Source organism: Mirounga angustirostris, unplaced genomic scaffold (genome assembly GCF_029215605.1).
Source record: "Mirounga angustirostris isolate CCGP_5_RB_7025 unplaced genomic scaffold, mMirAng1.0.hap1 SCAF_10, whole genome shotgun sequence".
NCBI classification, from domain to species: domain Eukaryota; kingdom Metazoa; phylum Chordata; class Mammalia; order Carnivora; family Phocidae; genus Mirounga; species Mirounga angustirostris.
In genome coordinates, this window is record NW_026991718.1 from 112,198,317 (window position 1) to 112,482,030 (window position 283,714).

A 283,714-nucleotide genomic window follows, 5' to 3' on the forward strand; every position below is an offset into this window, starting at 1 on the left:
ACGAAAAGGAGAACTCCTGTATGGTTTCACTTAAATGAAGTACCTAGAATAGGCAAATTGACAGAGACAGAGAAGAGAGCAGACATGACAGGGGCCTGGGACGGTGGGCGGGGGGGTGGGGGGGCGGGCCGCAGGTGAGGGGGGCGGATTGTAATTTGGTGGGGAGTTATTCTCTAGTGGGTACAGAGTTTCTCTTCAGGAAGATGAAAAATTCTGGAGATAGTAGTAACACGGACACAACAGTGTGTGTGTACTTAGGGCCATTGAATCATGCACTTAAAATGGTAAATTTTATGTTATATATATTTCGCCACAATTTTTAAAGACCCTTTGAAGAGAGGAAGCGTGTGACGCCCAGATCCCCTTAGCCAGCTGAGCAGAAGTCACAAGTCAGAAGGGACGGGAGTCTCTAGGAAAGCTACGTGGAGGAGACGAATGGAGTGAATTCCTGTGACATGCACCAGAGGCCCACGGGCTTCCTGAGGTGTCATGTCAGCAGAAACATTGCCAGCTTGGAATGAAAGGGACAGAGACGAAAGAAGACGAAAAATGAAAGCAGGACGTCAACCTCCAAAATCCTTTAGGCAGGAAACAGGCTGGCGGAACCACTGAGCTACAAAAAGGTACTATCTGGCATCGAAAGGAAAAATAACCTCAAAGGTAAAGTCTCAGGCCCAGAAGGTGGAGCCACAAGCCCAGAGGATTATTCTAGGCCTACACAGCAGATGAATTTTGAAATAGCTTGGGACCAGTGACTCCTTTTTTTCCTTTCATTTTCTCCCTTTTGAATGGAAAAGCCTATATAACTTTTAGGTACCTTATGTCCCCCCCACCATTGTATTTTGGGAGCAGGTAACCTGTTCCTTGAGTTTCTTAGATCCACGCATGGAAAGAAATTGTGCCCCACGATGAGTTATTCTCAGATCCTCCCTCTATCTAGTTCAGGTTATGAGATAGGAGACCTTTGAGCTGATGAGATTCAGATAAGGATTTTTTTTTTTTTTTAAGATTTTATTTATTTATTTGACAGAGAGAGAGACAGCGAGAGAGGGAACGCAAGCAGGGGGAGTGGGAGAGGGAGAAGCAGGCTTCCTGCGGAGCAGGGAGCCCGATGTGGGGCTCGATCCCAGGACCCTGGGATCATGACCTGAGCCGAAGGCAGATGCTTAACGACTGAGCCACCCAGGCGCCCCTAAAGATTTTATTTATTTATTTGAGAGAGAGAATGAGAGACAGCACAAGAGGGAAGAGGGTCAGAGGGAGAAGCAGACCCCCAGCTGAGCAGGGAGCCCGATGTGGGGCTCGATCCCAGGACCCCGGGATCATGACCTGAGCCGAAGGCAGACACTTAACGACCGAGCCACCCAGGCACCCCCAGATAAGGATTTTTTGCTTTGAGTTGATGTTATCACAGGATGAGAGTTGAGGACAAGGCGAATGTATTTTGCATGTGGGATGGATGTGAAACTTTGGAGTCCAGAAGGCAGACTGTAGTAAGCAGAAAATAGCCCCCTAGAGATGTCCACCTCCTCTCCCCAGAATCTGGGAGTGTGCTATGGTACATGACAAAAAGGAATTCTGATTGCAGATAAAATTAAGTTGCTAATCAGCTGACCTGGAAACAGATCGCTGTAAATTATCCTGGTGGATACAATGTCACAGAGCCCTTAACAGTAGAAGAGGGCAGAAGAGGAAGCCAGAGGGACAGGAGATGGGACCTGACCTGCAGTTACTGGGGCTGGAGCTGGGGCAGTGGCCACTCACCAAGGAATAGATGCAGACTCTGGAAGCTGGCGAAAACAGATTCTCCTCTAGAGCCTCTGCCTCGAACGCAGCTGTGCTGACACCTTGATTTTAGCCTTTTGAGATTTGTGCCAGACTTCTGACCTACAGAACTGTAAGATAAAAAATAACTGGCGTTGGGGCACCTGGGTGGCTCAGTTTCCACTGTTTCTTATGCAGCATTATTACTGGGGACAAAGCTGACCAGGACATAGAATTCCTGATAAGTCACGTAACGAGGGTCCTCCTTTTATGGATTAAGACAGTCCTGGTGTGTACCCACGTGCACGTGCATGGAGGCATCCCTGTGCACACGAGGATTGACCCGCGCGCAGCCCTGGTAAGTGGGGAAGATCCGTGTACGCCGTGCAGAGTGTGGGGTTACTCTCTGTTGCATCTGGAGGCATGAGGGCTGCGTGCAATGTGACGGAATCTGTATGTCCAGGCTTCCTTCCTTGGTTTTCCTTCCCAGAATTCATTTGTTCCTTCACTATGAGGTGTCCAGGTCCTGGCTGAAAGCCTATGTGATTTTTTAGGCCCAACCATAGGCCATGACAACGGCTTCCCCCTGGCAGTCCTCCCAGGAAGCTACCCTCCACGCCCCAGCCTGGGTGCCCAGCCAGTGCCTGGCAGTCTCTGAGTGGGGAGCAGCCAAGGACTCAGCCACCAACACCTTCCTCGGGTGCCCCTGCCAACCCCTCCCTGGCAGAGGGGACGGGAAACCCTGAAGACACTTATCTCCCAACTACCTCGGGACCCCGCACTTTCCTTCCCCACCCCAACCCCAGATTCACAAAACCGCAGGAGCCTTTTGTTCGGGGCTCCCTCAGCAGTGAGACCACCCCCAGGCGCTCATCCACCTGACCGTGGGTGCCATTCCATAGGGAAAATGGAATGGATGGTGGCACTTTCTCTGGTTTAGCCTCTTCCTTGCACTAAGTAAGCAATGAAAGTCTTGACTGTCATTTTAGTTTTGAATTGTCTTAACTGGCTGCTCTCACACCTGGTAGCTCAGCTCTCCAGCTCAGCTGACCTCCTGACAGTACAGTGCTTAAGAGTGAACTACCTTGGGGTGCCTGGGTGGCTCAGTCGGTTAAGCATCTGCCTTCGGCTAAGGTCATGATCCCAGGGTCCTGGGATCGAGCCCCGCATCGGGCTCCCTGCTCAGCAGAGTCTGCTTCTCCCTCTCCCTCTGCTGCTCCCCCTGCTTGTTCTCCCTCTCTCTTTCTCTGTCAAATAAATAAAATCTTAAAAAAAAAAAAGAGTGAACTACCTTATGCCTGGTGAATTTGGAAAATCACTTTGCCTCTTCATGTAGTGGGTTCTTCATCTGTAAGATGGAAATGCTAACAATACCTACCTCAAAGGGTTGATCTTGTACGGACTTAATGACTGGGTATATGAAAAGCATAGAGTACATGTTAGCTAAGTGTTTGCTCTTATTATGTTCAACGTTGTCCATTTCTGGGCTGCTGGCTGGCTCCATCAGTGGAGCACGTGACTCTTGATCTCAGGGTTATAAATTCAAGCCCCATGTTGGGTGTGAAAATTACCAAAAAATAAAATCTTTAGGGGTGGCTGGGTGGCTCAGTTAAGTGTCGGACTCTTGATTTTGGCTCAGGTCATGATCTCAGGGTCATGCGATGGAGCCCCACATCAGGCTTCCTGCTGGGCTGGGAGCCTGCTTAAGATTCTCTCTCTCCCTCTCCCTCTGCCCCTCTCCCCCACCCTCTCTAAAAAATAATAATTTAAAAAAATAATTTAAAAATAACAAAATCTAAAGAAAACAAAAACAAAAAAAAACTATTGTTCATTTCTGTTTTGCAATCCATACGGTTGTAAAGGTGCCTACTGGCTTAACCTAGGTCACAAGCTCCACCTCAACCACCCTTCCCCTGCTCCAAGGGTAGTGCACGTAACCTAGACTAAACCAGTAGCACTCTCCAGCTCCTAGACTAGTTCAAGGTGGGCATGCAATATAAGCTAGGCCAGTCATAGTGAATATGAAGACTTGGGCTGAAAATTCTGGAGCAGAGACACTCTTCCCAGCAGGACGTGAACAAGGAGTTGCAACCCCCCAGGAGATGCTGGGAGCCATACTGCGACCACAGGAGTACCAGCCTCAGGAGGAGGAGAACACCTTGGAGAACAAAGTAGAGAAACAGAAACTGGGCCTTGGTGCCGTCACTTGATGTCTGGATAAAACCTCGCCTCATGTAGGACATTTATTTACCTGAGCCCTTTATTGTCTAGGGCAATTTGGTGGGGTGTCCTGTAACCTGTAACCCAAAGTCTCTCTGTAGGCAGGGTGGATCGGTGAGCAGCCAGAGGGTCTGAGGATTTGCAGCAGTCTGGGTCCCCAGGGAAGCGGCCCTGAGGCCAAGTGCAAAGTGCAGGATGTTGACTACTGAGCACCTGGGAATCAACGGAGGACGGCAGAAGCAGGCAGGTCTGGGCAGAGGGAGAAGTCAGCCGTCATGCAAGCCCAGGGACAGTTTCAGTTGACCTTACATGGAGTGCTGGAGCCAGAAGAGGCCTTCAGAGGCGTCCCAAGTGAGGCCAAGAGGGCTGGGCCTTCGGTATTTGCACACGGAGCAGTCATCGGATGTGAGAAGGGGACTGACCTTGGATGAGGTGGCTCCCTGCAGCCGAGGCAAACCCCGAAGGGTCTGACCGCCGAAGGGCACGTGCCCACGGCGCTTCCAGTAACTGCAGCAACAGTCCTTGTTTGAAGGGGGCTTCGGGCAGCACATCTCCAAGCCAGCACATGGTGGAGGGCTGTGCCTGACTCTGCATCTGAGTAAGAGTGTGTGTTCACGTCCACGCAAACCTGGGGTACAGGCACTGGACAGACAGACAATGGGCCGGAAGAGGGATGGCCATCAGCGAAGAAAACCCGGCAAGTTCCCAGGGGCATCAGCTTGGGGGGTCCCCTCTCTGCCCTGGCACAGGCCTCAACAGGGGTGAGCACAAGTCAGGAGGGAAGCTGGGCTCCCACCGCACCAGGAACAGCACAGCCCAAGCTAGTCTCGCTCGGCGCTTCTCAAGAAGTCCTGGGCCCCAGACACAGTCAGCGCAGTTACCCACCCCTTATCTTTCTTTTTTTTTAGATTTTATTTATTCATGAGAGACAGAGAGAGAGAAAGAGGGAGGCAGGAGCAGAGGGAGAAGCAGGCTCCCCGCAGAGCAGGAAGCCCGATGCAGGACTCGATCCCAGGACCCTGGGATCATGACCTAAGCCGAAGGCAGACACTCAACCGACTGAGCCACCCAGGCACATTACCCACCCCTTATCTTAAGACAAAGTCCATTCTTCTCAAGGCCTAGCTGGAGATCTCCAAGTAAAAGAGCAAATGCAAATCCAGCTTTATTGGTCAAAAGGAATGGCAGACTTGACTGGGAATGCCCACCTGGCCCAAGCAGCGGCACCAACCAGAAAGAAAAGAGGAAGGGTGGAGGGAGAGAGAAAGGAAGGAAAGGAGAGGAAGGGTGGAGGGAGAAAGGGAGGGTGGGAGGAGGGAAGAAAGGAAGGAAGGAAAGAAGGAAGGAAAAGAGGGAAGAAAGGGAGGCAGGGAAGGAGGGGAGGGAGGGAGAGCAGACTAGGCTCTGAGTGGGCATGCAGTCATGGAAGAAGACAATTCAAGGCTCCGGGTATGGGGAAAAGAGCAGGGAGGAAAGGCTGGCCCCTGGCCCCACTAGAAGGGTAGCAGCTCTTCTACCGGGATGTTGAGGATGACGTCCATGTCTGGGGTGCACCTGGTAGGGCAGAGCAAAGAGGATGTGAGAAGTCAAGCAGGGGCACCAGAGTTGCAGAGTGGAGGAGCACGCCCTCGGGGGCACCCTGCTCTTCAGAACACTGGTACTTAGTTGAGGAGCCCCATCCCAAAACACTGGTGTGCATGTGGGTGTGCGCACCCACACGCACACACCAAAAATGAAAAAGGCATGGGTTTGGCATGATTAATGTTCCCCTCCAGAGGTCTGAGGTCAAGAAGGAGCAGGCACTCGGCTCTGAAATGCGGGCCCTCTCACGACCAGCGCTCTCTTTGCGGTCAGAACGGCCGGCTTGGACCCCTGGCTGCATGGCACCTTGAGCTTACACCTCCCCTCGGAGCCCCACGCCCTCAGTTGGCACGTGTGTAACAAGCGCTCGCTGTGCCAGAGCCCAGAGCAGCCTCAGCTTCCTCACTGCCCAAATGGGCGTAAGTCCAACCTCGATCTATGGCGGGCAGACTAAGTGAGACAAAATGCTCAGTAACTGACAGGTATCCTTCCTTGCACAGAAGGAGCGAGAACAGCGGGTTCCCGCCTGCAATACAGCCCCCATCGCAGGGACCAGCACGCTTAGGGGGCCACAGGATCACACGCTCTCTCCACCTTGTCCCAAGTCTCTCATCCACTCTTGTGGTTTCCACACTCTCCTGACGCCCACCGAGGTACTTAGGCATGAAATGTCAGGACATCTGCAAAGTACAGTACTTCACGAGAAAAAGCGGAGGAACGAAGATGAAGCCAGTATGGCAAAAACATAACTTCTAATCCACACGGGCAACTGAGTATTCATCCAAATATTCTCTCTACTGTCTGTATATTTGAAATTGTCCATAATAATAGCAAAAAGAAAAAGCATCTCTATACAGACAATGCCCAAATTTCCATCTCTAGCCAGTATCTGTCTTCTGAGGTCCGCCGTCTACCTGCGGGCTCTGCACTGAGGTGCCCCAGGGCCTCTGTGACATCTTGGAGACGCCTGGTCCTGTGGGTTCCCCAAGCTCTGCCACAAAGGGCCTGACCCAAGAAAGGCAGGCGGAGAACTGGCTTTGGAAGGAAGGAAGTTCTTCCTTTGGGGCCCAGGAGTCTGCAGGGCACAGAAGACATCCTTCTCTCCTTACAGAGTGTCTTCCAGGCCCCTCTTCCCTGGAGCCAGCCACCCTACTCAAGTCCATCTTCCTGAACAACCCAGGAGCTTAGGGGTCCATGGAAACATGGAATCTGGGACCCGGAAGAGTCCAAAAAGATTATGTAACTCAGCTTCCATGTACTAATGGGACACAAAGGCCCAGAGACGGGAAAGATCACGTCTGCCACATGGTCAGCAGCAGAGCTGAGGCGAGACCCAGGTCTCCCTGCACCCCGTCCGGGGTTCTGCCTTCTCCACCAGGCTGCCTTCCCTGGGAACAGAGAGCCTCTTCGAGGACACAGCATGGCGGGTTTAAGAAGCAGCTGCCAAAACAGATCACATACTTGGGTCTCCGAAGCAGAACATCCGCAAATATGATCTCTCGGGGCTCCTGGACCTGGACCTGGAGCTGCTCCACCTCTGCCTTCAATATGGGTATTTCCTCCTCAAACTGGTTGATAAACTGAGGGGAGAAGCACAGCAGGGGAGGGTGAGGAGCCCAATGTCCCCCAACAGAAGGGAGAACACGGCAACCCGGACGAGGAGAGAGGCCATCTAGGCATGGGATGGCACGGCTTGGTCACAGGGGCCTCCTGGGCTCTGGAGGGCTGCTCAAGAGTTAGGGCCAACATCTGATGGTGCTGAACACGGCACGGAGACCGTGGAGCATGGAGACAGGTGGCAAAGGGGGGCAGTACCTGATGATGAGAATGAATGGGGGCTGGCAGAGACGGTGAAGGTCACTCACATTGACAGTGGATGGAGGATGATAATGAAAATGAATGCGGGGGGGTGGGTGGTGACGGTGAAGTTCATTAACACAGCTAACGAGTGATGGTCAGTGGCGAGAATTAAGTGGTGAAGACAGGGAGTGGTAATGACAGCAAAATGATGGGTGAGCGGGTGACGCTTGGTGATGTTGCTAATGGGTCATCACCGCTGATGCTGGCCAGTGAGGCAAGGCCTGGGCCCACACTAACCTCCTTCTCAGGTGAATGGCAAGGAACAGTAACGGCACTAGCTAGGAGGGAGGCCGATGCCAGATCAGGACAAGCCTGACTCCCACAGGTCCTGGGGCCTGCCCTTCTGCTCCCTCACAGAGGGGCCGTCCCCTTCCGTGCCCACGCACTTCTCTGAACTTGTCCATGCACTTCAGCATGTCCTGGTTGTCCTGGGTCTTCTGCAGAAGAGCCTCCTGATGGGGTTGCTGGCTTTTCTGCGGAGGGAGAAGAGTTCTGGCCCCCAGCGCCTCTCCCTGGGCAGCAGTGCCTGGGAGAGACCAGCGGGGGGTGCAGGGGGCCCTGAAGCAGAGGACGGGGAAGGAAGCAGGGCTGGGGCAGGACCTGGACACCCACCACTCACCACCACCAGAGCTTTCAGAAGCTTTCTCTTCTTCTTCTGAATCTGATTAGACAAAGACTGCAGGACCATTCTGCGCATCTCACTAAGGTCATCCAGCTCATCCTAGGGGCCAGCAGGAGGGTGTGGGCCACCAGCCTGTCTCCAGTACGGTCCAGCGGGGCAGGGCCAGGGGCTCACCTACCTGCTGGCTGTCCTTTATCTGCTGCAGCTGGCGCACAAGGTTGGCAATCTGGACCGACCTGACAGGATAATCGTGGTCCATGTACGTGCTCAGGAAGCTCACTTCCTTGTAGGTCTTCTCAATCTTGGCATTCAGCTGTTCCACCTGCCGTGCCAGGCCTGGAGAAGTCGGGAGGGACAGGAGGCAGGATCCTCCCTCAAGAACCCCTCCCAGGAGATCCGGGAGGCAAAGCTCTCCTTGGCCAATGGACTGGGGTCTGGTTGAAGTGAGCTCACACTAGAGTCTTTTACCCCCACAGGAGAAGAGGCAACACTGGGTAGGAAAGAGACTAAACCGGGGCAAGATCCCCAGACGAGTCTCAGCTCTGCCACTGACTTACTGTGTGGCCCTCGCCAAGACTGTCCCTCCCTGGACCTCAGTCTCCTCATGCACACACTCCCATGGCAACAAGCCCAGGGAGATGGGGCGACACAGACTCCCGTGAAATGACCATTAAGACAAAGTCTGCATTGATGCCCTCCATGGGCGGTGTCCCCAGGGTCTGACACACCACCCCTTCCCTCAGAAGGCTTCCAGTTTGCTCCAGGGAAAGAAACCACAGGCTCGGCACAATGGAAGCCAGAAGACCTGGGAGCTGGCTGAGCCACTGACTCAATGACAGGGGCAGGAAGCAGGGGAAGGCTGGGGCTGGATCCTGGCTCCCAGCTATTATGACCTTCAGCAGGCTACCACACTTCCTTTAGCTCCAGCTTTCTCATCTGTAACATGGGCGAATAGTCCCTGCCTCACAGGTAGTTGCAATGACTGAGCATATGCCCATACATACGAAGCCTCGGGGGGCCTGGAAGTGCTCAGTGTTCAGTGCTCGAGAAGTAAGCTATTAGCTCTGCATCTTAGCAATTCTATCTGCCTAACAGGGGAGATGCTGGGCCTACTGGTTTCCAAAAGGTAGGTGCAAGATGAATGCCCTGCTGACCTCCCCGAAGCCAGGGAGGGGATCAAGGAATTCACGCCAGGGACTCTTACACTGCATCTTGGACTCCTCCTTCTCCTCCCACTCCTTAAGTTCTTCCTTGAGCTTCTGCAGCTTCTTCTTGTTCGAGCACTCCAAGATATCCATGACAGTCTGTGGGAGAGGCGGGGTCAGCTCGCCCCACAACCTCTCCTGGCACTACCGAAGCATGGGCTCTTGGGGGGACTCGGCACTTCCCCAGATCTAAACCCACTCCCAGACCCAGGGACCTGACCAGAGGCCGGCCCAGCCGCTCCAAACTGGGCCCTCTCCTACCACCCACCCCAGTGGTGGCTCTACCACACACCCAGGCACTGGCCCAAACCCAGACAGCGGTCCCCACTCCGCCCTCCTTCGAAATGTCACCAAGTGCAATGGATTTAACCCCTAACAGCCCTCAAAGCCATGTCCTTCTCTCCATCCCCACTGCCACTGTCTTATTCAAGTTCTCTTCATCGGCCGGGTGCGGTGGTGGACGCCTGTAGTCCCAGCTACTCAGGAGGCTGAGGCAGAAGGATCACTTGAGCCCAGGAGTTCTGGGCTGTAGTGCGCTGTGTCCGCACTAAGTTCGGCATCAATATGGTGACCTCCCAGGAGCGGGGGACCCCCAGGTTGCCTAAGGATGGGTGAACCGGCCCAGGTCGGAAATGGAGCAAGTCAAGTTCTCTTCATCTCCTGCCTCAAATACCACCACAGCTACCCCTAACCGGTCCTCCTCTGATCTCTGCTCCACGCCACAGTCAGGATGATCTTTCTTTGAAAATGAAAAAAAAAAAAAAAAAAAAGCTGACCTTATCCCTCCCCTATTTAAAACCCTCCAGGGGCTCCCCTCTGCCCTAACTCCTTACCTTGGCTGACAAGGCCCTCCTGGAGCTGGCCTACGCCAACATGTGGCTCCTTGAGGGAAGCTCCCTCTCTCCACGGGCCTTCTGCACCCATTTTCCCTGCCTGGAACACTCTCCTGCTCTCTACCAGTTAATACCTACTTCTGCAGGTTTCAATCCAAGCATCACTTTCTCCAGGAAGCCTTCCTGACCCTCCCATGTCTGGGCGAGAGACCCCTCTCAGCTCCCCAGATCCCCATCCCCATGGCAGTACACACAAATGACTTTCTAACCGCCTGTGACCCCACTAGAATGACAGCTTGATGTGGACAGGGTCCCACCGATCACTGTTTCCCAAGGGCCCACAGGGAGCACTCAGAATGAACAAAAATTATATTAATGGATCAATGCCAGAAGATCAACAATGATTTTGTCTAAGTTTGGAGAATATTCTACTAAGTTCCCTTGGGCTAAATGACTCTGCAATCCTTGGCCTGTGTTATAGACTGAACTGTGTACCCCCAAATTCATATGTTGAAGCCCTAACCCCCAATATGACTGTTTGTGCAGATAGGGCCTTTAAGGAGGTAATAAAGACTGACTGAGGTCCAAAGGGTGCGGAATCCGGTAAGAGTAGTGTACTTGTAAGAAGAGGAAGAGACCCCAGAGTTCTCTCCATGTGAGCACAAGGAAAGGCCATGTGAGGACCCAGAGAGAAGGCAGCCATCTGCACCCCAAGGAGAGAGGCCTCACCAGACATCAACCCTGCAGGCGCCTTGATCTTGGACTTCCAGCCTCCAGACTATGAGAAGTACATTTCTATGCGTAAGCCGCCTGGTCTATGGTGCTTTGTTATGGTCACCAGAGCAGACTAAGTCCCCAAGACCGGGCTTGCTCTTCATCTCACAGGTCCGGGGAGTTCAGTCCCTCTTCTGCCTGGGCAGCCAGAGGGCGTTACTGCTCCATGAAACCATTTCTTCTGCCTCTCCTCCAGCCCCAACTCCTGGGTCCCCTGTGAACTTCCAGCTCTCCTCCGGCAGCTTTCCCAAGCCTCTCCCAGAGGAGGCAGAGGATGCCTCTGGGGTTCTCGTTAAAAGTTGCTCCACCCGTAGACTGGGAGCAGCACCACTGGCTGAGGGTGGTAACCACAGCACGGTGGAAGGAAGCCAGATCCTGGAGCCAGATGGCCTGCGTTCAAGTCCCAGTTCTGACCCTTGCTAGGTGAGTGAGCTTCAGGGTGACCTTGAGCAAGTTCCCCAGCCTCTCTCTGTTTCCGTTTTTTCCTATGTGAAATAGAGATAATAGTGCCCACCCCACGGGGTTGTTGGCAGAATTACATGGGCATACACAACACTGTGAGTACTGATGGTGGGGGTGGTACACCTGCTGCGTGCCAAGGACAACACCCGCTTTACGGTGGGTGCTTTGTGCTCTATTTTACAGAGCTCAGAGGTTAACTCGAAGTCCCCCAGCTAATAAATGCTGGCGCTGGGGCGCCTGGGTGGCTCAGTTGGTTAAATGCTGGCGTTGGGATGAGCCCCCATTTCGGTCCGGTTCCAAAGCCCAGCTGAGTGGGGCGAAGGGCCGGAGAGATGCATCTTCCAGAGGGAGGAAGCAGCTTGCGCAACCGGCCGGAAGAGGCCAGGAGAGGGCGCCCGAGGGCCCAAGGGGGCGGCGCCTGTGGGCAGGACCAAGGTGCAGAGGGCGGAGGCCAAGACTGGGCGGGGGCGGTTGGACCTCACCTCAAGGATGTCCTGCCGATACAGCATCGTGCGCACTTTCAGGGCCGAGCTGTCTTCCATGTCCTGGATGGCCTTGATCAGCTCCCAGTTGAGCTTGGTGAGGAAGACCTCATGGTTGGAGAGCTCCTGGAGTGTGGTTTGCCGGTTCCTGAGCAACGTCTGCAGGCGGAGGGGAGGGCAAGGATGGGAGGCGGTGAGGCGTGCGGCCGCCCGATCCTCCCGGAGCCTAGGGACCACTTCCCTCCTGCCGCACGCACGCCCCCTTGTGGTCTCGACTGGTAAAAGCGGCCCCATTGTCTGCGGGTCAGAGCCCCTGAACTATTGCATCCGTTCTGAAACGCCCATTTCCCCGAATTTTACATCTCAGAGGTGGACGCCTCTTACAACGGGTGGCATGTCACGATCTAATTGACAAAATCTGTTCGTGGGAAATAAGATAAGGCTGTACCTTATTATCACTGACTTCTTAGAACCCATAAAATACAGTAGTAATGGTAGTAATAATAGAAAACACCCCAGGTAGGTAAGAAGGGGGCGCAGGTGAGGGGCGATGTCTGGAAAAGCGGGGAAGCCAAGTGGATGATAATCGCTACCGTTGTTCATCAGGCAGCTGAGCTGAATGAGTACCCTCTCATTTCATCCATCGCCCCGTGCAAACAAGGAGGGGCTGAGAGGGTAAGGGGCTTGCTAAGGTCACCTCCAGCAGGTACACAAAATCCACAATAATAACAGCAACAAGAATTGTTGAGGGCCTACTATGTGATGGGCACTGGGCCTCACCGGGGGCACGGCAGGTGGTATTGGTTCATCCAAAGGCCCTATGTTTACTGACTCTTATTTTATGACAAAGGGAGGCTCAGACAGGGTTAAGTGACTTGCCTCAAGTCACACAGCCAGAAAGTTATGGCACCGGAACTGGGAAGCCAGAATTCTTTTTTTTTTTTAAAGATTTTATTTATTTATTTGAGAGAGAGAATGAGAGAGAGCAAGCACATGAGGGGGGGGGTCAGAGGGAGAAGCAGACTCCCCGCTGAGCAGGGAGCCCGATGCGGGACTCGATCCCGGGACTCCAGGATCATGACCTGAGCCGAAGGCAGTCGCTGAACCAACTGAGCCACCCAGGCGCCCGGAAGCCAGAATTCTGACTCCCAATGTCTGTTCTCCCACCACACCAAGACAAGGAAGCGAGCGAGCTTCAAGCGCAAGGCATGGTGGAGCCTCGTAGTGTATTCAGATTGGGGTGTTAGGCCTAGACCCACTTGGTTCAAATACCAGCTCAGCCACTCACTCCCTCGGGGCTCCTGGGCAAACGAGTCAGCCCCTCAGAACCCTGCTATACTTGTTCTAAAGGTTGGAAAACTAGCACTCGCTTCGGAGAGCTGCTGGAAAAAACAAATGAGATAATGTTCACAACCAAGCCAGTGAGTGGCAGTGCCTGGCACCCTCAGTGTGCACGCAGGAACCAGAGCTGATAACTGTTCTCACCGGCTCTAGCCCTCCGGCTCTGCCGTGCCCATGCGCTCTCTTCCTTATTCCTCTGTTCTTCCTCATTTCTCTGGCCTTCACTAGAAGCCACCCCTTTCCTGGCCCTCAGCTCCCATATTCCTCATATAATAATAAGAGTAAGAGTGCAAATGTACAGAGTGTTTATTATAGGCCCAAAACTCTGCTCAGCACTTCACATGCACTACCTCACGTGGCACTATTCTCAGCCCCACGGAGCCAACATCGCTGGGGATGGTACCAGGAATGTGTCTCCTTAGCACACGGCCCATTCCCAGGGGTTTGGAGAAACTGTAGAATTAATGACCTCTGCTCTAGAAATGGATCTTCCCTGAGCACCAGATTGAGTGCAGAAACCCTACTTTGTTTCCTTCCTGATCCTTAACCCCAGTCTGTAATTATATGTTTTTCGTATTATCTTATTTTCTTATTTTTCTTATTTCTTATCTGTCTCCCCCACCTAAATGGCAGAGCCAGGAGGGCAGGGGGGCTGGCTGTCCCAACGCAGCTGTAGGACACAGCACACAGGACAGTGTCTGGAGCTCCATAAGTATGGGCTGAATAGGGATGCCTGGGTGGCTCAGTCCTTAAGCGTCTGCCTTCAGCTCAGGTCATGGGATCGGGTCGCGCGTCGGGCTCCCTGCTCAGCGGGGAGCCTGCTTCTCCCTCTGCCTGCCACTCCCCCAGCCTGTGCTCTTTCTCTCTGATAAATAAATAAAATCCTTAAAATATATATATTTAAAAAAAGTATGGGCTGAATAAACTGGTGACTGACTATTCTTTGGGCTTTTAAAATTCATTTATTATGGGGCGCCTGGGTGGCTCAGTTGGTTAAGCGACTGCCTTCGGCTCAGGTCATGATCCTGGAGTCCCTGGATCGAGTCCCGCATCGGGCTCCCTGCTCGGCAGGGAGTCTGCTTCTCCCTCTGACCCTCCCGACCCTCCCTCCTCTCATGTGCTCTCTCTCTGTCAAATAAATAAATAAAATCTTAAAAAATAAAATAAAATAAAATAAAATTCATTTATTATAGGTCTCCCCATTACAGTGTATGCTCCATAAGCACACAGATTCTAAGTGCCATGGTCACAGCTGTGTCCCCAACACCTGGCACAGTGCCCAGCACATAGTAGGCACTCCCTCAAGAGCTGGAGATTGAACAAATAATTGTCCTGAGACTGAGGGGCAGAGTCAGGATCCTATTCCACCTCCAAGAGCAAACCAACTGAGTAATTTCTGCCCCCTTCCTTTTTCCCCCTTGTCTCCATGGTCCATTCTCCACATAGCAGCAGTGGCAGCCCAAGGATTCCTGTGAAAACCTAGGTCATACCACGTCTCTGCTCTACTCAGAATCCCCCAGGGTCTTCCTGTCTTACTCAACATAGAAACACAAAGCCTAAGCATGGATTACAGAGCTACAAACAAGTCATCATCCATTCCCTCACACCCACCAGCTTTCCTCATCTCCTGCTCTAGCCACACCCACCTCAGGACCTTTGCACTTGCGTTTCCTCTGTCTGGAACATTCTTCCCTAAGATGTCACCATTTAAGCAGCCTTCTCTGACGACCCTGTCTAAAATGGTCACGGTCACTCTTCCTCTGTGCCTCGCTAGCCCCTAACTTTACTTTTACACTTCTTCATTGCCCTCAGCATCATGGCACATATTATATACTTATTTGTCTTGTTTATTATCTGTCTCCCAAAGTCAAATGTGAGCTCCCTAAGGTCAGAGGCCACATCACTGGTGAATCCTTGCACTTAGAACAGGGCCTGGCACACAGCAGGCATTCAATAAATTGACTGAATGATCATAAGAGACAACATTAGGAACTGGTTGGGAGCCCAGGCTTCAGAGCCAAATTGTCCAAGTTCTGAAGTCAGGATAAAAATAACACCAGAAATATGAGTTACTCCTTTAAAAACGCTGGGCCACCTCTGAACCATTCAGCAATATTGAAGGTTAAAGGGAAGAAAAGGTTTCAAAGCAAATACATTCTTCCCTATTTCTTTATATAGTAGTCATTGTTCACTGAGCTCTTAAAACTTTCTTGAAGAAAGTACAAATTCTTCTCCAGTATTTTGTAGCATTTATAGTATTTAATATTCTACTTTCTGCTAGGGACACAAAAGACTCCTCCTCTTTTAGTCATTTCAAATACTTTGAAACATTGTTCAGAAGCCATAAAAAGCAATAGATGGTGAGAACGCTAATTATCTAAGCTGTATCGGATGATGTGAAAAATGTAATAGTGAGCTTCTGAGCGTTGCTTTGAGGTGCACTGTATACCATGAAAAGTTAATTTACTGGAAATTTTTAAAGGAGCAGGCCACCAGATTGTGTTCCTAATGTAGTGAAACAGAAAAAGGATTCTGATCATTTTCCTGGTCTTCAACACAAAGGCAAACACCTTGCTTAACCAGCTTTGATCCCTGGTACTGCCATTTTTCTAGCCATGCGACCTGGTACAAGTCCTTGATCTCCCTGCACCTCAGTTTCCCATCTGTAAAATGGGGGTGATGATAAGCATGCCTATGGCACTGCTGATAAGGAAATGAGTCAAGTCTGGCACCTGCAAAATGTTCAGTGCATGTTTGCTATCAGCGTCCCCCTGCCCCCACATCCCTACCACGAGCCCCAGTGCCTGTAGGGAGGATGCTCATACCCTCAATAGCCGGATTTTGGCCTGTATCTTCCCAAAGTCCAACCTCCCTCTGTGCTTTTCTTGTGGATTCCTCAGCTGGCTTGTCATCAACATGGTGGGCTTGGAATGCAACCCTAGGGCATGGGAAAGAGCAGAGAGGGAGTGAGGGTACAGGCAGGCCTGGGAGCAGGTCTCAGGGAATGCACCATCCAAGAGATGGCCCAGGGAACCGGTCCCACCCAGTCTCGACCTTATAACCTGTGACAGTGAGGCAGAGCATGGGACTCACATCTATCAATAAGCTCCCAGGCCCCACTGTGCGCAGGGGACTTTCACATGGCTATGGGTATGGAGAGAGGGGAAGAGAGGAGCAGCAACAGGGGCCGACCAGGTGCCCACAATCTCTCCCACCAACCTGGCCGGTAGCAAGGTCAGATGAGGCAGGGTTGTTAAGGGCAAGAACTAATGAGCCAGATAGCCGGGGTTCAAATCCAGGCTCTGCTTTCTACTAGCCATGTGAGCCTGGGCAGGTCACCTGATCTCTCTGTCCCAGTTTTTCCCACCTATAAAACAGGAGTCATCGTCATGCATACCTCATAGGGTTGTCCTGAAGATTAAATAAGATCTTACTATACCTTCAAGTGTTTGGAATAGTGCCTGACACATATTCAGTGCTGAATAGGCATTCCTAGTTGTCACTGTCATTACTGATGACCTGAGGCTTGGCATTAGGACCACAGCCCCACACAAAGGCACAGGAGCTGGACAAAACTCCCAAATGGCTGTCTGAAACACCTATAAAAGCTGTGGTCCTTGGGCGCCTGGGTGGCTCAGTCAGTTAAGCATCTGCCTTCAGCTCAGGTCACAATCCCAGGGTCCTGGGATCGAGCCCCGCATTGGGCTCCCTGCTCAGCGGGAAGCCTGCTTCTCCCTCTCCCACTCCCCCTGCTTGTGTTCCCTCTCTCCGTCTCTCTCTCTGTCAAAAATCTTTAAAAAAAAAAAAAAAAGCTGTGGTCCTTCCAGATAAGGACTATATGGAAATATTTCAGATCAGAATAAAGCATTTGGAGGGCATGTTCTCAGAACCCCTGCTTCCTCTCAGGCACCGGCCTGAGACAAATCACCCAAATCATCTTGAATGCTGAGGCCACATTCTCAATACCCACCAAAATCCCCACTCCAAGTGCAACACAGTACTTTTCAGAAAATATTATTTATTTAATGGATCAATACAGCAAACCCGGGAAAATTTTAGTATTAACAATTGAAGTGATGAAGTAAATTAAAATAATCCTGTGTTACAGTTATGAATTATCTGTATATATTGGGTATTTAATTGTATTGTTTAAAAGATGGAATGATTAATAGATTAATCTTGTGGTTCTAATTTAAATGAGATTTTGATTTAGATTTAAGTTAAAGATTTAAGACGTTTTTATTGAATGTGTATAAATTACCAAAACTTTTAAGAGAACATAAATTACCCATGTCTAGAAGTTTATTTATTAGTTGTACAAGAATTATTTAAATGCTCAATAGTTTTTGTTAATCAGACAAGTGAACTATTTGAAAATGAAAAATGAATATATTAAATTTTTAAATGTGGCTTAAAAGGATTAGGGGAACCTAATTAACCAAGTTCCAAAATCCCCCTTAGAAGTGTTTATAAAAATGATAAGATTAGTAAATCAAACTTAAATACTTAGGGAGATTTGTACCTTTAATAATGACTATTTATTTTCATTAGTGGTAGTAGCCCTGCTTTATCTTTTTTTTTAAAGATACATGAAACCATTATTGCACTGTATGTTAATTAACTAGAATTTAAATTTTAAAAAATTTTAAGGGGCGCCTGGGTGGCTCAGTCATTAGGCATCTGCCTTCAGCTCAGGTCATGATCCCAGGGTCCTGGGATCAAGCCCCACATTGGGCTCCCTGCTCAGTGCGAAGCCTGCTTCTCCCTCTCCCACGCCCCCTGCTTGTGTTCCCTCTCTCGCTGTGTCTCTCTCTATCAAATAAATAAATAAAATCGTTTAAAAAAAATTTTTTTTTAAGATTACAGAGAAATCCTATGTATCTTTAACCCAGTCTCTCCCAATGGTAGCATTTTGCAAAACTAACTACAATATCAGAACCATGATAGTAACATTAAGACAGACAAGATATAGAACATTTCCATCACCATAAGCATCCCTCATGCTGCCTTTTACAGCTACACTCTCTTCCCTCCCCTTACCATGCTCCCCCACCTTTGTCCCTAACCCCTGGCAATCACTAATCTGTTCTCCATTTCTGGAATTTTGTCATTCCCAGAATGCTATATAAATGGAATCACAGAGTATATAACTTCTGAGATTGGTTTTTTTCACTCAGCAAAATTCTGTGGATTCATCCAAGCTATTGACTGTATCAATAGTTCTTTCCTTTTTATTAATGGATAGTATTCCATGGTATGGATGTACCATAGCTTATTTAACCAGTAACGGACCTCTGGATTGCTTCCAGTTTGGGAGTATTACGATAAGGCTGCTATGAAGCATTCATGCACTGGTTTTTGTGTGACCATAAGTTTTCATTTCACTGGAATAAATGCCCAAGAGTATAATTGTTGGAGCATGGTGAGAACTGCATGTTACTTTCATTAAAAACTGTCATACTGGGGTGCCTGGGTGGCTCAGTCAGTTAACTGTCTGACTCTTGATTTCAGCTCAGGTCATGATCTCAGGGTGATGAGATCGAGCGCCGTGTCAGGCTGGGCCTAAAGTCTGCTTTGGATTCTCTCTCTCCCTCTCCCTCTGCTCCTTCCCCCACCCTTCTCATGCTCTTGTCTCTCTCTGTGAGAAAAGAAAAAGAAATTGCCATACTTTTTTCCAGAGCAGCTGGGCTATTTTACACTTCCACCAGCAATGCATGCATGATCCAGTTTCTCTTCTTGGCCAGCATTTGGTGTTATCACCATTTTTCATTTTAGCCATTCTGAGAGGTGTGTAGTGACAACTCATTATGGCTTAATTTGCATATCCCTAATGGATAATGATGTTGAGTATCTTTTCGTGTGCTTATTTACCATCTGGATATCCTCTTCAATTAAACATCCCTTCATATCTTTTGTCCATTTTTTTTAAGATTTATTTATTTATTTCAGAGAGAGAGAGAGCACATGTGAGTGAGTGGGAGGCAAGAGCAGAGGGAGAGGGAGAGAATCCCTAGCCAACCCAGCACTGAGCACGGAGCCTGATGCAGGGCTCCAACCCATGACCCTGAGATCATGACCTGAGCCCAAATCAGGAGCCGGACCCTTAACCAACTGAGCCACCCAGGTGCCCCTCTTGCCCGTTTCCTAACTGAATTGTTTTTCAATTCAATTGTTAGAAATTGTTGAGTTTTGAGAGTTCTCGATATGTTCCACATAGCAGGCCTTTGTCAGAGGTGGTTTGCAAGTATTTTCTCCAAGTCTGTAGCTTGTCTTTCCATCCTCTTCACAGAGTCTTTCACAGAACAAGTGTTTAATTTTGATGATGTCCAACTTATCCATTAATTTCGTTTTTCTTTATGGATCATGGTAGAAAGTCTAAGGGCTCTTCACTTGGCCATGGGTCCCAAAGATTTTTTTTCTCCTATATTTTTCTCTAAAAGTTTTAGTTTTACATTTAACATTTAATTTTTATTTCATTTTACATTTACATTTGGACTTAAGTCAAGGTTCTTTTTCTTGCCTATAGATGTCCAAGTTCTCCAGCACCATTTGTGGAAAAGGCTTTCTTTTCCTCCACTGAGCTGTTTTTTCAGCCTTGTCAAAAATCAGCTGGGCATATTTGTGTGGCTCTATTTCTGGTTTCTCTAGCCTGCTCCATTGATCTATGTGTCTATCTCTCTGCCAATACTACGCTATCTTGATTACTTTGGCTTTAATAATATCCTTAGTATCAGGTAAAGTGATTCTTCCCACATTATTCTTCTTTTTCAAAATAGTTTATCTATTCCAGGGCCTTGCTTTTCTATATAAAATTTAGAATAAACCTGTCTGTTTACAAAACACTGTGCTGGGATTTTGATAGGAATCACATTAAATGTAGAAATCAAATGGGGGAGAACTGTCATCTTTACTATGCGGAGTGTTCTAATCATAAACATAGTGAGTTTGAGCCCCACGTTGGGTATGGAGATTACTTGAAAGAACAAATAAAATCTTTAAAAAATATTTTATTTCTTTGGATTATAAATGAATTTTTAATTTTGGTTTCCCCATATTCATTGTTAGTACATAGAAATGTGATTGGGGCACCTGGGTGGCTCCGTTGGTTAAAGCGTTTAAGTCCTGATTCTGGCTTAGGTCATGATCTCAGAGTCATGAGATCGAGCCCTGCATGGGGCTCCGTGATGGGTGCGTGAAGCTTGCTTGTGATTCTCTCTCTCCCTCTCCCTCTTCTCCTCCCCCAGCTTGTGCTCACGCTCTCTAAATAAATAAATAAGAGAAGCTTTAGGGGCGTCTGGGTGGCTCAGTCGTTGAGCGTCTGCCTTCGGCTCAGGTCATGGTCCCAGGATCCTGGGATCGAGCCCCGAGTTGGGCTCCCTGCTCAGCGGGAAGCCTGCTTCTCCCTCTCACAGTCCCCCTGCTTGTGTTCCTTCTCTCGCTGTGTATCTCTCTGTCAAATAAATAAATAAAACCTAAAAAAAAAAAAAAAAACTGAGACCAAGAGTAACACATTTAAAAAAAAAAGAGAGAAGTTTTAAAAATGTGATTGATTTTTGTGTACTTGTATTCTGCAACCTTGATGAACTCACTTATTAATTCCAGTTTCTCTTAAATTTAGTAGATTTTTTTAAGATTCTCTACATAGACGGGCATGTCATCTGTAAATAAAAACACTCAAATCATTCTATCTGATTCATCTCGATGTTGGTGTCTATCTTTTCTCACTCATGTTATGATTTTCCTTATTCTTGGTATGACAAGTGATTTTTATTGTATCCTTGATTTTTTTTTTTTTTAAAGATTTTACTTATTTATTTGAGAGAGAGGATGAGAGGAGAGAGAGAGCACATGAGAGCGGGGAGGGTCAGAGGGAGAAGCAGACTCCCTGCTGAGCAGGGAGCCCAATGCGGGACTCGATCCCGGGACTCCAGGATCATGACCTGAGCCGAAGGCAGTCACCTAACCAACTGAGCCACCCAGGCGCCCCTGTATCCTTGATGTTTTAAATAATACTCTGGATCCTACTTCAGACAGTCCCCTGTTGAGATGTAGCACGAAAGCCAGTTTTCAGAGTCCTCTATGTTCACTGTTGTTACATCCAGGGCTTTTTTTAGGTGTAAAAGAGGGGACCAAGAAGGAATGGGGCTACTCCATCTTGGAGGAATCAGCTGATTTAATCTTTTTTAACACACAAAAGATGCCCTCAAGGACATGACTTTGCATAAGACATATTACCAACCTAAGCTTCAGTTTCTTCATTTGTAAAAAGGTGATGAGATCATCTCCCAGGTGTAAGGAATGAATGAAATGATGACCTCCTTCTATCCATCTATCTCAAGTGTATTTAAAGTTTTGTGTAGTGGGGCGCCTGGGTGGCTCAGATGGTTAAGTGTCTGCCTTCAGCTCAGGTCATGATCCCAGGGTCCTGGGATCGAGCCCCACATCGGGCTCCCTGCTCAGCGGGGGGTCTGCTTCTCCCTCTGACCCTCCCCTTCTCATGCTCTCTCTATCTCATTCTCTCTCTCAAATAAATAAATAAAATCTTTAAAAAAAAAAAAAAAAAGATTCTCTCTCTTCCGGGGCACCTGGGTGGTTCAGTCAGTTAAGCGTCTGCCTTCAGCTCAGGTCATGATCCCAGGGTCCTGGGATCGAGCCCCGCATTGGGCTCCCTGCTCAGCAGGGAGTCTGCTTCTCCCTCTGCCCCTCCCCCCGCTCGTGCTTGTGCTCTCATTCTCTCTCTCTCCCCTCCCCCGCATAAATAAATAAGTAAATAAATAAAATAAAAAGATTCTCTCTCTCCTTCTGCCCCTCCCCTCACTCTTAAAAAAAAAAAAAAAAAAGATTGTGCCTCTTGGAGCCAAACTGCCAAATGTCACAGCCTGGCTCTGCCCCCTCCTCCCTGTGACCTTCAAAGTTACACCTGTCCATGCCTCATCTCTAAGAGGAGGTGGTAAAAGAGCACCCACCTCACAGGGTTGTTGAGAAGATTAAATGAAGTGATACGGGTCAAGTGCTGAGAACAGTACCTAAGGGCTTGGTATATGTTAATTGTTCTTGTTCTTACCATGGTGGTATCTGTTACATTCCTTCCCCAGTGAAGGAAAGGAAAGTGTTTCCTTGTAGATGCTGTGTGAATAGGGTCTAGAGCCAAAGTCAAAAATTCTGTCACTACCACCAGGCCTTGTGCTCAGCACTTTACATCAGAGACTCTTCACGATGTTTTAGATACATTGGTAGAGAGGATTTGTGGTTCTCTGAAATATTGGGGGTCCCACCAGGCATCTGGGGGTGGGGGCCAGGGACACTAGATATCCCCCAGAACAGGACAGCCCCATGGAACACAGAATTCTCCTATGCCCTGCATGACTTTCCAAAACCCTAGCAGATACTGATGTAGGTAAAAAAAAAAAACCCTATTTATAATGATCTGATCCCAGAACCTGACTCTTTCACATATAAACACAAAGAATATTTTGCAGAGTTTTACAGTAATGCTAAATTTTCCAAGAAAGCAGCTACATTCAAGGGAAGATTGTACTTTGTTTTGTTCAGAACTTTACCAAGAGATGGGCACCACTTTGGAAATCAGGACCACAATGAAACATCCATTTGGATATTTGAGTCCCTGATATCCCACCACATGTCAGTCTGCATTTGCAATGGTTACATTCACGACTCCGTATCTCCCCTTCTGACTACTTTGACATATCTTCTAGTGGAGCACATCCTGGGCATTTACATACTGAAATATATGTTATTTAACTATAAGTAACTTTCCTTTTACTTTTCCTTTACTTTACACTTTGGGCATTATATTAAGTTTTTAATTATATATAGGTAGGTGATATTATGTATGAAGTTTATTTCAGATACTAAAGGAATATTACAAAGTATTTGTTATTAAAAGGGATGGTGGGAGGGCACCTGAGTGGCTTAGTCAGTTAAGTGACTGCCTTCCGCGGGCACCTGGGTGGCTCACTTGTTAAGCATCTGCCTTGGCTCAGGTCATGATCCCAGGGTCCTGGGATCCAACCCCACACCGGGCTGCCTCCCTGCTCCGCGGGAAGTCTGCTTCTCCCTCTCCCACTCCCCCTGCTTGTGCTCCCTCTCTGGCTGTGTCTGTCTGTCAAATAAATAAATAAAATCTTAAAAAAAAAAAAAAAAGTGACTGCCTTCGGCTCAGGTCATTAATGCAGAGTCCTGGAATCGAGCCCCATGTTGGGCTCCCAGCTCAACAGGAAGTCTGCTTCCCTCTCTCCCCCTGCTCATGCTCTCCTCAAATAAATAAATCAATCTTAAATTTAAAAAAAAGGAATGTTGGGTCTGATAAGGTTGAGAGCAACAATGCTTTATATAGATCTTCTCATTTAATTCTTGCAACAATCTTATCAGGTCCTCATATTACAAACGAGAAAACTAAAGCTCAGAGAGATGAATGGCTTTTCCAAGATAGTAAACAGCAGAGCCAAGATGTGAACCCATGTCTGACTCAGCCAAGGGCGTGAGAACTCCCCTGGACAGCATGACAAAGACATGGCAGAGATTATCCTGAGTTGACCAAACCCTGTTTTATTTTCCTCTTGGACACACAGCAGGACATTTCTCATTTTCCCTTGTGGTTAAGGGTGGTCATATGACTGAGTTATGGCCACTGGAATATGAGCAGGACTGATATGGGTCATGTCAAGTCTAGGCCCTGAAAAAAAAATTGCCAACAAAATTACCGATATTTTTGCTCTCTCTCTCTTCCCTCTCTACCAGCTGAATGCAGACTGAATGCAGTCCCCCGAATCAAGCAGAGGACTTCAAGGCCTTACAAACTGTCAGAGCCACAAGGCTGAAGGAGCCTGGATCCTTGCATGATCATGTGGAAAAGATTACTTCCACCCCTGCAGATTCACAAATGTACTTTGACATAAATGAGAAATAAGCTTCTGTACTAATACTTGAAACCTGGGGATTGTTTGTCACAGCAATTAGCCTACTCTAATATAACTGATGTCATCAAAGGCCAAGGGCATACACTCTATCCTGTCCCCAATTCCCATATCCGGCCTCAAGTGCCTCTGCCCACCTGGAAGGACGCTAGGCAAAGTCTTCGTTTTGCTCTTCTGGTGGCCTCTGGTTTGTAGGAGGGGAGGCAGAGTAGGTGACTTGGTTTTCTGCTTGGACCGCTGCCATGGAACATAATCCTACCAGATATAAAACAATCAGTCACACAGCCTGATGAGTTCAAATCCCAGCTTTGCCCCTTACAGATATCTGTGACCTTGAGCAAGTGACTTTTGAGGTCTGAGCCTCAATTTTTCACATCTGTAAACTAGATCTAGTTATAAAACCTACCTCCACAGATTGATGGGAGAACTCCAAGAGATGATATTTGTAAAGCATGTGTTAAGTGCTCCATAAATGTTAGCTATCACTTGTTTTATCAGCCAGCCGTAATTTACTAAGCACATCCAGGCTGTGAGGTGCTAAGAACTGTGGCACACTGTTCTTAAACACAAGGCATGGAAAAGAGCCAAGAGGAAACCAGAGGAGCAATCAGAGATGAGTAATAGAGCAGTATAATATACCCTCACATTCGGATAAGGTGGTGCGAAAACAGGTTCGGGGGCTTGGCTCCGGGTCCTACAGCAAATGTGTAACACAAGTAGGCCTGTACTTCAGGTCTCCCGATTCCATCGGCCGGGACAGTCACGGCCATGGGGGCAGGCGGACTGCAGACCCAGGGTCAGCAAGCCCCCATCTCCTCCCCAGCCCTCCCGGACTCACCAGATTCTGGAAGTTGTGGACTGTGGAGCGAATCCCAGAGTGGTTGGGTCTGGAAAGAGTTGGGACGGGAAAGAACTTCCATCATTCCCAACCCCTGCGACTGTAAGCAGCAAACGTGAAACACGCGTGGAGTCTCCACAGAGACCACAGTTCACTAGGCACCCGAGGGAGCGGGGGTGGGAGAGCGCGAGGGGGAGGCGGGGCTAGGGAGATGTGGGCGGAGAGGGGGCGGGGTCAAAAAGACAACCAGGCCAGGACCGAGCAAAGGCGGACACGCATGCGCACTCCGCCACCCTTCGATTCTTACACCTACTTCGGAAAGACGCGCGCCATTGGGGAAAATGGAAGACGAGTAGTGAGTCTGTGGAGCCCTGATCTCTTGCGATACTTATTATTCGGCTTCTCCGACTTTCTTGCCTCAGCGTGGACCGCGTGGTAACCTAGGCCACTGAAACTTCCCAGCGAGACCCGTCCCTCGTCTCCGTCTCCAAGGAAACGGGCGCAGACTACCGAGCGCCCGGAGGGACTAATCTCTCAAGGAGAACGGAGCTCTCCAGAGCCTGCTCCGCTGGGCCCCACCCATCATCCTAAAGAATTATGTCATATTTCCTTCTCATCAAACCTCCATCACTTTCTTCTCCATCCTTACTCTTGCCTTGTCTAATGACTTTGCTTCCTATTTCACTAAGAAAATCATGGGGATCAGTAAACTCACATTTTTTTTTTTAAGATTGTGTTTATTTATTTGACAGAGACATCGATAGAGCGAGCAGGAACACAAGCGGCGGGGTGGGAGAGGGAGAAGCAGGCTTCCCGCTGAGCAGGGAGCCCGTCGCCTAACGACTGAGCCACGCAGGCGCCCCAGTAAACTCACATTTTCACATCACTTAATTTACCCACCTAATTGTCTCCCTCCTGTGACTGTATAAACTGCCTGTTAAGACCGATTTCGACAACTGTACACTGAATCCTACCCTCCTCATTTTTCTCTAAGATACCGCCCCAGCAATTCCCCTTTTCTCCTATCATCCTCTCTATATTATTCAGTATACCAACATATTTTAATTTCTTCTATTAAAAAAGTGAACAGGGGCGCCTGGGTGGCTCAGTAGTTAAGCATCTGCCTTCAGCTCAGGTCATCGCATCAAGCCCCGCATCGCACCAAGCTTCCTGCTTCGTGGGGAGCCTGCTTCTCCCTCTCCCTCTGCCTGCCGCTCCCCCTGCTTGTGCTCTTTCTCTGTCAAATCTTTTTTTAAATAAATTAATTTAAAAAATAAAATTAATAAATAATTAATAAATTTTTTTAAAAATTTAAAAAGTGACCACTTCCCATCTAGCTACACTGCCATTTCTGCTTCACTTACAGCACAACTCCTAGAGAGGTTTGTCTACTGTTGCCCATTCCTTTTTTTTTTTTTAAGATTTTATTATTTGACAGAGAGAGACACAGTGAGAGAGGGAACACAAGCAGGGGGAGCAGCAGAGGGAGAGGGAGAAGCAGGCTTCCCACCGAGCAGGGAGCCCGACGTGGGGCTCGATCCCAGAACCCTGATATCAGGACCTGAGCCTAAGGAAGACACTTAACGACTGAGCCACCCAGGTGCCCCTACTGTTGCCCATTCCTTTCCACCTCTGAATCAGGCTTTCATTCTCTACCTCTCCACTAAAACTGTCCTTGTCAATGCCACCAGTGTCCTCCACTTTGCTAAACGTCACAGTCACTTCTCCATCCTCATCTTACTTGGCCTATCTGCAGCATTTGACAGAGCGAATCACTCCCTCCTTGAAACACTTTCTAAACTAGGTGCCCAGGAAACCACTCTCCTGAGTGGCTTCCTGACCCCTTCTCTTTTTTGCTGATTCTTCCTCTTCTCCCTTTATTATTGGAGTGTCTCAAGGCTCAGACCCACCCTCCCTTTTCCTCTATCCACTCACACTCCATTCATGTTCCCTTCCAGTCTTGTGACTTCGGATGCCATCTCTACCTGGATGCCTCCCAGACTCATATCTCCAGCGTCTCCACTGAATTCCAGCCACATACATCCAACTGTCTACTCAGCATCTCTACTTGGGTGCCTAATAGGCAACTCTTAACATGCAACTCTCCCCCAACTCAAAATGGCAACACTCTTCCTGGAGTCACCCTTGATTCATCTTTTGATTCACCTCTCATCGCACATCCAAGTCTGTCAGCAATACCTTCAAAGTACATCTGGAATCATACTCCTTACTACCACCACCCCACATACACACATCTACTTCTCTCACACCCAGACTACGACATTGCAGGACAGAGAGACCTACCTGCCAAATTCTGGCCCACAGATTTTTTTCTCTCTTGCACTCCAACCCGCTTCTTCTTTCAAGGTGCATCTCAAAATCATGCCTCCTCCACAGTCTCCTAACTAGCTTTTTTTAAAAAAGTGCAAATCCAGGGTGCCTGGGTGGCTCAGTTGGTTGAGCATCTGACTCTTGGTTTTGGCTCAGGTCATGATCCCAGGGTCATGAGATAGAGCCCTGGGTCGGGCTCCACACTTAGCTCCAGAGTCTGCTTGTTCCTCTCAGTCCCCCTTGGCCCCTCCCCCTGCTTGCTCTCGCTCTCTCAAATAGATAAATAAAATCTTTTTTTAAAACAAAGTGCAGGGTGCCTGGGTGGCACAGTCGGTTAAGTGCCTGCCTTCAGCTCAAGTCACGATCCAGCTGGGGTCCTGGGATTGAGTCCCTGCTCAGCAGGGAGTCTGCTCCTCTCCCTCCCTCTGCCCCTCCCCCAGCTTGTGCTCTCTCTCACTTACTCTCTCAAATAAATAAAATCCTTAAAAAAATTTTTTAAATAAAATAAAATACATTTTTTTTAAGATTTTATTTATTTGACAGAGAGAGACACAGCGAGAGAGGGAACACAAGCAGGGGGAGTGGGAGAGGGAGAAGCAGGCTTCCTGCCGAGCAGGGAGCCCGATGCGGGGCTTGATCCCAGGACCCTGGGACCATGACCTGAGCTAAAGGCAGACGCTTAACGGCTGAGCCACCCAGGCGCCCCTAAAATACATTTTTTAAAGGTGCAATTCCAAAAGTCTGTCAATAAGAACCTAAACTGAGGTGCCAAACTGACCAACTCTGATATCCTTCTGTGGCAATAATTTGCCAGAAATAAGTCAAGCTCCCCTCTGTAGATGGCCTCAGTACCCATCTGGACTGATCTGTTCACAGGATACCTGCCTGGCCCCTGTAGCTCCTGGTTCAACGATCTCCACAACAGGCCAGTCTGACAGCTGGAACACTGCTAAGGAGGATGCCTGATAATTTTTAAAAAATCCACTGAGAAATAAATATAAAGGTTTAGTCTTTTATCTAACTCATAGGGAAAATTGCTGGCAGTGATAATCAACAAGAAATAAAGCAAAAAATAACCAAAAGAGAATATAGAAATCTTGGATCTGCAAAACTTGACCTGAGAAAAATGGAATTGATGGAAGGTATGGCCATACACATATCAACAAAACCTTACAATACAAGATGTTGTTACTAAAATTTCAGATGGAGCCAGAACCCAATCCACAAGTCAAATCTTTTCAAAATACAAACAGATCTCTTTGTAGCCAGAAATAAAACAAAAATGCCCACTGTATGTTGGTTGTATGAGAGGTCCTGACTAGTGCAGTAAGACCAAAAAAAAAGTGTAAGATCTGAGCAGAAAGAGCAAAACCTTCGTTATTCAGACAATATTGACTATCAACACAGAAAAACAAAGTGATTATAAAAACCATTGGAAATTTTAAAAGATGTCAACATTGTTGCTACTACACAAAATTCAATTTTATGCCCTTTATTTTTTTTTAATTATTTATTTATTTGACAGATACAGAGAGAAAGGGAACACAGCAGGGGGAGTGGGAGAGGGAGAAACAGGTTCCCCGCTGAGCAGGGAGCCCGATTCAGGGCTTGATCCCAGGACCCTGGGATCACGACCGGAGCCGAAGGCTGACACCCAACGACTGAGCCACCCAGGCGCCCCTATGCCCTTTATTTTTTTAAAAGATTTTATTTATTTGAAAGAGAGAGAGAGCACAAGCAGGGGGAGTGGCAGACAGAGGGAGATGGAGAACCAGGCTCCCCACTGAGCAGGGAGCCCGATGCAGGATACGGGGTGATCCCAGGACCCTGGGATCCTGACCTGAGCCGAAGGCAGTTGCTTAACCAACTGAGCCACCCAGGGGCCCCAGTTGTATTCCCTTTAAATACCAATAACAAATATGTAATTTCTAAACCTATTATTTACAATAGCAACCAAACCATACCGTACCTTGGAATAATTTAATTATGCAAGACCCTTATGAATAAAACTATAAAATGTTATTGCAATTTATAAAAATAATAAGACTTAAATAAACGAGACATCCAGTGAGGTTATAGATGGAGCAATTTAGTATTATAAAATGGCAATTATGTACAAATTCAATGCAATTCCAATTGAAATCCCAAAAAATGGTTTCCTGGAACTTAGTAGACTGATTCTAAATTTTGTACAGAGGATCCAAATATAGCTGAGACAGTCTTATGGAAGAAGGAAGAATGCTTCCCATAAATAAAATAAGAATTCGGTTTTCTCTTTAGAATTTGGAGTATCTGGCTATAGAGGGCTCTCACGGAGAGCAATAATCAGCTAGAGTTGATTGCGACTGCCCCTTCAGATAAAATACCTGCTCTCCATTTCACCCAGCACATTGTTCTTATTTAAGGTACCTGCCTGATCCTGTAGATATTCGTATGATATTGCCTGGGGTGGGAGGATAGGGAAGAGGAATGGAAGAGATTGTTTTAAATTATGTAGGTTCTATTTGGTTTTGTAAAAGTCCTCCCAGTGAGCTGGCAAACAGAAAGAAGAAAAGAGTGGATTACATGACTCTAATAAGAGTTTGATGCTTCTGGTAGTGATCTGAGTATGATCATGGGAATGTGTGGCAGAGAAGGGATGGAGGAAAGCACTCCAGAGGTTATAATGTAAGGGAACTGGAAGGTCCAAATGGCACAAGAGTTGGAGATGTCGGCTTCCCCAATATGTGGAACTGGGTGAAGCGAAAGATCGTAAGATGAGAACTCATAGGGACTCCATAATGCTAAGTAGAACTAGAGGATATGGCAGAGAAATAGGAGAGAATCCAACACCAACAGAAGGAAGGATGACCTTTCCTGGAAATCCCACTGTGGACCAAGCTCTTTGACACAGGCTATCTCCTTGAACCCCAACACTAGTCCTCTGAGAGTAGACCTTATCCCTTTGTTATGGATGAGCAAACTGAAGCTATGAAAACTGAGGTCATTGGCCCCATGTGACAAAGTTGAGATTCAAAGCAGTCAGATTCACACTAGGGTCTCCCTATCTCCACCTCTTCTTTCACCAAAGTCACAATGGCCACTGAAGCACCCTGAGATGCCCACAGACTTGCATTAAGAAAACAAAGCTAACAAAGGGTATTGTTAAACCCATCCCCTCAAACACCCAGATTTTATCAATGCTTTGTTCCAAAGCTCCAGTTGAGACAGATGAAGGAGGAACAGAAATTCTGTCCAGCGCTAACTTTAGCCAAAAATCTTTGTGTTAACCAGATTTTTCTGGCGAGTCTGACGCAGACATCCTTGATCCACAATGTCAGAAGCAAGCGATTTTAGAAATACAAGCCAGCTTCACGCGGTCGCCTATGAACTCTGCCAATTCACCAAGTGTTTTAACCCTGTCTCCAAGCCCCCTGCCTCCCGTAAGATGGGTATAATGACAGCGTGGTTTTGGAAGATTCCATGTGATAAGGCTTGCAATTGTCCTAATGTGCTTAGAACAGTACCGGGCGCTGAAGAGCTCAATATATTATAATTGTCATCATGAGTATGATGAAGGCCTTTTTAAAAAATAATTCAGTATTACTTAGAGGTGTATCAAAAAATAAGGACTTATGGATAGAGGTGCAGTGTGACAAGGCATAGAAAATTTCTGATAGAAAGTTAAAATAGTCCAAAGTTAGAGGTAAAATAGCCACTGGGTAAAATTCTTTCAACTTTCTCTGTTTGAAAATGTCTATAACCCAACGCCGGAAAAACAATGCACTGTCGTGTGCTTTGGGAGGAGGAGCAGTTAGTTTCGTTTTGTTTCTTGATAAACAGAAAAGGTATCGAAAAGAAAACAAAATGGGCGAGATCCTCCTCCGCTCGGGCCCGCCTCAGGGCCGAGGGCCGTTCGTGATGCTGCCGGAATGAAATCGAGGACCGCTTGCGAAAGAGCAAATCCTCGAGAGCGTGGCCCGGGGCTGCCAAGCCCTCGCGGGGGACAGGGACGCGCTCCAAGCGGCGCATCCCGCCTCGGCGCCCAGGAGGTGGGGCCGGAGCGCGCCGGCGGACACGAGGCTCGGCCGTTACCCGAGGGCTCCGGGCCGGCGCTGGCCGCGGCGCGCTGCGGGTAAATACCTTCAGCGGGGCGGGGGAGAGAAGCGTCGAATTTCAAAAGAAAAAAAAAAAAACACACACAACAACAACAACCCACCAAACCCCCACAGCCCCGGGCGGGCGGGCGCGCGGATGGGCGCCCTTTGGCTGCGGGAGCGAGTGGAGGATGCTGGGAAGGAGGTAAAATGGCCACCGGCGGCGGCGCGGAGGAGGAGAGGAAGCGGGGGCGGCCGCAGCTCCTGCCCCCCGCGCGGCCCGCCGCTCGCGGCGAGGAGGCCGAGGGCGGCCGCGAGAAGATGGGCTGGGCCCAGGTGGTGAAGAACCTGGCCGAGAAGAAGGGCGAGTTCCGCGAGTCGCGGCCGTCGCGGCGGGAGGAGGAGGGAGGCAGCGGCGTGGGCGGCGGGCTCGGCGCCCCCGCGGGCTTGGCGGCGCCGGGCCTCGGCGACTTCCCCCCGGCCGGCCGCGGGGACCCGAAGGGTCGGCGGAGAGACCCGGCCGGCGAGGCGGCGGATCCCCGCAAGAAGAAGGGTGCACCCGAGGCGGGCCGGAGGAAGAAGGCCGAGGCGGCGGCGGCGGCGGCCATGGCGGGCCCGGCCGGGCCTGGCGCGGCGGAGGACGCGGCCGAGCGGCCCGCTCAGGACGAGCAGGCAGTGGCGACGGGCCCCGCGGCGGGCCCGGGCAAGGGCCGCTTCCTGGTGCGCATCTGTTTCCAGGGAGACGAGGGCGCCTGCCCGACCCGGGACTTCGTTGTGGGCGCGCTCATCCTGCGTTCCATCGGCATGGACCCGAGCGACATCTACGCGGTCATCCAGATCCCAGGCAGCCGCGAGTTCGACGTGAGCTTCCGCTCGGCGGAGAAGCTGGCCCTGTTCCTACGCGTCTACGAGGAGAAGCGCGAGCAGGAGGACTGCTGGGAGAACTTTGTGGTGCTGGGGCGGAGCAAGTCCAGCTTGAAGACGCTCTTCATCCTCTTCCGGAACGAGACGGTGGACGTGGAGGACATCGTGACCTGGCTCAAGCGCCACTGCGATGTGCTGGCAGTGCCCGTGAAAGTGACCGACAGGTTTGGGATCTGGACCGGGGAGTACAAGTGTGAGATCGAGCTGCGCCAGGGGGAGGGCGGGGTCAGGCACCTGCCGGGGGCCTTCTTCCTGGGGGCCGAGAGGGGCTACAGCTGGTACAAGGGGCAGCCCAAGACGTGCTTTAAATGTGGTTCCCGGACCCACATGAGCGGCAGCTGCACGCAGGACAGGTGCTTCAGGTGCGGGGAGGAGGGTCACCTGAGCCCTTATTGCCGGAAGGGTATCGTGTGTAACCTCTGTGGCAAGCGAGGACACGCCTTTGCCCAGTGTCCCAAAGCAGTTCACAATTCCGTGGCAGCTCAGCTAACCGGGATGGCTGGGCACTGAACACCCACCTGCCTGCCAGGGTGAACACAGAGCCAGCTTACCCCTCTTAAGTGCCAAAACTTTTTTTTAAACCTACAAGAGACATCTCTCTCTCTGCCTTCTTAAACCGAGTTTACTCCATTTCAGCCTTTTCTGAATTGGTGACTCTGTCATCAGTAACCACCGAGAACTGTAGCGTGCAGATGTGTCGCCTCTCCCTTTTTAAAATTTTGTTTTCGTTTTTGTATCTGGGTTGGTTTTTGTTTTTGTTTTTGTGTGTGGTTTTTGTGTGGGGTTTTTTGTACTTTTTTTATTCCCCACGCCTTGTCTTCTCCCGGGATTTTCATCCATTGGGCTGCCTTGCTCATCTTTATGCCCCAGCACTAGGTGCGGGGCCCACCACGTGGTAGGCACTCCATCAGTAGTTTGTTGAGAACATTGTTGACTGGCTTCTGTCAGGGTGTCTACTTTTTGCAGCTCTTACCTTCCCCGTTTAATTTGCTGCTTCTAATCTATGTGGTCTGAGAATTTGTGAAACCAGTGTTGTTAGAAGTGTATGTAATCTGAGTCAGTAAGCTCTGAATGGTGGCCAAGGGCCTCTCTTATGGCATTAAAATGCATGGACTTTGGGACAGCTGTTCAGTGGCTCAGAAGCCATTTTTCACAGAATCATGGAATTTGGAATTTTCTTGCTGGAAAGGACCTAAAAATTGGTTTAGACCAATCCCATGGATTTCCAGCAGATGAAACAGGCCCAGAGAGGTTAAATGACTGGGTCAAAATCACATAGCTGTCTGGTGCCAGAGCTAGCCTAGAGTAGAGTTCCCTGACCCCAAGCCCGGTGCTCATTCCACTACCTCTCACACTTCACAACATTTTCCTCAACACTTGAGGGCCCAGAAAGTCTGATCTCTCCAGAATGATGAGCCCAGAGGAATGCTAAGAAATCGTCTCCGGGAGGAAGCAGAAAGGGATTTAGCAGGGGCTTCTGAATACTTGGGAGATAGAGGAGGGCCAAAGGAACACAATCTAGGGTGTACTCATTGCTCCCTGGGGTATTATATCTGGATTAAAGTGCCAAGTCCTTTGGGGCCTTACCCTTCATCATTCACTGCCACCACTTAGAAATGGGGGTGTTCCTAAATAAGGAAACCTACCAGAGGTTTACGTTTGCACCTTAGCCCCAGTAGCTAGAAACCCCAGAGAAGCCTCTAACTGGAGCACATCTACAACTTCCTGACTCACAGGAGAAAGGTGATTTTAACCTGGAATCATAAGTAAGCTGTTAACTCTAAAATTTGCTTGCAAAATAGGTCAAGCAAGAGGGCATTGGGTCAACTAAGTGTTACCGAGTTAAAGTAGAAAAGACAGTAAGCTGCTTTTCTTTTAGTTTTTGTTTTTCCTTTGCATTATGTTTTGCTATTTCCTTGTGGCTTAGAATGTAAAATCGATTGTTAAAAGTTTTGTTCTGAATAAATATTTATCTTTTGTATTGCTAACACTGTTGCCCTATCTCCTTTCAAAGTGTAAGATGCTGGGGTACACAGACTCTAGTTCAATCCATATTTCTACACATCATTTGTTTACCCTGCAAAAACATTTCCAACCCCTGCAGGCCACGCTTAGCACCTACTATGTTGTGCCAGGCCCTTTGGAATTGTCACCTAAACCCTATGTATGCATCACACTCACTTAGCACATTGTAAAAACTCAAATTTTAAGCCCTAACTTTGCTCCAAGGAATCAGAATCGCTGGTGTGAGTGAAAATTTTTTTAGTAAGCATCCCCAAACAATTCTGATTGGCAGCCAGGTTTGAGACCACAGTTCTGAATGGTACTAAAATGAGAGAGATGGATTCTGGCCTCAGGAGATTACAATGGGGAAGGCAGAAGTAAGATGTTAGCTCCATCATCTTAGAGTAAATGCCATGAGTTGGATGCAAAGTATTTATGGGCTTTTAAAAATGCCATCTCTTGGGGTGCCTGGGTGGCTCAGTCGTTGGGCGTCTGCCTTCGGCTCAGGGTCATGATCCCAGAGTCCTGGGATCGAGCCCCACATTGGGCTCCCTGCTCGGCGGGAAGCCTGCTTCTCCCTTTCCCACCCCCTTGCTTGTGTTCCCTCTCTCGCTGTCTCTGTCTGTCAAATAAAAATAAATAAATCTTTAAAAAAAAAAAAAATGCCATCTCTTCAGGTACTAAGGGAGGAAGAAAGAGTCCAGGAAACTTCCCAGAGAGTTGACTCACTCCAAGCCAGCCCTGGAGACCCCAGACACAACCGACTGAAGGATCTTCAGCTCTGAGATGTTAAAATGATCCAATCCTAAGAACCAAAGTTCTCAATGTTTTGATTCTCTAACTCAGTGATTTGAGGATATTTCCAGAACTGCTAAGGTGTAGTCGAGGCCTGGTTGGCTCTTAGGAGCCCTGCCTTTCCAGGCCTGCTCAGCCCCTCATTCTTGTCTCCCAAAGCAAACAGACCCTTCCCTCCTTGATCCCTCCCCCTTATCTCTCCCTTCTGTGCCTTGGGTTTCCCTCCTTCACAGGCTGGAGGCGGGGAGAAAGCCTGCATTCATCATGCATTCATCAGACCCTCCTTCCCTCCAAGCAGGCACTGTGCCAAGGAGCCTCCTTGGAAGGAATCTTCCCTCTCTCTACCCTTCCCCCCACCTCCCCCCTCCCCCCAGCTCTCCTGAAGGGAGCAGAGGAAGAAACTATTTCCCTGCCCATCCCCCACAGGATCTGCTCCAGGGCCTCCTGCCTGGCGGTCTGGGGACGGAGCCATGGGCTGGAACGGAACAAACCTCCCCCAGCTTCCTTTCCTGATCTAGCAACCCCCAAATTACAATCCCTCACTGTTCATGGGTTCCTAGGGAGTATGCAGAGATCCCCAGACTGAGGCTGGCTAACTGACATTCTTTTCATTGGGCTTTCAACAGATACGAGGGCCGTTAAAGCCAAGCCCTCCTGCAAGGCATTTTGCATACACCCGGGAATGAGATAGTTACTTGCAGAGGGAGATGCAGATGAGTAAAGAGCAGTTTTTAAAATACTATTAAGTATTTTTTAAAAATTCTGAAAAAGATATACAAAGAATATAAAATTGTCTGAAGTACAGGTCTCCTGGAAGAGATGATGATGTCATGACTGAAACCCGCAAGATGAAGAAGCCCGGTGAAGAGTGCCGAGCCGTCCAAGCAGCACAAAGAGTCTGTGCAAAGACCCTGAGGCCAGAGCACACAGGGTGTTCAGGCTGACTGTAGAGTCACCAAAAGATGTGCTTCGGAAAAGGCCAAGAGGAGGTGGCCCAGGGCCTGTTGGGCCTGTCGGCGTTACTTAAGAGGCTTTATTTTGTCCTGACCCCCTCCAGTCTGGCCACCTCCATTCCATCCACTTATTTAGCATGTATACTAAGCACCAACTCTCTCTAGGCATGGAATACAGCAAGAGTCAAGTTCCCTGGGTCTCAAATTCTAGAGACACACAAAGAATTACAAACTATGATCAAGCACTGAAAGAAACATACAGAGATTGATCTGGTCTTGGGAGGTCAGGGATAACTTCCCAGAGAAAACGTTTGAACTGAGGTCAAGAAGATCTATGAGGAGTTAATTGAGAGATGGGGTTGGGGATTAAGAGACCTCCGCAAAAAGGGTAACAAGTATAACAACCCTATGGTGAGAGGAGGCATGGCTGATTCTAGAAACCAAATGCTCAGTGTAAAAGTCCAGGTTTAGAAACAGAAACCACTGTAGGTATTGAAGAAGGTGATGGGGCCTAAGTTGGGTATTAGGAATGACTCCTAGAACACTACTGAACTGACCTACTACAGGATCTGCTACCTCTCCTAGAAAGGATCCAGGAAGCCGTCACTGGAAAGGTTGAGTTTGAGGACACACTACTGAAGCTACCATCCAAGGACAGGCTGCCGAGATCAGAAGGCCACTGCCATTTCTACTGCCAGGACAATGAAATGAGTTTTCGAAGCCAGAGACAGGACACACGTGTCTCCACAATCTTACTTAGGAGCAGAAACAGCCGAAACTATTTGACTCCTGCCTTACTTTCACCTTCAAACCTCATGCAAATATATCTACTTGCTGCGGGGGAGTCAGGAAGTGTTTTAGCTTTCCAGTATGTGAGCACAGGAAGGCACATAAACAGTGGGAATCAGGGCACTTGGCTGGCTCAGTCGAGAGAGCCTACAACTTTTTCTTTTAAGTTTTATTTAAGTAATCTCTACACCTCGCATGGGTCTCGAACTCACGACCCCGAGATCAAGAATTGTATGCTTTTCCTTTTTTTTTTTTTTTTTTTTACAATTTAATAGCGCATTTTAATTTTACATCTTTGGAAACCACTGTTTATCAAGAGACAAGCTAAAGACAACGTGGAGGAGTTACTAAGCAGTCTGTTTCTTCACATGAAAATGAGAACAGTAAGAGTACCTATCCTTTAGATTGCTATGTGGATTACATAACACACCTCAAGTGCTTAACATAGCTGGTCTCAGTCTGTATTACACATTACAGGACGTCTCTTCCCAAATGAAAATCTGCTTTCTGACTTGGAAAATTTACACTCAGGAGATAAGAAAAATGAGAGTTGCAGGAGAAAAACAAAAACAGGTCCTGGATACCCTTCCTTGAACAGTAGGCGAAAGGTACTTCGCTTCTACAGAAACGTGAGACAGAGGAGGCAATGGGGCCGGCGACAGCGACACCAACACCCAACCAGCGGAAGACCCGCGGGGCAAGGGACAGCGCGGATGTGGTGCAGGGGCTCCCACCCCGGCACCAGAAGCCCCAACACGTGGCTCCCTCCTCGCAGCCCCTCCCACTTCCCTAAGAGGTCCTCGTGCCAGAGAATCAGCGACTACGGCCTTCTAGACTCAACCCGCACTGTCGCCGTCGGGGGAGAGGACTGCCCATCCCGCGGACTAGCCCAACCCGACCCTAGAAATACACCTCAACCGCAAGCCCACAACGCGCGCGGGAAGAAACGCGAGCTCAGTCCTGCTTTTCCTACTGAGCCAGCCAAGAGCCCCAAGAGCCATTAGCCTGTGACTTTTTTTTTTTTTTTTTAGGTTTTTTTTGTTGTTGTTGTTGTTGTTTGTCAGAGAGAGAGAGAGCACAAGCGGGGGAACGGCAGGCAGAAGGAGAAGCAGGCTCCCCGCTGAGCAAGGAGCCCAACGCGGGACCCAATCTCAGGACCCCCGGATTATGATCTGAGCCGAAGGCAGACGCTCAACCGACTGAGCCACCCAGGCATCCCGAGCCTGTGACTCTTGATCTCAGGGTCGTGAGTTCAAGCCCCACTTTGGGGGTAGAGTTAAAAAACAAACAAAAAACAGTGGGAATGGATGCTGTCTGCCAACTAACCCATCCAGAACAGCTAGGTTGGCCAGAGCAGAGGGAAGGGAGACAAAGGTACAAAATAAGGCTGAAGATCCTGGGGGTTTGGTCAGCCATGTTTAGAACTTGAGTCTAAGAAGGATGATGAGGAGTCATTGAAAGATTTTTAAGCAAGGAAGAGACATGATCAGGGTTGTATTTTTAAAAGATAATTCAGGGGGCACATGGGTGGCTCAGTCCGTTAGGCACCGGACTCTTAATCTCAGTTCAGGTCTTGATCTCAAGGTCATGAGTTCAAGCCCTGTGTTGGGCTCCATGCTGGGCATGGAGCCTGCTTAATAAAAAATAAAAATAAGGGCGCCTGGGTGGCTCAGTTGGTTAAGCGACTGCCTTCAGCTCAGGTCATGATCCTGGAGTCCCGGGATCCAGTCCCGCATCGGGCTCCCTGCTCAGCGGGGGGTCTGCTTCTCCCTCTGCCCTCTTCCCTCTCCTGCTCTCTGTCTCTCATTCTCTCTCTCTCAAATAAATAAATAAAATCTTTTAATAAATAAATAAATAAATAAATAAATAAAATAAAAAATAAAATATAAGATCATTCAGGACACTTTGTAGAGAATGGGTCAGCAGGAGCCCAAGTATAAAGAAGGGCAGGGGTACCAGGGATGCCAGTCAGTTAAGCGGCTGACTTCAGCTCAGGTCATGATCTCGGGGTCCTGAGATTGAGCCCCACATTGGGATCTGTGCTCAGCAGGGAGTCTGCTTCTCTCGCCCTCTGTCCCTCCATCCACTTGTGCTCTCTCTCTTTCAAATAAATGAATAAAATCTTAAAAAAAAAAAAAGTATAAAGAAAGCCAGTTTCCCCAGGTGAGCGATGAGGGTACCTTGGACCTGGATGGTGAAGATGGACATAGAAAAATAGTCAAGGTAAAGAGAGATATTTAGGAGTTTAAATCAGCAAGACAGACATGGGCTGGGGGAGGTATAAGTACCAAAGATGATTCCCAGGTTTCCAGCTTCTGCAGTTGGATAGATGGTGGGTCCATTCCCTGAGATGCAGAACAGAGGAGAAAATCCAAGTTTGAGATGAAGGTCTTGAGTCAGATTTGGGACATAAAGAATGTCTAAGGGAAGTTATGGAATAGGTGGCTTAACACAGGTCTTAAATTCTAAGGAGAGTTCTGGGCTAGAGAAAGAAACAGGATTCCTATAGCAATGGCCTTCAAAGTCTCTACCCACATCCCACAATAAGATAGACATTTTATATTGTGGCCATCAGACATATGCATATATGTACTTATATATAAAGAAAGAAGAGTGCCCCCTGGACTGAGTAATGGGGAGGTCACTGGTGAGGGACTTTTAGAGGCAGAGTGATGACAACAGGAGGCAGACCAAGGAACAAATAATCTTCCTAAAATGCCTAGTGCTCTGACACTCCCTCCGGGGCTCCCTGTTGCTCTAGGGAGTCAGCCTGGCATCCAAGTCCTTTCGCAAGAGGCTCCTGGGCTCCTTTGGGACCTCATTCTCAGCCAGAATACCCATTACATCTGTGCATGTCAACTCCAGGTATGACCAACAAAGAACAAGCAGAAGGAGTTCAGTATGGCGGAGGGTGGAGCGGTACAAGAGGAAGCTATGGGTGAACAGGGCTCAGATTATACCAAGTTTAAGGGGGAGTCTCATGAGAGTGTACACCAGACGTGTACAAAGCCAGTGGGTCCATACAGTGCCACTTACTGGATTTTCAACCTGACTGAGACTATCTGGGGGAGGACGTGTTTCATGAAAATAAACACAGATATAATACGGAGGAGAATGCAAACTTCACAGAGCTTTAAAGTAAAACATGGGAGGAGCCTGGGTGGCTCAGTCTGTTGAGCGTCTGACTCTTTATTTCGGCTTGGGTCATGATCTCGGGGTTGTGGGACCCACCCTGAGTCAGGCTCTGAGCTGGGCATGGAGCCTGCTTGGGATTCTCTCTCTCTCCTTCTGCGCAGCCCCCCTATATAAATAAATAAAATAAAACATGGACTAACATTTTTGGAAAACGGTTTGGCATGGTCTATCAAAATTTAAAATTCACATAATCTTTAACACAGCATTCACTTATAGGAAATGAATCTATAGCTAAACTTGGACATGTGCACAATACCAGTGTACCAGGATGTCCACTGAAGAATTACTAGGGGTACTAAGGACTAGAAATAAGCCTGACTGTCTATCAATAGGTAACTAGTTAGATAAGCTATGGCACATCCAAATAGTGGAACATTATGTAGCTGCTTAAAGGACAGTTCTGGGGGCGCCTGGGTGGTTCAGTCATTAAGCGTCTGCCTTCAGCTCAGGTCATGATCCCAGGGTCATGGGATCGAGCCCCGCATCGGGCTCCCTGCTCAGCGGGAAGCCTGCTTCTCCCTCTCCCACTCCCCTTGCTTGTGTTCCTTCTCTCACTTTGTCTCTCTCTGTCAAATAAATAAATAAAATCTTTAAGAAAAAATAAAAATTGGGCGCCTGGGTGGCTCAGTTGGTTGAGCGACTGCCTTCGGCTCAGGTCATGATCCTGGAGTCCCGGGATCGAGTCCCGCATCGGGCTCCCTGCTCGGTGGGGAGTCTGCTTCTCCCTCTCCCACTCCCCGTTTGTGTTCCCTCTCTCGCTGTGTCTTTCTCTGTCAAATAAATAAATAAAATCTTAAAAAAAAAAAAGATTTAAAGAAAAAATAAAAATTAAAAAAATGAATAGTTCTGTATATATTAATGCAGAATGCTCTCTAAGATGTATTTCAGTGAACAAAGTGAGGTGCCTGGATGGCTCAGTTGGTTGAGCATCTGGTTCTTAGTTTCACTGGGGTCGTGATCTCAGGGTCCTGGGATTGAGCCCTGCTTCCAGCTCTAGTCCTCAGCAGGGAGTCTGCTTAAGAATTCTCTCCCTCTTCCTCTGCCCCTCCCCTTGTTCTCTCTCTCTCAAATAAATAAATAAATCCTTAAATGAAAATAAAGTGAACAAAGCAAGATATGGTATGTTACTGTTTAAAATTTCTAACTTTAACTTTTTCATTTTTTAGTGAGTTATAATTGGCAATAAAATTGTAAGATATTTAAAATGTACAATGTAATGATTTGATATACATATTATATTATTTTTTTTAAGATTTTTATTTATTTCTTTGACAGAGAGAGAGAGATAGCAAGAGCAGGAACACAAGCAGGGGGAGTGGGAGAGGGAGAAGCAGGCTTCCTGCCGAGCAGGGAGCCCGATGTGGGACTAGATCCCAGGACCCTGGGATCATGACCTGAGCCGAAGGCAGACGCTTAACAACTGAGCCACCCAGGCGCCCTACATATTATATTTTTAAATTATGGAATTAATATGTACATATACTTATTTATATATAGAATAATTCTGGAAGGCTATTAATGAAATTGATAACTGTTGTAGTTTCTTTTTTAAAAATTTTTATTTATTTATTTGAGAGAGAGAGCATGCATGTATGGGGGCAGGAGGGACAGAGGGAGAGAGAATCCCCAAGCCAACTCCGGGGGAGCCTGACTGGGGGTTTGATCTCAGGACCCAGAGATCATGACCCGAGCCAAAATTAACAGTCAGCTGCTTAGCCAACTGAGCTACCCAGGTGCCCCAACTATTGTAGCTTCTGAGAAGAACTGGATATTTGGGGTGTGGGATGAAAGGAAAACTTATTTTCTACAGTATATCCCAGGAGGTTTTGTTTTGTTTTAATTATTTCATGTGTTATTTCTGGCAAAAAAAAATAAAAAAAATAAATGCAAAATACAACATAAGACTTCAAAGAAATTCCTGTAGACTCTGCAGAGACTGGAGTCCCTTTCCTCTATCTTTAAAAATAAGAAATTTTGATGGGAAATTTCAAGACTCTAGAGCAGCCAACTCACTGGTCTCCCTGCTTCCTAGCTTGGTCTCCTTCAATCCAGGATAACAGTCCCCAGAATGAAATTTGATCACATTACTCCCCAGTTTAAAGACCTTCAAAGACTTTGTGTCCTCCCTGGGGCCCTCCAGGCCCTGCTAGAGCCCTGCCTCTTCTGGGCCTCACCCCCTCACCCTGGCTGGGCTCCTGCTCCTCATTCCAGGAATTCACCCATGGTTAACTCTTACCTTTCCTGGTGCTCAGCTCTAATGCACTTCCTAAGTGCAGCCTTCCTTAACCTTCCAGACCAGACCCTCGTACACTCTCCCCTCCTTCCAGCAGCTCCTTGCAAGTACAATCATACGTTTATTTATGTCATGGCTTTAATAATATCTGTCTCTATCTCTCAGTTTTGAGCTCCCAGAGGGCAGGGACCATGACTTTTTTGCTCTTAGTTGTAGCCTAGCATTTAGCACTGTGTGTGGTACATAGTAAAAGCCCAATAAGTATTCATTTGCGTGAATGATCTAGAAATTACTTGGCTGAGGTTACAGATTAAGACATTGTGTCTACTTGTCCTTTTTTTTTTTTTTTTTAAGATTTTATTTATTTATTTGAGAGAGAGAGAATGAGAGAGAGCACATGAGAGGGGGGAGGGTCAGAGGGAGAAGCAGACTCCCTGCCGAGCAGGGAGCCCGATGCGGGACTCGATCCCGGGACTCCAGGATCACGACCTGAGCCGAAGGCAGTCGCTTAACCAACTGAGCCACCCAGGCGCCCTACTTGTCCTTTTTTTTAAGATTTATTTATTGGGGTGCCTGGGTGGCTCAGCTGGTGGAGTGTCTGGCTCTTGGTTTCCTCTGAGGTCACGATCTTGGGGTCTTGGGATAGAGCCCCATATCAGGCTCCATGTTCAGCGGGGAGTCTGCTTGTCCCTCTCCCTCTGCTCCTCCCCCCATACACTCTGTCTCTCTAAAAACAAACAAACAAAAACATTTATTTATTCATTTAATTGAGAGAGGGGTGGGGGGAAGGGGCAGAGGGAGAGAGAATCTCAAGCCGACTCCCAGCTGAGCACAGAGCCTGAATCAGGGCCTGGAGGAGGGGCTCAATCTTGCCACCCTGAGATCACTAACAGAACGGACGCCTAACCAACTGAGTCACCCAGGCACCCCTCTACTTGTCCTTCTTTAATGATACTCAAAATATCCCTTAGCACACCTGCACTGATTCTATACTGAAAAAGGGCTCTTCTTTCATCTTTAAAAAAGCTAATTCACTCCTTCAGTGTTCTCAGCTTTAATACTAGTTTCCTTCAGCCTGAGCGGTCAGGCCCATCCTCCCCAAGTTCTCTGAGGGTATATCACTGAGACAGCCTGCATGTCCCCTGGCACAAGGAGGCCCAGGAGACAGCACCAGGTTCCTGGATTCCAAATGCCTGGTTTCAACACTCCCTCATCATCACTGGCAAGAGTAGCCTTGGCCCTGAGACCTGATTTCTCCTCCCCAGGAGGTAGAGCGAGGATTCTGTACGTACAAGAGGAACTGCCCACCTGAGTTTGTGTCCTCCCTTTCTAGAACATTTCCTGAGACCCCAGAATCCCCTTCCAAAATATCCCTAAGCTCATTTACAGAGCCTTCATGGGTCTCATCCCTGGGTCCATCTCAGCTGAGGGTAAACTACGCTGCCTAATGCACACCTTATAGACTTGAGGCTTAGTTCTCCAAGTAGCTGTTTGCAAGAGACAGCTTGGATGTGGGGGCTGGGTTGTCCACTCATGCACACTGGGTCCCTCACTGATGGGATGGGAGGGAGCTGGACAAGGGCAGGATGCAGGATCCAGTAGCTCTCCTTAGGCCAACACATTCTGGCACAGAACTCCAAGGGTCCTGAAATTCTAATTCGAACCTGGCCTTCCAGGTTTTTCTGAGGGTATATTCGTCAAGAAGAAAAAGAAAACGTATTTCATTCAGCACATTACATTGATGTATAACTTCTAACTATTTAGAGACATATGGACCACCAATTGTACTCTTGTCCCAGCTCCCACAAATGCCCCTGTTTGGTTGTGTCATTTCTTAGCTCAGACAAACCACATAACCTCTCTGGGCCGGTTTTCTTACCAGAAAAAAAAATGAGTTTAATGATAACTCCCTCATCAGGGATGGTGAGAAAATGAAACAATTCATGCAAAGGGCTTGGCAGAGTGCCAGGCTCTCAGCGAACAGTAGCTACCCTCCTTACTTTTCTCTTGTTTGCCCTCTGGCTATCATCTCCCATGATTTTCTCTATGACATCCAAACTGGTCTCTTTTGTAGGATTTCCACACAGCTCCTCCCTCCTCCCTCCTTACCCGGTAACCATATAAGCGCCCCATTCTCTCCACCTAGGCGGATCCCACCCCTCTTCAATTATGAAAACAGCTACTGGTGATTGCACGTTTAGGATGTTTCAGGCATTGTATTAAGAACTTGACATGCATTATCTCAACTCAGTTCTGACACCAACTCGATGAAGTATTACTCCCCAAACACAAAGACTGGGATCTGGAGAGTTGGAGCCCTGGCAGCTGGCGAGGCGCAGAGCCAGCGGGAATGTGAACCCAGGGAGCCTTCCTGCAGAGTCAGGTCTTCCAAATATCGTCACGATCCTGCCTGCCGCCCCCTCCACCCCGCCCCGTGCCGGCGCACCGGCGACCCCTCTCTCCTTCCAAGGCCGTCATACTCCATCAGTTTTCGGGGTCTGTCTGTGGAATTTCAGCCCAGTAGGGCGGGCACTTTGTCTCACGCCACGTTGCCCACATCATGGATCCTCCCTCCGTCTCCCCTTTCTCTTCCTTCCTCCCTTCCATTAAACACTGAGTTCCTACTCTGTGCCAGGCTTTGTGCTCGTTCACATGCAAAACATTACCAATGAAAAAATCAGGGGAAGATGGAATTTTATGTCATTTTTCTCTTTCTTCTTTATGGCTTTCTGCTTGGCTGATTTTTTTTTTTTTTTTCCCCAGTGAGCACGCAGCCCGGGTTCCTCGAACCCGGTTCCAACGTTGCTTTGCTATGTAGCTTTGGTCGGAGGAAGGCCCTGTCCCCTTAACTCCCAGCCCCCACGCCTCCTTCTCGGGCCCTCAAATCCAGGCCGCCCTGCCCCCTCCGGAAGGGGGAGTTGGGGGCGAACGCCGAAATCTGAGTGGTTCTTTCAAGCCTCCGTTGCCGTAGAAACCGGCTGCACAGGCCTTGGCGGTCCATTACACCATCCTCCAGCGACGCAGCCAATGGGCTCCGAGCTCCATCCCAGGCGCCCCCGCCCCGCAGCTGCCGGCAACCCACCAATGGGCAGGTCCCTTGGCTTAGAGCCCTGCCCTCGGCCCAGGCACACCACCAATGAGCTTCGACCCCGCTCTCCATTTAGCTTCAATGTAGAAACAAGACTCGATTTAAAAAAAAAAAAAAGGAATTCTCTAAATTAGAAGGAACTAGTAGTAACGCTTCTGTCAGTTGCAGCCTGAATGATCTTTGGCTGGTATTTTATTTAAGGAGAACAAAATTGTTCCAATTACACAACAATATATGTCATAATGTACTAAACAAGTTGAGGCAATGAAAGTGCAGGCAATGGGGATGATATCTGCTCTATGTGGATTTCTTTCATTATAGGTATTTTCATTTAATTTAAAATGATCAAGGAACCAGTCAGCTTTCCTTGTTTGTATTTCAAATACATACAAATTAAAGATGCTGAGCTTTTGATGCTGAATACTTGAGACATTGACCTAAGTAACTGGTAGTTGACTTTTAATTAGTTTAACTCCTGCCTGAATTCAAAACACAGTAAAACTGTAGGATAAATGAGTATTTATTTTACTCCATTGAAGAAATTCCATTTTCAAGGTGGGTTGTGTAATGGCTTTGACACTCTAAAGTCTAAATAAACTAAATGTGTATTTTAAACCTTTTGTCGGGGTGCCTGGGTGGCTCAGTCCTTAGGCGTCTGCCTTCGGCTCAGGTCATGATCCCAGGGTTCTGGAATCGAGCCCCGCGTCAGACCCTCTGCTCTGTGGGAAGCCCGCTTCTTCCTCTCCCTCTCCCCCTGCTTGTGTTCCCTCTCTCACTGTGTTTCTCTCTGTCAAATAAATAAATAAAATCTTTACAAAAAAATAAATAAGACCTTATGTCATTTTTTAAAACTAAACTTTATTTTTTTTTTAATTTTAATTTTTAATTTTTTTTAAGTAGGCTCCATGCCCAGCGTTGGAGCCCAACGCAATGCTTGAACTCAGGACCCTGAGATCAAGAGTGCAAAGTTTAACCAACTGAGCCACCCAGGTGCCCCCAAAATAAACTTTATTTTTTAGAACAGTTTTACATTTATAGAAAAATTGTGAAGGTAATACAAAGTTCTTTATCCCCCACCCACCCTGTTTCCTCTATTAACATTTTATATTAACATGATAAATTTGTTACAATTAATAAACCAATACTGATACATTACTAGTAGCTAAAGTTCATAGCTTACTCAGATTTCCTTGGTTTTTACCTGACGTCTTTTTCTATGCCAGGATCCCATCCAGCATAGGATCTCATTTATCTTATAACCTCTTGGTTCCTCTGGGCTCTGGCATTTTGTCAGACATCAACATGACTTATCACCTTGACTGCCTGGCTGAAGAGGAGTTTGTCAGGTTTCTCCACTGGAAAGTTACTTTTCTTTTACCCTTTTTCATGCTGTCCTCTTTGGAAGGAAGTGACTATGCTCAGCCCACACCTGTGGGGAGTTATGTTCCACACCCTTGAGGGTAGAGTAGCTACATACGTTATTTGGAATTTTTCTGCAGTGAAGATTTGTCTTTTCTATTTATTTATTCAGTTATTTGTTTATATTAGTATGGACTCATAGATATTTATTTTATACTTTAGGTTATAATCCAATACAACTTAATTTTTCGCTCAAAGTGTTCCAGCGTTGTCTTTTGGGAGCTCTTTTAGTTACCTCCTGTGTCCCTTTGACATAACCCGATCTTGCTGATCTTTGTGTGTCCTTTCTTTTTCTTGTTGTTGTTCTTGGGCACTTCCTTCTTTCTGGCACTATATGATGCCGCAGGCTTATCTTGCATATTTCCTGCCCCAGTCTAGAATCAGCTGTTTCTCAAAAGCCCTGATTCTTCCCATTGGAGAATGGTATTAGAAACCAAGATCTGGGGGCTCCCAGGTGGCTCAGTCGTTGAGCGTCTGCTTTCCGCCCAGGTCATGATCCCAGGGTCCTGGGATCGAGCCCTGCATCGGGCTCCCTGCTCCGCAGGAAGCCTGCTTCTTCCTCTCCCACTCCCCCTGCTTATGTTCCCTTGATGTCTCACTCTCTCTGTCAAATAAATAAATAAAAATCTTTTAAGGATTTTATTTATTTATTTGACAGAGAGAGACACAGCGAGAGAGGGAACACAAGCAGGGGGAGAAGGAGGGGAGAAGCAGGCTTCCCGCCGAGCAGAAAGCCCGATGCGGGGCTCGATCCCAGGACCCTGGGATCACGACCTGAGCCGAAGGCAGACGCCCAACGACTGAGCCACCCAGGCGCCCCAATAAATAAAATCTTAAAAAAAAAAAAAAAAAAGAAACCAAGATCTGGATGCTAAGTGTGCTCATTGTTACTGAGGTGTCATTTCTTTTAAGCCATCTCAACTAACAGAACAAAGGAATTTATGTGTATATACTAACCTGTGTGTAAACACTATCTATAAATATTTCTGTATATAACCATCTGTATCTATCTTAAACTAAACATGAGTTCATATTTATATTTCCAACTCTAATCCATTACCACGTGAGTCATTATAGCCTTCTCTCTTTGCTTATCTGTAAATTCTCACTCCAACGATGAGAAACCCGGCTGCCACTATCCACCATCCATTTACCTAATTGTTCAATCCCAGTGTACATGTACGGCGGTGTCAGCGCTGTTGACCCATACCCATGTGGGAAACTTTACCGACTAGAGTGCGGTACTTCGGGCGCCTGGGTGGCTCAGTCGGTTAAGCGACTGCCTTCGGCTCAGGTCATGATCCTGGAGTCCCAGGATCGAGTCCCGCATCGGGCTCCCTGCTCAGCGGGGGGTCTGCTTCTCCCTCTGACCCTCCTCCCTCTCATGCTCTCTGTCTCTCATTCTCTCTCTCTCTCAAATAAATAAATAAATAAAATCTAAAAAAAAAAAATAGGTTGTCTTTTAAAAAAAAATAGAGTGCAGTACTTCTGCACACTTTCTTTTGCTTTTAGTTTTACAGGATCCATTCATTTATAAAGTTACTTAAGTCAGCACCCTTTTCCCACCCTCTTCAGTGGGATTATTTCATACATTTGTAATACAATTTGATTGTTTCATTGCATTCTGCATTCCATCTTGAGATTCTCCAGATGCTTCAAATGATTTTTTAAAAATTCTCATGCATTAGCATTTACTCCTTGTGTTGTACACTTCTGTGGGTTTTGACAAATGCATAATGTATTCACCATTACAGTATCGTACAGAAGAGTTTTATCACCCTAAAAAAGTCTTCTATGCTTCACCTATTCAACCCTCTCTCCCTCAAACCCTAAGCACAGGTCTTTTTACTATCTCTATAGTTTTGCCTTTTGTGCCTATTTAAAAAAAAAATGATTTATTTGGGGCACCTGGATGGCTCAGTTGTTTTAAGCGGCTGCCTTCAGCTCAGGTCATGATGTCAGGGTCCTGGGATCGAGCCCCACATCGGGCTCCCTGTTTAGTGGCAAGTCTGCTTCTCCCTCTCCCTCTGTGATCTCTCTCACTCTCATTCTCTCTCAAATAAATAAATAAAAATCTTTTTAAAAGATTTTTATTTATTTATTCTAGAGAGAGAGAAAGAGAGAGTGTCGGGGTAAGGGGCAGAGGGAGAGAGAAACTTAAGCTGACTCCACGCTGAGCACAGAGCCTGACCTGGGGCTGATCTTACCAACCTAAGATCACAAGCTGAGCCAAAATTGCCTAGCCAACTGTGCCACCCAGGCGCCCCCGTGCCTTTTTTTTTTAAGAGGGGCGCCTGGGTGGCTCAGTTGTTAAGCATCTGCCTTCGGCTTAGGTCATGATCCCAGGGTCCTGGGATCGAGCCCTGCATCGGGCTCCCTGCTCAGTGGGAAGCCTGCTTCTCCCTCTCCACTCCTCCTGCTTGTGTTCCCTCTCTCGCTATCTCTCTCTGTCAAATAAATAAATAAAATCTTTAAAAAAAATAAAGAGAAGACACACAAGAGTGTATTTGTTGTTGCTTTTGTTATAGCTAGCACTCACTAAACTGTTACCATGTCCCATGTCCTCAGCTATTATGCTCTCCCATTTTGTAGATAAGAAAATGGAAACTAATGAGTTGAAATAACTCCCCAAAGACTAATAATACTGAAGTTTTTACTTCAAATCCTGAACACATTGATTATTTAAAACCCCAGTATTTGGATGCTTGACTTCTGAGTCATGGAAGGGAGTCCACTACATTTAGCCAATAAGATGAGGATGACCTGCTTCCCAGTTTACCCAGGTGGTCTCAGTTAACTCTGTTGTTCCAGCATAATTATTAATAGTGTCCCTTTCATCATAAACTATATGGTCACTGCCAAAGGAAAAAGTCTAATGAATTTTAGACTCAGGGTGTAGTGGTAAAGATTATACTCTGGGAGATCAGGGGATGTACCAGTGGTGTGTGATTTCAGTCACCAGGCAGGACCTGCTACCCAGATCAAATCCCCTCCCCCATCCAGTCACCTTCCCCTTCTTTCTCCCAATCTGATTAATCCCCATTCCATCAGTCGTGCTGGTGCTGTTAAATTGACTCTGCCACTGTCCTCTTCTCCCCATAAATATGTCCCCAGTTCTGGTCTCTCTTTTCTGTCTTGTGCTTCTCTGAGTCTCAAACTACATTTCATAGATTGGCCATCCAGCATTCAAGCAGGATTTTTAAGACTTTGGCATTTCACAAAGAAGTAAAAAAAAAAAAAAAAATCCTCCCCATTAAAACAAAACAAAAACACACATTTTAAAAATTTGGGGATAGGGGCACCTGGGTGGCTCAGTTGGTTAAGCGACTGCCTTCGGCTCAGGTCATGATCCTGGAGTCCCGGGATCGAGTCCCACATCGGGCTCCCTGCTCGGCGGGGAGTCTGCTTCTCCCTCTGACCCTCCCCCCCCCATGCTCTCTCTCTCATTCTCTCTCTCTCTCTCTCAAATAAATAAATAAAATCTTTAAAAAAAATAAAAAATAAAAAATAAAAATTTGGGGATAGGCAAAAGATTGCCAACTTTTTATTTTGCTAAAGTGAGAAAAATCTCCATCTTCTATATTAGTCTTGTCTATTGGAAATATAATGCAAGTCGTAAGTGTAATTTAAAATTTTCCAGGGGCACCTGGTGGTTCAGTTGGTTAAGTGTCTGCCTTCAGCTCAGGTCATGATCCCAGAGTCCTGGGATAGAGGCCAGCATAAGTCTCCCTGCTCAGCGGGGTGTCTGTTTCTCCCTCTGCCCCTCCGTCTGCTTGTGCTCTCTCTCACTCTCTCTCAAATAAATAAATAAAATCGTAAAAAATAAAATAAAATTTTCTAGAAGCCACATTTAAAAAGGTAAAAAAAAAAAACAGGTGAAATTAAATTTCTAAAGATTGATTGATTGATTTTAGAGAGAGAGCCCACGCAGGGGGATGGGCAGAGGGAGAGAGAGAGAGAGAATCCTCAAGCAGACTCCTCACTGAGCATGGAGCCCAATGTGCAGCTCCATCCCAGGACCTTGGGATCATGACCTGAGCCGGAATCCAGAATTGGCTGCTCAACCAACTGAGCCACCCAGGTGCTCCAGGTGAAATTAATTTCAACATATTTTATTTAACCCAATATATCCAAAATATTATAATCTCAACATATAAACAACAGAAAAAATATCAATGCAATATTTTACACTGTTTATGCTGTCTTTGAATACCAGTGACAATTTTGCACTAGAACACATTTCAATTTGCACTAGCCATTTTTAAGAGCTCAAGAGCCCCATGTGTAGTTCTACACTATTATTTGGTAAAAGAAGAGCCATCGTACACACACACAGACACACACACTCATAATTTATAATTTATGGTTGTCCCCCTCCCTCTGTCCTCAACCTGGGCTGTTCTGAGGGGGTGGTGGTGGGGTGCACCTGAACACAGAGTGTATTTATTGAGACCCTGTACCTTCCGCTGTGTATATATAAAGTGCCAGTGTGTTCAAAAAAAAAAACAACTCATAATCTCTGAATTTTTAAAGAAGACATTTAGATAGGGCGCCTGGGTGGCTCAGTTGGTTAAGCGACTGCTTTCAGCTCAGGTCATGATCCCGGAGTCCTGGGATCGAGCCCCACGTTGTGTTCCCGGCTCAGCGGGGAGCCTGCTTCTCCCTCTGACTGTCTCCCGTCTCATGCTATTTCTCTCTCTCTCTCTCTCTCAAATAAATAAATAAATAAATAAATAAAATCTTTAAAAAAACCAAAGAAGACATTTAGATAAATCAAAACATGAATTACCTTGTTCTTACTGTTCTCTCTCTGCATTATGTAGGTCCTTGATGACCATGCCAGCTCGCGGACTGATGTTTTAGAGCAAGACACAGTTGGGATGCGAGGAGTTGCAAGATGCTGTCTGGGTGGGCTCCTTCCTTGAACAGCTACTGAGAGTCTTATGTTGTGTTGAGATCTGCTAAGTGCTGGGGATACAATGGTGAGAGTGGAAATTAGGTGGGTCCTCTGATCTCATGGAGCTTCTGCTCTGCAGTAGTGTACCAAGTGGGGCTTGCAGGCAATGAGAGGGTGTATTGTCTGCAGAGAATCTAAAAACAATAATAAAACTGACTGAAAGTCAGCCTGCATTTTATTATCTCCATGTGCCCACAATTCTAAACCTTGTCAGTGATAAAATACTCCTCCCCGAAGATCAATGTTTTGGTTTAACTTGAATCTTAATAATATATTTGTAATGACGAACCATGAGAGACAATGGACTCTGAAAAACAAACTGAGGGTTCTAGAGGGGAGGGGGGTGGGAGGATGGGTTAGCCTAGTGGTGGGTATTGAGGAGGGCCCATTCTGCATGGAGCACTGGGTGTTATGCACAAACAATGAATCATGGAACACTTCATCTAGAACTAATGATGTAATATATGGGGATTAACATAAGAATAAAAAAAATAATATATTTGTAAGCTTCAAATCAGTCTATTTTAATTACTTATGCACTAACAAACATTATATTCTTCAAGGAAGTTAACTCAGAGCACTCCCAGGTCAATCAGCCCCTGACACGCCAAGTCAGAGGCAGCTACACACGTTAGTTTTGAAAATAAGTTCGTAGCAGTCCAGAATTGTTCCAGCTAGCTTCCTGAGCACTTGTGTCTCCAGCCCCTTTGGTACAACATATGTCTCTGTTTAAACAGTAGATTCAAAATAAGCAATGATGGCACAGTGATTATGAAGCTGAAGATCCAGAACTTGAGTTCCTTCAACTCTGTCATTCAACATGACCACCTGAAGCTTTTGTATTTAAGTTAAAATAGTGAAACAAGGAGTGAATCGCAGTGTGGTAACTGCAAATTTTATTATTTAGTAATACTGTATTATTATACTATATTATATTACATCATATTACGATTTTCATTTGATAAAATTATGTGGGGTTTTGTTTGTTTGTTTTTGTTTTTTTTAAGTAGGCTCCATACCCACTGTGGGGCTTGAACTCACAACCCTGAGATCAAGAGTCTCATGCTCTACTGACTGAGCCAGCCAGGCGCCCCTGATAAAATAATGTTTTACCGAATTTGAATAATGTATTTAATGTTAAAATTGATTCTTGTTTTTAAAGCGTTTTCTTGTTTTTAAACCATAATGTGACATAACTATCATTGCAAAAGATCACTGTGTAGGTATTTTTTTTCTTTTTTTCAAAGAAATATATTAATGTGATTGAAAACTTTTGATTTGATACTCTTCCTTTTTTTGTACTGTAATGTTTATTTTTACTGACATGATTCATATAAAAAGTTCAAAAAAAGAATATTTTCACCATCTACATTTCTTTTCTGGCCATTATCATTTGTATTATTTATTGCATTTTATGAATGTTATTGAAAATATTGAAATCTGGGTGGCTCAGTAGGCTAAGCATCTGCCTTCAACTCAGGTCACGATCCCAGGGTCCTGGGATCTAGCCCCTCATCAGGCTCCCTGCTTAGCAGGGAGCCTGCTTCTCCCTCTCACTCTGCAGCTGCCCCTGCTTGTGCTTTCTCTCTCTCTCTCTCTGTCAAATAAATAAATAAAATAAAAAAAAAAAATATCGTCATTTAGAGGATATACGTATTAAAAAGTTATCTGTCCTGGGGTGCCTGGGTGGCTCACTTGGTTAAGCATCTGACTCTTGATTTTTGCTCAGGTCATGATCTTGGGGTTGTGGGATTGAGGCTGGCATTGGGCTCTGTGAGGGGCCTCCTTAAGATTCTCTGTTCCTCTCCCTTTGCCTCCACCACTCCCCCCACTCACCATCTCCAAAAAGAGAAAAAAGAAAAAAAAAAGTCATCTGTCCTGAGTGTCACATGAGCCAGGTAGACCACTGGTGCCCTGAAGGGAAGGGACATGGGGCTAGGAGAGCTACAAGGAGGGAGACAGAGGTGAGAGTGCAGGAAAGGGTAAGGGAATGGACTTCACAACACCCTGTGTGGGGAGGAAGCCCAGCTTGTCCCACAAACTGAAGAGGCAATGTGGCTGGAAACTGGCTCAAGACAAAGAAAGCAGGAGAGGAGGTCAGATCGTGAGTAGGGGTCAGACCAAGCTTGGCCTGGTGGGCCTTGTGAAAGCCTGGTGTTCATCTTGAGAGTAGTGGGGAAACCACCGAAGGGCTTTAAGAAGGGAAGACACACAATCAGACTGCAGGGACCAGAAAGGAGTGTGGCAGGTGCCCGGATGAGAGGCGATGGTGGCCTGACCCATTGGGTAGCAGTGGTCAGCATCTCTTCAAGAACCTCACTGCCTTCCTACTGTAGTCTACACTGAACGGCTCAGTGGTGAGCCCAGCCTTAAAAACCTATGGCCTACAAAATTTAGACGCTGGGGCACCCATTTGAAAGGACTCAGGGTAGCCTGTGTGCACTGATAATCACCACATCTTAGTGGCAGACTGAAGTTTTAGGTTTTGTTTTCCAAAATTTTACATTCTTCTCTGGGTTCCCATAGGAATTTGAGTGTACTCCTGATAGAACGCTGCCTTTGATTCACTCAGTAAATATTTAATGAGCCCCCAGGGGCGTCGGGTGGCTCAGTAGTTAAGCATCTGCCTTCAGCTCAGGTCATAATCCCAGGGTCCTGGGATGGAACCCCACCTCAGGCTGGCTCCCTGCTCCGCAGGAAGCCTGCTTCTCTCTCTCCCACTCCCCCCTGCTTGTGTTCCCTCTCTCGCTGTCTCTCTCTCTGTCAAATAAATAAATAAATAAAATCTTAAAAAAAAAAATTTAATGAGCCCCTATTACGTGCTTGACACTCTCCTAGGGATAGAGCCATAAAACAAAACAGACAAAAATCTCTGCCCTCTTGGATCTTACATTCTAGTGGAGAGAAGATGAGCAAAAAACAAGTGAACAAATAAAATAATTCCAGAATGTTAAAAGTGCCATGAAGCAGGGGCGCCTGGGTGGCTCAGTCGTTAAGCGTCTGCCTTCGGCTCAGGTCATGATCCCGGAGTCCCGGGATCGAGTCCCACGTTGGGCTCCCTGCTCGGCGGGGAGTCTGCTTCTCCCTCTGACCCTCCCCACTCTCATGTGCTCTCTCTCATTCTCTCTCTCTCAAATAAATAAATAAAATCTTAAAAAAAAAAAAAGTGCCATGAAGCAAATAGAAAGATGATGAGAATAATATGGGCAAAAATGATGTCTGACAACACCAACACCAAACTTTGGACAAGACGTGGCTGAAAAGGATCTCTTCTGGGGCGCCTGGGTGGCTCAGCTGGTTAAGCGTCCGACTCTTAGTTTCCACCCAGGTCATGATCTCAGGGTCCTGAGATCGAGCCCCTGCATGGGCTGAGCATGGAGCCTGCCTGGCTGGGATTCTCTCTCTCCCTCTCCATCCCCTCCCAGTCCCCCCATGCGCACAAGTAAGCATGCATGCTCACTCCCTCTCTTCAAAAAAGATTAAAAAAAAGAAAAGGATCTCTTCTATGCTGCTGGTGAAAAAGTTAATTGGTGCAACTTGAAGTTTGACGTTACCTTGTAAAAGTTAGCATTCCCATGTCCTCAGGTGGAGCCATCACAGTTTCCATGATACACTCTGGAGACCCTGCACTTGAGCTCCAGGGACACATTTAGGATTGGTAACAGTAACACTCTTCATTAGAGCAAAAACCTGGCAATAATCTAATTGTCCATGGATGGGACAACAGGAATACTGTAGTATATCCTCACAATGGAAAATGAACCAAACCCACATAGGTGCAATACTTTAGGTGAATCTTAGCACTGTAATAGTGAGAAAGTAAATACCAGAATATTACATGCAGCGTGATAGGTTTTTGACAAAGCTAAAGGCGAGAGAATATATTTTTAAGAAACTGTATTTTCAAAAGTAAGAGAAAGGAGAAATCGCAACTCTAACACTACTGGTAGCAATGTAAAATGGTGCAGCAAATCCACTGAGACACAACGTAGATTAATGGTTGCTTAAAGCTGGGGGTTAGAGCAGAGGTAGAGGAGATGGAGGAGAGACGGATAACAAGCACAGAGTTTCTTTGGGGGCTGATGAAAGTAGTCTAAAATTGATTGCAGTGATGGTTGCCCAACTCTGAATATATCATTGCATCCACACTTTAAATGACTGAACAGTATGGTCTGTGAATTATATCTCAGCAAAGCTGTTAAGTGGTTTTTTCTTATTTTAAAGATTTTACTTATTCATTTGAGAGAGAGGGAAAGACAGAGAACACAAGCGGGGGGGGGGGGCATGGGGAGAGGGAGAAACAGACTCCCTGCTGAGCTGGGAGCCCACTGTGGGGCAGATGTGGGGCTTGATCCCAGGACCTGGAGATCATGACCTGAGCTGAAGGCAGACACTTAACCATCTGAGCCACCCAGGCGCCCGGCCCCCCTTTTTTTTATGTCAAGGAAGCTTCTGGGTAGACATTACCTCAGGCAAGGGAAGGGAAGAGATAGGCTGGGAAAGGAGTTCATAGAAGGTAGGTTATTGTCAACGTACCAGTTATTGTGTTGGTTGCTGATTTAACTGTTTTTTTTTTTTTTTTAAGACTTTATGTATTTGAGAGAGAGAGAGCGCGAGCACAAGTGGGGGAGGGGCAGAAGGAGACGGAAAGGGACAAGCAGACTCCCCATGGAGCAAGGAGCCTGATGAACCAGGGCTTGGTCCCAGGACCCTGAGGTCATGAGCTGAGCTGAAGGCAGATGCTTAGTTGACTGAGCCACCCAGGCATCCCTTGGTTTTTATTATATTGTGTATAAATAAATACAAAGAAACATAAAGTGAGTTAAATATGGACAATGACGAAAATGTGTCAGAGACAAGCAATTCTGTGCACCTGAAATGTAGTGGAATGGGTGGGCTACAGTAGAGAGTAGACAGAGCAGACCTCTCCAGAGAATCCACTTTAGGGAGGCTAGAATGAGATGAGTCAGCCATGTGGGGATGGGGGTGAAAAATTTTCCAGGCAAAGGAGATAGCATGTACAAAGGCCCTAAGGTGGGCCCAAGCCTTCTGTGTTTGAGGAACATTCCGGAGGCCAGTCCCTTGAAACCCTTAGACCAATAGCAGCACCGGAAGGGTCAGAACAAGACCTTTGAGGGTTCTTAAGCACAGAGAAGATGGCCATCCCCTCATATGTCATTTAAAATAAAACATCTTAAATGGGAAAAGTGCAGAAGTGTTATTAAAATTTTTAAAAAGCTTTAATTTTCCCATGATTACTTTTGATACCTTTTTTGAAATAAATACATGCCGCCGGGCGCCTGGGTGGCTCAGTTGGTTGGGCGACTGCCTTCGGCTCAGGTCATGATCCTGGAGTCCCGGGATCGAGTCCCGCAGCAGGCTCCCTGCTTGGCGAGGAGTCTGCTTCTCCCTCTGACCCTCCCCCCTCTCATGCTCTCTCTATCTCATTCTCTCTCTCAGATAAATAAATTAAAAAAAAAAATCTAAATACATGCCGCCAATTTTATTTTGTTGGTGTCTCTACGTTGTTGGTACCCAGGGTCCCAGATAACTAATATTCATTGAGCATTTACTAGGAGTCAGGGATTTGTTCACAGCCATTATCCCGTTTAACTTGTAAAACAACCATACGAGGGAGAAACTGCTTTTTCCCATTTCAAGGAGAAGGAGAGGGAGGCACTGGGATATGAGTACAGTAATTCTGACTCCATGGAGGATTGAACAGGCCAAAATCCCGTTTTGAAGGTTCAAACCCGGGAGATCTCCAAATCTCAGCGTCCAATACATCTGCGGAAGAACCATTTGGTCGGGAGCAGGGCCCTCCCCTTCCGAGCGCCCTGTGCCTTTAAGAGTCGCCCCCTCCCGCCCGCCACGCTCCAGTTTCCCTCCCGGGCACTCAGAGCATCACCCCGCCCCCCGTGTCTGCAGAGCCGCACCTCAGCCCTTCCTCCCCGCCCCACACCCTCCGGCGGGGCTCTCTGCCCCCACCCGCCCGGTGGTGGGTGAGGTCGGCTTCGAGGCTCTCACCCTCCGCCCTGCACAGTGCCCACTACACCCCAGCGGAATGCCACTTTAGAGACCCTGATCCCGACCCCTCCCAGCTCCTGATTCCGAGGGGCGAGGCCTCAGCGCCCCCTCCCATCGCCCGGGGCCCATGGCGCCGTGAAGGTGACCTCCCCCGGGGGCAGCACACGGCCCGCGGTGCCCGAGCGGGCTCACACGTGGTGAGCAGGGAGCGCGCAGCCCCTCCCCTCCACGCGCCTCGAGCAAGCGTCGCGGACACGCCCCTTGGCCTGGCTCCGCCCCCGTGCCCGCGCACGCTTCTTCAGACTCGGGAGGGACGTCGCGCCCTAGTCCCGCAACCGGCTGGTTTAGGTGTGGGGTGGGACCTGGGTGGGACACTCCCGCATCCTCGAACCTCCCCTGAGGATTGTGAAAAGCGGAAAGTCAGCCCTACTCAGGACCTTTGGCTGGTAGGCGAGATGCCCCAGCGAGATGCGCTGAGCTGGGAAGAGAGAGCTGGGACCACGAGCCTGGGATCCGAGCCCTAGTCAGCTAGTCTTCCTTGTTCTGAATCCGGAAAGTGGGCGTCATATTCCCTTCTTTCTCAGGACTTTGGTGGCGCCTCAAACGAGACTTAAAAAAATAGTCGTTTGGTTTATGACAAAAAGCATTTGTCGAGCCACAAAAAGCATTTGTCGAGCCCCTGTGTGGCTGGACCCTGTGTGTACTAGGCAGGGCCTACATCTATAAAACGAGGAGTCTGTCCCCTTGAAGAGCTTTCCCGATCCTGAGTCTCCCCACATTCTGTTCTGGGATGGTCCAGAAAGACGCCTCCAAAAGAGGAGGGGGCGGAGGTCCCACCTGGCGGCAGGTGTCACTGAATAAGCTAAAATTTCAAACGCAACGTGGGGCGGGACAAGCTTTCGGAGGCAGATGGGAAGCACGCTCCGCGTTCCCCCACCCTCTTTCCAGTCCCCAGCCTAAGAAAAGAAACCGACCTCATCCGACACCCTCCAACCCAGCCGCGAGACCGCCCAGCCCCGCAGCCCGAGCCCCGCCCCGCCCCGGCCGCCAGCGATTGGGAGATGCAAATACCAGCTTCTCTGCCCAGCAACGGGTGACGCGCCGCCCGAGCGCGAGGCGTGGCCCGCCCGCAGCCCAAGCGGGCACCTCGGTGTTTACACGGGGCGGCCCCGCGCGCGCCGCAGCGGCCCGCAGACGGCGAGGGGGAGGGGTGGCGCGCGCGCCGGCGGGGCCGCGCGGGGAGAAAGACACTGGAAGGCGGCGGGGCGGGCCGCGGCGGAGCAGGAGGCTGCGAGGAGAGCCCGCGGGGGCCGGAGGGTGCGATTCCTCCGCCCCCGCAAAACAATGTGCAGCGTGCGGCAGGGCGCAACTTGCCGGAGGCGGCGGGGGCGCGCCGAGCCCGCCTGAGACCGCGCCGCTGACCTTCTCCCCCCGCCGTCCGTTGGGCCCGAGCGCCCAGCTCCTCGCTCCCCAGCTCGCGGGGGCCGGGCCGAGCTGCGGGGCGGGGCCGCCCCTCCGTCGCTGCTGCCTCCTCCCCCACCCCCAGCCGCGGAGGATGCGGACGGCCCCCGGCGGCGTCTAGCGGCCCCGGGCCCAGGCACGATGGTGCAGCAGCGGGGCGCGAGGGCCAAGCGGGACGGCGGGCCGCCGCCCCCGGGGCCCCGGCCGGCTGAGGAGGGGGCGCGCGAGCCCGGCTGGTGCAAGACGCCGAGCGGCCACATTAAGAGACCGATGAACGCATTCATGGTGTGGTCGCAGCACGAGCGGCGGAAGATCATGGACCAGTGGCCCGACATGCACAACGCCGAGATCTCCAAGCGCCTGGGCCGCCGCTGGCAGCTGCTGCAGGACTCGGAGAAGATCCCGTTTGTGCGGGAGGCGGAGCGGCTGCGCCTCAAGCACATGGCGGATTACCCGGACTACAAGTACCGGCCGCGCAAAAAGAGCAAGGGGGCGCCCGCCAAGGCGCGGCCCCGCCCCCCCGGCGGTGGCGGTGGCGGCAGCCGGCTCAAGCCCGGGCCGCAGCTGCCTGGCCGCGGGGGCCGCCGAGCAGCGGGCGGGCCTTTGGGGGGCAGCGCGGCGGCGCCCGAGGACGACGACGAGGACGACGACGAGGAGCTGCTGGAAGTGCGCCTGGTCGAGACCCCCGGGAGGGAGCTGTGGAGGATGGTCCCGGCGGGGCGGGCTGCCCGGGGAACAGCGGAGCGCGCCCAGGGGCCGTCGGGCGAGGGGGCGGCTGTCACCGCCGCCTCCCCCACTCCGTCGGAGGACGAGGAGCCGGAGGAAGAGGAGGAGGAGGCGGCGGCGGCGGAGGAAGGCGAAGAGGAGACGGTGGCGTCGGGGGAGGAGCCGCTGGGCTTTCTGTCCAGACTGCCCCCCGGCCCCGCCGGCCTGGACTGCAGCGCCCTGGACCGCGACCCGGACCTGCCGCCCCCCTCGGGCACGTCGCATTTCGAGTTCCCGGACTACTGCACCCCCGAGGTTACCGAGATGATCGCGGGGGATTGGCGCCCGTCTAGCATCGCCGACCTGGTTTTCACCTACTGAGCCCACCGTCAGCGGGGCGCGCACGCCCCCAAACCAGCTGTTTACATACAGGAATCAGGTATTGGGGCCCCTCGGAGGCCGAGGCTGGCACCCCATCTCCCGCGCAGCCTCCCCCCCTCCTAGACGTGCCCATCCCCCTCAAATCCAGACATGCCCCTCCCCCGCAGACACACCCCAAGGCAGCCCAACCCCCACTCTTCCCCTGACATCCAAGCCCCGCCCCGTCTTGCCCCCTCCCGCACAGCCACCAGCAGCCAGCCCCCCTCCTTTACACCTCACGTCCACTCCTACAGACCTGCACCCCTCCCCCACCTCGCACACGCCCCTCCTCGTGGCCGGAGGACACGCCCCTGCCCTTGCTCCTGAATCCCTCCGCCTTCGCCTAGCCCGCCTCCTCTCTCGTTTAGGGGGGCGCTGCAGCTGGGCGGCACTGCGCGCTCCTCCCATGCCCCCCTCCTCCCCTTCCCCGAGCGCTGGGGCCCGCCCCCTTCTTGCGCATGCTTAATGCTTCTTGGGAGGAGGGGGCCGGTCCCAGTCGAACCGCACGCCTCTGTGGCCCGCTCCGGGAAGGAGTGGGGCGGGTGTTGAGCGATCCTGAGAAATCTTTTGATCCGGGAGCCGCGGCTTCTTTTCAACCCGACGGGGCGTCGCTGCCTTAATGGGAGGAGCACTAGGAAGGGGGAGAAAGAGACTAGCTGGCCCGGAAGGGTTTGGTTTGGAGCTTGGAACTCTCCCTGGTGGCATAGCCCCTTTTCCTTGCGGGGTTGCCCAGACGGACGTGCACCTCCTCCTCCTCCCCCCCTTCACCCCCGCCTACACACACACCGCTAGACTGCCTCTACGGTCTACCTTGGTCCCAGAAACTTCCTTTTCTTTCCCCCACCTGGGAACTGGGAATAGGGTCTTCATCTGGAACTGCACCACGAGAGGACTGCCCAAGAAAACTCCGAACCAAGGCATTTATCAGTCTATATGGGGACAGGGTTCTTGCTGCTCCCCACCCCCCTCCAAGTGCCCCATCACGTCAAGGCACACTCCCAGCCTGGGCTCCTCCCTACGCCCACCACTCCTTTCTGTCACTCAAGTCCTGTGCCCACAGTGACAGTATTCAGTGGGAGAAACTGAGGCACGTTGGTACAGGGTGGGGGTGTGGAGACTGAGGCATGATAGCAGCCGGCGTGGCAAGAAGAGCCCCACTTTTAAACAGCTGGTGAGACTATGGACTGGGCCAGTGAGACTGAAGGGAGGGTCAGCGTAGTGGAGGTGTGCCGTTTGCACCTGTTTTTCCATGTGAAAACTCGGGATAGCGCTGCTGTCTGAGGAGGTTGTGTTCAGTTCCGGGGTGCCCTCGGGGACCCTGCCCCCTTACTCCCCAAGTGTCCGCTCAAGTCCCGCCCCTCCGGCCTCCCCACGCCCCCTTCTGCCCTCACTACCTGTATCTCACCGGCGTGTGTTCATCCTCCTGGGTGTGCACACACTCTCATTCACACACACACAAATCTCAGGAACAAACGGTCCCAGAGTCCTCCTGGACCCCTGCCCAGGGTCTCCGCAGGTCTCTGCCCCACGCGTTCCCGTCGCTGACAAAGCCACCAGCTGCCTCCTTTAAGCTTGGTGCTCCGGCTCTGGGCCTTTCTCGCGCTCTCTCTCTCTGTCTCTCTCTTTCTCTCTCTCTCTTTCTTTCCTTTTTTTTTTTTTTAAGAAAAACAACAACAAAAAAGACAATGAAAAAACCCAGAAAACGTCATGTGAGTGAAGAGATGTCACTGTCTGTGGTCTTGGAGAACTAGTCTAGTAGCTGAGGGGAGGGGTCCCTCTGATCTGGGGCACTGGCACCCACAGCAGGACTCCGCCAGTCTGATGCCAGGACTGAATAAAGTGTATTTGCCCCGACCTTGCCCTGTGGTTCTACATGTCTGTGCCTTTCCTCAACCCCTCCCCCAGACAGTTTGCCAGAGGGACATCCTTGTGACTTAGCACCGTGCAGGAAGAGCAGGGGGGTCCTCTGGCTCCCTCTAGCTCAGGCCTCCCTGGTCTTCAGTAAGGATGACAAACTCATCCCTGCAGGGCCAGGCATGTGACATAAATGAGAGAGTCTGGGTCGACACTGGCTTTGTGACCTCAAGGCGAGCAGCTGCTCACCTCAGGCCAGTCGTGACCTTGTGGGAATGCAGCCCACGGTGGCCAGATTGTTCAAGAGAAGGTAGAAATCTGGATGTTTCTATGAACATCTCAATTGCAAAATGAAAGCTGACTCAAATATTTTTAAGTCCTTGTGGACCGAATGAAATAAGCACGCAGGCATACCTGGCCCCGGGGGGGCCAGTTGGGCCCCACCCTTAATGAGAAGTGAAAAGGGTCGGGCCACATTGTCTGGGCTCAAAAGCCCCCGTACCACCACCACCACTGAGCACCTGTGTGACCTTGAGCAAATTCACTTCACCCTGAGTCTTTTCATGGGAGTCACATGAGGATGGTAGCAATACCTGCGTCAGGGTGAAATGAAGTTCGAGGTGAGAAGCATTTAATAAGATGCTCCCTAAAGTGTATCACTCCATTGTCCAGAGGAGGAAACGGTCAGGGTGGCGAAGCAACCTGTAGGAGGGCCTGCAAGCAGCCAAGGTCAGAGTCAGGGCCCCACATTTTGGTTCTCTCTCTCCTTGTGGAGTGTTCCCTCAGGGTGCTGCCTCCTTCCGTGTTTGAATCTGCAGATGGTGTTAGGTTGTCCGCTCAGGGCCCCCAGTGGTGTGGGGGTTGGCCCCAGTGTCTGGCACAGAATGGGCCCGCACTGTAGATTTACTGAATAACTAAAGAGCAACGGCAACCACAGCGGATTCCTGTCCTTGAGATTCTTACCAGCATGTTTTGGAAACAGAGGAAGGCCTTTTCAAAACTCTTTCTCCCCCTGACACCCCTCCCCCTAATTCCTCCACCGCCAGATCCAGTGAATTCCTAAGGTTGAACAGAACCTGTTTCCCCAGTAAGAACCAAGGCCAAGTGTGCAGACCTCATTCAGAGAGGGTGTTCGGGGACTGGGATACCCATAGACAATTTAAAAGACTATAGCAGGTTTGGGAGGGCTGGGTGCCTACAGAAAGGGGGTCTGGTTGAGGAAGGTGCAAAAATTATATTGACCGTTCTCTCTCGGCCTCTGATTGAAAGCAGGATGTCCCCCGCCCCCAAAAAATCCTCTAGGAAAGAATTGAGAAGGTGAGAAAGAGCTAGGTGCCACCAGAAGCCCCTTGAAGGAAGGACTTGCCCGGCTGTGAGACGTTATGGTCAGTGGATAGCCTCCAGCTGCCGAGAGCCCCTGGACCCAGGGCAGCCTGCATCTGGTGTCCCAGGGAGATCAGGTATATAAACGAATGCCTGGCCATTTTGGTTCAGGGTGGGGGCCTTCACCTCCCCCTCCAGACACCCACCCAGGGCCCCTCCAGGTGGCCAAGGCTCTGCCAGGCTACTGTAGTGCAGTTTGACCCCCTGTACTGGATCCTGCTTCCTCCCTCTTCTTTTCACAGGTGTTTATACCTAATAAATACCTTGCACCCCAGACTCCGTCTCAGCGTCTGTTTTCGGGGAACTCAGTTTGCAACGGAGGGTGCGAGGGGCCGGACAGAGGGAATTGGGTCACTGGCCCTGTACCCGCAGCTGGGCACTTCTGATGCCCCTGACCTCTGGAGGGGTCTCTTCTCCACACAGGCCGGCAGCCCCCGCCTCAGGGCTGCACCCTTTCCAGTGGGCATCAATGAGAAACTTCAGCCTCAGCCTACCAGTGACTGCAGATCCCTCCCCTGGTCAAAGCTGGAGAGAGGGAGGTGGTCAGTCTTGTCCTTCAGAATGCCGTGGGAGGGTAAATAAAGTGCCTGGATAGGGATAGCCCTACATCGCTGTGGCACCTTGGGCAGGGCTTCTTTGCAGGCCCCAGTTTCCCCATATGTAAAGTTCGGGAGGGGAAAGTAGGAACGGAAGAGAGACCATTTATTGTTACTTGGTTCTTCCCATTTCAGAAGGAAATGGATTCTGACCTGGAAAAGGTGGGGAGAGATCTGCTTATGTGGACTCTGGGGACACCTAGAGGCTGAAAGGAATAGGAAGCATTTGAGGGTTGGGGGTGGGGTGTGTCCCACTCCAATCTCACAGGGTTCATGCAGTCATTGACTCATCCCCATGGGATCCCAGACCTGGGCTATTTGAACCATCTTGGTTCCAAGCCTTTAAAAACACCTATACACTGAGGTGCTGGTTATCTATTTCTGGATAACAAATTGCCACAAATGTATCAGCCTAAAATAACACGCATTTATTGTTTCAGTCTCTGTGGGCCAGGAATCCAGGCATGCCTTAGCTGGGTTCTCTGCTCAGGATCTCCCAGGCCTGCATCAAGGTGTTGGCCAGACTGCATTCCTTTCTGGAGCTCAGCATCCTCTTCCAAATTCACGTGGTGGTGGGCAGAATTCAGTTCCTTGGGGTCAAGATCCCCGTGTCCTTCCTGGCTGTCGGCTGGTGCCACTCTTGAATCCTGAGGACCACTCCCAGTGTCTATCTTCCCAGACTCTCTCACAGAGTGGCACCTAGGCTTTTATTAATTAATTAATTAAGTAGTCTCTGTGCCCAACATGGGGCTGGAACTCCTGACCCCAAGGTCAAGAGTCACATGCTCTAGTGACTAAGCCAGCCAGGTGCCCCAGGGAAGGCTCTCTTTTAAAGGACTCACTTGAGGTAAATACCTATTAGTGCAATTGCTGGATCGTATGGTAGCTCTATTTTCAACGTTTTGAGGAACCTCCACAAACAATGAATCATGGAACACTACATCAAAAACTAATGATGTAATGTATGGTGATTAACATAATAATAAAAAAATAAATTAAAAAAAAAATTTAAAAAAAGGACTCAATTGATTAGATCAGGCCCACCCAGGGAAGTCTCGCTTCTAATTAACTAAAACTCAGCTAATTTGGGACCTTAATCACATCGGCAAAATCTCTTCACCTTTGCCATATAATGTGATCTAATCACAAGAATGACATCCTTCATACTCCCTGGTCTCACCCACACGGAGGAGAGTGGCAGGTTATGCTGGGCATGCACACCATGGGTTGGGGGGGGGGCAGTCTTAGAGCCATCTTGGAATTCCTGTTAGCATAGCTGTGGATTCTCAAGTCCGTATCTCCATCCTGATGTTGCCAGACTCATGTCTAGCTGCCTCCTTGTCATCGCCACTGGAATGTCTAACTGGCACCTCGAACTTGGCATGCCTAAACATGAATTCCTGTTTCCACAGTGCTTCCAAGCCTGTTCCCCAGCCCACATCTTCACATCTCACATGACTAAAAGGCCAACAACCTGTTGGTCATCCTTAGCTCCTCTTTTCCCCCATAGCTTCATATCCCTTATCCCTGTTGGCTCTACTTTCAAAATGTGTCCTGTGTCCTATCACTTCTCACCTTTTCAATGGCCACCCTCATGGTCCCGCGCCCCCCCCGCCCCAATCTCTTGCCTGGTATCCTGAACCAGCCTCCTCACTGGACTCCTTGCTTTCTCCTTTGCCTCAATCACAGTCTTGTTGTCCACGCAGCCAGAGGGATCTGGTTAGACTATAAATCAGACTATGTCCCACCTCTACTCAAAACCCTCCACTGGTGCCCATCTCATTCAGACTAAAAGCCAAAGTCCTCAGCATGGCCTGCAAAATCCTATGTATTCTAGCTTGTGGCCCCCCGTGGGACTCCTCTCCTATTGCTTTTCCCTTCCCTTGCCATACTGTAGCCTCACTGGCTTCCTTGCCGTTCCCTAAAACTACCAAGCACATGCCCACTTCAGCCCTTTTGAATAGCCAGCCCTTTGCTGTTCACTCTGCTGGAAATGCTCTTCTCCCAGATACCCACAGGGCTTACTCCCTCACTTCTTCGGGTCTTCGCTCCAACGTCGCTACCTCAAAAAGGTCTTCCCTGATCATTCTTTTTTTTTTAAGATTTTATTTATTTATTTATTTGATAGAGAGAGACAGTGAGAGAGGGAACACAAGCAGGAGGAGTGGGAGAGGGAGAAGCAGGCTTCCTGCGGAGCAGGGAGCCCGATGCGGAGCTCGATCCCAGGACCCTGGGATCACGACCTGAGCCGAAGGCAGACGCTTAATGACTGAGTCACCCCGGCGCCCCTTCCCTGATCATTCTTGTAAAGTATCATACACACACCCTTACACTATCCCCTTACTTTGCTTTATTTTTCTTAATAGCATTTATCACTGTGGTATTTATCATATACAATTTTAATTTTGTATCTCTCTCTAACTAGTATGTCAGCTTCACAAGGAAGGAATGGCTTCTACATTGGACTCCTTGCCTTAGCTCATTCAATCATTCATTCACTCACCCATTCAACATCTATTAAGGGTCTGCTTTTGCCAGGCTCTGTGCTGGGTGCTGGAGTACAAAGGTGAAAAAGACAGACGTGGCCTGTCTTCACTGAACTCACAGTCCCAAGGAGGAGAAAGACACATAAACAGAGGGATGGAAATGCATTGATGGAGGTGGACAGTGGGGCTGGGGGCACACAGAGGAGGCACTTAATCCAGACATGGAGCAGGGCATGGTCAGATCACTTCATGGAGAAGGTGATGTTTAAGCTGTGACTGAGACCTCAGTAGGTTGACGTGGTTTTAGAACACGGCTTCAAGTTATTTGACATTCTTTCCATAAATTTCCTTCCTCCTGAGTCTGGGCTGGCCTTCATGATCCACTTGTAACCAATAGAATGTAGCAGAAAGATGCTGTAGGTTTCTACACTGAGCCACCAAATAAGAAGTCCAACACCCCTAAGATCGTCATGCAGTGAAGAATTCCAAAACATGTGGAGAGACTCCATCTAGGTGCTCCAGGTGATGCAGGCACCTACTTAGGTGCCAGACACGTGAGCAGAGGAGGCTCCAGGTGATTCTAGCACCCAGTCATTCAAGTCACTCCCAGCTGAAGCAGTGTCTTCCCAGCTAAGGTTCAGCCATCATGGAGCAGAGACAAGCCATCCCCTCTTCTTCTTCTTTTTTTTTTTTTTTTTAAGCCATCCCCTCTTACCCTGTCTGAATTCCTGACCCACAGAGTCCATGGTCGTAATGAAATTGTGGTTATTCACACTACTAAGTTCTGAGGCAGTTTGTCATGCAGCAGCTATAACTAGAACAATAAGACTAAGCAGATTCAGATGAAGGAGAAAGCTTTCCAGACACCAGTAACTGCAAGTGGGAAGACTCGGCAAGAGTCGAGGGCGTGGAACAGAATTGGCTGTGGCTGGAGGAGGTGGTGGGGAGAGAGAAGATGGACTGGCAAGGACGGGAAGCACCTGGAGGGCATTGGGACCTTGTCCTGAGTCTCCACACTGCAGCCCATGGGCTCTTTTTAAAGGTTTATTTATTTATTTATTTATTTATTTATTTATTTAAGAGAGAGAGAGAGAGAGAGAGAGAGAGAACGAGGGCAAGCGTGCATGGGCGCTCGTGTCGGGGAGGGGCAGAGGACGAGGGAAAGAGAAACTCAAGCACGCTCGGAGCTTGAGCATGGAGCTGGCGCAGGGCTGGATCTCACGACCCTGAGATCACGACCTGAGCTGAAACCAAGAGTCCTGCACTTAAAGGACTGCGCCACCCAGGTGCCCCCGAGCCTAAGGAGTCTTTTGAAAACAAACGTGACTGGGGCACCTGGGTGGATCAGCTGGTTAAGCCCCTCACTCTTGGTTTCGGCTCAGGTCATGATCTCAGGGTCGTGAGATCATGCCCCATGGCCAGCTCTGCCCTCAGCGGGGAGTCTGCTTAGGGTTCTCTCTCCCTCTCCCTCTGCCCCTCCTCCTGCTCTCTCTCTAAAAATAAATAAATAAATTCCCTCACTCACCACTCCAGCCACACTGGCATCCTTGAGTGAACTAAGCGCATCAGGCAAACTCCTATCTCAAGGTGTCAGAGCCTTTGTACTTGTCTGTGTAAAAAGAAAAGAAAAGAAAAGAAAACAAACGTGACTTCCTCTGAAAACCTTTCAGTGGCTCCCCATTTCCTTCAGGATGAAGGCTAAGATTCATGGCCTGGCTTTCAAGACCTTTTACAGTTGACTTTTTTATTGTTTTATAGACTCTTCTTCGGCTACCAGCTCTTCCCTAAAGCTCGGCCTCAGCCATGCCAGGTCACTCCCCAAGACAATGCCCTCCTATGCCATTTGTCTTTGCTCTTGTTGAGAAATTAGAGGGAATTTGGGCTAATCATCTTGCCTTTTGAGGCCTTAGTTTCCCCATCTATGCAGTTAGGTCATTGGACCAGGAGTGTTTAAGAGCATATCCAGTCTGGCATTCAGGGAGCCTATGAAAAGGAGGGGGAAAGCTGCTTGCAGCCAAACCTGCCCATCTAGCTTCTTTTAGGTTGCCTAGCAATGGATGCCAAACATCTCCCCCATTCTAGGAGGTTTCTTAGCAACCCAAGTTCTCACCCTCAGTTGTTTTCAGGGTTTTCTGTTAACTAAATGAATGTGAAGTTCTGTTCTTTCTCTTCCAAGAAAATCTGCAGCCAAGGCTCTCTTTGGAGACCTGGATCTCATTGGCCAGAACTAATCACATGGTTTTGCCTAACTTCAAGGGAACGGAGAAATGTATGTGATGCACATGGAAATTTGGTGAGCCGTCTATGTCTCTACCACAGTGTTTAAATAAAACCTCTTTGACAAGGCGACATATGAGCAGAGGTCTGAATAAAGCCAGAAGCTAGCCATGCAGATATCTGGAGAAGGATCAATAAAAGCAGAGACACACACAAGTACAAAGGCTCTGACGCCTTGAGATAGGAGTTTGTCTGATGCGCTTAGTTCACTCAAGGATGCCAGTGTGGCTGGAGTGGTGAGTGAGGGAATGGAAGAAGAGGAGATTATGGAGGTAAGTAAGGTTGTGGGGGAGGGGCAAGCATAGGAGCTAGTAAGAACTGGTTTGGGGGCGCCTGGGTGGCTCAGTCAGTTAAGCGACTGCCTTCAGCTCAGGTCAGGATCCCAGGGTCCTGGAATAGAGTCCCACGTCAGGCTCCCTGCTCAGGAGGGAGCCTGCTTCTCCCTCTCCCTCTGCCTGCAGTTCCCCCTGCTTGTGCTCTTTCTCTCTCTCTCTGTCAAATAAATAAACAAAATCTTAAAAACAAACAAACAAAAAAGAACTGGTTTGGGATAGTCATTGCTGCATAACAAAGCATCTTTAAATTTAATAGCTTAACACTTTTATTATCTCCATGATACTGTGGGTTCGAGGGATTCAGTGGGATAGTCCTGCTGGTGTGATGTCATCTGGGGGCTCAAGTGGGCGGACATGTCCGAAATGACTCACTCACACCATGCTGTCCCATACAGTGTTTGGTGTCAGCTGTGGGCTGCAAGTTTGGCTGGAGCTGTCAACCAGAGCACCAGCATGTGACCTCTCCATGTGGCTTGGGCTTCTTCGGCATGAGGACTGGGGTCCAAGAGGGAGCTTTCCAGAAGTGAGTGTTGCAAGAGGAGGGAAGAGGAAGCTGGTCTTCTTGAAAGCTAAGTCCACAGCATTGCCTTCACCACATTTGGTTAGTTGAAGCAATGGCCGGGCCAGCTCAGACTGAGGAGAAAGAACTCCACCTGCCATGAAGGGCAGAGTGACAAAGAGTTTGTGGCCATCTTTAATCCACCACAGTTTTCTCCTTTTGGCCTGAGTAAGATGAGATGTCATTAGAGGGTTTTGACCAGGGAATGAGACTCCCCTATGAGAATCTGACTCATGCTCAAAGGATCACTGTGGCTACAATGGAGAGAAGAGACCACAGGGGGGCAGGGCAAAAGGACCAGGTGAAAGGGGATGGATAATAGGTGTCTGAGATGACACTCATGCTCAAAGTAGGGCCCTGGCAGCAAGGTTTGTCCCACCAACACCTGACTGTCCAATATGACGACCACTAGCTGCATGTGGCTATTTAAACTTAAGTTTAGGGGCACCTGGGTGGCAGAGTCGTTAAGCATCTGCCTTCGGCTCAGGTCATGATCCCAGGGTCCTGGGAACGAGCCCCGCATTGGGCTCCCTGCTCGGCGGGAAGCCTTCTTCTCCCTTTCCCACTCCCCCTGCTTGTGTTCCCTCTCTCGCTCTCTCTCTCTGTCAAATAAATAAAATCTTTAAAAAAAAAATAAACTTAAGTTTAAAGTAATTAAGGTTAGGGGGCGCCTGGCTGGCTCAGAGGGTAGAGCGTGTAACTCTTGATGTCAGGGCCGTGAGTTCAAGCCCACATTGGACATAGAGCCTACTTAAAAATAAATAAGTAAATAAAGTAATTAAGGTTCAATAAAATTTAGAATTCAGTCATCAGCTCACTAGCCACATATCAAATGCTTAATAGCCAAATATGGCCAGTGGTTCCGTTCAAGCTGCACAGATCTAGACCATTCCCATTTTTGCAGAAACTTCTATTGGATAGCACTGGCTTAGTAAACCTTCTCACCTCTTACAGGGTTCTACGTCTAAAATCTTTAACTACAACGTCCCACACTCTGACCTCAGGCTCCCTTTCTTCCCATCTACCTATTTTTGGACTTCATTGAGCTCCTCCGTCTGGAATTCCTGTATCTTCTCCAGATCCATCTGCTCTCCTCCTGAGCTGCCTTGGCATCCTTCCCCACTGAGCCAGGATCCATCCTGAGGTTCATTATGGGATCTGTTTTCTCCTCTGCTCTCTGCATCCCATTCACCGCCCCCCTTTTCTGCTCCACCTATCCTGGAGAACCCTCACCAAGGAGCTAGGGTACCAGCAGCCTCCTGCTTCATTCCCATTTCTCCAGACACTGTCAAAGAAAGTCACAGCCATGCACTCTATTGTCTCTACAGATCATGGCCTCAGAGCCATCAGAGCAAATTCAGATTCTGCCACATTGTGACTGAATGACCTCAGGTGGGTGACGTCAGGCAAGTGATCTCATAAGGTTATCCTGAAGACAAATTATGCTGACACATGGTAAATGCTCAGTAAGTAACATCTGTCATCACCACCACCATCATTATTATTGATTATTCCAAATCTTTAACACACTTTGAAAAGATTGTGGTAAAATTTACATAACATAAAATTCATCATTAGTGATAGTACATTCACAGTGTTGTGCATCCATCACCACTATCTAGTTCCAGAATATTTCTATCACTCTAAAAGGAAACCCATGAAGCAGTCACTCCCCATTCCCTCCTTCCCCCAGCCCCTAGGAACCACTAATCTGTTTTCTGTCTCAGATGGATTTTCTGACTCTGGCTATTTCATATATACGGAAACATACAATATATGGCCTTTTGTGTCTGTTTCACCACCTTTTTAAGCCTCCTTCCTCTTTCTTTTTCTTTTTCTTTTTTTAGTAATTTACATTTTAAGCAATTGCTACACCTAACGTGGGGCTCAAACTCAAAACCCCAAGATCAAGAGTTGCATGCTTCACTGACTGAGCCAGCCAGGCACTCCTAAAACCTTCCTCTTTCTTAATAGATGATGCTTCTTGTTTTTCTCCAGAGCATTCAATTTATCAGATGTCTTGTCACTCAACTCCCTGCCCTCCTGACCTATAAACTAATGCAACAATAATGGTAGTAGCAACAATCATTTGTTGAGGTCTTACTCTGTGCCAGGTGCTTCACTAAAGGTCTTATGTGCATATCTCATTTCACTCTTGTAACCCCTCTGAGAAGCAACCACTAATAATATCTCTAATTTATGGTCAGGGAAACAGAGGCTCAGAGCAGTTAAATCATGCAAGCAGTGAGTGGCAGAACCAAGATTCAAACCTGGATCTGTTTCATGCAGAATTCAACTCATAAAAACCACACTGTATCTCTTCTCAGTGGCCACCCTCCCTCCTTCCCCCGGGGTCTCAGAGGATACTGGATCCTTCCTGTGCTGGCTCAAAGCCCATTCCTCCTGTAAATTTGACCTCATCCCTTCCCATCACCTCTGGAACCTCATCCATCCCCTCTCCCATTATCATCAGAGCTGAAACCGATTTAAACAGTTGTGGACTGGAATCATCTGGTTGCTTCTTCACTTGTCTGATGCCTGAATTGGGATGACTCAAAGGCCAAGTTTAGCTGGGACTGGTAACTTCATGTGGGCTCTCCATGTGGTTTGGGCTTCCTCACAGCATGGCAGCCTCCAGGTAGAGAGACTTCTTCCATGGCTCCTCGGGTCACCAAGAGCCAGAGTTCCAGGGGAAGTGCATGTCCTTCTATGTCCTAGTCTTGGAAGTTGGAGCATCACTTGCCCCATGCAGTCATCAGCTCATGCAAGATACAAAGAGAGGGTACGGAGATCCCATCTCTCCATAGGAGAAGTGCTAAAGAATTCGTTGCCATGTTTTAAAACCAGCACAGGTTGTTTCCAGTCTTTTGCTATTCCTGTAGTTCATTTTACCCCCTAACATCTCTTGGATCCGTTCATTTCTCTACAAGCCCACTAGGCCACGACATAGTCATCTCTGATATGGAGCCTCCTCCCTGATCTCTCTGCTGCCACTTTGGAGTGTTCTATCCTGTTCTCTTAAGGGATCGGCAGCCACAGGGATCTTTTCAGTGTGCAATTCAGATCACATCCCTCCTTCCAATGCTTCCATGGGTCCCCACAACTCGGGTTGAACTGCAAACTCTTTACCTTGGCTTATGAGGCCCTAAAAGGTCTGACGTATGCTTGCCTCTCCAGCTTGATCTCCTGTCACCACTCAGAGGCCTTTAGTTTTGGGCTACAGGACTTCCTCTCTCTGTCTCTGTCTGTCTGTCTGTCTCTGTCTCTCTCACACACAGTTGAATGAGTTACGTAGTACACACTAACTAGCACTTGACAAGCCCTTTGCACATAATAAACGTCATATATTTGTAATTGTCACTAGTCTATGTTCAGTAAATATTGATTGAGCTGCCCAGTCAATGCCGAGCACTACCTGACGCTCTGGGATACAATAGTGAATGAAAAAGATCTGGCCTCATCTTGTAGTTGATGCATCTCTGTATCCCCAGCCCCCAGCACATGGAGAGACAGGATGAATGCTCAAGGCATGAAGGCATGTTTGTGCAATGGTGTTTGATGAAGCTCAGGGCAGTGCAGTGACTTTCCTAAGACCACACAACAAAACAAGTGTAAGACAAAACCAAGGCTGTGGGCACATGACAAGGAATGAAATAGACACAGATGTCTGGCAATGGCTGGTTCTCCAGAGAGATGGGTCACGGGCACACACTGCCCAGGGCAGAACTGGAGGTATGTTGGGAGAGAGAACAAGGGAGGCTATCTCATATGCTCCTTCCAGGGAGGAAGGAAGTTTCTCTCCCAACCCCTTCCCCCCCAGCCTCAGCTCCCTTCTCAAGATAAAAGGGGCTGATCCTTAGCAAGGGTCAGGGGCTCAAAGAGGGAAAGAGAATGTAGAGAGGATGAGGGACTCAGTGAGAGGTGAGGGCCTCAGTAAGAAGTAGGGGGCTCCTGGGGCGCCTGGGTGGCTCAGTTGGTTAAGCGACTGCCTTCGGCTCAGGTCATGATCCTGGAGTCCTGGGATCGAGTCCCGCATGGGGCTCCCTGCTCGGCAGGGAGTCTGCTTCTCCCTCTGACCCTCCCCCCTCTCATGTGCTCTCTCTCTCTCTCAAATAAATAAATAAAATCTTAAAAAAAAAAAAAAGAAGTAGGGGGCTCCTGAGAGAGGGTCCCAGCCATGGGTGAGGGCTGAGAGAGAGAGAGAGAGAGACTGGAGTCTGTGGAGAAGGTGGGGCTCAGCAAGATGAGCATTTGTATACTTATGGTTAGGGGCTCCATGAAGGGAATGGGGACCTGGAGAGGAGGTTGAGGATACAATGAGGAAATGACGGCTCAGTGAAGGCAAGTGTCTTCAGTCAGAGGGGTGGGGGGTTGAGGGAGTGATGGAGAGTCGGATCAGGAGTTTGGGGGACTGCAGGAGGGGGTGAGTTCTGGGGAGGCGATGGGGTTTCAGCGAGCGGCCCGGGGTCTCAGAGAGAGAAAAGAACTCCGGAAGGAGACAGGGGCTCTCCATCCTGCAGGGGTCCGCAATCTGCAGAGCCAGCCCTTGGGGCGGGCGGGTGCCCCCCTCCCAGACCCGTATCACCCCCGCCCCCGACTGCGGCGCAGGCGCCGACAGAACCAGCTTCTGCTCGGCTCTCGCTCTGGCTCCCGCTCGGCGGAGACAGCAGGCAGAGAGGTGAGCTCAGCCCTGCTCCACGCGCGCCCCGACCCCCACCCCGCCTTCTCCCGGGTGTCGGGGAACCCCACCTCAGCCCGCATCCCCAGCGCGGCCACGTCCAGCCTCGGACGGGACAGCGGCGCCCAAGCCTTGGTGTGCCTCGGGATTCGGGAGGTGAGGTCCCAGAGAAGTGGCGGGGGGCAGAGATCTCACCAGCCCGGTCTCAGTGCTGAGAGGATGGGCAGAGGCTTCAGAAAACAAGACCCCTATCCATCTCTTTACTAAAAACCTATTCCCATCCTTCCGTGCCTCAGTTTCCCCCTGGGGGAAAGGATGAGGTTAATCTCGACCAGGGAACCGGTGGTCCGGTCAGAAACAGTGGTGCGGTGGAGAGTGGGAGGAATTGGCCCGATTTCGCTGGCCTCGCCCCCCAAGAGGGTGCCCCTTCTCCCAGCCCCGGCAGCGCCGGACACTGGAGTGGGCGGGTCTGGGGGTCTGGGAAGGAGAACTGAGTGAGGCCGTGCAGGCAAGAGATTCCCATCCATCTTCAGGCCCTCGTGCCTGTCACCTTCGCGTACTCCTCCCGCCGCAGTCTCCCCCCTCGGACCCTGTAGTCCCCTCCTCTACCCGCTCCTTTCACACTGAGCTCCTCCCTCCCCCCCGCCCCCCCCCCCCAGTCTAGGGACACCTCCCCAGCGGTTCCTATGGCAACCCACGTCCCGGGTACCCGCGCCGGGTCCGGAGCATCCTCTCTCTCCCTCCCCCTGACCGCCAGACCGCCTTCCTGCAACCTTAACACGGGAGGAGGAGGGGCCAGGCCGAGGGGGAGGCGGCGTCAAGGTCACCTTCCTTCTCCAGTGCCAGCAAGATCGAGCGATTAGGTATATTTGGGGGAGAGGGACAGTGAGTTGCAGGGAAGGAGCTCACCCAGACCAGCAATTCCTGAGCCTCTCTTCCCTGCCCCCTCCCCTAGGCTCTTTAATTAATAGTTGCTGCTTTGACTCTGACTGCCTCCGGGCCCCCACTCCTTCTCCCCACCCGGGCCTCTGAAGCGCCCCGGCCGGGGGCGGTTCCCGCACTGGCCACACCCCCTCGGAGCCCCGCCCACCCGCCTCCCGGGGAGATCCCTGCTCTCTCGCAGGACCACTCGGCTCCCTCCTTCTCTTTCGTTTCTGGTCTCTGCCTTTTTCCATTCTCTGTCCAAAACATATATATATGTTGGTCTTTTCCTTTTCTTCTCTTTTTTCCTGAGTTGTGGGTGAGGGTTGTGCACTTCAGGCGCTTGTGTGGATCCGTGGGGCCTCCAAGAATCACCCCAACAGGGACGCCTGGGTGGCTCAGTCGGTTAAGCGTCTGCCTTCAGCTCAGGTCATGATCCCAGAGTCCTGGGATCGAGTCCCACATCGGGCTCCCTGCTCCGCGGGGAGCCTGCTTCTCCCTCTGCCTCTGCCTCTCTATCTCTCATGAATTAAAAAAAAAAAAAAAAAAAGTTAAAAATTAAAAAAAAAAAAAAAAAAGAATCACCCCAACACACACTTTGGCTCTGTGTGTGTGTGTTTCTCCGTGGAGTGTCTTTGTGTGTGGTGTGTCTGTGTGTCTGTTTCTCTGTGCTATGTGTGTTTATCTGAATATGTCTCTATGTGGTATATGAGTGCCTGTCTGGGTACGTCTCTGTCATGTTTGTGTATTGGTGTTGGTGTGTGTCTCTGGTGTGTGTGTATGTGCATCAATCTGTAGTATGTCTCTGTTTGATTTGTGTGTGTGTATATATGCCTGTCTGTCTGTGCTGTGTGGGTATGTGTGTGCTGGTGAGTCTCTCTATGCAGGAAATTGAAAGCCACATCTGATTGAAATTGGGGGGGGGTGGTCTAGAAATTTGTCTTATCCTGTAGTGTAAGCACTGAAGCATTTTTTTTAAAGATTTTATGTATTTAGTGAGAGAGAGAGCCCGTGAGGGGTAAAGGGAGAGGGAGAGAAAGAATCTCAAGCAGACTCTGCATGCTGAGCGCTTGGGGGCTCAATCTCACAACCCTGAGATCATGACCTGAGCTGAAATCAAGAGTGGGAAGCTCAACTGACTGAGCCACCCAGGCGCGCCACTCATTGCTTTATTTTGTTTGAAGCTGCTCAGGGGTGCTGATGCAGGAGCCCAGTCCTTCCCCAGCACAAACGCCCCCCCTCCCCACACCCACCCTTTCCCTCATCCCCTACTTTAGTTTTAGTCCTATCCTTGTGTAGATACACAAGTACTTTCCATTACCAGGTCCTCAGTGTCTCCGTCTGTGAAAAGAGAGATTTTTAAGATTAGTGGTTGCCAGAGGCAGGGCAAAATGTGTGAAGGGGGTCAAAGGTACAAACTCCAGTTATAAAATAAATAAGTCATGAGGATATAATGTATCACATGGTGACTATAGTTAATAATACTGTATTGCATATCTGAACGTTGCTAAGAGAGTAGATCTTAAAAGTTCTCTCACAAGGAAAGACATTTGTTGGTAACTAGGTACGGTGACAGATGTTAACTAGACTTATTATGGTGATCATTACAAATACCGAATCATTATGTTCTACACCTGAAACGAATATGATGTTATATGTCAAGTATCCCTCCATAAAAAAAATGTATTATTCAAAAAGGAGGGGTTCTTAGATAGGTTTCCCTAGAAATCTAAACACTCTTGAGCCTAAGAGGGCTCCTGGCTTTCACCTCCTTTGAAGTCAAGATGACTTGGGACATGGAGGCTATTGCCTTGTGAGGGGCAGCCCTGGGGAGGGATTTTTTAGAGCCTTGCACCTTGGGAGCTCGGCCTCATTAGACAAGTATCAGCCATGACAGTTACCCCCAAGAATACCTGAAAGAGGGGGAGACCTTGAGAAAAGATGGGGATAAGAACCTCTTACTCTAGATATGGGGCTCAAAAAGTTCAGGACAAAAATAATAGTGAAGAAATTACGGTAATAGTAATGACAACTGGTACCATTTCTTGGCCTCAGATACAGTAACTGTGTGAAGCAGGTGTGATTATTAGACCTGCCCTACAGGTAAGGAACCCAAGTTTTGGAGAGGTGAAAGCACTTGTCTAAGGTCACACAGCCAGGAGGTGGTAGATCTGGGATTCCGATCCAGACAGTCAGGCTCCCAGAACCCACAGTCCCAGCCACTGGGTGGCCTCCAGATTAAACAAGCAGATTTACTGGCATCTACAATTGTTAAGCCCTGGCCTCAGCGCCCGTGTGCTTTGGCTCATTCACAGTGTATGTAGGGAAAGACAGACCAGTATCTAGAAGGCCAGGCTGTGTTACGAGCGTGGGCTATCTAAAGTGGGAGGAAAAGCGGATGACGCACAAAGATTCAGGGGGCCTGGGAGGGTCTCACAGATCCCTCCCTCTGTCCACTGCACCTTGCTTCCCCCCACAGAGATCTGCAATGCCAGGCTGTGACCGTTCCTGCAGCTGTAGCCGTGGCCCCAATGTGGAAGAAGGCAAATGGTATGGGGTCCGCTCCTACCTGCACCTCTTCTATGAAGACTGTGCAGGTACGGCCCTCAGCGATGACCCTGAGGGGCCTCCCATCCTGTGTCCCCGCCGACCCTGGCCCTCACTGTGCTGGAAGGTAAGGCCAGAGGAGGAGCAACTCCTGGGATTTCATGTGCCTGCAGGGAGGAGATGGAATCATTGGATAGGAAGAAGAGGGATGGTATAGCAGGTGCAAGCAACAAAAACCCAATTGGGGGGGCCTGGCTGACTCAGCTGGTAGAGCATGTGACTCTTGATCTCATGGTTGTGAGTTCAAGCCCCACATTGGCCCCGGAGCCTACTTAAAAAAAAAAAAAAAGGCAAATGGCTACTCTTGGTAAGTCATTCAAAACCATACAAATTTGGGGCACCTGGCTGGCTCAGTTGGTAGAACGTGCGACTCTTGATCTGGGGGTTGTAGGTTTGAGCCCCACACTGGGGATAGAGATTACCTAAAAAGAAAATCTTAAAAAAAAACCTCAGGGCACCTGGGTGGCTCAGTCGTTAAGTGTCTGCCTTCGGCTCAGGTCATGATCCCAGCGTCCTGGGATCGAGCCCTGCATTGGGCTCCCTGCTCGGTGGGAAGCCCGCTTCTCCCTTTCCCACTCCCCCTGCTTGTGTTCCCTCTCTCGCTGTCTTTCTCTCTGTCAAATAAATAAAATAAAATCTTTAAAAAAAATAAAAAAAAACACTTCAAATGGGTTTAAATAAGAAAGGGAAAATATCACTCATTTTATTGAAAAGACCAGAGGTTGAGCAACTTCAGGCAAAGTTCAATCCAGCTGTTCAAGATTTCTTAGTCTTCAGGCTCCCCATGGTGCCCCCACCCTTGTGGCCCCTTTAGCTTCAGGATCTACGCACATGTTCCCCCAAGTAGCTGCTACCATGCTGACCCACAGCGTTTCACTCTACACCAACCACAGGACATCAGAATTTCCTCCAGTATTTCCTTCAGAAAAGAAACACTGCTTTCCATTTCATTTCCAGAAGTCCTGTCGAACATTGCTTTGGCTCTGATTGGGTCACTTGCCCGTCTCTGAACTAATTACTATGGCCAGGGGGGATAGTAGACACTGACTGGCAGGAAGTGGAGTTCATCTCAGTTAAATTTTTTTTTTTTTCATCTCAGTTAAATCTTACCATGGTTTCACAATGATATACTGGGGTACTGTTGCCAGTCAGTGTCTCTAACAGCCAGGAAGAGTGATCAGTGAGGGCACAGAGTGTAGGGAAAGGGTGGAGGTGACAGTAAGCTGAGACCCTACAATGGGCATAGCTCTTTGCCAAATACTGTAAGGAGACTGAGGCAGAGGATCCTTCCCCTCGGCTTTCAAAGGGCTTCACTCTAGTGGGGACGCAAAGTGCCAAGATATAGAGAGTAAATGCACAACTTCAGGCCAAATGATCAGAGGGTGCCAGGAGAGGAAATGTTCTCAGTACCTGGGGTGATCAGGGAAGACTCTCAGGAGAAAGTGAGTATGTCTTTTAAAACTTTGAGCATCTTCTAGTTGCCAGGCAATGTGCTACGCTCTTGAGGACAGAGAATTTAAGATGTGGTCCCTGTCCTTTAGGAGTTCCTAGCTATGGTTCATTTAGTCATTCTGCAAACATTCACTCAGCTACTGCTCTGTACCAGCACCATGCTAGGAAGACACCTGGTGACCCAAAACAGACAGTGTCTGTCCTCATGGCTCTCCAGACTCTCATTCCAGTGGGGCAGGCAGATATCACTTACATAGTAGCGGAAGTACATGTTCGAATGTGCACCAAGGTGAGCGCACCGAAGAACAAATGTGCACAGTGTTTGTACAAATGCAAAGCAGGGGACCTGACCCAGGCCAGGGGCATCCTGGAAGGCTTCCCTGAGGAGGTGGGGTTTGAGATGAGATCTGAGGGATGTGTAGGAGTTATCCCGACTGAGAGATAGAAGGCAGACAGGACAGAGAGATGAGATGGGACCCAAATAATGATGGAGGGAAACTCAAGGTAGACAGGAAAAACCTACTGCTAAGTGGGAGTTTCAAAGGACATTGATCTAGGGGCCTCAAGATTCCAAATAGAACGTGACAGTGTGTGCCCCTCATCAGTTCGATCCTGGGAGGTGTGTCTGTGACTTCCCTGTGATTCCCATCTCTTAAGGTTAGACCAAGGCATTACCTTTAAGTCCAGTTGGGATCACCAGTCAGGCTGACCCTGACTACCTCCCAATCTGTCTGCCTCTCTCCAGATCAGTCTGTCTTCGGGGACCCTGCTTCTGCTGCTTGGGGTGGCAGCCCTGACCACTGGCTATGCAGTGCCCCCCAAGCTGGAGGGCATCGGAGAGGGGGAATTCCTGGTGTTGGATCAGCGGGCAGCCGATTACAACCAGGCTCTGAGCACCTGCCGCTTGGCAGGCACAGCGCTCTGCATGGCGGCTGGGATCCTGCTGGCCATTTGCCTGTTCTGGGCCATGACTGGCTGGCTGAGCCCGGACACCAAGGCAGAACCCTTGGACACCGAAGCTGATGGCCACGTGGAGATCTTCGGGGATGAACCAGAGCAGCAGCTGTCCCCCATCTTCCGCGATGCCAATGGCCAGTGTTGGTTTTCACCACCTACTAGCCCCTTCGGGCAATCCTCTGTGCAGACCATCCAGCCCAAGCGGGACTCTTGAGCTGCCCACAGGCCAGAGGAGAAATCAGACCTGGGGTCTGGACCATTCCTCTGTCCCACCACACCCTGCCATCAATTGTCTCCCTAACTTCCCCCTTTCAGCGGGGCCCCTTCCACCTATGCCCTCAGAAGACCCAACTCCAGCTCAAGAGAGTCTGGAGCTCAAATCCCAGTGCCCCTTCCCAAGTATTGGGCCCCATCTCATCCAAGATGCCAACTTTCCCCAAGTCCTCCCAAACCTTCCCACCCACCCCTCCTTCCCAAGGCCCTTCAGGAGCAGAAAACATCCCCCTCAATCTATCCCTATTCTACTCTGTGTGACCCCGGGCAAGCCCCTTTTCCTTTCAGACCATCAGTTCCTGTCTCCGTACTACGAGGGGTTTGGATCAGATTCTAGAGTTCCATGGCTTTGCTATTCTCCCCAGTTGTAAGCATTACTCTCCACAGACAGTTGCGGGGAGGGGGAGTGGAGTCTTTCTCATCCCCTGACCCCTTCCTCCGTCAGCGGCTCCAAGATGCCTTCCTCGAGGACGGGTCAAAAGCACTCACTTGGACTTCCCTTCCAGGATGGTGCGAAAACAGTCACCTCCTACAGAATGTTTTCTGTGTGCGTTTTGACATCAGAGCCCCTCAGGCCAGCCCATCATGGGCTCTTATTAGCCTCAGTTTACAAACGAGGTGGCTGAGGGAGGTTGGCAGTCTGCAGGAATTTGGACCCACACCTCCCACCTCCTCTTGGGCCAACTCTTGTTCTACAGCTGGAACAGGGAACCTGCTGGACACTTTCCTGGCTTCCAGGGGACCTCTAGGGGTGGGAGACAGTTGGTCCAGAGAGCCTGGTTGGAGGCCTGATGGTCCTAGGTAGCTCAGAAGATAATTTGGACATGCAGAGCCAAGGGGCAGGAGTACTGGGATGTCTTCGCCCCTCAAAATCCACTCACTTAGAAACCATCACCTACAGGTCCTGACCTTACCCTGTAACAAATGTGTCCTGCTGGGGGCAGCAGCACCTCCAGCCTGCGGTCTCCCCAGCCAGACGCACCATCTCCGCTCTTACCACTAGAGGGAGCTCCAAGACTGCTGGAGAGAGGCGCCGACGCCCCCCCCCCGCCCCTCCCCTCTCCCCTCCCCTCCCCTCCCCGCCTCGGTCGCACCTCCAGCCTGGACGGGTCTCCTGGGAAGATCCTCCGTTCTCCCCCACCAGGCAGGCACTGCTGCCCTTTCTCCCCACGCCCCTTCCCCATCCGGCACCCCTTCCATCTTACCTTCTCTTTCAATAAACAGCTGGGACGGATACCGACTTTTCTTCTTTTCTCCGTGACCATGGGGCATAGGTAGAGAGGAAAAAAGACTGTTAGGAGCTCCTACCATGTGCTGGGCACTTAAATCCACTATATCTCATTAGCTCCTCACCGTAACTCTTTGAGAAAGGGGACTATAATCTTCATTTTACAGATGAGTTAACTAGTGGTCAGAGAAATGGGGTGGATTTAAATGCTAACTTGTTGGGGGGGCGCCTGGGTGACTGTCGGTTTCCTCTCTGCCTTAGGCTGAGGTCATGATCCCAGCCTCCTGGGATGGAGCCCCGAATTGGGCTCCTTGCTCAGTGAGGGGTCTGCTTGCCTCTCTCCTTCTACTGCTCCCTCTGCCTGTGTTCTCTCTCTCTGTCGAATAAATAAATAAAATCTTTGAAAAAAAATTAAAAAAAAAAAATGCTAACTTGTTGGGAAGGAAATTTCTCTACCGTCTTGACAACCTACTGCCCCCCTCCCTGAGAGGACATGAAGCCCATGAAGCCTGGAGCTCTGGCAGAGGGAACTGGAGCCAAAGCTGGGATCTTTTCCAGGGCAACTCGAGCAGCTAACTCCTATGAGCACTTACCAGAGGCCAGGTGCTGTTCTCAGTGCCTTACAGACACACATTCGTTCACTTACCCTCACAACAATCTAGGAGGTAGGGACTCTTATTCCCAAATTTGGCTCCCAGAAGGCAGGTTTGTATTTCCAACCATGTTCACCTACCTGTTGAGTCCCGGCTCAACTATCCCAAACTGTTCCTGGCAACCCCCCGCTCCAGACCTGCCCCTGCTGCACCACCAGCCCCTTAGAGGGTGGCAGTTCCAGCTCTGTGCTGGCTCTAGCCAGACCCTTGGAGTGACCCTTGGCTCCTGTGTTCCCTCACGCTCTGAATCCCACCCAGCGGCTAGCCAGCCTCGCAAATACAGCCTGACCCAGCCACTTCTCTCTGTCCTCACAGCTTCTCCCTGGCCTGAGCCGCCATTGCCTCTCCCTGGTCTCCTGGCTTTCCCCTTCTGTGCTCCCCCCACACCCTCTATGAGTCTAATCTTTGCAGACCCAGGCAGATCCAGGTATAACCAAGGTTAGGCCATGCCCTTCTCTGTTCGGAACGTCCCATGGCTCCCACCTCACACAGTAAAACCAAAATCCTCGGTGGCTGTAAGGCCTTACGTGATTTACTGACCCTCCCTTCTCCTCTCTACCCCTGTGACCTCAACTGTCTCCCTTCCCATCTCCTCTTCCACCAGACCGGCCTCCTGGTTTTTCCTCCAACATCAAGGCCAGCTCTTGCATTGGGCCTTTGCAGAGCTCTTTCCTCTGCTGGTACACTTTCCCTGGCTCACTACCTGGCCACCCCCCTCACTCCGTTCAAGTCTGCACAAATGCCCCCCTTTCAGCAAGGCCTTCCCTGAGCAGCCTGTTTTAAAATGCGACAACCCTCTACCCATTCCCTGTGCACTTTGAAGTTTGGTTTTTGCTTTCCTATAGCATTTATCACCTTTCAGTATACTACATAACTTACATATTTGTTATATTAGTGTTTGTTATCTGTCTACCCCTGCCGCAGTATGATCTCTGCAAGAATGAGAATTTTTGCTCCCTTTGTTTACTGACATATCCCAAGTAGAAAATGCCTGGGACAGAGTAGATGCTCGATAAAAATGTGTTGAATAAATCAATCGTAGTTTTCTAGATAAGGACAGTGAGGCTTGGGAACACTGAGTAGCTTGCCCAAGGATGCACAGGCAGCAAGGGGTGGAGCTGGGGTTCAAATGCAGGCAGTCGAACTCCTGAGTCCACAGCCTGCGCCACGGTATTGCATTGCCCCTTGGTTTGAAGGCACAGACCTGGGGAGACAATATCAAATGCCCATAAACCTATTTAGGAATGTTTGTTGCCCTGTGGAAATGTGAGTACAGTGTGAACAGATTTTTTTTTTCCAGAGAAGTTAGAATCCAAATTTGTATATGAGATGTATCCATTTTTTAAACATTTGTATCTATTTCAAAACTTGACTAAGCACTGAGCAAGAAGAAACATTCCCAGGGACAACTTCAACTCACGAGTGGCCCTGTGTGACCTCCGACCCGGACACTCGGAGTTAGTGCCCACAGCTGGGCAGGACCAGGGATGGAATTTCACACTGACAAAATGGCCCCGGAAGTGGAGGTAGGCCTCCACCCCCAGAATATCCGTGTCGCATTAGCCTTCCTTCCCAGCTGCCATGGAGGAAGCCAACCCTGGTCTGTAACCCCAATAAATCCCAGGCCCCCACAAAGCCCCGTCCCCACAGAGTGTCTCTTTTCAGAGAAGCAGAATCCAATAACCAAAGTTAATTCCCACCAAGGCCAATTGTCGTGTGAATCCTTAAAGAACGTTAAAGGGGGCTGTTTCCCTGTCATACTTGGCTAGGGGGGATGTGTACTGGGTTCAATATTGTTTCGCCAAAGTTCATGTCCACCTGGAGTCTGTGAATGTGACTTTATTTGGAAATAGGGTCTTTGCATATATAATAAAGTTAAGATGAGTTCTCATTGGATTAAGATGGGCCCTAATCCAATAACTGGCCCTAGTAAGAAAGGGAAAGGGAGATTTGGACATGCCAGACACACAGAGGGCAGATGCCACATGAAGACAGAGGCAGAGTCTGGAGTGATGTGGCTATAAGCCCGGGATTGCCAGCGGTTGCCTGTAACCAGAAGCTAGAAGAAGCAAGAAAGTCTTCTTCCCTTATGATTTCAGAGGGAGGGTGGCCTTGCCAACTCCTTGATTTCAGACTTCCAGCCTCCTAAGCTGTGACACAATACATTTTTGTTGTTTTAAGCCACGTAGTTTGTGGTACCATGTAGAGCAGCCTGACCTTGGGAAAGCTGAAGTGAAGACACGCCCCAAAATACCTGAGCAGCCTCTTCAGAAGTGCCAACGTCACAAAAGACAAAGAAAGACCAGGAAACTGTCACTGATTGGAGGACAGTGAGCAGACACGGCTGAAGAGTATATACAAATTCTCTCTACTGTCTCTGCGACTCTTCTACAAATCTAACATTACTTTTTAGCGAGACGACCAAGGGGACGTCATCATTTGGAAAGCGTCGCAGTAAGATGCCCATGTCAAGCTGCCCGCCGCTGTGTCTCTCAGGCCTACCACCTTCAGAAGTCGACCTGCGGCAAAGTGTGGCTAGCCTGCCAAGCAGAAGAGAAGGTATAACTGGGGTGCCAAGGTAACGAGACGAAATACCACTGGGACCTGGCGGATGAGGCACCTAACAATGGTTTACCACAGATTCAGGCCTGGATTCCGTGAAGGAACAACACCTCAGCCCAGGAGGACCTCTGTTGCAGCCTCCAGTCCATCTGAAGGATTGCAGTGACGAGCCACACAAGAAATGTTCTGGTTTAAAATAAAATAAAATAAAATATAAAAAAATAAAAAAAATTTTTTAAGTAAAAAAAGGTAAGAATACAGTTGTTCTTGTCAAGATGGAGTAACAGGAATCAGGGTCACCCTCCCATCTGAGAAAAACAAAGGACAGACCAGGAACCAAGGGAGTGAGGGGAGCCCTACAGCGACCCCAGCTGACTTCCCTGGGAGTTTCCAGGCTGTGGCTCGGATTGTAATACTTTCAATAAGTGAGGAAACAAGTAGACAGAAAATTCGGTAAGGGCAGATTTGGACGACTCTGTCACCCAACCTAATTGACATTTGCAGGATGCTCCACCCGTAACAGCAGAATACACAAGGCCTTGGGCCTTGGTGGCTCCTGGAGACCCAAGGGGCGCTCAGGGGACTGAACTGAAGAGAGCAGAGCCCATAGCTGCCTCGGGGGCCCTCTGGTGTTCCTTCGAGGTGGTGGCAGCTCAGCCAGTTGACCGCTTCCCCCCCTCAGAGGGAAGCTGGGTTTCCTGCTGCAAGCATTCCCTCCTCTCTGAGGTGGGCTGACCTGGGGGGGGGGGGCTGATGGTCTTGGGGAGGGAGGTTCACCTTCAGCTCCACCCCTTTCTTTCCCAGAGCCTGAGCTCCGAGAGGCTGCCCCTCCCTCCCGTTGAGTCTCTCCATCCCTACCCACCCAGGGGAAGAGGTGACTTCTCAAGCCCAGCTTCAGAGGAGCTCCTCCACCTCACCCCTGACTGGATCAAAGAAAGCATGATCTGAGGCCACCGTCCGGCCTCTGGGGCTGCTATGTCAGGGCAGGGAGCTGAGATGCCCCAGGGCGAGACAGAGAAGCGAAGTCATATTGATAGAGATGGGGAAGGTGTTAGGGGAGGGGGCAGTGAGAGAGCCAGCCCTGAGGCAGACGACCAGCAACATTCATGGCCTGACTCTTTGTCCCAAATTGAGAGCAGGCTGAGAGGGGGCGCAGCCTGCCAGGGTTCAAGTCACTGTGTGAGCCCAGGCGATCCCTCACCCCTCTGAATCTCAGGGTCTTTTCCTCTAAAATAGTGCCAACAAGGGGTGCCTGGGTGGCTCAGCCCATTAAGCATCTGCCTTCGGCTCAGGTCATGATCCCAGGGTCCTGGGATCGAGCCCCGCATCAGGCTTTCTGTCAGCGGGGAGTCTGCTTCTCCCTCTTCCGCTCCCCCTGCTTGTGCTCTCTCTCTCTCTGACAAATAAAGAAATTAATTATTTAAAAATATATTTTTTTTAAATAGGGCCAACAAGAATGCCCATCTCTTGAGAGTTTGAAGACCTAGGAGCTACACATAGTGCTTGGCACGTAGGAGTGCCCGATAGATGCTAGCTGGGGTTCTGCCAGAGCAGAAATGTGAGGTTCAGATTAGCAGGCAATGCACAAGTGATAATTATGGAGGACTTGGACGCGGTGCCGCCCCCCATCACAGCCTAACGGAAAAGAAGGCCCTGCAGACGGATGATGGCGGCATATCAAGGCCGGGGCTGCAGCTGAAGGACCAGGTGATGTGCTGCGTACTCAGTACTTTACAGAAACGAACTCTTTGTCCTCACACCACCGTAATGTGGTGATCATGATCCCCACCTCCCAGTAAAGGAACCTGAGCACAGCAGGTGAGCCTCTTGCCCAAGGCTACTCAGGTGACATCTGAACTCCCAAACAGTCCAGGTCCAGAGTACCCCATAACTCTGGTGTTTACAGATGCAGAAATGACGCCCATGCCCCCGATTCTGCCAACTGATCAACCTGAGAAGGCAAGAAGTCATACTCACGACCCCTCACGCAGATCCACACAGACACAGGCAGGCATATGGGTATCGGGTAGATACCCAGGCATCCTGTTTACCCAGAGAAACACACTGGTTTATCCTGCCTATGATGAGTGCTCAGAAAACCCTCTGAAAAACCACCCTGAGAATGGTGTACGTTGTTGGGAAAAAGTAATCGGTGCAAATGAACTCACAGACACACGCATCCATATATGAATTGGTGGGCCCCTGCACAAGCCCTTGAATAAGCATGTTACCCGTGTGGGTGTTTACCAGGATCCATTCATGTGCACACCAACAGGTGTGTAAATTATTTTAACGGTATGTGTGTAGACATGCTGATACACTCAGTGTGTATTTGCACTTACACTGTTACTGATTTTTTTTCACCGCTACATTTATTGAGCATCTACTATGTGTAAGTAAAGATAAGGCTCACGGAAGTGAAGTGGCTTGCCCAAAGTCCCACAGCTAGTGAATGGCCGGGATTCAAACCCTGGTCCTGTAATCTCGGGCAGTGGTGTCTATCTCCACTACAGGGAAGACGTGTTCAAAAGTGAACCGTGCCATGGCTGGATTTTCACATTGACATTCCCTGTGACCTTGGACACATCATGTCCGGTTACAGGCCACATGCCCACGTGTCTGTTCACAGGTGTGCTCCCTTGGCCTGAGGAGTGGTGGGACCCGTGACTCCGGCCCTACTCCAAGTCTCAGCCTGGGTTGGCATCACTAAGGGCTGTGAGCTTCCTGTCCCAGCCTTGCCAAGCCCCAGAGTGCATGACTCAAAGCCAAGCCCTGGGCACCAGGCCACCAGGAGCCTGGCGATGGAAGAACCCAGGGGATTTCATAAGCATCTGGCCCCGGACATTCGGTCAAGGCAGGAAGAGGGAGGGAGGGAAACAGGCTGTCCACCGGGCCTGTGCCCGGGCTGGCCCACTGGCCGGGTTTGGCAGGGGAGAGCTGCCAGGCTGTGGCATTGAATGCACACTCAGCAGGTGTTTGCTGTGTGAGGGAGGGGGGAGTGCAGAGGGAGGGGTCAGGGCCCCACGGTTGCCTGATCCTGGAGGCCCGGAGGGAAGGGGGATGGAGAGCAGGGGGCAGGTAATAACTGTAAGATGGAAAGAGGAAGGGAGGGAATTTATTCTCCACAGATCCTGAGCACCTGCCCTGGGCTGGGCACCGTGGGTGCTGGGTGCACGGGGTGGAATGAGCCTGCTGTTCCCAAGCTCAGGGAGCTCAAATGACTCGGGTCGGACCGGGATCTGGGAGGACCCAGCCAGTGCGAGCCGTCATCCACGTGTCTGCGGGGAGAAGAGTGTGCAAGAGGTGTGTGTGTGTGTGTGTGTGTATGGGCACACAAATGTCTCTACAGCCTGGTGTGTACGTGTGTCCCACGAGCACAAGCGTGGCCTCGTTCTTCCCCTCCCAGGCCTCCACCCAACCCCATCCTGTCCCTTCCAATCACAGGGCCTGGCTCTGTGCTAGACAGAAGGATGAGGCATTGCTGCCCTCCAGGTTCTTCCTTTCTGGTGGGGTTAGGAGGGCAGATGATAAATAATTTAATACGTAAGTGAGATCATTTCAAACCTTGGCAGGTGCTGTGACTACATTAAGACAGGGCTATGGAGTAGAGAGAGACCACTGGGACCGGGATGGGCACGACGCTTCATGAGTGGTTAGGCAGAGCCTCTCTGAGGAGGTGACATTTGACCTGAGACCTGAAGGAGGAGGAAGAAGCTGGGAAGATGTGGAAAGTTCCAGGCAGATGGAACAACAAGGACAAAGGGCCTGAGGCAGGACGAATTTGGTTTGTACAAGGACTAGAAAAAAAGAGAGCATGAATGGGGGGGCGGCGTGGGGGTGGAAGGAGGCAGGCAAGACTGGCTGGGGACCAGCTCCTTGATTGTCATTCCAACTTTACAGACCCGGAGCTGATGCTTTTAGAGGGCAAGTGATTGGCCCAAGGTCACACTGCTGGCTAGAGGCTAAACAAGGATTCAAACCTAGGTCTGGCCTGGTTCTAGACCCAAGCCTTTTTTTTCCTTCACTGCGGACTGCCACAGAGACACACATCCGTGCAATACCCAGCCATACACATGCATCAGCACACCCTAACACACTACACACACTCTGCACGCTGCCCCACAATGAGGGGGTGTGGTCTTGACTGTCACCAAGTGTCAGCAGCGGAGAGCCTAAGATTCTGATATTCCTCCCTGTCTTGTGGGGCCAAGTAGGAGGGCTGGGTGTCTCCTTAGCCCAGCATTCCAGAAGCTCAGGGCCAACGAAAGGTCAAATGACAGGAAGAGGGAAAGGGCTTCCCAAGGGAGGGGCAGGAACTTTGGGGTGGTCTGTGGGGGTGCAGACCCGGAGGGAGATGATAGAGAAGTGACAGCCCAGCCCATGGGCATGCCTGGGAGGGGGAAGGGAGGTGAGAATGGAGGAAGCAGTGGGAGTTGAGACCACTCTTGGTCTCGGAAGCATAGTCCCTGCCCGGCCCATACCTGGCCTCTTCTTACCTCTGCTGGGTCACCTCCCCAGAGGGGGTGCTCACGGCTCACCAAGGAAGCTCTCTCTGGTTTGTATCATACGATACCCAGACAAAGCCCCCAGCTCTGGCATTCTGTGTCCTCCTACTAGACCAAGCACCTGGAAGGTAGGTGCCATGGCTCCTTGCTTCTTAATTCATCTGATCTACCTAAACTGAGTACCTCCTTTGTGCTAGATTCTGGGTTCTCCATTTCTTGCCCTAGAAGCCCCCAACCCCAGTGCCTGGCATGGGAGTTGGTACATTGTAGGAATTCAGGACAGACTTCTTAGCTTACCAATAAGGAATAAGGTATGCGGGCAGGGGCATGGTGAATGGTGGATGGATGGGTAGATGGTAGATGGCAGCTGAATAGAGTCATGGTTGGGTGGTAGGTGGATGGATCGTTAAGATAATGGCCTTCACTTGACCCTGCAGCCCACCCCACAGCTACCACCCAGTTTTTGGTTTTGCTCCCTTTTTGCAGCAAAGGTCTTTGAAAGAGTGTCTATACTCATTGTCTGTAATTCCTCTTCTCTCTTAAATCACACTTCTACCTGCTCACCCCATCCCACACCCACTGAAACTACAGTTGTCAAGGGCATCGTGTCTCAAAACTCAACACTCAATTCTCGGTCTTCATCTGTCAACCGATCAGCAGATTTTGACACAGTTGACCCCTCCCTGCTCCCTGGTACACCTTCTCTCTTCACTTGGCGTCCAAAGTCCACACCCTGCTGGCTGTCCTCCTTCCTCCCGGCTCGCTCCTTCCTGCTGGGGGCCCAGGACCTGGTCCCCCACTCTCTCCTCCAGTGTCCTGCCCCTGGCTCCAGATCTCCGTCTTCAGCCCCGTCCTCTCCCCTGAACTCCAGCAAATACATCCAATGGTCTGCCTGGCGTCTCCATGAGGATGTCTGGATGACATCTCAAACTCAACACAACCAAAGCTGAACTTCTGGTCTGCCTCGGAGTACCTGGCCCCTCTCCTCTGATGGCAGATCCACACGTGCCATTGTTCAGGCTCAGGAACCTTGGAGGCACCCTTGACACCTCTCATTCCCTCGCACTCCACATCCGAAACCCCAGCAATCCTGCAGTCTCCACCTTTTATGTAGACCCAGAGTCCAATCCCATTTCATCATTGCTCTGCTCTGAGCCACCAGAGTTTCCCAACAGAATTATGGCAAGAGCTGCTCCTTTCTCCTCAGAGTCTTTCCAAGGCCTTCAAAGCTCCAGATGCTCTGAGTCTCTATTAGCTCTCTGACCTCATCCACCGCCACCTCCCCTCACCTGTTCCTCTCCAGCCACACCGACCACCTTCGCCCCGGCACACCAGTCAAGCTTCCCCTTGGAGCCTTTGCATAAGCCGTTCCCTGGCCCGAGCAACTTGCCTCCAGACATTTCTCACGGCATCCACTGGACCACCTTACTCACTACGACCACCGCCTGCCTCCACGTTACCCTCTGGACCTTCTTTACCTTCTCCCCTGGCACCTTCTAGCAGCCCTACCGTTTAGGTATTTTTTTTTAAATTTTTTTTATTGTTATGTTAATCCCCATACATTACATCATTAGTTTTAGATGTAGTGTTCCATGATTCATTGTTTGTGCATAACACCCAGTGCTCCATGCAGAACGTGCCCTCCTCAATACCCATCACCAGGCTAAACCATCCTCCCACCACCCTTAGGTATTTTTATGTTAATTATTTTTTGCATGCTTTCTTCCTACTGGAATATAAGCACCATTTTTGTCTATTATCTTCACTGCAGTATCCCCAGGCTTTAGAACAGTGCCTGACATAGAGGTGGGTATGCAATACATATTTGTTGAATGAATGAATGAATGAATGAATGAATGAATGAATGAATATATAAATTATTTGATTGATGCTGGAAAGATATATAGTTGATGGATAGGTGGATGGATGGATGATGATTGGAGGGTAGATGGAAGAATGGAGAGAGGGTAGGAGAAATTTGAAGGGGCAGATAGTGGGGAATGTGTTATGAGTGAATAGTAGATGGAAGGATGAGGGATGAATACATCGGTGGAAGGATTCAATCCATTCAGCTGCTATTCACCGAGCACTTACCATACACTGGTTAGCCAAACCGACGAGGGCCTGCCCTAAAGGAGCATACAGCTTCATGGGAGAGATAGACATAGATACGAAATATATATGTAATTATATATAATTAATATATTTATTAATTATAACAGTTTGTTAATATTTATTAAATTATTAATATATGATTACATATAATTAAATACATATACAGCTCCAAATTATAATTCCAAATTATAATGTATATTATGAAGGGAAAAAAGGATGCTCTGAGAGAATGAGATGGATGAGGGATGGAAAAATGGGCAACAAATGGGTAGATGGAGGTGGATAGGACTTGGGCTGGCTGCTTTACTTTAATGGCCCTGGCTGGCCACATGCACCATCCATTTCCAGACCTGGGGTCTCCCCCACACCCCACCTATAGCTCTAACCTCAGAGAGATTGTCCTCTCTCTCCCCACACTGACACAGCACCCGCCCCAGCCCATCCCCCATGGCCCTGCCTGACTCCTGTCCTGCCCCCACCCTGCTGAGTCACAGTCTTGGGCTACTCAGAGGACAGCCCCGTGGGGTTTCTGGTTCAATCCAGCCCTTTGGCCATCCTCAACCTGGGAGGGGGTAAGACTGCCAGAAGGGAGGCCAGCAGGTGCCAAGCTCTTGATGTCTGTGCCGAAGCACAGCTCTCTGTTCTTGAGAGACCAGGCCTCACGCTCCAGTTGGAGTTTATCTGGGGGCTGGGGTCAGGAGTAAAAGATTAGAGCTAAGTTTGCCTGCAGGATTGTAATTTAATCATGAGGTGGAACTGGAATTTAGGTCAAGGGTCAGTGATGTAGGAAAGACCTTAAGGTTCGAAGCCGATGGCCAAGAAAGAATTCTTGAGACGTCTTTGGTGCAAACCGGTGGTTTCATGAAGCACAGGGACAGGACCCGTGGGCAGAAGGAGCTGCAGTGGGGTCATGAGGAGTGACCCATTATAGACTTTCAAGTTGGGAGGGGGTTAGGGATAGTGTAAGTCTCTAAGGAATTTTGGAAGCAAGGTTCCAGGACCTGGAGGGGGCTAGCTATTGTTGGGAAAAGGTCACTTATTACAGTCTAGTAAAACCTTAGTCATGAGACCCTTCAGATGTATATCGGTGGGCCATATGCTTGGGGGATGATAACCAGCATGTATCTTGGGAGGGGGGCGGTTAGAGATAAAGGAAATTTCCAAAGGAATTTTTATATGTTCAAGTAGACTTACAGGATCCTTGGGGTGGGGGTGGGAGGTGTTCAGGGTAGGATTGCCTTTTGCCCTTAGCAAAGTATTAACATCGAGGCAGCTGGGTCCCTAGAGGAATGTCACTCTGCTTGTTTCAAGGACTTGTCAATGGGCTGTAGGTAGTAAGGAAATTTAATAATTTTTCTTCTGCATTTGTTTCCCATCCAAGTCAGGATGGGAAAAGGTGGGTGCCTAGGCAGTGACCAAATCAGTGCTTGGTTTGGGCCATGGTCAGGATTTAGCTGTGGCTGTGAGCAATGATGCGGGCTCAGGCTATGTCCAAGTTTTCAGGTCAGAGTTCAGTAAGAGTCCAAAGTCTGGAATAGGGCTCCGTCTATGACCAGAGTCAAAGATCAGGGCTCAGTCAGTGTCCAGGGCACCGGCCTAGTCTTGTTTTTCTCCAGGGACGGACAGAGTAGGTGGGCTAGTTCTGGACTCCCTTCAGCCTAAAGTTCCATCATCCACACGGATGAACAGCACCTGCCCAAACCCTCTTCTCCTCTCCCTCACCCTCCCCGGGTCACACCCTGAGGCCCAGGCCTGGCTCAGTGTCCCCCACACGGCCCAGCAGTCCTCATTCTGGCACCCAGGGGACCAGAGTGGGGGTAGGGGCTATGAGGCAGGGTTCTGTGCCTGACCCAGGAGGGCATCTTGCGTAAGGCTTTCTGATGCAACTGGCTGCTGGCTGAACACCTCAGTACCCTCTCTTACTCCTCAAGCTTTTCCCAGAAACAGAAGGGCTGGGCAGCCGCCTGAATCAAACACACGTAATCCCTTTCCTTCCCTTTCCTTCCCGGGCCCAGATGGCTTCAGGACCAGCAGGAGGCAGGCAGGTAGGGCAGAGACCAGATGACTCAGCAACAACTCCAGTATTGGGAGCAGGAGGATCCAGGGCTGCCTCCTCCCAGCGGGAAAGCAAGGGGGAGAATCAGGATCCCTGGAAGTTCGCAGAGCCCCACTTCCAACACACACAAAGCAGTAATTACGTGGCTGAGCCCAGAGAAGGACTGGTGGCCGCCCAAGGTCACCCAGCTGTCGGCGGCAAGGTCAGAACAGAAACCAGCTTTCGTCCTGCAGTCTCTGGCTCCTCCCGCCACAGGTTGGAGAGAGGACCCCTCGCCCTTGAGGAGGGCATGGGACTTCCCTAGGAACTTTCAATCAGTCTAGTGGATGATTCTGGAACAGTCAGTGACATGGGCTTTGGAACCACACACACCTGGGTTCAAACCCCTCTGGCTTGCTGTGTGACGCTGGGCAGGTTACTTCTCTGTGACACCTGATTTTCTCAGGTGTGAAAAGAGCATAAATTCACCCTCAGCTCACAGGGTCGTGGTCAGGGTTGCATGAGGAAGCAGCTGCAGGATACAGCCCAGGCCCTGCCATAGGGGGGATGCTCAGGAAATGTGCCCCTACCTCTCCACCCCCAGCTCGCAAGGCATGTGTTGGGGTGGTGGCGGGGGGGGTGGGGGGCGGCGTGTGGAGAGGTGGCATCCTCGGCTTTGTGGAAACTACGTCAGCCACGTACCATCATGTGCTTACCCTGGCCAGGAACTCTTCTGAGCACTTGGTATTAACTCAGTTAACCCTCCATTTAATCCAGTAACAGTGCCCAATGGCAATGTGCCATTCGATACCCCTCTCCTGTCTGGAGGATATACTAGGTCAATTCCATTTCGTAGATGAGGGCTCTGGGTCTCAGAGCAGCTAAGTGACTTGCCCGGTGTCAGATAGCCAGTAGAGGTCAAGGAGGTGGCACAAAGCTGTAGACAAAGGCCACCCAGACTTTGAGCCAGACTGGCTGCTTCCTAATCTCACGGCCCCCACTTACTCCTTAGGCCAGTGATGTCACTCTCTGAGCCCCAGTTCCCTCATCTGCCTCCAGGCATGAAAACAGGAACCTGGCGGGGAAGTCTGAGAATGCAGTAAGATGATGCAAGGGAAGCACCCACATGGGGCCACGCTCCATCCATGGGCAAAGAATCACATTCCCATACTCAGAGGACAGGCCTGGATGACCCAGCAGGGCTGTAACTGCCACTGGGCCACCGTTGGGCTGATGCTGTGCCAGGCACTGGCCTTCCTGCCTTTCCTGGGGCCCAGCCTGAGCCAGATTCAGATGATGAAGGATTTTGCAAAGCCCCTGGGAGACCCCAGAGAAGAAGGAGGTGCCCAGTCGCCTAATAAGGGCTCCCCAAGAGGAGCCTGAGCTGAGGACTGCAACTCTTGAATCACCTACTGTCATTCCCAGATCCATTGGCCCAAATCTATCTACCCATTTGTACTATGAGTTCTGTAGTGTTTTTCTTTCAATCAGCTCATTTTTAAAAACGTAGGGAAATTTATTTAAAATGGAAAATTTAAATCACTCACTTAAAATGGAAAGCCATCATTTTCCATAAAGAGGAAATGGCTATAAAATTGAATACAAGGGGGCGCCCAGGTGGCTCAGTCGGTTGATTGACTCTTGATTTTGGCTCAGACTCTTGATTTCAGCTCAAATCATGATCTCGGAGGCCCGAGATCAAGCCCACAGTGGGCTCTACGCTGAGCATGGAGCCTGCTTGAGATGCTCTTCCTCTCCCTCTGTCCCTCCCCCTGCGTGAGCTCTCTCTCAAAAAATAAAAAAATAAAAAAATTCAAAAAAATAAAAAATTATTGAATACAAGAACAGCAAAAAAAGATTCTTAGAGTCTAGCTAAATCCTGTCTCTCTCTCTTTTTTTAAAGATTTTATTTATTTATTTGACAGAGAGAGACACAGCGAGAGAGGGAACACAAGCAGGGGGAGTGGGAGAGGGAGAAGCAGGCTCCCCGCAGAGCAGGGAGCCCAACGCGGGACTCGATCCCAGGACCCTGGGATCATGACCTGAGCTGAAGGCAGTCGCTTAACCAACTGAACCACCCAGGCGCCCCTAAATCCTGTCTCTTGCTGAAGGCTCTGAACTGACCCTGCTTTTCTCCCTTAACAAGGAAGGTATTAATGACATAGAAGCTGGGGCACCTGGATTAGGCGCCCCTTGGTTTCAGCTCGGGTGGTGATCTCAGGGTCCTGATCTCAGGGTTGTGAGATCGAGGTCTGCATCAGGCTCTAGGCTCACCATGGAGTCTGCTTGGGACTCTCTCTCCCTCTCCCTCTGCCCCTCCTCCCCACCTTAAATAAATAAATACATCTTAAAAAAAAAAAAAAAAGACATAGAAGCTGTTAAATGAGACTTTCTCCCTAGTAACTGGAGGAACAGGAAGAAAATCAAAAGGAAATACCCGTATCACGATCTGATTCCATGTTATTTAATAGTTTGGAGACCCTAAAACTACCTGGCATCCTACCATTGGTGTACATTTTATATTTTGGAAAACACTGACTTAATCCAACTCTTCCTTCCTATTTTACAGGGAAGAACAGCAGGGCTCCCAAAGGGGAGATGACCTGCCCACCATCTCACAGGACCCATGGCTTTAGCCAGACCTGGAATCCAACCACATTTCTTTCCAAGGCATTGTTCGACTTCTGTGGGGGAGAAGTTATAAAGATGAAGGACACCAGTGGTGGATTCTCAGGCATGTGGGAAGCACTGGCCAGGCCAGGTAGAAAGGAAGGAGGCAAGGAGCTATTGTCATGGGTCCTTGGACCCCCATGCCTCTCCTCTCTCAGAGTACAGCCTGAGTTCCTCCCCGCAGTCCCCAGTGCTGAGGGCCAGCAGAACTACAGCAAATAGACATGCAGCCTGCTTGGCTCAGAAACCAGAGTAGTGCAATGTCTAAGCCTGGAGAGAAGGAAATTCATGAGAGCCAAATTCTCTCTCTAGGAATGAGAACATTTTTGCATTTTACTGGGGAGGGGAGTTGGTCACCATTTATTTTCTTACTTTTAAACAAATATTTATATAGCATTTATATTCCAGGCACTTCACAAATATTAAGTCATCGGATCCTCACGACAAACCAATGAAATAGGTACTATTATTATCTCCATTTTACAGATGAGGAAACTGAGGCACAGAGAGCTTAAGGAATTTACCTGAAATTTCATCCCTTGGAAGTGGTAAGATGTGAACCCACGAAATGTGATCTGACTCGAGGATACCTTAATGCATTTAATCCTTAGGACTATAATGCAAGGAAGGGTATAATTAATCCCATTTTATAGTTGCATAAAACTGAAGCTCAAGGTTATTTAGCATCTATACCATCAACCCAATAGGCCCTTCACTTCTTTGCTACACTCCCTGGATCATGTGCCAGGAAATCGTGGTCTAGGGCTGTGCTACTCAATTAGGTAACCATTTACTACATAAAGTTACGGAGCGTTTAAAATAGAGCTAGTATGACTAAGAAACTCAATTTTTTCATGTGATTGAACTTTTAATTTTAATGCAGATGAAACATTTTGTCCGTTAAACACAGTTTAATTGTTTTGGTAGAATAACATTTCACTTTAAGCACTGACAATTTAGCTCCCACGCTGATTTCTTTCTGAACTAAGTATAAAATACCAGATTTTGAAAAATCAGTAAGGAAAAAAATTAGATGATCTCATTAATAATTTTTTATTATTTGTTGAAATGATAGTATGCTAGATATATTGGATTAAATAGAATATATTATTCAAATTAATTTCACCCAGGGACGCCTGGGTAGCTCAGCTGGTTGAGTGTCTGATTCTTGATTTCAGATCATGTCATGACCTCAGGGTTGTGAGATCGAGCCCCCTGTCGGGCTCCACGCTTATCGGGAAGTCAGCTTGAGATTCTCTTTCTCCCTCTCCCTCTGCCCCTCCCCCCCTCGTGTGCACGCATGCTGTCTCTCTCTCAAATAAATAAATACATCTTTTAAAAAAATAAATTTCTTTTTGTTCTTCTTTAATGCTTGACTAGAAAATTTGAAACTACAAGTGTGACTTATATTTTATGTTCTGTTGGTCTAGAGAACTGGGATTTGACACCCTCAACTGTGACAAGGCTCACCCCCACACCTGGGGGACCATGCGCTGGGTACAGTTCCAGAAGCCATATCCACCAGTCCAGGTGAAGGCGACTGGGGTGCAAAGGTTGCAAAATGCCCCTGAACAGTGTGGCCACCGGAGTTAGTTGCCCCAGCAAATCTCAAATCTGCTTCATACTACCAGCTGGGTGCTCTTGGGTAAGCCCCTTACTTTCACTCATCTGTAGAATAGAGGTCATAGTGACTATCTCATGGTTCCTTAAGTGCCTTGGGGCCTTTGCACTTACTTTTTCTGTGTCCCCTCAGATCTTTGCACTTCTCACCCATCTCTTCCTTAAGATCTTAGTTTAAACATCACCTTCCTGATGAACCCTCATGAAAATAGACACCCCTCACTCATATCTGATAGAGGACAAATCTATCCTATTCAAATCTATCTTATTTCTTTATTCAAGAAAATACATGACATCGGGCGCCTGGGTGGCTCAGTTGGTTAAGCGACTGCCTTCGGCTCAGGTCGTGATCCTGGAGTCCCGGGATTGAGTCCCACATTGGGCTCCCTGCTCAGCGGGGGGTCTGCTTCTCCCTCTGACCCTCTTCCCTCTCGTGCTCTCTGTCTCTCATTCTCTCTCTCTCAAATAAATAAAATCTTTAAAAAAAAAAAGAAAATACATGACATCAATTTTAAATGATCTTGGTTATTGATTTTATTTTCTTGCTAATGGTCTGTCTTCCCACTGATTTATGAGATCTGTGAGGGCAGGGATGGGTCAGTCTTGTCACTGTTGAGCCCCCAGCATTTAGAACAGGGTCTGACACAGCATGGACAAAGCTAAGGATGTCTGAGCAAACCCAGCACAGTTTTGGCTTCAGAGAGAAGCTCAGAAAACAACCAAACCCACCTTTCTTTGTCCCTTACTGCTGTGGGATTTTCCACTTGAGTCTAGAGGTCCTGGTGTAGAAAATGAGTTCATTAGTCACTCCCTGGCAGGGGAGTCTCCAGGGTTAAATGAGATCCCAGAACACCCTGATGAGCCCTGAAGGTCCTGAGACACAGGTGAGCTGCTCCCTGGGGTTCTGGAACCTGAGAAACAAAGGTAACTCCACCCACGATTCATCCAACCTCTGCCTGGAGGAGTTATTTTTTGACCCTGGTGCATTCAGACATCAAGACCTAAAAGGGATTTCCCAGAAAGGTGCTGGACCCTGAGGGCTGTACAGTGATGCTTCACCAAATAGCAAGTGGCCCCAGGGCCTCCTAGGCTTGGGCTGCAAATCCTGTTATCGGTGCCTTCCCCTCTCTGAGCCTCCATTCTATTTATTGAGCACTTAGGATGTGCCACATAGTTCTAAGTATTTTGTCCCAGCAAACATCTTGTGAAGTGAGACTCCTATAAGCCCATTTTACAGAGGAGGAACTTCAGTCCCAGCAGGGTTTGAAGTAGCTTTCCTGAGGTTGCACAGTGCGTATGTGCAAAGGTGGGGGTGCACTCTTAGGCTGGTTTAGGCACTGACTCTTAATCATTAGGCTGCACTGCCTCAATGAACGCTGTGAAGCCTGCCCGACCTCAGGCAGCCCCAGGGCACCACACTAGCTCTTCTGGGTCCGGAGTCAGCTCCTGAGTCTGCAGTCTTTGCAGAGCTCCCAGGCTGCTTTCCCAGCGCTGGGCCTCAGGCTACCCCTTAGTAGGATGGGGCGAGCGGGGCTTTCTGATTGCCGAGGGTCTTCCTAAAGTTAATAAAGCAATGGTGGGAAGGTTCTTTATGAACAGGAAAGCACGCGGAAACCGTCACGGTTTGCTCTTTTTCTCCTCCGCATCCTGAAAGGGGAGGATGTTCTCCCCATTTCACATACGGGGAAACTGAGGCTCAGAAAAGTTAAAGTGCTCTTTCCAAGGTGATAGGGAGAGCCAGTAGGGGGCGTGTGCGCGGGGCAGGTCGGGGAGGAGGTGGAGCCCAGGCACCCCTGGAGGTCAGGTGAGGCGAGGGGGGCGGGGCGAGGCGCGCCGGGGCGGTGGCCCCAGGGGCGGAGCCCGGGGGATGGTGCAATCCCGGGCCCGCGCGCAGGCGGTGGCAGATTAGCGCAGGTTTGCATCACCCGGGCCGGGGCCGGAGCCGGCGCTGGGGCCGGGAGACACTCGCGGCGGAAGCGCCGGCGGCTCCACACGTGTCCGGCTGTGGGGGGCCGGGGTCCCGAGCTCGGTCATGTCGCAGCGGGCCCCCGGCCACGTGGGAGTGCCCCGGCGACTCAGGACCCCTGCCGCACGCCCGGCCCAGGTACCCAGCGGGGCCCGAGAGGGGCCGGAGCCGCGAGCGGGCGGGGGTGGAGGGCGGGGTGCGAGGGTGCGCCCCCGCGAAGGTGGCGGCGGTATCCGGGGGGCGGAGGGAGGCGGGGACAGAGGTGTGGGAGTGTCGCCCCGAGAGGTGAGTGTGGGGCGGGGGAGGCGTGTGTGTGAGGGGCCTGTTGCGGGGGGGGGGGCGCCGGGGACTCTGTGTAGGGTCTGTGTCGCTGTAGGGTGAGCCTGGGGGTCCGCGTGAGCCTGCGGGGCTGGGGGGAATGTGTCTCGGCGGACGCTGCGAGCTGTGGGGAGGGCTGCGTACCTGGTGGCCGGTGTCGGCCGAGCGGGGGACACGGCTGGGGCCGGGCTGGGGTGCCCTGGGGACGCGGGCGGGCGCAGGGCGAGTGGAAGCGAGGATGCGGGGTGCGGGACCCCGGAGCGCACGGAGCGTCGCCGCAGGTGTGCCCCTGGCGCTGCGGCTGCGGGTCGCAGGTTGTGCTGTGCGCGTGTGTGTTTTGTGCCTGCGGACCCTGGGGTGTCTCGCAGCCCTGGGGCCCAGCCTCCTTGCCTTGCCTCTCCGCCTCCCGCCGCTCCGTTTCCGCTGATCCTCTGCCTCGGGACCCCCGCTGGCCGCCGCTTCCGCTCCCACCGGGGGAGCCTGGCTGGGGAGGGCTGGGCGAGGCGGCCGAGGGGGATGGGGCTCGTGTTAGACGGTGCCGGTGACCTTCCTGCTGTCGGTCGTGCAGTGGGGAGCGTGATGGGTGCGAGGGCTTTGTGTGTGCATGCCTGCACACTTGCCCACGGAGGATGAGGCGTGTGTCACTTAATGATGTGCGTGCCCCTCTCTGCCCTCCATGTGGTGTCTCAGCTGGCTGGCTTGGACAAACTGTGGTTTTGAGGGGTGTGTGTACAGCTGTCTGCTCTGGGTTCTGTGAGTGTGTTTGGTGTGACCGGCCCTTCTTCCCCCAGAGGTGTCCGGGGGCAGCGAGAAATAGATATGAGGGGCTGCCTCCATCCTACCGTGGAGATTCTAGTCCCGCAGTGTGGCCTGTGAAGTCCCTTGCTCGGTTAGGGTAACCACCTGCCCCAGGGAGCTTATCCCAGGCCCTACCAGCCTCTGAGGCATGGATCCAGCCAAAGCAGAGCCTGGAGTGCTGCTGTGGCCTTGGAAGGGCCACCCCAGGGATAGTCCCAAGGAGAACTCTGAAGCGCCTTCGGCTATGAATGATTTGCTGACATCCACCCTGCAACAGGTCGCTCTAAATTATTTGCGTTTTCATTTCATCATCGTAAAAATCCTATGGGCTTTGCATCCTGCTCCCCCTTTACAGGTGAGGGAACTGAGGCCGGGGAAGACTGCAGGACTTGCCCAGGGCTACCCAGCCAGGAAGGGTGTGAGCCAGGACTAGAACCCAGGAATGTCTGACTACAGCCACCTGCTGTTGCATTCTTACCACCTTGGGATTATGGCCTTTCACTCAATGTGGGGTCTCCCTCCCAAGGCAGTCCACGTACTGTAGTCTGCCGTGTGGCTGTACCATGATGTTTAACCAGCTCCCTGCTGATGGCCATTTGGGGGTGTTTCCCGCCTTTTGCTATTAGATACAAGGCTCTCCTGAACAGCTTTTCCTGTGTTTAATATTTTGGTGAGCATTTTAATGGGAGGATAAATTTCCAGAAGTGGGACACCTGGTCAAGGGTAAGTGCATTTGTCAGTTTAATGCACACTGCCAAGTCACCCTCCATAACAGCTAGGGAAGGGGGGTGCCGCCAAGCAGCCTCCCTTCAGTGCTTTCCCCCCTTCTTTGTAGATGCAAGTCACCCCTCTGGCTGCTCCTATGGGTGCCCCGTCCAGGAGGAAGCGGTTGGAGTTGGACAGTGACCTACACACCGAATGTCCCACCCGGAAACAAGCTCGAAGTGGGCCCCAGCTGCCCCCTTGCCCGCTGCCCCTGATCCCACCCCCTGCTCCAGCCCAGGCCCTCGCTGTGACCACTGCCTCCCGGCTTGGGCCCTATGTCCTCCTGGAGCCCGAGGAAGGTGGCCGAGCCTACCGTGCCCTGCGCTGCCCCATAGGCACGGAGTACACCTGCAAGGTGGGTCCCCTGGGGTCACTGTCCTCCAGCATCACAGGGGCCTGGAAAGGGCCTTGGCTCCAGAGGACTGTCAGGGTGGAGGGGTCCTTAGGGTTACTTTGTTCCTGTGTTTACTGGGGAAGCAGTCAGTGAGCCCCCAGCTCTCTGTCAGGCTCTGGCCTGGGCTGAGGCCAGAGAGGTAAACCTGACAGGCCCAGCCCTGGGGGATGCGCAGCTTAGGCCCATAGTATGATACAGGCCATAGGGGTGGAGCCTAGGGGCCGTGGGAGCACAGAGCAGGAGCCTCCAGTGTATTCAAGGCAGGTGTCAGAAAAGCTGAGCAGGAGTTAGCCAGGGAGACATGGGAGAATGGAGATCCGGGCAGGGGAGGCCGCAGTGCAGAGGCCTGAGGAGCAAGAGCATGTGAGGCATCAGAGGGTTCGAAGGACTTCACCCCGGCCAGACTGGAGAGGGGCAGGAGGGGAGGGCCGGCGGCCACCGGTTGTGAAAGCATGAGAAAGGAGCTGGCCCTGGGCTGCGGGAGCCACTGAAGATATTTGCACAAGGGAAGGGTGAGGTGGGGTAGACATCAGAACTCCTGGGACCCTGGAGGTCATTGGGCTTAGCCTGTGACCATTTCACAGATGGAAAGACCGAGGCCAAGAAGGAAGGGCCAAGCACGAAACCTCACTGTATCGGGCCTGGCTCCTAGGGCAAAGTCCAGGGTTCTTGGCAGAAATCAGGAAATGGGCAAGTGAGGCCCAGGGGACATTGGCAGGTCACATCTTAAAAAGGCAGAGACGAAGAACTATAATAATAGGTATTTACTATGCACTAGGTACTATGTTGATGGCTTAGTGTGTGTAATCTCTTCCAATCTTCACCCAGTCTATGAGGTAGTTACTATTATTGGCCCATTTTGCAGATAGAGGACACTGAGGCTCATAAAACTGTGGTCACAGAGCCAGGGGGTGTCAGAGGTGAGACCGAGCCCAGGGCTGTGGCCCCATGCTAGGACACGTGTTTCAGACATAGCAGGTCAGTTTGCTTCTGGTGGGTGGGGTAAGAAAGATACAGGAGACCCAGCTACACAGGGGACGGGAAGAAGGGGGCCTGGGTCCCCTTGGGAATGCACAGAGAAGCAGGTGGACTTAAGCCTCCACCCGGGAGCATTGGCAACTGGCTCCTACTGGGGTGGGGGGTGCAGTGGGCAGGGGGATAGAGGCAGACCTGTGTCCAGCCACCAGCTTTACCTGGGCTCTGGGCTGCCCACTGCAGGTCCCCAGTGCTCTGCCCCAAGTGCTCTAAGGAATCCCTGAACTCTGGCTCCTTTTCCTGCAACATTACAGGTTTTCTTCTGTTCCTACTGGGGAGGGGAGTCCATGCTGAGTGGCATGACCAAAGCCGGCTCAAACCAGAAGCGCCATGCTTTCTCATAGCCCCAGTTATTCAGAAACATTTGGGGGGGTCTCCTGGCACGTGCTTATCCTCATGCTAGCATGAGCCGTAGGGCTGACCTGCCGTTTCCACATCGCCTTTTCTGGTCAGTGTGTAGAGGGATCGGCATTCTGTCTGTAGATTATCACCTATTCATTCATTCAACAAACCTTCACTGAGCACCCTACGTGCCATGCACCCTGCTGTGGTTCCAAGATAGAGTTCTGCTCTCATCAAGCTGATGCTCTAGTGGAGGACTTGGACAGTAAACAAGGGAATAAGTAAAATATGGCACAAGGGAAGGGTGATCCTGTGCCAGGTGATCATAAGTGCTTTGGAGAGAAAGCTAGGAGCTGGGAGAGAGGGGGACAGGGACCATGGGGGAGCAGGTGATTTTAGTCCAGGAAGAACTCTCCAAGGAGTCGACATTTGAGCAGTGACGTGTGAGCTGGGGGAGCCAGCCCTGTGGGTATCTAGGGAAGAGCATCCGGGAAGCAGGACAGGCAAGTGCAAATGTACAAAGGCAGGAATGTGCTTGCCCTGACTTAAAAAAAAAAGTAGTCTCTGTTTTTTGGATTCTTTCTTCCATGCCACCCAAGTGTTTGTTTGTTGTTTTAAGACATGCTTACATTTTTTTCATGAATTAAATATGTATATGCTTTATTGGTTTATTTTCTGTGTGGGAGAGCCAACATAACATGGGAAGGGTTGAAGGCAGACAAACTAAGTGAGTCTCCCCGCTCTGCCTCTGATCGGCTGTGTGGCCTCCAACAAGTGCCCTTCCTTCTCTGAACATCAGTCTCACCAGCAGTAAAACAGAACACACCTTTCAGGGCTGTGGCGAGGCTCCCACCTAAAGTCCATAAAGCCCCTAGCACGTTTTCTGACACCCTCGCCCTCTCACCACTGCCCCTCTTCCCTCTCTTACCCTACTCCAGCTGAACTAATCTGGGGCTGGTGTTCTAGAGCAGCTCAAGCTCTTTGTTGCCTCGGGGCCTTTGCACTGCCCATATCCTCCCCCTGGAAACCTTATCCCATGGGCATCTCTGAATCATTCAGGTCACTTCCCCAGAACCCCTTTCAGACCACACCTTTTCACCTAGGTGCCCCCTTCCAAAATATTCTCTATTCCAGCATCTTTCTTGGTTCCTTTGCAATGCTTATCAGAATTGGGAAATATTTAGTTTTTGGCTGGTTTGGACTGTAGGCATCAGGAGGGCAGGGACCATGGCTGTCAGGCAGATTGGATCTCTATGGCTGGCACCCGCGGCCTGCCATGCAGTGCCTGCGCCTGGAGTGGGTGGCAAGGGTGGGGGGCGGGGGGCGGGGGGTTGGCAAGCAGTGAATCCTAGGGAATGGGAGCTATGAGCCTGGCGATGCTCTGCATAAGGTGACCTACGCGCGCTCTCTGCTCTTCTGGATTTACCCGGCCCTGGGCCCTGGGGGTTATTTTCATTTGGGTTACCTATTATTTCCCAGTTATCTGAAGTTTAAGGCCATATAAGGTGGCAGTTGAGAGCGCAGACGGAGCATGGGTTCAGATCTCAGCCCTGCCACTCGCTGGCTGTGTGGCCTCCCAGCTTTGTGAGGGGGGAGCGGCTCGGGCCCGGTGCCTAGCGCACAATAGTGCCCAAAGGCTTGGCTGGGGCTGTTCCCAACCCCCCCCCGACCCCCCCCCCCCCCCGCTCCACCGGGCGGCACCCGCGCTCATGCCAAGCCCCGCCCACAGGTGTACCCGGCCCGCGAGGCCCTGGCGGCGCTGGAGCCCTACTCGCGGCTGCCCCCGCAAGGACACGTGGCGCGGCCCGCCGACGTCGTGGCAGGCCCCCGCCACCTGTACACCTTTTTCCCGCGGCCCCACGGCGACATGCACAGCCTGGTGCGCCGCCGCCGCCGCCTCCCGGAGCCCGAAGCCGCCGCGCTCTTCCGCCAGATGGCCGCCGCCGTGGCGCACTGTCACCAGCACGGGCTGGTCCTGCGCGATCTCAAGCTGCGGCGCTTTGTCTTCACCGACCGCGAGAGGTGAGTGTGGCCAGAGACCCTCCTCGCAGACATACCTAAGAGATGGGCCCTGATGGGGACACTGAGGCCCACGAAGGCAAAGCAACTTACACAAAGAAATGGAGAAGCGGGGACTGACTCCTCTGCTTGGTTCCCGGGAAAAGGTTGACTCGGGGGCGCCTGGGTGACTCAGTTGGTTGGGCGACTGCCTTCGGCTCAGGTCATGATCCTGGAGACCCGGGATCGAGTCCCATGTTGGGCTCCCTGCTCGGCAGGGAGTCTGCTTCTCTCTCTGACCCTCCCCCCTCTCATGCTCTCTCTATCTCATTCTCTCTCTCAAATAAATAAATAAAATCTTTAAAAAAAAAAAGGTTGACTCGGGGCTAATGAAAGCCCCTGGGCTGGAGCGTTGTCTCTGTGACAGTCGTAAGAGCTGACAGTGACGAAGAACTTGGCTGCACTCTCTGACTCGGCCTGGATGCTGACAAAGATGAGGTAGGCACTCTTCTTGTTCCCAGAGGCCAGGTGAGGAAACCGGCCCAGAGAAGTCAAGTAACCCTCAAGATGCCACAGCTAAATAGTAGAGCTGGAAGCGAACCCAGATGTGACTCCAGAGAGGTCCTCATCCACCCTGAGCTTGAGAGGGGGGAGGCCTGGCTGGGCTTACCTGCTGACTCTGGGTGACTCAAGGTCTCTGGACCTCAGTTTCCCCATTGGTAGGAGAAAAGTGGACTGTTAAGGTGTTTCCAAGATGTCAGGGCCACAGACAACAAGCCACAACGGGCCCTGAGGCTCCTCAATGGGAACGTTTTCTGTGGAACAGAATCGGTGATGTTGGAGGGAGGGAGCGGAGAGGGGAGCCGGCATTCTCTCCCCTCCCCCAGACTGGGGGGGGGTGGGGGGGATCGGTGAGCAGGAGGGGGGTGTGTCCAGGAGCAGGCAAGCCAGTCAGGTCCACATGAACAGCCATCAGGAACATGGATTACATTGCAAGATTTTTTGTGGGGTTGGGGGGTGGGGAAGGAGGGCGACCCCACGGCACATTTTAATTTATTTTTTTAAGTGATCTCTGCACCCAACATGAGGCTCAAACTCATGACCCCAAGATCAAGAGTCACATGCTCTTTCAACTGAGCCAGCCAGGCACCCCCCACCCATTCACATTTCAAACTTTTTTAAAAAAGATTTTATTTATTTATTTGTTTGTTTGTTTGTTTATTTATTTATCAGAGAGAGAGAGAGCGCGCACAAGCAGGGGGAGCAGCAGCAGAGGGAGAAGCAGACTCCCCACTGAGCAAGGAGCCTGATGCGGGGCTTGATCCCGGAACCTTGGGATCGTGGCCTGAGTGGAAGGCAGACACTTAACCGACTGAACCACCCAGGCGTCTCCATTTTAAACTTTTTGAAATATGTTTAGACTTTCCTAAAAGTTGTGAAAATAGTGCAAAGAGTTTTCATATCTCCTTCACCCACTTCCCTTAATGTTAACTTCTCACATAGCCACAGAACAACTATCAAAACCAAAAAACAACTATCAAAACTAAGCCTAGGTGGCTCAGTTGGCTAAGTGACCAACTCTTGGTTTCCACTCAGGTCATAATCTCAGGGTCGTGAGATCGAGCCCTGCATCAGGCTCCGTGCTCAGTGGGGAGTCTGCTTGGGATTCTCTCTCCCTCTCTCCCTGCCCCACCCCCAGCTCAAGCTCACTTTCCCTCTCTCTCTTTCTCTTAAAAAAACAAAAACGAAAACAAACCCAAAAAACTAAGAAATTAATCTTGGTCTAGTACTAGTCACTAAACCATGGATTGGTTCTGATTTCACTAGCTTCCCACTAATACCAATTTTCTGTCCAGGATCCAGTCCAGGACCCCAGCCTGCATTCAGTTGTCCTGTCTCCTTAGTCTGCTCCAGTCTGAAACAGTCCCTTAGTCTTTCCTAGTCCTCCTTGACCTTGACACTTTTTGGTTTTTGGGTTTTTTTTCTTTTTTCAAAATTTTCTTTTCAGGGCTAGTTGATTCAGCAGGTGAGTTGTACACACTCCTTACCAGACTCCGACTTCCATGCCACCGTGACCTTGACACTTTTGAATAGTACCAGTCAGTTATTTTATACATTGCCTCTCAACTTGGATTTGATGGATGTTTTTCTCATGCTTAGACTGAGATTATGCATTTTTGGCAACAGTACCAACAGGAAGGGTGCCTGGGTGGCTCAGTCAGTTGGGCGTCTGACACTTGGTTTCGGCTTGGGTCATGATCTCAGGGTCTTGAGATGGAGCCGTGCGTGGAGCCCCAAGTGGGGTCTGTGCTCATTGCCAAGTCTGCTTGAGATTCTCTCTCCCTCTCCCTTTCCCCCAACTCATGAGTGCTCTCTCTCTCTCTCAAATAAATAAACAAATAAACAAATAAAATCTTAAAGAAAAAAAAGAGTACCACAAGAGGGATAGGTCCTTCTCAGCACACCGTGTCAGAAGATGCATGATGGTGATATGTGTTCCTGTGATTGTTAACCTCAGTCATTTGGTTAAGGTGGGGTCTGCCAAGGTTCTCCACTGTAAGGTTCCTAATTTACCCTTTGTAATTAATAAATACCTTGGGGGGGGCACCTGGGTGGCTTAGTTGGTTAAGCCTCCAACTCTTGATTTCTGCTCAGGTCATGATCTCAGGGTTGTGAGACTGAACCTGCACCTTGGGCTCTGTGCTCAGTGGGGTGTCTTCTCTCTCTCTCCCTCTCCCTCTACCCCTCTCCCTGCTCACGCTCTCTCTTTCTAAAATAAAAATAAAATAAAATCGTGGGGCACCTGGGTGGCTCAGTCCTTAAGCGTCTGCCTTCGGCTGAGGTCATGATCCCAGGGTCCTGGGATCGAGCCCCACGTCGGGCTCCCTGCTCGGCGGGAAGCCTGCTTCTCCCTCTCCCACTCCCCCTGCTTGTGTTCCCTCTCTCACTGTCTCTCTGTCAAATAAATAAATAACATAAAATCTTTAAAAATACATACATACATACCTTGGGCAGGTGCTTCGAGGCCATGCGTGTAAATACTGTTTCTCCTCAAATTTGCCCAGGGATTTTCACAGGGCATCCACCTTCCTTGTAGCAGTTACTGTTGTGATGCTTGCCTAACGGTGATTTTCTATTTCCGTCTCTCCTTCTACATTTTATACTAAAATGAACATGCCTTTAGTAAGAAGTAGAATATAAATTTTATAATGATTTTTTAAGCTAATACCCAGCTTCAAATAATTGTGAACTTAGGATGAGTTACATCGCCCACAGACCTCCCAGGGTGAGAAAGTACTTCATGTCTTTTTAAGGCAATAGTTTGAGAAGTACTGTTGGTAGAAGAGGGCTGGTGGAGACAGACCTGGCTTCGAATCTTGGTTTTACTTTTTACCTGCTCTTTGGCTTTAACAGTGGCTTTACCTGCCTGGGCCTTGATTTTTTTCAAATGCCAGCAGGCGCCCCAGAAGTGGTGTCATAGAATAATTTTAATAGCAGTGGTAATAAAAAAAAATGGCATTGGTAACAGAAAGGTTATTATTAAAGTAACCTGGAGTGCTCTGTGGGAATTGTTTAAAGCGGAAGTTGCATATGGTGGGCCTCACACACATATTTTTTTTTTTTGGTCCCACGTACATGTTCATTTGTTTTTTTGTTTTTAAGATTTTATTTATTTATTTGACAGAGAGAGACACAGCGAGAGAGGGAACACAAGCAGGGGGAGTGGGAGAGGGAGAAGCAGGCTTCCTGCAGAGCAGGGAGCCCGATGCGGGGCTCGATCCCAGGACCCTGGGACCATGACCTGAACGGAAGGCAGACGCTTCACCGACTGAACCACCCAGGTGCCCCGTGTTCATTTGTTTTTAATTGAAATTGGCTGCCAACATTTCAAAAACTGGGATTTTTCATTAACATATGGTTTCTGGTTTCTCTTGGGGAAAAATGGAAATGTGGGGCCACTTGGAAACAGTGAGGGGTTCATAGCAGTGGCTCTGGGTGGGTGAGAGCTGGGGTTCACATCCCAACCCTGTGCCCTGTGGCTGTAAAATGATGAGATACAGCAGATAATGAGCTTAGCTCTGGGTCAGGTGCCCCATGGACACTCCAGAACATTGACTGTAATGTTGTTAGCAGTGCCCTTTTTTTTTTTTTAATATTTTATTTATTTTTTTGACACAGAAAGACACAGCGAAGAGGGAACACAAGCAGGGGGAGTGGGAGAGGGAGAAGCAGGCTTCCCGCAGAGCAGGGAGCCCGATGCGGGACTCGATCCCAGGACCCTGGGATCATGACCTGAGCGGAAGGCAGACGCTTAATGACTGAGCCACCCAGGCGCCCCAGCAGTGCCCTTTTTAGGCAGTGTTTGTGCTGAGGTGTTTGGCATGGTCCCCACTTCCTATTTCTCTCACTTTATTACCTGCCTGGACCCTAAGTTTGCCTCTGGTTTAAGAGAGGCTTAGTGCCCTCGGCCCCCTCAGCCCCTCCTCGAGGGACTGTTGGGAAATGTGCTCCTCTCAGAGTCCTAGTTCAAACCCAGTTGTTCTGTGGCCTTGAGAAATGACTTAACGTCTCTGAGCCTGGGCCTCCTCGTGTGTAAAATGTGATCAACCAACCAGTCTCACAGGACTGGCTCAGTCCTGCCAGATGCCAGCAGTCGCTCACGACATGGGTGCCATTAAGGGTGAGAGCAGAGGGTGTTGGCATGGGGGTCCCCATGGGAGCTGACCCCTCTGTCTGTCTCCCTGCCACAGGACAAAGCTGGTGCTAGAGAACCTGGAGGACGCCTGCGTGCTGACCGGGCCGGACGACTCCCTGTGGGACAAACACGCGTGCCCAGCCTATGTGGGACCAGAGATCCTCAGCTCCAGGGCCTCCTACTCGGGCAAGGCAGCCGATGTGTGGAGCCTGGGCGTCGCGCTCTTCACCATGCTGGCAGGCCGCTACCCCTTCCAAGACTCAGAGCCTGCCCTGCTCTTTGGCAAGATCCGCCGCGGTGCCTTTGCCCTGCCTGAGGGCCTCTCGGCTCCCGCCCGCTGCCTGGTCCGCTGCCTCCTTCGACGGGAGCCAGCTGAGCGGCTCACGGCCGCGGGCATCCTGCTGCACCCCTGGCTGCGGGACAACCCGATCCCCTCAGCTCCATCCCGATCCCACCTCTGGGCGGCTGACCAGGTGGTCCCCGAAGGGCCGCGGTTGGAGGAAGCTGAGGAAGAGGAGGGGGAAGCAGAAGCGGGTCTGTATGGCTAGGGAGTCCTCGACTCTCAGCTGCAAACAGTGGACTGAGTTTGGGGTATCTCCAAGCTCTCTCCGGCCTTTTTTGCACCGAGCCGAACCTTAGTGCCTTCTAGAAGGGAGAAAGGAAGAGGCATGTATGGAGTGGGCTGTATGCACACCTGTGTGGCTCCTCATACCTGTGCACACAGGCTTGTGCATTTAACACATGCTTCTTGGGAGTTCACCGTGTGCCAAGCCCTGTTCTAGACGCCGGGAACACAGCAGTGAGCAGAAGACAAATCTCCCACTCTCAGAGCTCACCACACTTTTCCATGCCTGCAGGTGTGTCCGCACGGGGCCCTCCCAATACAAGTGTCAACATCCACTCATGCTGGTGCCCAGGCACTTCTGACCCTGGACAGTCCCTCTCACAAATCCCTGTGCCAAAGCCTCCAGGCCTCCCCCTCACAACTCAGGACCCCAGAGCCCAGGCCGTGCTGGGAACTGTGCACCCAGCAGCTCTGTCTTCTCCATCCAGGCCCGAGCCAAGGATTCAGGCTGGAGGCTTGCGGGTTCAAACCATGCGGCTGATCGTCATCTAACTCAAGGCCAGTTTGGAACGAGGGTCCACGGCTGTCCCCCGCTGGCCTGACCACCAGAGTTGAGGTTGGAGGAGGCGGGCTCTTCCTCCTGGCCTCCTGGAAAGTCTCAAGCCCTATTCTGGGTTTTGGATCAACACTGTGGGTTTTGGATGCCGTAAGAATGTATTTTTACCTTTTGCCTAATAAATGAGTTATGAGATATTTTAATGTCTCCTGGACATTTGTTCTATCCTCTCCTCCCCATCTCAGCAGTTCTCCTTGTCCATGGCGAGGCCAGAGGCTTGTGGTTTGTGAGAACAGATTCCCTGCAGCCCAGCGGGTCTTGCGCTCGCCGTCTGTTCCTTCGGGAGGCACTGGTGTCTCTGGGAGGGTACTTTTTGGCTGCAAGTAACTGAAACCCTGGGCCAAAGTGGCTTTCAAAAGAAGGAAATTTCACACAAAGCCAAGAAGTCAAGAGGTGGAACGGGCTTCTGGGCTGGTTGGTTCCGCCCTCAGAGCCGTCAGCAAGGACTGGCTCCCCGGGCTCATTCTCGCTCTGCTCTGTTGTCCCTAGTGACGACTGACACAATGGCCACAGAGGTCCCAGGTGTCAACAGAAGAGAGATCCGTGACCAGAGGAAGCAGGAGGGTGGTACTGTAGCACCAGAGGACTCAGTCCTCTGGAGTCACGCTGCCTGGAACGATGTCTTGGCTCCCACACTCACTAGCTGACCCTCAAATGTCTTTTTTTTTTTTTTTTTTTTAAGATTTTATTTATTTGACAGAGAGAGACACAGCGAGAGAGGGAACACAAGCAGGGGGAGTGCGAGAGGGAGAAGCAGGCTTCCCGCTGAGCAGGGAGCCGGATGCGGGGCTCGATCCCAGGACCCTGGGATCACGACCCGAGCCGAAGGCAGACGCTTAACGACTGAGCCACCCAGGCGCCCCTCCCTCAAGTGTCTTAACTACTCAGCTTACTCATCTGTACAATGAGCGAAACAGTGCCCAACTCACGACAGTTGAATGAGTTATTTCCTGTAAAGCACTTAAACCCTCAATAAGAGTCAGCTGTTGCTTTTACCCCCCAGAGCTCTTTCTTGGGATGGCAAAAGCTTTCCCAGAAGCCCTCCTAGCTGACTTTCCCACAGATTTCATTGGCCAGGGCTGGGTCACATGTCCTCTCCTGACCAATCACCAGCAGGGAAATGCGGGCACACTAATTAACCAGGCCAATCCTCCGGCGGCGGGGGGTGCAGCCTCCCTGAGGTTCATGCTCCGTGTGGGAGGGGTTGTCACCTGAGCAAAGGCAAATTCTGGGAGGAGGTAGTGGGAGAAGGCGCGAGAACTGAGGTGTCCTGGTCAAAGTTATGGCTGGCTGTAGACAGGTGAGGGCGACCGTTCTAGATCATCCAGCCACCAGTCTGCAAATGCACCGATCAGTCAGGCTGGCCGAGACCAGAAGCCTTGCCTCGGAATCATGAGCTAAATAAAGGGATCTTTGTTTTAAGCCACTGAGTTTTGGGGTGTTTTGTTGCACAGCAAAAGCTAACTGATAGGGACAAGTCAGCCTCCTCTCTCTGTACCCAGGATGGCCGGGGACAGGGCCCCAAGCTTTCTTCTTCCCCCACTGGCTTCCAACAGACAGTTGGAACAATTTGTGTGGACAAATTAACAGCCCCAGTTCCCTCACAAGCTGAGTGTTCTCGCAGGTACCAGTGGAGTGAGGGGGAGGGACACAAACTCTAAAATGGGGGTGCCAAGTGGCAGGTACTGTGCCAACCTTTTATCTACCTTACACAGAGGGACTCGTTTAATTCTCACGGCAACCCTAGAAGGTAAATACGCTTGTCATTTTATAGGTAAAAAAAAGTGGTTTAGAGAGCACAAGACTCGGCCCACACCACATAACAGAGAAACTCACCTGGTTTCCTGGTTTTGCTTTGAACCAGGAACTTTTTTTTTCTTTTTTTAAGATTTTATGTATTTATTTGAGAGAGAGAGAGAGAGAGAGAGCATGAGCGGAGGGGCAGAGGGAGAGGGAGAAGCAGGCTCCCCATTGAGCAGGGAGCCCGATGCGGGGCTCGATCCCAGGACTCCGAGATCATGACCTGAGCTGAAGGCAGCGGCTTAACCACTGAGCCACCCAGGTGCCCCCTGAAGCAGGAACTTTTGACAAGGCGGCTCAGAGGCAGCTGCATGAAAACTGGCACAGAAAAATGCAGAATCGACTCTCACCAAGTAATGCATGTGGCCAAACCCCTGAGGCAATTAGTGGGGACTTTCATGTTCTACTTATATTCATATAATGATCATTGTAAAACTTTTACGATATCCAATGTAATACATATACATTACTACAAGTGAGAGGACTATAGGAAATTTAATTGGGGTTTTTCTCTATAACTGGGAGCTAAACACAAAAGATAATATTGTGGTCTGCCCGATTATTTACTCGCTTTAGCAATTCAACCGCTATTTTGAATGATGGCTACAGGCAGGCATGGTGCCAGATGGACACAAACGTGGTCCCTCCGCTCAGGGACTCAGTCTAAGAGAGAAGCCAGATGTTAAACAGGTAACCACACAAATTAAGAAGCTAATTACCAGGGCGCCTGGGTGGCTCAGTTGGTTAAGGGGCTGCTTTCTGCTCATGTCGTGATCTCAGGGTCCTGGGATCCAGCCCCACGTGGTCGGGGGTGGGCGGTCTGCTCGGCAGGGGTCTGCTTCTCCCTCTCTCTCTCTCTTTCTCTCAAATAAACAAAATCTTAAAGAAAGAAAGAAAGAGGGCGCCTGGGTGGCTCAGTTGTTGGGCATCTGCCTTCGGCTCAGGTCATGATCCCAGCGTCCTGGGATCGAGCCCCACATCGGGCTCCCTGCTCTGCGGGAAACCTGCTTCTTCCTCTCCCACTCCCCCTGCTTGTGTTCCTGCTCTCGCTATGTCTCTCTCTGTCAAATAAATAAATAAAATCTTTAAAAGAAAAAAAGAAAGAAAGAAAGAGAGAAAGAAACTAATTACCTCTGTGTTAAGTAAGTTCTTTGTGGCTAAGGTGAGCGTCACCACGTATTCCAGGTGCTCCCTTACCTGCCTTCCCCCGCTTACACTCACGTGATTAATTCTGACCAATGGTGTGTGTGTAGAAGTGCCCTCTGGGGGAGATCCCTTCTAGGCTGAGGCCACTGTGAGCTGGTGGACCTCCACCCTCTCATTCCTAACACAGCCACCTTGAGGCCGCGGTTCCCTTAGCTACGAGACGGAGGAGGACCACCACATCCACACTGGGTTTTAGTGAGCAAGACATGAAGTTTCCTGGGTGAGGTCTTTGTGATTCGGAGTTTGTCTGTTGGGCAGTTAGGGTTAATGACCATGATTAAGTATAATTTGCCCCAAAGGAGGGGAGAAAATTTCTCTCCCCCAGTAACTAGGCTTTGCTGCATTACAAACACCAAAACTTAGCGGTCCCTGCTTCTCTGGGTCAGCAGTTTGGGCCCGCTGGAAGGGCACGCAGGCTCACCCCTGGCTGTGTGTCGTCGGTCAGTCTGTCAGTCAGCAGGCTTTAAGGAGGCTGGGCTGGGTGGCTCACCTCTGTTCCACAAGGTCTCAGCCTCCAACAGGCTTAGGCCGGGCCCCCTCATGTGGTGGTCTTGGCTTTCAAAAAAGCAATAAGAGAGGACAGACGCCAACGTGCACGCTACGCTGGTGTCACATCAGCAAATGTCCCATTGGCCAAAGCATGTCACACAGTCACATTCAGGAGGTGGGAAAAAAGATCCTCCCTCTTGATGGGAGGAGCTGAAAATAATTTATGGCTTTTTATTTACTTATTTATTTTAATAGACAGCACGAGATATACTTGATCAAATAAGTTGACCACTGTGTACCCAAAACTGACCCTGCGGGCTGTGTGTCCCTGGACAAATTGCTTGGTGTCTCTCGGCCCCAGCCTGTTCCGCTCCTCTCTGTGTGGCTAAGCCCCACCCCACCTTTGAGGCTGGACCTGGAGACTCTGTAAGACCGGGCCAGCCCTCCCCTGTACCTCTGCAGCCGGAAGAACAGAGTCTAGATGTGGTTGGTCAGTCCCCTGGGATGCTTGTTTACAAGGCCGATCCCTGACCTCTCCTGACCTGTGAGTCAGACTGTGTGGGGCTGTGCATCTTTTTTTTTTTTTTATTCTTATGTTAATCCCCATACATTACATCATTAGTTTTAGATGTAGTGTTCCATGATTCATTGTTTGTGCATAACACCCAGTGCTCCATGCAGAATGTGCCCTCCTCAATACCCACCACCAGGCTAACCCATCCTCCCACCCCCCTCCCCTCTAGAACCCTCAGTTTGTTTTTCAGAGTCCATTGTCTCTCATGGTTCGTCTACCCCTCCGATTCCCCCCCTTCATTCTTCCCCTCCTGCTACCTTCTTCTTCTTTTTTTTTTTCTTAACATATATTGCATTATTTGTTTCAGAGGTACAGATCTGTGATTCTGTTGAATCTTGCACAATTCACAGCGGTCACCATAGCACATACCCTCCCCAATGTCTATCACCCAGCCATCCCATCCCTCCCACCCCACCCCCCACTCCAGCAACCCTCAGTTTCTTTCCTGTGATTAAGAATTCCTCATAGGGGCTGTGCATCTTAACAAGCTCCTGGGTGATGTTACTGAGCATCCATTTGGAGAACCTCTGTATTTGGAGAAATTCTGACTCCTTGGGGAACTCAAGCTCATTTCAGCTCTTCTCTGAGCTTGTTAGACCCCAGCCCAGGTATAAAATGGGTATATAAGTTCCACCTGCTTGGATGCCAAGAGGGACTCAGAGGTCCGAGAGGGCTCTCTCAGGGCTCAGATCTGAGCCACGATGACTGTTCTACCGGCTTTACCTCTCTCCTTAACTGGCTTTGTTTTTCTTCACATAGCACCACCTGGCAGGACATTCTATCTCTGTTGTTTGTGGGAGGTACAGAAGGCCAGGGGCTATGTTTTGTTCATAATGGTCTCCCCCGCTCCTAGAACAGTGCCTGGCACACAGAACTGCTCAATTAAATGTTTATTGAATGACTAAATGAAAGTGGTGGCTACGCAGACCCTACATGGCCAGAACAAAGCAGGACACTTGTTAGGGATGGTTAATATTTACAGAGGATACATCACGTGCCAGGCATGGTTCTAAGCACTTTGTATGCACTATCTCATTTGACATGCGAGGGCCAGCCTCTGACATGGCCCCTATGATCCTGACACGTGGTATCCAGGCCCTTGTGTAGTTCACTCCTACCCTGAGCTGGGTTGACGGGTGTAACAAATAGGATATTGTGAAAATGAAAAAATATGACTTTTTTTTCAGTCCATAAGAAGTGTATTATGTCGGGCGCCTGGGTGGCTCAGATGGTTAAGCATCTGCCTTCGGCTCAGGTCATGATCTCAGGGTCCTGGGATCGAGTCCCGCATCGGGCTTCCTGCTCCTTGGGAGCCTGCTTCTCCCTCTGCCTCTCTCTCTCTGTCTCTCATGAATAAATAAATAAAATCTTTAAAAAAAAAAAAAGAAGTGTATTATGTCTTCAACACAACACAACACAACACAACAATGTAGACTCTTCTCTCAGAGAGTCTATCTCTGAGATAGAACCACAGAACCATCACCCAGATGAGTAGCCCATTTGTCATTTTCATAAGCAGCTGGATTCTTGCCCTTGGATTTCTCAAACTCCTGGATCCCCCACGTGTGGACAAGATAAAACACTACAAATGGTGGCACAATGCCCAGGATGCGTGCCCGAGTGTGGCACTGCACACTGGGGAAGCCGCTGCCTAAGTGTGCGGGAAGGTGCGACGCTTGACGGCCACAAAGCTGGATGTGGCACCATGGTGCATCCGTGTTAGATTCCCAAACTCGTGGCCCAGGGTCGCGGCGGTGCCTCACTCCCACACAGGGGTCACCTCGCCCTCGCCAGTCGTGGGAATCACTGTCCGTCCGAAGGAGTAAGCCTCGGCCATACAATATATCATGGCTCCTGCCTTGCTCTCCTGAATCATCTGCTCTTGGGAAAGCCAGCTGCCATGTTTCAAAGACACTCAAGTAGACTGATGGAGAGGCATACGTGGCAAGAAACTTAGACATCCTGCAAACCAGCACCCACCAGGTGTGTGAACAGCTTTCTTTCTTTCTTTCTTTTTTTAAGATTTTATTTATTTATTTATTTGAGAGAGAGAATGAGAGAGAGAGAGAGGGAGCATGAGAGGGGGGAGGGTCAGAGGGAGAAGCAGACTCCCCGCTGAGCAGGGAGCCCGATGCAGGACTCGATCCCGGGACTCCAGGATCATGACCTGAGCCGAAGGCAGTCGCCCAACCAACTGAGCCACCCAGGCGCCCCTTTCTTTCTTTCTTTCTTTTTTTAAAAGATTTTATTTATTTATTTGAAAGAGAGAGAATGAGAGAGAGAGAGAGAGCACATGAGAGGGGGGAGGGTCAGAGGGAGAAGCAGACTCCCCGCCGAGCAGGGAGCCCGATGCGGGACTCGATCCCGGGACTCCAGGATCATGACCTGAGCCGAAGGCAGTTGCTTAACCAACTGAGCCACCCAGGTGCCCCGTGAGCAGCTTTCTTGAAAGCTGATCCTCCACCCCAGTCAAGCCTTTGGATGACTGAAGCCTCAACCAACATCTTCACTACAACCTCTGAGAGATTTTGAGCCAAAACCACTGAAGAAGCTGCTCCTGAATTCCTAACCCCCAGAAACTGTGTGAGATCTACATGTTTATTGTTGTTCTAAGCCACTGAATTTTGGGGTACTCATTAGATATCAATAAGCCATAACTGACACGGATCCTCAAAACAGCCCTACGAGGGAGGGGCCATCGTGATTACCATTGCACGGAGGGGGAAGCCGAGGCCCAGAGCGCGGGAATCTTGTCCAGGGCACACAGAGAGCGAACGGTGGGACTGAACCAGGCTTGAATGACTGAAGAGTCTACCTGCTGGGATGAAGGATGTCCGAAGTGAATGCTGGCTCTGCCCTTGAAGGGCTGAGGCGAGGACCAGCACTGCTGAAAGAAAATAACTGCCCTCAATCCAAATTTGTGCAGGTAACCTCAGGGCTGAAGGAACCATGATCATCATAAACCGGCAGGGTCACCAGAGGAAAACAAGGCAACAGAAGTGAAAACCAATGAAAACCAGCAGAAACAGATACTCAGAGTTCAGATGGCAATATTATCAGACACAGATTATAAAAGAAAAATGTGTACTGCCCTGAAATAAATAACAAGCTTGAAACTATGGCCAAAGTATAGAAACTTTATCAAGTGACAACAGATCTGAAAACCCAACAGAACTTCTAAAATAAAAAATACAATAACCAAAATAAAAAATTCAAAGTCTTGGTGCGGGGGCGCCTGGGTGGCTCAGTCGATTAAGTGTCTGCCTTCAGCTTGGGTCGTGGTCTGGGGGTCCTGGGATGGAGACCGCGTCGGGCTCCCTGCTTAGCAGGGAGTCTGCTTCTCCCTCTCCCTCTGCCCCTCTCTCTGCTCATGTTCTCTCTCTCTCTCAAATAAAAAAAAAAAAAATCTTCAAAAAAAATCTTCAAAATCTGGGTTAAACCACAGATTAGATGTGGCGAAAGAGGGAATAGTGAGATAGAAATCCAACATCAACCACAGATTCAAGAGACTCTATAGGGGCACCTGGCTGGCTCAGTCTGTAGAGCATGTGACTCTTGATCTCAGGGTCATGAGTTTGAGCCCCACGTTGAGCGTAGAGATTATGTTAAAAAAAGAGAGAGAGAGAGACTCTAAATTTTCACACATAGACACATCATAGTGAAAATGCAAAAAGACAAAGAAAAAATCTTAAAAGCACTCAGAGGAAAAAACCAGCGAGATTACTCTCTAAAGGACAGCAGTACAACGTGGATGAACCTCAAAAACATGATGCTAAATGAAAGAAGCCAGTCACTAAGGAACACATATCGTAAGATTTAATTAATATAGGAATAGGAAAATCTATAGAGACCAAAAGTAGATTAATGCCACGGGGTTGGAGGATACCAGGTGGGGGGTGTCTGCTAATGGGTACAGGGCTTCTCTAGGGGTGATAAAAATGTTCTAAAATTAGATTGTGGTGACCGTTGTATATATAAGTCTGCAAATGTACTAAAAACCATTAAACCGTACACTTTAAATAGGTGCTCTTATAGTATATCAATTATATGTCAATAAGGCTGTTGAAAGAAAAAACAGCAGTTAGACCGACAGGTGGTGATGTTTCAGTAGCAGCCATAGAAGCTGGAAGACGAAGGAGTGCTATTTTCTTTTTTTAAGATTTTATTTATTTATTTGACAGAGAGAGACAGTGAGAGAGGGAACACAAGCAGGGGGAGTGGGAGAGGGAGAAGCAGGCTTCCCGCCGAGCAGGGAGCCCGATGCGGGGCTCGATCCCAGGACCCTGGGATCATGACCTGAGCCGAAGGCAGACACCTAACAACTGAGCCACCCAGGCGCCCCAGGAGTGCTATTTTCAAGGTGAAATGCCAGCTGGATTCTCCCAGTGAAAATGTCTATCAAGGCTGAGCTCTAACTAAGACTTCAAAGACCAAGAAAATTTGTCACCAGAAGTCTCTTCCTACAAGGAGTTTTAAAACAGCGGCTCTCAAACTTGACCTCTTATTATAAATAGCAGAGAGCGTTGTAAATTCCTGATGCCTGGGCCCAGCCCGAGATGCTGAATCAGTTGATCTGAGATGTGGCCTAGGCATCAGGATTTTTAAAAGCTCTACAGATGATTCAAATGTACAGCTCAGGTTGAGAACCTCTGTGTTAAGGGGTGCATTTCAGGCGAAAGGTAAGTGACCCTAGATGAAAAGTCAGAGATTCCTTCATTCGTTTAAGATATAATCCTTGAGGATCTATTATGTTAGGAACTATTCTAGACACCAGGAACACAGCAGTGAGCAAAATAGACAAGAGTCCTGGCCTCTAGAAGAGGGAAACGGACAAAACAACAACAACAACAACAACAAAACAAAACAAAACAAAAAAACAAGATAAATAAGTAAAATATGCCATTAGATTGTAACATATGCTGTAGAAAAAAAAAAATGAAGCCAGGAAGGAGGATATGAAATGCTGGATGTATGTGGGTATGTGAAATTTCAGATACAGTGGACGGGGAAGACTCTAGGGTAAAGACCAAACTAAAGGGAGAGAGCAAGCTATAAGGATATTTGGGTTATGGCATATGCAAAGGCCCTGAGGTGGAGTGTGTCTGCCTTGTTGTAGGACTTAGGAGGCCAATGGGCTTGAGTGGAGGGAGCCAAGTAATCAAGGGAGACCTCACTAAAATGGAGTAGGGAGGCCAGGAAGGGGAGGTCTGACAGGTACCCCTGGAGGTCCCTTACAGGAGGAATTGTCAGTTACACACCCCAACAAAGAGTCCTCAACAGGAAAGTATCAACTACAGGCCCGGACAGGGAAAAATGTGCATTGCATCCCCTACAAGAAATCCACTACTTCTGTAACTCCGCCAATGAGAGCCTGTCATCACCCTGAACTCTTGATTTTCTCCAATGGATTTTGGCTCAAAGCACCCCTCCCAGTTTCCTCCTTCTCAGTAAAATAATGTTCCTTTGCTTTGTTTGTTAGACTTGCCCATGGTTTTTCATAGCTTGAATGTCCCAAATTGCAATTCTTGGCTATTCCTGAATAAACCCATTTTGCTGGGAAAATAACTGGCTGTTTTATATTTTAGGTTTAACAGTAGTCAGAGAAGGAGGAGAGGCAGTTTGCAGGCCGCCGTGGGGAGGACCTTGGCTTTTACTTTGCCATGAGAGTGTTGGGAACTACTGCGAGCGTGTTGAGGAGTGGTTTGATTGACATTCTAGGGACCCTCCGGCAGCAGGTGGAAAATGGACTGCTGGGGCCAAAAGGAGAAGCCGTCAGGTGAGGCCAGAGCTTCCGCTGGTCTTCAGCAAACAGAGCCGAGGATGCGGCTCACCCTCAGGTGTGCTGCGGGGTCCGCGGAGGCTGAGCCGGGGTGGCTCCGCGCTGCGCCCCACCCCAATACCGCCCAATCCCCGCCCCGGCAGCCCCGGCCCCGCCCCCATCCGGGCCCCGCCCCTCCAACCCGGGCCCCGCCCCTTCCCGCGGCGCTGCGGGCGCGGCAGGGCCGGTGAGTGAGGGTCGGGGAGTCTGAGGTCAGCCCAACAGGGGTCACTCCGGTCAAGGTCATTGAGCACCCGGACCGCCGTGATCCGGAGCAGGGCGGGGACCGCCGGGGACTGCGTAGGTGGCAGCCGCCCCTGGGTGGGCCGGGCGGTGTGTGGGGGCGGGGGGTGTCCGGATGTCCCGACAGTCTGCGGCCCCACTTCCGGGGCCTCCACTTTCACTTTCCCTTCCGCTGTAGCTTGCTCTCCTCCCTTCCCCACTGTCTGAGGCCACCCCGGAGGGGAGAGAGTGTGGCTGTAATCCTGGGCGCCAGGGGCGCTCCCAGCAGCGAAAAGTGGGGGGCTAAACAGCGCCCGGCTGTGCGGCGTCACTCTCATCCCCGCCCCAGGCCTGTCCCGTTTCCTCTGTCGCGCGTTGTGGGCTTGGCTCTGTGCCGCCTGCCCTTTCACCTCCCACGCGAGGTCCCGGCCGCTTCCCATACCCGGTCCCGGTGCTTGGGATGTTACCCGGTTGCCGCTGGGGACACCAAGGCACAAAGAGGGCCCGGGCCGCGTTGGAGGCCACCGGTGGGGGCTGAGTTGCTTGTGGTCGTCCGCCCTCTGCCAGGTGACCCAGGGATAGCATTTCTCCGGAGCTGCTGCCCCTGCTCGGGGGGATGGGCGCAACCAAGCCAGATGGACGAGAAGACCAAGAAAGGTGGGCACCCCCTGGAGGCGGCTGGGAAACTTCCGTTAGGAAGTGGGCCCCGGCAGGACCCGGCCTCCCCTCCCCAGAAGGACCCGGGAGAGGGAGCTTTAACAGTGTCCTTCCTCTACCCACCTACCCCTCAGTTTCCTTCTTTGGGGCCTGGTTGCTGCCAGAGGCTTTTCATTCAATTATGGGATGCCCCCGAGGCCACCGTGAGCCAACTCTGCTGCGATGGGGTAGGGAGCTCCTGGAGGGCACAGGAGACCTCGCAGGCTGGTGGGGGAGACAGATCTCAATTGACCTGAATATCAGGGGCCCTTGCCTCCCGTCTTGCTTCCTCCACTCAGCATTGTAGAACATGTCAAGTCATGTCATCACCCTGCTTAAATCCCCCCACCAGGTGCTCCTCTGTGTTCTTAAAACAGAAGCCAGAGCCCTTGGTTAGCCCACAAGGCCCTTTGGGCTTTATTGACTTCATAGTCTTACCCCATTCATCCCCTTGTTCATTCTGATGGAGCTCCACTGGCTTCTCTCTGTTCTCATCTAACCATTTCTTGCTCAAGGCCTTTGCCCTTACCTTTCTCTCCACCTGGTATACTCTTCCCTAACTGGGTCTGGACATATGTAGCTTCTCCTTCTGGTCTCAGCTTCAGCGTCACCTCCTCCTAGAGGCCTTCCCTGATCTTACCCTGTTTATTTCCTTGCCAGCATGGATCACAATCTGAATTTTTTTCTGTTGTCTGTCTCCTTACTGGGCTGGGAGGTCCATGAGGAGAGGGACCCTGTTTATCTTATTCACTGCTGAATTCCAGTTTCTACGGCAGTGGTTGGTACACAGTAGGAGCTCAATAAATGCTTGTCAGATAAGTGAATGGAAGTATGGGGACCTGGGAATATGAAGGAAAAATAGAACCAAATGAACAGGGAGGGGGAATGGGGAGTTTCAGAGAAGGCCCCTCAGACAAAGGGAATTTTAAGCTGGGTACTGAAGGATATATAGGAGTTCACCAGGAAGACAGAGGAAGCACCATGTACAAGGGATCACCACCTCCCTCACCCCCAGCTCCTGAAAGATAAACCCTGTGCTAACCTGCTTCCACTGTGCTGGATTTCAGCTGAGGAGATGGCCCTGAGACTCAGCCGGGCAGTGGCAGGTGGGGATGAAAAGGTGGCAGTGCAGTGTGCCATCTGGCTGGCAGAGCAACGGGTGCCCCTGAGTGTGCGACTAAAGCCCGAGGTCTCCCCAACACAGGACATCAGGTAAGGAGTGCATGGGTGGCCAGACTTAGGGTTTCCCGAACTGCAGCGGACCACAATATATTCTTGCCTATAGAACAGTTATGTTTAGTGGCAGGTTCTGGTGTCAGGGACCTAGGTTCAAACCCAAGCTCTGGCACTAATCAACTGTGAGATCTATGGCAAGTCACTTCACCTCTCGGAGCTTCAGGGTTTTTTAAATTTTTAAAATGGGGCAATAATGGTAAGTTATCTCATAGGGTGGTTAGAAGATGTATTAGAATGTTAGTCCTCATGTAACAGAAAAAACCTAATAACAGTGGCATAAATAAGTTTGACGGCAGGCAGTCTAGATGTGGAGGCTGTGCTTCCTGTAATCCTCAGAGACTCATGCTTCTGTCCTGTTTTTCTGTCATTCATGGACTCCATTCTGAGGTTTGCTTCATCGTCCAAAATGGCTATTCCAGCTCCAGCCATCACATCAGCATTCTTGTCAGCAGTAAGGAGAAAGGTGGCAGTAAGGAGAAAGGTGGCCCCATATTTGGGGGGAGGGCCAAATATGGGGCCACCCAACCAGGTGGGAGCTGGCGGCCCCAGGAGGTGAAAGAATTCACCCTAGGCCGAACAAAGGAGACAGAAGTTTATTGAATACACTGCAGGGGAGCGGTGGGCGGGACAGCAGAACCAACTGTCTTCAATGAGGCTGGGTAGGGGGCTGAGTTAAAGGGCAGAGTAGGGAAGTAGGGGACTGGGAACTGACGGAATTTTCCCTTTATTGGTAACTGTCTGGTGTAAGTAAGCCATTGTGAACTAGGGCTATGCATATTTTGAGGTGGGTCGCTTAATGAGCCTATTTGCATTCAGCTTTGGTGGTTGCTGTGGGCCCTTTTGCCTTGATCAAGTTTCCATTGCTCCAGCTTGTTGCCCCAAAGCGGCCTCTACAGAAGGGAAGAAGGACACCCCCTCCCACACTTAAGAGCACACAGCTCAGAAAGTTGCACACTTTTTCCACTAAGTTCCTGCGGACCAGAACTTATTCTCACAGCCACACTCAGCTTGAAGGGAGGCTGTGAAATGTGACCAGGTATCCAACTAGAATTCAGGGGTTCTGTTAGCAAGAGAAGCAAGGGAGGATGGATACTGTTAGTCTTTCTCCAGGAGACTTAAGCTTGATGTTGTAATGCTTAGCACTGTGCCTCGCACATATCAGTCACTCAATAAATGGCGGGGTTTGTCTTTTTCCTGCTGCTTTTTTGCTGCTGCGTACATAGTAAGACAGTAGTTTCATAGTTGTGATTTTCAGTGATCCTGGTGGATCCCATTTCATTTTTTAATGGTTTCATTGAGATAGAGTTGATGTACCATACAGTTCAATAATTTAAAGTGTATAGTTCGGGCGCCTGGGTGGCTCAGTTGGTTAGGCGACTGCCTTCGGCTCAGGTCATGATCCTAGAGTCCCGGGATCGAGTCCCGCGTGGGGCTCCCTGCTCGGCAGGGAGTCTGCTTCTCCTTCTGACCCTCCTCCCTCTCATGCTCTCTGTCTCTCATTCTCTCTCTCTCAAATAAATAAAAATAAAATCTTTAAAGTGTATAGTTCAAGGCTTTTAGTATATTCAGAGTTGTGCAACCATCACCACAATCAATTATAGAACTTTTTTTTTTTTAAGATTTTATTTATTTATTTGAGAGCGAGAGCAGGAGCAGGGGGAGGGGCAGAGGGAGAGGGAGAAGCAGACTCCATGCTGAGCAGAGAGCCCGATGCGGGGCTCGATCCCAGGACCCTGGGATCATGACCTGAGCTGAAGGCAGACGCTTAACCGACTGAGCCACCCAGGCGCCCCACTTATAGACCGTTTTTATCACCCCCTGCAGAACCCAGGTCTGTGCTTATTAGTAGTCACTCCTCATCTCCCTGCCTTTCCGCAACCGCAGCCTTAGGCAGCCACTAATCTACTTATCTCCAGGGTTGTGCCTAGTCTGGATATTTCATATAAATGGAATCATACAACATGTGGCCTTTTGTGTCTGGCTTCTTTCACTTAGCATAATGTTTTCTCAATTCATCCGTGTTGTAGCATGTATCAGAACTTTATTCCTTTTATTTTTGTTTATTTATTGTTATTTTTTTAAGTAGGCTCCCCTAAACGTGGAGCCCAGTGCAGGGCTTGAACTCACGACCCTGAGATCAAGAGTCGGATGCTTACCGACTAAGCCACCCAGGTGCCCCAGAACTTCATTTCTTTTTGTTGCTGAATAATAATCCACTGTATGGATATACCATATTTTCTCTATCTATTAATCATTTGATGGACATTTGATTTTTTTCCACTTTTCAGCTAATACGAGTAATGCTGCTGCCGGGAACATTTGTGTCCACCGTTTACATGGACATTTTTTTTCCCCCAGTTTTACTGAGATATCGCTGACATATAACATTGTATTAGTTTAAGGGGATGTGATACTGTGATTTATAATAAGGAATACATATTTGGTCTTTGTCCTTTCCTTGGAACTTTGTAAGTGATGAGAATGTGAGGTGCCTTTCGTTATGTGAATGAGGTGACTTTTGGAATGTCCCCAGATCACCTAAGAATAGGGGCTAGTCACCAGAGCAACCAACCCCGGTGATTAGCGGGTTGGAACTTTCAGTCCCATCCCTCTGACCTCTTGGGAGGGGACAGGGGCTGAGGTTGCATCAGTCCCCAGTGGCAGTGGTTTAACCAATCATGCCTATGTAATGAAATCTTCATAAAAACTGAAAAGGACAGGGTTCAGAGAGCTCCTGGGTTGATGAACACATGGAGATTTGGGGGGAACGGTACAGTCCAAGAGGGTATGGAAGCTCCTCACCCCTTCCCATATACCTCGCCCTGTGTGTCTCTTCCATCTGGCTGTTCCTGAATTATATCCTTTTATAATAAACCAGTGATCTAGTAAGTGAAATGTTCGAGTTCTAGGAAGTGCTCTAGCAAATTAATTGAACCCGAGGAGTGGGCTGTTGGAACCCCCAACTCTATAGCTGATGGGACAGCGCAGCTGACAACCCGGGCTTGTGATTGGCATGGGGGGAGGGGCAGGCTCATCGGGCTGAGCCCTCAACCTGTGGACGCAGCTGCTGTCTCTGGGCGGATGGGATCAGAATTGAGTTGCAATGTAGGACGCCCTACTGGTGCCCGAGAATCGCTGGGGGCTGTGTGAGGAGCTCCCCTCCTCCCGTCCACACGTTGGAAGTGGAGGCTCAGAATCATTTTAGATGGACGCCATAATGATTTGGTACGTGTGTATCGTGCAGTGATGACCACAATAAGTTAACGTCCATTGCCTCACATACTTACAGATTATTATTATTTTTAAGTAATCTCTGCACCCAACATGGGTCTTCAACTCACCACCCCAAGATCAAGAGTCACATGTTCTAGGGGCGCCTGGGTGGCTCAGTCTGCCTTTGGCTCAGGTCATGATCTCAGGCGGGCTCCTTGCTCGGCGGGGAGCCTGCTTCTCCCTCTCCCTCTGCCTGCCGCTCCCCCTGCTTGCGCTCTCTCTCTGTCAAATAAATAAAGAAAGTCTTAAAAAAAAAAAAAGAGTTACATGCTCTACTGACTGAGCCAGCCAGGCACCCCTATTTTTTCTTGTGATAAGAGGTTTTAAGACTTATTCTCAACAATATTTAGATATACAACACAGTATTGTTAACTACAGTCACCGTGCTGTACATTACCTCCCTGTGGCTTGTTTATGAACTTGGATTCATTATCACACCTAACAATAATTAAGGAATTATTAGTAATAATTCCTTAAAATCCTCTAATACTGTTTATATTAAAATTTCCCTGATTATCTCACTAACAATTTTTATAGTAGGTTTGTTCCCGACAGGAGCCAAAGGAGATCTACACGTAACGTTTCTTTCTTCTTTTTTTTTTTTAAAGATTTTATTTATTTATTTGACAGAGAGAGACACAGCGAGAGAGGGAACACAGGCAGGGGGAGTGGCAGAGGGAGAAGCAGGCTTCCCGCCGAGCAGGGAGCTCGATGCAGGGCTCGATCCCAGGACCCTGGGACCATGACCTGAGCCGAAGGCAGACGCTTAACGACAGCCACCCAGGCACCCCTACGTAACATTTCTTTTTACTTTTTTTTTTTTAAAGATTTTATTTATTTATTTGAGAGAGAGAATGAGAGGGAGAGAGAGAGAGAGAGCATGAGAGGGGGAGGGTCAGAGGGAGAAGCAGACTCCCTGCCAAGCAGAGAGCCCGACGCGGGACTCGATCCCGGGTCTCCAGGATCATGACCTGAGCCGAAGGCAGTCGCTTAACCAACTGAGCCACCCAGGCGCCCCCTACGTAACATTTCTTAATATCGTCCTTTTTATTCTCCCTCTCTTTTTATGCCATTAATTTAAGAAACCGGGTCTTGGACTTCCAGAATTTTCCCACATTCTGGATTTCTTAATTGCTGTCTCAGCCTGTCATTTCGGATCTCCAGTTTTTCTTGTGAACTTGTAGTTGGAGCTGAAGGTTAGGTTAGTCAGGAGTCACGTTGTACATTTCTAGGAGCTTGTCCTCATTTGTTGATTGTTCCTTGCTCTTCTTGTTCTGCATTCTGATTTTTCTGTTTCCTTTGGGATCAGTTCTGTTTTGTTTTGTTTTTGTTCTTGTTTTTTATCTCAGCCCTTCCTTTTCATGCTTTTAATCTTCCAGAAACGTTGAAGGGTCCTTGAGAAGGCTGGTGTTTGTCTGGAATGACACCGGCTTGGAATCCTGCGTCTCACAGTCATTCAGTGCTTACTCAGTAGAGTCAGTGTGACCTGGCTGTGCCTCGGGCTTTTACCCATAAAGCAGCGGTGACCGCAGTAGCTGCCTCATGGGTTCGTGGAGAGCATTAAATGAGCTAAAACCTATGACGTGCTTTGACGTGTCTTGGCATATAGTACATAACAACTGTTGGTGGCTTGGCTAAGGACCAAAGGACAGAATGAGAGGAGGCTGCAGAGCGGGGAGGGGCCGATCGCAGAGGCCTTGGTGTGCCACGGTGAGCGTGGATCTGATTCTCAGAGCAGTGCCAAGCCGTTGCAGGGGCTTACGCGGTGGGTTCTGATCAAGAAGGAAGCCCAGTGCTGTGGGAATCCAGGAAAGGCCTCTACCCCGGGGGGGGGCGGGGTGTGGGCGTGTGCCTTTGGGTCTGTACACATGCATACGCGTGCACAAGTGTGCAGACACGTCCGTGCCAATAGCTGGTGGCCGGGGTTGGACCTGTGACCTTCTCCGCAGGCTGTGGGTGAGCGTGGAGGATGCTCAGATGTACACGGTCAGCATCTGGCTCACCGTGCGCCCTGACATGACCGTGGCTTCCCTCAAGGACATGGTGAGTTGGCAGGGGTGGGGCCACACTAAAGGGAAACATCAGGGCACATGCTTCCCATTTTGCTTCTACCTCTCTTTACTCTGATCCTCCCTTTTCACTCTCCTGCTCTCCGTACCCCGTCCCCCCCGCCCCCAGGTATTCCTGGACTACGGCTTTCCGCCCGTCCTGCAGCAGTGGGTGATTGGGCAGCGGCTGGCCCGGGACCAAGAGACCCTGCACTCCCACGGGGTGCGGCGGAATGGGGACAGTGCCTACCTCTATCTGCTGTCAGCCTGCAACACCTCACTGAACCCTCAGGAGCTGCAGCGGGAGAGGCAGCTGCGGATGCTGGAAGGTAAGGCTCTGAGCGCCATGGGACTCACCTGAGATCGCAGGGTGAGAGGGAGCAGAGCCCGTGGCTTTTGGTCAGGAGCTGTCACCAGGAGGACCTTATCCATAGTGGGGAAGAGAGGACAAAGGGCACCCCGGAGGGAGCCATTTCAGAGCCATTCTGAGAGCAGCTGGTCTGGGGGAGGAGGGGGGCTGAGTTCAGTCCTGGCTCCGGCATTCATCAGCTGGACGACGTCGGGCACGTCCCTTCCAGTCTCTGTTCCTCGGTTTCTAAATCTGTACATTGGATATGATGATGACAATAATAGCGTTTATTCTAAATTTTTTGCTTATCATCTGAAAGTATTTCAGACTTATAGAAAAGTTGCAACATTGTACAAAGAATTGTATAACAAATTCCCAAGTACCTTTCATGTGGATTCCCCAAAATACTAACACTTCACCACAATTACTTTGCTTTGTCATTCTCTCTATATAATTATTTATATATGTCTAAATAATTTTTTTCTGAACTGTTGTGAAGTTGCAGACATGATGTCCCTCTTGCCTAAATACTTCAGTGTTCATGTTTTTGGAAAAGGGGTCATTTTCTTACATGTGGTAAACATACAACTACCAAATTTAGGAAATTAACAATGATGAAATACTATTATCTAATCCACAGATGTTACCCAGATTTTACCAGTTGTTGCACGAATGTCCTTTGTGGCCAGACACCTGGCAGTGGCCTCATGTCTCTCGGGGTCTTTCAATCTTTGGTGTCCTCAGTCTTACTTTGACTTTCCTGATATTTGAAGAGTCCGGCCAGTTTTGTTTTTTTGGGTTTTTTTTCTGTCCGATATCCCCTCGTGAATGGATGCAGATTCAGTATTTGTCAGGAGCATCTCAGAAGTGATTGGGCCTCTAGGTGTATGACATAAGGAGCATAGGAGGCCGGTTTTTAGGCCCGGGTTTTTAAGCGGGGGCTCGCAGGAGCACTCACGCGTGGAGGAGGGCCCCTGACCCTGTAGGAGCCGGACATTCAGCCAGGTCTAGGCTCACCTGGGGAACCGAGCTGGAGACTCCCCCAGGGAGGAGGGAGCGGTGCGGGGGGCGTGGAGGGGCCGCAGGGCGCCTGGCTGGCTCAGAGTGTGCACGAAGTGGGCTGCTGGATCTGCCACCCCCTAAACCCTCCTCCCTAGATCTGGGCTTCAAGGACCTCACGCTGCAGCCCCGGGGCCCCCTGGAGCCTGGCCCCACGAAGCCCGGAGTCCCCCAGGAGGCGGGGCGGGGCCAGCCCGACGCCACGCCCGAACCCCCGCCGGTAAGCCGCTCCCGCCTCCGCGTGCTGGTGACCGCGCGCCCCACCCCCGACTCCGCCTCCGCGCTCCCGGGCCCCGCCCCCGCCCGACTCCCCGCGCCGTGCTCAACCCCCACTCCCCGACTCTGCTCCCAGGTGGGCTGGCAGTGCCCCGGCTGCACCTTCATTAACAAGCCCACGAGACCCGGCTGCGAGATGTGCTGCCGGGCGCGGCCTGAGGCCTACCAGGTCCCTGCCTCGTACCAGCCCGACGAGGAGGAGAGAGCGCGCCTGGCGGGCGAGGAGGAGGCGCTGCGCCAGTACCAGCAGGTGGGCGCGGAAGTCCCGGGACAAACACGCGCAGACCGGGCGGGGAGGCGTAGGACTGGAAGGGAGGCACCTCCGCATTGCCGCTCCTTCCGCGTTGCCGCCTTGCCCCCTCCTGAGCCCACCGCTGGTGCTGACTCTGCACTTGACTGTGACTCGCCCTCTCCTGGAGGTCTTAGGTGCTGAGACCCTGCTCCCTGGCTGTGATCACATGCCCCGCCCCCACTGGGGCTGTGGCTCCGCCCCTAGCTTTGACTCCCACACCCACTGTGCGGACAACTCCCCTGGCTGTGACTCCGGTACCCTAGCTCTGACCGTGCTTTTGTCCACCTCCTCCTTATCCGCCTGTGACCTAGCTCCTGCTCCACTCAGACGTCACCTTACCCTGGACCCTACTATTCCTGACCCCCTCCCTCCCTGTTGTGATTCATCCCTGACTTCCTATGAGCCTGGACCCAGCCTTTCACCTCTCCCTGCGAGGTTGACCCCGCCCTCTGTCCTGCCCCTCCCATAGCTCTGTCCCCCCATCCTGACACAAGCTCTGATTACACAGATACCAGATCCTGAGTGTTCCCCATTCTGATCGGATGCCCCCCAACCCTCACCTGCATTCCCCTGGGATCCAGTGCTGTCCTTGCCCCGCCCCAGCCATGACCTCATTTGTGGTCTTACCTAGTCTTGGCCCAGACCCCGTCCTCTCCCGTCTTGCCTTGCTCCCTAGCTTTATCACCACCTCCATACCCCTGACCCACTCTGTGACCTTGACCGGCTCCGACCCCACCCCCTGCCCAGCCGTGCCCTGCTTCTTGGCAGGGATGTGAGCCCTGTTATCCCAGACTACCCCCTCAGACCTTTAACCCCCTTCCTTTCCCTACCGCCATCACTCCCTCGCGTGGCTTGACCCCCGGTTGCAGCCCCGACCTGCCCCAGCCTGGCCCGCCTCCCGCCCGTGGCTTCCCCTCTCGCCTCCTGGCCTCGCGCTGGCCCCACCCTTCCCAGCATCTCGTCTCCTGCCTACGGCCAGGCCACCCCACCCCCGCCCCCACCCCCCCCAGGGATCCTGACTCTCCGCCAGCTTTGCCCCGCCTCCGGGGTCTGGCCTGGTCCCGCCCCCTTCGTGGTCTGCCCCTCCCCTGAGACCCTGACCCGCCCCGCGGCCCCGCCCCGTGTGCCCAGCGGAAGCAGCAGCAGCAGGAGGGGAACTACCTGCAGCACGTCCAGCTGGATCAGAGGAGCCTGGTGCTGAACACCGAGCCCACCGAGTGCCCCGTGTGCTACTTGGTGCTGGCGCCCGGCGATGCCGTGGTGCTGCGTGAGTGTCTGCACGCCTTCTGCAGGTGCGGCCCCCGCCCCCACCCCAGCAGGGCCGCGTGTCTCGCAGCCGCCAGTTACCGGAGGGCTGAGGGGGGGGGGGCCGTGCGCTTACATCTCATTGGATGCCCGCAAAAACCTGCGAGTAGGCGCCGTCGCCGCGTTTTGCCAAGGAGGCGTGGGAGGTGCAGAGAGGCCTGCCGCCTCCTCGCGGCCACACTGCTCAGGCATTCTGGTTCCGGCCCTCAAGCCGCCGTGCGCGCGGGCCCCTCCGAGGGCATTGAGGCCCAGTCCCTGGCAGCCTGAGCCGAGCCCGCTCGCTGCCTGGCTGGTGGGCAGGCTGCCAGCCCTGGGCTCTGGAAACGGGGTCCTCCTTCATCACAGCAGGTGTTTCTTGAGTGGCCCCTGGGTGCCAGGGACCAGGCTAGGCCTAGGGATCCAGGGGTGAACACAAAAGCTGTTCCTGCCTCCTGGAGCTTACCTTGCAGTGGAGAGGCTGCTGGTAATCAAATCATGACTCGTATAATTGTAAATTGTGTCAGATCTAAGTCCCGGTGAATTATGAGGAAAGAAAACCCAGGGGCTCTGCTTCAGGAGGGGGTCAGGGAAGCCCCACAGAAGGTAGCACTTGGAACAGAGACCAGAAGGTCTGGTGCAGGGGTGTGCCTGGCCCATCTGCGGCAAGCAGGGGTCGGTGTGGCCAGAGCAGAGGGATGGACAGAGAGGTGTTAGGGAGGACCTGTCCCTGGGGTTCTTGTGAGCCGTAGTGAGGGGTGCAGGTTTGTTCTGGGCAGGTCGGGGTGGGAGGCTGCTGGGGACAGGTGGACACAGGGATCCCAGTGAAAGTGATGGGGGCCTAGACCAGAGCAGTGGGGGTAGTGGCGGGGTAGACAGAGGTGGAGGCCTTGCTGATGGCTTTGTGGGAGGGATAGGAAGGTAGGTACTGAGGAAAAGCCTCCCTGGGGTCAGGCCTCACCACGTGAGGAGTCAGATGGGCTTCAGATGACCCTAACCTCCACCCCTCACCCCACTCCCCCTCCAGGGAGTGTCTGCAGGGCACCATCCGCAACAGCCAGGAGGCCGAGGTCTCCTGCCCCTTCATTGACAACACCTACTCGTGCTCAGGCAAGCTGCTGGAGAGAGAGATCCGGGCGGTAAGGCCTGGGAGCGGGGGAGGGAGGGGCACGCCCTGAGCCGGCACATCTCAGACAGCACACATTTATCCAGACCCTTCCGCGTGGGATGCCGGGGGCCAAGCAGTGAAGAGGTCGGGACTTGGGGCATGTAGCTGGTAAAGAAACCACCGTAGTGAAGAAAAGACAGCAGAGGCGTTAGGAGTGGGGAAACTGGGCCCATTGGCCCCGGTGACCCCAAGTCAGATACTCAACCCATGCCTTGCTTTTCTCATCTCAGTGAGGGTCGAAGTTAGTTTCTTCAAAGGCTGTGAAGAATATAGGAGAAGAGTGTGTGTAAAGATTCTAGAATAGTGCTTGACACACGGTGGGTGAGCCCTTGTATCAGTTTGCTTTTGCTGCGTAACAAGTTTTCCAGACATAGTGTCTTCAGACAACACTGTTTATTTAGTTCATGAATCTGCAAGTTAGTCATTGGGGTTGGGCTTAGCCAGACAATTCTTGTAGCTCCTGATTTTTCTAGCTCCTGCTGGGCCTGGCCGGCCTCAGGTGGGTTTAGCTGGTGGGTCAGCTGTCCTGGACTGATTCAGGATGGTCTTACCTGCAGTGGTGGGCGGGGCGGGGGGGGGGGTGTGGTGGGCGGCTGGGCCTCTTTCCACTTTGCTCTCTGGCTGGGTCAAGCAGGCCAGGCCTGCTCCCGGGCCGATGGTCCTCAGGTTCCAAGAGCAGCCAGCAGGGGGCTTCAGTGCAGGAGTACCTCCTCTCTTCCTTCCCTCGCTGCCCTCCCACTGAGCATGCTCAAGCCCAGAGTCCCTGTGAGAGGGGACCACCCAAGGGTGTGGCGTCAGGGAGACATGAATAAATGGGGCCATCCCTCCAGCAGTCCATTCCAGTGCTGTAGGCGTCCAGGCGTGCGCATTCACTGTTATTATTATCAGTATTATTTCCAAGTTCTCACCCTTCTGTGAGTCTCCATTTCCCCACCTGGAAAATTGACTGTTGGGCTTCATTCATGGTTTTTAAACTGTGGGGAAGGGCCTTCTCAGAAATGGGCATCTTGGGATTCCCAGGCCAAAACATGAGGCAGGGTCAAAGGTGGCTGAGGTCCACATGGGAGACCCCACAGGCACATCCCCAAGACCTCTGTTCCTCCTGCCTCTCCCTTAGGATCCTGCTTCTGTGAACCTCCTTGACTGCTCCTAGTATTTCCTGGAGCCCAGGGGGTCTACCTCAGCTGAAAAGGGCGGGGGGGTGCAGAAAGGGTAGAGCTTGGGGAACTTCACCTACACCAAGAACAGCCCCTTTTATCTGTTGTCTGTGGGGCATCAGGGAAGGGCGGCTCCAGGGGGTTGCTAAGGCCTTCTCACTGCGGCCTGGAAAGCTCCCAGACATGGAGTCAGTCATTCCATCTGGCACCCATGGTGATTACCCAGAGGTTTTTCCTTGAGGTCCATCCCTACCAAGGGCATTGTGATGGGACCAGAGTTCCTGCCAAGGGGCTGCAGGGCCCATGCTTCCCCAGAGCCCTTAGGGGTTGACCCAAGACTCAGAGAAGGTCAGGTGTGGCAGAGGGAGAAGGGGGCAGGGATCAGCAGAGTAATGCAGTGGAGCTTATCTTTACAAAACACATGCCTAAACCACATAGAACTGGAATCAAAGAGAAAAGTCACCCACAACCCTGCCATCCCAGGGAATCCCTGACTGCATTTTCCTGTTTCCCTTGGTGTCTGTGGGCAGACGTGACTTTATTCCTTTTTAAATCAAGTTTGCTAAGGGAAACTTGGCATGCAGTAAAATGCACCCTTATAAGCATGCGGTTGGGTGAGTTTTGGCAAATACAACTCTTGTAACCACCACCCAATTCAGATATAGAAAGTAGGCATGATTTTTTCTTCATTGTTACCAGCATGGATACAACAACTTTTGCTCTTTTGCCATAGAATTTTTCTAAGGATTATCATAAATCTTATGGCATCTATCGTGCTTATACCTCTTCTTGTAATAATTCCCGTTCCTCAGTTTGTAATGAATGCTTCAAGGAATGTTTTGCGTGGTGTCTCTTCTTATGTATTATATGCTTAGGATAAACTCGTGGAAGTGGAGTGAGTCCCAATGGGTCAGAGAAATTTTGTTGAAATACAGCTGCCACGTTGCTTTCTCAGAGTGTGATGTACCGGAATACTGGTTTAACCACATCTTCCCCAGCACTGCCAGTTATTATTTTTGTTCATTTTTTCCTTAAATGTACACATGACAAAATTTACCATTTTTCTTTTTTTTTCATTTTCACTACTTCTAAGTGTACGGTGGCATTAGGTACACTGACATTGTTGTGCAACCATCACCACCATCCATCTCTAGAACTTTTAATCCACTTTTGAGTGGAGTTTTTAAACACCGAGGGTGGTGCGAAGTAAAGAGCCGGAGCTAGGCTGGCCTTTATGGAGGATATGTGGGGGCAGGGAGGGCCCTCATCGGCTGTTCTGAACCCCGAGCAAACCGGGTTGGGGCCTTTTGGCAGCTGCTGCCCCCCGAGGATTACCAGCGGTTTCTGGACCTGGGTGTCTCCATCGCGGAAAACCGCAGCGCCTTCAGCTACCACTGCAAGACCCCGGACTGCAAGGGATGGTGCTTCTTTGAGGATGATGTCAACGAGTTTACCTGCCCGGTGTGCTTCCACGTCAACTGCCTGCTCTGTAAGGTGGGGACAGGGACCCGTGCTGTCCATCTCCCTCGTCCTGCCAGGAGCTCACTGCAGTTCAGTGCCTGTTCTCCTGGGAAAGGAGCTGTGACACTAGCCTGTCAGGACAGATAGCTGCATGTCCGTGATGGGGCCTGGCCTGGGCCCCATACTGAGTCTAAGCCTTGGACCAAGCCCTGGCCCTTGATGGAACCTCAACCTAGACTGAGCCTCGGCCCAGTACTGAGCCCTGACCCTGGCCTCTAACTGAACCCCAGTCCCAGTCACAGGCCGAGCTCAACCCTGGCCCCAGATGGAGTCTTGCCGGACCCTGACCTCAGGCCGCTCCCTCCCCTCATCCTCTCAGCACTTGACCACTGAAGAGACTGGTCTCGGGCGAGTAGACAGGTCCGCGCCCGGTCACAGCCTAAGTGAGCTCAGTCTTGGAGCATTGGGCCTGTGATTGGGGCAGAGTCTAGCCAGGGACGGAGGGGCTGCAGTCGTGGGGAGAGGGGGTGTAGGGATTTCTCTGCCCTCAGGACTCAGCATACGTGGGTGGTATTATCATCATATGGGACAACCCTGGCCTTCCCTCCCTGGCCTCCTTGTCCCCTTCCCTAAAATAGGTGCTTGGTTTATAAAGCGAGGCCCTGTCCATGACCTCATCTAGAGACATTCAGTGCCCCTCACGTCTCTCAGCCTCTTAACCCCTCGAGGAACCTTCTCACCTCGAGCCCCTCACCCCGCCTCAGGCCATCCACGAGCAGATGAACTGCAAGGAGTACCAGGATGACCTGGCCCTGCGGGCTCAGAACGACGTGGCCGCCCGGCAGACAACGGAGATGCTCAGGGTGAGGCAGGGTCGGGGCTGAGGGCCTGGAGATTGGAGCTCTGGGAGCTCTCTGCAGGTGGGGGGCTTCTCAGAGAGGGCTGTGGTTCAGGCAGCCCTGAACGCTGTCACCCCGTTCTCGTGTCATCGCCATCCAGAGATGGGAGCTAGTTAGGACAAGTGGGCGGGTGGCGAGCAGTTAGGAAGAGCGAGGCCTGGTGGAGGCGCGGAGGAGAGTGAGCCCGCGACTCCAGAGGGGAGAGCCGGCTTCCCTCTGCAGGGGGTGGGGGCCCGGGGGCGGGCGCTGAAGCCCCCCCGCCCCCGCCCCAGTCGATGCTGCAGCAGGGCGAGGCCATGCACTGCCCGCAGTGCCGGATCGTGGTGCAGAAGAAGGACGGCTGTGACTGGATCCGCTGCACTGTGTGCCACACGGAAATCTGCTGGGTCACCAAGGGCCCGCGCTGGGGACCCGGGGTGAGTCCTCTGGAGAGCAGAGGCTTGGGGGTGCTACGGGGAGGTGCCCCGGCGGCCTTGCCAGAGAACGGGGGACAGCCCCTGGGCCGAGATCCGGCCACCGCCTGTATTCGTCTAGCTGGTAAAGTAAGAACGTTTTTTACATTTTTTAAATGTTTGAAAAATACCAAGAACAGGAGACTGTCTTGTGAGCTGTGAAAGTGGTACGAAATCCAAGTGTCCTGTCCCTAAGTAGCGTGTTCTGCGAGCACAGCCCGGTACATCCGTTGTGTCCTGTCTGCGGCCGCATTCGGCCCACGAAGGCCGAGACCATATGGCCCCAGAAGCCTGAAGGAACCGGCCCTTTACGGAAAAAGGTGGCCGACCGACCCCCACCCCCACCCCCACCCCCCCGCCCAGGGCAGCGATGAGGAGTCGGTCTGGGGTCAGAGGCGAGCGGGTCGCCGGCGGGTGCACCGTGGCCGTGGGGTTAGGCTGCTCATCTGTAACGTGGGGACACTGGCCGAGACGGTGGCAGGGCCTCTCCCGCCTTCTCCTGAGTCAGCTGAAACCGTGCAAGGGAGGTGCTCCGCGGGCTGTCTGGGGTGAGCGCTGCACGGAAGGCGGCCGTCTTTGTTAGGAGTCTGTCCCTGGAGACGGGGGCTCGTCCTTCCGTCCAGGTGGACACCAGGACAGACGGAGGCAGAGGGAGCCACCCTGTCTCCGGGGCCCGGGTGCGGGGCCCACCCAGGATATGCAAAGATCCGTCACATCCTTTGCCTGCTCTGGGTCCAGGGGAGCGTAGACTGAGACCATGTAATTGGGGGTGCTATGGGAGCCCAGAAAGGTCTTACTGACTGCCTCCATCAGGTAGCTGAGGCCGAGGGGGCCGTTCGTAGCAGGAGGACCGGCCCGAGCAAAGGCCCAGAGTGGGGGCGTGCAGCGCTTTGAGGGTGTGCTGGAGGGAGGGCACTGTCTTCGCTGTCATGACCTTCTCTCCTCCCCATCCTCCAGGGCCCAGGAGACACCAGTGGGGGCTGCCGTTGCCGGGTGAATGGGATTCCTTGTCACCCCAGCTGTCAGAACTGCCACTAGCTGAGGATGGCCTGGTCCCCACGCTGACAGCCCCACATCCCCATGCTGCTGTGGGACAGGGCTGGTGCTTTGGCTCTGGTTTCTCCCCCGGGAGATGCCTTTGCGTGTGGCTGAGACAGGCCTTGTAGAGACCAAGGCCCCCGAGCTGTGCGGATGGCTTTGTTTTCAAGTGGTGTTGCAGGGGGCCCTAAGCTTGCGGTCGGTGTTGTTCATGGTTGCATCTGCCCCAGGGCCTTTGCCCTTCCTCTGGGGCTTGCCGGCCAGACCTCTCAGCTCTTCTCTGCGGCCCTTCCCTCTGCCTGACCCAGACTTAAACACAGCCCTGCTGGATGGAGCCTCTGAGAGCCCCGTGTGAGTCCATGCTCTCCCCCTTCCACCGCCCTCGTCTGCTGAATGCTGAGCACCCAGAGCCCACCGCTTCTCCATCGGCTCTCTGGGGCTGACTCACCTCTGTCTTTGCTGTCGGAGGCCTGCGGTTTGTTAGACAGCTGCTGCTAAGCCCATTCGGAGCCAGGGGGAGACCTGGCGGTGTCTAAAGCACAGCGTATCAGGTTCAGCTTCCATGTCTCCCTCTTTGCTGCCTGTGTAAGCTAATTAAAATGGCTTTCCAGGAAAGGATGCGTGTGATGTCGTGAGGGGGCGTGAAAGCGTCACGGGCTGGGACCCTGCACGCGGGCAGGATGGCGAGCTCCGTGGGCACCGAGGCAGGGTGGGGTAGCCCCTGGCAATGGTGGAGCGAGGGTATGACCTGCACTGGGATCCTTGCCCCTGTCGAGGCACCCCTGTGCCCCCTTGAGGGGCTGCGTGCTCTCGGGTCAGGCAGGAAGCGGGTCTGCAGGTGGGGCCTTGGGTGGGGGGGCAAGGACGGTAGGGCAGCCTTGCTGCAGACTTGTGGCCCCTCGGTGGGCGTCCAGGGTTGGAGGACAGCGATCTTTCAGGAACACTTGAAGCTGCTGCAGTTGAGGGGCGGGGCTGGCCATCCCCATTTTAATACCTCAGGCAAGATGGCACAGTTTTGGTGTCAGTCTGTGCTGGTCAGAGAGGAAAGAGATGGAAGTTTTGCTGCCTTCTCTGACCAAACCCCTTTCCCATTGAGATCCAGTACTTGATGGTGAAAACGTCATCTGAGCTTCCATGTGGATCACCGTCACGACAGGCGGAGGGCCTCTCTGCCCTTCAAGGCCTGCCTGGATTCCAGGCTCCAGAAGTTGGGGCGTGTGGCTTTGGCTGGGGCTGGGGGCTGGGGCAGGGCACGTTCCGGTCCCTGGACAGGCATTTGCCCCCCTGTCCCCGAATGACGAGACTCAAGCGTTGACCCCAGGCACTGGGAGCAGAGTCCTCTGAGAACATGAGTGAGGGTCTTGTGCTCTGCCGGCCTCGCTGCCCTGGGAGGAAGAAAGGGTCCGACAGAGCCCCTGCCGGGGAGGAGAGTGGGGCTGCAGCAGAGTGAGATGGGGCCCAGTGGGGGCGGGAGGTGTTCTGTCCCCAGCTCCACCCCCCCCCACCCCCCCCGCCGGGGCCAGTGTCTCGCAGCCCTCAGGGGCCTGAGCACAAGAGCTAAGCAGAGACCTGTTCTCTTAGTACAGGCTGTAACCAGTCTCCCCAGTATTTTTATTTTTTTTAAGATTTTATTTATTTGACAGAGAGAGACAGAGAGGGAACACAAGCAGGGGGAGTGGGAGAGGGAGAAGCAGGCTTCCTGCTGAGCAGGGAGCCTGATGCGGGCCTCGATGCCAGGATCCTGGGATCATGACCTGAGGCTTAACGACTGAGCCACCCAGGGCCCCCCCCCCCCATATTTTAGAAACTTGGTTGCCAACGATTTTAAATCGAGAGATACTGCATTAAAACCTAGACGCCCAGCTTCTCTTGAAAGAGACAACACTTGTAACCCTGGGTGCTCATTTCCACAGGGCGGGGCTGGGCTGGGGTCTGGACTGTGGCTCTCGGTTCAGCCCAGTCCTCCTCACCCCCAGTACGCCCCACGCTCTCGCCTTTCCCGGGGCCTTGTACCATTCTCTGCCCCATAGCATTGAGGTATTAATGGAGTATTTCTTTAGCCATGGCTGTATCAACAGTGGAGACAGGACAGGCCGGGGGCTGCTGCAGCCAAGCGGAGGGTCCCGAGTACCAGTGGAGGGGTGCGGGCTGTCCCAGGCTCCGCGTCCAGCACCATACTTGCGTGCCAGTAGGCGAAGGACCCAAGGGGGCCGGGCCTCGAGTGCTCCCTGCTGCGGGTCGAGTGGAGGTGCCTCCCCCTCCCAAGAGGTCAGCCCATTGCCGGGGGCCCAGACCGCTGAGAGCCCAGTGCCAACGCACTGGGGCAGACTTGAAACCGAACCCCACGGCCTTTGGACTGGAGCCACCTACCTGAGCCAGCAGCCAGAGGTCCCGGCGGACTTGGGTGCCAGTCTCTCTGCTGGGGCGGGGGACGGCGAGTGGAAGCCCGCGGCTCTGATGGGAGCAGCCGCGGCCCTGGAGGGCAGGCCGCCCAGCCCCTGCCGAAGGGGACATGTCTTCCTCTCGTGTCGGGGGCTGGCACGAAAGCCACTCACTTCAAAAGCAGCAAGTTGGAGGCGAGCCCACAGCCTTGCTGGCCCACAAAGGCTGCTGGGCAAATGCCAACCATCGGTCAATCAGGGGGAGACCACCAGCAAGAGAGGGCCTTTGTAAGGACAGGGAGAAAGGCAGCGGGAGACACTGCAGAAGGATGGGGGTGAGGGGGCGAGGGGCGCAGGGCAGGGGAAAGACGGACGATCAAGCCAGGCTGAGCCTCAGGCCCCTTCACTTCTTGGTTGCATTTGGCAAAAGCAACCCCCTTCTCCAGGGCCGCAACCGCAGGTCCCCTCGCGCCAGCACGACCCACTCCGTTTCTCTACAAGATGCGCCCACTTTTTATTCAGCTGTTTTCACACAATTTCCCCTCCACCTTGCGTATCATGTGGCATTTTCTGACTCCACTGCCCCAATTCTCCAACAGCTCCCGGCCCAACAATTCAACTCACTTCTGACATAACTACCTGGAAGTAGCATCAGACCGCACAGGTTAAAGGGCTCAGTTCCATGAGCCTGCCCCACCTCAGATGCCGGCCACAAATGGGGTGCCCAGGCTGCCCACATTTCTGCCCGGCCAACCACAAATTCAGGGGTTTCCACGACACCCCCTCAGGTTCAGTACTTGGCTAGAAGGGCTCACAGAACTCAGAACAACTTTACTCACGTTTACGGATTATAAAGGATACAACTCTGCGAACAGTAAAATGGAAGAGATGCATAGGGCAAGGCGTGGGGGAGGGAGGTGCGGTGCCCCCAAGCCTTCTCTGGGAGCATCACCCTCCCAGCACCTTGAGGTGTTCACCCAGAAGCTTTGTGAGATCTCTGAATCCAGTTTGTGTTGTGTAAGGATGGCTCCCCAGGATCCCCTCCCCTCCCCGGGGGTCAGTGGGAGGGGCTGGAAGTCCCACCCTCCAATCACTTGCTCTTTCTGCTGACCGGCCCATTCCCGGAACTTTCCAGTGGCCCTACCTTGTCACCGCATTAGCATAAACTCACCTGGAATCAAAAGGGAATCATTGTGAACAACAAAAGATCTCCCATCAGGAAATTCCCAGGCTGTTAGGGCAACTGGGGACAAAACTCAAGTATTTATCCTATCACTTCCTTCAGCGTTCTAATTACCAAAACTCTTCTCCACAGTCAACCATCAACTCGACAAAACGACCACCAATTTTGCCACTCAGAACAACCTGCTTGTTCGGTGCAACTCTCTGGTGTGTGAGCTCCCGGAGGCAGGGCGGTGTTCTGGCCAGCCCTGTGGACTCCAGGAGTGTCAGGCCAGGGGGCAGCAGCACGGGGGGCGGGGGGCACTGGCCTAGGGTGGCGGGACACGGTCCAAGAGCTGAGTGATGCCTGTCCGGCTTGGGCGCCCTCACACCCCCCCTCTGGGCCAGGGAAGCATCAAAACATGTCCCAGACAACACGGATTCTTGCCTCCAAGATGGCCCCATGCTCAAGGCACTGCTCTGGGCTCCCACTACCCAATGGCTGGCAGTGTTAAGAGGTGTGGAAAGAGCTTGGCAAGAACAGCTCTCAACAGCTCCTCTGGGGATGGAAATTACATGTGGAGATAAAGTTGCATTCACATCAGACTCTGATTAGGTTCCCAAACCAAATGTCCACCTTTAGAGCCTAAGGCATCCCCAGAAGTATGTGGAAAACAGGCAAGATCCCCCCCGACGAATGTCCCACGTCACTTGCGCTGCTTAACTGGGGCCAGTGCCCCCGGGCAGCACCTGGAGTGGGTAGGTCATACCTCTTGCAGGTGAAGTAGAAACAGGACTGCAGGTGTTCCCCAAGCTCTCCACGTAAGTCCAGGCCAACCAAGAGTCCCTAGACTCCAGCACAGTCCCAGGCCAGGAGTGGGACGTGGGGGAGCTCAAGGACAGAATGTCAGGAGACTGATTAGTAACCACATATGGCTGTTTATTTTATACAGGGTTCTGTACAAAATATTTACATATATTCTTTACAGAATAGTAAACCACCTGAAGGTAAAAGGATAATGCCTTCTTCTCATTGGCAGGGAGAATCCCGATGTCAGCAAAGCTACAAACCAAATGAACCCCCTCCTCAGGCTACAACAGAAGCCTGTCCACTTGCTTTCTGGGCTCCAAAGCCTGTGGCCCTGGGACCCTGATCCTGTGCCCCTCCGTCTCTCTTGCCCATCACTTCCTTCACTATTTACAGACAGGCCCTAGCGCTGCGGTGGGGAGCTGTGCATCTGTAAAGGCGGCAAGGGACAAGCTTGCCCGGGGAGAAGCCTGGGACTGGGTCCTGGAAGAATTTCCTTTGTCTTCATGCCTCCATCACTGTCTAGATTAATCCATCCCCATTACACTTACCCCAAGTGGGACTCCTGCTACAGAGAATGACCCATCGCTTGAACCTTTTGTTTTTAAAGTGCTTAGTGTCACTTCACGTGACTCGGCGTAGACACCCCTCACTGCCCTGGGCCTGCCGGCCGCCTGGCGTACTAAGTGCCCCCCACTCTGCGGTCTCGGTATGCTAAGGGACAGGACTTCTGGCACGTTCACTTTAAGAAAACAACTGCCAAGAGAACAGTGCCCGAGAGACAGGAAAATGAAAGTACATGGCTGCTTCATACTCTACACTTCAATTCTTTAAAGCAGCAAAAGGCACTTTTTTTTCAAGCCAGAGTTAATCTCAAACAAACTTGGTTTTGCTTACAGGAAAAGAAGTCCAGAAGGACTGAATGATCCGTCTTGTCCCCGAAGGCCTGGAGAGTCCTCCAGAAGCTTGGGGCGGGAGCTGGCTGTTCTCAGCTTCTCCCATACTCTTCAGGCTGGTGTGTCCCTTCTGGTTGCTGACAAGTCTCCAGTGACATTTCCAACCAGGAGGGAAAGACCAACAGCTGAGGAGATAAACTGAATCCCCCCAACGAAGCCAAGGTAGGAGTGAGTGGGTGCCTACTTGGGAGGAGAAGAGTGGTCTGAGGAGAAGAGGAAGGCAGGAGAGCGGGCCCGTGGGCGCTCTGGAAGTGTGGGGCTGAAAACACACAGCAGCTCTAGCTCAAGTGAGACGTTCAACAATCGAGGAGAAAGGAAACTTCAGGGTCTTAGAAGCTCATCTTGCTGATGAGGACTGTTCTTCCCGTGAAGGAACTATCATTTTTAGAGTGAGGGTACTTTACATGTTGGGTATATGTAATTCTAAAAAGAGTAATAAAATGTCCTTTAAAAGCAACATCATGTGGCTTGTGGGAGAGAACAGGGAGGAGAAAGAAAGAAGGCAGGCAAAACCAGTTTACATCTGGGCCCTACAACCTCACATTCCTTCCTGTTTGACTGGAAACGCCCAAGTGATTCCTAGGCTGAAAATAGGATTTACCTAGTAACCTAGTTCACGTCTGTCTGATTTCTGACCAGCTAACGGAGCTGCTCTCGAGGGGCCGATCTTGCGCCCGGCTAGCAGCCTCTGTCCCTCGCCTCGGTTCCAAGGTCTAACGCCCACGGCAGCAGCTCGTTCCTCCTCGGGCCAGTGGCAGCAGACGGAACGGGAGGCGCCGCGAGGAGGGCCCGTGGTGGCCCAGCTTACTTGCTACGGGGCAGCTAAGAAGGTCCCCGGTAACCAGGCTCGGAGGGTTCCCAGGGCCGTGGGCAGCTCAAGAAACCCCTGGCGCGAGAGGCAGCAGCGGGGAGCGCGGGGCGACGGCGGCGGGGAGGGAGAGGAGGCCCGCGGGCCGGCTCGGCCTCCGAGCGCAGCTCTCAGGGGCCAGTGGGCTCTGAGGTGAAGGCAAACCACGGGCAGGCAGGGCGGGGGCTGGCAGGACTAGAAAACCCTCGACAGAAACCCTTTTAATAAAGGAAATTCCACCCCCTCCCAACCCTTCCATGGAAGGGTGAGACCTCAACGTCATGGAGGAGGCAGCGCCCTCCCCGGCATTTAGGGGAACAGCTGCAGCTGGAACTTGGGGGCCCACTCCAGGGCACTTTTCACCACAGCCAGGGCGGCCGCTCCAAGTGCCACCGTCAGCCCCATCACCGCCAGCTTCATGAAGCGGTTGGTCCTTGGTTTGGTCAGGACGTCTTTCGTTCGCTCCTCAGGTCGCAGGAGTCCCCGGAACCGCTGTCGCAGCACCGCGTCAGGTCTCTGCTGGGCTGATGCCAGCTCAAAGTCTTTGAAGGTAGAGGCGGCCGTCCTGCGGGGCGGGGGGCGGGGGGAGACAGAAGAAGGAAATGCTATGAAAGAAGAGACAGAAAAACGGGACTACCACAGAGGCTGAGGGCAGAGCCATCCACTGCTCACAAGGCTCTTCTACATAAAGACCTGTGAAGACCACGGCAGGGATTCCGCTGGCCTGAGCTTAGATCTCTGGAAACATCCTCCGGCCCGGTGCCGGCAGGCACAATCCTCCACCACTTCTGCTCACCCACAGACACCCCCAGCTCAACCAGAGCCTCCACCTCACTCACTTCTCGGCCTGCTGCTGGGCAGATGCCTCCCGAGCAAGTTCAGATGGGGGAAACTGAACAAACAGGTCTCCGGCTCTGCTGATCAGGGTCTCATAGGGCAGGTCCTGAGGGATCTGGGACAACAGGTGGTGGACCGAGGCCATGTCACAGTCACAATCCAGGACTTCCTGCTCTCGATACAACACGATCTGTGGGGGAGCAAGGCCTTGCATCAGACACCCGGACAAGCAGGGCCTTCGCCGCCCTTCATTCTCCTTAGAGATGAATTTTTTTTTTTTTTCAAAGATTTATTTATTTGAGAGAGCGAGAATGAGAGAGAGAGAGTACATGAGAGGGGGGAGGGTTAGAGGGAGAAGCAGGCCCCTTGCTGAGCAGGAAGCCCGATGCGGGACTCGATCCCGGGACTCCAGGATCATGACCTGAGCCGAAGGCAGTGGCCCAACCAACTGAGCCACCCAGGCGCCCCTCCTTAGAGATGAATTTAAATTGGTAACAGACAGCAGACTCTTGTATCCATCTAGGAAGGAATAACGTATGTATGCTTTTCCCAGGGGGCTGGCCCTTCCTGCTACAGGCAGACTTCCACCCCAGGATGCGGAAGGCAGACCAACGAAATGAAGGAGGTTCTTTTAGGAGGAAGAAAAGGAAAGGGCTCACAGGGAGACTCCTGGAGCTCCCACACAGAAAAAAATGGTTCAGAGCAGTAGAAAGAACCATCTTGCTCCCCTTTCAAGAGCAGTGAAGGCACCTCCACGGAACAGGAACCCCATCAAGCCCTGCCAGTGTCCCCCCTGTCATCATACCGCACCCCGTCCCTCCCCAGCCTGGAGCTGGCAGTCTGTACTAGTTCCGGGGGATGTCAAGAGGAACACGGACAATTCGTTATGCACATGAGCATTTTAAAGGTTCAGAAGAATCACGCAGGAAACAGATCTCTTTAACTTAGTTTAACCAAGCACTTCCCAATCCTATTTTTACACAGAGCCTTTTCTTTCCCTGTAACACTCCCATTCACACTGCACAGAGCGGTGACCAGGGGCACCAGTCTGGGAAATGCTCTTCCCATCTTTCCATAATCACCAGGTCTCCCTTGAGGGAAAACGATTGAGCTGGGATGGGTGATGGGGAACCTAGCTGCTGGCTTGTGGTCTGTACCTACCACGGCTGCAAAGTAAATGGGCATCAGCGGGTGGCAGGCCAGGAAGAAGTCGTATAACCGCACGACGTGCCTGAAGTCAGACAGGACATGCCCAAACCAGGTGATGAGCCAGCTGAGGGCAAAGATGGTTCCCACCTCGGCACTAGGAGCAAGGAAATCCAGACGTTAGGTTCCCTGACGGGCTGTCCCTCTCTGCTCCATGGGACATCTTTGTCCTTGGTGCTTTTAAGAAGAATTTGGGAAATACACTGTCTGGAAAATTCAGCCCCCTAGGAATTCAGCATCTTCTCACCGAATACAAAGTCCTTAAAACATACCCACCATCATGACACTAATACTACGATGGGGTCCTGGTTACCCTATCTCGCCGGCTGCCGTCCTAACGGCTAACCGATGTCAGTAACAGGAAGAAGAAGTAGCTCTTTTCAAGGAACAATACCATGGTTTTCTTTCTGAAAAAGTCATACACACTTTTGGCAGACACAGGCGCATATTCTCAGGCTTAAAGACACAACTGTATTAATTGTTCAGTTGACGTGAGACGATCGAAACATCTTAAGACATGGACATTAAAAAAAAAGGGGGGGGTGAGGCGTTGGCCAAGGACTCATTTCCAATTACACAGAAGAGAAAAAAAATTATGTAAGATTTGCAAAGAAATATTTCTTCTCCTTGGAACCTGGAGAATAAAACCACCCACGGATGGCCCTGTCCTTCTCGACTCAGGATCCTACCGCAGCATGTCCTTTTCTTGAAGCAATAACCTAAGTCCACCTCGGCATACTCACCTCCCCAGCCCTCCCCACCAGATGTAACCTCCTCAAGGGCATGCGCTGTACATCTCTCGTATCCCACAAGAGCACAGTACCCAAGAAAGTGCTCCCAGGCCGTACAGAACTGAATTATCCAGCTTGCTGGCGAACAGAAAGGACAACCTGGAAGAACTTACCGCCAGTCAACATACGATGGTGGTGAGATTGAGCCGGATTGTGAGGAAGAGACCAGGGCCAGGAGAAAGTCAAAGGGGTGCGGGTGCGCGTGTGCAAGTGTGTACATAAATGGAGACGCACACATACCTCTGCATGAAGTCATGGAGCTCTGGATTCACCTGGTCAATGATGGGCATCAGATAGTTTAATATATGCTTGGTGTTGTCCATCGTTGGATCCATGAAATCCCTGGACGGAGACAATTCAATGAGCTCGGTCAGACCAAATGCTCAGATCAGGGCCGAGTGGGTAGAACAGGGTTCCCGCCACTGGAAACAGACTAGCAAACGGGACAAGGAGTGGTGCCCAGGGGAGCTTGAGGAGCGATCCCACATCCTCTTGTATTCCTCTGCGCTGGTACCTGAGGTGGTGGGTAGACAATTTTTCTACCAGCGACGGCGTCAGCTTCTCGCCTACCACCAGCAGAAACGTGACCACGATGTCGTGGTAGCCCTGGTAGTAGTGCAGCTGAGGGTTGCGCTCCAAGATGAGGAGGATGATGTCGATCAGCTCTTCCTGAAGCCCCTCTCTCTGTTTCTCCGGCATGCCTAGGGAGGGAAGACGAGGGGAGATGCCCCTGAACACACTGAGGAGACTGCTAACGAGGAGGGGCAAAGACAGTCAGCAAAAGATTTGCCAAGTGTTTAATAAAAAGAATGAGTTATGAACAGTTTGGCAACACGTATTAAAATCCCCACACCACTGACGCTACTCGGAGCAGTCAGCCTTACGGCGGGGGGAGCCCGCCGACCCCTTCTCAGCCCAGTGGCCACAGCTGACATGGCCGGACCCCCCGCGCCTCTCCTGCGGTGGCCGGGACGTGCCCCGGGGTCACTGCCGGGGAGCACCTACATGCTCGGCAACCCACACCGAGGGGAATTTTATAAAAATAATGGAGTCATAAAACACAAAGGAACTACTCCAGGGTCAAGGAGGCTGATGAGGTAGGATGACTGAATGGGAACTGCTTTGCGTTCGTATTGCTTTTTTCCTCTAAAGGATGTTACTGCCGTTGAAGGGTGAGACCTGAATAAAATCTCCACGCTAGCAGCACTAGTTTTCAGGGTGCTGCTGATTTACTGAGTGCCGTGTGATTACGTAAGAGCCTTGGTTTTCGGAACCACACCCTGAAATATTTAGGGGTAAAGGGACACCACGTCTGTATTGATTCTTAAATAATTCAGAAAAAAAAGCATATGTGTGTGTGTAGGAGAGAGACAAAGAATACTAAAGCAAATATAGTAAAACATTAACATATAATATAGGAAATCTGCGTAAAAGGCATCTGGGGAATTATCTGTCCTATTTTTGCAACTTTTTCTATAGGTATGAGAAATTATATAAAAATAAAAAATTTAAGAGTTGCATGTTCTCCTCTAAACCAAACGAAGTATCACAGGAATATATCTTGATCCAAGATATATCTGGAAACCCCTTCTCAAAAAGGCTTATTCTAAAAGACCCAATAAAAAGAAAATGAAGTAACTACTATGGTTAGGGAAAGTAATCAAAGTGGTGAGAGAACAAGACGAAACTCTGTTTGAATTTTCAGAGTAAGAGAGGTTAGCTGAGCTCAAAAGAACACGGATGTAAGCAGAATATGAAACCACACGGAAAGTGCAGCCCACACAAAGAACCTCACAGACCGACATTCCATAAACGGCAGAGGCAGAAAGGGGTCAGAGGAAAAGCAGGTTACCTAGGGGGAAACGAGGGCACCTGCCTGCGTGCTCTCATCCAAACCGGCAGGACAGGGAAAGGGGACTGGGCCATGGGCAGACGTTTTTATCAAAAGCAAGGGGGCAGGCTACCGGCTACACAGGAATCACGAGCAGGGGAGCAAGCAAGATTTAAGAGGCAAAATCCAAGCCAGAGCATGGTTTCAGAAGAGTGAGGCAACGGGTTTAGAGGCTCTTGTCCTCTTTAGCAATTCTCCTGTCTTTGTGGACCTAAACAAAGGCGAGGCTGCCAAAGGAAGAGAAATGGATCATAAACACGAGGTTTGTTGCCCAGCTTCCTTCACTGTGAACAGGGAGACAACAGTTGGTCATTCTTCTCATGCTTCCTGGAATGGGAAGCGATTTCCAAACAGACCCTTTAAAACATGCAGGGAATGGCCTCCTTCCCTTCCAGTCCAGGGACCCAAAGGAGGCATAGGTAAGATCCCTATTTATACATCTAATCAAATGAAGATATGAATACTTCTTCTTAGTGCCCCCTTGTAAACCTATCTGCTCTTTAAAGCCAGACGATGGCTCGAACGGTCCCTAGGAAGTCGCTCTGGTGGCCATGAAGCGGGGAAAGCCTCTAGGTTTTTCATTCAGCACCTCTAGGCCAAGAGAAATTACTCTGGGCTCAGGCTTTCACAGTGGGGGTGTGAACGTGACTGAGCGTACAAAGGGCCCCTGATGAGGCAGGGGCCCCTTCGAGGTCACGCCGTGGGCCGGGCTGGAAGCAGCAGGGCCGGGAACTCCCAGGTGGCGGGACCCGGAGAGCTTCTCACCAGGCGGGAACCGCCGCAAAGACCGCCTGACGTCCAGCAGCACTTGCTGGTAGTCCTTGCTTCCCTGCCGTAGGTTCTTCCCTGTGGGAGGAAAAGGAACATGTTACTGCAGGAATGTCTGGGAAGCCAGATCGGGGGCAAAAACGTTCTGGTATGACATCAGAGGCCCGGAGGACATCCTTCAGGTTTCTCCTGAAGAGGACATGACACAAGACACAACATTTGGAGAAGAATCCCCAGTTTAGTTCCAAACGTGCTGTTTCATTCGAGTCACTGTGACCGTAAGAGGAGGGACACGCAGTGTTCAGGGTGAGGCAGAAGGAGCAGCAGAGAAGTCAGGAAGCCAGGGACCTACTGGAAGCTGCTCCTGCATGTCACTGGGGGACTGCTCTGAATTTCAACGTGCACATCGGTAAAATGGGGTTATCTCCTTCCATACGTTACTACGCTGATCAAATAAGATCATGAATGTGGAAAGCACAGATCACTGGAAAACCCGGACATCTCTGCAGCCTCGGGAGCACTGAGCTGTTCAGGAAGGAGCATTAAGATAAACTCACACAAAGAAGAACCTAACCTCTCTTGACCCTGAAATTTAAAACCTAAGACACTGCAAATAGGAGCCTGTGTTCAGCTAAGTCCAACACAGTGTGAAAGTAAGGAGGCAGTCTCCAGCTGTTGTAAATGGAACAAGCACCCATCTCCCTCAACCCCAGCCAAGGCAATATAACAAGTGCGCATTTCCATCCCAACCCCAATCTGAAGCTACCAGAGGAGCACGTGTAACACTTCCCTACACACAGACTTCATCTTGTAAAGATCTGGGACGTCTGGAATCTGACAGAAGAGTATCATCTCAGGGTTTAGAGCGTGAATGTGGCGACGTCTTTTCCTTCCAACCGAAAGCTGACTGCTCCGAGGCAGCCGGTTTCAAAGATAGTAACAAGCGGCAACTTACCACCTACTCGACTGCACCTCGGCGCCGTGGGCTTTTTAGCAGCAGAGGCCGCGTGACCTGCCTCTAGCACCTGGCACAGGACAGGAGCACAACTAATACCTGCCACACGAGTGAAAGGATCTCGAGCACCTGGACTTTGGCCATACATAGCAGAAGAGCGATCGATGTTTGTTGAGTGAATGAATGACCAAGTGGATTCATTGTTCTGCAGTACTTTTTTGTATTTTGTACTATATTCCAAGGAACTGCTTTTACTTCATGGGGCTTGCAAATTAGTAAAGTAACAGCTTTTCTTTTCAAGATTTATGTATTTATTTTAGAGAGAAAGAGAGAGAACACGCAAGTGTACGCGTGTGGAGGAGGGGCAGAGAGTGAGGGAGAGAGAATCTCAAGCAGACTCTCCACTGAGCGCAGAGCCCCACGTGGGGCTCAATCCCACGACCGCGAGATCAAGACCCGAGCTGAAATCAAGAGTCGAACACCCAACCGACCGAGCCACCCAGGTGCCACAGTAACAGCTTTTCATACTGTTGCAGAACTTTAGAATTCAAAACGATCTTAGTATTTCCCAATAAAAAAGTTTTGTTTTGTTTTGCTTAAGGACCAGAGAGGTATTCTCTCTCCCCATGGCCTAGTGTTTCTCAAAATGAGTTCATCTGCACCAAATTGAGTTCATTTGCCTGTTAAAATACAGATTCCTGTAACCCACCTCTAAGTGAATATAGGAACTAGAATAATAAACTCCCCTACCTAGTCAATAAAAGCTACCTATCAATCTAATAAAAGCTCATTTCATTTTTTTTTTTAAAGATTTTATTTATTTATTTGAGAGAGAGAATGAGATAGAGAGAGCATGAGAGGGGGGAGGGTCACAGGGAGAAGCAGACTCCCTGCTGAGCAGGGAGCCCGATGCGGGACTCGATCCCGGGACTCCAGGATCATGACCTGAGCCGAAGGCAGTTGCTTAACCAACTGAGCCACCCAGGCGCCCTCATTTCATTTTTTGAAGAAAATTCTACTTATCAGTTTCAGAGGGTGCCCAAACATGTCCTAAAATGCTTTAGATTTGCTCATCTACTATTGGCTTAAAATGAGCATAAAAATCAAAGATCCTGGAATTCTTTCTTTTTTAAGATTTTATTTATTCATTTGAGAGAGAGTGAGAGAGAGCAAGAGAGCATAAGCAGGGGAAGTGGCAGAGGGAGAGGGAGAGGCAGACTCCCCACTGAGCAGGGAGCCCGAGGCGGGGCTTGATCTTAGGACCCCGAGACCACGATTTGAGCCGAAAGCAGACGCCCAACCAACTGAGCCACCCAGGCGCCACCTGGAATTCTTCTATCCTTGCGTCCTAGACAAATTTCCCTCACAACCACACCCCACCATTACCTGATATAGGAGGTGGGTCACTGGTGTTGACATTGAGGAGCTTGGGCCACACTTTCTGCCTGATCTCATCAGTCAGGAGCCCTCCTTCACTGATAGCCATACGTCTAAGGGCAGCCACATCGGTGGGGTCACTGTTCAGAGCCTGGTGTATCTCTGACACTTTCTTTTTCCTTTTTGCGTTAAAGTCTGCAAAACAAAGGGGGAAAAGGCATCAGGCACATATTCAGCATGTGCTCATTTTCTGTGCAGGGCTCAATCTCCTTATTTGGTTTGAGGTACAAGTAGGTATTTTTAATGTTGACCTACAGATAAGTCATTAGTGCATCATGTGCAAAACACTAAGGAGATATACCATATAAGTAACAAGCAAGGAATTACAATTATAATAAACACTCAGTGAATTCAGGCATATCTAACACTATTAAAGTTTTGGAATAGAACAGAATGCTTGTTCTTTCTTAATAACTAACTTCACAGAACATATATATGTCTTTATATAATAATTTTTTCCTGTTGTTTATATACATGTCACCAAAATTTAATACTTTTAAAATAAGACCACATGAGAAAAAATTCTCCAGTTACATGCTAATACAGCTGGTAACATATCAGAATTACAGAGATATTTTTTCTTTCTTTTTTTTTTTTAAAGTAGGCTCCATGCCCAATGTGGGGCCTGGACTCATGACCTAGAGATCAAGAGTTGCATGCTCTATCAACTGAGCCAGCAAGGCACCCCTACATAGAGATATTTTCAAAAGTAGAATATCAAAGGGTGTACTTGGGTCCCCAGTGTGGCTGGTGGTAAGAGAGGCATGATCGTGCACACAGAGCAACTGTTTCTTGACCACCATGTTAATCGTGTGTGAGCAGAAAGTAATGTTTTAAGCATCTTACATCCTTATGTGATAGTTTGTGATTTATACACTGGCATTTTACTGTGTTTAAATTCCTTTTTAGAAAATTGGCTGACAGTCTGTGGTTGATGTGTATCTTATTGTAATTTTTCTATCGAAAATAATGCGGTAATATGCTTTCACAGTTCAATGCAGAATATCTAACTTTAGGAACAGCAAACACAATAAAAGTTAAACAAGGCAATACCAAAGAGATGTTACAAAACAGTGTAGTATAATTGCCCCCCAAAAATGGATGTGCAGACACCAAGAGCTCAAAGAGGCCGTGGTAGGTCAGGCTAACTTGAGAAGGCCTTACTGAAGAGTGCAATTTCTAAAGGAAGAGGGGATTTCAAGAGGCAAGGGGTGGGGCAGAGAGCAAAAGAAAGGCTTGGATCCAAGAAACACAAGGCCCTTTCATCTAACAGTAAACAGACTCATTTAAGAAATAGTTATGTAGCATATACAAGGTGCAAGACCCTACAGGTAAATGGAAGGTAACACTGGAAGGAAGGGTAAGCTTTAGAAGGGTCCCTAAGCAGCCTTCCTCAATAACACCCTATTTTGAGACAACAGTCTACAAATTGTTTCCGTGACAAAGATGCACATTATTAACACCACGGAAGTTGGTCCTAATGATCCTGGTTACCTGTGACAACTGTGACATACAAACCATACAAACAGAGGCATCACTGGCTTGGAGTCACATGCACCTGGAGGTGCAGACAGGAATACAACACAGGGGACTCTTCACCCAGGTAAACCTGTTCTCCTGGTTAGACTGTTATTTTCCCTGGTAACCTAGTAGGGTGACCATCTGTTCCAGTTTGTCGGAGAGATTCCTGGTTTACGTCTATAGTCCCGGCATAATTACTCATAGTAAACCCCTCCTGCTACCTGCACTCTCAGAAATGTCCCACCTTGGATGCTAAATTAAATGGTAACTCTACCTAGAGATCATGAAAAATCAGGTCTCAATTCCCTCTGCTAGCATAGCACCTAACTAGTCTAACGTTTGTTTATAATGTGCTTAAAGTTCTTAAAGATTGATTGATTGATTGATTCAGAGCATGTGCATGGGCGGGGGGTCGGGGGGGAGAAAGAGAATCTCAAGCAGACTCCCCACTGAGCGTGGAGCCCGACCTGAGCCAAAATCAAGAGTCCACTGCTTAACTAAATGAGCCACCCAGGTGCTCCAAGATGCGTCAAGCTCTTGGCTTGAGTGTGTCCTTCCTTCCTTCCTTCCACCCACCCGCTCATTAGTCTATCCATTCATTTATCAATCCATCATTGAATGAGCTGCTACTCGTAGTAAGTACTACACTGGGGACAGAAAGATGAATATGACACCTCAGCCTTTGAGAGAGTCACATTAGCGAGGGACACATTATTATATAACAGAATCATGAAAAATCATGAAAATCCAGAGGGAAGAATGACTACTTCTGGGGCAATCAAGAAAGGCTTCAATGAAAATATATTCTGCCACCTTTTTTTAGTTAAAAAAAATTTTTTTAAGGTTTCATTTATTTGAGAGAGAGAGAGGCAGAGGGGGAGGGAGAGGGAGAAGCAGGCTCCCTGCTGAGCAGGGAGTCTGACGCGGGGCTCCGTCCCAGGACCCTGGGATCATGACCTGATCTGAAGGCAGACGCTTAACCGACTGCGCTACCCAGGCGCCCCTATTCTGCCCCTATTCTTCTTAAAGCAAACTTCCACATGGAAGACTGTTGAAGGAAGCATTCCAGGCAGAGGAAAGAGTGTGTGGAAAGCCTTGTCACATGAAAGAAATAACGCGTCCAGAAAACAGAAAAATTCTGTGAGGCTGAAGTGTTAGGGAAAGAGAGAAAACAGAACCTGGATGGATGCAGGAACTGTGGGCAGTAAGAATTTTGGTTTTATCCTGCACTCAAGAAGAAGACAAGGTGGGGCTCCTGGCTGGCTCAATCAGTGGAACCTGTGATTCCTGACCTCGGGGTTGTGGGTTCGAGCCCCACACTGGGTGTAGAGATGACTTAAAAATAAAATATTTTAAAAAAAGAAAAAGAGGAAGTCAAGGAAGGAATTTTATTTATTTATTTTATTTTTTTTAAGATTTTATTTATTTATTTGAGAGAGAGAGAATGAGAGACAGAGAGCATGAGAGGGAGGAGGGTCAGAGGGAGAAGCAGACTCCCTGCTGAGCAGGGAGCCCGATGCGGGACTCGATCCTGGGACTCCAGGATCATGACCTGAGCCGAAGGCAGTCGCTTAACCAACTGAGCCACCCAGGCGCCCCAAGGAAGGAATTTTAAGCTCGATCACGGGCTCCTGGGTGGCTCAGTCAGTTAAGCATCTGCCTTTGGCTCAGGTCATGATCCTGGAGTCCTGGGACCGACCCCCATGTTGGGCTCCCTGCTCAACGGGGAGTCTGCTTATCCCTCTCCCTCTGCCCCTCACCCCACTCATGTGCACGCTCTCCCGCTTTCTCTCTCTCAAATAAATAAAATTAAAAAAAAAATAAACTTTGGATCAAAGGCCCATCCTTTGGAAGAGAAGGCTGTATGTGTTCAGAGAGGGACTGCAGACATGTAGAAGAAAACACTTTTTATGTAACAACATAGGCTGAGACAAAATATGGCAGGAACTGGATTAATTTCCAGCAAAGAAAGAAAAAGCAAAGTATTTTATTTATATATTTTTTTATTCTTAAATTTTGGGGTGTCTAGGTGGCTTAGTTGGTTAAGCGTCTACCTTCGGCTCAGGTCATGATCCCAGGGTCCTGGGATCGAGCCCCGCATTGGACTCTCTGCTCAGTGCGGAGCCTGCTTCTCCCTCTCCCTCTGCTGCTCCCCCTGCTTGTGCTCTCTGTCAAATAAATAAATAAAAATTTTAAAAATAAATAAATAAATAAATTCAGAGTGTCCTTGTACTTTCTACACATCAAAAATTAAGAACACTTAGAATGATAATACTGAATATTGCTTGAGGTAAGCTGACATTTAGAAATCTTATTAACCTACTTGCTAAGAGTGTGGAAATATTTCCTCGAATTGTTTAGACATATATCCACCCCACCCCTCTTCCCAAGTAAGCTATTCGGCAATCTGGGGGAAAGGAAAACTGTTGCTAGTATCTTGCGGGAAATAACACTGTTTGCAATCAGCTGGATTTCCATTATGCTTTGGCAGATAATCTGCCAGAATTTTAACTAATTCTGAACTCAAACCACAGCTCCCATACTTATTTCTCCTAACACTATGCTCCTATTCTGTTTTTAATCGTGCATTTCAAAATTTACTACTATCTTCTCGTTTTTGGCACTTTGTGGGAACTCAACAAATATGTGCAGAGTAAGAGAAATAATTTAGCTTAGCCACTGTTCCTGGAAAAAGTGGCCTACAGTAAATGACATTATTTTCCCCCACACTACTGTTAGGGACAGGCTCACTGCAAAACTCTAAATAGATGTGTAGACTCTGTGGCCTCTTTCTAAAGCTACTGGTACTTCCCAAAGCAGGATACTGCTCAAATGTGGACTTGAGCTGCTGTCTGTTTAGGCTCCGCTATCAACCCCACGATCTGGTGACTGAATGGTACTGGCAGATGAGGAAGGCACGCCTATGTGTGCCATTCCCCGCTTCAACAAAAATTTATTGCCCCTAATATATAGGCTCTCACTGTGATGGAAAAAAGGAGGAGAAAACAGAAAACTCCAGTGCACCAGAGATGTACAAATTATAGAGTGGTAAGGACAACAGTAGGCCTATACAACAAGGAAGAAAAGGTTAGCAGAGTCCCAGCTGAACAACTAGTTTCATCTCAGAAAGAGAAAAATCATAGACCTATTCTTGGGATGCTCAGGAAAACAGTAAAATTAACGTCCACTCAGCCTAAATCAAAACAATGGAAGACCCAGCCAGAGGGGAGACAGATTCCCCCAAACAGACACTTCCTGTCCCATCCCTTGAACTTCTAATGCTGACACTGGAAATTAACTTAAAATTTTATGTTTAAACTTCATACCTGTACCAGATAAAGACAGTGGGAGAGGAAAACCTTACCACACTCAAGTAAGGTTCCTACTAAAAACAAAATAAAACAAAGTAACCTCTGTTTCTGGAAGTCCGAATTAGTTTCAACAAACAGTATCCAAATTAGCAGAGATCCATTAACTACCTGAAACATGAAGACAAGCATGTATTAAGAAAAACTGCTTGGGGCGCCTGGGTGGCTCAGTCAGTTAAGCATCCGACTCTTGGTATCAGTTCAGGTCTTGATCTCAGGGTGGTGAGTTCGAGGCCCCTGTTGGGCTCCGTGGAGCCTACTTAAAACAAAACAAAACAAAACAACTGCTTTACCCCAACAATAAAGAAAAATATTCTCGAGAGTAAACCAATCTGATAATAAAGTCTACAAAGGAGGGATTCCAGTATTAGTAACTTTGCCAACAATTCTCCAATATGATTAAAAGCAGAACAAAAACTCTCATCTCTAAATTCCTTCCAGAGAAGCAAAACCAAGGAAACTGGGTTAAAGTCTCCCAACCTAGGCACAGCCACACTACAACAGGTCACAAAACCATACTGCTTGGGGCACTATGCCGTGAGGACAGATGTCATACAAACACACTAGCAAAGGGTTATAAGGCCGAAGTGCCCAAAGAAGTAATATGAGGAGCGAACAGGAGGAAAGGAAGATAACAGAAAATCAGCGCAGAGAAACAAGATGTGGACACCAGGTGCTTCACCAAAAATGTGGGTTGCATATGTGGCTGGCTCTATTATGGGCAGCACCCATCAGGGGACGGACAAATGGGAAAGCTACCTTAATCTGAGGGGGAAAGGATTATTTTCCTTGGTACAGAGTAAACATTAATAATTCTAAGTGCCATGTTTTAATTGTATGTAGAACATTCAAAAACACTGCACAATGAAACGATGATTTCATAGAAATTACTGCTTAGTATGCAACTATAAAAATTTGGGAGAATCGCTTTCTACTACACAGTTAAGTAACGTTAAATTAGGTGGCACAGGATCGAGACAAAAAGTAGATTAGTGGTTGCCAGGAGCTGCGGAGACTGGAGAATGGGGAGTAATGGGGAGTGATGGGGGGTTTCCTTTTGGAATTAGAAATGTTCTGGAATCAGACAGTGGCTATGATTGCACAACACTGTAAATGTGCTAAGAACCAGTGAACTGTACATTTTAAAAGGCTGGATTTTTACGGCAATTAAAAGAAAGAAGTGGAGCACGTACACCGCGTCAATTAAGCCGGCGAGAGATGAAGTTTGGGAAACGGGCCTTACAACTAGGGAGGAGGCACCAGGAGTGTGCGGACGTGGCCAGACAGCCTCGGGCCGAGGGTGGAGGCTCGGCCTCAGTTCTCCGGGAGACCCAGTTCTCCCCAGACGTGACGAAGCCGGACCAGATCCCCCGCCAGCCCTTTGCACCGGGGACGCGAGTCCGCCAGCAGAGTTCCTCTGGTCTCAGCATTCGCTGACTCCCCAACTCCAGGATCGCTTCCCTTTCAGACGTGACCGGGCCCACCACCCTTCTCCTCTCCCGCCGTCCCGACCTCAGCCCGCGGCGCTGGGCACACCCCGCGCGGTCCCTCGGGGGCCCCCCAGCCCGCGGCCCCCCCACCCGCCGGACGCCGCCTGCGCCCGGGGCCGCTCTTCCGACAGCTGTCCTCTGCCTACCCCCCGCAGAGCCGCCCCTGCCCCTCGGGCCGTCCCCGAAGGTCGTTCCTCGGCGCCCCCGCCGGCTTCCGTACCTGTCTTCTCCGCGCCACCGTCCCAGCGGCTGGAGGTGGGGCCGTCGCCCTGCGCACTCCGGAGGGCCATGTCCCGGGGGCCCGGGCCCGGGCCCGAGCCCCGGCTGGTGGCACAGCTGAAAGAAGACGCGGCTATGGCCGCGGGACCCACAGCCGGCTCTGCCGGACAGGGTAGAATCGGTCGGCCCGCGGCGCGCAGGCGCGCAGGCGTCCCGCGCGGGCCCCCGCCCCCGCGCCGGCACGTGACCGGCCGCTAGGCCAGGCGGAAGGCGGTCGCGGGGACACACGCGCAGGCGCTCTAAGAGGCCAGAGGAGGAGCGCGGGCAGCGCGCCAGGGAGCTCTGTGTGAACTATAGAGCCTGGCGGGCACGCTTGAGTTAAGTGTGTTCAGGACCAGATTTTGACATTTCTTTTGCTTTTCTTATCTGTAAAATGATACTGATGATGATAAAAGTACTGAACTCACGGAATTATTGGGAAAGTGCCTAGAACATTTAGAAGCATATAGTAACTGCTCCACAATTAGGAACTATTATTTTTGTTTACCAAGAGTTTTACCACCATCTCAACTCCTCACACGAGCTCCTGTCGTCATACTTGGCGACTTCAGGGTTCAGTAGAACCATTGCATACAGCTCCGCAGGTTGTGCACTGCTCAAGGCCAGAAAATGCCTTTCACATAGACCGTTATGTGAGCCGTACCCCTTCGAGTGGTACAAAACTGGCCACTCACCCAAAATGAGCACCTATCTTATCAGGTCTTTGAACGTAGAAAAGCCTAGAAGCTGAGATTCATAATGGAGTGTGGGGCACAGGGACACAGCTCCATTCTTGCCTGCGGTACTGATGAGACAGTGACCTGCTCTCCTCCCCATCACAACTCTAGGTCCTTGCAAGGTTTGGGCCAACTCTCACCCTCTGTAAAACAAGGGAGCGGCTAGCTCTCCAGGAAAAGGGAGAGGGAAAAGCTACTGTGAAATGCTCAGCAACTGGAACAAGCTGTCCCAGTGGAGATAACAAGTTCTTGTCCTAGGTTGGTACCCCATCTCTGAACAGCATATTGTCTAATTACAGTTCATCACCATGAAGCTCTAAGGACAGCATGACCAGGAATGCCAGTCATTTCGCCTCATAATTCTCCATGCACTCTCTCTTTTAAAGGAGTACTAGGTGGCAGATGGGAATTTTAAGAAAGCCTTCCCAGGCCAACAGAAACTAGCCTATCATTCGAACGTTGTGATGGACAATACCCATTGCCCTGTGGCCCGGGCTTGGAACCTATAGGTGAGCTAGGGCCTGCTAGGCTGGCTTGCCAGGGGGCCCAGGACACCAGGAAGTATGAATATCTTGAAGACCCCGAATCACAAAATAGAGATTATTTAACCCTTTTGTTTGTTCAACTATTCATGGTCCATACCCAGAGCAGGCCAGTGCTGGAACCCAACATAATGATCCTCTCCAGGACAGCTCAGGTTGGTAGGGGAGATGGATTCAACTTACAAGAGGTGACAAATTCTAGGAAAGGGGGAAGAAGAAGGGGGGGCATCAACCACACACAGAGAAGCAGGAGAGGGTGATGAAGAAAAAAGTCCTGGGGTAGTGATTTATTTTTAAAATTTTTTTCTGGGGTAGTGATTTCTAAGTTAATAGAAATGATGGGTAGCAGCATTAAGTCAGTTGATGTAGGGAAGAGCCTTCTAGGCTAAGGAAACAGCACAGGCACTGTTGTGAAACTAAAAAAGCAAACCGTAGTCTAGAAATGAAGTGATTTAGTGTTCTTACAGCACAGACAGTAATGAAAAAGTGGGACTTTGACAGTAGTGAGGGCAGAGAAGTGTGCGTGGGGCAGGTCAGGTAGGACCTCTTAAAGCATACTCGTTTGCACAGTATGCAGTCAGCAGGGTGGAATTAAAGAATATTCACAATCAATGTGGTCTTTGAAGTCATCTAGATTAATCCTCATCCCCAACATAAGAATCAACTCCACTTATCCATACAACAGTTTGGAGCACCAGACCTGTGCCAGGTTGTGAGCTGGAGATGACGAATACTCATTCAGTTGTCAGCGTCTAATGGGGGAAGAGAGACAAGTAACCAGGCAATTGTAAAGCCAAGAGAAAAGAGGTCAATCTTGAAGTCTAGTAAAACATGGAAAATTCCAGAAACTGATTCATGACTGAGTGTAAGGCAAAAGGGCATCGGGTCTCTGTGGTAGGCAGAATTTTAAAATGGTCCCCAAGATTCCCACTCCATGGTGTACATGGCTGTATAATCCCTTCGTGTGTGGGCAGAACTTGTGAATATGATGGGATTTCGCTCTCGTTGTTATGTTACACGGCAAAGGTAAAGGGATTATGCAGACATAACGAATCTCCCTATCAGTTGACTTTGAAGTGACTAGAAGGAAAATTGGTCTGGGTGGACTTAAATCAGGGAAGTCCTTTAAAAGAAGGTGCAAGCCTTACCTGTAGGACAAATTCAAAGCAGCACATTCTCCTGTTCACCTTTAAACTTCCATGTTGTGGAGAGGGCTACACGACAGGGAATGTGGAGCAGCCTCCAGGTGTGGAGGGCTTCAGTCCTACACAAGGAACTGAATTTGGCCAACAGTAAGCTTGGAAGAGGACCCTGAGCCTCAGTTGAGATCAGAGTCTTGGCTGACAGCTTGATTTCAGACTGGTGAGACCCAGGGCAAAGGACCCAGCTAACCTACACTTCGATGTGTGAGCTGGGGCAAGATAAATTTGTGGTATTTTGTTACACAGCAGGTGACTGAAAATCACACACGCCCAAACAAGCTCAGGCAAAAAGCTTCATTGGCTCACATAACTGAAAAGTTCTTGCCCTTCTGCATCCTCTCCCCCTTCTCTCAGCTGCCCACCTCTTCCTGTTGACTGTTCACCCACAGGTCTTGGTTCATAACAAGGCTCTGTCAGTGCCAGGTCTCAAGTACTTTCTACATCTGACTCTGTGAAATACAGTTGAATTGTCTTTGTCCTGGCATTTCCAAGAAAAGCCTTGACATATCCCACTGGTTCTGTCACCTGCCTCAGCCTGAACCAATCATGTGGCCACTATGTGCTGATTGGTTTGGCATGAGTCTCATGCTCCACCATTGAGCCAGAGGCAGAACTCTGTACAAAACTTGGGCTGAGTGTGAGAAAGAGGTGGAGAGCCTAATTTTAGTGATTCCCCTAGGATTCCTAACGCATTTTAACCAGTTTGCCTTCAAAGAACATCCTGCTTCATGTACAGCATAAAGACCTTATAATAGTGGATTCCCATTTTCTCTTCTGTTCTTCACGCGGTTTGTCATACACTTTTTTTATTACACTTTTTTTTAAGGTTTTATTTGACAGAGAGAGAGCACAAGTAGGGGAGCGGCAGCAGAGGGAGAGGGAGAAGCAGGCTCCCCGCTGAGCAGGGAGCCCGATGCGGGGCTCGATCCCAGGACCCCGGGATCATGAACTGAGCCAAAGTCGGACACCCAACGACTGAGCCACCCAGGTGCCCCTATTACACTTTATTCTTAAATCCCTTCTCTTCCCCTTCTCCCACCCCCAATCCCCACCCTGCACTTGTAGAGAACAACTTAACTACATTCTGTCACCAGAGATTAGTTTGCATTTTCTAGAATTTTATATGGACGGACTCAAACAGTATGTAGGCTTTTTTGTCTGGCTTTCACTCAGCATAATTATTTTAAAGTTAATCCACGTTAATGCATGTACAAGTGTATTCCTTTTATTGCTCAGTATTTCATTGTACAGATATACCACCATTCCCTGTATACATATTTTTTATTTTTACATATGCTATAGTTACACAATCTAAAGGATGGCTCATGAGCCAAGAATGGCTTTAACAGTTTTAAATGATTGGGGGGGGGGGAAGGCCAAAAGAGTAACTTGTAGGACATAAAAATTATGTGAAATTCAAATCTTAAGAGTCTATAAAGCTTTATTGGAACACAGCCTTGCTGATACACCTATTGCCTACGACTGATTTCGTTCCACAGCAGTAGAGTGCTTACAAGAGATCATAGGACATGCAAAACTTAAAATTATTTACATGCTCCTTTACAGAAGATTTGCTGACCTCTGTAGACTTATTTTAAAGCAATTAAATTTTAAATTTTACTTCCATTTATTCCATTTCCAGCACTCTTAATTTTGTTGTAGACCCACATTTCTGTCTGGTTTCACATTCCTTCTGCCTAAAGAACTTCCTTTAATATTTCTAGTTGAAACAGAGGTCTTCTGGCAATGTATTCCCTCAGTTTTTCTTTTTCTTCTGAAGACTTTATTTCCCCTTCATTTTCAAAGATATTTTCACTGGGTGTGGGACTCTGGGTTGACAGGTTTTCTTCTTTCAGTGCTGGTCACTCCAGTCTTCTGACTTGCATCATTTGGTAATTTTTTGCTTCCTCTGTAGGTCGTCATTTTTTCTCTGGGCTGGTCTTTAAGATTCTGTTTCAGCATTTTTTTGTTGTTTTAGCATTTTTGATATGCCTAGTATGTGTATACATATATTTTGTTTGGTGTTCTTTGAGCGTCTTGGATCTACGGCTTACTGTCCTTAATTTTAGAAAATTCCCAACCTTTATTTCTTCAACTATTTCTTTGCTTGTGTGATTTCATTTGGCCTCTTGTGCTCCGACAACCCTGGGCAGCTGCTCCAACTTCAGCACGGGTCCCAGAAGGAACCACAGGGAACAAACTGGAGTCCAATCAACACAGGAGCCCAGCCCAGCCTCAACCTAAAGCAGAGCTGTTTGGCTGAATCCAGTTTAGACAGTTGAACTACAGTTACAGTTGACCTAGAGATTTGTGTGAGGCAGAAGTGTTTTTGGTGAAAGGCCCAGAGAGCCAAAGAGAGAAAGAAAAAATTTGTAATGACTGGCTAGAAACCTGGACAGAGAATCTTGGCAGCACAGCTATGCAAAGGCAGGAAGCAGAACTGAGCCAGGAGACATGGGTTCTGATCCCAGGTGCAGGCCCTGGTGGCTCAACCGTGCTAAGGCTGGGCCTCTTCCCTAACCAGCTCTAGCAGCCCTTCCTCTGGGAAGGCTTCCTTGACCCAATTCTCTCTGCCCCAAGAGCTTAGGATTCCTTCCCGCAAACTGAGTTTTTGTGACATTTTTTTTCTTTCAAGATTTTATTTATTTGAGAGAGAATGAGAGAGCAGAAGCAGGGGGAGCAGCAGAGGGAGCAAAGCAGCAGGCTCCCCATTGAGCAGGGAGCCCAACGCTGGGGATTGATCCCAGGACTGTGGGATCGTGACCCGAGCCAAAGGCGGACACTCTGACTGAGCCACCCAGGCGCCCCTGTGACATTTATCTTAACCTCACCTCCCAGAGGCAACTACAGTTAACATGTAGTTTTCTTCCAATTTTTCTTGGAGGCAGCCTATTTCAGTTTCTACCTTGAAAGGCCCTGAGGCTATCTCCCATCTCCCTAGGGGCATTCAAACCCTAGCCCCTAGCCTCTATGGCCCATCTGTATCCATGCCCAGTGTCTTGGGTGGGGGGTGGGGGGGTCACTGTGACTTTGATATCCACTTACCTTCAGAATGAATTCTTCTGCCACCTGGGAACTTCCATTTCTTTGAAATTGGCTATTTATTTAAAGTAAATTGTTATTTTAGCCAGCATCCTTATGTATTTAGAGCAGGAGGTAGGTGGCCACCTGCTTAGTCTACCATGTTGACTGGCAATCTGATTTTTCCAGTAACTCTTTTTAGAAACACAGTTCCCATATACATAGTTTTGTTTCTCACTTTTCTATTTGATAAGAACACGTTTCCCCATGGGTTTATGTCTCATCTCTTCCAATCTCCATTGTTTAGCACAGGGCTGGGCTCATGAACACCTACTACTGTTTGTTGAAGGGCATCTGATATAAACAAATGAACTCTGGAAAGACCAGTCAATAAGGTGAGTGTGTAAGGAACCCTGGGCTGAGGGGGATGGAGCTGAGTGGGCGAATGGGGAACAGAAGAAGGTGTGCATCAGAGTGTGGAGAACTGTGGGTATGTAAGCTTCTTCACAGGAAATTCACTGTGGAGTTCCCGGAACTGTTCACACAGAAAAAAGCAATGTCCTCCTCCTTCCTTTTTAGGTAATTCTACAAATGTTTATCTGTAGCTGAGACTGACTCACAGGGTGGGATCAGGAAACCACTTACCAGCTGCCGTTGCTTTTCCTTTTTCTTCTTTAGAGAAGGCAAGAAAATTCTGTCAAAGCAGGTGATGCAAGAATGAAGCTGAGTGAGAAATACTCAATCCCCTCAGGAACTTCTCCAAGAAAAGGACTGGCCATTTTATTAGCTCCCATCTGGAAGCATTAACACTGAGACCACTAAGAATCCCTGGTGATTACAGCCACAGGGAGGCAAATCCACACTGTAATTTGCTACAGGGCAAGAATAGTTTTCAGTAGATAAATTAAAAATTCAAAGGAGATAGAGTGATAATCTTAGAGGGAATTAGTGAAATGGGGTGGGAACAGACAAGGCAATGTTGGCCTTCATGCAAATTACAAACGACTTTCATCGTTGAAAATCGGTCACATTTAATGGATGGATTTTTTTTTTCTTCAAGGAGACACTTTACCATCATCTGCTGTGAAATTGTAGGAATGAATGCACCAACTTATGGCATCCCTATACACGTGACATTCGCTTTCTGCACATGAATCTGCACAACTGTACAATGGAAATGAGCATTTAGTCCAATTGTAGTGTGTGCCAGGCACTTTCCAAACACTTATCATCGAATGTGAACCACTACCCTATGGAAACAAGTATTTAGACCCCAATTTTACAGATGAAGAAAGTATTAGAACATCTGGGGCAGGGAGGAAGAGAAGAGGATATGATCAGGAAATAAAGGGCAAAGGGGGCTTAACCTGGGCAGTAGGCTCATGGGTGTGTTATAGCCTCGGAGAGGTTAAGTAACTGACCCCAAACCACACACCCAGACAGAACTCTGTTTAGAACCAGGACATTTGCAGTTCTTCTAGGTTACTTCTCTGAAGTGGTTCAATTTAGCACAGAATCATAGTAAGGTACAAAATCTAGAAATAGTACTTGAATACCTTGACTCCAGAGCCAGACTATCTTGTGACACCCCCTATACATCTATTTTACTTTGAGAATAGTCTGAATTTTATATTATTATACACAAGTGGTGGAAAGCGGGGCTGTTAGCATCAAAGTCTACTAAATTGGTCAGGATCATTGCTTAGTCTTCAGCCACTTCTATTTCACCAAGCGCCCATTAAATAAACATTTTCAGTCTGACCCATAGCTTATAATTACAGCTGCAAACTTAAGGGCAAGAGTCTTCTGACCTTGAGATGCTCCTTATGCAATAATACATACTTCCATTACTTACTGTGGGGGGATGTGGGAAGGTGAGGTGGGAGTGGAGATGTAATTACCTTTGACTGAGCATCTGTTATGCGCCTGGTATGGTGCTAGGCATTTTCCATGTGCTACTCTATTCAATCCTCTTCAATCCTGAGGGATATTGGTGCACTTTTTTAAAAAAAAAAAGGTTTTTATGAGGATGCACAGATTAGTAAGATATATAAGGTCAGCAGGGTGCTTACATGTAGGCGGGGAGAGACAATAATACAATAAAAAGCTTAGGTGTTACAAGACAGGGGAAAGGGGGTAGTGATGGCAGTGGGGGAAAGCAGGCTGAGGGGACTTGAGATAGGGTGAATATCTGCTTGAATCAAGGTTTTTAGACTTGTTTTTTGAGGAGGGAACCAGGGACTACTTTACTTCAAAGCCTTTTGGTTAACTTTTTCCTCAAGCAGGAAAAGGCCCTGGGGAAGACAGCCTCTCTAGCAAGCATGTCCCATGAGGAAAATCAGCCACAGTCACTGGAGTTGAGGCACAAGGGAGATCACCAGCTGGGGGCAGACTGATGGCTGAGCAAATATTCAACCCAACCCTAATCTTGGGAGAGAATCTGCTGGTGGGAATCTATAGGCTGTGGTAAAAAAAACTAGATTCTTCAAGAGATGTTCAAATGGTCAGTTCTAATTATAACCACACTTGACAACAGGTGAGGCAAGATGAAATTTAAAGACTGAGAGGAAATGAAAATTCCCCAATCTGTCAACCAATCTCCAATTTTCTCGACTATTTTAGGACTATGGTAATTAGCCATACCCCAAAGACAATTTTACAAAATAGATTCCTCTGTCTCTAACAGGCCCACTCTAGCAATTTAGTCTTCCTGCCTCATGTATAAAATGGAAATAAAATTAAAGTTCATGAAAAGTTAGGGTTAGAGATTACACAATAGTTCCTCTTACCTAAACCATGTCTCAACTCCCAATATTAATAACAAGTGGATGTCATAAAATAGTATGCAGTGAAGATTTAAAATAAACTAGAAGTCTGATATAACAGCATTTCCTGATTTCAATTTTTAAAAATTGTGGTTAAATGAGAATGATCAAATGGCAACTCAAGTATATAATCTTGCAGAATTGACTCATTTGGCACTGATAAGCAAGTAAACTTTTTCACCTCTTTTACCAGCCCTTTGAATAGTTTCTGTTTAAGCTGCCAAATATGTTCCTATAAGCTCTCCAGAACTGAAGTCAGGACTCTGCAAGTTACCTCCAGGGCGCAGGTATCTCCAAGGCTGACCGTCCACAGGGCTTACTACCATTCACTCAACACCAATCTTTTCTGCAATTGAACAAAGCCGTCTCTGTGGACCTTTTTATTTAAGCACCAAACTTTCTAAATCAGTGTTAGAGCTGAAAAGGAACTCAGAAGACACCTCACCCGGAACCTCACCCTGACTGAGCACACAGAGGACGAGGAGGTCCAGAGAATGGATCGTACTGTGTATCACTTGCAAAGCCAGGACCCAGAACCAATCCTCCATACCAGGGGAATTAGGTTTATCAAGAGTGTAGCAGGTGCCAGATACTTGACATTTACTCTCATTCAATCCCAAGAAAGCAGTGGCCCCATTTTATAGATGATGAAACAGACTCACAAGTTAAGTAACTTGCCAAGTAGCCCAGTAAGTGACAAGGGCAGGAATGAAACCAATCCTGTTTAGCAACAACATCATGCTCTCTTCACTGACTCTTGAGGTCAAAAACTTCCAGACCCTCAACCAATCTTAATCCATCCCATTTCACATCTCCATCAACCCAAAATTAAATTCAAAGCACACGAAAGCTAAGCCATCTATCACACACGGTGTCGGTTGGAGAAGCATATTGCTCAGGCTGCAGGGACATTTCATTTGTTTAAATGTTTTTATTTAAAAAAAAATTAAAGACCTTCATGGCACAACTTCTTCCCAGCACAGTTATGTTTTAGTTATACCAATTACAATACAATTACAACCAATAAATCAAGGGGGCGAGGGGGAACTTCTGACTTCAAACTTAAAAAAAAGGGGGGGGGGCCACTTCAAACAAAGTTAAAAAATACTTAAAAAACCTTTCAGAGTAATTGCCAACACAACTGTCTTATATTGGCATTCCATTTCCTGCCATCTAATCAATGCAGACACAGGTAGTGCTGAGAAATAAAGTGTCCCAATACAAGGTATACAGATGAGGTAATTTACAACAACACAGAAGTTGTTACTCTGTAAACCCTTGCCCCCCACCCACCCGCCCAACTGGGTCTTCTTTTTTTCATGCTTCTGCAGTGACTCCTTAAGTAGCATTTTAAAAACTTCTATTTATTTTAAAAGGCTCTTGGGTGGCATTTCAGAGTCCTCTGCATTCACCTTCCGTCTCTTGCAAGGTCTGATGCGTTTTTAGGAGGTCCAGCTGTCTGCAGCTCCCCACATCAACCTCAGCCACAACTAGATTCTCTGAGCTATAAGGGTGGGATGTGAAGTCTCGATTTACAACCCTCCTCCCCACCTCAAAAGAAAGAATTCATTAGTCCTAAGTGTCCTGTTCAAATCACAATCCAGTGCAAACGTAATCACAAATTGCATCTCTGGCACATCCGGTGCTTTTAGCTTCTGCACAAATTCAACATGGTAACCCCCACAGCATTCTAGGGCATAAAAGGGTCAAGAACAATAAATATCCACTGTTAAGTGGCCACAAGAAAGAAAATCACCCTGCCACACAGAATGTTTTCCCTATGGTTGAGAAGCATTATAAAAGGAGGCTTTAGCTTCCTCTAAAGTTTACCGTTATATTCATGAAAGCCACCACCTTGATCAAGTTACTAGAGCCAAGATGGGTTATAAAGTTAGATAAGTTCATTAAATTCAACTCGTGAAACAATTATGCTTGTCTATGGCGCCCAGGCAAGAAAGGCTTATGATCTATAAAGGTAGGAGAAAGGGGAACTAAGACTTTAGGCCTTCAAATATGTTGGAAGAATTTTTCCTAGTTCCCACAAGCAGCTACTGTAATGAAAGAACAGGAGAAAATACAGAGCTGATGGTTTTGCTATTGTGCTTAAAAAACTAGGCTTCCTCAGTGAAGCACCTGATAAACTTAGGTGGTTGGATTACAGTGGAAAATCCACTTTACACACACACAAACACACAAAAACTGGCGACTTTTCCATCCCCAATCCCTGCACTGCTGAGACACAAAATGAGTTTTATGGCAAAGGATCCTTAATCCCCAGAGACGCTTTGGCTTGTGGTGCTTTTTTAAGGCCTCTCTGCCCTGCCCGGTACCATGGGTCAAATGAGGGGGGTGTATAAAAATGGGGGCCTTGGGAAGCCTCCACGGTACAGGGTTGCAGGCCCCTCAGATGTGAACGTGAGACACCCACCCAGCGAGACCTTTACACAGGGAACTTAAATCTAACCTTGATAAATAAAACCAAACGTTTATTTACACCAAAGAATTCCAACACTGGATCTTTCACATATGAAGGACAAAGTATTATATATATACACACAGCAAGGGGTGGCAGGGCTGTAACAAGAGAGTTTATAGTTTTCCCACAATTACAGGTCTACCATTTCAGTTTCACTGGAGATAGTGGCTCTGCTCCTACCTCTCAGATACATTTACAAGACTGAGGGGCAGGTCTTCTCACTGGATGGCATATGAAGGAAGGGGAAGAAAGGAAGAAAAGAAGGTAGAAAGCTTAAGATGAAACTCGGTGTGGCCACATCTTCCATTAGCTCTTAAAGAGTTGCTAGCATGAAACCTATATAGACAATGTTTTTCTTTTGTAAAAAGCAGTAAGTTAAGCCCAGTAACTAACTGAATTCAAAATGGCCAAGTCAAAACTGAAAAAGATTTTTCCTCCCCCTCCCACCAGCTATAGAGCACATGGGGAGATGATAGGGGAGAGGACCAAGGTAAGGAGCCTGGGAGGGAAGGTATTATAATCTTAAACTGAACTGAAATTAAAAGTAGAAGTGAGCTGGATTTAGGGTTAGGTCAATAAGACATGATTCATACTGAACAGAAGTTTTCAGGACCTGTCTGCACTTTGGGTAGATTTTCAGCATCTCAATGAAACTAAGACGTATTTCCACTAGATTCACCAGGACAACCCCACTGAAGTACTTGGAGTAGTGTGAGAAAAGTGACCAGCAGTACACTGCTCTTGTAGCTTGGGCCCTCCCTTCCTCCTTCCTTCCCACCTCCCTTGAAGAAGCTACAACCTTTTTGTAATCTCTGGAGAAGAGCACGAGATATAAACCCCCCATAGTGTGGGATGGTGGGGGAGCAATGGTGGACATGGGAAGATATCTCCACCCAAATGCAGCAGCCAGGATTGAGGCTGGTTCATCTTTGTTCTTTAGTGATGAGAAACTCAATTTGAAAGGGGGGAAAGATTTTGTCCGTGAAATATTCCACCTGCAGGTAATTTTTCAGGGAATCCCCTGAGTTATGAAAAGTTCGAGTTAAAAAAAAGAAGGAAAAAAAAAAAAAAGAAAATCAGCCTATTATAATTTTTCTTTATGACTGAACTACTATAAATCCACAAGCAACGGTTCAGACACGGTGCTTCTGAAGTATTTCACCCCTCCCCGCCAGGCGCAAGCTGCATCAAGGAGAGCGCGGACGCCCCCACCTCTGCTCAGGCATCAGGAGACAGAAGGGGCCATTACTGCTGAGCGCCTGCGGCAGCTGGAACAGGCATCCCAAGGGGGTTGGCCGCAGCAATCACTGGTGAGCCTGCCAGAGGTCCAAGGGGTGAAGGGGTTGGCACTGAAGAAATCCCTAAAAGAAAACAGCTAATAGTGAGCCAGATACCAACCATGGAAATCTTAGTCACCAGTTTTACATAATACCTATTTCAAAAGTGACACAACAGTTATTTTTTCTCTCTGTAATCTCTACACCCAACATGCGGCTCAAACTTACAACCCCAAAGATCAAGAGTTGCAGGCTCTTCTGACTGAGACAAGCCAGCAACTCCACTCGTTCTTTTTCTGAAGGCCTCTACTCACCCAGATTTTTACAGATTAAATCTAATTTCAAATTAAAATTAATTTCTAATCAATTTAGGAGACAGGTAAAGAAATCCAAGCTTGGAGAGTTTAAGAAGTCTATACAAAGCACACAGCTAAGTAAGTGGCAACTATGCTTGAATTAAAACTGACGCCTGTCTAGGGCAGAACTATCCAACCAAACTTTCTGCTCTGTAACCTCTGTTAACAAAATGGTCACTACCCACACGTGGCTACTGAGAAATTGCAATATGGCTAGTGCAACCAAGGAGCCGTGTTTTAAATTTTATTCCATTTTAATTAATTTAAATAGTCACATATGGCTAGTCATGGCCCTACTGAATGAAGAGCACAAGGCTGGAGCCAAAGCTCATGCATTCTTAGATCATGCTGCCTAGTTAAGCTGGCAGCTTTCAGAATTATCAAAAGTCATTTTCAGTGAGGAAACGCTAAAATAGTGTTTTAGAAGTTACTGCCATTTGTTTTTTTCTACTCATCTAATGACCAGGATTACCCTCAATCTGCCCCCCTCAATTACCCAGTTAATTTTCAAATTGTTATATATGTATTTTTTTAAACAGGTACAAAATACCAAAGGTTCAGAAGAGTGTACAGTAAAAAATTTCTCTTGCCCTTTTGCTTGGCCAACTTATGGTACCGTTTTTGGGGTGTATCCTTCCAGAAATATTTTATGCATATACATGAATATAACTTTATAAGAATGTGCATATAAAAGTCATATATAAGAATGTGATTATATAATTATATATTTTTGCCCTGGTCTTGGACATGGTTCTGCATTTGGCTCTTTTCATTTCACATTATTATTTTGGAGTTGAAGCTAAAAAAGAACATGAAACGCTCATTCTTTTCTCTAGCTATACAGCTTTCCACTGAATGGATGTCCCATAATTGATTTAACCAGTTTCCCACTGGGAGCTGTTTTCAATGCTTTGCTATTACAAATAAGGCTACAATTAGCAGCCCTGGATATATATCATTTTGCCCATAGGCAAGATACCTAGAGGATAAGTTCTAGAAGGTAGCTAGTTCTTAAAAAAACAAAAACAAAACAAAACAAAACAACAACAACAAAAAACAATTGTGACAGTTCTTTGAGGGTGTCTGAGTAAATGTTCTCACTACCACAAGTACACCAGCATGGATGTTGCCTACATGTATAACTCCTAGGGGTTGAGCCTATGGTTTCTTTTACAAAATTGTGTACTCTGTACAAAAACTCGCTCTTAATTCACGATGACTCAACAATAATGAGAAATAATATCATATAAGCCTTTACAATTTACTAGGCACATTACAGATGCTCTGGAGAACGATTCTTATGCCTATGTATAAACCCCACCTTTACCCCCACCCCTAATTTCTTAATCTTGTTTGTGAGGATCATGCAACTACTGTCACTCTAAACTATGAGATGAAAGGATCTCTTTTTACTCTTCATGGTTTGTTGGGACTTTGAAGTCCCTCTGTAAAAAATTTTTGGGACTCTGGCCTAGAAGAGACTGTTGATACCATACGCAGTGTCACTGAAGTATACCAGGTGTCAAACATGCTGAAGCCTGGTGAGGAGACCACGCAGGCCAGTACTGTCAGGAAGATAATCATATTGGAAAAGAGAAGGACCACAAGAAACCAGGCCACAAAGAGGGAGCAAACCTAAGAATAACAACTGACTTCTACTTTTGTCCCCCCAGGAGAGTTAGCAGTGAGCTGACCTGACATCATACTGGCGCTGCTCACAGGCGTACTGCCCCCCGGCATGCTAGATGAGCCCATTCGAGCCTGGTCCTTCACAACAGTATCTAGAAAAGACAAAAAGGGTAGGTTCTGTTGAAGGTAATGGTCTGGGCCTCAAAGCAGCCATCCTCAATCTTTGTTATTTTATTTATAGTCTATATTATTCCAAAAGAACAGAAGGTGGCAAGAGCCTTCACCATGAATTAGACAAGTAATATAAAATAGAACTACCCTTCCTGTCAAACTGTGATAGAAGCCAACTCTTAGGGCGCCTGGGTGGCTCAGATGGTTAAGCGTCTGCCTTCGGCTCAGGTCATGATCTCAGGGTCCTGGGATCGAGTCCCGCATTGGGCTCCCTGCTCCTTGGGAGCCTGCTTCTCCCTCTGCCTCTCTGTCTCTCTCTGTCTCTCATGAATAAATAAATAAAATCTTTAAAAATAAAAAAAAAGAAGAAATGTGTTAAAAAAAAAAAAAAAAGAAGCCAACTCTTAAACCAAATTGGAGGAAGATGTGGTGATTATCCAGAGCAGAGCTAATTTAAAACAAAAATGATCTTGTTAGGTTTTTTTTTTTTAGGATTTTATTTATTTGGCAGTGAGAGAGGGAACACAAGCAGGGGGAGTGGGAGAGGGAGAAGCAGGCCTCCCGCCGAGCAGAGAACCCGATGCAGGGCTCGATCCCAGGACTCTGGGATCATGACCTGAGCTGAAGGCAGATGCCCAACGACTGAGCCATTTTATATTACTTGTCTAATTCATGGTGAAGGCTCTTGCCCTGATCTTGTTAGGTTTTAATGAGACAATACAATCTAACCCAGCCAAGACAGTAATATATTATCAGACTGAACTGCTTTTACTGCAGTCCACAACTCAGCTGTCAAGCATGGTGCACAACTGGCCAAAGCTACAGGTTTGTGCAGGTTGATGCTATGATCAGACTTCATTCTCCACTTCAATCACCCTGTCAGTTTGCTTCAGGTACAGAAGACTGGGCAAGATTGTAATCAATTCACTACAAAACCATCTCACCACTCCCCAAGGAGCGATCCAACATTGAGGCTAACATCACTGTGAGGATGGTGTGGGACTAACTGGCATTTTCACCCAGGACAGCGCAGTTAGCTATGCTCACAAACCTAGGTCATGGTGTTCATATGATAAGATGTTCAAGCCTCCCTGGCTTTCTCCAATGAATGAGTACCAGACAAGGTCAGACAAAGGGCTGCTGTTCTAATCCAACCACTCCAGACTCAAAAAGCGTCACCACATGGGAAGAAAAGCAGTTTACTTGGGAGTCACCATGTGGCAGACACTCTGTTAGAGAACTAGAAGCCTCCCAACAATTCTGCAAGACAGTTGCCATCACTAAGGGCAGCTGGGATTTCAATTCTGTTGGGCCCAGAGCTTTCTTCACAACACATATTCTCCCCTGCCTTGTAGAGTCAGCTGGGTGGGCCTGCACAAGCTTTGTGGACTGGACAGCTGGACTCACAGAAATAGGGGTGCTCCATGGCCTCTCTTGCGGTAAGCCGTGACTGGTGGTCGTATCGCAGCAGCTTGTCCAAGAAATCCAAGGCCTCAGGGCTGACAAGGTGCTGGTTTTCGCTGTGGACAAAGCGTTCCCATCGCTTACGGGAGTGTCTGTAGAGCCAAAGGGGGAATGAGAAATAGACTGAGGGGCACAGAAGCCCAACATTTCACTTCTACATTTTCTTTAGTGGCTAGTAGCCCAGCCACTAGCAAAAAAAGATCAAAGCTCAAGAGAGTAGGTCTTGTACCACTCTGCCACTAGGGAGACAACAAAACGAATTGGATAGACTGGAAATAGCAGTGTTGCAGAAAAGAGAAATCTGGGTCCTCACGATACTACAAAACGTAATTCAGGTTACTTTACAGGATTAAGTGCTCCTGTGTAGCAAAGAGGTCAGGTGCTGGGTTAATCGGGCCTCTTCCCCACCCCCACAAAAATTCCTGACATCTCTACCACTTGGTCGGCAAAAGCCCTTTCATCAGGCAAGTCCACCTTCTCCAGTTAAGTGGTTAATGAATTTGTATTTTGTCTAAGTTCCTATTGTCAGAGTCGACTGTTGGCAAATCAGTCTTGAAGAATGCATTTCCTTTTTCTATTACTCTTAGGGTTTTGTCATTTGGAGAAACAAGCTAAATCAAGAGATTTTGATTTTTGACTCAATTGTACTCTTCTCCTGACACCTACAATTCGTTCACTGACAGAATCTGCCAACCATACTCTCTACACTCAGACTCCTGGTAAGTGAATCTGGGAAATGGGCCATTCAGTTCAATGCTTTTACTACAGGCCTACCCATGCAACACCCTGCATCACCAGACCAATGACACACTTGCAGTGTTGGCAAAGAGAATGTAATCTATTTTGAGGATCCGAAGTATTTGTTTACATCCAAGTGCTTAAGGACAGAAGCACAGATTTTATGACTTACCTGCCCAAGATATCGTTGAAACGTGGATCTAATTCAATGTTGTATTTGTCAATATAGTCATATAAATCTTCTGTCCCCAGAACCTTGGCTATCCTCACCAACTAGGATCGAAAAGAGACAAAAACCCACACCACAAACACATTACATAATTAAGTCAACCAGTCATAAGTGAATTAACAGAAAAGGATGCCATGGTTAAAGGTATGAATGTGAACTTGTCACAATTTATTTAAAATTTCTGGGTGCCTGGGTGGCTCAGTTGGTTAAGCGTCTGCCTTCAGCTCAGGTCATGATCCCAGAGTCCTGGGATTGAGTCCCGCATTGGGATCCCTGCTCGGCGAGGCGTCTAATTCTTCCTCTACCTCTCCCCACTGCTTGTGATCTCTCTCTAATAAATAAAATCTTAAAAAAAAAAATTTTGTGGGGCGCCTGGGTGGCTCAGTCATTAAATGGGGGCCTTCAGCTCAGGTCATGATCCCAGGGTCCTGGGATCAAGCCCCACATCACACTCCCTGCTTGGCAGGAAGCCTGCTTCTCCTTCTCACACACTCCCTGCTTGTGTTCCCTCTCTCACTCTCTGTCAAATAAATAAATACAATCTTAAAAAAAAAAAAAAATTGTGCATGGCAGGAAGGGATTTCCATATAAAATTCCCTAATTATTACTCAATATGAAGGTGTCAGGAAAAAAGCAAATTGTCTTATAACCTTGTTCCTTCCCCTTGAAATGTCTCCCTGGTCAAGCTTTATTTCCCCCACCTCACAACCCAACCGAGGTGTCACTTCTTTTGGGAATATGCTCTTGTACATTCAGACCACTCACTCCCACTAACTGCCTTTTGTACCTGGTCTACAACTCTACTCTGACATTTATGACTGCAACTTATTGCCTTACATGTTCTTTCCCTTACTGGATAGACTATGAACCATGTGAGAGAAGGGACTATTCTTCTCTTTTTTTGCTGTATTCCTCAATCCTGCATGGTCCTGACAATAGAGTTACTGATTTTAACTGAATTCAGGTGGTATTCTTTGACTCATTAAAAATGGGCATTGTGCTCAAACAAGGCAACAGTACCTTCCACATGGTCCTAGAATCATTCCAGGTTCTCTTGAATGAAATGGCCCCTTGATCTTCAAGGGGAAGTGAAGCTAGTATAAAAAAACACCATCTATATTTCTACTGACAAACATCAACTTAATCCATAAAAAGAGACAAAAGGATCATAGAAATACCACATATAAACCAGTATATTGGAGGAAACATTCCCAACATGTTGGAGGAAATAGCTCTAACGAAAGCTCACCACTAGGAGATTCTAAGGTAATATTCCATTTCTTAAACTACTTTTATTTGTATATATGTTTTATAAACAATTCACATGTGTATTCACAATAAAGCAAGCACTGCACATTAAGAAGACTAGGAGAAAAAACTCTTGATTTCAAAAGGCTAAAGTGGTAGCTCCCAAAACACCAATCTGAAAATCAGTGTCAGTTTGGCTGAAGAAGTGATAAATTGAAAATTATTCTAGGGGCCTACCCTAAGAGATTCTGAATCAACAGATCTCAAGTGGGGGCCGGTCATCTGTATTTTAACAAGATCCACAGTAGTTTTCTAATGGGTAGGCAGATCTGGCCATCACTAAGTTAGCCCAGTAGGTTCCCTAATGGGAACAACATTATCACCTGATCATAATTATCATGTCCATGGAAAAATGGCTCCTTCCGGAAGATCATACTTGCCAGCATACAACCCAAGCTCCACATATCCAAACTATAATCGTACATCTGCATTAAAGTAAAAAAGTCAGTTATCATATATAAAATAAGAATGAAGTATCTTCTCAAAATAAAAATTGCTCTTTACTCTTAAAAAAAAAAAAAATATATACACACACACAACTCCACGGACTCAAAATCCAAAAACCAGTAACACCTTCATGTATTTTCAGTCTTTTTTTCTATGCCCCCACCCTGTTTCAAAACAATCTGTATACTATTTGGAATTGCTTTTCCACTTACCTAAGAAGGTCCCAAATTGTTACAGCCCATGGAAAACTTTTAAGGTGTAGCATTATTATAATGCATAAATGTTTCAAAATTTAATCTTTATCCTATAATAAGACTGTGTTTTGTTTTTCATCACCATTATAAATAATGTTGTATAGAATATTTTTATGCACAAAATGTTTTTTGAATTCAGGCTTATAGTCTCAGGATTCCAGAAAAGAAATTTCTAGGACAGAGTCTGAGCTTTGTAAGGTATCTGATAATAACACCTGGGAGGACCAGTCATGAAAGGTACTCCCAAGGACTTTGTTTCTGTGAGGAGAAGGAGGGTTTTTTTTCCTTTTTTTGGTAAGCAGAAGGTCTTTAGAATACAATTTAGGAAAATCGTAAGAGAACATTTTTGAGTTTACCTTAACGTTGGTTAAACCTAGCTCACAATTCTCAAACTAGCTCTGGAATTTCTGATTAGAAAAAGTATCTTTGGTGTATCTTTTCTTCAGTTAGATCAAATGCAGATCTAGTCTTACTCTCCTGATATTATGACAATAAAAATAACAAGTTATGATGGATGAACTGAAGTAATTCATATTTTACACTCATGAAAGGGACAGCCATGTATGTGCATAAATAGCCTACTCAAAAGCACAAAATGACATTTTTCACAAATTAAGTGAAAAACACAGGACTGAAATTTTATCTGCCCTTCTTTTCTCACCTGATAGTCTACAAGTAGCTCAGGACCTTTGAAGTATCGGGAAGCAACTCTGACATTATATTCTTGGCCAGGATGGTAAAATTCAGCCAAACCCCAGTCTATTAGTCGTAGCTGAAAGAAAAAAAAAAGAATAAATCATGAGTAATTTTCTCTTTCAAGCTACCCCTCACATTGTCATCAGAGTACTCTTAAAAATACCAGCCATGTCACTCTCTTACTCAAACATTTCCAGTGACTACCTAGTGCATTTAGGATGAAAATCGAACTTCTTGGGGCGCCTGGGTGGCTCAGTGGGTTAAGCGTCTGCCTTCAGCTCAGGTCATGACCCCAGGGTCCTGGGATTGAGCCCCACATTGGGCTCCCTGCTCTGTGGGGAGCCTGCTTCTCCCTCTGTCTCCCCCCACTTATGCTCGTGCTCTCTCTCAAATAAAATCTTAAAAAAAAAAAAAAAAAAAATCAAACTTCTTGGCTTGGCATACAGGGTTCTCCATGATCTAGTTCCTGTGCTCCAGTGAGATTTATAGTTCCTAAAAAACACCATCCCATTTTATAATTCTGCACAATTTCTCAAACTGTTCCTCTGACTAGAGTGTCTTCCATTGTCTAACCTAGACTCCTAACTGAACATATCCCCATCTTTTGAGATATTCAAGTTAGCCCTTCAATGAAGTCTTTTCTAAATTATCCAAGTAGAACTAATCCTTGCCTTTAGCCCCCTGAACCTCAAATATATTTCTTTAATAGAATCTACAACTCTTTTATTGTATATTTGTTTTCCACCTTTCTTTTTCAATTATGCACTGTAAGCTCCTTGAGGGAAAAGACTGTATAATTCACTTCTGCAATTTTTACAATTCAACATAATGCCCAGTATGCAGAAAAAAATATTTGTGGGGTGCCTAGGTAGCTCAGCCTGCTGGACATCCAACTCTTGATTTTGGCTTGGGTCATGGTCTCAGGGTTGTAGGATCGGGCCCTGCATCAGGCTCCACGCTCAGAACGGAGTCTGCTTGTCCCTCTCCTTCAGCTCCTCGCCCAGCTCTCTCTCATAAATGAATGAATGAATGAATAAAATCCTAAGAAGAATTTGCTGAGTGAATGAAGGGAAAAGCCACATAAACAGCTCCTATCAAAATGTATCCACAAAATAAAAAAAGAAGTAGGCAAGCCCAAGAGGCAACCTTATCTGCCCACTGTGCAAAGCACAATGATCTGAAGTATGAGCAGTAGGGCCTGAGCAGCGCCTGACACTCTGGCACCATCTCTGTAAGTTCACTGTTAACTAGGTACATACAGTGTTTTCCTTGTTTCAGTAATGAAGAGAAATGTAACAAAAGGTACAAAAGAAAGCATAACCTTTGTAGCTTGTTCTTCTTACCCCCTTAACATTAGGGCTGCAGAGCTCTTTCTGACCCTCTTTTCTTACCAGCAAGTACTCCAGATGACCACTTCTGGTCTGTGGCTTCACAGCACCTCAGCCTTTTCCACCTAAACTCTGGCCCATGCCTCCTGCCAGCTGACTCTTGCAATCACCTAACAGACATATCAAAACTCAATTTTTTTGTTTAAGATTTTTATTTCTTTGAGAGAGAGAGAGACAGAGAGAGAGAGAGAGAGAGACAGAGAACAAGCAGAGGGAGAGGGAGAAGCAGACGCCCCATAGAGCTGGAAGCCGACTAGGGGCTTAACCTCAGGACCCCGAGATCATGACCTGACCTGAAGTCAGTCGCTTAACCGACTGAGCCACTGAGGCTCTCCAAAACCAAACCTTTGATTATTCCCTGCAAACCTGCTTCACTCAGCCTCTCCCCTCCCAGTTAAAGGTAATTCTATTCATGCTGTCATTCAGGTAAAACATTTCCACCCTGGATTCTTTCCCATACACTGTACTGCAAATCTGTCAATTGGCTCTACCACATTCTGCCATCACCACCTCCTATCTGACTTACTGCAATAGCCTTTTTTCCTAACTGGTCTCCTTGCATTCACCCCTGTCCTCTTCCTCTGTTCTTCTCTACAGAGCAGAAGCTTTTCATTTAAAAATGATTATAAATTCACACAAAGTTGGAGATGTTCTGTATATCCTCCACCCAACTTCCCCTAATGGTAACATGCTGCCTAATTACAGTACATTAAAACCAGGTAATCAATATTGGCACAATTCAGACAGACCTTATTTTCCAGTTTTACATGCATGAAGGCGTGCAGTTCTTTGCAACTTTATCAATGCGTAGACTCACAGAACTTCCAGAAGATACAGAACTATTTCATCACCACAGATGTCCCTTGTGCTATCCCTTCCCCTTCACTTCCTAATCCCTGGGGCAACCCCTCTGTTCTCAACCTCCAATTTTGTCATTTTGAAAATGGACTCAGTGTAACTTTTTATGATTGCTTTTTTCCCCTCAGCATGAAATCCAGCAAGCTGTGCATTATCACTAGTTCGTTCTTTCTTTTTTTCTCTTTAAAGATTTATTAGAGAGAGCGCACGCTTGCAAGTCGGGGGAGGGATAGAGGAGGAGAAGCAGACTCCCCGCTGAGCAGGGCACCCGATGTGGAGCTTGATCCCAGGACCTGAGATCATGACCAGGGCCAAAGGCAGACACCTAACCGACTGAGCCACCCAGGTGCCCCAATCTGGCATTTTTCAAAATGGCTGTGCCACTCCATGTTCCCACCAGCAATGCATGAGATCAAGTTTCTCTGCATTCTTGCCAGTATGTGGTATTGCCACTTTTTATTTTAATCGTTCTAACAGATACGTAATGAATTTTTTAAAATGTGAGACTATGTCAATCTTCTGCTCGAACCCTGCAAAAAAGCTCTGCATCTTCAGAGAAAAGGCCTGACAATGATCTTTAAGGTTTTACATGATCTGGTTCTCTTTACCTCTTTGATCTCATTTTGTTCCTCTCTCACCTGTTCATGCTTTCCAGCTCTATCTGTTCCAACATGCCAGGCACATTCTTGCCTCAGGGCCTTTGCACCTGCAATTTCTTCTATCTGGGACACATTTGTTTTTGTGATTACATGGCTGGCTCCCTCCAAGTGTCGTTAAAATGTCACCTTCCCAATGAAACCTTCCCTTTACAACCTTGTTTAAAACCGCAATACCCTCCACCGTTCCCTATTCATGATTTATTTCTCTTCCACATCACTTTTTTTATAAAAAGATTTTATTTGAGAGAGAGTGTGCAAGAAAGCACGCACACGTACAAGAGCTGGGGAGGGGCAGAGGGAGAGGGGACTCCCCACTGAGCACGGAGCCCGACATGGGGTTTGATCCCAGGACCCTGGGATCATGACCTGGGAAGAAGGCAGACACTTAACTGACTGAGCCACCCAGGCGTCCCTCTTCCACATCACTTTTAACTTTCTATCCCACCAGCCTCCCACAAATGCAAGTTTCCTATGGACAAGAATTTTTTTGTCTATTTGTCTCACACCTACATCTCCAGCCTCTAGAACAATACCTATTACATAGTGTGAATCTAAAAGAATTATTAGCTGATGAATAAATCAACTATGTCTCCAAAGTCTACAACGGATAGCCATCACTGCCTACAAAAGGTGGGCCTGGTCACCTTAAAAAACTGACTATAAAGCCATGTGGTCAGTGCAGCTCTATTAAAAGCATCTGTAGAGTTCAGGGACCTCATGACACTTGCAACTAAGCAGCAGCATTTTCTGAATATTTTATCTGTATTACAACTGTGTATAGTTAATTCTCACAATAATCTAGTGGCACACAAACCAATTTACATTTTACAAGTAAGGAAAAGGAAGCAAATGAGAAAGGAGTTTCCTCAAGAGACTAGTTATTTAATAAATGAAACCAGAAGCCAGCTCTCTTGCCCAAAGCTAATGTTTTGCCCATTAATCGGTTTCCTTCCCCCTTTTTTTTCCCAAAGTAATCTCTATGCCCAACATGGGGTCTGAACTCATAACCCCGAGACCAACAGCTGAATGCTCTACTGACTGAGTCACCCAGGGGCCCCAAATGTTTCCTTCTTGATAGTATTCTTAGGAATATGAATATTGATTTCAACATTCTGATTCATTAATGAGTTCATTCACTTACCAAACATTTATCAAGTGCTTAGTAGGTAACAATGACTGTGACAGATGTTGAAGATGGGCTGATAACTTTATCATACAAATAAGTAACACTTGGCAGTCTATCACTTTACCTTTCTGTGCTCATGATCAATCATAACATTATGGGGCTTCACATCTCTGTGCATAATTCCCATGCTGTGACAATAATCCAGGGCCTGTAGGAGAGCAGGTAAGAAAGAAAGAGTTAGCCTGCTGAAAAGTGATTTTCTTAAAGTCATCTTTTTCCTCCATAGTTTTCCTTCTAGCCTCACCCCTGGGAGTCAAGGTTAGGACAATCACTCCCACCCTATTCTTCAGACACCTGTTCAAGATTCCATAGTCAAGCAAACTCACAGCCTCTGAACTTCAAGTTCTGTTCCTACACTGTTGTTTCAACTTCCTTTCTGTTCAAAAACACCCAAAGTGTATACCAATAGCATTACTTCCAATCTCTCCCCCCTTACCCAAAGGCTGGATTATTTTCACAAACACAGGCCCCTCAGAAGAAAACTGGTCTGTCCTATAAACCTCTCATTTGAAGAACAATAATTCTCTAGCAGCTAAGAGTCCACAATAGAGGATGGCAAACCACAGCCCATGGGCCAAATATGGCCTGCTGCCTGTTTTTGTGAATAATGTCTTATTGTAACACAGCCATACCTATTTGTTTACATATCGTCTCTGGCTGCTTCTCTGTTACCACAGCAGATATGAGTAGTGTGAGAAAGACCCTATGGCCCACAAAGACAAAAATTTTACTGTTTGTCCCCTGTACCTTATTTATGACATCAAATCTGATTTGAAAACCATGTCCAATCTGAAACTAGGGTGAACTGAGCACCATAACCTTTGGAGTTTGCTAATCCCAGCCTTCAAGCCAGCTGATGTCACTGGCCAAGTTCTTGTCCTTCCTGAAGGGCAACCTGGGTTCTTATGGTTCCCAAGGTTAGACAAGTGTATCCTTAACTTTGTGAGGTCCTGCTTGCCACAATACTGCATAAGCCAACGGAAAAATCAAATATCTCTGTTGGCATGGTCTCTTTAGGGCACTATAAGGTTCAAATGCAGGCTTTATAGCAACCGTCATTTGGTAAGAAACTTTAGCCACCTTGTAGCAATTTTTCATCTATAAAGCTGATCTTAATGCTTATTAGGAGCAAGATAATTGGTGATCCCACTTGAGAAATCAAAGTCCACTCTAAGTCAGCAATCTCTTAAGGAGAGATTTACATAACCCTTAGGATAATGACCCTTTGAGGGCTGAGTTAGTTTACAGTTTCACTTGTTGAATTTTAAGTAAAGTATACCAGAAGCTAGCATATCAAAAGTTATTTTTGTAAGTTTTGACAATTTAATTGTAACTTTCACAGGAGCACGACAGAGATAACAAATACTTTTTAAAGGGGTCCCAGCTCACTTCTAAATGCCGTTTCCAAAGCATTCTAAATTACATTCCTACTGGACTCTATTCCATAATGCTTACCTTACCACACGGGCTCTGATGCTATTAACTTACTAAGACCTTTTATGAGGAGGCCCCTTCTTTCAACATACTTTTCAAAAGTAATTCACTGGCTTTTCCACAGTTAATTGGACTATTTAACAAAAGGAAGATCAAACTAAAGATATTTAGTATTCCAGGTTCCCTTACCTTCAGAATCTCATACATGTAAAATCGAATATCATAGTCTGTTAACGTCTGGTACAATTGCTGTTAAAGACAAACGCAACATTTGAGCCATGAAAATAATACTGATAGGAAGGCAATTTCTCATCTTTGTAGTGATTCAAACCAAGGCTTGGCTCCTTTGCCACTGTTCCAAGATCTGTCTGTTCACTGGTCTCTACTTCTCCAACAGAAAATTTGCTTTTTATTTTTTTAAGATTTTATTTATTTGACAGAGAGACAGAGCGAGAGAGGGAACACAAGCAGAGGGAGTGGGAGAGGGAGAAGCAGGCTTCCTGCCGAGCAGGGAGCCCGATGCGGGGCTCAATCCCAGGACCCTGGGATGATGACCTGAGCTGAAGGCAGACACTTAACGACTGAGCCACCCAGGCACCCCAGAAAATTTGCTTTTTAAAGGAGATACTTTGGGTCTTTATATGTAGAAGTGAAGACTTACTTAAACTTGTATTGCTCAAGCTATAATCCACTGCTGGATTTCAATTTATATATGCAACATGCATTGATGTTATACACTTGCTATAGTCTGCTTTTCACTTATCTCTAGACCTTCTCATACAAGGCATTTTGGCAAATATACAACCTCCTTAGTAGGGAACTAACCCATTTTTGGCTTACATAGTTATAGGCACTGTGGATCAGCAGTGGGTATGCAAGATGGCTTGCTGACAAATCTGTCAATTTAACAGAATTATTCCTGTCCCAATTTGAAAGTAAACTCCAAACAACTGTCATATATCCTTTCCTGGTTCCAAAAAGTTGCAGATTTTTTTTACATCTACATATCATTAAATGGTTAGTGATATCCTGACAGTTTTCCTTGAAGTTATTGTTCTGATTCTAAAATAGTTCTTTTTCCTTCTCTCAGCAAAGAATTCACCCATTTATTGATATGTAACATTCTTAATACTGGACTGGTGCAGAAGCCAAGTCAAATACCTTTACAGCTTATAACCCAAGAGAGTGCCCATATTCCTGTGCTGTACACCTGTTTGGTGTTAAGAACTATTTGAAATAAATAGGCCACTGGATGGGATGGAAGTCAGACATCTATTGTAGAGGTTTGTATTATACCAGAATTTACACCACCCTTCTCTACCCACCCCCTTTTAAGATCTATAGCCCAGAGTTTCTGAGGAGTCCCAAGGTATAAGCAGTCCTTGCTTGTACATACAAAATACCTTCCTTCTTTTTTTTTTAAAGATTTTATTTATTCATTTGACAGAGATAGACACAGCGAGAGAGGGAACACAAGCAGGGGGAGTGGGAGAGGGAGAAGCAGGCCTCCCGCAGAGCGAGGAGCCCTATGCGGGGCTCGATCCCAGGACTCTGAGATCATGACCTGAGCCGAAGGCAGACACTTAACGACTGAGCCACCCAGGCGCCCAATACCTTCCTTCTTGAATACAGTTGTTTTAAAGTGAAATGCCCTACAGCCAGGTCCTGACTGAACATGTGCTGTGGCCTTTTATTAGGTTTGATGTCTGCAGAAACTGTTAAATGAATTGTAGAGGTGGTGAGAAATAAATGTATTGGTAATTAAAAAGAGCGCAAAACGAACGGAAGAGCAAAATATCAAGATGTGGGAAGTGGACACTGCTTGTACAGGAGTTTCTCTACCTTAATAGTTAGCACTGTAAGGATGAAAAGCTATTTTTAAGCAAGTCAGAAGGAAGCTCTTCTAACAGTAACATCACTAAAAGGCTTTCTATGTGGTCTAAAAACCCAACACCTTGAAATGGTTGGTTATATATTATACCTTGAAGTCTGTGTTGTTTACGTGTTCAAAAACCAAGGCAGGGGTTCGTGACTAGGGGAAAGAAAAAGAAAACACACATTAGCAACAACCCTGGCAGCTTTAGTAGGCACAATGTTTGCGGATACTACATGGTGAATTTGGTAGTCCTTGCCTCAGTAGTAGGAAACCCTCTACTGCTACAAGCCCTCCCCGCTCTGATCATCACCACACTTGGGTCATTTTTGGGATGGATTTCAAACAGAAGACATGGAGCTGAAGTCTCACCAGGCTGTAGGCAGCCCGACAATGCGCCCATCGCCCATCGGCATCGGACCTGAGTTTGCAAAATGGATTAACACATTTCAGTTTCCAGTGCTATCAGTCTCTTAGCCTAGAAGAATAAGAAATAGTCTGTGGGTGGAGGTCTCTTTGAAAGAAAGACCCAAGCTAGTTAAATGGTATAACTGATTAAGCACTTTTAAAGCAGGACTTAACGGTCGAGGGGGGAAAATAAAGAGGGCAGTTGTGCTCTGGGTCAAACACCAGCTCAGCCCTGGTGGGCCTTGCCAGCGCCTACTATACTCACCACAGGGTCTTTTACAATGTCTGCCAGTGTGATGATATTGGGACCGCCTCGTAAATTCTCCAAAATCTTTATTTCACGCTTGATTTTCTTCTTCTTTACCGGCTAAAAGGATGAAAGTGTATTAGTGAAATTAGTTCAGAGTATTTCAATACGTAAAGTAATACATAAATGGCTTACTTATGAACTCTTTGAAGGAAGGACATGTGCCAGTCTCATCTCTGAATCCCCTTCAAGCCCTGTGCCAGGTATTCTGCGGTACTTAGCAAATGCAGAATTGAAAAAAAAGTCTTCATCCCAAAGACCAGACCTCTGCAGAACTAGCATTTAATTCCAGTTGTCAATCTTAGCACGTTAACTTTTTAAAACTATACAAACTAGGAATGTAAATGGTAACACTAAGATCTAGCTTATAAAAATCTCTTTGTCAATTAGGATGAAGAATGGGCTCTTTCCACTCCTTCCTCTAAGTCTATAAACACCCTAGGGGCGCCTGGGTGGCTCAGCTGGTTGAACCTCTGACTCTTGGTTTTGACTCGGGTCATGATCTGAGTTGTGAGATTGAGCCCCACATTGGGCTCCATGCAAACCGCAGAGTCTGCTGGGATTCTCTCTCTCCCCCGCTAAAATATAATAAATAAATAAAATCTTAAAGGAAGTCAGGCCCAACAGCAAGGATGGCCAAACCATCTTTGTGCAGCGTAACTGTGGGTTAAATGCTGGCTGTGGAGTCAGACTGTGTAAGGTGAATCACACTGTCATTACCTGCTGGCTGTGTGCCAACAGCAAATTACATAAGTTCCCTAAGCCTTTCATTATGGGTAAAAATGATCAATAGGAGTACATATATCTGAATATGGCTGGGATATAACCCTTAATATCTGTCTAGCTTTATCACCAATATTCCTATAAATGAACCCCCCTCCCTCCATTTTAAAAAGACCACTCTGCAGAGCCCCTTGAGTATATTTTCCATGTTCCTTCATCCTCATCCATCATTTTTACATCTGTTCTCATACAGACATCCTTTTCATTTTTCTGAAGAGGGCTTTGGTCCAACTGCACTTCCTCCACAAAGCCTTCCTTCTAAATAGCTCGGGTAGTGCTAGTCTAAAAGAAATACAATGCAAGCCACATGTGTATTTTATTTTATTATTATTATTATTTTTTTTTTTTTAAAGATTTTATTTATTTGACAGAGACACAGAGAGGGAGCACAAGCAGGGAGAGTGGGAGAGGAAGAAGCAGGCTACCCACTGAGCAGGGAGCCCGACGCGGGGCTCGATCCCAGGACCCTGGGATCATGACCTGAGCTGAAGGCAGATGCCTAACGACCGAGCCACCCAGGCGCCCCACACATGTGTATTTTAATTTAAATGTTCTAGTAACCACATTAAAAAAGTGAAAAGAAACAGACAAATTTCAATATATTTAACAAAAACGTATCCCAAATCTTACCATTTCAACATGTAAATATAAAAAATTACTAATAAGCAATTTTATATATATATTTTTTGTACTAAGCCTTTGAAATTGAGTATATTTTATCCTCATAGCATATGTCAATTTGCACTAGCCACATTTCAAATGCTCAGTAGCCCCATGTGGCCCATGTCTGCTACCCTGGACCATGTATGTAGGTCTTTCCTAGGGTGTCAGTCACCTCAGACTACTGATACACTGCATATGATTCTTAGAAATTGTTTTAAGTATGTATCATCTCTTCATCAACATTAGTGGTTACTAAACTTCATGATCAACAGTCACCTGGATTTTTAAATATACAGTTTCCTAGGTCCCACCTAGAACTGCTGAATCAGAATCTTGAGATTGCAGCTAGAGAGCAATTCTTAGATACTTCCTAGGTTTGATACTCCAGGTCTAGGAACTACCAAACCGTATCGTAAACTCTTGTAACCTTGCCTTAAGTCCTAAGCATGTGATACAGACACAAGCAAGCAAGTCTTGGATACAGACCATCCTCAAAATCTGGCTATGTAGCTATGCAGCTTTGGGAAAAGCACTTAAATGTTTCTGAATTTACACTTGCCTTGAAGAACTGTTGTAATGTAAATACCACAGTTAGAATAGGGGCCAATTCAAATTAGACAATAAATGGAAACTGTTACTAATAAGACTCCCACAGACCACATTTAATTCAATCCACAGCTCTTAGCCTTGCTATTAGAACTCAATACACTCTGACTGGGAAGCAGGCTGACTGGAAGTTTTCTCTTTTTGCTTCAACTATCAGATCTTTATCATCTGCTAGAGTATCTGGGAGATCTTTCTACCTTCCAGGGACTAACCCATCAATCTAGCCTGTTTTCTACTAAATCACTATTTCCCAACTGCCAGTTTTTGGCAAAAAGCTACTGGTTTATGAAACTTTCCTCCTTAAAATCTATAAACTTACAAAGCTGGTTTGTGATAGACCAGGCAGGTGACTTAAACCCTAATTTAATGTGATCAACACAACTATTCTGTCTTAAATAGGTGGGAGAGATTAAAAACTTTAAATACAGTTTATGAATGAACTTCATCTATACTTATAATCATCTATATAATTACAGTAAAATATACAGTACAGTTAGAAAAAGACTGAGCTGAAAAAAGTCTTTTCAACTCCCAGCCCCCACTCAAAATGCAGAGATGATATTTTCTAGGTGACCACCAATTTAATCTCCCTTTCCAAGTTCACCTCCCGTGTATGGTCACTTGACACCTTCCACATGAAACATTTCTCACTTGTTTCTTCCTCTTTTCTTATCTTGTGCATTCTAAATCACACTCCCCCCTTCTCCACTCCCACCCACACCTATCCAAATCCTCCTTCCATTCAGGACCTGAAAACAGCTCCTGGGACCTTTTCCTAACCACCACCTTCTTCTGAACTGTGAAACCTACTGTTCGTGCCTTTTATATGACTCTAGATAACCTATCACTTTATCATATCCCTTTCCATGTAAGTATCATCCTACAGTTACAAAGAAGTTCTGCCTCCAAAGCGTTATTTCTTTTTCTTTTTTTTAAAGGTTTTTATTTATTTATCTGAGAGAGAGAATGGGAGACAGAGAGCATGAGAGGGGGAGGGCCAGAGGGAGAAGCAGATTCCCTGCTGAGCAGGGAGCCCGATGCGGGACTCCATCCCGGGACTCCAGGATCATGACCTGAGCCGAAGGCAGTCGCTTAACCAACTGAGCCACCCAGGTGCCCCTCCAAAGTGTTATTTCTATATATAATTTTTTATTTGATCCTCATATCAACTCTGAGAAAGACAGGGAAAGCAAGATTATCTCATTTGCACAGATGAGCAAACATCTTAGATAGTTAAAAGGACTACCAAGGTTAATTATTTTTAGAGTATGGATTAGAATCCACATGTTCTGATATCCAGCCTGCTTCTCTTTCTACGTGTGTAAGACAGATAGAAATACTTAAACTATCTGTTTCCCATAAGGTGTGCCATGGCACCATAGCAAATTCATGGGGGCTCTGTGAAATTTTTAATTTTTGAGGGAAAAATCGATCAATACCCAGTATCTGCCAGATACAGAGTATACTACCAGCCTGAGATCGTTCACAGTTTCAACATTAGATTGCACTACATCCCTTTTGATGACGCATTTTTGTGAAGCTGGGTTTTTAGCTGCTGCTGTGATAAAAAGCAAATACTGTACAGAAATCAATGTTGAAAAGGACATGAAGCTACTGGTGTCCAACTTATTCCAACATTTGAGAAACTGTGCAGTGGTTGACAGGTGTATGTACATATCCCAATACTAATCAATTATGGTTATATAAGAATAAAATGACATCTTTCTTTCAATCTATGTATATAGCATTTTAAATGGCACCCAAGCTAAAATAAACACTTTGTTATTTGGACTTAGCTACTTAAAGCTTACTGAAACAATATGGGTGGCTATCAATTGAAAAAGTCTGGGAACCTCTGCTTCTCAGTGTCAAATATATAAAAGTTCCCATGGCAAGGAACTATATGCTAAGTTCCTGGCATCTGATATTGCACAGTACAGTTAAAATTAACTTACAAGTTGCATATTGGTAGCCTATTGGCCAAACCTGGCCTGTAGAGCATTTTTAAAAACTCCTGAGCCAACATTTAACAAGCAGGGTAATTTATATATAAATATAAATTTCTACTTTCTTTTTGCAAAGAGTATCCAGTAACACTAGACTTCACTACTGCGAAGCAATTATCAGCCGGTGCTGGAGCACATGCTGCAGTCTACCCATCACTCACATCCTCCAATATGGGCACGTACATCAGACTAGCTGCATTGATGGTATCTGCCTGCTATTTAAAGGCCTGCATTTCTGACTCCTTATCCTTACACAGAAGAAGTAACAACTTCTTGAAAACAAAAGGATGGACTGTAACTAAAAATCTAGGAAATCAGTATTAGGCAAGACCTGGAAGAGAGAAGATTGAACCCTTACTCCCTCCCTCTATCAAAATCTAGCTGTATGACTTGAGTCAAATCACTTATCTTGCTTCAGTTTCCTGATCTGTCAAATAAAGAGAACCTCTTCCAACAATTTCATAGGCTATAATAAAGGTGGTGAAGCACTCCAAAAACCCTTTCAAATGCTACTTTTAAAAAGGTATTTTTAAAAAATTTTTAAGTACTATTACTTAAAAAAATCTAAATTCCAAATATCTCTGAAATTATAATCTCTCTCTTTTTATACTCACCTTGAGAATTTTAACAACAACTTTTTCATTATTTGTGATGTTGATAGCTTCAAATACTTCACTGTATTTACCCCGGCCTAATTTTCGAACCAGCTGGTAGTCATCTTGATTACTGTAAACAGAAAGACTCAAAGTCACAATGATTTTAAAAATTCAAACTATAGGGCACTAATTAACTTTAAAAAACTACTACCAGGAGGAGTAAAAGAAATGAAAGGTACTTCAAATAATCTCTGTACTTTAAAAATTGGGCCATTAATTAAAAATGTGTGTTCCAAGTCCTAGAATTACAAAAATGTAAGCCTTTCAATTATTCTTTCAAATACCAAATTGTTTATATTTCTACTGGCATACCATACATACCTAGCTTTTATTAGGGTTTGCTGTGTTTGTGTCCAATAACAAACAGCTTTCCCTTAGAGAATAATTTTTATATATTCCTGTCCTCTCCTGCCTGGCCCAGCAGAAAGTCAATAAGTATTGCAAGAATATTTCAATTCAGGCGCACTTTGGAAGCAGCACATTTTTAATGGGCCTTTTTGCAGGGTTTTTAGCTGCTGCTGTGATAAAAAGCAAATACTGTACAGAAATCAATGCTGAAAAGGACACGAAGCTACTGGTGTCCAACTTATTCCAACATTTGAGAAACTGTGCAGTGGTTGACAGGTGTATGTACATATGGCTTTCAACATACAGGCTTGACCTCCCACTTGCCCTCCAAGGCAAACCCTGAGAACAGTCCATGTAGTGGAGTTTGCAAATCACACCACAGATCATGAACCATAATAAGGTGTCCCTTCCTCACTTTTACCCATATCCCGGGATTACTAGCATCATCAGAGGTAAAAAATGAGGGAAATGTCAACATTTTCTCCCTGCCTCTGAATACAACTTAGATGACTTTGCTTTCAAGAATGACAAACATGGTCCCTTTCATAAGGTCTAAATTCTATTTACTCCTGCTGGAGACACTGAAAATCCAAATAACAAATTAGCCATCCATTTTCCTCAAGCACCTAAAAAGAAAGTGAATGAACAGATAAGGCAAAAGGTACTAAGGACAATGGACAATGTATTAAGGCAGGTCAAGGGAAAGGAAGCTCTTAGTTCTGGTTGAATTCTGTGGGGTGGGCACAGATAACAAATGCAAGCAAGCAAACAGCACCATGCCCAAAACTCAAAAGGGTTGTTGAGTGTTACTTAAGCACAACTAAGTGCAAAGCACTCAATTTGAAGAGAGTGGTTGAAATTTCCTTAGCAAAACACAGGTATTCCTAGAGTCCGAAGCCTGGGATATGAGGGGAATTGTCAGAATATCAATTATGACATTTATCGATACCACTGGTTCTTGATGGTATCTCTGAAGCACACCGTGCCTCTCTGTGCAGAGGCAGTGCACTTACTGTTAAAAATCCTGGTCCCATCAGGCTGACAGTATATCCTTATGCCAATTTTGGGAGACTACCTTTAACCACTTGCAGGTTATATACATGTGAACAGACTTAAAATATAGCATATGGGAGCTGTAGCTTTGTGTGTTTTCAAATGCTTTCTTTGTATTTCATGTCAAAAAGCTTTTATCACAATAAGTATGACCTGATCAATTAACTGCATACACGTTGGGACAAGAGATGCAAACATCCAAAAGAGACTGCATAGAGAATGAGGGGCAAACACAGCTGTTAAGGTAAACTGCAACTGTTCAAAATGGAATTTGGGTTGAATTCCGTGTTACAAATGGCTAGCCTCATGATAAGGGCAAATGCTGACAAGGGTTTAATTTTAATTCTATCATACAGAGGACGTCTTTGTGGAGATCTGTTTCATCCTTCAGTATCATCATGGGACAACATTCTCTGACCGCAAAAATATTTTATGTAAGAGTTTGGTGTTTTTAAAGTCTCTCAAGTATTAATTCTCACCTAACTGTGAAGCCCTTAGCTGAGATAAGCTAAGAGCTAACTCTTTGTTACCAGCCTTTTATCCAGAATATATAAGTCCAAGGAAAGAGTAAGAGACGGAAATAATTTTTACATGGTAAACCCATCAAAACTCTTAATTTGCCAAAGCAATACCTTGCTTCTCCACTGCAGAAGTAAACACAAATCAGGTTTCAATCTTGAAGTTTATAAATGCACAGTCAGGAAGGATTCCTGATAGAAATTACTCAACAAATCCACAAGAGTCAGCCCTTTGAGTGAGGACAGTGAAGTAAAAGGAAACAATTACCCCCACTCCACCACGTGTGACTCATAATCCCAGTACTCTCGGGGTCTGTGTGTATTAACATCTGTGTAAACTCTGGCCCTGCTTGGCACGGGTCCCGACATGTCAGACAGGTTGGCGAACGAAGGTGGACTTGATGTTTGGAGATCTGGTGGTCACTGTGTTCAGAAGCAGCTGGGGGTAAGACCTTGTTTCAGACCTGTTTTCTTTAAACTGCGAACACAAAGTGCATAAAGGCCAAGGAATTATTTTTTAAAAGCATATGAGAAGAAAAAAAATCATCTTACAATAATGGCCTCAAATATACCTCTGGCTCTTCTACCTGTTAACCAATGACTAGGTCCCAAATGTGTTAACCACAGTGTTTCCTATAACTTGGAAAGAAAATAATAATAAACCCAAGAAACTTACTTAAAATTAAATTGGCCCTAATTGTACTCTGCAAAGTGGCTTGTTACCTCCCTATCTAAAGTCTGGACGTTCTTTATAAGATAGCTTGGAAGGGAAAAATGGCATCAAGGAGAGACCCATCAACATTACTACCATTTACACAATCTACAGAAATTACTGGCAAGAACAGCTTTCTATAGCTCAAGGAGTAGTATTAAAAGGCTCTAGAATAGTGGCAAAGCCAGGAGTACAAACCGTCAGGCTGACTCTAATGGTTGATGAAACCAGGAAGGGAATAAAGACTTGTTCTCATACATTAAAGTTTACTGTCTTTTTATATTGATCCAAATCACTTGGGGAACCTTGCATAATAATCAGCAGATCCTTAATTACCATTTGAAAGACAATTTCATTAAATTTAAAAACAAATAATTTCCTCTTGATTTGTTTAATACAGGAGTAAGCTTAATAAAAACTGGTAGAAGACAGTAATACATATTGCATTACCTAATGCAAAATTTGACACGGAAGGAAAAGTGGTGAATTTTATTTAGAAACATGCTTTCTACCAAATCAGTAAACTAAATCTACCTAATTGGTAAACTGTGATGTCTTCCTGACCGTTCCAATCTATTTATCTCCTTTCAACGATTCCTATAGCATTTGTTGATTCCCTTTACTCTGCATTTAATTAAAAATGTATTGCGTCTTCAGATTTCATAACCTGAGAACACATCACCTATGCAGTTTTCTGGCCCAGACTGTGTAACCTCAACTTAATTACAAGGAAACACTGGACAAACAGAAAACGAGGAAGCTTCTATAAAAAAAAGAGGGGGGGAGGGCGCCTGGGTGGCTCAGTCGTTGAGCGTCTGCCTTCGGCTTGGGTCATGATCCCAGGGTCCTGGGATCGAGTCCCACATCGGGCTCCCTGCTCGGCGGGAAGCCTGCTTCTCCCTCTCCCACTCCCCCTGCTTGTGGTTCCTGCTCTCTCTCTCTGTCAAATAAATAAAATAAAATCTTAAAAAAAAAAAAAAGAGGGGGGAATACACTGTACTGAAAAATGTCAATATTATAAAACATAAAAAAGGAAGGCAAGACAGAAGAGACATGACTATACACTGTCCTATTCCTAGGCTGTAGGCTGTACTGGAGCGGGGGGTAAAGGATATAAGCAGCAGCACTACCACACCCCCTGCCCTGCGGCAGACAGCCTCTCCTCCGCTGTCCGGCCTGCTGCTACTTTGCAGTGTATTCAGTCAACTTCTACCTCCTTTAGGGGCGCCTGGGCGGCTCAGGGGGTTGAGCGGCTGCGTTCGGCTCAGGTCATGGTCCCATCATCCTGGGATCGAGCCCCGCGTAGGGAATCCCGGCTCAGCGGGGAGCGCGCTTCTCCCTCCCCCTCTGCCGCCCCCACCAGCTAGTGCATGAGCACGCATGCGCTCTCGCAAATAAAATCTTTACAAAAAAAACCTATTGCCTTTAAAAACCAAAACCAAAACACAAAACACCACACACACCCACACACAAATACTATCGGATCAAATGACAGAACATTTAGATGGTAGATTAGGTGTACACAAGGGTACACTCACAAGCAAATGGGGTAAAATAAAAATATTAAAATAGTAGGGGCGCCTGGGTGGCTCAGTCGGTTAAGCACAGGCCCTCTGCTCAGGTCATGATTTCAGGGATCCTGGGACTGAGCCCCATTGGGCTCCCTGCTCAGTGGGGAGTCTGCTTCTCCCTCTTCCCCCGTCCCTCCTCCACCCCAGTTCCTGCTCTCTGTCTCAAATGAATTAATAAAATCTTTAAAAAAAATTATAATAGGTAAATCTGAGTAAAAGGGATACAGATGTTCTTTGTACCACTCTCATTTTTGCTGAAACATTCATAAAAACTGTGGTAAAACATAAAATTTACCAATTTAACCATATTTTCTTTAAATAAATACAAAAATTAAAGGAGCTGTAACTCCCAGCCTTGGAGGGCCAAATCATGGGTGGATATGACATCATAAAATGAGACTTTATTTTTTCCTGGAAATCACCTGAGTCACATGGAAAACATTCCCCAACTCCTATTTACTAGTTTGTGTATCTATCAAGCTATCACCCAGCGTTCCTCTGCTTTCTTAAGGCCTTGGCATTCTCTGTGAAGAGCAGAGCAAGACTATTCACTAATGAAACTCCTGAGATTCTCAAGTACTTGTTTGACTGACCCTTGCAGCTTTGTGCCTCATCAGCTGGGACCTAATTTATGAACTGGTGGACTTGATTCCCCATTGGGAGGACTACTAGCAAGTTTTGCAGCACCTGAAGAGGTGCTTCACTCTACTAACATGCATACCAAACAATCTGTTTATAATAAGAGAGTTGTTCACATGAATGTCAAATGGTTGGCCTTCATTACATAGGGAGAAGAAATGCTAGAGTTCTTTAACTGTACTTCAGTAATCTCAGATAAATAACATGGTGCAAAGAGGGATCGGGGAGAGTGATAGGCTGGGGATAAAGAGGGGGATGCAAAAAGACAAGAAAGGGAAATCATCAAAGATAAACATTATTTTATTCAGAAATAGAATTTCACTTGCAACCTCTGTAAATGTGTATGTATATTCATATACAGCCTAACGTGAAAGAAAAGGATGGTCTAAAATTTCTCAATTATTGGCTGGTTCTTTCATACATTACTTCCTTTGTCCATCCCTTAAATACATGAGCATCTACTATGAAAAAATACTATGCTAGGTCTTGGGAATAAAAGGCAGAACAAACGTGAGACAAATATGCCTTTAAGGTTTTATCTGCAATTAAGGATAACGGTAACTCATTGAGTTTTAAGCAGAAAAGTTCCCTCTGGCTGGGTGTGGGACAAGCAGAATAGATTGAGGGAGGAAGAAGGCTGTTAACAGTAGCATATGCAAGAGCGATGATGAAAGCCTGACCTACGGTGGTAGCAATGGAGATAAGTGCACAAATTTGAGGAACAAAATTTATGGTATAAAATCAATAGCTCCAGGTGGACTGGATAATGGGGTAAGAACTGGGAGGTGAGGGCGCCTGGGTGGCTCAGTTGGTTAAAAGACTGCCTTCGGCTCAGGTCATGATCCTGGAGTCCCGGGATCGAGTCCCGCATCGGGCTCCCTGCTCGGCAGGGAGTCTGCTTCTCCCTCTGACCCTCCTCCCTCTCATGCTCTCTGTCTCTCATTCTCTCTGCCTCAAATAAATAAATAAAATCTTTAAAAAAAAAAAAAGAACTGGGAGGTGACTTTCAGATTTCTGACTAGAGAGATTAAAAAAAAAAAATTATTTTAGAGAGCGCGTGCACGCGAGAGTGAGCAAACATGAAAGCGGGGTGGGGGGGTAGAGGGAGGAGAGAAGCAGACTGCCCCCTGCAGGGCCCAATCCCACGACCCTGAGATCATGACCTGAACCAAAATCAAGAGTCGGACACTTACCAAACTGAGACACCCAGGCGCCCCTAGAAGGGCTTTTGATACCACTCATGGGGATAGAAAACTTCTGGAAGATAGCTCATAGGTCAGGTTTTGGACTTAGGTTAAAATGGATGAGACATTAAAATGGATACTGAATAAGCAATTAGATATTGCAAGTCTGTAGCTAAAAGAGCCTCTCAGCTTTAAATGTCTAACCGTCCAGTTCTATGAGGTAGACATTTCTTTCCTTCATCTACAAATAAGAAAAACCCTAAATAAGTTCAGTAGCTTGGCCATGAATATCCAGGAGAGATTTGGGATTCAAAGCCAAGGTGGCTGGCCTACAAGGTTCAAGTGTTTTCATTGCTATTGAACTTACCACTTTGTATCTCATATACAGCAGTCTTCAAATCTTAATTTCCTTATTTCCTTAAATTTAGCTCTCTGAGGTCAAGATCCATGTCCGATTTATCTTTTGCCTTTACAGTACCCAGTTCAAGGCTCTGCATCTTGCAGGGTGTTCACTAAATATTATTTGTTGATCAAATCAAGGTTTGTTTATTTTCAAAAAATGAAATGAAAATCAAGTTTGCCTCCAAAAGGTAGGGGCCCCTATTATGGCCATGTGGTATGCAGCTAGGAGAACCAGAAGACCAACTCAAGGGTTCTGGAGTAGGTGTCCCCTTTGCACACACATTCTCTCCCAGCATTATAGCTTCCTCTGTTAAATAACAGGGCCACAGTTAAGATTTGTCTTTTTCTCCCCACAAGAGTTAAAACTAAGAGAATACTGGAGAAACCTTATTTTAGCAATTTTTATAAACAGCTTATTTAGAAATTAGGTAAGGTGTCTTGAGTCCTAGATATCCTGAAGGTCAATTTTCCTATTTAGTGTTTATAATACAAGCATACCTTAAGAAAATCTGACTTACAGAAAAAGTATTAACTTTCCCAATAATTTCCACTTTAAGTGACCTAACTTCATCCTTACTGCTCTCATGTAATTGCATAAAAGGAGGTTAATGATTTCATATGACTACCTCTACCCAAAAAAGCCTTCAGGCTTACTGTGAAGACATGGCTATATTTTGTTTCTTCAATGCTTAGCCTAACAGAAGCCAATTAATCAACTGAAAAATTTTGTCAATAATATTTTCCCTACTAAAGTCAGACCACACCTACAACCAAAGCCAGTTACACAGTTCTGTTTGACCTATTCTTTAATAAAATGCAAGGAAATGAAAACTCCATCTAACCATAAGGTTAAAATGGATACTGCCAAAATCACATTTATCGACATAAATGGAATATAGAACTAATTAATTTCAATAAAAACTCCTCTTGCCCTCAACAAATCTCCCCCTCTAATCTCTTCTACTCCGTATTTCTGTTTTTCAATCTAGCAACTCAAAAGAAAATTAGAGGCTTAGTAAATGGTCCAATACCAGAAAACTGCATGTCTGATTAATCATTTGTGCCAATGTATTTTTATAGATGAATTACCTAGTGGAACCGGAAAAGATTATTCTCGAACTTTAAATTTAAAAAGTTAAGTCTGATTTCAAACGTTAATACAGTTATATTAGTTCTTTTAACCCTAATGTTTATTAGGGTCTCTATCTTAAAAAAAAAACAAACAAACCCACAAAAACCCTTCCATCCCTAGATCAACCACAGTGAATGAACAACATCTCATAATCCAGACAGGGCAAAGATTTCTCAAGAATGAGGAATTTGCTTACATTGCACAGACTGCATGATTTAAGACTGCTTGTTCAGAGGAAAAGCAGTTGTATAAGGAAAACAACACCTTCTCAGCACTGCTGCAGAGAATGAATTCTTCCTAGCAATCAGGTAGCATAAACTGGCAAGAGAAACAGAATTTATAGAACAAACTCAGAGAGAACATACCTATACTTGCACCTTGTGAAAGCAAAGACAAATCATAGAAACTTGCCTTTTCCCCTTTATTTCTCTTTTAAGAAAGATTTTTATTTTTAAGTAATCTCTACACCCAATGTGGGGCTCGAACCCACAGCCCCGAGACCGAGACTCACACTCCACAGACTGAGCCAGCCAGGTGCCCCACCTTTCCCCCTTTCAAAGTGGCACTGCCTAGAAGGCCAAATGAACACAAAAAAACAGTAGTTAATACTATCTGAATTACTTGTTTCATGTGTCCACAGTTGCCCTTAATCCCTCATTCTCTCTTCCTTTCAAATCAAAAGCAGAATGTTCACTCAGTAAGCATTTATTAAACAATTATTATGTACCAGAAAATGTGTGCCGATTGCCAGGAAGAGATTCTTTCTCTAGGCCCTGGAGAATAAAGAGAAACCATTTCTGCCCTTGACAAAGAAAACAGTCCATCACAATCTCAAGTGATCAGTGCTTGAAAGAATTAAGTCAGGGTGCTCTGCAGGCACTGAAGGGAATTTAAGTCACCCACCCACCATCATTCATTCAATAAATATTAATGGAGTACCCCAATGTTTGGGGAAAGCTGCCAGGAAAAAAATAACATCAAAGTTTAATTTTGAAGGATGCATAGGAACTATTCAGATGAAAAACAGTAAAACAAGAAATTGTAAAGCATAAGACTTTAAACAAGTTAAGAATTTTAAAGACCTGGGCGCCTGGGTGGCTCAGTTGGTTAAGCGACTGCCTTCGGCTCGGGTCATGATCCTGGAATCCCGGGATCGAGTCCCGCATCAGGCTCCCTGCTCAGCGGGGAGTCTGCTTCTCCCTCTCACCCTCCCCCCTCTCATGCTCTATCTCATTCTCTCTCAAATAAATGAATAAAATCTTAAAAAAAAAAAAAAAAAGAATTTTAAAGACCTGTAACATTATACCTTAAAATTACCAAAGGCTGGCACAACTCGTCATCCCGTTAAGAAGTACATCAGATCAGCAAAACCCTTTTATATCGGATTTGGATAATACTAGTACACTCTACTCGACTGTTATTAATGTGTGCCTTAAAAAAAATTATTAACTCATAACCATTGCAATTTAGATCTCATTCTCTTCCTTTCTCCACTCATACAGACAAGTTCTACTACAGAGGTCACAAAGCAAAATGCCTAGAAAGGACAAAGAGCTAGGGGGTGTAGATCCATGAAAGTGTAACTGGAGCTTCTCAGTTTTCAAAGTAAGAAACCAAGATTTTAGCAGGTAATTTTCCTGTTTTCAGTAATGGTGGGGTAGGTTATTTGGGTCAATCTTTCCACTGAGAACAGCTACAGAACAGATTAAACACACAGACACTCACTCTCACACACATATACACATTCTCATTTTCTCTGTCTTAAATAAAACAGAAAAACAGTTATAGCCTACAGCGAAGAAAATGAGAACCCAAAGAAGGAAGGAAGCAAGGAAGGAAGCCCAAAGGGTATTTGTTGATCCCTGAAAATTAGAATTCTGTCCTGACGGAAATCAAAGCACAGGACCCTCACAAGGGGAGGAGCCTAAAAGGAGACCTTCATAATAAGCTGATTTCAGAGGGTTACAACCTTAGGGTGGGAGTGAATAGAAAGTGGAAGAGCCAGGAAAGAATTACATCCCTATGGAGGGAGTATCAGATATGAAGCTTGTTTTAAGGTGGTCCCTGGACCTGTAATGTCCAGATCACTAACATGAATAAGCTCTCTGTGGAAAAAAAGTACCTTATTATGGGCCTCAAATGATTCCTACAAATAATTTTTCAAATATAATATGCAACCTGTAATCAAAGATAACTAGGTACTGAAGGAAAAGACTACAAGACTGAGAACTGGCAGGAAAAAGAAAAGTCCTACAGAGACTTCTGATCTTATCAAACTCAAAACTCCAAACAACCATGCTGACTGTGCTTACAGAAATGAGAGATAAGCTTTAAGAACATATGCAGGTACAGGATACTCTAGATTTCAAAAAGTAAAAAGAACAAAACAGAACTTTTAAAAAGAAACTGTGAAATGGTTTGATATACTTTTGATCAGGACTACAAGAAAAGGAGAAAATGGGACAGGGCAAAGGCAATATTTGAAAGAGGTATAACAGCTGAAAATTTCCCAGAAGCAATCAAACACAACCACATTCCAGATGCCAACAAATTCCAAAGATAAATAAAAAGAAATCCACAACACAGAATAATAAAACAGCAGAAAAATCAAAGCAGAGAAGCTGAAAAGCAAGTAGAGAAGTGAGACTACATTCAAAGAAGCAACTCATAACAGCTGATTTTCCAAAAGCAACAATGAAACTTGAAGACAGTTTAATACCTGCAGTGTGCTAAGGAAAAAAATTTGCCAAATTATAATTCTATATCCAGCAAATATCTCTAAATAAAGAAGATAAAGAACAATAATCCCATTTGGAAGGTTTGTGTTGAAAGAAGAAAAAAAGAGCAAAATAAGAAAAATGTATGGAAAAGTTCAAGCAAACATCGACCATTAATATTAGACTTTGGTAAATTATGGCTCCAACTTATATCATCTATGATGCTATCTACTTATAAAACAAAAATACCATGTATTTCAAAACTATAAAGAGGGGGAAAATGGAATGATAAAAAGAACCCTAAAAAGGGTAAGAAAAAAAGAAAAAACCCCAGAACATAAGAACATAATGGCTGGGCGCCTGGGTGGCTCAGTCGTTAAGCGTCTGCCTTCGGCTCAGGTCATGATCCCAGGGTCCTGGGATCGAGTCCCACATCGGGCTCCCTGCTCCGCGGGAAGCCTACTTCTCCCTCTCCCACTCCCCCTGCTTGTGTTCCTGTTCTCGCTGTCTCTGTCATATAAATAAATAAAATCTTTAAAAAAAAAAAAAAGAACATAATGGCTAATTATATTCAATATCAATGAAATAAATTATCCAGGTAAAGATAAAGACTGTCAGACTAGATTAAAAAAAAGATCCAAATGAACTAGAATAATCAAAACAGTTTTGAAAAAGAAAAATAACGCTGGAGGAATCACACTAATTTTAAGTTATTTATTACAAAGCCACAGTTATTAAAACAGTGTGGTATTGGCAAAGGGATAAAACATAGATCAGTGGAACAGAATGGGGAATACAGAGACAGATCCTTAGAAACATGGCCTGATTTTTGACAACAGTACAAAGGCAGTTCAATGGAGAAAGGGTAATCTTTTCTGTAAAAGGTTTTGGAACATTTGCACATCCATATGCAAAATCAAGTACTTCACCTTAAACCTCACACACCTAAAAAAGAAACAATTAGTAATGAATGAATGGTGGATCTAAATATATAATATAACATTTTCAAACCTTTAGAAGAAAATCTTGTGATCTGGGGACCTGGAATTAGGATTAGGCAGAGGTCGTAAAACATAATGCCAAAAGCATAATCCATAAAAACAAAAATTGATAAACTGGACTTCATCATAAAGCATTAATTAAAGTATTTCTTCTCTGTGAAAAACACTGTTAAGAGAATGAAAAATAAACCACAGATCGGGAAAATATATTTGTAAATCACATATATGATAAAAGACTTAAATGTGTAAGAAAGAACTCAACAATAAGAAAACCCAATTAATTAACAGGCAAGAGATCTGAACAGACACTTTGCAAAAGAAGATCTGTGGATAAGCCTATGAAAAGATGCACAATATTGTTAGTCATTAGGGAAAGTCAAACTAAAATAAACATGATGGGATGCCTGGGTGGCTCAGTTGGTTAAGCATCTGTTTTCGGCTCAGGTCATGATCCCAGGGTCCTGGGATCGAGCCCCGCATTGGGCTCCCTGCTCAGCAAGGAGTCTGCTTCTCCCTCTGCCTGCCGCCCCCACTGCTTGTGTGTGCGTGTGTGCGTGTGCACACGCTAGCTCTCTCTCATAAATAAATAAAATCTTAAAATAAAAATGAGATACACTACAGATCTACTAAAATGGTTAAAAATTAAAAAATAAAAACTCAGAATACTGAGGATGCAGAGTAACAGAAACTCATTCCTGATGGGAATGCAACATGGTGTATATATAGCCATCTTGGAAAAGTTTGGCTGTTTCTTATAAAGTTAAACATACACTTACCAATCAAACCAGCATTCCCACTCTTAGGTATTTTTTTCAAGTGAACTGAAAACCAATGTTCACACAAAAGCCGATATGTGAATGTTGATAGCAGCTTTATTCGTAATTGCAAAAAAAAAAAATTGATACAATCAAGATGTACAACAGGTGAATGGATACACAAATGGTGGTACAAGCACCCAATGGAAAACAAACAACTGATTTGAACAACATGGATCAATCTTAAATATATTTCTTTGAGTGAAGAAGACAGATCCAAAAAGCTACATAATGGGCTGCCTGGCTGGCTCAGTTGGTAAACCATGACTCTTGATCTTGGGGTTTTAAGTTCAAGCCCCACATTGGATGTAGAGATTTCTTAAAAATAAAATCTTTAAAAACAACAACAAGCTACATATTGTATACTTCCATTTATAGGACATTCTAGAAAAGGCAAACCATAAAGACAGAGAACAGATGAGTGATTGCCCCACGGCAATGAAATGTTCTGTATAATACTGTAGAGGTGGATTTGTTACTCTAAGCATTGTCAAAACCCACAGAACTGTACACAACGAAGAGTGAATATTACTGAATGCAAATTCCTAGCTCTGTCCACTGAGAGCACCCAGAAACAGTGTCAACGAGTAGCAATGACAATAACCAGTGCCCACATCCTGGCTTCTCAGTAATTTTCTCCAATGAAAGGAATGACAGCTCCTTGGAGAAATGGCTGATTCTAGAATGGGGCAGGAAAAATACAAGATAGCCTGGCAAATCTTGTAGTCAAAAGGACATGGGAGCCAACTGTAAAGAGCATCAATTGCCAAAGCTTGAACAATCCGAGTAATAATGATGGAATTAGATTGTGACCCTAAAGGTAAAATAAATATCCGTGAGTCGACACTAAATAATTAAATTCTGAAAATCTTCCCTACATAAGAATTCCAACTTACATATACATGCAGAAAGAAAGAGAAAATTTCCGTTAGACCAGCAACAGTAATTGCTGTAGCCAAGATCCACTGACAGATGCTAAACTTGGTGAATAAAACTTTTAGGAGAAACAAGAATTATCTGCATAGCTTCTAAGAATCTCCTCCAATCCTCATTAATTACTCTGGTGGTTTAACATAGTCCACAAATTATTTGGTATGCCTCCCTCGAGGAGGTGGAACTTAATGTTCTTCCCCTTCAAATCGGGTTGGACTTAGGAAAGCCCTTCTAATGAGTAAGTATGTAAAGGGAGAAATAATTTTAGAGTGGAGAAACCTGGCAAACACAACCTAAACATCACTAAAGATAAATTACATTGACATCATATACCCTTGATGCAATCTGATGAGAAAGACATGTCACCTGTGGTATTCTCAAAAATTCATAACCACAATCTAATCATGAGAAAACATCAGTCAAACCTAAATTGAAGGGCATTCTATAATCTCACCAGTCTTCTCCAAAAGTGTCAGTCTTGAAAATCAAGGAAAGACTGAAAAATTATCACAGAGTGGAGGAGACTAAGGAGACATGGTGACTAATGTAATGTGGTATCCTGGATTGGATCCTGGAACAGAAAAAGCACCTAACTGGTAAAATCCAAATAAAGTCCATTTTAGTTTAGTTAACAGTATTGTATTAGTGTTTATTTCTTAGTTTCAATCAAGTGTTATGGTTATGTGAAGTGTTAACACTAGGGGAAACTGGGTGAAGAGCATATAAGGACTCTACACAACTCTTCTGTTAATCTAAAATTACTTAAAAATTAAAAGTTAAATACTGAAAATACTTGGTGCTAGAGAGGATGTGGAACAATTGAACACTCTCACACATGCTGATGGGAATGCAACATGGTATAACTGTTCTGGAAAACAATTCCGCAGTTTCTTATGAAGTTACATTTTTCACATGAACCAGCAATCCCACTCATAGATGTTCATAAAAGCCCACACATGTATATTTACAGCAGCTCTATTAATAATCACCAAAGAATGTTAACTAAATGGATAAACTGTGGTCCATCCATACAATGGAATGCTACTACTCAGCAATAAAAAGGAACTAACCATTGATTCAACTTCAATGAATCTCAAAAGCAACCTGCTGTTTAAAAAAAGTCAGTTTCAAAATAATATATATTGTTTGATGCCACTTATATAACATTTCTGAAAAGATAAAACTATAGTAACTGAGAAGAGAATAGTGGCTGCCAGAGAATAGGGGTGGGAGGCTGGGTGTGACTATGAGGGTACATGAAGGAGGTGATACAATTGCACTGTCTTGGTTGTGATGGTGGTTACCTGAATCTCTTGTGTGTGTTAAAATCCACTGAACTGTGCACACAAAAAGGAACCAATTTTACTTACATTAATTTTAAAAATAAAAACTTTAAGGGGGAAATGATCATATGCTGTATCCTAAAACATAGGATAATTAAACACAGGATAACACAATTAACTTCATGCCAGTAAATTTGACATTCCTAGAGGAATGATTTACCAAAACTAACATAAGAAGAAATGAAAACCTGAGTAGTCCCATAACCAGTTCAATCAGTACTGTGATTGGGTATCAATTTACAGCCTCTGCTCTATTCTAATGTCTTTCTACTGTACAGATTAACATTTCTAACACTTCAAAAAGTTTTAAACTTTTAAAACATTAAGCAAAGGAGTACTGACCATGCTTTTCCTTCTCTGTGACTTTAATTTTATGACCTCCAATAATCTTGCTAGGGGAAACTTTACTCACCCTTCAAGAATTAGCCCAGTTTTACATCCATGATAAAGCCTTTCTATACCTCTCCAAAATAAGCCAAGTGCTCCTCTATGGGACCAAAGCACTCCCATGTACTCATTACATTATCAATTGTTTTGTTTATGCCATTCTCTCTCCTCAATAGATTATAAACTCAAGGAGCTAAACCGTAATTTATTTCTCTTGGTATATGCCCTGTATTTATCACAGTGCCTAGCACAGGGATGTGTTCCATAAATGTCTGACAGACTTTTAAGGTAATAATATACAATATTTTGGTAAAAATCAATCTGGCTTGCATACAGACCTACTCATGTTCAAAATCAAGAAAAGCACTTTGGCTGTACGATGGTATTTTTGATCTGCAGCTAATTTTAAAGATGTTCTTTGGTCTTACATGTAAAGCACATCCATCACCAACACAAGAGGTAAAACAGTGATACTATTATTTCCCAATGAGATACGAAACCAGTCAATGTGTGTGAGAGATGTTTCTTTGGAGCCACAAGCTTCGTTTTATTTATTTGTTTATTTATTTGAGAGAGAGAGACGAAGAGCATGAGTGGGAGTACAGAGGGAGAGGGAGAAACAGACTCCCCACTGAGTAGGGAGCCCACCACGGGGCTCCATCCCATGACCCAGACATCATGAACCTGAGCTGAAGGCAGACACTTACCCGACTGAGCCACCCAGGTGCCCCTGGAGCCACAAGCTTTTAGGAGGCTATGTGATTTACCCATGTGTACAGCACAGTGCCTGACAATCCATGACAGAGCCACAGAAAGTTATTACTGAAAGACATAAAGCCTGGATTTATAAAGCACCAGGAGGTTATAGAAAGAATGGGAACACTGGAACCACTGAGACGAAGTATGACCTTGGCTCTGTCATTTAACTTATCGGATTATAATGAGGAAACTGCAGAATATAAGGATTAATACCCTCTCCTACTCTTTACTGTCATGGAGGTTACACAGGAGACAACCATACTTCCTGTAGGTGACCAATAAGCAGTAAACAACAGGGTCGGTTGTTCTAAACTTGCCAACAATAGAAAACAGGCTGGAACTTAGGGCAGCAAACACTGGCTGACTTCCAACTCTAATGATACATGAAAGCCTATGGAGGGTCAATGACTGCTTCTTAGGATTTGTATTTACCACTTTTAAACTTAACAAGTCCAAGACATAGGTATTATCTTCCCCATTTTACAGAAGGCAAATTGGAGTAATCTCTGTAAGGTCACAGAGAGGTGGTGATTTATTGTCTAGATTCGCAGCCTACTCATTCTGTTCTACAGCAAACAATGTCCCATTTGGCTCACAATAGTATTTTTTTTTTCAATTTTAAAAACTCATATAAAATCCACATGACCTAAAATTCACTCTTTTCAAGTGCACAACTTAGTGGTTTTTAGTATATTCACAACATGCAACCATCACCACTATCTGATTCTAGAACATTTCTATCACACTGAAAAGAAACCCAGGGCGCCTGGGTGGCTCAGTTGGTTAAGCGACTGCCTTCGGCTCAGGTCATGATCCTGGAGTCCCGGGATCGAGTCCCGCATCGGGCTCCCTGCTCGGCGGGGAGTCTGCTTCTCCCTCTGACCCTCCTCCCTCTCATACTCTCTGTCTCTCATTCTCTCTCTCTCTCAAAAATAAATAAATAAAATCTTAAGAAAAAAAAAAAAGAAACCCAATACTCCATAGCAGCCATTCGTAATGCTCCACCTCCCCCTGCCAATGTGTTTTCTATCTATGGATTTGCCTATCCTGGACATTTCATATAAATGGAATCAATCACACAATGTGACTTTGTGTGTCTGGTTTCTTTCATTTAGTATGTTTTTTTTTTTTTTAAAGATTTTTTATTTATTTACTTGAGAGACAGAGAATGAGAGACAGAGAGCATGAGAGGGAGGAGGGTCAGAGGGAGAAGCAGACTCCCTGCCGAGCAGGGAGCCCGATGCGGGACTCGATCCCGGAACTCCAGGATCATGACCTGAGCCGAAGGCAGTCGCTTAACCAACTGAGCCACCCATGTGCCCCAACATTTAGTATGTTTTCAAGGTTCGTCCATGTTGTAGTTTCTGTCATGGTAGTTCATTCCTTTATATAGCTAAATCCACTGGATGGCTATACTACATTTTGTTTATCCATCAGTTGATAAAACATTTGCGGTTTCCTCTCTTTGGCCACTATGAACAATGCTGCTATGAACATTCATGTACAAGTTTTTCACAGTGTTTTTAAAAAGTGAATCAGCTTACGGCCTCTGAGTTGTGCAGTCGGTTCAGTGTCTAACTCTTGGTTTCGGCTCAGGTCACAATCTCAGGGCTGTAAGATCAAGCCCGAGCTGGACTCCCCGCTCAGCATGGAGTCCGCTTCCCCTCTCCCTCTCCCCCAACTCACGTGTGCACACTCGCTCTTGCTCTAAAATAAATAAATAAATCTTAAAGTGAATCAGCTATCAAGCTAAATTATGTATTAAAAGTTTTCCTTATAAATATTTAAGTGTGACTTAGCTGCCAACACTAAAAACAAAAAAAATTAACCTTCAATTTATCAAAAGAAGAAAAAGTAGGTAGGTCTGTCAGGTAACAATAATTCTGTATTCCTACACTGATAAAAATCATTTGAATCGGCTAACCTGTGTTATCCAACAATGGGGCTCTAGAACCCACCCAATGGAGATGCTATAGGTAAACCTGGCTGTTCATTTATCTTACTGGTCTGACTCCTGTAGGTATTTGGGTTAGCAATCCCTGCTCTATACTAAATACATATGTAAGATTAGAAAATTAATTAATTAATACTACATACCTTACAAAGGTAAATGGGGGAAATATGGGCAAAGAAAATATCCAGCATTACATGCAGTGGCAAGCACATTTAAGTTCTCAATTTAAGACTATTTAGAATTCACAATATACCTTTTGCCAATTAAGAAATGCAGACAAACATGGATTTACAGAAAAACTCTTAACGGTCAAGACCCTTCCTCTGCACTCCAACAACACTCTTTGTTTACTCCTTCCATCTAGCACGGTCACTGTACTGTCACATATCCGTCTCTCTAGCTAGACAAAATTCCAAGGGTAGAGAACAGTGCCTCTGTACCCTCAGGAGCCTATCACAGAAGATGCATATGGTCCAGAATTGTTTGCTGAAAGAATAATACTGGGACAAATGATAAATCAGGCAAATGTTACAGTACTGAAAATAATGAAAAGGGGAAATCATTATTTGGGCTACATAAATTATAGCATTGAAAATGGAGTCCAACAATGAGATCAGGGGTCCATGAAACTCCCTGTAAATATATACAAAATGGCCTGTGCAGGTACATTTTTTGAAGAAAAGGTCTGTAGCTTCTGTTAACAGACCGAGAGGAATCTGTAAACCCCAGCTGAATTAAAAATCCCATTTTTAACATTGTAAAATATCCATCTTAAAAGGTTAACTTGATAATTTACATAAATATTAATTAAATTTCTCAAACAATATATTTTTTTTAAAGATTTTTATTTATTTGAGAGAGAGAGAGAGAGCACAAGAGGGGGTAGGGTCAGAGGGAGAAGCAGGCTTCCCGTGAAGCAGGGAGCCCGATGTGGGACTTGATCCCAGGACTCTGGGATCATGACCTGAGCTGAAGGCAGCTGCTTAACCAACTGAGCCACCCAGGCAGCCTCTCAAACAATATTAAACAATTTGTTTCTCAAACAAATATTAAACAATTAAATTTCTCTTTCCTGAAGGGATAGAGGAAGACAATGTATCCTAGGCTTCAATTTATGTTCTAGCATGAGAAGGAAGCTTGACAAATGATTAACAAAATGTCAGCTACAGAAAAGATACAGTGGCATTCAGAGTCACTCAGGTGAAGACAACAGTTTTAAGCATGGGTACTTTAGTTTTTGCTTCACTGTAAAAAAAAAAATAACCTGAATTTCTTCACAAGTGTCTAAATTTGAATTGTTTATAGTCTTATTTTTTTTGAAGATTTTATTTATTGAAAGAGAGTGAGCGTGCGCAAGTGGGCGGGGAGATGGGGGAGGGAGAGATAATCTTAAGTGGACTCCACGCTGAGCCCAGAGCTCCATCTCACGACCCTGAGATCATGACCTGAGTTGAAATCAAGAGCTAGACACTTAAAGCACCGAGCCACCCACATGCCCCTATAGTCTTACTTTTTAAAGTATCTCTCTTTTTTTTAAAGGATTTTATTTTCAAGCAATCTCCATATCCAACATGGGACTCAAATTTATAATCCTGAGATAAGAGTCACATGTTCTCCTGACTAAGCCAGCCACACGCCCCTAAAATATATCTCTCAAATTATATGTGGAAAGAAAATTACTTGAGGGTCTGAGAGATACTTTAAAATGGTCTTTTCTAAATAAAGCCAAGATTATTTTAAGATTTGTGGCCTTTTGCATCTTAAAAATGTTTAAAAAAAAGTTACCAAACTTTCTAAATCAGTGCTTACTGCCTTCTTAAAAGTCAAACACCAAGAGAAAATAGTATTTGTATGGTATACTGGGATGAGTGATCAAGACTTTTGGACCCAAGGTCATTGGCTTGGATGCCCTGTAGCCTGCACAAATGGCTAGAGGGTTGAGGGGACCAGTACCTTAGCCCATCTGTAACTCCCGCTGATGTAGGACATTGGCTGAAAAATCCTGGTTTAAATAACATACAGAGATCACAAGCTGAAATTGCTAAAATCCGTGCAGTAGATTGAAAAACCTATTTCATAACTCCCCTTGTTTCAAGGGATATGCATGTAATCATCTTTTGAGCCTTCTAGTCCAGATATACCATTAATGAACAATGATTTCCTCTGAGAGACCATCTATTTGGATGGACGTAATTGACACACACACAAAAAAACCAAACAACAAATACAAACTAAGCCTCGCAACCCTAACGTGGAAGAATAAGCCAAAAGAAAACAGGTTAACGGAAAAACATGAATGTAATATTAAGTGAAATCACCTTTCTCCCTCCACTTTATAATGATTCTACTTTTTTGTCTCAAGGTCATGAACAATATTCTCTCTCACCTATCAAACTAATGCCATGTAAGTCATGGTGTTTTATTTTTAAATTGGGGAAAAATATACAGGTTAAAAGGTTAACAATTAGATCCTTGACCCCTTAACCAACTCTGACCTTCAAATCCCAAGACTCCAAGTACACACTGAATAAGCCAGAGAACTACCCATTTAAAGCCCAACAGTGTAAGTTTCTTCTGGTCCTGTTAAGGGTCCAAATTTGCAATATAAATATTCACAATAAACCTGATTAACTCACAAAATTATTGCTTACATAAACCTGCAGAATATTTAAGACATTACAACCCAAACACATTACTGGGCCTCCTGCCTTTACTTCCATCTACAAAATTTACAACAGTCCTGTTTTAAAAGGCAATACACTCAAGCTTTACCATAAAACAAGTAAGTATGGAATAACAAAAAACATTAGCATTTGGGCTCTCTGTGTGAATTTCATTTCTCTACCTTTAAGCCAGAAAAGGAATCAAAGGGTCAATGTTACGTAAATAACAAGAACAGTTGGAGGTCTTCCAATGAAGGGAAGTATTATAAGGAAAGCCAAGCAGTTTGACTTGAAATAACACAGCTCTCCCTCAAACGCCTGACAGAAGTCTGAAGTCTAGTATTGTCTCCAATAATACAGAATATAATAAATCATGGGCAAAGAAGACTTCATCTGTGTATCATTTTATCAGGCAACACAATCAAAATAAAGTCATAATCTAAAACTTAATTCCACTGGCCATGACCCTCTGGAACACAAAGACCAAAAACTTCACTTGAGATCTAGAGTAATCTAAAGTATAATCCAGCATTTATGTATGTAATAACTACTGCTTTCCATTTGAATGCCTCTTATAAACCAGGCATGGGAGGAAATGTAAACTCCCATTTTATTTATTTATTTTTCATTTTAAAAAATATTTTATTTATTTATCTGACAGAGAGAGACACAGCAAAAGAGGGAACACAAGCAGAGGGAGTGGGAGAGGGAGAAGCAGACTTCCCGCTGAGCAGATAGCCAGATGTGGGGCTTGATCCCAGGACCCTGGGATCATGACCTGAGCTGAAGGCAGATGCTTAACGACTGAGCCACCCAGGCGCCCCATAAACTCCCATTTTAGAAATAAACAGGTGCAGGGGCACCTGGGTGGCTCAGTCCATTCAGCCTTGGACTCTTGATTTCAGCTCAGGTTGTGAGATCGAGCCCTGCATCCAGCTGGTTGAGATTCTCCTTCTCCCTCTGCCCCTCCCCCACATCACAGACACACTCTCTTTCTAAAATAAGTAAGTCTTTATAAATAATAATAATAATAATAAACAGGTTCAGAGGTACCTGGGTGACTCAGTTGGTTAAGTGCCCGGCTCTTGATTTCGATTCAGGTCATGATCTCAGGGTTGTGAAACTGAGCCCCACGATGGCCATGGAACCTGCTTAACATTCTCCCTCTCCCCCTCCCGCCGCCCCACACCTAGCACTGTGTGTGTGGGGGGAGGGGGGGAGACAGAGAGAGAGAGAAAGAAAGAACGAACAGACGGACAAGAAAGGGAGGAAGAGAAAGAAAGAGGTTCAGAGGTTGAATAAATGACCTGCTAAAGACCAAAGGATTACTAAATGATGGAGGCCAGACTTGAATTCTAGTCTGTTTAGGATTCAAAGCCTACATAGGTTATTTTCACTAATTCAACACTATTTCCCTAATTCTGCACACTAATTCAATTAACAGCCTACCATTAATATTACAATGAAATGGGTTGCTTTAAATGTGGAGGCAAGATGAAGGGTGGAGATGTGAGTTTCAAAAATCAGAAGTCTTCATTAGTTTCTTATCTGAATGAGCTGCCTACAGGCCACAATGGTATAAAAATTAGGTTTTATTTTTTTTTATTTTTTATTTTTAAAGATTTTATTTATTTATTTGAGAGAGAGGAGGGTCAGAGGGAGAAGCAGACTCCCTGCCGAGCAGGGAGCCCCATGCGGGACTCGATCCAGGGACTCTGGGATCATGACCTGAGCTGAAGGCAGTCGCTTAACCAACTGAGCCACCCAGGCGCCCTAAAAATTAGGTTTTAAAAGATGGAAGACCAAGGCAACTGGGTGGCTCAGTTGCATAAGCATCTGCCTTCAGCTCAGGTCATGATCTCAGGGTCTTCAGATAGAGTCCTGTGTGGGCTCCCTGCTCAGCGGGGAGTCTGCTTCTCCCTCTCCCTCAGCACCCCCCCAAACCCGCTTGTGCTCTCTCCCTCAAATAAGTAAATAAGATTAAAAAAAAAAAAAAAGATGGGAGACCGATTTCAAAGCAGATGATTATTTGTATTCAGTCTATATAGTCATAAATACAAAGAATGCTTTATCACTTTAAAGTACTGATAAAGATAGGTTCATGCTCCGCCTACAGGGTGTCTGATTTAAGAATACGAGCAAACAAGAAAGTTAGTGGATTACCTGAGAGAATAGGACATAAAAATGTTAATACAGGAAAAACTTCTTCAAACATATTCCTAACACATAATAACCAAGCACCAGTAAACTATGATCAAAGAACCACTGGGAATAAGACCTCTGATCCAGGTCCACACGGCTCTTGGGGAGCAAACCTTGAACTTTCCCTGAGTCTGAGATGGGAAGATTCACTTTGCTATCTAGAAGAGAACCTTAGATTCACCAAGACTAGATAACCACTCTGGCAAGGTACACTGTAGTTGAGCAACTGAGGCAATCTACACTGGGTGTAACTTATATACCGACCCACCCCTACCCAGCACCAATTCAGTAGCTCACACTCACCCAGCAGGACACACCAGAAACAGGAAGTACAGATCAAAAGGGCTCATTAAAAAATAAGAACTCCTGGCAGCAGATAATGAAAATAGAGTAAAGAGTAGCAGCACTGCAAAGAACACATTGTCTCCACTACAGCAAAGAGAAAGAATTCATGTGAGTCAGGCACCCAGCATTTTATAAAATGAAATTTTCACCCTCACAGTAACCCTGAGAAAACATTAGCTGGTGCTTTAGTTATTAATCCTCACAAGAACACTCTGAGGCAAGTACTACTACTATCCTCATTTTACAGATGAAGAAACTGAAGGTTAATAAATTGTCCATGGGGGGCACCTAGGTGGCTCAGTCGTTAAGCGTCTGCCTTCGGTTCAGGTCATGATCCCAGAGTCCTGGAATCGAGCCCTGCATCGGGCTCCCTGCTCGGCCGGGAGCCTGCTTCTCCCTCTCCCACTCCCCCTGCTTGTGTTCCCTCTCTTGCTGTGTCTCTCTCTGTCAAATAAATAAATAAAAATAAAATAAAAATAAATTGTCCATGGTAGCTGCCATCCCAATTGGAGACATGGCAAAATCTAGGCTTAAGAGGGTTAAGTAAGCTCCAAATTTGGTCACTTCACTCCAAAGCTGGAGTTCTTTCCAACTATCCTGTTTGCCCATCCCCTGCAATCTCAGTTAAAGAATTCCATTAAAAATGAGAAATTCTCAATCCCTCCCCTACAGATTTCTGTAGCTGTTTCAGAAACCATACCTAAGATACAAAGCCTCCCCGTCCCCGAAAGATACAAAGCCAATAGGAGTTTTCATAAGAAAACATCTCAGAAAGCTACTAAGTTGTGGAATGATACATGTCATTTAATTGTAAGCTTGGGGACAGGGACTATCTAGAGATCCTTAGCACAGCACCTACCAGGTATGTAGTAGGCACTCAGGGTCTGCTGAACAAGTAACATCTTTTGACGGGTTAGAAATTCAATTTTTAAAAGAAAATAATTTATCCATTCATTTTTAACAGGGTTGCTTTCTTAAAATTTACAGAACATTAATGAGATAGCTAAACTGAGAAATGGCCATTAGCGCATTACTCATAACTTCAGAAAAATTCCAAGTGTTCACTTTTCTAAGCAGATTAAAATGTTTCAGCTAATAAAAACCTGTCAGAAAAATCCATGAGACAAGAAAGTATAAAAAGAAAAAAGTGGCCAAAATAAAGGCATTTAAAATGTGACACATATAAATTATAAAAGATTATTCTAAATGTACCCTGGTATTTAACCCTAAAACCCTCACATCAGATAGCCCAATACTTTCTATGCAAGAAAACATTATCACCACTAATGTAAAAAAAGCCTGCCTACCATAGCAACTGTTGCTAAGGAGGCTTCTCATATCTAAGGCTGAAAGACATAGGATTTGTAGAAACCAATGAAATACCACTCCTAGCATGATACTGTGAATTCTTTCACCTTAAACTTTTAAAAAGACTCAATAGGGGCGCCTGGGTGGCTCAGTTGGTTGGGCGACTGCCTTCGGCTCAAGTCATGATCCTGGAGTCCCAGGATGGAGTCCCGCATCGGGCTTCCTGCTCGGCGGGGAGTCTGCTTCTCCCTCTGACCCTCCCCTGTCTCATGCTCTCTCTCTCTCTCATTCTATCAAATAAATAAATAAAATCTTAAAAAAAAAAAAAGACTATGTGGGGGGGGAAATGTGTGTTGGTCAACAACTAGGTCTGCTGAAATCTACCCCAGAGAATACCAAATATTTAAGAAAAACCACCAATTATCTATAACCCAATGTAAATATATCCTTTGTTAAAATGACAGCAGTTCCTTTTCCTTAATCCTGGAGGAATTTATTTGAAAAGCTAGCTGGCCCAGATTTCTATTAAGAAACAGCTAAATGATCTACCACTTTTGAAACTACCCATTTTAGGAGTTCAAAGACATTTAGGTGTACAAATACACTAATTCTCTTGGGAAACAAACTTGGCCCAGATCATCCAATGAATTGTGATAGACCAAGGATCAAATCCACGTCTCATTTTTTTAAAAAGACTTTATTTTTAAGTAATCTCTATACCCAACCTGGGGCTCGAAATCACAACCCTGAGATCAAGAGTTGCATGCTCCACTGACTGAGCCAGCCAGGCTCCCCAATCAGTTTTTCATTCTAAATCAAATATCACGGGTGCCTGGGTGGCTTAGTCATTGGGCGTCTGCCTTTGGCTCAGGTCATGATCCCAGGGTCCTGGGATTAAGCCCCGTATTGGGCTCCCTGCTCAGCAGGAAGCCTGCTTCTCCCTCTCCCACTCCCCCCACTTGTGTTCCCTCTCTTGCTGTCAAATAAATAAATAAATAAATAAAATCTTTACAAAATCAATCAATCAAATATCACAAACATTATTATTACCTTAAAGTGCTAAGACCTTACCTTACACCTAATCCAACAAGTCATATCATTTGTCAGTTTCTTTTCTTTTTTTTTTTTTTTAAAGATTTTATTTATTTATTTGAGACAGAGATATGAGAGACAAAGAGCATGAGAGGGAGGAGGGTCAGAGGGAGAAGCAGACTCCCTGCCGAGCAGGGAGCCCGATGCAGGACTCGATCCCGGGACTCCAGGATCATGACCTGAGCCGAAGGCAGTCGCTTAACCAACTGAGCCACCCAGGCGCCCCCATTTGTCAGTTTCTAAACTTATACAAATTGACTGTATTATGCAGAGGTTGTCATACAGTTGCCAAAACAATTATCATAAATGTTGTAACAGTTAACATCTATCTCTGAGGCCCTTCATATGGTAGGTACTGTGCTAAATACGTTACATCCACTATGGCGATTCTCACAATGACTCCATGAGGAAAGTGAGGCACAGAGAAATCTGTCCAAGGTAAAACCTAGAAAAAGGGAAAGGCAAGGGTGCACAGGGAATATGGTTCAAAAGCCATGAATCTCCATTGCCTGGACCAGCATTCTAGGCCAGCTCTAGGGCTGATTCTTGGTTGAGCCACTTAACCTTCGTGTGGCCCAATTTCCTTTACTCTAAACCCTAAAGTCAAAAATACAGTCTCAGAAGTCCTTCATACCCTGAAATGTTCTAATTTTATAATCATCTTTCTATTCAGGTAACTAACTCAAAAAGAATTGGACTTCTTTCCTCCAACCTCTGAAGTCCTCACTAAAGTTGAGAGTCCATTTTATTAATCTAATCAATAGGACACTATTGCAGAACAAAAACAAACAGGCTTTCTTAAAAGCTAGAACTCCATTCTGCAATTACAATTCCCAAATCTGACTCTTAACCTCAAATGATAATGACAGGGAGAAAAGACCTTAACAACTCTGGGTTGGGGTAGGAGGTGTAAAAAGAACAGAACAGACTATACTGTACAGAGGTGGTTATCAATTCACAAAAAAAGATCACCCATTTCCATCTCCTCTAAAAAGTTGGAAATAGGGGTGCCTGGGTGGCTCAGTCGTTAAGCGTCTGCATTCGGCTCAGGTCATGATCTCAGAGTCCTGGGATCGAGCCCCGCATCAGGCTCCCGCTGCTTCTCCCTCTCCCATTCCCCCTGCTTGTATTCCTTCTGTCGCTGTGTCTCTCTCTGTCAAATAAATAAATAAAATCTTTAAAAATAAATAAATAAAAAGTTGGAAATAAGTCTTTAAAGGGCTCTCATATAAACTCACTGCTTCATTCAACCAATAAAAAGTAATGAAGAAAGGGGCGCCTGGGTGGCTCAGTTGGTTAAGCGACTGCCTTCGGCTCGGGTCATGATCCTGGAGTCCCTGGATCGAGTCCCACATCCGGCTCCCTGATCAGCAGGGAGTCTGCTTCTCCCTCTGACCCTCCCCCCTCTCATGTGCTCTCTCTCTCATTCTCTCTGTCAAATAAATAAATAAAATCTAAAAAAAAAAAAAGTAATGAAGAAATTGTCATTAATCCAAGACATTTATTATAGGCATGGGAAAATCACCTATTTATAGGATAAATTCTACCAAAATGGTTTAGAACTCTAGAATCTACATTTTACCAAGCTAGTCATCTAGCCAATTCAAACTGCACTTAAGGACAGTAACAGGATATTTAAACACCAAGGAAAAAAGGCATAGATTCCACTCAACACAATTACTCTGTGAAGTCTTCTAGGACCAAATCACTTTGCAAAATAATCCTTGCTACTTTTGTTCTCTAGAAAATAATCTCCCCAAGATTCTTAAATAAAATCACCAAAACCCCCTCTATTAGTTTTCTATTGTTGCTATAACAAATTACCACAAATATAAAACAACACAAACTTATTATCTCACAGTTTCTACAGGCCAGAAGTCAGGTGGGCTTGGCTGGGTCTTCTGCTTAGGGTCCTGCAAGACCAAAAATCAAGATGTCCACGCTGCTCTCTTCCTTGTTGGAAACTCCAGGGAGAAATCTGCTTCCAGGCTCATTTAGATTGTTGACCAAGTTTAGTTTCTTGGGTTGTATGACTGATGCCTCCATTTCCTTGCTGGCTGTCAGGCAGGGCTGCCCACCTGCTTTCCATGAAGCCCCCTCCAGTAATGTCAGGTGACTCCCTCTCATGTTTCAAATCTGACTTGTTCTGCCCATCTCTCTGACTCCAGCTGGAGAACGTTCTCTGCCTTCATGTTAGATTGGACCCACTCAGAAAATCCAGGATAATCTTCCTATCTTAAAATACTTAAACCATAATTACATTTGCAAAGTCCCTTTTGCCACATAATGTTAATATTTAGATTCCAGGGATGGGTGGGGCAGGGTATCACTTCATCTACCACAGCCCACCGTCTGACCTCCAGAGATTCATACCTCTCCCAAATGCAAAATACATCCATCCCACATCCTAAGGTCTCATTCCATTATAGCATCAACTCAAAGTCCAAAAATCTCACCTAAAGCTCATCAATTAAAAAGTCCCTAATCTCATTTTCTAAATCAGGTGTAGATGAGGCTCTGAGCATAATACAGTAAGTAAAACTCATGGGGCACAATTCCTGAAAACAAAAGTTATCTGCTCCCAACAGACAATGGTGGGACAGGCACAGGGCAGCAGTTAAAGACATTCCAGTTCCAACAAGAAAAATGGGAGAAAACAGATCCATTGGTCCAAAGCAGTTTCAAAATCTGGGCAAACTCTGTTCCATTTCAAAGTAAGGGCAAAATCCTCTGTAGCTTTCAGGTCCACCTCTCTGTGCTCTTGGTTCCACCCTCTGAGTCACCCACCTTTTTTAATGAAAAGCAGCAAACTCACACCTGAGTTTTACCAGCCTGTTTCCTGCCTAGAATTTGGGGGTTTTAATAGCCCTCTTTAACTTTCTACTGTCTTTTTCAATCCAAGCTGGCATTGTTTCTGATAGTATAAAATCCTCAAGGACCTCATGGACTTTCCACAAATTTCACAGGGGTTCACTCCATTAGTCAGATTCATATCCACAAATACACCAGACTGCACCTTCAACCCTCTGCTTGGAAGTCTCCTCTGCTGGATAGCCAGGTTCATCACTTACCAGTTCTCTCTTCCACATAACCACAGGATACAATTCTAAGCTTATTTGCCACTATGTACAAAGATTCTCTTTCCTCCAGTTTCCAGTGCCTATGTCATTGCCACCTGGCCCTAACTTGCAGTCAACATCCCTATTTCTATAATCTGTTCCAGGCCTTTTCTATCAGACTCCTCAAATATTTTCTGGCTTTCATCCACTTCCACGTTTTTGGGTAACAGTATCCCACTCCAGGTACCAAAAATCTATACTAGTGTTTTACTGCTGCCATAACAAATTACAACAAACAGGAGTGGCTTAAAACAATAGAAATTCATTATCTCACAGTTTCTGTGGGTCAGAAGCTGGTGGGCGTGGCTATGTTTTCTGCTTAGGGTCTCACAAGGCCAAAATCAAGGAATATTCCTTGCTGGAAACTCTGGGGAAGAATCCACTTCCAAGCTCATTCAGGTTGTTGGTCAAACTCACTCAGTTTCTTGTGGTTGTAGGACTGAGGTCTCCATTTCCTTGCTGGTTGTCAGCTGGGGCTGGTCTCTGCTACTAGAGGCTGCCTGTATTCCTTCTCATGCTTTCTATGTGGCCCCCTCTAGCAACAGCAAATGGGAGTCCCTCTCATGATTGGAATCTCTGATTTCACCCTTCTCCCCTCTCTTGACTCCAAAGTGGAAAAAGCTCTCTGCTTTTAAGGGCACGTGTGATTAGGTTGGGCCTACCCACGAAATGCAAAATAGTCTTCCTATTTTAAGATTCTTAACCCTAATAAGATCTGTAAAGTGCCTTTACCATGTAACATATTTACAGATTCTGGGAATTAAAGTATAGACATCTTTTTTTGGCAGGGGTGGCATTCTGTCGACTACAAACCCAAACCCTATGTAGGGCTTTAAACTCAGTTCCTGAAGAAAATTTCCCCTTTGTCCAAAGGAGTATGTGAAGTAAAGGTGTCTGTTCAGAGTAAAATCAAAGACTCACCCTGTAACAGCGGCTAGGCAACAAGAGAACTAAAAATACACTGTGGGAAAGAAGCTGCCACTTGTTTTATCCCCAAACAGCAAGGCAATAAACCCATTACATAGAAGTAACCCAATGTTCCCCTTAAATGTGTGCTTCTCTTCTCTATTTTATTCCATACAAGAGAACATAACTGGGCATGTTTTTTTTTTTTTTAAACAAAAGTTGCCCCAGGGTGACCTAACTTTGTAAGCAGTTGATAAATCAATCTAAGCAAATTTCAAATCTTTTCATTCTTTCTTGAAGTCATGTACCCTCCCCCAATGGCACATGAAAGTCAAGTATTTCAAAGTCACACAAGGATAAACCTGCCCCAGATAAAACAGCAGGTGAAGTTTTTAAAATGACTTGAGGAAGATCAAGTTACTGGTTCTGGTCTTTCAGTCAAAGGTCCACCAAGCCAATTAAGTCAACTGACTTACAACAAAACAAGAAACTGCAACAATTACTACAAAGGTAATATTCTTCAGTCTTGCCTGTTAGATTCTTGACCACAAATTCTACGCAGGACAGAGGAAGCCGAAATAAACCACCTAGTCCCTTTAATCGAGCACTTACTACCTGTCAGGCACTGCGGTAAGCACTTGACACAAATTATCTTATTTACTGCTCACCATATTGCATGATCTAGGAAATACTGCCCCCACTCTACAGATAGGAAGACCAAGGTTTACAAAGATTAGGACACACAGCTAAGTAGTAATGGCATGATATTTGAGAACCCAAGCACTCTGGTTCTTTACCACTAGCCTGTATTGCCACTCCTTAGATGTAATGCAGTCTCCCAACTCCGAGAAAAATCTTCCCTTTCCAGTTTTCTTTTCATGTCCTCTCCCCATGCCCCCTTCTCATAGAACTCGGCAGCTGAAAGGTAATCAAGTCTTCCCAAATTAATTTACCACCTTCTTTTCAAACTCTTCCTTTCCCACAATGGCAACAGTCAAGAAGCTACTTCTTCCGACCCTGACTTTGCTTTCCAAAAAACAAACTACTGAAGCTCCACCCATCACCTGCCTAGACTAGAAATGTTCCAACGCTACAAAATAACAAACAACAAAAAAAACAGAAACCAAAATAAAAGTCGTACTCTTTCAAAAGGTCACAAACTTAACATGTATACTGTTGGCCAAGCTTTCATTCTACATACTTCCCTTCCACCCAGGCTCCCAACTAACCCTTAACTCCAACTCCACCCATTCTGCCCCACTTCGTGGTCCCCTCCCCCCTTCTCCCCAGCGACCTCGCCCGGGGCTCCCTCTCCCTTGCACCCCAGTCTGCAGGTGGGAAGCCCGCCGGGCCCAGAGGGACCCTTAGAAGGCCCCCACTCCCATCTGCTCCGCTCCGCGGGAAGGTCCACCCCACCCTACCCAGCAGGCACCACTCCCCTAGGCACCCTCCCCCAGCATCCCCTAGTGGCCCCACCCCTCAAGCTCCCTTCCCCCTCCGGCGACCCCTTCCTCCAAGTTGCCCCCTAGTCCCCGCCCCCAGTCCAGCCCTCTCCCCCGCAATAAGCCGGACTCCCGAAAGCCAGTTCCCACCCTCACATCAGCCTCTGCCCACGAAGCCTCACTCCCCGTCCTGAAGGGTGGCCCCAGGCCTCCCCGATGGGCTGCAGGGGCCTCGGCTGGTGTGGGGGGGGGGGCAGGGGAAGGCGACGGGCCGCTCCGGAGTCCGCTGGGAGCGCGAGGGGAGACCGCGCCCCGTTGTCCCATCCTGGGCCCACCTCCACACCCAACGACCTCCCCTGGCGGCTCCCACCGTACCTGTGGTGGAAGCGGCAGCAGCGGCCGCTCTCCCCTCTCCTCACACAGACAATATGGCGGCGGCGGAGGAGGAGACACACGGCTCCGCCGCCAGCCGCAGGGACGAGAGCGAGGCTGCAGCCGCCGCTGCCGGAAGCGGAAACCCCCTTCCTACCAGGAGGCGGGGCGGGACCGCTTCCGAGTCCACCCCCAGCGGAATCTGGCTGAGTGCGGCCATGCTGGGATGTGCTATTGTATCCCTGCAGGTGCAGTTCCGAATTGGGGGGCAAAATGGAAGAAATTCTCAATGTAAAGCATAATAAAGAGATTTGCAATAATTAAGAGCATTTTGTTTTAGTACCTGTTAAGAACTGACGAGGCAGAGAAGAAGAACCTCCCATAGGTTTACAATTGGTTTGCCCCAAGCTAAGATGGCGGTCCCCATGTTTCCTGCACTTCACCCAGCTGACGGGTGGACAAGCCGGCCGGCCTTTCTTGAAGCATGCGCGACCCGCAGGGCTGTAAAGCGAAGCATTTTGGGAGATGGAGTCTCTTGCTCGGACCCCTCGACTAGGGTTAGGGTTCCAGCAGCACATTTGTTCTGCTCAAACTTTTGAGTTCGCAACAAAAGAACGAAAGTTGAACCCTCGGGGTGGTGTGGCGCGGGAGTCGACGGAGTAATGATCCAAGCCCTGGAGAGACTGAGACTCCATTCCTGTCTCCTGCAGGAGTCCTGTTTAGAACTGCCCATCTAGAATAAAGTGTTTTCTTCCTTCGGTCTGCCCCTCCTCCCCCTCCCCTGGCCCAGACAACCTCCCCAAAGCAGCCACAGGGCACTTTATATCTTGCCAACCTGATCGTGGCGTCCTTATGGATAAAAATCTTCCAGGGCTCTCCTTTGTGCACCGAAGATAGCCTAAGTTCTTCTCTTGACATCTAAATTCTTAGATAAATTGGACAGCCACTCACCCCCCTTTCTAGGCTCCTATTGTGCCCCTCCCCTCTCATATTTCTGATGCTTCTACCTACTAAAACTGCCAACTATTCCTGGAGCTTATCTGTGTTGCCGCCTTCCCTTTGCGCTGGCGGTTACTTCTGTTACTGTCACCCCCTGAACTGGCTAACTTCGTATGTCCATTGAATTAATTCAGGGGTCCTTTCTTCTGGGGATCTACCCTCCCTTGAGCTTCCCCAGACGTAGTCAGCAGCCTTGACTGGTCCCTAGCCTGCCTCCTCCGTCAGACTGTGAGCCCCCAGTGGACAGGCCTGGGTGTGATGATCACTGTCCTCTCCGCAGGCCCTGCTAAAAACTGGTGTGTTACCGAGAGGAATTCAAGTGTTAGCCTCACCTCTAGTGGGGCAGAGGTGTGAGGGCTGGAACAAGGGTGAGGAGGTTGGGTTATTTTGGTACCAGCTATTATCCCTGAGCTGCCTCAGAATAGCTGCCTGGCCCAGGAATGGGCCTTCCCACTCTCTCCAGCCCCCCTTTCACGGTTTGTCAGCTTACTGGCACCTCTGCTCCCAAAGGGGCAATTTCCTTCCCTATACGATTGGGGCGGCGGCAACTGCAGACACACAGCAATGACCGCAAGGAGGTGGCTGTGAGTTTTCTGGGCTTATCTGCCAGACAGGTCTGCAGCATTTGACCCCAGGGGCTGGGAATCTACAATAATGGCTTTCTGGGTGCTCGAAGGTGGGTAACCCTCTTCTCCGGGCCTGTTTCCCCACCTGTGGGCTGAGGAGTTCGACAAGATGATCCCAAGGTTTTCATGAAGACCTTTTTAAGGAAATGACTGGCCTTCCACTTGGCTCTTGGATCTTGTTTGTTTGTTTGTTGAGCCAGCTGTCATGGATCCTTTGTTCACATTTATTCAGTTCACAGCTATTAATCACTTGCTATGAGCGGGACACAGTGCTAAGTGCTGGGGTTGGGGTATGAGCAAGATCGACACCAATTCCTCATGGAACTCACTTTCTAAAGATTTTTTTTTATTTATTCATTTGAGACACAGAGATACAGAGAGAGAGAGAGCATGAGCAGTGGGAGAGGGAGAAGCAGACTCCCGGCCGAGCCAGGAGCCCAATGCGGGGCTCGATCCCAGGACCCCGGGATCACGACCCGAGCCGAAGGCAGACGCTTAACCATCTGAGCCACCCAGGCGCCCGGAACTCACTTTCTAAAGTGAGAAACAAATAATACGTGGGTAAACAAATAAATAAACAACATAGTTTCAGGTAGCAAAAAATGCTATGAAGGAAAAAGATAAGTAGTTATGGAAAAGACTAAAAGGGGGAGCACTTCAGCTTGAGTGGTTTGGAAATTCCCTGAGAAGGGAGCAGTGAGTACAAAGGTCCTGAAGCAGGAAAGAGTTGGGTAAGTTTGAGGAAGGAGGCCAGGGTGGCTGAAGTACTGTGAGTGAGGGAGAGAGGGTAGGGAATCTGGTGGGAGAGGTGGGCAGGGCATTCAGGCCATGGTAAGGAGTCTGGGATTCACGTGAGAAGAGTGGGGATATTGCCCAAGGTTTAGCTTTCACACCTTCCTATGGTCTCGGCCCCTCCTACGGTGTCAGTTCTTCATTCTTCCACCCAGTTCCAGCGTCCATCTTCGGAGAGCTCACCCAGGCACACAACATACAATCCTTCACACTGAGCAGGACAGGAACGAGCCCTAACCCCTGCCATCTCCCTGGCCAGCCTGGTATAGGTCTCTTGTCCCAAGAAGCTCCCCTTCTCCAATGTTCACCCAGCTATGGAGGCTTCAAAAGACCAGCTCAGTTATCTTTATCACTTATTCTTCCTGACACCCCACATTACAACTCTCAGTCGAGACTGCCTTCGAACAACAACAGCAATAATCACAGTTAAGAGTCGTAGCAGTTGCTCTGTGCCTCACGGTGACTGTTCATCATCTCATTTAACCCTCCCATCAGCCTGATGAGGTAGGGACTAAAAGTATCCCATTGCACAGATGGGGAAATCGAGGCCAAGAGAGATTACGAGACATGACCAAGGTCACATGCAGTGACAGCCCTTGCATTCCAACCTGGGTCATCCTCTCTGCACCAAACCTAAATGTATCAGCTTTCTACTGCTGCTTAACAAAGCACCCCAAACACAGAGTGGCTTAAACCAACAATTATTTATTTGCTTCTGCTGGTGTAGATTGGCAGTATGGACATGTCTCAGCTAGGGCAGTTCTCTTCTGCTGTGCATGGTCTTACTCCCACATCTGCAGTCAGTGAGCACGTTGGGGAGCTGGCTGGCCCTGTATGGCCTCATTTACGTGACTGCCGGCTGCCCAGGCCCGTGGGCTTGAGTGCCTTGGTTCTCTTTCGCGTGGCTTCTTCAGCAGCTAGCTCAGGCTTCCTCACATGATGGCCTCCAAAAGGCAAAGAACAAAAGCAGCAAGGCCTCTTGAGGCCTAGGCTCAGAAGTGCTAGAGCATCACTCTCATTGCATTTTATTGAGCAAAGCCTGTCCCATGGCCAGCTCAGATTCAAGGAGAGTAGAAATAGACTCCATAGACAATAGACACCAAAGTCATGCTGCAAAGAGTCACGTGTACTGGGAAAGCTGGAATTGCTGTGGCCGACTTTGCAAACATACCGCACGAAGTGATCGTATGCCCGGACCTGGTGAGATAAATTATCATGCAGCTAAGCATGGAGCTATGAACAACAAGAGCTAATATTTTTTGAGAACTTCGTATTCGTCACACACTGTACAAGGGGCCTTATATGTATGAGCTCTTTTTTTTTTTTAAAGATTTTATTTATTTATTTGCGAGACAGAGAGCGTGAGAGGGAGGAGGGTCAAGGGAGAAGCAGACCCCCCGCTGAGCAGGGAGCCCGATGCGGGACTCGATCCCGGGACTCCAGGATCATGACCTGAGCCGAAGGCAGTCACTTAACCGACTGAGCCACCCAGGCGCCCCTGAGCTCTTTTAATCTTCGTGACAGCCCTGTGTGGCAATGACATTTTTGTCCCCGTTCAGAGATGAAGCACACCCAAGAGTCAGAGAGGCTAAACAACCTGTACATGGTCCCCCAGCTTGTCAGTGGCAAAGGTGTTAAAAAGAATGACAATATAATGTCCTGACACGGAAACCTGGCTCTGTCATGCTGTTATGGAGCGAAAAGCAAGGGATGAAACAAAAGTTTGGTGAGAACACGCTTTAAAAACACATTTAAAAATGGGTAGATGTATACGGGTTGTATAGTTTTAGACCAAGTTCAGGAAGGATTTACCACAGACTATTAATGGAGCTTATCTCAGAAGAGAGGAAGTGGAGGGGACTTTAAACACTTGAGTCTGCGTTGTGCAAATTTTTTTTGTTTGAAAAAAATTTTTTTTTTGGTAACAAACATGAATTTTTATTTCAACCCTCTATAAAGAAAAAGCGTTTTTTTTTTTTTAAAGATTTTATTTATTTATTTGAGAGAGAGAGAATGAGAGACAGAGAGCACAAGAGGGAAGAGGACAGAGGGAGAAGCAGACCCCCTGCTGATCAGGGAGCCCGATGTGGGACTCAATCCCGGGACTCCAGGATCATGACCTGAGCCGAAGGCAGTCGCTTAACCAAATGAGCCACCCAGGCACCCACTGAAGGACATTTTAAAAACGCTTTTTCGGGCCACCTGGGTGGCTCAGTTGGTTAAGCGACTGCCTTCGGCTCAGGTCATGATCCTGGAGTCCCGGGATTGAGTCCCACATCGGGCTCCCTGATCAGCAGGGGGTCTGCTTCTCCCTCTGTCCTCTTCCCTCTTGTGCTCTCTGTCTCTCATTCTCTCTCTCTCAAATAAATAAATAAAATCTTGAAAAAAATAAAAATTAGGGGTGCCTGGGTGGCTCAGTCGGTTAAGTGGCTGCCTTCGGCTCAGGTCATGATCCCAAGGTCCTGGGATTGAGCCCCGCATTGGGCTCCCCGCTCAGCGGGAAGCCTGCTTCTCCCTCTCCCACTCCCCCTACTTGTGTTCCCTCTCTCCTGTCTCTCTCTCTGTCAGATAAATAAATAAAATCTTAAAAAAATAAAATTAAAAAATAAAAATTAAAAAAAAATGTCCTTCAGTTTGTCTCTCACCTCTGTCTTCTTCTATTTGGTTTTTACGTTTACTGTTTCTCCCCCCTTTTCCTGACACTGCTCCAGCCCGGTCCCTTATCAGTTCTGGTCTGAAGTTTTATAACTACCTCGGGGAGCCCCTCCCTCTCCCTCTCCCAGGCATCCTGCACACACACTGCCACTGGAAGAAAGTTTATTAACCACTATGTTCCTTTCTTGCTCAAGAGTTTTCAGTGGCATTTCATTGCCTTCAGGGAAAGTCCAAATCCCTTGGCCTGGCATCCATGACATTTGTAAACTTGACTCTAACTTGGTTGGATTCCAGCTCTGTCATTTACTAGCAGTATAACCTTGGACAACTTATTTGATGTCTCTGAGGCTTAGTTTCCTCATCTGTTTAAAAAGAAAGAAAGTGGGGTGCCTGGGTGGCTCAGTCAGTTTAGCACCTGACTTCAGCTCCGGTCATGATCTTGGGGTCCTGGGATCGAGCCCCACTTTGGGCTCCCCGCTCAGCGGGAAGCCTGCTTTTCCCTCTCCCCTGCCCCTCTCCCTCTCCCCCTGCTGGTGCGCTCTCTCTCTCTCTCTCTCAAATAAATAAATAAAATCTTAAAGAAAGGAAGAAAGAAAGAGGAAGGAAGGAAAGAAGGAAAAAAAGAAAAAAGAGAGGATGTAGCATGAAATATCTTGTGGCAGATTAGGTTACTATTCAGTGACTGTCATGTTGTCCCCCCAGCCAGGGCTGGTTATACTCCATTGATATTAAGCTTGGCCATGAGATATGCTTTGGCGGGTGAAATGTAGATGAAAGTGACAATGTGTAAGTTCCAAACTAAGCCTTAAGAGGTCTCCTGTTTTCTTTCTTTCTTTTTTTTTTTAAAAGATTTTATTTATTTATTTGAGAGAGAGAGAGAACACCACGAGCGGAGGTGAGGAGAGGCAGAGGGAGAAACAGACTCCCAGCCGGGCAGGGAGCCCAATGCGGGGCTCGATCCCAGGACCCTGGGATCATGACCTGAGCCGAAGGCAGACGCTTAACAACTGAGCCACCCAGGTGCCCCAAGGTCTTCTGTTTTCAATATCGCCCCTGGGAGTTTCCTTCTCAACCATAAGGATGGGACTGCCATTGGTGCATTGTGTCTTTTGAAACAGAGTCCCAGTTGAAGTTTCTGTAGGAAGGTCTGTGTGAAGAAAGTTTTGTGTTTTGATGTTGAGTTTGTATTAAACTTTAAATTGTATGTTTTCATGACCTCTATCCCTCTTGACTGACAGCTAAACAGCTAGGAGGAGAATGTTCTGTACTGTTTAGGGAACCTAGAGCTTCTATCCAAAGCCCCAGCATCAAACAGGCTGGTGTGGAACAGTGGAAGAAACACACAACAGACATAACGTGGAGCCAAGCCCCACAGAGCTCAGGCAAGATCAGCCAAACCCCAAAGACTGCAGATGAGACAGGGAGAAATCAATATTTGTTGCTGTAAGCCACAGACTTCGGGGGTGGCTTGTTATGCAACATTATTATAGTAATAGCTAACTGATAGACCCAGTTCATTGGGCTCTTGTCAGGATTAAATGACTGAATACAGTAAAGCCTTGTGCATCATGGTCAGGACTCTGGCTTTTGCTCTGAGTGAGGTGGGAGATGCTGAAGGGTTTTGACCAGAGGGAGGACAGGCCCAGCTTTGCATTTCTACAGGATCTCATGGGCAGCGGGGTATAGAATAAATGGAATGGGAGCGAGGGCTGAAGCAGGGAGATCAGGGAAGAGGCCACGGCCACAATCCAGACAAAAGATGGCTATGGTTTGAATCAAAGTTAGGCTCTGGGCTTATTCTGAAAGTAAAGCCAAAAGAACAGGTTGGGGATGGGGTTTTGAGATAGAAAGGAATTGAGGGTGATTCCAAGGCTTTGGGTCAGAGGAATTGAAAGAAGGCATTTGCCACTAACTGAGATGAGGAAGGCTATGGGAAAATTTTTCAGGTGGGGAAAGGAGGAAGGAATTAGCAGTTCCATTTGAGACTTGTTGAGTTTGAGGTACCCATCAGACCTCCAAGTGGAGATGCCTAGTTAGAAGTTGCATGCATGAATCGGAGCCCAGGAGAGAAGTCTACGCAGGAGATGTAATTTTGTCATGTTATGGACTGAATTACATCTCCCCAAAATTCATATGTTGAAGCCCTAACCCCCAATGTACTGTATTTGTAGATAAAACCTTTAGGGAGGTAATTAAGGTTAAATGAGGCCATAAGGGTGGGGCCCTAATCCAGTAGGACTGGTGTCCTTGTAAGGAGAGGAAGAGACCTCAGAGCGCATTCCCTCTCTCTCTCTTTCTCATTCTCTCTCTCCCTCTCCCTAGCTCTCTCTCTCTCTGTCTCTGAGTGTGCACAGAGGAAAGGCCATGGGAGGACATGAGGAGAAGGCAGCCAGCCAGCAAGAGAGTTCTCACCAGAAACCAACCCTCCTGGCACCTTGAGCTTCCAGAGCCAGGAGAAATACAAAATAAATTTCTATTGTTAAGCCACTCAGTCTGCGGTCTCTTGTTCTGGCAGCTCAAGTAGACTAATACAGGAGTCTTCATTGTAGAAATAGCTTTGAAAGCCATAAGACTGGATGAGATCTCCAAGGAAGTGAACAGAGAGAAGAGAAGAAGTTGGAGGACTGAGCCTCAGGGCACCCGGCATTACGGCGAAAGGAAGCAACAAAGGAGCTTCAGAGGGAGCAGCCAGGGGCAGACGTCCTGAGAGCCAAGTCAGGAAAACACTTCAAAGCAGGGAGAATTGTGGGTGTGTCTCAAATGCTGCTGAGAGGTCAAGGAAGACGAGACCCGAGAACCTAGAGCAGATTTAGCAAAGGAGAGGGCATCGTGACTTTGACAAGAAAGAGTTTAGGTAGAATGGTGGGAGCCCAAGGGAGTGGGATTTAGAGAGAGCAGAAGAAAATTTAAATACATACAAACAGGAAGAGAGAAAGATAGAAAGAAAGGAAGGGAGGGAGGGAAAGCTCTTAAAAAAAAAAAAAAAGATTTTATTTTTAAGTAATCTCCGCACCCAACATGGGGCTCAAACTCACAACCCCAAGATCAAGAGTTGCATGCTCTACCAACTGAGTCAGCCAGGTGCCATCATGTAAGTAAGGGGAGCCCAGTGCATGGCGGCTTCCGTGCTACATTGTCCAGCCACGTTCCACTGCAGGGGGACAAGCACAGAGGGACAGAGTGTTGGCGTCAACCAGTGGGTATTTAGCCAGAGAGGGGCGGGGGTACCTGGGGGGGTGCAGTGCATGGGAATATGATGCCCATGGCCTTTAGCCGGTGAGGAGGGAAGTAAGGACATGAGGGAAAAGGTGGTAGGCTCCATGGATCAGAGGTCCCACTGGGACTGAAGGTTTGCAGGGTTTGGAGTACCGGAGAGAATGAGTTGGAAGGATAGGAAGCAATCGTCATCCAGCAGGTTGCTTGAAATTGAGATATTGGAAGGGGTCCAGGCCGACTGCCCTGGACCACCATGGTGGAAAGGCCACATGTTGGTGTCCTTGGCCAACAGGCAGCCATTGGACCTTCAAATAACCACAGGCCTGGCCAACATCTGCCTGCGACAAAGCAGGAAGTGCTCAGCTGTTCCTTTCCCAAATTCCTGCCTCACAACAGTGAGGGAAAAAAATAGTTGTGTGAAGCCGCTAAATCCTGGAGTGATTCGTGCTGCGGCGATAGAAACGGAACAGAATTGCCGGTTCCACTGGAGTTTCATCAGCGTATTGCGTCCTAATGCCCTAAGGTTTGGGTTTTCTGTAATGAAGTCACTTCTCCACCTCTGCCGTTTGGTAGTTGGGGACAGGACGGTTCCGAGAGGTTTGGTGACTTGCCTCCACTGCGCAGCTAGGCGGTGTGGCTCAGAGCTTTGTTCTGGACGATGCTGTTCCCAGTGCACAACACGGTGCGCTGCTGAACAGTGAACTGAATTGTGCCTGGGATTCCCTCTGCCTTCTTGGATGTCTTCATCCACTTGGTAGAGATGAGCCATTCCCTCCCCTATGAGTGGCCCTTCATGCCTGCAGTCTGCCATTCAGCAGGCTTTCCTGAGCGCCTCCTCTGGGGCAGATACTTCTAGGTTCTCAGTACACAGCACAAAACAAGTCAGTGTCCCTGGTCAGGTGGAGCTCAATCAAGTGGGGAGAAGATAATCAGACAAATCTATCATTGCAAACTGGGATTCTTGCCAGGCGGAGACGAGAGGGGAGGCAAGAAGGTGGCATGGAAAGGAAAAGCTGTCTTGTTGGAGGGAGGGAAGAAGGGAGGGAGGGTTTGCCCAATGAGGGCAAGGACGAGGCTATGTGTGGGTTGATCAAGGAGGAGAAAGAGTGTGGGCACAGGTCCTAAGATAGGAACATGGCAGGTGCATTAAAGGCACGTGGAGGAGGCCAGTGTGGCCTGAACATACACGAAGCAGGTGGGAAAGTAGAGGGTGGGAAATGTGGGAAATGAGATGAGAGAGGTGGGCAGGGTCCTAGGAACTAGGTAGAAGCATTTGGCTTAGGAACAATAGAGAGCCATGGAAGGTTTAAGCAATGGAGTAACTTCATATGATTTTACATTTATAAAAGATCTCCTTGGCTGCTGGGCGGGCAGTGAGGAGGAGGGAGGCAGGAGGTGATTATGGCCTAGACTCGGGTGGCAGCGGTAGGAGAGACGGAGAAGAATGGATTGATCTGGGATCTGTTTCGGAGCTGGAGTCCAGCACAGGGAAGCTGAGGCAGTGCTTCTGAGGACAGCATCCCCCAGCCCTGATGGCTCACTGGGGGCTTTCAGATACTTCTGCTCTGTGGGAGTCTCATGAGGGTGGATGGGTTGAGGAATGACAAGTGACCCCTAACCTTTGCCTACTGACCTATGAGTCTCAAATTGGGCTTTGAAGGAGCCTTGGGGAACTTACTGGGCAATGGAGTGTGTCCTTACCTTAAAGGACCACCCCATACCTCTCCCCCTATTTCACTCGGGGTATGTCACTTCCCTTCTATGAGCCATAGTTTCCAGCCTGGTAACATGGAAAGGGACAGTACCTCCCACACTTTGGTGACCCATTTTACAGATGAGACCACCAAGCCTCAGAGAGGGGGAGTGTCTGTCCCAGGGTCACACGTGACACAGCCCAGATCGGAACCCTGGCCAAAACCTGTGCCCTTGACCTCTCTGCTCCCCTTTGTAGCTCTCCACCCCTTCCTGGGGCCTTCAGGCCTGGGGATGCTCAGCTCACCCAACATGGTCTTTCCAGCAGGCCCAGGAAATCCAGGGCTGGATGCTGGGTGGTTGGGAGCATGGGTTTGGATTCAATTTCTAGCTCCATCCAGGGGACTTATTCTGTCTGAACCTCAGTTTCCCCCTCTGTAAAGCGGGGTAGCCACACACATTGGGTAGGACCCGGCAGGGAAACTGTGCAGAGATACTGATTCTCGGGTAAGTGGGTAAGTTGCTTAGCCAGCACAGTGCCTTTTGAGGGGCTGACGCTCCTCCACCTGTGACGGTCTTGCGGAGGAACGCTGGGATGACCACTGTGGGAGCCAGTGATCCTCTTAACAGTTGCAATGCTTCTTTTTTTTTCTCAAATGATATTCATAAATGACATAACCTACTGACACCTAATCTTAAATAAGACCCTAATTGTAATACAAAAGAAAATAAAGTGAAAATAATTTAGAACAAATTAATATGTAACTCTTCAGGCAGAATAAATAAAAAAACACATCACATGGCTGAGGGTGGAATCACCTCTAATCTGGGGGCTGAATCAGGAGCTCTGGCAACTCAAACACCATGACTGCACGATAGTCCCAAACGTTTAGCAGTTTTAGGGAAAGTTCAGAACCAAACACAGCTTGGCCTGTTCCCAACTTACGTGGAGGTCGCTTTCCTGGCAGGTTCACTGTATATTAAAACCAAGCAAATACACACTGTGCTCGAGGCGTCTGGGTGGCTCAGTCGATTGAGCGTCTGACTCTTGGTTTTGGCTCAGGTCATGATCTCAGGTCGTGAGATTGAGCCCTGTGTTGGGCTCTATGCTCAGCAAGGAGTCTGCTGGGGATTCTGTCTCTCTCCCTCTGCCCCATTCCCCCCACCGCCCACACTCACTCTCTCGCTCTCTAAAATAAATACATAAATAAATGAAATCTTAAAAAAATAATGCATTGATATTGGTTCATCAGTTGTAGTGAATGCATCACACCAATGCAAAGTGTTAATCATGGGAGAAACTGTGGGTGTTGGGGAGAGGAAGTATAAGGGTACCGTGTAATTTCTGCACAATTTTTCTTCAAGCCTAAAACTGCTCTAAAAAAATTAAGTCCATTAAAAATTAGTAAAAACAAAACAAACCCCCTAGCCATCATGTTTGCATACGAAATAGAATTTGGTCACAGGCTCAGATCATTAAAAACAGGATTTTCATCTTCACTAATTACCAAAGAGAGATCTGAATACCTCATAGGACTTAAGACCCATTGCAGGATGTCTGCATCCATGCCCCTCTCCTGCTGTATACCCGGGTACCCCCTCTTCACTGGGGGCTGCCCCACACTCCTGGTGGTGCCATCCCACTTAGGATCTCAGCACTGGATTCCTGCCCTCTGTTTCTTTACCTTGAAGAACATCCTTCAGATCTCACAACCCGCCTGCTTGCTGATCTTGGGTGATGGGAGACGTGGCAGCCTGATCGAAAAGTCTTCCCAGCCTCAGGAACCCCAAGCTGCCATGGAGGACATAGTTCACACGTCAGCTTCCAAAACTCCTACTTCAAATCTAGATCCCAGCCACTTCCTCGTTGCATAAACTTGAGGGAGTCACATTGCTTTGCTAAGCCTCAGTTTCCCCATTGGTGGGAAAGAGGGTGATAATACCTGCCTCTCAGAGTATATTCATTCAGTATATATCGACTGAGCACCGACTGTTTGTGCTGGGGATATAGCATTGAACAGAACAAACTATCATCCTTGCCTCATTGGAACCCCCAGTCTCATAAGGAAGATAGAGAAAAATCAAATAAATATATGAACTAATGTCAGGGATGAGGAGAAAGAAGACAGGGTCATAGTCAGGGAGTAGGGCTGGAGCTCCTTGGTGAGTGTAGTCATGGAAGGCTTCCCAGAGGAGGTGGCATTTGAACAGAGATCTGAATGAACCGAAGAAGCTAGCCATGCAAATCTGGGGGGAAGAGCATTAGAGGCAGAGGGAACAGCAGATGCCAAGGCCCTGGGATGAGAAACAGCAAGGAAACCGGTGTGGCTGGCAGGGAGTGTGTGAACAAGAGGAGAGAGATGGGGAGAACAGACTGTAAGAAATCTCGTTTTATCCCAAATGTAGCAGGAAGAAAACCTTAAGTTAATCACCGGGGAAACCCTCCTATGTTGTGTGTCCTTGCATGTGAGAAAAGCGGACAGGCACACTCTAAAGCCACCCTCCTGTCCATGACCGTGGTCTGGGTCCTTTCAGTGGAAAGTGTCCTACTGGCATCGAAAAAGGTTAGTGGTGGAAGTGGTGTCCAGGTTGTAGTTCCCAAGAAATACCACCAGGTGGCAACTCTGGGTCGCGTTTCTAACTTGTGGGTTGTTGATTGATTCCAGAGCCGTGGTTCCCAAACGTAGGCATCCTCAGCATCACTTGGACGGCTTGATAGAACACCGATTGCTGAGCCCCACCCTCAGAGTGTCTGATCTGCAGGTCTGGGGTGGGGCCCAAGAATCTGCGATTCTAACGCGTTCCATGCGATGCTGATGCTGCTGGTTTGGGGACCACACTGTGAAAACCTCTGCTTGGAGCCCTGAGACAGAAACCATGTGGGGGTAATGGAGGCGTCTGACCAAAACATTCCGTATCTTCCTATTATATTTAGATTAAGTCTAGGTCTCTTGCCAGATCTCCCTCTACCCGCACCACCCTCACCACAATTCGGGTCCTGCTGACTTCCCGCACACCATCTCCTGCCACTCTCTAAACAATGGCCACACTGTTTCTCTCTGTTCCCTGAAGCCTGTTCCTGCACCAGGGCCTTTGCACATGCTGTACCTCCTACCTGGGATGCCTTTCCCACAACTTTTCCATTGGCTGGCCTGCTCTCATTCCTCATGCCTGAGCTTGAATGTCCCCTCTTTAGGGAGGCTTTCCTCTGCTGGCGAGGAAGCTGGTGGCTCTGCTCGTGTTCTTTTCCTTTTAGGTGCTTGCGGTGATTTGTAATGAGTTAGCCTCTACCTTGGTTAATTTTCTGTCTCCTGTCTAGATCCTAGGCCCTGGAAGGAGGGACTGGTCTGTCTCGTTTTCTGCTTCATCCCACGTGCCCAGGACAGTGTGTGGCAGCAAGTAAGTCCCCAGGAAATCATTGTTGAGTAAGTGAAACTATAAAGACTTGTCCAGGCTGTCCAGAGGGTCAGCAGGTGACTAGGGGCTCCATCTAAAGGATACTTCTGGATTGTGTGAGGTTCAGCAGTGCCTCACCCTAGTGCCAGCCTTGCTGATCAGAGAGCTCTGGAAGGACATAAAGATAAATAAGACCATACACAAATAAGCCAAGAAGCTATACTACACAAATGAGCCAAGAGGCATTCAGCACTTTAAAATTTATAAATTCCTCCTACCTCCATTATTTCAATACAGCCGCGTGTTTAAAAAAAAAAGTATCCCAAACTTGGAAATAATGCCAGAGGAGGACCACACGTCCTTTCAGCAACATGCTGGAGCATGGTCCAACAGGTTGGCCCAAGGGGTACCTAACTCTCTGGGGGAAGAGATCTTGGTTTCACCTGTCATACACTAATATTTAGGGCCCACACTTGGGGAAGTTGTGTGTTCCCCTTGTAGATGTAAGTTGCAAATCCTTTTTCTCCAGTAGAAAAGACCATTCCAAAGGTTACAGTTGTTTTGTCCTGTACGACATTAACCAGTTTCATAATCTTTGCTTTTTTTAAAGATTTATTTATTTATTTGAGAGAGAGAGAATATGAGCAGGAGGGGCAGAAAGAGAGGGAGAGAGAATCTCAAGCAGACACCCCACTGAGTGTGGAGCCAGATATGGGCCTCAATCTCATGACCCTGAGATCAGGACCATGAGATCATGACCTCAGCCAAAACCAAGAGTTGGACACTTAATCGCCCCGACTGTGGCACCCAGGCGCCCCAACCAGTTTCACGATCTTATCTCCGTGTTTTGCCTTCCATTGGCTATCGACATTTCAGCCGCCCTTAAATGTTTTGAACCAGCCTCACCGTTCTGCTGATGAGTTAATACTAATGGATTACATATGATTTGGGCAAGTGCTCACTTTTTTATTTGGATGCCAGCCATGGTTTAACTTTTAAAAAATTAAGCTTTGGGGACCAGCACCATCTTTGTGAGAGGGGCTGATCCTTCCTATTTTCCAGAAGAGTTTCGTGAGGCTCAGAGAGATATAGAGTGATTGTCTCCCTGAGCAGAGACAAAATTGGCTCTCAGCCCTAGGTCGGCCTGACCTCAGAGCTCCTAGTCCCTCAGTGATGCCTTCTCTGTGTGCCCACTGTTCTGGGCATTTTATAAACTGTTGCAACATAATTCTCACAGCTCAACAAATCTCATGAAGCTTTGCCTGAGCCTCCAGGCCATTTTAGAGATGAGGAGACTGAGGAGTAGGGCTGGGAATGAAGTCACCCAATGTCAGAGCTCTTTGAAGGCATTCTGGTCAGACAGATTTGAGTTTCATCTCTGGCTCGCACTCCCCCTAGCTACACGACCTTGAGTGAGTTGCTCACCTAATTGCTCTGAGTCTCATTTTAAGATGGGAATAAGAGGGGGTGCCTGGGTGGCTCAGTCGTTAAGTGTCTGCCTTCAGCTCAGGTCATGATCCCGGGGTCCTGGGATGGAGCCCCACATCAGGCTCCCTGCTCAGCGGGAAGCTTGCTTCTCCCTCCCCCATTCCCCCTGCCTGTGTTCCCTCTCTCGTGTGTCTCTGTCAAATAAATAAATAAAATCTTAAAAAAAAAAAGATGGGAACAAGAGTCCATCCCGTGCAGTAGCAGTTGACGATATATCTGAACTAATCTAGGCCTGGGGCCCCCGAGGCTCTCAATGCCTCTCTTGTTCTGGAATCAGGAGGGAAAGGGATCTGGCATTGGCTGCTCCCGGCCTGGATGGAATCAGAAGGACCCTGGAAGGGTAGGCAAATGCCTGAGGAGAATGAGGGAGAGAAGTTGCTGAGCAGGAGTTCCTGGAGTACTCAGGTGGGTACAGGTATGGAGGTCTGAACAGGGACCCCGGTCTGTCAGCCAGGGACCGAAATGGAGCCTGGGCTTTGGGGTCAGGCCACCTAAAGCTCTCTGGGTTTGTAAACTGGAATAATAATGACTCTTCCCTGTTTTGCATAACTGCGAGGTTCCCTGGGGGATAGTGGGCTTAGCTGGAGGGGTGCTATTCTAGAATGTTCTCTGGCACCTTACCCCTGTCTCAAAGGAGATGGACTTTGACTACGGCCTTTATCAAACCTGAGGATATTATTGATGCTGTAACGATAAAGATAATGATGGTAGATAACATCTGGGATAGATTAGGGGTCACTATGAGGTTCTCCCTCAGAGTTCTGGGTTCGTTGGGTCAGAAACCCGGCACAAATACACAGCCAAGGGTGCTTTGGGACTTTGCAATTTACAAAGCTGCTCCACATCATTGTGTTGCATCCTTGCGTCAAGACCAATTCTGACACATAGAGGGGTTAGTGACTTGCCTAAGGCTACACAGCTAGCAAGTAGCCCAGCTGAGACTGGAGCACAGGGCGCCTAGTTCCCCAGCTGGCCTCTGAGTGGAGAGATGGGTCACCCAGCAAGGCAGGGGCTGAGAGGCCTGTCGAGGGACCTGGGACTCCTGCCTGGTCCCTGTTCCCCAGACCTGCCCCCTGGAGGTGGCTGGAGGGGAGGGGAGTGTGGTGGTGGGGTGCTGAGCCTGAGGTGGAGGCTTTCAGGCCCAGGCCAGGAGAGCGGGGAAGGGGAGGATGCAGGGAGTTCCTCCCGCCCCCCCCCAGAGCAGCTGAGGGGGAAGATGAAGTCCAGAGGAGGCTCAGGCCAGAGGGAGAGGAGAGGAAGAGGCTGGAACAGCTGCAGGGGGAGGAAGCAGAGTCTAGAGTCCCAGGGGAGAGAGCTAGGGATGGGGTGGGAGCAGGCCAGGCCCTTGGCCCAATGTTCTTGTCCCAGGCCCTCCTGCCACTCCAGACTCCTCAGGTAGCATGATCCCGAACCGGGGAGAGGTCTCCCTTCCACAGATGCCCCCATCATTCCCGTGCCAGGTGGTACTGGGACCACTGGGGGAGTCCAGGGTCCCTGCCCCTCAGGACTCACACATGCTGGGCCCAGCTGAATGATCAAATGAATGAATTCATGCATTCACTCATTCATTCGACAAAGATTTATGGAAGGCTTACCGTGTGCCAGGCTGGGCTCCCAGCAGGAAACAAAGCCCCTGTGGAGAGAGAGGAAGGCTCCTAGCTCATGGGGAGATGGACAAAACACCGAAAACAAGTCAGTGTACAATATCACATCAGGCTGTACAGTCAGTGAGGGCGTGATGAGTGGTTGGAGCAGAGCAATTTCATGAGGATGGTCAGGGAGGGCCTCTCAGAGAAGCTGACATTTGGGCAAAGACCTGAAGGAGGTGGAGCAGCATCTGTGTGAATCTGGGGAAAGAGCACTGTAGGTAAAAGGAATAGCCAGTGCAAAGGCCCTGGGGCAGGAACGTGCCTGGCATAGGGGGAAGGGTGAAAGGCAAGGAGGCCAGTGTGGCTGGAGACTGGTTGAGTGAAAGGAGTGATGGAAGATGAGAGCAAACTGGGGGTGTCAGGGGACAGGGAATGCAGGGCCTCAGCTATTTCTCCCATAACATTGGGAGATGTTGGAGAGCTTTGAGCAGAGGAGTGCTTGATGTGTCTTGGGTTTTAATAGGATTCCCCATTGCTCTGGCTGCCACAGGGGAAAAGAGGAGGTGGGGCCGGCGAGGGCTGGAGCAGGGGTCCCAGGAGGAGGCTGATGCAGCTGGCTGGCTGGCTGGTCGTGGAAGATGGCAGCTTGGCCAACAATCGGAAGCACTAAACAGCAACAGAAATAAAAACATATTGCATGCTTATGATGGGTCAGGCGCTCTTCTAAGTGCTTGACATTTACTGCTTTTTAAATCCTCACTACACCTTTTAGGTAGATAGCTTTTTCCTTAACGCATGATCTCCTTTTCCTCCTTTTTCTTTTTTATTGAGGTGAAATTCACATAACATAACATTAACCATTTAAAATGCACCTTTCCGTGGCATTTAGCACATTCATATTTCGGCACAACCGCCATCTCTTCCCTGGTTCCAAAACATTTTAATCAGCGACCGAATACCCCGTACCCATTAAGGGTAACCAGTATTTTTTTTTTTTAGTAGGCTTCACATCCAATGTGGGGCTTGAACTCATGACCCCAAGATCAAGAGTCCCATGTGCTACCACCCCAGCCAGCCAGGGGCCCCATGGGGTAACCAGTATTTTTAATCCTCACTTTACGGATAAGCACGCGGAGACACAGGCGGGCAGAGGCACCTGGCCCGGGTCACACAGCCAGGAACTGGAACAAGCAGGCTGCAGGTGTTGGGAGGAATGCCTCCATAAACTCCCTGGAAGGGCTCAAACCTCTTCGGGCTCCTCAAGATAACAGCACCAAACTGCCTTCTAAGGAGGGTGTGCCCGCGCCTCTGCTGGGCTTTTGTTTCATGGAAAGGGTGGGGAACCTTTGAGGCCAGGAAAGAGGGGACCGCTGGGAAGGCTGACCAGGGGCTCCAGCACACCCTCTCACAGGGCAGACTCCCACTTGCCAGCGAAGCACTCTGGAGCAAGAACCCTCCTCCTTACCGTTCTCTGTTCTGGGAAGTGGGGATGAGAGCACCCCCAGCACTGGGTGTTTAGGGGAAGATGAGTTACCCACGTGGAGCTCAGTGCGGCCCACGGTAGGTGCTCAGCACCCAGCAGCCTGCGTTCGCTTTGCAGCGCCTTCTGCTCCCGGAAACCAGCCAGACAGGTACCTACAGGCAACCTCAGGGGTAGGTCTTTGAACCATCTGGGAGGAGGCATCCTCTAGGACCAGAAAGAATGCAATCTGACTCGTAAGCGATCATAAATTCTCAAGGTTGACGGGATGGTGCCAATTTTTTAAAATCAAATGCATCGGGATGTAATTAACATAAAATCCGAGGTACCCAAGGTTATCCATTTTAAGTGTATCTTTCCATGAGTTTTGACAAATGTATATATATCCTGTGTAACCACCACCTAATTAGGATGCAGAACATTTCCATCACCTCCAAAAAGCTCTCTTGGGTCCCTCACCCATCAACCCCACCTCCTGGCCCTCGGCCACCACTAATCGGGTTTCTGTCACTCTGGCTTAGTTTTGCCTCTTCTAGAATTTCTCATAAGTGGAATCAGACAGCACATACTCTTTGTGCCAGGCTTCTTTCCCGCCTCTTGCTGTCTCTGGGATTCCTCTATATTGTTGCACAGATCCACTGTCCCTTTCTTTTCATTGCTCAGGAGTGCCCCACCAACCAGTGCTTGAACATGTCCAGTGGGTCACTTTTCATTCTGTGCAGAGCCTGCCCTCATGCAGGTCCAGAAACCATCTGCTTTCCCCTCCGGATCCTTGGGTGCAGCTCCACCACACGTGAACCCATCTCCACAACCCATCCATCATCTTCATCTTTCCGTGGGACTGCTATGGTATGGACACCAGCTTCAGACTTGAGAGCTGGTGGCTGGGGAGGGGAAGGGAGCAGATGTGGGCTTGTGACCGGGGGACCCTAGGTCTAGACAGGAGCGCCACCCAGGCTGCTCCTCACTGTGTGGTCTTCAGTCAGCGATCTTGGGTCCTTCCCTCGTCTGCTTCTTTGTCCCTCCAGTGGGATGAATGTGGCTGCCTCATTGAGAAGCTCCCAGGAGATAACTTTGTCCATGGTGAGGGGAGGAGAGGCCTCCAGCAGGAGGCAAGGATTTTACTACATAGGTATTTATTGAGCACTGACTACGTGTCAGGCACTGTGCTTGGTTCTGGCGGATGTGATGGCAAACAAGAATGTCACTGTCCTTGCTGTCAGAGCTACAACAATGGCAGGAGAATGGGGAGGCAGAGGAGGGCATCGCTGGCGGGGGGCATGGCATAAACATGGGTGAGGAAAGGAGGCATCACCCAGAGTTGGGTCGGTGGTGGCTGGCAGTGCAGGGATGGGGAGGGGGAGAAAGTCTCCCACCCCAAGCCACGGCAGAACACGTGAGAACCTCAGACATCAAGTTCAGTTCATCTTGCCCAGAAGAGCGGGAACCCCTTTTGTACAGAGGCAAGAAAGGAGCCCTCCCTGCTCGGCTGGGGGGCACCACCTGTTCCTGTCACATAGCTGCTCTTGACTGGGAGCCCCAGCCTTTGGCTGGGACCCTCCCCAACAGGGACCCACCTCCCCAACAGGCCAGGACCCTGGCAGAGTGTCTGGGTGCTCATGACAGCATTTCTCACCTGGACCCCCAAATTAATTCCTGCTTGGCCTTGGGAGGTGGGGGGAATCTTTCCTTGTCGAGTCCCCAGGACCCTGTTCTCTGCCTCTGAGGATGAGGGCCTGCCCTGTTTAGGAGTTAACAAGGGACCCCTGTGTGAGTGTGTGTGTGTGTGCATGCGTGTGCATTGTGTGAGTGGATGCGTGCACCAGCGTAAAGCATGAGCGATCACTTCTGCCCGGGGCCAGGCAGCTGGCCTAATGGTCCATTTCCCTCTGGTCTGGAGGCCTCCTCTGGGCCCCCAGCTGCCCTGATGGGCCAGGTTAGCCCCCCCCACGGGAGCCCCCAGCCACTCCCCACTAGGCTTTCCTTGTATTGTGCACCGCCTGGTTCCTCGAGGAAATGGGGCGGCTGCTGGGTGCGGGGGCGGCCGCCAGGAGCCCCACCCCCTTCCCCCCATTGTCACTCCTGACTTTGGCCCCTAGCCCCTGCTGTGGACACTAAAAATAGTCCTGTTCACATTGAGACGGGCCGCACCCCTGAGCGGGCCTCTAGGCTGGGTGTGAGGTTGGGGTTGCCAAGACAGGGCTGTCCCCAGGGGGTAAGGTAGCCCTACCAAGTGACCCGGGTGAAAAAGCACATAAGGGCAGTGTGACCCCAGGTGGCCTTCTCCCCCTCTCTGAGCCTCCGTTTCCTCATCTGTAAAATGGAGAAAAAGACACCTACCTTCTGGGGTTGCTCCTGGGAGTCAACAGTCCTAGTGTTCTATTTTTGTCCTGCCTGGCTATTGGTTCTGCCTGAGTATCTGCAGGGCCAGGGGCAAGAGGGCACAGAGAGGAGGCATCACCCAGAGTTGGGTCTGTGGTGGCTGGCAGTGCAGGGATGGGGAGGGGGAGAAAGTCTCCCACCCTAAGACACGGCAGAACACACCCCATTCATCCTCACTCCTACCTTTAGTGACTGCCAAGGGCTCCCCATGTTCCCCAAGCAGAGGAGCTTCTGGGCTGGAAGAGCCCACCTGGGAGTCCAGAAGCATCTGCAGGTCTACTGAGCGAGACCTGGCAGGTTCTTTCTGTCTGAGATCATTGAGAGCCCACGCTGTGAATTGAGTGGCCAGGCTGGGACTTGAACCCCTATCTCCAGCCTCTGAGCGCTGTGTTTTTTCCGCTTTAAGGGGCTGCCTCCATGCTGATGACTCTCAGCACTTCCTGGCTGGGATAACCCTGCCTTGCAGTCCACAAACACATGATTCATCCAGAAGGAAGATGCTGGGCAGTGGGTGTTGAGGCCTGAGCTGGGGGCTGGGTATTTCCCCTTGAGCCTGAGTGGGTGGACAGCCGCCCTCAGATGCACCCAGGGCCACAGAGCTGGGACTGCAAAGGGGTTTACCGGCGTCTGCCTACCGAGTTCTCCCTCTCCCTCTTTCTTCTTCCTTTTTTTAACCATGAGATAGTTCAAATTTTCAAAAACTGTTGCCACCAGAGCCCCAGCCATCTTTCCAGAATCTGAGCTCTTTCTGAATATACACGGGTATGAAAAAAAAAAAAAAAAAAAGGACTCAGAGTGTTGAGTGACAGGTCTCCCTCAGACACCAGAGATGACCCCTGTTTGGGGCCCCTTGCAGGCATTTGAGGGCCATCGAGCAAATGTAGATGCCCAGCCTGGTTCGGACGCAGACACTGGTGTATCCTGCTTTTCGTACTGCACTCAGCACTGTGGGTTTTTTTTTTTTTTTTTTTTTTTTTGACAGAGAGAGACACAGTGGGAGAGGGAACACAAGCAGTGGGAGTGGGAGAGGGAGAAGCAGGCTTCCCGCAGAGCAGGGAGCCCGATGCGGGGCTCGATCCCAGGACCCTGGGATCATGACCTGAGCCGAAGGCAGACGCTTAACGACTGAGCCAACCAGGCTCCCCTCAGCACTGTGTTTTGACAGTGTTCCAAGTCAGTATACAGAGGACTTCCCCATTTAAAAATAAAAATGGCCTCATATAAGGCAGGGATTTTTCACTTTTTGTACCATGGACTGCTTTGGTATCTGGGGAGGCAATAGATCAATTTTCATAATCATGTTTTTTTTAAGCGCGTAAAATAAAGTACATAAGATCACAAAGGAACCCAGTTACCCTGAGATGCTGTTACCACAGTAGTCCCAAGGGTCTGGGAAACAGTAACACATGGGTTTCTTTATTAGCACAGTAAATGAAAGAAGTGGATGCTGGCCTCAGGTCGCGATGAGCGTAAACCATTTGTGAGGCTGTCTGCAGCCACTGATTTGTCAGACCGAAGTGTCTTTGCCTCCTTATTGTGACAAGGTCACTTCTTTTTTTTTAATTTTTTTTTTTAAAGATTTTATTTATTTATTTGACAGAGAGAGACACAGCGAGAGAGGGAACACAAGCAGGGGGAGTGGGAGAGGGAGAGGGAGAAGCAGGCTTCCCGCCGAGCAGGGAGCCTGATGCGGGACTCGATCCCAGGACCCTGGGATCATGACCTGAGCCGAAGGCAGACGCTTAACCGACTGAGCCACCCAGGCGCCCCGACAAGGTCACTTCTAACCTTGCCATAGCTTGTGGTCCACATTCACACTTGGAGGAAAGGTTGCATTGCAGACAGAGGCTAGTGAATATAAAGTTGTGAATTTTTTCCCATTCAACTTCACAGAGTCCCTGAGTCCTGGGCCCCAAACGAAGAACTAAAAAGTGTGACTGTCCCTCACTTCATTCAGCCAGTCTCTTAATGAAAAGTTACCACAAGTCAGCATTTCTTGAAATCTTGCCATTACACAGAGGGGGACACTGAGGCCCCAGCTGGAGAATGGGCTGGGGTGGCCGAGCCCAGTGTCCTGACTCTGGCCCAGGCTCTTGCCCAGCTCTTCCCCAAACAGGCTGGTGGCAGGGAGCCCATCTGCCCGCCAGGAGCAGGTTGGCAGCTGGTGTCCTGTCCCGAGAGTGACCCGGCCCCGCCTGCGCCCTGCACCCTGCCCTGGCCAGCACAGCTGTGGATGGACAGGAGGCTTGGCTCGCATTCACCCAGGCACATTCCTGGCCCAGCCGCTATTTTTTTTTTTTTTTTTGGTGACTCTTTCTCCCACACCCCGCACCCTCACCCCCCCTTTTCCTCAAAAATGCTCTGTCCCTCCCCAGAGGGTCCCTTTGGGTGGCGGCTCCTGGAGGGAAATGTGGCCTGGATTTCCTGGAACACATGGAGCTGGAGTTCCAGCACTGGGAGGAGGGGAGATGCTGGGGACAGAGCAACAGCCCCACGGCCCGCATAGCTGGGTTCTCCTGAGCAAGGGGGTGAGCTGGGGCCCCAGTAGTCCCATGCCACTGTGCCCTCGGAGCAAAGACGCTCCCACAGCTGTGATGGGCTGCTAGGAGTGAGACGCCCCCCACCCCCCAGGGAATCGGGGCTCTGTGACCCTCGAGGCTCTGTGACTTTGCTGAGCTCTGATTTCCTTGTTCCTGAGAGTGGGGTCTGTGGTCAGGACTCGCCAAGGCTGGTGGACAGTCCAGGGAGGTGATGGCTGGGTGTGGGCCCTCCCATACCTGAAAGCCCGGCACCAGCAAGTGAGGTGTTTGGGGGATGCCACTGGGGCCAGGGGGCAGGGGACTGGAGATCTTTCGTCCTTCTATCATTCGTCATTCGTTATGTGACCAATGATTCCTGAGCACTTACCGTTGTGCCGAGCACTGGGGCTCAGTGGTGAACAGAAGGGACCAAGTGTGAGTTGCCCTCCTCAGGCTCACACACAAAGGAATGTCTCCTCTGTGCTCAGGCGGAGGTGACGACCATGGGGAAGAGTAATGCAGGTGCAGGACTTTGAGGGGGGCCTCTGCCGGGCCCCATGTGAGCAGAGCAGGAGTGAAGCAGGACGCCTTGCCTGGTGGGTGCCCAAGGCTCTGAGGTGGGAGCTGGGAGAGGCAAGGGCTAAGGCTCCATTCACGGGAAGCTGCTGGGCTCTGAGTGAGCAGTGACGCCGTCCGTGAAATGACCCGCCCGGGGGCTCCTACGGGAGATGCCTATGTGGAGCCTGGGCTTGGCGGCTGACCAGCTGGGAACCCGGCCACGGCTCCCTCCGGGCTCTGCAAGCACGGGCAAGATGCTTCTCCTCCTCAAGCCTCAGTTTCCTCCTCAGTAAAGTGGAGCTCTTAGGATTTAAATGGTTAAGAGGAAGGAACACAAAAGTCCACGATGGGTGCTGATCTTTCTTGGGTCTCCAAAGAGTGAAGCCACTCGCTTGGAGGCAGGTGCCAGTGACGGAGCCAAAGGCTAGCTTCGAACCCGGATGTGGGTGCAGCTTTAAAGGAAGCTGCTCAGCTCTTCGGGACATATGGGGTCATGACCTGGGATGGGGATATCCCTGAGTCGTCTGTGGCTCTTTTTGTCTTCTGGGTATAGAGCTGGATTTAGGGGAGCCTCTGGGGTGAGAGGAGAGGGGCAAGGAACCACCCTGAGACGCATGGGGGAAGGGCAGGCCAGGGGTGCCCCTGAGTTTCTCTCAGTCTCAGGTGCCCTTCCAAATGCTACCCCTCCTAGAGGGGTGGGGACCCATCTGGTGTGCTCTGCCTACTTTCCTCTCTTCCCTGCCCTGAGCCTCCGTTTCATCATCCGTGAGATGCACACAGCAAGTCCCAGCTCTGACAGTGATGAGGAGGTTTGGGAAAGCAGGTGCTTGGACAGGACCCCACTGTTGAGAAGGAGGGAACCCACCTGCCAGGCACAGTGCTAAGCACTTTCATGCATTAGCTGCAAGCTGATGGGCTCATGTCCCTCTACCGACACCTGCTGTGGCTTCACTTTTGTTCTCCAGATAAAGAGCAAACTCCTGTTCCAGTCGTGCAGGTCTCCTGGCTCCTAATGCCAGCCCATTCCGGCATCCAGGCCTTTGCACGGCTCCCCGCACACCTTCCCCTTGGCCTAGTAAACGTCCACTCCCTGTTCAGCTCAGCATAACTGCCTCTTCCTAGAGGAAGCCCACCCTGACCCGTAGACCAGCCGGAGCCCAGTGTTGCACAGTCTTTGTTTTTGTTTTTTTTTTAAATAGATTTTATGTATTTATTTGGTGGGGGGGCAGGGCCAGAGGGAGAGGGAGAGAGAATCTGAAGCAGACTCCTTGCTGAGCAAGGAGCCCAACGCGGGGCTTGATCTCATGACCCCTAAGATCATGACCTGAACCAAAACCAAGAGTCAGATGCTCAACCAACTGAGCCACCCAGGGGCCCCCAGTATTCCACAGTCTTAGTGGTGCTGCCTCCTCTCCCGGCCACCCCCATCACTGTTGGAATGTCATGTCCTGGTGCACTCACCTGGTTATGGGCTCTCTCCATGTTAAGACTGTGTGTTCCATGAGGGCAGGAACAATGTCTCCTTTCCAGCTGTATCCCCAGCATCCAGCACAGTGCCCAGTAAATGCCTGATGGATGAATGGAGGGATGGAATCCTCTTGACAACCAGAGGAAGGAGGTGGCATCATTCCCCTTTTATAGATAAAGAATCAAAGGCACAGAGAGGTTAAGTAACATGGCCTGAGGTCACACAGCCAGAACAGAGCCAGAATCAGATGGTGTCTGTCTGGGGATGTCTCCCTGCCAGTGGAGCCCAGGAGGTGGGCAGATGGGGTGGTGCAGAGAGGAGCTGGGACCATCTAGACAGGGAAGGGGTGTTGGGGGGAGCCCCACCCATCCGTGTTTTCTCAATGATGGTGGTTTGTGGCTGTTTTCCTCAAAAGCGACTCAGGTGACCTTCAGGTTGGGGCCTGCAGCAGTCCCAGGGGCTAGCTGGGTGGAGGGCCCGGTCTGGCTGGGTTGCTTTTCTCGCCCCTTTGTCCGCCCTCTGGCTTCACGCACAGATTACAACTTCCCCTCCTCTGCTGTCTTACGCAGGCCACCTCCGGCTGGCCATTGTCTCATTGTTTGCTGAGGGAAGCTCCAGGAGGAAATTAACCTGCTGCTCACCCCAAGCAGGGAGTTGCACCCCCCAGTCCCCACTGGGAATGCCTGGGGGCCTGGCAGGAGGGGGCGGGGGAGGCTAGTAGACAATACAACAGACAGCCTTGAAAGGGGTGAGCTCCCAGGCAGAGAAAAATGCAAACAGAGGCTACATTGACTAGCAAAGTTTATTAGGTCCTATCATGGGCCAGGCTGTGTGTCAGGGACCTAGAGATGCAGATGTGAAAAAAATATCTTAAGGATCCTGTAGCTGATGCAGAGCCCTCCAAGTCAAATGCCTCTGGGAACCAGGCAAGTGACAGAAATCTGAAGGCATGTGAACAATGGGGAGTGGTGGGGCATATGGCAAAATAAAGACGTGAGTCTCCTATACGCCTTTAGATTCCAACTTCATTTTAAAAAGTGTTGATGATGGGACGCCTGGGTGGCTCAGTCGGTTAAGCGGCTGCCTTCGGCTCAGATCATGATCTCAGGCTCCTGGGATCAAGTCCCACGTCGGGCTCCTTGTTCAGCGGGGAGTCTGTTTCTCCCTCTGCCTGCCGCTCCCCCTGCTTGTTCTCTCTCTCTCTCTGACAAATAAATAAATAAAAAATCTTTAAAAAAAATGAATAAAAAGTGTTGATGAAATGAATCCCCCAGACTCATGCAGCTCGTAGACTCCCAGTCCAGACCTTTAGAAGGGAATTCTTGTTGGGGTACAATTGGATCATTAGTTGTTTTTGGTGTCCCATACCTCATCCCATCATCCTACCACCAACTTTAGCCATAGCAGCAGTGGCCCTTCCTAGCACACTGACAGCATCCCATTTCAAGGGCCCGTTACACGCTGACAGCATCCCATTTCAAGGGCCCGTTATTTGGTTTCTCTGAAGACTTGGAACCTCTCTCAACCAGGACCTGGGAAGAGTGTGATGCTCTCAGTGGCAAACACCAATCACTGGGGGAATGGGCCTCGGTGGGTAAATGTCTCAGCCTCATCTCCATCGGAGGCAGTTTTCCTTGGTTGCTCAGAAGGTCTGCAGTGAGATCGGGTACTAGTTGCCTATACTGGAAACTAGCATGATAGCTCACCTTCTATTGCCTTTCCTCCCTTCTCTGTCTCACTCTCAGATGCCTCTGGGCTTCCTGGACTAGTGGCACCCAAATCCTTGCCTCAGGCTCTGCTTTTAGGGCAATCCAAACTAAGACAATCTCTAATGCTCTTTCTGAACACAGTTTATGATTCTAATCTTTTGTGATTCTAAGATTGAATGACTTTAACTGCCATGTAAGTTTTCATAAGTTAAGCCATCTGTGACCCCAGAACAATATCATTCTAATATTGTCAAATCACACCTATCAACCATGTACTCAGTTATACAAGTAGTGTAACACCCCATTTTCTAAACTTTTATTTGTTTGTTTGTTTGTTTATTTATTTATTTAGTAAATAAGTAATCTCTACACCCAACATGAGGCTCGAACTCATGACCCCGAGATCAAGAGTGAGATGCTCTACCAACTGAGCCAGCCAGCCACTCCAACACCCCATTTTCTATAACTGAATTTTGCTTCACCTGAGTGCCTATTTTTCCTGATGCCAGAAAATGCAGATGTCAATCAAATCTAGACAAAACCCAGTCATTTCACATTTGAACACAATTGAGTCAAGCTTCCTCCCCGCTTCCTCCTTTTTCTCCTGGGTTGATTTAGTTCCTGGATGGGTGGGGGCGTCTTGACATAGGTTGGGAGTCGAGCGAGGTCGGGGGTATTTATCAAGATGTAGTAGCACATTTGCCCTGCCAACATGCTTCCCCCATTGGGATCCACTGGGAAAAGCTCCACCTGCATTGATAATTTAACTTTTAGGGTCAAAGAAGCATAGTTCTAGGCCACTAACTGTAAGTCGAGTCACATCCACTCTATTTTCAATCACCTGGGAAAAGATGTGAAAATTTTCTGCACCCCATGGGACCCTGGTACACAGTCTCGTCATTTAATTGAATGTATTTGCTGAGCATCTTACTGTGTTGGGCATTGTGCCAGGCACTGGGTATACAAAGATGAAAGAACAGATATGGTCCCTACCCTCATGTCATTCACAAGCCAAATAAAGTGTATAGATTTATAGCTTACATATTATGATGTCTGGTATAAAGGAAACAAACAGGGTGGGCCAAAAATGCCTCTTTGAAGAGTTGTCATTTAAGCTAAGACTAAGAGTCTAGGATCAGGGGAAGCTACCAAAAGACCGAGCAGGAAAGGGAGAGGTCTGAGTTGTATCCATAGCTGAAAAACATTGTCTAAGACTGACAGCATCTCCTGCATTTTTTTGTACACTACTGTTTTGTTAGCGGCCTCCATCACCTTAGAGAAGGGATAATGAGGCACAAATGGAAGAAATTGTTTTCTGAGTCTCAAAGGCCAAAGCTTTTGGTTTGCAAGAGTCATGGACATTTAGTCAAAACCCTGAGTAATTTGAGGGTAAACAATTTATGTCATAACTAAAAAAGTGAGAAGAATAGATGAATCAAAATTGGTTTTCCTGTTTAGAAAATGAGATAAAGATGATCTGGGTGGGGGAAGGAAGTGTAGCAGAGATATTTAGTTGTCATGCAGTGATCTGATTTTTCTCCTAGAGCTTCAGATGGCCACACAGCTGGAGACTACATTTCCCATTCTCCTTTGCAGGTAGGTGTGGCCACATGACGGGGTTTCGTCGGTCTGCAAGCCCAGTGCTGTGTGCAACTTCTGTGTCATGTATTTAAAGAACAAAGGCACTTTCTCTTGGCCCTCCTCTTCTCCCATTCCTGCCGCTAGAATCTGACGCAGTGGTAGCAGCTGGAGCAGCCATCTTAGGTCACAAGGTGGAAGCTCCACGTGAAGGAGGTCAGAGCAACAAAATGGAAGGAGCCAGGGTCTCTGATGCCATGGGACTCCACATCAGCCTGGACTGCTGATGGAGAAATCAACTTCAATCTTAGTTAGGACACAATTTGGCCTGTGTTACAATAGCCGAATTAGTATCCCCAGTTAATACCGAGGGTCAGATAGAGGAAGCCAGGTGAGTGGAGATGCTGGTGTGTGACCCTGTAAAAAGAACACAGAGACCTTGGGTAATCTTGAGGAATTGGAGGGCAAGACCCAGGGCCTCACTCCTGAGTTGACCTCAGGAAGTCACACACCCAGATGTCTGAGTGGGTGTGTAGGCCCCCTGGACCAGCACCCTTTCTGCACACACGAGGAATTGGGGGAATAGGTGACCTGAGGGGAGAAAAAGTGAAAGAAGATACCCAGAACTGACCAAGATTAAGTTTCTACTACCCAGTGGAAAGGGGAGTATGGACTGAGAGTTACACTGGCTTCACATTTTATTATTGTTGTTGTTGTTGTTATTCCTAGAACCCAGTCCAGCAGTTCCAGAAGTCTGAGGTTCATCGATAAATTTTTGCTGAGCACCAAGGCCCCAGTCAGGTCCCAGACCAGCCACCAACTTGCTAGGAGGCCTTGAGCATGTCGTTATCACTTCTCCAAGCCCAGGTGATCTCACTGCGAACATAAAGGAGTTGAACTTCAGAACGTCCAAGATGGTTCTTTCTGCAATGACGTTGTCATTCTTCTCTGTGTCTGACACTGAAGGAGTTTCAGGAAATGTGTGATGAAGTGTCTCTGTTCCAATCTGTGGAGAGATAAGACACAAACACATGAGCATACACACACACACACACACAAATAGACATGGATAGTCACACACGACAGTAGCCAAGAGGAAATATAGCATTAAGGTTTAAGACAGAGGCTTTGGCATCAAACTGACCGGATTTACACATTTATCTTCATCACTAACTAGCTAGTGACCTTGGGCAAGTCACTGCATTTCTCTGAGTCTTGGCTGTGTCACATTAAAATGAGATTAACAATACCTACCTTTAGGGCTCTCATGGAAATAAAATGAGGTCATATGTGTGGAGCTCTAAGATCAGTGCCGAGCACATGGTGGGTGTTCAATAAATGGTTGTTGTGATGAGGATTGTGAATCATGGTAGGAACTGAATGATAGGTAGAGAAGGGCAGAGGTAGGAGGTCTAGAGCGTGGGAGAGAGGGATCCCTGAGGGCCAGATGTGGGGAGGCTGTTGGAGGAGGCAAGCCATGAACAGTGCAGGGATGTGTGAAATGGTTAGCAAAGGGGATGTGGTACCACTGGAAGGAGAAGACGACAGATACAGAAGCAAGGTGGAGCCAAGCTTCCTCCCCTGAGCCTTGTTTTCCTCATTAGTAAAGGGAGCATAACAATACCTGCCTTGCAATGTTGTCACAATGATTACTGGAAATGACATAAGTCAAGCACCTATGAAGATGCCTGGCTCATGGAAGTTTATCAAATATCAGTTTCATTTTTTTTCCCAAGAGAAAGGACACATGAAATATCAAGACTAGAAGGACTCACAAAATATCAGGGCTCAACGAATATCTGTGGTAACATACCTATTCATGAACTGTTCACACATCATCCATCAATCTATCCAACTATCATTTATCCATTTCTCATACACCCATTCAAATGCCAACAATTCATTCACCACCTACTAACCATCCATCTAGCCAGATGTCCATTCATCCTTCATTCACCATCTATTTCTTATCCATCATCATGAATTCATCACCAACCCACTATCCATCTACCTATCCTCCATTCCATACTCATCCCTCATCAATCTATTTATCCTCCATACGTCCATTCCACCAGCCAGCCAGCCATTGTTATTCCATCTGTCTGTCCACTTACCATGTATCCATCACTCATCTGTCCACCATTCATCAGCCACTAATAGCCATCCACCATCTCTCATGCATTCATCAGCTCCTCATCCATCCATTATTTATGCATCTATTCATATATTTATTCCTCATCTATCTACCCATTATTCCATTCATCATTTATCCACCCACCATTTCTCACGCATTGAGTATCCATTGAACATATGTTCCTCATCCATTTCTTTGTATCTACCTATCATTCACAAGCCAATCATGAACTCATCAATTTATTCTTCATCCATTCCTCTTTCATTTACCATCCATCCTTCATTCATTCTTTCACTAAATATCTACTATTTATTAGCCACATCCTTCATTATCTATGCATCTGACGTCTATATAACCACATATGATTCATCTAATCACTTCATCATCCACCTGTATCTACTCATCCAGTCATCCATCCACTTATGTTTCATTTTCTGTATCACCTGCCAGGTAATCTGCACTAGGGATAGAGACTAGATAAGCTATAATCTGTCCTCAAGGGGCTCCGTGTCTAGTAGAGAAAGACAGGCCAGGAAGTAGTTATACATAACGTGATGGCTGCTATAATAGAAGAATGATCATACCATGGAAAGGACACAGAGGAGAGAACCACAAACTCTGTCTGAGGGGTTGAGGGGAGGACTCACAAAGGAGGTGGCAGTTGAACTGGGTCTTGAAGGATGAGTAGAAGTTAGGTAAATTTTGTGGGGGGAAAAATTGAGTCCTAAAGTGGCGAAGTGACTACACACAACCATACTGAGAGTTAGCAGAGACTTATAACCAGGTTTAGCTTTCTAAACTAGTCATTTCCACTCCCCGAATCTGGGAGAGCAAGTAAGTGAGGAAAGCCCACCTCAGAACAGTGAGAGGAGGTTGCAGTTTCAGGATCTGGTTGTAGACTGGGTGGAGAAGAGGATTTCCTTAGACCTCAGCTTTCCATTCAGGAAGAGGTGACAGCAGAAGCCCCAAGAACTGCCATGGATTTGACAAAGGGAAGAAAAGGATGGCCTTGGGAGGGAGAAAGGGAGATGGGGAGGGGGTGAGGTGAGGAATGTTAGCTTCTCAGGTAAAGTTGGATCAGAAAAGAGATCCCAGTATTTCTTTGTTACCTTTACTCAGGTAATTATTATTATTATTATTATTATTATTATTATTATTATTATTATTCTAGCAGTCACGTTTTATTGGGCACAGGCTATGTGTTAAACACTGTACCATAAGCTTTCCATTTATTAGCTCATTTTGTCTCCCACCCCCAGAAACCAGGAGACATAGTTATTACTTTTATTCCCATTTTACAGATGAGGGAAAAGTCCTGAGAGGTTAAGCTAGGACTTAAATATAGTCCATGTGGCTACAAATTCCTTATCTTTTCCATTTCTTTTCACAGCCTCTCTTTCATCGTTCTTTGGGTATGGTATGTGGCTATGCTTGTCACTGAGGATGGGAGATGAATGGTGAAGGAGGAGGAGCAGTAGAAAGAGGAGAATCAAACTTGATTCAGATACAATTATGCATTTACTAAAATGTATGCTCCATCATATTGGAGATTCTCTCTGTATCCCCAGACTTTCAAACAGTATCTGGCACATACTCAGCACTTAACAAGTATTTGTTCTTGCTTGCATTCTATTGCAAAGAAAATGGATGAACAATTAGAATACAGAGTATATAGGTTTATCTGTTCTAACACAAATCCAAAGGAGTACTAGCATAAAGAAGATAGAATTTTATTTCTCTCAGGCCTGGGTATAAGTAATCCAGGATTAGCTCAATGGAGATGGGGTCCCAGGCTTCTTCTATCTTGTAGCTCTGTCATCCCTAGGGTATTGCCCTGATCTCATGGTCTCAGATGGCTCCCCCATATCTACACACAGCCGGTGGGCACAGGGAAAGGCAAGGGGCAGCCGTGACTTAGAAGATGCTCATGTCACTTCTGTTTGCATACCATTGGTTAGAGTTTGGTCACATGGCTCTAACAGCTGCAAGGGGAAGGCTGGGAAATGTAGTCTTTATTCTGTGGGGCTAAGAGCCCAGCCAAAAGTCAGACGTCTTATTTCTTTCTTTCTTTCTTTCTTTCTTTCTTTCTTTCTTTCTTTCTTTCTTTCTTTCTTTCTTTCTTTCTTCTTTCTTTCTTTCTTTCTTCTTTCTTTCTTTCTTTCTTTTTTTTAAGATTTTATTTATTTATTTGAGACAGAGAGAATGAGAGAGAGAGAGAGCACATGAGAGGGGGGAGGGTCAGAGGGAGAAGCGGGTTCCCTGCGGAGCAGGGAGCTCAATGCGGGACTCGATCCCAGGACTCCAGGATCATGACCTGAGCCGAAGGCAGTCGCCCAACCAACTGAGCCACCCAGGCGCCCCCAGACGTCTTATTTCTATAGGAGAAGGGGAGAATGGACATGAGGGGCAACTGGTGGTCTCTGCCACAGATGAGGGGAAGATGTGTGGGCACCAATATCCTCCATTGTGTGAAGACTCCATAGGGACAGACATCATCTCTCCCACTAGACCCTTAGGGGGCTTTTTTTTTTTTTTTTAAGGTTTTATTTATTTATTTTTGACAGAGAGAGACATAGCGAGAGCAGGAACACAAGCAGGGGGAGTGGGAGAGGGAGAAGCAGGCTTCCCGCCGAGCAGGGAGCCCGATGCGGGGCTCGATCCCAGGACTCTGGGATCACGACCTGAGCCGAAGGCAGACGCTTAACGATTGAGCCACCCAGGCGCCCTAGGGGGCTATTTTAATCACCCTGATGTTTCTGGCAGCTTCTAGCACACACTTAAGGAAGATGACCTCTCAGATCCTGGATAGAGATTTGATGATCCGATGGCATCAGAACAAGTCGGTTAGAGGGTTTTTGCCGGGTGATGATCAAGGTGGAGAGGACTAAAGGTCAGGCTGGGCGTCTGAGAGGCAGCCAGCAACCGCGGAACAACACAGGAAGGTGACTTGCAAGAAGGCCGGATTGGGCAAAGGGGCAGCGAGGAGTCTGGAAAGGAGGAGGCAGTGTGGCCAGAGGAAGGGATGGCTGGGTAATCACAACTCTTCCCCAGTAGAATGCTCAGCAGTCTGCGGGCATGTTGGCCTCTGTTACCTCATTGGTGAGGACAGGTGGTGCCTGAAGCTGGGGGTGGGGTGGGGGATGGGGTGCAGCTTCAATGCCAGTTTCCTTCTTCCCTTCCTTCCGTCCTTTCTCCCTCCCTCTCTCTCCCTTTCTTTCTCTCCTCCTTTGTTTATTCAACTCGCCCCAGAAATTTGAATCCTTCTTCCAGAAAGGATTCCATTGTATACCCGAAGCTTCAAAGTGGTGTCCAGGTCTTTTCTAACCTAGGCAGAACCCAACCCATTCTGTGTGTGTGTGTGTGTGCACATAAACATACATGCACACATGCATACATATACATGTATGTATAACCACCTGCTCTGTGTTGGGAGGCACCATGCTGGTCTCTGGGGAACACAGTGGTGAGCAATTCAGACAAGGTCTCTGCCCTCATGGAGCTTACGGTGAGATAAATAATACACAAATAATTATTAAATTAGTGCTTACAGGAAGTTCAGAATGCTATGAAAGCACACTCAGTAATACTCCCAGTATTCATTATACAAATATTTAACAAGAGAGATGATATGTGTTAAAGGTCATTTTTACAAAAGAATAAAATTATGCCTCTTATTCAGATATAATATGAACATGTTTCAAAGTTTTGATTTAAATCATTAATTTATGAGGGAACCAGTGTTAAGAACTAGTTCAAAGGAGAATCCAAAGAGAAGATGCACACACACACACACACACACACACGTAAATGAAGGAGGTTGAAATTAATTTGCTAAAGATGTAAAACTATTTTCTTCCAAGAGGGCTGGGAGGGACGCAGGTCAATTGTACCTCGAGCAGATAAAATCTATTTACCCCTCTTTGGACATTTAGACAAGAATTATTTGTATTACTGTCAGTCCTGTTATACGATAGCTCAAGGATAGTGACAGGCAGGGAGCACCATAGAATCAGTTAACCCGAAATGAGGTGAAGACAATGCATAGCATCCCATAGGACACCCAGTAATCTTTTTTTTTTTTCCCCCATTTCAGACTCTTTTATAATTTTCCCTGATGTGAGTCAGACCTGTGCTGGGTACTGGTAATACAGAGGTAAGCCAGACACACCCAGAATCTCCCTCAGGGGTTATACTCTTCCCTTCTGTTCTAATAGTGGGGCTGGAGGGCTGTGGAACAGACAGCAGCCAGAAGCCAAACTGGGTCTTTCCCATTTTTGTCTAACAGTCAGATTATACAAGCACTTTGTAGGCTAAGAACAACCAGGGCCCCTCTGTCTAGTTCTAAATCCCCAAATAACCAAAGCCTGAGCCTTTCCGTAAGTTGCGGCCTCCTTAACAAAACAACTTTATTTCTGACTTCTGCAAAACTATGTCTGAAAATATGTGATCACCTTTGCAGATATAATAATCAGAGGAGAAAATTGCTCTTTTGTCTACTTTGGACAGACTGACCCTTGGCAATTTGTTTTCCCTCAAAAAATCTGTTGTATTTGTTATTTGGTGATTTATGGTTCTAAAAGCTGGAACTTCTTGTAAAACTTCTTTTCAGGTAAATTTTTGTTTGAGTTCTACATGCTGTTATCTCTGACTTTTCTTGGGATAATAACAATTGTGCACACACACAACAACTAAGGTAATTACAGATTGTTGTAAGCAATGTGAAGTAAATAAGTGGAGCGATACAACAGAGATGCCCTTGGGAAGAGGGAAGGATTGCTTTGGATCAGGGGTCAGCAAACTTTTTCTGTAAGGACGCAAATAGTAAATATTTTAGGCTTTGAGGGGCGTCCAGTCTCTGTCAGAGCTCTCTGCTCTGCCATTGTACTGGGAAAGCAACCATAGACCATATGTATGTGAATGCGCATGGTTGTTTTCCAATAAAACTTTATTCCAAACAATAGGTGGTGGGCCAGATTTGGAATGTGGGCCATTGTTTGCTGATCCCTGCTTTAAATAATGAGGTCATGTAAGGCTTTCCTGGGAAGATGATATTTAGGATGAAACCTGAAGTATAAGAAGCTAGCATTCTAAGCAGAGAGGACAGGATGCACAAAGGCCCTGAGGTAGAAAAGACTGGTGTATCTGAGGAACAGTGAAGGGGCCAGTGGCCGAAGTGCAGTGACAGAGGGAGAGCGTGGTAGAAGATGAGGTCAGTAATGTTGGCAGAGGCTGGGACAAGATGGAGGGGTGAGACAAGCAAGGAGGCTATAGTAGCCATTTGGGCAAGAGAAGAAAGCAGAAGGCAAAGATGGTACTGGAAATGGAGAGAATGGATTCCGGTATTTTTGTAGGGTGGCAGGGATTCATCTCAGCATCAAAGACAACCTCTCCTCCCATTTCCTGCTGCCTAATGCCCGAGTTCCTCTCCTGGTGGCTGGACCTTAATGAGGGGGCCCCCGTAACCCCTCTAGCCTCATTCTCCCTGCTCCTGCCTTTGCCTCCCTTCCCCCCACCCCACCCAGGAGAACATGCAAGGTTCTGCAGTGGAGCCCCGACAATCTGTTGTCTCCCACCCTTGCACAAGTTGTGCTTACCGTCTGGTCTCTTGGCAGTCTGCTTGTCTGTCAGGACACCTGCTTCCCCTCTAAACCGTGATCTCTTTGAGGGCAGGACTTACCACTGATCCATGGTCACGTGAGTGAACAAAGTCACAGAGTCCTGATGAACATTAGCTGACTGAATGAACAAATAAACCCACAGTGCCTAGCATAGGGCTCTCGAGCCATGGTTTGCGCTGATGCTCATTGAATTGATTAGTTTATAAAAGCGTGAATGGGGTGCCTGGGTGGCTCTGTCGGTTAAGCATCCGACTCTTGATTTCGGTTCAGGCCATGATCTCAGGGTCGTGGGATTGAGCCCCACCTCAGGCTCTGTGCTCAGCACGGAGTCTGCTTGAGATTCTCTCTCTCCCTCTCCTTCTGCCCCTCCACCTGCTTGCGCTCTTGCTCACTCTTTCAAAAAATAATAAATAAATAAATAAATAAATAAATAAATAAATAAATAAATAAAAGAGTGAATGAATGAATGAACTCACGATGCCTAGCATCAAGTCTGCTTACAGAACAGGTGCTAATAAATATTTGCTTTCATTATTTCAAATTTGAGTAATGTATTAATAAGTTTCCAAAAATATAAAAAGGGTGAAGAGCCTCATTCCCACTGTATTCCACTGTATTTCATATCTGTTTGGTTCCCACCATGTTTATTCATTTCTGATCTTTTCAGAGGCTCTTCATGCAAATGTATGCAAATGAAAACACATACTGTATCCCCCTCCATGGGATGGGATAGCCAGGTCCACTGCTTCCTGAGAGTGGGTCCCGTGCACCAGGTCCCACCTGAGCTGCTGCTCATTGGAGTCACAACTCACTAAAGAGCCACCAAAGCCCAGAGCAGGAACCTTCCTCCCTTTCCAGTTTTCCTTCAACTTGCTATTAAGGAGAAAGTCTCTGTTGAATGCTGGCGTGTTTTTAACACCTCTCTTAACACTTACTTCCCTTTTTAACAGAGAGCAAGACTCCACCTCCAAGCCTTCCGGCAGGCAGCCGAATCTGGCAAGAATTTGATGACATTGTTTTGTTTTCATTGTACTTATTTTTATGGTTACCTTCTATTTATGGCACGAGATACTGGTTTTCCATTTATGGAGGGATCTAAAGTTCCCTTTTGAAATGAATATATTTATGTATTTAAGAGGATCCATTTAAAGAAAAAAAAATATTATGTAACTGGTAGCACAGGTGGTACCCAGACCTGGAAAAAATTATGAAGAGGGACATGATGGGCTGAAAAGGACAATATGCCTCTCAGGTCAGATGCCTCTCCCAACTCCTATTTAACGGAAGGGACCACTGAGGGTTAGTGGGATTGGGGGGCGGGGAACCATCCAGACTTTCTCAAGGTCACCCCAGTGACATTACCGACCGAGAACTAGATCTCCTGACCCCCTGGTGGTGGGGACAGGATGTGCCAGAGTGGTAGGGCAGGGGTTAGGGCGGCTGCCCTGGCCAGAGTCAGGGTCCTCCCAAGCTGGCCATGTCTCAGACTGAGCGCACAAAGGCCTCTGTATCCTGAAGGGGAGGCGGGAAGCACGGACGTGTTCATCAAGTGCCGTCCGTGCACTAGACTCCGTGCTGGTGGCTGGACTTTGCCTCAAGGGAATTCACAGATTCCGAGGGAAGACACGTCCTAAAAAATAACTCAAGTTCCTGGCGGCAGTGGGGCAAATGCTCCAACCCAGGCACTGCTCGCGACCTCTGAGGCTCTTGCCTGCGGAAGGGCCATTTCCCCATTGTCTTTTGGGAAACCACCCCTCCTCCACTCTTGGTTCTTGTAGCTCAGGCCGGGCAAAGCCACACCCACTTCAGAGGGGAGCACATGACCAGGCCTGGCCAGTCAGAATGCTTCATCCCTCTGGCCACAGGGACTGGCACCAGCTGGGCCGAGCGACCCCAGACAAGCCAATGGGGGCCTTCCCCAGGACCTGTGGCTGGAACTGCTAGAGAAAGGGCCCCCTCCAAAGGGGTTTCTTAGAGGGCGAGTCCTGATCCAGAATCATCTTTGTCATCACAAGAGGAGAGGCTCCCCAGGAATAAAGCTGACATTGAGGAAAGCAGGGATGAGGGATGGAGAGAGAGCGTTCTTCTTTTTTTTTTTTTTTTAAAGATTTTATTTATTTATTTATTGGAGAGCAAGCGAGAGAGAAACAGCATGAGAGAGGAGAGGGTCAGAGGGAGAAGCAGTCTCCCCGCCGAGCAGGGAGCCCGATGCGGGACTCGATCCCGGGACTCCAGGATCATGACCTGAGCCGAAGGCAGTCGCTTAACCGACTGAGCCACCCAGGCGCCCCGAGAGAGAGCGTTCTTAATGATATCTTAGGATAACCTGCATTCAGCCACGAGATCAGTGCCCTGAACTCAGTTCTGGAAGCCCCCCCTTTTCTTTTCCCTTCCCCATTAGCCACTTTGAGCTGGCTGAGTTCTGTTACCTACAACCACAAAAGACCTGGCCAATTCCAGGCAAAAACAGCGTCATGGGCAAATCGGAAAGGGAGAGCCGTTGGGGCGATGTTCTGTTGGGGAATCCTTTCCTGTGGAGTTGAGATTGGAGCAGGGCTTTGAAAAATGAAGAGGCTTTTGATGCATGAAGAAAAAACATTACTTCCAGTGAGGGAAGCCGCTTGGGCAGAGGTTTGGTGGGGGAACATCACAGGAACAGCACAGTGTGGCTGGAGGAAGAAGGAGGGGTAGACAAGTGGGGGGAAGAGAGGGTGGCCCGAATTGTGCAGAGTCAGTCTCTTCCTGCATTCTCTTTTTCTTCAGGAGTGCCCTTCATCAGTTCATTTATCCATAACCATTTCCTGAGCACCTACTATGTCCCTACCACTCTTAAAAAAAAAAAAAAGATTTTATTTATTTGTCAGAGAAAGAGAGAGAGAGAAAGCACAAGCACGGGGAGTGGGAGAGGGAGAAGCAGGCTCCTCCCTCGAGCAGGGAGCCCGATGCGGGACTCGATTCCAGGACCCTGGGATGATGTGAGCCGATCCCAGACCTATGATCTGAGCCAAAGGCCGACGCTCAACCGACTGAGCCACCCAGGTGTCCCTGTCCCTATCACTCTTGAAGGGCTGGTGAGATAGCAGGGGACAACACAGGCCAAGTCCCTGCCCTCTTCGTAGCTTCCATTCTAGTCAAAGGAGGTGGGCAGTAAACATGATGCATACATAAATAAATATCATAGTGTAGGGTAGCAATAACTTGTGAAGAAAAACTAAGAGAAGTAAAGGGGATAAAGATTGGTAAAGAGTTGTTCGGGATGATGAAAAAGTTCAGAATGTTTCTGGTGGTGATGCACAACGTTGTGAATGTACTTAATACTACTGAATTGTACATTTAAACATGATGAAAATGGTAAATTTTTATGTTATGTATATCTTACCACAATAAAAATAAAAAAGAGTGGTGGAGGCGTGCTACTGTAGCTAGCGTGGTCAAGGCAGGCCTCCTGGAGGAGGAGGCATTCGAGAAGAGATCCAAATGGAGGGAATTAGCAAGCCTCGAGGATATGGTGGGAAGAGCATTCCAGGTGGAAGGAAGCACAAGCAAAGGCCATGAGGCTGGAGTGTGTTCCAAGGGCTGAAAGGAGCCTGGTGTGCCTTGAGAGAGCAAGCTGGGAGAGGGAGGGAGCTGAGCTGCAGGGGTGGGTGTCAGGAGCCGGCACGCCAGAGAGAACTTTGGGTTGGGTTGTAAGGGCGGTGGGAAGCCAGTGCAGGGTTGGGCAGGGGAGGGACGAGAATTTTCCCGGCCCTGCAAATCAGAAGCAGCAGAGCTGGCCGTCCACAAGGTCCAGTCCCAAGCCCTGGGCACACCACAGCCAGAAGAGGTGTCTTGGCTTTATTGCATCCATGGGTGGGGTTTCGGGGAGTCCCTGAAACCCACACGAAGCTCGGTTGTCCATGAGTGTTTTGGGGGGGGGCAAGCGGGCTCATTTGCTTTCATCATAGTCCCAGGGGGGTTCTTAATCATCCCTACATTGAAGGTGCCTTTGTGCTTACAAAGGAGAAAGATGGAGAATTTTTGAATGTTGGACTGATGAGGTCCAAGCTATACTTTTAGAAAAATTACTTTGGCTACTCATTGCAACATTATTCATACGAGAAAATATTGGAAGCTTCCTTAATGTTCACCATGAGTGGCCACATTAATTACATTGCCGCACATCCGTCCATAGAAGGGAATACGATGCAGCCATAAAGACGAAAGAAGGATCTCTTTATGCACCAGTATGGAATGAGTCCAAGATATATTTTTAAGTAAATGAAGCAAGTGCAGCCCAGGCTGCATAATAAACTTCTATTTGTGTTTTTTTAAAAGGGAGGGGGCAAGATTATAGATCTAGGTTTGCTTCTACATGCACAGAATATCTTTGGCAACATTCACAAGAAAATAGTCAATGGAAACCTTACCTCATATGGGTTTTATGAAGATGAAATGAGTTAATATTATATAATTGCTCCGAAGAGTGCCTGGTACATAATACGCGCTAGAGGAGATTTTGTTGAATAAAATAAGAGAGGGCCTGGTACATAATACGCGCTAGAGGAGATTTTGTTGAATAAAATAAGAGAGGGGGACGGAAGGAGTGGCTCGGGATTGGGAAGGCACTTACTTTTCACCCAATGCTCTTAGGCACCTTTTGAATTTGGTACCACAGGCAAACATTGCAATATATATATATATTTTTTTTTAGTTAAAATTAAATATATCTGGATAGATAAAAGATAATCTGAGGGGGTAGGAGACTGGAAGGAGGTCCCGCCCAGAATCCCCGGGAATTAGCTGGAATTGGTCAAAGGCTACATTGTGTGGTGTGAAAATCAGGACGGGAGGAAAAAGGGGAAGGGGACGGGGGACACCGAAACACCCACGACCCAGGGCCCACTATAAAAAGCACATTTAAAAACACCAGACTGGAAACTTTTTTTTTTATTATTATTATTTTTTAAATAGCCAAAGCACGTCCCCCCAGGAGGCGTGTTGCAGCTGCGGGCCTGGGCCTCGGCAGTTCCCAGGTGATGTCAGCCCTGGCCAGGCGCCAGCCCCGGCCCCTTGGAGACGGTCTTGGTGGGTTCAGCTTGACTGTTTTTCCTTCCTGAGACTTGAGGATACCTTCCTGTCTCAAAGAAAGCAGCCTTTCCAGGGCTTTCTGAGAGTCAGGGCTGGGGGTGGTGGTGGTGGGGTGGCGGTGGGCCTGGGCTGAAGGGGATGGAGGGGCAGGGGAAGGGGGGGAAAGGGTGGGGGGAGGCCGCCTCAGGGAGCCAAGTGAATAGTGAGAGCAAAAGGCAGGCCCAGCTCAGTGGCTCCTTAGCCATCCCACAGGGGGCGGGAGGGGGTGTGCTCCTTGGGAATCCAAGGCCCGCCTCCCTGACCCCATCCTCCCCCTGCCCTGGCTGCTGCCTGGGGGACCAACTGGGGTGGGGTGGGGTTGGGGGGCAAGAGACGTTCCCACGGAGTTACCAGCTGGTCAGCGCCTTTCCTCCTCCCTAAGCTCTGGGCCCATCCCGCTCTCCTCTTCGGTTCAAGGCTTGTTGCCAGTACGTTCTGAGCTTCCAGGCCGCTTGGGTTTTCTGCAGACGGGATGAACCACAGATCTGGGTTCGAGGCGCGACTGCCCTCCTAGCTGGGGGACCTCAGGCCGGCCGCTGCTTCTTTATGAGCACCCTCTGTGACGTGGTAAAATGGGCCTTGCAGTGTGGTGTGCAGACTGAGTGAGACAGTGCGATGCCTCTGGGTCCTTCGGCAGGTATCTGCTGGGCACCCCCTTTGTGCTGGCCCTGCGTCCTGTCCCGCACTGGGGATGCTGTACGACGGTGGCAGGTGGCCGCCCGAGGGGGCGGCGGGCAGAGGCTCCGGCGGGCTCTGTGGCCTCGGGGGAGTTGCCTTCTGCCTCAAAACCTCAGCTGTTAGTTAGCGCCTGGGCAGGAGAGGAAGGAGGCGAAGAGGGTGGGCTCTGGACGCTGTGTGACCTGGGGGAGCCGCGAGGATGCTAACAGTCCTGCCTGGCTGGAGTGGGGAGCAGTAAATGGGTTACAACGCTCAAACCGCCTGGCGCTCACCTCTCATCGTTCCCCTCTGCCCACCATAGCTCACCGCTGTGTTTGGCTACTTCACAGAGCTGCTCTGGGTGCTCAGCGAGATGTGTCAGGGATTATCGGGTTACGTTCGGGGGGGCCTTGGGACCCACAGGTGCCCCATCGTTCATCTGGTGCAGGGTGGGCTAGACAACTTTGCAGAGCCTTTCACACCCGGCAAAGCCTTCTCTGGCCTCAGAGCATCACCCGTTTCCTGTAGTCTCTCCCAGACACCCCCCACCCATGCCTTGGAAGCACCGGTCACATTTTTATTTGCTCAGGGTCTGCTTTTTTGATAGACTGTGGCCTCCACGAGGGCGGGTACCACATCTGTCTTATTCTCTGATCATCCCTAGAGTCTTGTGTGGTCCAGAGAGCAGTTCAACACAGGTTTGTTGACTGACTGACAGGCCAAGCCACCTACCCGCAGCTGGTCTATGATGTTAAATTCTATCCTATGCCTCCTGATGAGTTTTACCTCCTCTCTGTGGCTCAGGCCATGGGAGCTGGAGCCAGACCCTCTGGATTCACATTACGGCTATGCCATCACTTAGCTGGATGGCCTTGGACTTGGCTTTCTAGACTGTGAAATGAGGATGACGAGAGAACCTAGCTAGGCAGGCTGCGGCCTAGATTAAGCGAGGCCGTGCGTGTAAGGCTCTCGGAGCAATGCCTCTGACTGGTGAGCCCCATCAAAGTCACTCCCTCTCATGCTTATCTCTGCTCTGGAATGTGTCACCAGGCAATGAAAACAGTGACTGGGACACATGGAATCTGGTTCTGGCTCATCTCTGACTCACTAGGACATTGGGGATGTGCCTTGCCTTCTCCGGGCCTCAGTTTCCCCATTGGTGACCTGAAGGGCTCCAAGGAGATCAGCTCCAGAGGCCATTCCACTGAGAACCTCCAGGAGTCTGTGCTTGAGCAGACAGGGGAAGATAGCGAGCCCAGGTCACACAGGAGCGGCCACTGGGCTAACCCAGGCCAGGGCTCCTGCTTTCCAGCCAGTTCACCCTCAGCACCGCCCCGGTTTCCAGGCCCTGTTGGCCTGCCCTCTGACCCTGGCCCCCTGGGAGCCTGATCCCAGGCCCGTGGGCTCTGCAAGTCTGGTCTGGATTAGATACGCTGAGAAGCAAACCTGGTCCCCCAGCAGGCTGCTGGGCGGGACCGTGCTCACAGCTGCTGAGGCTCACAGGGACATAAATCATGGTGGCAGGAGGCTCGGGCACTGGGACCACCCTAGCCTCCCAAAGGGCACGGGGGCCTGGGAGTCACAGGCAGGGACGCCTGGGTCCACCAGGGGTATTCTCTATCCTCAGGTGGAGCAGCTGAAGTGAGGGCGAGTCCGAGGGGGCCAGGAGACCATCTGGCAGGCCTCACATCCTTGCAGTCCGAAGTGTCGACTTTGTTCTAACTTTTCATTCTGCAATCATTTCCAAACATCCAGGGAAGTGAAAAGTGGTGCAGAGAACTCCAATATACCCTTTACCTGGACTCACCAAGTTTGAGCCGTTTGCCACATTGGCAGGATCCTTCCCTTGCTCACACATGTTTTTCCTGAACCATCCAAGCATGGTCTCTAGGTCATGTTCCTCAGTGATACTTCAGGGTGTATTTCTTAAGCACAAGGATGTCCTCTTACATAACCATACTGTTAGCAAATTCGGAAAATGGAACGTTGCTACAGTACTTTTATCCAATCTATTGTTCTTATTCTGATTTTGTAACCTGTCTTCTCTAGCATATCCCTCCACAGTACGGCCTTCAGTTCAGGGTCACGTCCTGCATTTTGTTGTCCAGCTCTCAACTTTGGATATCCTATCCACAGCAGGAGATGCATTCAACTTTACATGTATGTCCCGTAAATTGATAGTTGTTTTTTTTTTTAAAATTTTATTTATTTGACAGAGAGAGACAACAGCGAGAGAAGGAACACAAGCAGGGGGAGTGGGAGAGGGAGAAGCAGACTCTGCACTGATCGGGGAGCCCAACGTGGGACTCGATCCCAGGACCCTGGGATCATGACCTGAGCCGAAGGCAGACGCTTAACGCTGAGCCACCCAAGTGCCCAAATTGATAGTTTTGTAAATCCTCTATTTATTTATATTTTTTTTTAAAAAGATTTTATTTATTTGAGAGAGCGAGAAAGAGAGGGCATGAGCAGGGGGAGGGGCAGAGGGGAAGCAGACTCCCCGCTGAGCAGGGACCCCGATGTGGGATGATGTGGGATTCGATCCTAGGGCCCCAGATGAGCCGTAGGCAGATGCTTCACTGACTGAGCCGTAGGCAGATGCTTCACTGACTGAGCCACCCAGGCGCCCCTGTAAATCCTCTATTTAATGTTCTCACAATAATGCATTGTATTTGTGACCGTGTGTGGGTGCTTAAGAGTTAACCTGCTAAATATACCACACATTTTTGGAACTCTGTTTTGTGGTGTTTTTTAATCTAACAGGAGCCTCATAAAATAGAAGTGGTTGGACCAACGAGGGGAGCTTATGCAATGGAGGAGCCCTGCCTGGAGGAAGGGGTGCTGCATTCTCAGTCCTGCTCAGATCCCCAAACTGCGCAACCATGGCCCACTGCTGTTCTTCTCTGGGCTTTGGTGTCCCTCATTGCCATGGGCAATGTCTTGAGGTCTTCCACCTGCAACTGCAAAATTAGGGAAGAGAGCCCTGTGTGTCATGGGGGGATACTTGGGTTCCTAGGGACCCAGGAAGGCCAGGGACTCCCTGGGAGACCTGAGGGAGGCTGCTTCCTCTGGATTGGCTCAGTCCCCTCATTGTGAAGCGGCGGTCTCGGCTATCATTTTTGCACCAATGCTCCTAGTGTCTAAGTTTTGGGTAGAGAGTGAGACCTGAAATTTAAGCCTCCCCTTCAGGGTCCCAAGTGGTCTGGCTGAAGTTGGTCACCCCCACAGCCCTGGGTTTCTCCTCCCTGAGCTCCTGTTACTCCTCTGGCTCCAAGTTGGCCCTCACTCAGGGAGACTTGGGGATCCTGGCTGGGCTGGCCTATCCTGAAGGTGGGAAGCATAGGTGTTGGGGGCAGGGATGTTGGGCAAATGCCCACCCGAGGGACCGGTCTGTGGCTATGCCTCTCCCAAGTCTCATGTGTTGGGCTGGCCTGGCAGCTCACCAACGCTCGGATGGTAACTGTGTGCTACCCGGGAGTGAAGCTCAGGCAAGCCTGTAAGCGGGAAAGTGCACGAGATGGAGTACTAAGCAGCTGGGAACAAGTCCGAAGTGGCTCCGTACACGGGCTTTTTTGTGTGCAGGATGGTGTATGTGCAAGGTTGCGGCTTGCGTGGAAAAACAATGTCTATGTGGCTTGCCTATATATGCAAAGCCGGTTCCTGCAGGCATTCCCAAGACCCTGATGAACAGTAATTGCCTCGGAGATCAGGAACGGAGTGGCTGGGAAGGAAGGAGACGGACTGTTGCTTTAGTCTCTTTTGTAGCTCCTGAGCTAGGAACTCTGTAAGTGCATCCACTTCACAGGAAATACAATGGGAAGAACCCGGCATGAGGAGGCGTGCAAGAGGGGCTCCCGACCCTTCCTGGTCTGCACGCTGGGTCCACGAGTGCATGCGGCTTGTGAAAACTCGTTGAGCTATGCACTCACCAGCGGGTGCGCTGTCCTGTGCGTGAGTTATACTTCGGGGGAAAGCTGTAACTTAGTATGCTGTAAATGCTTGTTTCAGTGTCCGTTTTACAAAAACTCTGTAGGATTACAGTGTCGACTGTGGTTGTCTTTGGGACGGGTGCTATTTCTAGGGTCTTGCAGCGTTTAAATGTTTTACAGTGAAAACAGAAGCAGAGAAACCGATGGATGCTTTTTCAGAACTAGAAATCAGGACAGAGCACTTTTGGAAGGACACACAGGAAAGTGTTACCAGCCACTGGCTTCAGGGAGGAGATTACTTACCCCGTGCAAAAATGGTCTATTAAAAACTATTTAACAAGGCAAACAGATAATTATCATTCTGTCCCAGCTATTCTTGCTGGTTAGAGACGGGCCCAGGGAGGCCCGGGGTGGAGGTTGAGCGATTTCTCTGGGGTCACTCGGCAAATCTGGTGGCAGAAGTGGGCCTCCAGCCACGAGCACCCAAGGGTCTGCTCTGTCCCCACTCCCGGGTTTCCTGCCATTGACAAGTCACAGTCCTTTCCTATGGCTTTGCCAGGGGCTGCCTGGCCCTGGGCAGACACAGGGAGTACAATGTGCTTTCCTAATTAGCTCCCCCCGGGGGACGCACGACTACACTGGGACAGGATAGGCAAGCCCCGTGTCCCTGGAACACTGGGGACACGAGGTGGAGGGTGCGGGGAAAGCTCTCCCAGGCTGGACCTCCGCCCTTTGGGGCCCTCCTTCCTGCACTTCTCATGCCAAAGAGGTTAAATGTGGTGGTTGCACGGCCACTCTAACCTGGGCTGACCCCCCCCCTTACTCTCCTGGGGCCGCGGTTTTTGTCTGTGAGGCAGACGGGGTGCGTCTGGCTCACTGCGGTGGTGTCTGGCGCAGAGCCTGGCATGGACAGTAATCTGTTGATCGGCACAACGGGCAGCCCCGCTTCAGGCTCAGTCAAAAGGTCAAATGCAGAGCAGAGTGGATACAAGCGTGGACTCTGGCCAGGCATCCGTCAGTAGACACTAATTAAAAGTGTTTGTTAAATTCATTTTCCAAATAAGCATGTGTACCCAGAGACAAGGGCGGCTGCCCGGCTCTGTCACCTCACCTGGCCCCGCTCTCTGCCCTGCCTTCCTTCCCCCCAGCCTCCCGAGCCTCTGATGCTGGCCTCCCAGGGACTGTCCCAGTCGGAGAGCCAAGGGCACTTGGCTGCACTGCCCAGCTGTCCCCGTCACCATCGTGGCTGAATCTGTGAGACGGGGAGACACCAGCCCTCACTTTGCAGGCCTGCTGAAGAATCGGGGCCTTGGGGGGCTGGCACCCCAGTGGGGTATCTCTGGGGCAAGGGAAGGCTTTGGGGGTGGACAGACCTCACCTCATCATCCTGCCGCGTGCCTTTGGGGGGGGGGGTCACTGCTCCTCCAAATCATCTCAGCTAAAACAGGGGTAAGAACATCCCGTTAGTGCATTTGCTTGCACATGTGGGAACTGCATGCCTACACAGCCCTGTCTGTGAAAACACGGAGAAGGGACGGGTTACAGTAGAGAACATTCGTCAAGTGGAACACACAGCCACTAAAGGGACGAGGCCACTCTTTACCTTTGTGTGCTGACTTGGGATGACAGTCGACTTAGGTCAGGGAGAGACTGCAAGGGGCAGGAAGCATGGACAACGCGCTATTGTTTGTGTAAAGAATGGGAGAAAGTTAACATATACATGTTTCTGTCCTTGCTTGGTTATTCACAGGGAATGGGACAAAATCTGGGAATGGGACAGATCACAAAATCTGGTGACTGAGGCTGCCTGCAGGGAGAGCTGGTGGCTGGAGGGCACGAGGAAGAGAAGCTTCACCATATTTCTTCTTGTACCTCTTGAAGTTTGAACCATGTGGATAAATATATTCCTTTTTCAAAAATAAATAAAATTAAGATTTCTTGACCAACCGCACCAGACAGCTAAGGGCTGTTCAAGAAGACTGTTGTGAAGTCTGGTCATCTTGACTTCTGGAGATGGGTCCTCCTGCCTTCCCCCCAGCCCTACCTCCTCCAAGGCAGAAGGCAGCACCTGTGACATCCGGGCCTCTGCACAGTCTAGGAGAGGGGCCACCTCTGACCTCTGATGTCCCTAGTTCCCCCAACCCCGTTCTTCAGCTGGGAACATCTTTTATTTAAAAATACTTTTTTATTTTAAACCCACCAATTCTCTCTCTCTCTCACATATACACACACACACCCCCACACTCATTCACAGATATGCACACATCCTCTGTCACCAACAGTCTTTGTTTTTCCAGAAGTTCAGCCTTGTCTCTGACCAGCCAGGTCTGGGGCTGGCTGGCTGGGTCCTCATAGCTCTCTGAGGGTGCGGTGGAGATGTCCCAGGGAGCCTGCCCACAGGGTCATGGGCCCAGACCATTGTCCCCTGGTCCCAACATGAAAGAAGTTTGGGTTGGGCTCCTGGGGTCTTCTCCCCTATTTAACCAGTGGCTGGCCTCTGGCCTCCTTCTCCAGGGTCCTGCTTGGAACAAATGCCACAGGGGTCTAGGCTCATCTCCGTGGCACTCGGAGGGGGGCCACCCCCCTCACCTTCAAGCAGCTGCCCCCCAGGTCACGACGGCCACCCTGTAAGAGGGAAGAAAGAGAAAGTTCGATCAGGTCCCCATGCACACTGGAACTAACCTCTGTGTCCAGCAATAGGGGACTGGATAAATAAATCATAGCCACACAATACAGTTCTCCACCGCAGAAGGCCGAAGAGACTCTCCAGGACTGACAGGGAATGATGGAGAGACAGCTGCATTGAAGGACAAAAGCAAGAACTGAGTGAATGTTCCTGTGTGCTGAGATGTCTAGAGAGAAGGGCATATGGGAAGTTGCTAACGGGCTTCCCTGGAGGAGAGGGATTTCGTGAGGAGGAGGCATGACGGGTGGGAGGGAGGCTCTTTTTTTCTTTTTTTTTTTTAACACTATGTACTTTTTTACCCTTTTCATTTCTTGTAATTTCATTTCATGTAATTTGTTGCTTTTTTTTAAAAAAAAAATCCAATACATTTTAAATCATGATATTTTATATTAAAGGGCAAAACAAACGAAGCCCACAGTGGTCCTCCCCACTGCCCGACGGTATGCCCAGTGGCTTACCCATTAACCTTCAAAAGCAGACTCTGGCTTTCTGGCCTCCCTGCCTTCATTCAGGGTGTCCTCTCTGCCAGGAATAGGCACTCTGGTCCCGTCTCCCCGGGAAGGTTTCTCTATGCCTGCCATTACCCAGCACTTCCGGGTACATATCAGCAGAAGAAAACTTAGGAGGGGAAGACAGAGTCTCTTTTTGTTCCCCCATCAGGCTGGGGGCTGAGAGAGGGGGAGGCAAAAGTTCTTCACTCTGCAGCCCCAGGCGCAGCCCTGAGCCCGACATGAGCAGGTGCAGACTACTGCGCTCGAATCTGTGGTGCCCACTGGAAGATGAGCTCACGGTGGCAGCCCTGAAGCCACCCGTCCCTCGGCCCGCAGGGCCCATCCCTACCCGGTGGTCTGTGGGCTGGCATGGGGGTATCGTCCTCACTGTAACCCAGCGCGGTCACAGACATTAGAGCACCCCCTCTGTTGAGGCCTCCAGCCACGGAATGATGTGGGTAAAAAAGCTGGGCTAGAAATCCGCGTTGTCCCACAGTCTGTTCTGCTTCCAGGACCCTACTGGTGTCTGAAATCCCACTGTCAATGCTGGCCCCACCGAGGCCGGCTAGGAGATGATAGGACAGGCCTCTTTCTCAGCCATCTAGAGAAACAGCCAAGCATCTGGGAGCTCTGCCCCCTGCCCCCTCCGCCCTGGGCCCAGGTTGGGGCAGATCCATCCAGATGTGAGCCCAGTCTCCCTCGAGGCTCTCTGGGCCCAGGGACAACGTGTTCATTCACAGGCAGGGCTATTTTGAGGGCTGAGGCCACAGTCCCAGCAGAGCCTGGGGCTTAGGCTTCTCAGACAAATCTGGCAGGAGTGGCTGGGAAGGGGGGACAGGCGTTGGGGGGGGGGAGGGGGTGTAGTGTTGGGGGATAATAAAACCCGCCTCCCACTCTTTCACTCGATGACCTCAGGGGCAGGGGGAGCCACCTCTCCGCCAAGTCTGGCAGTCATTGGGAGACCCCGGTCTCAAGCTAATGCTGGGACTGTTCACCTCTCTGAGCTTCAGTGTCCTCATCTATGAAATGAGGACAAAATGATTCTACTGCCACCCCAGGGCGCAGGCGATTGCAAATGCAGCTGCGAAAGAGGCTTGCAGACGGCCAAAAGCACTTAGAAGGGGCCCTGACTAGGCCCCAGCTTCTCCGTCCCCTAGGAACTCAGCACCTAGGGCTCTGGGAAGCACCGTGATTAGGATTAGTCGGGCTTTAGTGAAACAGATCGGGGCTTTGATCCCTGCTTTGCCACGGACTATCCGTCGGACCTCGGGCAGGTGACTTCACCCCACTGAGCCCGTCTCCCCACGTGTGAAGTGGAGTTACTGTGAGGATGACCCACGCTCCCCTAGGTAAAGTCCTAGCACCGTGTCAGGCACACAGTAAGTGTTCAACAGATGGTCACAAGTATTATTATCGGCATCATCCGGTAATGGTGCCTCCTTGCCCCGCCCCCCAACCCTCTGGCCATGTCCGCTCTTGAGTTGTGTACACCAACTGGGGAGGGGGCCTTACAAGAGGATCCTATCCAACTCCGCCCCCAGGTGACAAAGGGGGAATTGGTAGAGACAAGAACCCCCCTTCCATCTCCCACTTGCTATTTCTACCACAAAGGATCACACTTAACCCCTCCTTAGACAGAAAGATACTACAAGAGCATGGTGGTCCCTGGTGACCCCATCCTCAGACCAGCCATGTGGGAGGGAGGGGGTGGCTCAGAGTAAAGCAATAGAGTCTGGGCCTTGGAGCTCTCTGGCCCCCAAAGCTCAGAAGGGAGACCCTGCCGTGGCTCCACGAGAGGGTCAGTTTTCGCTCAGTTGAGTCTTCAAGGGGCCGGAGCCGGCCAGGATCGCCCCTCTCGCCTACTCCCAGAGGAGCCTGTGGGGGTGAGCATGGCTTCTGCAGCCAAATTTGGCTAGGTTCTTGGTCCTGTAGATGGATCGCGGGGAAACAGCCAGACCCAGGCGAGTGAGTCCCTGTGATCCAGGGGACAGGCTGAAACCAGCAGAGAAGGCCCCCCAGCCTGCCTTGCTGTTGGTGTGGGCACATGGCAGACACACCTTTTTCCCCAGGCCTGCACTTACAGCTCCCCAGCCCCCCACCCTCTCTCCCCACCCATAACCTTTCCCACTTCCCAATCACGCAGGCCTGAGTTCAAACCCTCACTTCATCACGGGCAGCGTCTCTGAACCAGCGACAGCATCTCTAGGCAGGTGGCGGTCACCAGAGCACCTCTTTCCCTCATTGCCCCTGAGGGGTTTTAACCAGAATGTGTGAAGAGTGCTTAGCACAGGAAATCAGTGCCCATCAAGACTGCCTCCCCTCTGTGCTCTGCCACCTTCAATGTCTTCCCCTTTCCTTCTCAGTATCATTTTCCTGATGCCAACTCTTGGGGTGCCCTGTTCCTAGAACACCTTTCCCTATCCACTCATCTGCCTGCCTCTGTTCCTAAGCATGTGTCAGGAATTCAACCCCTAGCTGGGGGCTTCCTCTGGGCTCCCACAGTCCCTTGGTGCTCTGCCTCCCCACCATGAGACTGCGGCATCCCTGTCTTCATCCCCATTCCCTTGCCCTGGCCTTGGGAGTTCCTGACTGTGGTGGGTGGGACCCCACAACCTGCTTCTCTGGAAATGTTCTCAGAGCCAACAAAAGGCAACTATTGGGTAAATAAGTTTGGCTGAACTGAAGGAACAGGTGAAGGGCAGTTAGAGGGTTATCACTGAGGGCCCAGCCAGCCCTTCACAACTCAGGTTGGATGCATGAAGGCCCACCTGGCTTTCCCACCCAGCCCGGAACACGGGCCAGGGCCCGCAGCTGGGAGCAGCAGAGTACAAGTCAGACAGAGCCTAAGACGACTGACTCAGGGAATCTGAAGCAGCCATGGGGGTGAGAGGCCAGGCTGGGAGTCTGATGAGTCAGAAGATGATGGTCTGGGGCCAGGACACAGAAGCTTCCCCAAGACAGAGTAACGCAGGGGGCCTAGAGCAGCTGTAAGAACCAAAGAATGGGGGACTCAGAGACCTGACTCCAATCCCCCATGCCCTTTCACTTTCCAAAAGACTGTGGGCCAGTCAGGGACTCCCCCGGCCTCAGTATCTCCAGATGTAAATGCTAGCTGCTGGAATCCAAAGGTGTCACGCAGACCAGCTTCCCTACTGTAGGAGAAGGCCAGGACAAGAGAGGGAAATGTGGGGGATGAAGCAGGCTCCTTGGGGCCTAAGCGGGAGGAGAACCTGCTTCCAACCAGGAGAGCCCCCTTTCCTTTTTTAAGATTTATTTATTTGACAGAGAAAGAGAGACAGCAAGAGAGGGAACACAAGCAGGGAGAGTGGGAGAGAAGCAGACTTCCGGAGTAGCAGGGAGCCCGATGCGGGGCTCGATCCCAGGACCCTGGAATCATGACGTGAGCCGAAGGCAGACGCTTAACGACTGAGCCTCCTGGGATCATGACCTGAGCGGAAGGCAGATGCTTAACGACTGAGCCACCCAGGTGTCCCTTTCAACCTCAGCAGCTACTCAACCCCATCTGCCCCCTACCATGCTGGTTCTCATCCTTATCTGGAAAACCACAGGAGCTCAGCTCCAGCTCCATCCAGCTGACTCAATAGTGACCTCGCCCCCACACTCTATCCCTTTTGGGGAGACCCCCTTCTTCACTCCTACTGCTCATTAGCTGGCTACCTCAGACTTTTAGTGGGGGATATGTGTCTCCTTTTCTTCTCAGTCTCCCGCCAAGTCTTAGGATGGCAGACAATTATTTTACTGGTAGGGGTAGTTCATGGCAACGTGGACCAGCAAGCAACAGAACCTGCGTTGTGGCTTCCCAGGTGAGCAAATGTGGGCATGCGATCACACCCCCCTGAGCCTCAGATCCTCATCAGTGATAAAACGGGCAGAATAAACTACCTGCCTGGGGGTTCTTGTGAGGGTAAAAGAGGAGGAGGAACGCACCTCGCGCATGGGAAGAACTTAATGATGGCCTTTCTAACTATTTCCTCACGCTCTTTCCCCAGCACACCTTCACTTAAAGGGGTGTCCTTCAATGGGCAATCTCCGTTCTCTGGGCTTTCCCGTACCACTTCTGTTCGGGGGACTTTGGGTGAGTGGTTCTGTTCCACACAAATCCTGGGCTTGGAGCGCCGCGGCCCCCGACGAACTTCCTGTCGCTTCCCCCTCTCTTCACTGGGGTCTCTGCTCCTCTTCTGCTTCCCTAGGAGGCCCCGTCCCCCGCCAGCCCCGGACCCGCGGCTACAGTCCTGGGGCTCCGCGCACTCACCCCTTTGCGCTGGTTGCTGAGGCAGAAGGTGCAGATGGAGCGCGGCTGGCGGCCGCCGTCGGGGGCGGCGGGGACGGCGCTCTTGGCACTGCCGGCCGCACGGAAGCACGGCTGCCCGTCGTCGGCCGCGTCGCCCAGCAGCAGCACGTTGGCCAGGTGTGCGATGTAGCTGGACGCCAGGCGTAGCGTCTCGATCTTGGACAGCTTGCGGTCCACCGGCTCGGTGGGGATGAGCGTGCGCAGCGCCGTGAAGGCCGTGTTCACGCTCTGCGTGCGGTCCCGCTCCCGCGCGTTGGCCGCCTGCCGCTGTCGCACCACCACCACGGGGCCCGCGCCGCCGCCGCCGCCGCCGCCCGCCCGCCGCCCGCCCCCGGGGCCCGGGCCGCGCCGCGCCGCCTCCAGGCCCTCGCAGCAGCCGAACGACTGGTCGGACGCGTCGCTCTCGCTGCGGTTCTCCTCATCCTCGCTCAGCAGCCGCACGTCCGGGTACAGCACGTGCGCGCCGACGGGGCGCAGCAGCGCGAACGCCATGGGCGCCCGGCCGCGTCCCTCGGTGCGCCGCGTCCCAGCGTCTGCCGCGCCCCGCCGTGCGCTCCCGCGCGCTCCCACGGCCCCGCCGGCCGCCGCCTTATAGCCGGGGAGGGGCCAATCACGAGGCCGCCCCGGCGGGGGCGGAGGCCGCCGCCCTGGCCAATGGGGAGACGCCCCTCGCGCCCCGGCCAATGGCGAAGCGCCCGCCGCCCCCGTTCCCCAGGTTGAAAGCAGCCCGGGAGCTAGGGGGCCCGCCCTGGAGGCTCCAGTGCGCGCCGGCGAGCGGGGCAAGTGTCTGGGGGGTCTGTGGCTGGGGTCGGGTGTGCCCGGATCTGGACTCTTTATCTTCGGTCTAGACCCGCAGGGAGACTCTCACGGCTTCAGTTTCCTCGTTCGGAAAGAGGATTGCAGAGAAACCAGCTCGGGGTTTTCCCGCCCCCACGTTCTGATACTGTGGTTCTGCAGCTTTCTTGTGTGTGAGAATTAGGGAAGGGGGCTGTTGGCATGACAGATTCCCGGGTTCCTCCCGTTCTGATGCAGCAGGTCGGGAACGGGGCCCAGGAATCTGCATTGGGATGGTGTCCATGGAGAACACTTAGAGATCTGAAACACTAACCTTTCCAAATAAGGATTCCACAGTGTCACATCCTCAACAGCAAACTTAAAAAAAAAAAAAAAAGGCAAACAAAAAACACACACAAACCAGTACTTCATTCATTCATCTATTCATTCAACAAATATTTCTTGGGTCCCTGTTATGTCAGGAATGGTTTTAGGTCTGAGAATAAAAAGGTGACAGACTCTGCCCTCATGGAATTGACATTTTGGTTGAGGTCCTACTGTGTGCCAGCCACCGTGCTGGGTGCTTGACTGCTCGTTGCTGAAGTTGTGGGGGAGTATCCCCGATTTACAGATGAGAGAGCTCTAGCCTTCAGTCTTACAAGGGGTGAGTGGAGGCATTAGCTCCAGCCTGTTTGACTTCGCTATCACCCGGTCCCACTAACCTCCACCACCAGTAAAACACAAATTGCTTTCCTGTACTCTCCACAATTCCACCCTGGCTCCAAATCCATGCCCCCCCCCCCCCCCCCGAATGCCACCACAGAGAGAGAGGTGTGAGTGTCTTTCCTCATTGCCTGCCTGCCTTCCTTCCTTCCTACCTTCCTTCTTTCCTTTCTCCTTCCTTCCTTCGGGAAACCTTAGATTGTTGAGTCTGACATGTTCTCCTTCTCAGGGGCCCTGGGAGGAATTACTGAGCTGTTGAAGGCAGCTGGGGTTCCCACACTATGCCCTCTTCCCAGCTCCATGCTGGGGACTGGCCCAACCTATATCCCTAGGCTTTGAAAATAAATTTCTCTTCAATCGGAACGCATCTATGTGGTAGAGAGGGCACAGGGAGTGAAGGTGAAGAGTTTCTAGATGTGTTTTTGGCTTGTTTTCCTTTCTGGGCCTCAGTTTTCCTGAAGATGCCTCCCAGTTCTGCCACACTCCTTTCCTGGCTTCCCCCACCCAGGCCAGAATTGGGGAGGGAAGCTAGAGGGTCTCCCTAGGCTGCTGGGAGAGCAGCCCCTGATGTCTTCAGGCCCCAGGGTCTATGGGAAGTTCTGTTCCCACACCTGGCTCCCCCACCCCTCCTCATTCGACCGTGACCCCAGCCAGGCTGGGCTTTGGGGGAGAGGAGAAGGAGCCTGTGTGCGCGCCCGCCCCCCCCCCCCCCCCCCCCCCCCCGCCCAGGGCTAGTCCCACACGCAGCCCCAGGCTGGACTGCTGCTTCCTGAGCCGATGAGTTATTACCGGGAGATTTCCTTCCCTGTCTACGCCTCCTCACAGGGGCTCCTGGCTCCCTTCACTTTCGCTTTCTCCCCCTTCTCCCCCTCTCCTCTGCTCTCAGTCCTCAGGCAGCTTGAAATTCCTCTGTCCGGCCCCCTCCCCATTGCAGCTCCGGGTTGGAGAAGCCAAGCAGGGCATGAACTGGGCCCGGAAGCCGGGGAGGGCTTATGTGGTAGGCTCATTCATTCGCTTGCTCCTCAGGCAGGCTTTGACACACAGGAGCCTGGGAGTAAAATAAAACCGTGAATGAGACTGAGTCGGGCCTTCTGCAGCCCGGAGGGGAAGGCGAGCTGTAAACAAAGAACTCCAGGACAATGTGGTAGGAGCCAGCCGTGCGCCTGCATCCCAGATCCCGGGTCCAGCCCCAGGGTAGCTGCCGCGTGGAGTCTCGGTTTCCGGCTTTGAACACTGGGGATAATAACAGCACTCCTTCCTAGGGCTGGTGATGGTTCCAAGAGTGCATGCTGGTAAAGCCAGGGCCTGGCACCTATCCAGCACTCAACATGTAAGAGGAGTTCGTGCTGAATTTCTTAGGGGCTGGCCGCAGGTGGAGGAGGGACCCATGGCCTGCAAGGGCTGAGCAGCTTTGACTCTGTTCTCAGTCCCATCCCTGGGAGTGGGGATGGGGCTCTTGCCACGTTCTCAGTTCACCCACATGAGGGGCTCAGCTCCTCCCATCCCCTGGCCTCTGTCTCTCTGCTCCAGCCACACTGCCTGGGGAGCCCACCTCCACCTGGTATGCACCTGCCTCAATATCCCCCTCACTACCTTCCGATCATCCCTTAAATCCCATCTCCTCAGGGAGGCCTTCCCCCACCACTGCCCCTACCCATTCATCCCCACCAGCACCCCCACGGCTCTCCTTCTCCGACTCACCCTGCTTTCCTTCTTTCCATAGCATTTGTTACTGCTTTTATTCATTCATCTGCAACTATTAACTGAGCACCTACTATGTGCCAGGCACAGTTCTGGGTCTGGGGAATACAGCAGTGAACATACTACATAATTAGTTGTCTTTCTCCACTAGAATATACATGTCATGGGGCAAGGACACTGTATTTTGCTCATCTCATTTCCTCTCTATCACAACCTTCCAAGGTAGGCGTTGTTATTATTCCTAATTACAGATGAAGAACCTGAGGTCCTAAGAGCGGGGAGTGATTTGCCCGAGGTTGCACCGTGGGCCGGAGGGGAGCTCAGGTCAGTCACACTCCTTCCCCAGCCACACGGCCTCTCTGGCAGCCCAGAGGTGTGGGAGGGCTGAGTAGGAGTCTGTCAGGTAAGAGGAGGAGAGTCTTACAGGTTGAGAGAACAGCCAGTGGCCCCTGCCTTCCTGACCAGGGCACCTTGGGCGTCTGTCCCCTTGAAACATTTGGAGTTGGAGTTCCTCCAAGCCACCAGCTCTGTACCTCTCCGAGCCTTTGCCCTAGCTGTCCTCCCCTGCCTGGAGTGGTCATCCCTTTGGCTCTTACCAACAGCACTACCCCTCTGCCAGAGTTAGGTGCAGCTTCTTGGCGAAGCCCGCTTTGTTGCTCCTCTTCCGCCTTGGTACAGTCTGGCGTGTTGATCACACTGTATTTTGTATTTTGACTTCTCTCCCTTTGTCCCTGATTCCCCACTCTCCTTTCCCTCCCCACACAGGACACCCACTCTAATATATATTTTTTAAGACTTCATTTTGTTTGTTTGTTTGTTTAGAGCAGTATTAGGTCTTCAAACAGAATTGAGAAGACACAGAGGTTTCCCATATTCCCTTTGCCCTGCCACAGATAGCCTCCCCGTTATCAATGCCACTCACCAGAGTGGCACATCTGTTACAATTGATGAACCTACATTGACACATCATTATCACCCGGATTCCGTAGGTGACTTTAGGATTCACTCCTGGTATTGTATATTCTGTGGGTTTGGACGAATGTTTATAATGACATCATTATCATTTCATCATTACGGTATCATACTGACTATTTTCACTGCCCTAAAAATCCTCTGTACCCTGCCTGTTCATCTACATCCCATCCCTGCAACCGCTGATCTTTTAATTGTCTCCGTAGTTTTGCCTTTTCCAGGATGTCATGTGGTTGGAATCATACAGTACATAGCTATTTCAGATTGACTTCTTTCTCTTAGAAATATGCACTTAAGTTTCTTCTATGTCTTTTTGTGGCTTGAAAATGCATTTTTAAAGCATTGACTAGGGGCGCCTGGGTGGCTCAGTCATTAAGTGTCTGCCTTCGGCTCAGGTCATGATCCCGGGGTCCTGGAATCGAGCCCCACATTGGGCTCCCTGCTCCGCAGGAAGCCTGCTTCTCCCTTTCCCACTCCCCCTGCTTATGTGCCCTCTCTCGCTCGCTCTCTCTCTGTCAAATAAATAAATAAAATCTTTTTTTAAAAAAGCATTGAATAATAGTCCATTGTCTGGATGTATCACACTTATTTGTCCATCTACCTACTGAAGACATCTTGGTTGCTTCCAAAGTTTGGCTATTATGAATAAGGCTGCTATAAGCATTGTGTGCAGGTTTTTGTGTAAACATAAGTTTCAACCCTTTGGAGCATGATTGCTGGATCGTATGATAAGAGTATGTTTAGTATTATAAGAAACCATCAAACTGTCTTCCAAAGTGTCTGTGCTTTCTTGCATTCCACCCCAATAGATGAGAGTTCCTGTTACTCCATATCCTTATCAGCATTTGTTGTTGTCAATGTTCTGGATTTTCGCCCTTCCGATAGGTGTCTAGTGGTATCTTATTGTTTTAACTGGCATTTTCCTGATGACATATGATGTGGAGCATCTTTTTATATGCTCATTTACCATCTGTGTGTCTTCTTTGGTGAGGTGTCTGGTCAGGTCTTTGGCCCATTTTTAAACTGCATTTGTTTTCTTATTGTTTTTTTTTTTTTTTAAGATTTTATTTATTTATTTGAGAGAGAGAGAATGAGAGAGAGCAAGCACATGAGAGGGGGGAGGGTCAGAGGGAGAAGCAAACTCCCTGCCGAGCAGGGAGCCCGATGCGGGACTCGATCTAGGGACTCCAGGATCATGACCTGAGCCGAAGGCAGTCGCTTAACCAACTGAGCCACCCAGGCGCCCCTGTTTTCTTATTGTTGAATTTTAAGAGTTCTTTGTATATTTTGGGTAACAGTCCTTAATTGGATGTGTCTTTTGCAAATCTTTTCTTCTAGTGTGTGGCTTGCCTTGTCATTCTCTTGACAATGTCTTCTACAGAGAAGAAGCTTTTGATTTTAATGAAGTCCAGCTTATCAATTATTTCTTTGATGGATCATGTCTTTGGGGTTGGATCTAAAAAGTCATCACCACACCCAAGGTCATCTAGGTTTTCTCCTATGCTGTCCTCTAGGTATTTTATTGTTTTGTGTTTTACATTTAGGTCTGTGATCCATTTTGAGTTAAATTTTGTGAAAGGTGTAAGGTCTGTGTCTAGATTCATGTTTTTGTGTGTGGATGCCCAGAGTCCAGTTGCTCCAGCAACATTTGTGGAAGGGACTATCTTTGCTCCAGTGTATTACCTTTGCTCCTTGTCAAAGGTCAGTTGACTATATTTATGAGGGTCTATTTCTGGGCTCTCTATTCTGTTTTGTTGATCTTTTTGTCTATTATGCTGTCATTACAATGCTGTGTCGATTACTGTAGTTTTATCATAAGTCTTGAAGTTGGGTAGAATCAGTCTCCAGCTTTGTTCTTCTCCTTCAATATCGTGTTGGCTACTCTGGGTCCACTAATATTGTTGATGCGTGTCTTTGAATATGCCTGTATCCTCATAAAATGTGTGGTGCTGATTTGTGTGAGTAGGTTATTAATGAACACAAATGGTAGTTTCTATAGATCTGCTTGTTAGGTTATTTTGTTTACTCGACACTGTGCTTTGTGTGCCAAATCTAACTTGAGTGCACTGCTTCTAACCACTGCTTAGTATGTATGGTGTGCATGCACCTACCATGCTTCCTTTTCCATTGCCTTAGTGATGGGTCCTATGGCTACCTCTAACTTCCGCCTCTCTAAGCAAAGCTGTGATGGACCTCTGGTGCATGACTCTCATGGGCTCCTGTGTGTTTCTCTGGGATATACACCCAAGGGCAGGATTCCTGGGGCTGAGAGAGTACACATAGTTAGCATAAGCACTGTCTGACTGCACTCAAGGATGGCTGCTGCAGTCCACATGCCCAGTAGGCTTGAGGGTCCATCATCCCCACATTATCCCTGGCACTTGAAATGATCTGATTTCTTGTTTTAATCTGCATTTCTCTGATGACAGAGAAATGGGTTGTTTTCCATCTCAGTGTGCTTGCCTCCTCCACTAGACAGTGAGTTCTCCAGGGCACAGGATGTATCCTAGTATCCTAGGCCAGAGCTCGGCGCACTGTGGGCAATAATGAATGCTTGTTGAATGCATGAAGGCATGAAAGGGCTGATACCCAACCTCCCACACTTACTTTGTACCTAGATGGTGGTACCACATGTATGTATGCTTGTGCATAGATGAGGGACATACCAGAAGGACAAAGTCCATCGGTCTACTTTGAGAAGAAGACTAATGACAGTATTTATTGAGGGCCTATTTTGTGTCAAGAACTCATAGATATATTACTCGCCATCTTAAGTTCAGTCAGGCAAGATGAAAATATAGTTCTCTGTCACATTCAAAGCGTTTGCAGGTCTGGCACTCTGTATCTGGCCTCGAAGATGGCCCCCAGTGATCCTTGTCTCTCTGTATTCACTCCCTTGTGTAGACCCTTCCCCGACTGAATCACTTCTGACTTGAGTGACCAAAAGAATCTGGCAGAAGTGATAGTATGTGCCTTCTGAACCTAGATGATAAAAGCATTGAACTTCTGCCTTGATTTCTTGAATCACCTACTCCGGGGATGGCAGCCACCCTGTGATGAGGATATTTCAGTTGTCCTGTGGATAGGATCTTTTAAAGAGGTCCCCATCCTACAGACAGCACCAATTGGCCAGCCATGTGAGTAAGCTCTTTGGGTGTGGATCCTGAATTCCCGGCCCAAAGGAACTGTAAAGAAGAGCAAAGATAATAAAGAAAGGCAGAGACAGATAAAGATAATAAATAATGATTGGGGGCGCCTGGGTGGCTCAGTTGGTTAAGCGACTGCCTTCGGCTCAGGTCATGATCCTGGAGTCCCGGGATCGAGTCCCACATCGGGCTCCCTGCTCGGCAGGGAGTCTGCTTCTCCTTCTCCCACTCCCCGTTTGTGTTCCCTCTCTCGCTGTGTCTTTCTCTGTCAAATAAATAAATAAAATCTTAAAATAAATAAATAAATAAATAAATAAATAAATAAAGATTGGTATCATAAGCCCCTAAGTTTAGTGTCCTCTGTTTGTGCAACCTTAGACAACTAAAGCAGATGGTGTCAGGGATCCAGGCTCTGTCTATCTTTTGGCTCCATCGTATGTGGCCTCCACCCTCTAAGTTGTCTCTTGGACCAAAATGGCTACAGGGGCCATTCTGTCTGCTTTCTGACCGACAGAAAGGAGAAAGAAGCAGAAGAAGGAAGGGCACACTTCACCCATTGAGGACACTTGTCTGGGAGTTATAACCTCACTTCTGCTTTTGTCCCGTTGACCAGAACTCGTTGTTTGCCCATACCCTACGAAAAGGAGGCTGGGAAATGCACACCCGCTGAATACTGGGTTTCTATTAGGAGAGAAGAGGGGAAGACTGGGTACAGCTAGGAATGTCCACCCATGGGTGCTACCTCTGGAGATAGTACGGCGTCACGTGGAGCCTGACTGCCTGGGCTTACCTCTGCTGCTTACCAAAGCTGTATGATCCTGAACATTTGCCTGAGTTTCTCCATGCCTCAGTTTCCTTGTCTGTAAAACAAGGATCCCCCTAGAGCCTGCCTGTGGGGGGTGGTTGTGAGGAGGAAGCGGAGTCATCCTGGACACGGTGTGTGCTGTGTGCGTACTAATTGTTATCACTAGTTCATCTTTATAAGGTGTTTTCTCAAGGTCATACGGTCACTAAGTGAGGGAAGCAGAATTTGGCGTGATAGCAATTGCCCCCAAGACCCAGGTCAGTACCCGGCATGTAATAAGCATCCAGAAATATCTGTTGCATGAGTGTGTTAAACATTTAGACTGCCCTTACATAGAGATTCCAGGTTTTGTTTTGTTCTGTTGTTCTGTTCA

The 283,714-nt window shown here is 48.4% G+C and overlaps 9 protein-coding genes, 1 long non-coding RNA gene and 1 pseudogene across 22 annotated transcripts; 6 read left to right on the forward strand and 5 right to left on the reverse strand.

Annotated features, from left to right (window-relative positions):
• Positions 1-5,124: 5,124 nt before the first annotated feature.
• Positions 5,125-26,327, reverse strand: CUNH20orf96 (chromosome unknown C20orf96 homolog). 5 transcript variants are annotated; one of them, XM_045883850.3, is made up of 11 exons: positions 25,233-26,323; positions 24,920-24,968; positions 24,219-24,336; positions 15,970-16,082; positions 11,804-11,962; positions 9,252-9,351; positions 8,226-8,383; positions 8,045-8,146; positions 7,812-7,898; positions 7,027-7,145; positions 5,125-5,538 (listed from the first exon to the last, which is right to left on the reverse strand). In XM_045883850.3, the coding sequence occupies exons 1-11, from the start codon at positions 25,250-25,252 to the stop codon at positions 5,478-5,480; spliced, it is 1,086 nt and encodes a 361-aa protein (XP_045739806.1). In that variant the 5' UTR covers positions 25,253-26,323; the 3' UTR covers positions 5,125-5,477. The 5 variants fall into 5 exon arrangements, 4 of the variants coding, with proteins under 4 accessions (XP_045739806.1, XP_064429063.1, XP_064429062.1 ...); XR_010405808.1 differs by having other exon boundaries at positions 5,522-5,538; positions 7,663-7,898; positions 25,233-26,326; XM_064572993.1 differs by lacking the exon at positions 15,970-16,082 and having other exon boundaries at positions 25,233-26,327.
• Positions 26,328-31,062: 4,735 nt separating this feature from the next.
• ZCCHC3 (zinc finger CCHC-type containing 3) lies at positions 31,063-34,238 on the forward strand. The gene has a single exon (XM_045885581.3). The coding sequence runs from the start codon at positions 31,537-31,539 to the stop codon at positions 32,758-32,760; it is 1,224 nt and encodes a 407-aa protein (XP_045741537.2). The 5' UTR covers positions 31,063-31,536; the 3' UTR covers positions 32,761-34,238.
• A 24,595-nt stretch (positions 34,239-58,833) lies between these two features.
• On the forward strand, positions 58,834-61,954 carry SOX12 (SRY-box transcription factor 12). Its single transcript, XM_045885582.3, has one exon. The coding sequence runs from the start codon at positions 59,313-59,315 to the stop codon at positions 60,255-60,257; it is 945 nt and encodes a 314-aa protein (XP_045741538.1). The 5' UTR covers positions 58,834-59,312; the 3' UTR covers positions 60,258-61,954.
• Positions 61,955-77,873: 15,919 nt separating this feature from the next.
• NRSN2 (neurensin 2) lies at positions 77,874-80,615 on the forward strand. The gene is made up of 2 exons (XM_045883851.1): positions 77,874-78,059; positions 80,190-80,615. Exons 1-2 carry the CDS (start codon positions 77,874-77,876, stop codon positions 80,613-80,615), a joined length of 612 nt encoding a protein of 203 aa, XP_045739807.1.
• A 1,322-nt stretch (positions 80,616-81,937) lies between these two features.
• Positions 81,938-85,283, forward strand: LOC123852090 (large ribosomal subunit protein eL37-like; annotated as a pseudogene).
• A 14,672-nt stretch (positions 85,284-99,955) lies between these two features.
• TRIB3 (tribbles pseudokinase 3) lies at positions 99,956-111,692 on the forward strand. The gene is made up of 4 exons (XM_045885583.2): positions 99,956-100,166; positions 101,980-102,264; positions 105,410-105,702; positions 110,430-111,692. The coding sequence occupies exons 1-4, from the start codon at positions 100,095-100,097 to the stop codon at positions 110,920-110,922; spliced, it is 1,143 nt and encodes a 380-aa protein (XP_045741539.1). The 5' UTR covers positions 99,956-100,094; the 3' UTR covers positions 110,923-111,692.
• A 9,886-nt stretch (positions 111,693-121,578) lies between these two features.
• Positions 121,579-138,964, forward strand: RBCK1 (RANBP2-type and C3HC4-type zinc finger containing 1). 5 transcript variants are annotated; one of them, XM_045885584.3, is made up of 14 exons: positions 121,579-121,629; positions 122,232-122,321; positions 123,428-123,572; positions 128,819-128,912; positions 129,048-129,246; positions 130,424-130,545; positions 130,678-130,851; positions 132,025-132,185; positions 133,202-133,313; positions 135,814-135,993; positions 136,725-136,823; positions 137,132-137,275; positions 137,675-137,859; positions 138,269-138,964. In XM_045885584.3, exons 2-14 carry the CDS (start codon positions 122,300-122,302, stop codon positions 138,306-138,308), a joined length of 1,677 nt encoding a protein of 558 aa, XP_045741540.1. In that variant the 5' UTR covers positions 121,579-121,629; positions 122,232-122,299; the 3' UTR covers positions 138,309-138,964. The 5 variants fall into 5 exon arrangements, 4 of the variants coding, with proteins under 4 accessions (XP_045741540.1, XP_045741541.1, XP_064429064.1 ...); XM_045885585.3 differs by having other exon boundaries at positions 121,597-121,742; XR_008506928.2 differs by lacking the exons at positions 121,579-121,629; positions 137,675-137,859 and adding an exon at positions 137,452-137,631 and having other exon boundaries at positions 121,833-122,321.
• Positions 138,965-143,566: 4,602 nt separating this feature from the next.
• Positions 143,567-159,200, reverse strand: TBC1D20 (TBC1 domain family member 20). Of its 3 annotated transcripts, XM_054510044.2 has the most exons (9): positions 158,987-159,187; positions 157,388-157,532; positions 152,337-152,522; positions 149,993-150,073; positions 147,851-148,037; positions 147,577-147,678; positions 146,501-146,642; positions 145,342-145,529; positions 143,567-145,067 (listed from the first exon to the last, which is right to left on the reverse strand). In XM_054510044.2, the coding sequence occupies exons 3-9, from the start codon at positions 152,434-152,436 to the stop codon at positions 144,812-144,814; spliced, it is 1,056 nt and encodes a 351-aa protein (XP_054366019.1). In that variant the 5' UTR covers positions 152,437-152,522; positions 157,388-157,532; positions 158,987-159,187; the 3' UTR covers positions 143,567-144,811. The 3 variants fall into 3 exon arrangements, with proteins under 3 accessions (XP_054366019.1, XP_045741544.1, XP_064429065.1); XM_045885588.3 differs by lacking the exon at positions 157,388-157,532 and having other exon boundaries at positions 158,987-159,197; XM_064572995.1 differs by lacking the exons at positions 152,337-152,522; positions 157,388-157,532 and having other exon boundaries at positions 158,987-159,200.
• Positions 159,201-168,262: 9,062 nt separating this feature from the next.
• CSNK2A1 (casein kinase 2 alpha 1) lies at positions 168,263-222,285 on the reverse strand. Of its 3 annotated transcripts, XM_054510046.2 has the most exons (14): positions 222,144-222,255; positions 218,161-218,214; positions 193,411-193,620; positions 191,182-191,293; positions 186,468-186,569; positions 185,903-185,953; positions 184,111-184,170; positions 182,552-182,635; positions 178,362-178,472; positions 177,323-177,424; positions 175,635-175,735; positions 174,668-174,816; positions 173,155-173,241; positions 168,263-171,188 (listed from the first exon to the last, which is right to left on the reverse strand). In XM_054510046.2, exons 3-14 carry the CDS (start codon positions 193,509-193,511, stop codon positions 171,073-171,075), a joined length of 1,176 nt encoding a protein of 391 aa, XP_054366021.1. In that variant the 5' UTR covers positions 193,512-193,620; positions 218,161-218,214; positions 222,144-222,255; the 3' UTR covers positions 168,263-171,072. The 3 variants fall into 3 exon arrangements, with proteins under 3 accessions (XP_054366021.1, XP_045741547.1, XP_045741548.1); XM_045885591.3 differs by lacking the exon at positions 218,161-218,214 and having other exon boundaries at positions 222,144-222,285; XM_045885592.3 differs by lacking the exons at positions 193,411-193,620; positions 218,161-218,214 and having other exon boundaries at positions 222,144-222,263.
• A 2,895-nt stretch (positions 222,286-225,180) lies between these two features.
• LOC135361684 (uncharacterized) lies at positions 225,181-242,822 on the reverse strand. The gene is made up of 3 exons (XR_010405365.1): positions 242,639-242,822; positions 238,600-239,259; positions 225,181-225,754 (listed from the first exon to the last, which is right to left on the reverse strand). It is a non-coding gene; the product is annotated as an uncharacterized LOC135361684 (long non-coding RNA).
• Positions 242,823-269,896: 27,074 nt separating this feature from the next.
• On the reverse strand, positions 269,897-275,790 carry TCF15 (transcription factor 15). The gene is made up of 2 exons (XM_045885593.3): positions 275,182-275,790; positions 269,897-270,356 (listed from the first exon to the last, which is right to left on the reverse strand). The coding sequence occupies exons 1-2, from the start codon at positions 275,710-275,712 to the stop codon at positions 270,282-270,284; spliced, it is 606 nt and encodes a 201-aa protein (XP_045741549.1). The 5' UTR covers positions 275,713-275,790; the 3' UTR covers positions 269,897-270,281.
• Between the last annotated feature and the right edge of the window lie 7,924 nt (positions 275,791-283,714).

Excerpts from the sequence above, each read along its gene's own strand:
- CUNH20orf96 (XM_045883850.3), bottom strand. The coding sequence starts at position 25,252 with ATGGCGCGCGTCTTTCCGAA. Across the intron at positions 16,083-24,218 it reads TTTGCCTAGCGTCCTTCCAG|GGTTGCATTCCAAGCCCACC; the intron begins GTGGGCAGAGGC and ends CCCATGCCCTAG. Across the intron at positions 7,146-7,811 it reads GCATGGACAAGTTCAGAGAA|TTTATCAACCAGTTTGAGGA; the intron begins GTGCGTGGGCAC and ends TTCTCCCCTCAG.
- ZCCHC3 (XM_045885581.3), top strand. The coding sequence starts at position 31,537 with ATGGCCACCGGCGGCGGCGCGGAGGAGGAGAGGAAGCGGGGGCGGCCG.
- SOX12 (XM_045885582.3), top strand. The coding sequence starts at position 59,313 with ATGGTGCAGCAGCGGGGCGCGAGGGCCAAGCGGGACGGCGGGCCGCCG.
- NRSN2 (XM_045883851.1), top strand. The coding sequence starts at position 77,874 with ATGCCAGGCTGTGACCGTTCCTGCAGCTGTAGCCGTGGCCCCAATGTG. Across the intron at positions 78,060-80,189 it reads GGCCCTCACTGTGCTGGAAG|ATCAGTCTGTCTTCGGGGAC; the intron begins GTAAGGCCAGAG and ends GCCTCTCTCCAG.
- TRIB3 (XM_045885583.2), top strand. The coding sequence starts at position 100,095 with ATGTCGCAGCGGGCCCCCGGCCACGTGGGAGTGCCCCGGCGACTCAGG. Across the intron at positions 102,265-105,409 it reads GCACGGAGTACACCTGCAAG|GTGTACCCGGCCCGCGAGGC; the intron begins GTGGGTCCCCTG and ends CCCCGCCCACAG. Across the intron at positions 105,703-110,429 it reads GTCTTCACCGACCGCGAGAG|GACAAAGCTGGTGCTAGAGA; the intron begins GTGAGTGTGGCC and ends TCCCTGCCACAG.
- RBCK1 (XM_045885584.3), top strand. The coding sequence starts at position 122,300 with ATGGACGAGAAGACCAAGAAAG. Across the intron at positions 128,913-129,047 it reads TGGCTTCCCTCAAGGACATG|GTATTCCTGGACTACGGCTT; the intron begins GTGAGTTGGCAG and ends CCCCGCCCCCAG. Across the intron at positions 129,247-130,423 it reads GCAGCTGCGGATGCTGGAAG|ATCTGGGCTTCAAGGACCTC; the intron begins GTAAGGCTCTGA and ends CCTCCTCCCTAG.
- TBC1D20 (XM_045885588.3), bottom strand. The coding sequence starts at position 159,056 with ATGGCCCTCCGGAGTGCGCAGGGCGACGGCCCCACCTCCAGCCGCTGG. Across the intron at positions 148,038-149,992 it reads TTTGCGGCGGTTCCCGCCTG|GCATGCCGGAGAAACAGAGA; the intron begins GTGAGAAGCTCT and ends TTCCCTCCCTAG. Across the intron at positions 145,068-145,341 it reads GCCCAGCAGCAGGCCGAGAA|GACGGCCGCCTCTACCTTCA; the intron begins GTGAGTGAGGTG and ends CCCGCCCCGCAG.
- CSNK2A1 (XM_045885591.3), bottom strand. The coding sequence starts at position 193,511 with ATGTCGGGACCCGTGCCAAGCAGGGCCAGAGTTTACACAGATGTTAAT. Across the intron at positions 191,294-193,410 it reads TCACACGTGGTGGAGTGGGG|TAATCAAGATGACTACCAGC; the intron begins GTAATTGTTTCC and ends TTCTGTTTACAG. Across the intron at positions 186,570-191,181 it reads TTGTTGTTAAAATTCTCAAG|CCGGTAAAGAAGAAGAAAAT; the intron begins GTGAGTATAAAA and ends TCATCCTTTTAG.
- TCF15 (XM_045885593.3), bottom strand. The coding sequence starts at position 275,712 with ATGGCGTTCGCGCTGCTGCGCCCCGTCGGCGCGCACGTGCTGTACCCG. Across the intron at positions 270,357-275,181 it reads TCAGCAACCAGCGCAAAGGG|GGTGGCCGTCGTGACCTGGG; the intron begins GTGAGTGCGCGG and ends TCCCTCTTACAG.